The sequence below is a fragment of the Desmodus rotundus genome, chromosome 3 (genome assembly GCF_022682495.2).
Source record: "Desmodus rotundus isolate HL8 chromosome 3, HLdesRot8A.1, whole genome shotgun sequence".
NCBI classification, from domain to species: domain Eukaryota; kingdom Metazoa; phylum Chordata; class Mammalia; order Chiroptera; family Phyllostomidae; genus Desmodus; species Desmodus rotundus.
The window spans coordinates 199468310-199749952 of NC_071389.1; the positions used below are offsets into that span (position 1 = coordinate 199468310).

Below are 281643 nucleotides of genomic sequence, written 5' to 3' on the forward strand. Positions count from 1 at the left end.
CCCTGAGGGGACGAGGCAGCACGTCTCAGACCTCATCAGAACCCAGGCGAGGTGAGAAACTGGATGTCTAGTTGCTTCGGCCATGGGCAGCCTCCTTCGTGGGCCGAGAAGCCAGTGATAGCAGCCTTGCAGCAGCTCTGCAGAGGGCTTCCCGCTCCACGGGCAGGAGCACCTGGGACCACAGGCAGACCAGCTGTGTGTGAGGCCCTGCCCACGTGCCCTGAGCTGGGGCTGGAATGGAGCTGTTCTCCTAGGAGAATATAAGCAACATTACTAATAAAATAAGTAATTGGTTATGCTTATAGAAGTTATTTTAACTGGATATTTTTAAATATTTACTTTTTAGAGAGAAGGGAAGAGAGGGAGAGAGGGTGAGAAACATCAATCGGTTGCCCTGTCCAGGGATCAAACCAGCAACCCAGGCCTGTGCCCTGACTGGGAATCGAACCAGCGACCTTTTGGTTTGCAGGATGTCACTCCAACCCACTGAGCCACACGGGTCAGGGCTCAGCATCATTCATCCACAAAACCATCATTTTCTCTACTGTCTTGCTTAAGTTCCTTTATTGTGAATTAAGTGGCCAAGTATGTGTGGGTGTGTTTCGGAACTCTCTATGTTATTCCATTGGCCTTGTCTACTCTAGTGGCAAAATCACACTGCTTAATTACCACTGCTTAATGATGATTGCTTTATAATAGGTCTTAATAGCCACTAGACTAAGTCTTCCAACTTTGTTCTTCTTCAGCATTGTTCTGGTTGTTCTAGGCTTTTTGCAATTCCATGTAAATCAACTTGTCAATATCTACTATAAAAATACACCTGGGATTTTTGCCTGAGATTACACTGAATTTATAGATCAGTTTGGGAGACTTGACATCATAACAATATTAAACTTTCCAATCCACACACAGGGTATATCTCTTCATTTATTTAGGTCTTCCTTAATCTCTCTCGGAAATGTCTTACAGTATCCATTGTAGGTCTTACACGCCTTTCAAAAGATTAATTTCTAAGTGTTTTATATTTTTGTCATTGTAAATTGCTTTTAATTTCATTTTCTACTCACTTGTTGCTAGTATGTAGAAATAAACTTAATTTCCTACATTATTTTATCCAGTGATCTTGCTAAATTCACTTACTAATTATAATAGTTTATAGATTCTTAGGGGTTTTCTATGTAGATAATTATGTCATCTGAAAATAAAAACAGTTTTACTTTCTCCCCATCTATATACCTTTTCTTTTTCTTGCCTTATTGCACTGGCTAGGACTTCCAGTGCCGTATTGAACAGAAGTGATGATAGTGGGCAGTAATAAGTAAGTGCTTAATCATCTCATTTACATTAACAGTAGCATTTTAAGTATATGCCCTTTATCAGATTAAGGAAGCTTCTTTTTATTCTTAATTGATGGACAGTTTTTGTCATGAACAAGTGCTGAATTTTATCCAATGTTTTTGTGTATCAATGGGCTTGATCATATTTTTTTTCTTCTTTCTTCTGTTACTATGTCAAATTACACTGATTGATTTTCAAATGTTAAACTAACCCTGCATTTCTGGAATAAACTCTACTTGGTGATGAAGCATTATCCTTTTACTATATTTCTGTATTGAATTGACTAATACTTTATTTAAGATTTTTTCATACTTATTTGTGAGAGATATATGTCTGTAAATTTCTAATATTTTAATTTCCTTGTCAAGTTTTCATATCAGGGTTTTGCTGACCTCATAAAATAAGTTAGGAAGCAATCTATTTTTTTTCTTTTCTCTATAAGAGTTTGTATAAAATTGGTATTATTTCTTCTTTAAATGTTTAAAAAATTACCGTATTTGCTGTGTTTAATGTGCACCCATGTTTTTGGCCCAAACTTTCAGGGACAAAAATCTTTCATTTTAATTTTTTGATTCAATTTTTTATTTATTTACATTTAGATACCTGTTTTTTTGTATTATAAAGGAGTTGTAGCATTTATTTTTGAACACATTGTGGTATAAGAAATTTTATGTAACAAATAATTACAAAACACAAGAACAGATACAAGGTATTTCAGTACTACCCATGTATGATGCGCATCCTTATTTTCCCTCAAAAATTTGGGCAAAAAAGTGCACCTTATACACAGCACCTTATTCACAGTACCTATGAAGCCATCTGAGTCTGAAGTTTTCTTTGTAGAACATGTTAAATTACAGACTTAAGTGTTTTTAACATTGTAGGAGTTTTGGGATTTCTCATTTCTTCTTGCATTAGTTTTGCTGAATTGTAGTTTTTGAAGGACACGCTCATTCTGTCCAGGTTGTCGCTTTCGCTGCATAAAGTCGCTCCTAATATCTTGTTGTTACCCTGACAATACCACCGGGACCTGTGGTAATGGCCCCTTTTTATTTCTGATATTGGGAGGAAAAATGTGGGGGTTACTTTTTTCCTGCTTTTTCCTTTATCAATCTTAATGGGATTATCGATTTTATTAATCTTTTCTTTTAAGATTTTATATATTTTTTAGAGAGAGGGGAAGGGAGAGACAAAGAGAGGGAGAGAAACATCCATGTGTGAGAGAGAAACATCTTGCCTGCCCCCAGCGGAGGACCTCACCCGCAACCCAGGCACGTGCCCTGATTGGGAATTGAACTGGTGACCTTTTGGTCAGTAGGCTAGTGCTCAACCCACTGAGCAACACCAGCCGGAGCCATTAATCTTTTGAATCACCTAACTTGGCTTTGTAGTTTTTTTCCATTGCACATCTATTCTCTAGTTCATTGGTTTCTATTCTTCATTACATTATTCCTTCCACTTTCTTTAGGTTTAACTTATTTACTTTTTTTTGTAAGGTTTATGAGACAGAAGCTTAGACTATTGATTCTCAACCTTCTTATTTTCTAATTTGTGCATTTAAAACTAAAAATTTCCACTTAAGCACTTTAGCTACTTCTCCCAAGTTTCAATATGTTTGCTTTCGTTATCACCGGGTTCAGACCATTTTCTAATATCCACTGTGTTTTCTTCTCGGGCCCATGGGTTATTCAGAAGTGTACTGCTTCATTTCCAAACACTTGGGGACCCTCTCGTTACCATTCTGTTATTAATTTCTCATTCAGTTGCGCTGGGGTCAGAGGACTCTCTGACCTCCGTGCTCAGCTGACACCTGCTCCGGCATCTGGTCTGTTTCGGTCAAGGCTCCGGGCTCCACACAGCCCTTTCTTGCCCTGGTGCCATGCGGAGTATGCATTTTAGCACTTAGTCATTTATTGTCGCTTTAAATACTTGACACTATCCAATATTTACCCTTTTCCATGCTCTTCACCCCTTCCTGCAGTTCAGCGCTCCCGTCTGGCCTCACTTCCTGAAGAACCCCTCGGGGTGGGGGGTTCCTCTAGTGCGGCTTTGCTGGAGAGCGGTTCTCATAGCTTTCGCTTGGGAGGTTGTTATGCAGCCTCCGTTTCTGCAGAATAGCTTCTATGCAAAGGTTGGTGAGGATTTTTTGTTGTTGTTATTTGTTGTTGTTCTTTCAGCAGTTTAAGGTTTCTATTCCATGGTCTCTTAGATTCTAAAAAATGTGAAACACTTCACAAATCGGCACATCACTCTTGGGGGCCATGCCATCTCCCACATGTCGTTCCAATGTTAGGGTGGGCGCCACCCAAGCAAGCGCACAAACATCTACACAACCCTTTAAAAACAATCTTTCCTCCAGCTTTTCTGTCAGTTCCCTTCGCCGGACGAGGAGCAGGTAGAGTTCCCCACACCCTCGGGTGTTGTTTTTTGGGGGTTCAAAGGGGCCCCAATAAATAATCCCCTCCCAGGTTCTGAGGTGTAACCCTAATCGTCCTGACGAAGTTCCTCTGTTTCTACGATTTCTGTCTGACAAAGGAGGAAATTGACGCCCAGCTCTTTCCACGTTCACACCTTTAATAAAAAGAGGGTTCCAGCTGCTCACCCGGGTCTGACTTATGGTGGTGATTTCAACAGGGAAACACGAAAGCAGAAAAGCAACAGCAAACGCCTGGTGACATTGGAAATAATTACTGAAGATATTGAAGTGTAAAACTATTTTTAAATTATTTATTTTAGAGAGGGGAAGGGAGGGAGAGAGGGAGAGAAACACCAATGTGTGGTTGCCTCTTGCACCCCCCGGCCCCTGCTTGCAACCCAGGCATGGGCCCTGACTGGGAATCGAACCTGTGACGCCCCGATTCACAGGCACTCAATCCACTGAGCCACACCAGCCAGGGCTGAAATGTGAAACTTGTAAACTCTGTGCCCTTCTTTGCAAAGGTGGGGGCTTGCTGATGGGATATAGTCAAGGTGTAGAGTGCTCTATGCCCCCTCCCCCCTGCCCCCCACAGCTCCCCTGGCTGGACGGCTTCTCTGCCGGGTGCATCAGCAACCACAGGGGGTGGGGGCAGAGGCTTTGCATATTTACAAAGGTCACAGCCTGAACCCCTTTTCTGGGACTGCATCTAACAAAACAGTTCCCTGAACCTCTAAGGGAACGGGACATAGCAGGGCAATGAATACAGAAAGGCCTGTGTGCTTCCATAAAACACTTCCAGAGCCCAGGCGGTCCCCGGTCCATTTGAGGGCGGTTTTGTCTCCTCACCAGAACATGAAGATGACTCAGGAAGCACTTGAGAAAGACTGACAAGTAGATGAACTCACTTCAGCCCAACAGAGGTGTGGCCATCACGGTGTGGCCGCTTCAAGTCCAGTAGTCACAGTTCGTGGCACTGATGGGGCGCTTGACAGTGAGAGACCTTAGCCTCAGTCCTGGTCCACAGGCTTGTGATTAATTCCGGTGGAAGGCGGTTATTCCACGAACTGGAATCCGTGACCTCGAGGTTGTCCGTGATTTTCCAGAAGGTCCACAAGCAATCCAGCCCTCTGTCCAGGGGCTGTGCAGGCTGTGGAGAGGGCGTCTGAGTCACCCTGTGATCGGCAGATACAGGAGTACGAGGAAAATCGCCCCTGGAATGCAGCTCTTATCCGATTAACCTTTTTTCCAAACCCTCATCTACCTTTGTCTCCTCCTTACGAAAATGCCAGCTGGAGGTGAGATGTGGAGATGGTTTTCGAGGGCACATAACCTGTCGTCTTCTCCGATCGCTGGCATCTGAATAAAGTGCCCGTAAAGGCTCAATCAGCCATTGTCAGTCACCGTCTCTACTTACGGGTCCTGGTAGTGACAGGCAGCATGAACCGAGCACCGATCTCCGGTCTCCGAAGCAGTAGTACATTCAGCAAAAAAATGAAAAATAATATGACTCGCAGTGGCATTAATTGGTCTGAGCTCCACCCCTAGCACTCCCTGATGTGGACGTTTTTGCGTCTTTAATAGTCTTTTCTCTTTCTTTTATCCTTATCCTTCTTTTCTTTTTCTCTTTTTTTTTTTTTTTTTTTTTTTGTGTGTGGTGCTAGTATAGCTGTTGGAGGCACATTGAGTAAAACCACAGCATTTCTTTAGGGAGATGTGGATTATGTCATTTAAAAGTGGCTCCCAGCAGAGAAGCCACCAGGGTAAAAACACAGAGGCTTGGGGGTGTGGCAAACCTGAGTTCAGGCTGCCGCTTACCTGACAGCTGTGTGGGCCTGGGGTAGTCATCCAGCTCTCCGAGTCTGTTCCCCGGGGGCAGAGTGGTGATGCTGACCCAGCCATGCCCCATGGCTGTCCGGGGAAGAGCGTGTCGCCTGGCACCCGGCCTTCCTGGGTGCGAGCTGGCGCTCTTGGGCACAGTCACAGCCTTTGTTATAATTTGTCATAAGCTCCCTCCGCTTGAACCAGGAGTGTGGATCCGAACCCTAATTTCTACTGAGAAGCTCCTAGAGCCTGAGCAACAGCGGGGACAGTGACATCCTGGATCCATTAACTGAGTTGCCCCAGGCCAGAAAGCTGGTAGGAAGCTGAGCTGGAATTAAAAGGCAGAATTTTTCTCCTTTTGTTGTTTAAATCCTCTCCTTCACCCCCTGCCCCTCAAAGTGTTAAATGAGTTCAGCTTTTTGAAATGGGCCCTTTTATACTTAATTTGCCATATGAATAGTTCTGATAAGTTATAATATGAAAAAGTCTTCTAGTTTATTTGAGCCAAACTGACGACATTGCCAGGAAGCAGAACCTCAATGGGTTGAGAAAATGCTCCAGGAAATGGCAGTTTTGCAGCTTATTTTATATGTTAGAATCAGAGCAGGAGGCATTCAGGGGTTACACGAAATCCACTGGCGGTAGACTGGAGGGGGGGCGGAGAAAGCAAAGCGGAGAAATCTCTGAGAATGAATGAAAAGTGAAACGGAGAGACACATACTTCTCTATTGCTGGGTACGGCATGGTCAACAATGAACATTTACAGCCACAGAGATGGGGTCAGGGGCAGGTCGCAGTGAGGGGCTGGCTCTGTGGTCCCCTGCTCTGGCGGCAGGTTGTGCCACCCTGAGGCGTCTGGAAAAGGAGATTACCTTGACGTTTCAAAAGTAGGTTATCTTAGACGCAAAAACACGACAGGCAGACTCCCTGAAGGTACAGCCTGACCTTGGTCAAGGACGCTACAGGCCTAGGACCTGACTGCCAGCCATGACCTGCTTTTAGCAAGGAATGTTGTGCTCAGTCCATCCTGTGAGGCCCCTTTCTGTCTCTGAGTGTCTGGGGCCCGCCATGCAGAGCTCCCCTGAGCTTGTCGGGGTCAGTGTGTGGCCCCTTTTTCCTCCACACCAGGTTACCTAGAGTTCATACACTTGACCTTAAACTACATCCCCACAGATGGCCCTGCTGTCTACACTCCGTCAACTTCCTGACATATTCACCTCCTCTACGGGATCTTTGGGGAAAGCTAAGCCACTCGAGCTACTTACTGACTGCAGGGAAAGGCGTGGAACTCACAGCACGGAGCGGCCCGAGGCTCAGTTATGCGCTTGTTAACTGCATTTTGTCCTGGTCTTCAGCACCCATCACCCCAGTTAAGCCTGAGACAGCTTAAAACTCCACATCTCTGAAGCAGATTGTGGGGTGTGGACATGGTGGAAGGTCACTTCATTCATTCATTCATTCATTCATTCATTCAGCAGAGAGTGTCCTGAACCAAGGATTATAATCAAGCTACATTCCGTTATAATCACCTGAGGTTCCAATCTAAAAACCGGAGGGATGAGGGGAAGGACCTCGGGCATGTGATGGAGGGAAAGTGGGAGGGAGAAGCGCCTGCCAGACCTCTGCGTGGAGTTCCTGGGATGGATGGGTGGGGGCGACGCACCCACAGGCAGTATTGGAACCCGGCCTGAGGACAACACAGTGCTCAGCTTCACGCAGTCTCAGTAAGCATCCGGAGAACCCAGAGGCGGGCCCCACGGGGTGGGGGAGCACAGGGATACTAAGAACAGGGTTCACTGTGTCGGAGGAACGCTGCAGTCCCCGAGTTAGCCAGCAGACAGAGTGAGTCCTGGGCACACGGAAGTCCGAGTCACCCAGACCTCGTGGAGAGACAGGACAAAGGGCACAGGGCACGGCAGAGGGGGGCCTCCTCAGGGGACCCCCAGCACAGCTGCAGCGGGACCAGAAAGTGCCAGCCCGTGAGTGAGCGAGCAAGTCGGCTCTGGGTTGCCTGGCAACCCAGCCAGAGAGGTGCAGGGAGGAATTATAATGAAAAACCACATGCAAATGAAGTAAATTGTAATTAGGGGGAATGGCAGCCTGTGAGCCCTTGAGGAAGCGCTGGGTGGGGGAGGCCTGTGCAGCAGACAAAGGAAGAGCTCGGCATTGTGGGAAAGCGGCACAGCGGCCGGGGTGCCCCTGCATGCCGGGGTCCCTGGGACTGGCAGGCCTGGCGGGCCTCCTCAGAGGGTGGTGGCAGCGAGATGAGGCGCGCACACCGCGGTGGGGGCTCTGCGGCCACCTGGCCTGTGCAAGGCCATGGCCCCATAGACCAGAGGGCAGGCCCGGCCCCTGAGCAGCTAGAATTCTCTCCTACTGGATGCCGGTCTCTCCAAGACAAACCCGAAAGCTGGCTTCTAGCACAGTCAGCCTCTCACTCCTGAGAACCCCAGGTGGTGAGGCAGCTGCCCCACCCTCCTCACTCAGAGTCTTCTCTAAAGGCCAGTCTCCCATATCCTGACATTCAGGGAGCTGCTACCGCCTGGCCCCCGCAAACTGTGGCCACGAGGACACAGCCCCACCCACCTCACAGGTCTCCCGGCAGCTAGGGGTGCCTCACTAGAAAATGCAAGAACCGAGACCCCCCACCAGGTGCAGGGACTTGGGGGGAAGCCTCTGCTGTTGGAGACCAAAGCCAACAAAGAGAAACAACAGTCCGGAAGTAACCCGTGTTAAGGGGCTGAGTGTCCGGAGAGGGACTGGAGGAGATAATGCATTCGTAAAACAAGAACAGAAAGGACACACAGAGAAAGGACTCCCAGAACAGGAGGGAGAGCCTGCCGCAGAGATCAACAGCAAGGGATAAAGGAGCACGTATCTGGCTGGCAAGGGGGAGGCCTGAGAAGGAAAGGGAGGGGAGGGGAGAGGAGGAGAGTGGAGGGGAGGAGGAGCATTCCAAGCAGAGGAAGGCCCAGGAGGGGGATTGGTTACTGGGGCGGCTGCAGGGCCTCAGAGATTCCCCACTGCCCCCAGCAGGACTGAGCAGGGGCTCACAGCCCATCCCCACCCCCAGCCAGGAAGGGCTCCGTCTGACCAGGGGCAAGCTGTCTGGTTTCCCTCTGGCGAACCCAACCTTGTTAGCAAGTCTTCACCCCCCGGGACAGGGTGGAGAAAGCAAGGCCTTGTGTTCAGGTTCATGGCCTGCCTCCCTGTCCAGGGCAGGCAGAGGGGCTGGGGGGCTGGGTGCCCGTGTTTGTTTTCCTAACTGACAGATAGCCCGGGAGGGCGCCCTGCCTCCAACCACCCAAGCAGGAATGCGTTTCTATTGTTCTGTCTCAAGAAGCGACCTCAGTGTGTGTAGTTCAGGGTTGGTCCTGGAAAATACTAGTCATGGAAACTACGACGCGTCCAGGGACCTGGTTGATAAATGCTCGCTAATCACTTCTTCCTGGGAGCCAGGACGCCGACTCCCACTGAGTCAGTGGGACAAATGCAGCTGGTCACACTCGGCTGGACACAGGTCAGCGGCAGGCAGGTGGAAAGAGCCAGGCAGAGAAGACAGCCAAAGCCCTACAACACAGACAGCTGATGGGGAAACTGAGGCACAGAGGGTCTGTGTAATGGAGCTGAGGTCACAAGGGTAGCCGCAGCACCAGAATTTGCCAGGGGGTGGCAGGAGCGGGGAGGACGGAGGGGCCAGGGCGGGACTCTCAGCCTTTCCCCCAGAGGCCTCTCCAGGCTTTACAGTATGTGTTCTGGGCTGCAGTCTGATGAAGTCACCGCGTGGTAAGCCGCCTGCTTGGGTCACACTGGGCCTCTCCGTTTTTGCAAGTCCAGCTGCAGTTCGCACAGCTGGGTCTGTAAGAAAGGCCAGTCTCCCAAGGGAAAGACAGGCTAGTGAGGTGGCAGCCAGGCTCCAACGGGGCCACGAGATAGCTCGAGGGTGGGTTCCGAGCAGGCAGCGGTGACGGCACAGCCGAGTTGTCAGTTGTGAGTGACCCTGGCTTGTGCCAGAGGGGCAGGGACCCCTACACCCGTGTCACTCTGGTCGTATAGAAATGTCTAAGTTCACCTCTTAACCCAGTGTGAGGGACAACAGCAAGGTGAGGAACATCCCATTGGCTGAGCAGCTGCAGGCAGGGGTCACTGAGTTCTTTACAAGCCTGTCTGACCCTGCCAAACCTCAGTCCAGCTAGGCGCTGGGACCAAGCTGCCTCCACACCTTCTCCATTCTCCCAGCCTGGCTCCTTTGCACGGTGGCTGCTGCTCAGATGGGGACAGGTTGGGGAGCGCTGGGTAAGAGGGGACGAGGCCACGGGGTACTCCAGATCCGCCCTGCCTCCAGTCGACTCTGAGCCCCCCTAGGCTGCCAGCACCTGGCTGCAGGGGGCTGCCCGGTTGTGGGAGCAGTTTGTCAAAGTTGTCGGTCCCATTTTTCCTGGAATACCTGAGTGGGCAGCGGGAGACAGGACAGGTTGGTGTCCCGTTCCCCTACAGACATGCAAACAAGCTCGCTCCCTCTGTCAGGACCTGGGTCAGATTGTAGATAAGGGAGGGCCACGTTTGGTAAAAACGGTGGAACATTTCTGTGGTTTCTCATAGTTTTCCCTGGGCCGACTGGATTCCGCCCCGGGGGGCCAATGACATTCTCAGCCCACAGCTTCAGATCGCTGGTTAGTTTCAGAAACCCTGGACCCCGCAGTCTGTGAAATGGGGCATTTCAAGTTCTCTTTTCTGCCCTGGCTGGGGTAGCTCAGGGGGTCGAGTGTGGACCTGTGAGCCCCAAAGAGTTGCTGGTTGGATTCCCAGTTGGGGCACATACCTGGGCTGCAGGCCAGGACCCTGGTAGGGGCTGCTTAAGAGACAACCACATGTTGATGTTTCTCTTCCTCCCTCCCCCTCTCTCTAAAAAATTAAGATAAAATCTATTAAAAAAAAGTTCGCTTTTTTTTTCCCTCCATGACCTCTGCGCAGGGAGAGCGGAGCAGTCTCCCAGAATCGACAGTCTGAATACTTAGGACTGGGGCCCCTGCGTGTTTCAGAGCCGTCCTCCCAGGCTTCGAGAATGGGAAGGGCCCACCAGGACGTGAGCAGTTAACCTGGGCCAGTTGCTGGCTCTGGTGAATTTTGCTAACATGGGAAGGGACATGATAGTTTTGGAATTTGAAATTTGCCATAGAACAAGGTCTCCTCCCCCCACCTGGCCACCAGCCAGGGCCTTACTCCAACTCTGGGTGTGGGTAATGCCTTTGCAACAGCCGCCCCCCCCCCCCTGCTCCGCCCTTGGCCACTCCTGTGTGCCCCCATCTCCACGGCCGCACCTGGTTTCACTGCTTCCTGGACAGCCAGCCAACTAGCCCAGGAGCTTCCCAAGGCCAAGGGCCATGTCTTGCCTCCGAGGGACACCCCCACTTGGGTGCAGGCAAATGGCTCCTTCCTGGAGTTGCCCCAGCTACTCCGTCTCACCTTGACCGTGACCCGTGCTTCTCAGACCCCAGCACGGCGGCTACTGCAGCACAGGGACCGCACGTGGAGATGGAGGGACGCTCCACGGTCTGGGGGAACTCCGCTCTGACCTAGGCTTGTGCTGTTGGAAAACGGCGACTGTCCCTCGGAGCTCTCTCCCCCTCTCCTCTACTTCTTTTATAATAGGTCCCCCCAAAGGACAATTACAAAACCCTCCTACAAGAACATTCCCAGTGGCAGAGCAGAGCAAACGCCCCTGGACCAGGTGCGACTCTTCATCTATGCGAATTCCATCCTTAGCCGTCTGCATCGGTCTGTCTGACTAGATTCCTTTCTAAGTATTTGCACCAAGGAATCCCGACTTGCTGCCACTTGAGCTATTGTGGAGAAATGGGCTCTTTCCCCAGGACATCCAGAACCTTCCACCCACATCGACCAACCCTTTGGGAGCACGTAGGATGTCTACGGCAGGGCCCTGCACACAGGCGATGAGGTTCCTATGGTTTTAAAAGTCAGCTAAGAGAATAGATCAACAGTCTGGTTTCTCTGGAAGAGGCCGCTGGCCCGTGTGAGCGCATGGGAGCGCGTGCACGCACAGAAGTGCGGGAGGCTCACCGGTGAAAGGCCTGCTATTTGGTTAAGACGACAGGCATTGTTGGGGAGGAAGGCGGTGGAATTAGATGTTGATACAGTAGGTGTTTCCAAACGTCAGGTTTCAATGGTAATGGGAAGGAAAAGGAAAGAAGAAAAATGGCTCCTTCAGAATATATCAATTCATCATTCTCCCTTTCGCAAACACTGAAAAAAGCCCAAGAAGCGGGGGGCCTTCCCCGGCAGGCGCGCCTGGGTGCTCAGAGAGATGAAGTTCGGTCCGATGTCAAGGTTACTAAGGAAACACTGTGTGCTTATGAACAGCAAAGCAAATAGACATATACTGCTCGGGTAAATCATTAATTCATTAATATTATTAGTGATGGGATCTGGAGAGACTTACGTTTTCCTTCTTTCTCCCGAGTTCTCTCAAGTTCTCTTTCATCGCAGAGCAAACACTCGTCCGGCCACTTCACGGATCATTATTCCCTCTTCGCCTCCTCGAGAGGCGCAGGAGGACCCGCTCACGGGTTTTAATGGATCAAAGAAAATGGAAAACCAGGCCGGAGAAGTGTGCTTGGCCCTTTGGTTCTGTTTTCCAGTCGGCGGCTGTGGTTTTTGTGGAGAGTGGGGAATGCATTAGGGGCAGTTTGACTTAAACACAAAGCACCTTTCGGCTGGACAAACAGATGTGAGGGGAGCCAGAGCCTCACTGTTTGAGCCGTGATTGTGCTGGCTTTAACGGTGGCTTTTTCAGTGGCCAGGTCCCCTGGTACAGGGGTAGGGGGAGGTGGTCAGAGTTGCCAGCCATAGGGTGCTGTGGGTGCAGAGACCTGAAAGTTCTCTGTGTGTTGACGCCAACCCTGGAGGGACACAGGCCTGGCCCCTGGGCGAGGTTGGAACACTCCAGGAGGCCGAGGTTGCAACAGGAGTGAGTATCCCATTATTCACGGTCGCCCGAGTGAGTCACCGCTTTCTCCTCTGGTGCCTACAGGCCGGGGAGGTGCGAGTGGGGTGGACGGCCCCAGCTGGGTTTTGGCTCTGGCTGTCCTCTGGGATCCAGCCCACTTCATAGAAACCCTCCCTGCACTACTGCCCCTTCCTTCTCTCAGGATTGCCGATGCCAGTCTGAAATGTGTCCCTGATTATTGCCACCCAGGGAGCACGAGATTGGAGACGTACCACACGGCCACACCTGGGGTCTCTGAGAGCGCTGCCCACGTGGGGCTCCTGGAGCCCCACCTTCCAAGTTGTGTGACCTGAGCTAGTTGCTAAATCTCTCTGTGCTTTGGTTTCATCCTCCATAAACCAGGGAGTGCCCACCATAGCACCTGCCATGAAGGGTTGCCCATAGCACGGCCTGGAAGGGTCCCCCTGCATCACTGATGTTACAACAGTGAGAGGCAGAGGCCAACAGCGCAGTGGCTTGGTGGGCAACAGAGCTACTTTCTGGTCCTGCTTATGTCTCAGGCCTCCGTCCATCCCCTCCCTTAGGCCCAGGAAGATGAATTTTTGTCCCCATCACCCAGCAGGTTCAGAGAAGTGTCACAGTGTGGTTCCTCCGTCCGGGGGCAGAGGCCCTCTTGCAGGCCGAGGTGAGGACAGGCACAGATGTCTATTGATCGAACAAACCTGAGCATGCAGGGCGGTGCGTCTGTGAAGGGAGACAGCAAAGCCACAGCCAAGTGTGCATGGGAGCCGGAGCTGCCTGGAGCACCAGGTGGGAGCAGAGGGGTCCGGGCAGTTTCTATTATTAGGGCACGAAAGGCGGGACCAGGGAAAGCTTCCTGGAGGAGGAGGCTTCTGAGATTGAGTCTTGAATGAAGAGCCTCTGGCAGGGACTCAGGAAGCAAGCGGGAAAATCTAGGGAGGTGTGGGCGCTGCAGGCCGCCGTCTGGGCAGCAGGAGGGAGTGAAAGAACAGCGTCCTCCCTTCCTCCTCCTCCCCATTCACACTCTAGGTCCTTGGAGACCTTCACTCCGCATGCAAGGAGGAGGCTTCCCTGTCAGCCCCTAAGGTCTGCGAGGGCCACCCTGTCCTAACCCTCCTAAAGCCCCGGGGGCCAGGGTGGCCCCTGGGAAGTGCTGTGGGTTCCTCTTCTGGGTGCCGGGGGCAGCAGTGTCCTGTCCCTCAGGGTTGGCTGTGATGTGGCCTCTCAGACTTGGTGGGGAGGGGCCTGTCCCAGTCTGCTGGTGAGCATCAGTGGGAGCAGATCCTGGGGGCCAGGGCAGAGTGCCTGCACCCCAGAGGAAGGGGTGACAGAGGAGCTGGTGGGACGCAGTGCCCGGATTTCCCTCCTGTGCCCACCATGGCCCCTTCTGGAGGGGGTGCTGCAGGTGGCCTGTGGGCTCAGCTGGGTGCTTTGTATTCGTGGCAGCCACACTCAGTTTTGAGGGCAGCCTGGCATTCCCATCGGCCCAGAGCGTGGGACCCAACCCTGGGGCCATGCCTGCACTGGCCCCATGTCGGGCGTGGCCTACACTGAGGAAGAGGATGGGTGGGCACCCCCCTGCCTGGTCCTGGGCCCATTCAGAGCACTTCTGCCCCAGAAGAGGCAGCGAGGTGTTCCCACTCCCTGTTTTGCAAACACAGCAGATGAGTTTCAGAGAGGTTAACTGACATACCTGAAGCCACACAGCGAGGATGCTGCCACGGTGGGCCCAGAACCATGTTCCTGAACACCCCGAGCCGCTCCCACCCTGCCCCCAGCTTAGCGTGAGGTCAGTCCTGACATCCTCTCCCATCCACAGAAAGTCTGGGCTCAGTGGCGTCCACGCGTTCCGTAAACACACTGGGTGACCCGAGGGATAGCGGCCCTGGAACCCGGGCTCCAGCGGGGACGAGCTTTAGACTCGGGCCGGAGCTCCAGGCCCACCCGTGACATGGCACGGCCAGCCTGTGGGTGTGAAGAGCACTCAGTGGCAGGAGGTAGAGGAGACGGGGTGGCAGAGGCAGGCGAGCGAAGCTCCATGGGGACAGGACAGGGTGGGGTGGGACCTCAGCCCAGGTGGCATGGTAGATTCAACATTAACATGGTCCTGCCCTGACCGGTGTGGCTCAGTGGATTGAGTGCCAGCCTGAGAACCAGGGGGTTGTTGGTTCGATTCCCAGTCAGGACACCGGCCTGGGCTGCAGGCCAGGTCCCCAGTGGGGGGGCGTGTGAGAGGCAACCACACATTGATGTTTCTCTTTCTCCCTCCCCATCTCTTTAAAAATAAATCAATAAAATCTTTAAAAAAAGACAAAAACCAAAACAACATGGTCCTGTTCATGAAAGCAACAGAGTCCAACCTGCACTCTGGTTTCCTGTGGAGGTGACGTGGGGCCCCGTGGTGTGCGGGGCGGCCGTGGCCGGTGTCCATCCTGGATGAAGCCAGGGCGCATGAGGGAGGGCTGGACCAAGCACCGTCGCTCGCTCTGTGGTTCTTGTTTTAGTGAGCAGCCAGATCACCGAGGCACGAAGATCCAGGCCCAGAGGGTTGGAAGGGGGCCACAGAACGGTCTGTTTCAGCCAACCCTGCCAGTGACAGAGCCTGAAGCAAGTGGTCTGCGGACAGCACTCCTGGCCTTGGCCCAGGGTTGGCCCTACCTCCCAGAGGTGGCCGGGCTGCCTGAGAGCTGGGAGGTCCTGGGAGGGCAGGGCCAGTGCCGCTGGGCTCCCCAGGGTTGGGTACGGAGACCACATGTGTGGGAACAAAGAATTTGGAATGGTGGGCTTGCCGACTGATCCTCTTTGCCCCCCAAAGTAGTGTCACCGCGCCATCCGCAACACATTCCGGAACTGCAGACATTTAAGAATCATCAAATAATGGGGTTCCAAATCAAAACCCTCCCCTTCCTCCTATCCCAGAAAGGCTTATCGAGTCTGGACCCCAGTGGGGACAGAAAGGGATCTGTCTCCACCCTCTCCTTTGTATGAAACTTTTTGACTTTGGCTACTGTTTTTAGAGTGATGTTTCCATTGTCCTGTTCACAAAAGTAACAGATTCTGTGTTCTGATTTTATGTAGCAAAACCTCCCCTGGATGGGAGGGAGCCCTGTGATTGCAGAGGTTCGTCCACACGCCCATGTGGGGCCTGAGAAAGGACCCGGAGGGTGAGCGTGGAGGGGCAGGGTGGTAAACCGAGGAAACCCCACAGAGCTCTCCCAGAGGTCCCCACATTCCACCCCTGTTACTGCCGCTCGCTCTCTGCATTGTTGACAGCTCTGAACAGATTCTTTCCACAGGGAATCAGCCCAGACGACATGAACAGGCTCGTTTTATATCAGAAGGCTGAATTTTAACTGACAAATTGGACAGGTTCCCTAAGGCAAGGGTTACTAAGCTTTGTCATTCTCACTGAAAATGTGATTTATAATATATTCCTATTTGCTAGACACTCCTGCTCCCAGGAATGAGGGCCTAGCGCGGAAACAGGAGGCCCACTTAATATCGTGAGCCCGTACAGAAATACACTCCCCCAGTCTCCCGGAGCCTAAAACAGGTGTGCACACCTCAAGATTCCACACGGTCAAGTGAGTTTAATTTCATTAAATTTAATGATAGTTTAGGCAGGCAAACACTTAAAATTCAGGACAGGGCAAGATCAACCCACCACTTACTTCAGGATTTTCTATTCTCAAGGGAAGACCTAAGGGGCTGGCGAAAGGAGTTTTATTTCCTCTGCCTCCCGTGTGTGAAAATAAACACAGTATTTGTTGTTCCTTTAAATTCTGACGTTTGTGAATACAGAATATATTGGCTATCAGAGATCAATCTTCGCCCGCAGGCAAGCTTCCTCAGGGATCCCTTTGTAAAAAACCACACGCAAAAATCAGCGTAAACAACCTGACTTCTTCAAAGCGGCTCTAAGCTAAGTGGGCAGAGGCGGATTTGATCTCTGTATCTGATTGCTGAGCAGACAGCAAGCAGCCACTTTTTCAAAGCCTCCATATCATGAAACTTCCTAAAAATCTTCAAGGGGGTAACCTGAGCTCATGAAAAATGATCCCGAATGTCAATTGGACAAAGCTTCCCTTCCAAGATGTAATTAGGGAAGCTTGGAGCAGCCTTTCGGATTTTACTTGACAAGCGTCGTTTTCTTTGTTCTGCCTGCTCTGGGGGCTTCTGCAGGGCCTCGCCATCGCTTTGTTAAGAGGAATGGTTAAAAAAACATATTTGTATGTTTTGAAATGTTTTTATGTTTCTAGTGATTGTTTAAAATTGAATCTACGTTGTAGGAATGTTTGTCTTACCCAATATTTTGTGAATGAAAATAAGACTCACTTTTCTCAGTAACACGTAGCTTTTATTTAATTGCACGCATGTTCGAATTCGTAAGTTCTTTGCTGGGAAACATGAGGGACAGACTGACCATGTGAGAGAGCTGATGGAATCTTTAGGTTCTATGGAGAGACGTCCAGGGTGTGGACCCCAAGATGTCAGAGCTGGTCTGGACTTCTGCACCACGTCGTTGCAGAAACGTCAAACACTAGTCGGGAGAGTCCACGAAAGGGACGTTGGTGTTGGGACGTCTCAGACTGCAGCAGGCTCCACAAGCTTAGCACTCAGGCCTCCCGGGCTGGACGGCTCTTTGTGTGTCTGGTGGGGGTGGGGCATCCGGAGCATCGCCGGAACTTGCAGCAACTTGGTCTCCAGCCACTAGGTGTCAGTAGCAGCCTCTCTCCTCCAGGTGTGACCACCAAAAGGTCTCCAGACACTGCCAAAGGTCCCCTGGGATGGGGGTGGGGGACAGAATTTGTCTTGGATTAAGAACTACCGCCCTAAAGAACAAAGGAAGTTGGGCACAGTTAGCCCAAAACAATAATATTTACAGGGAACATGAAAGCTATTTGCAGGCATCGCATTAAAATGAGTTATGCTGAACTGCTTCAGAAGACCGAACAAGGACAAATGGGGTAAAACTGTAGAGGCCAATTTTGACTAAGGCACAGGGAGAACTTTCTAGAAGAACTGTGCCGCTTCCAGTATCCCAGGTACTTATGTTTAGACTGGGCTAGAATCCTAGCTCAAGATCCAGGGCTTGTTTCTCCAACAGGTCTTTCTGGAGCGTGTGGCCTGCCGAGCACCGGGCGGATGGCTTGGCATCCACGATGGGATGTAGCCCCGTTGGGAGTCATCTGAAAGCTCTGAAGGTGGGCCGCCTGCCCTTGGGGTGGGGGTGGAGGGCAGAACCGCAGAGGCAGGGCTCTGAGAGATGGGGCTGGGAGTCTAGGAGCCTGGGAGCGGAAAGACAAGCCCTCCCTGCTTCCCGACAGACAGAGTTCTGGTCTGAGGTCGCCCAGCTGGTGTCCGCACCAGGACTGGAACCTCCGCAGGTGAGCCCTGGCCCGGGCTCTCCCTGCACTGAGCACCCGGCGCTCCCGGGGCCCACCTGAGCGCGCCCAGCGTCTGCGGAGGGAAGCGTCTCCTCAGGTGTCCACTAGGTGTCGCTCTGTGGTCTGGAATGACGGCTTGCTCGCTCTGGACAGAGAGAGCGGCTTTTTTCAGACTTCTGTCTGCCTCCGGCACAAACATTCCAAAATTCTCCGTGACAGATGTCTTTGCTTTCCTGCTAAATGGCCTTCCCTCTTTTCTCCCTGCCCCTGCCTCCTGCACAAACTTCCCCCCCTGTTGGGGACCTTTCATTGGTATGCTCCTGGGGTTCCAGGCCCTGGAAGGGACCCATGGCAATGCCCCCAGTGAGTGCCCCGGGAGCAGCAGAGGCCAGCCTGGCCTGGGAGAGGGAGGGGGCTGCTGGGCGTGTCCCCAGGAGGAAGAGGCCGCCTCCACATATCCCGAGCTGGCCGCTTGTCTTCCGTCACACCTAACTCTAATGTCTGTCGCACCTTCTCCATTGCCAGCCCTCAGCAGCTCCCACTTTCTACTCCCTACACCGCGTGGCAAAGCATATGGTAGAACGCAGGGTGTTTGGGGTCGCTATCACTGAAGGGGAAAAGAAGAAACATTTTAAACAGAACCCTGAGACAAGGAAACATTCAAAACCAGTAACCATAAAAATGAAGCACCCAGGGAGGCTGTGTCCACCAGGAGGGGACATGGGGGCTGGGGAGGAGCTGGCTCGGAAAGATTTGGTGGTGGCAGTGTGGACCTGCGAGGACCCACGGATTTGTGCGCTTGTACACGGGATCATTAGACCCATAGTATGCACTCATTACGTCCGTGTATAGTGCACATCCTTACTTTTTCCTTAAAGATTTGGGCAAAAAGTGTGCATTAGACATGGCAAAATACAGTATGTGCCAGACACCGTTTCTACGAGCTTCCCTCGCCCACGCCCTCTCATTGAATGCTCACAGCTACCCAATGAGACAGTGACATTACACGTCCCGGGCACGCGGCTGGTAGCGCCACAGGCAAGGCAGATGAAGAGCCTGAGACTCGGAGGCCAGATGGGTGACGCGGGAGGAGGGGGGGGCAGCAGGCAGGACTCAAGGCTGGCCCAGAGCCCAGTCCACCATCCGGCGCGCTCCAGGGGAGTCTGCAGCTGGGGCTGTTCTATTGGAAGGGGACTGGCATCCTTCAGCTACCTACTAGGCGACAGGCAGGTTCATAACTAATTTCACCTAATATTCACAATACGCCGTGTATTGTTTTCCTCAAGATACCGAGGCTGAGAGAAGTGACTTGTCCGAGGTCCCCCCAGAGCCAGCCTGGGCCCCACATCTGTCTGACTACAAAGGTGCACTATCCGCCCCCCCCCCAACAACCCGACCTGAGGGCTTCTCCCTCCTGCTTCCCCGGCACCCACATGGACTCAGCCCATTCCTCAGTCCTTTTCAGGTCTGGGCTGCTGACTTGTGAGCAGGGTTTTCGCTCTGAAAATAGAAAGGAGGGGCTTAGTCGAGAGCTGTTATGGACAAAATAATTCGTGAGAATTCATCTGTCACAGACCAGCTGCTGGGAGCAAAACCGACAAAACAGGAGAGGAAACGAACGACATTGAAATTGGGGGGTTGAGAAGACGATGACGGGGTGGTTAGGAGAGGGGAGGATTTGGCATAAAGAAAATAAGCTCCGGTGGAGGAATGTGTAGTCGTCAGTGGTGGCGAAGCCTCGCTCACATGTTAGGTAGAAGGAAAACATAAAAGAGGAACTGAGGGCTAGAGGTGGGGGCAGAGGCGCGCATCTGTGAGTCATTTGGGGGACAGGCAGAGCCCCAGAAACTGGGCACCAAGGCCTGGAGTGGGGGGATGTAACGAGCAGAGGAGATGGGAGGGAGCTGCCCGCTCTGTCCGCCCTTCCCACTCCTCCTCCTCACCGGTGACTTTCACCTCCGCTCCCCTCCGGCCGCCCACACCCTGGGCCCTGTCATCTCGCAGACAGTTCCAACTGCACTCCAGGGTCCCACTCGCTGACCACAGCTTCCGAGGCGGCTGCCAGTCCTCTCGCGCCTCCATCCCGCCACCCCCCCTTCTGACCTCATCCTGATCTCCCCTCCCTGGACTTTCCCACGTGGACCAGCACCTCCTGGCTCTCCCCCCTGCCCCCCACTGCCCTCCAGACCCCACAGACCATCGTCACAGCCACACTTTTGCCAGGACCCTCAACTGCTTTGCCCCTTTGTCCTTCCGCCCTGCTCATCCGGCCAGGGGTTTGCACAAGCACCTGTCTCATCCGCCCTACACCAGCTTCTGTGAGCCGATGGAGGAAATCCCACACCAAGGATGTTTGCTGCCCACAGAGCCATGGTGCCCAGAGTCAGCTGCTCACTCCGCACAGCTCCATCTCCCCCTCTTCTCAGCATCGATTCCAAACCTCCACTTCTCCCCCTCTGCCTCCTGGCTCACAAAGGAAATAGGGGAGTGTGGGAGCCGTGGGCTCTGCACCCCCTCTCCAGACAGGCATTTTCTGTGTGTGCACCAGGAGAAGGGCTTTACTACTGTGTTCCCTCGTTTCTGCTGCCACCACCCTTCTCTGATCCCACTTTGCAGCTAAGGAGCCTGAGGCTCAGTGACTGGCCCAGGGTTCCGAGACTGTAGGTGAGTGGCGGGGGCTGGGGGCAAAAGGGGGCTGAGTGTCTTCGAATGTGTGCTCTGAATCCACAGAGCCAGGTGCTGTGCTACATGCCAAGGATATAACGGTAAACAAGGTAGACAAGGTTCCCATCCCTGAAGTTTACATTTTTGAAGGACTGACAGACATTAAATAAGTAAACAAATGAAGGGAGACACAGAGCTCAATGGCGGAATGCAGAGCAGACCACCTTAGATAGGGTGGTCGGCAGAGACCTCAGAAGAGAAGGTTTGCGAATGGCCTTCTCCTGTCGTTACTCACTCCCGGAGAAGACACCCCCACCTGCCCCAGGGCAGTGCACTCACTCGAGCTCTGCATAGGATCATCAGAAGACAGGCCCGCCCGCACTGGGAGCAGGGGTCTTTTCTGTGGATGACCAGCTTAGTGGGACCAAAGGTGGGAAGGGTTTCTCGGTCAGTCAACCATCCAGGAAAGAAATAGGTCCTCAGAGACTCGGATCCTGGCCTTGGACGGCTGCCTCAGCTGCACCCCTCTGCGGTAAGCAGAAAGAAGACTGACCCCAATGGAGTCAGGTTGGTTCAGTTCCATCTGACAGATAGTTGTCGAGTGTCTTGTCCCAGATTAGGATCCCTAGAGAGTGGAGGGACAGAGATCTGGGTGCAAGCAGTTTGTTGGGGAGTACTGTCAGGGCCGACACTGGGGGGGAGAAGGAAGCAGGAGCGGGGGAAGGAGATCGAACGTCTGACAGCCAGAAGGTAGGTCAGCTTTCCTGACCCCACTGGTGGGGGCCTGCACAGCCTCAATTCCTGCCACCTGGCTGATCACCCATGAGAATATTGAGTCAGTTCCAGGGTGGCCAGTGACAAAAGCTGGTGACTAAGTCGTTCTGCCTACTTGGTTGTGTAGCGCCCCTTTCGTATTGGTGGCATTAACACGTCACACAAAGATCTTTTTTGGGGGGGGTGCCTACTCCCTTAGGTCCATTTGCATGTTCTCGCCTGGATCTTCTTGTTCCCAGTCTTCCAATATTTCCTCTTCCAGAACTCTGACCAAGCAGCCAAGCTTTTTGCCATGGCTCATGGGCCTTGATATATTCTAATCTTGGGCCACTTTTCTTCCCACATAAAATGGATAAACAGGGCCACCACTCTAAGCTCAGTCCCTTAAGATTGCAGCTCACTGCTGTCTTTCAGAGCCGTCCCTGAGTGGGGCTGTACCTCAGCCCCATTCCACTCTGGCTCACACCCACACACCAAGGGCCATCAGTAGAATAATCGTCCGCCAAAAGCACCCCAACCGAATTCCTGGAACCTGTGACTGTCAGATTACATGACAAGTGGGAGTTAAGGCTGCAGATGGAATTAAGGGTGCTGGTCAGTTGGCCCAGAGGTGGGAGATTGTCCTGAACTATCCGAGCGAATGATCTGAATCCCCTGTGAATGTCATTGCAGGGGCTCCTAGAAAGGGGAAGGCAGAAGGGTCAGGTGAGAGTTAGAAAAGGGGACGTGATGATGGAAGCAGGGAACCAGAGGGCAGGCAGTGTGAGAAGGTCTCCACCCTGCAGGCCTGTGTTGCTGGCTTTGAGGATGGAAGAGGGGCCATAACCCAAGGAATGTGAGTGTCTTCTACAACTGGAAAAGGCAAGGAGCCAGACTCTCCCCTGGAGTATCCAGAAGGAATACGGCCTGTCCCTGCCAACACCCCATGTTAGCCCAGATACACGGGGCGCGGCACAAATAACGCCCCCATTTTATTACAAACTCATAAGCATGTAATTCTGTAACCTAATATCACACTCAAGCACACTCTATGATATTTTAGGTGAAATGTTCAAATTAAAACTATAAATTATTACACCCATATTATTATCCTACCAACCACATGCAAGCAGGCCTTATTTCTTCTGCCAGACCCCTATATTTCCGCCTTCAGAACAGTAAGATACTAAATCATTTCAAGACATTAAGTTTGTGATGATTTGTTACAGCAGCCATCAGAAACCAGTATGGCACCAAGCAGTCCCATCTGTCACCCAAGCTATTTTCCCTTCTCCATCCGATCACCAGCGACTCCCATCCCTGTGGCCAGAGGTAGTGAGTGCTTGGGGACATGTGCCAGTACAACAGCGGGGGATGGCACGACTTTGGGCCACTCACTGCTGCTGCTCACCCCTGCCCTCTGGCCTTGCTAGTTCTCAGTCCCAGACGCGCTACTTCGATGTTATGACACGTAGCTGCTGCACCCTTGCAGGGACTGAAAGAATCTAGCTCATGATGGGTGGCACTGGCCCCGTGACCATGTGATGTCATGGTCAGGTGCCCCGTGTCTAACGGGGCCCAGTAGCATGCCGGGAGCTTTTATCTTTAACACTCTGATGACTTTTCATACAGTATTTTTTGGTTTGTTTTGAGCAACTGGTCTGAAAACTCTTACGTGTATTTTATCTTTTTTTTTTTTAAATCCTCACCCAAGAACATTTTTTTCCCTTGCTTTTAACATTTTTTTCCCTTGCTTTTAGAGAGAAAGGAAGGGAGAGAGGGGAGAGAGAGAGATTGAAATGAGAGAGAAACATCGATCAGTTGCCTTCTCATACAGACCCCAATCAGGGATTGAACCCGCAGCCTGGCCATGTGTCCTGACCAGGAATCAAACCCATGACCCTTTGGTCTACGGAATGACGCTCCAACCAACTGACCCACGCCTGCCAGGGCAGTTTGCAAAAATTTATTTAACTGTGTAATCACCACTATTCCTGTTTGAGAACTCCTCCATCGTCACCCTGCCGCCCACAAAATTTCCCTGTATCTATTTGCAGTCTATCCCTTTCCTATCCCACCCCCACCCCAGGCAAATACAGATCTACTTTCTGCCTCTATATTGTTTACCTTTTCTAGAAATTGCACATAAATGTAATAGTAAAACACATGGTCTTTTTTGTCTGATTTCTTAATGTTTTTTGAGGTTCATCCATGTTGAGTGTATCTCTGTAATCCGACTGGCCAAAACTCAAACATTTCCCGGCCCTGTGTGAGCTCTGGGGCTTGTTCTTTGTCTTGCTTCGTGGACTCTCACCCTGTGCGTGCTCAGTTTAATATTTAGTCCGAGACTCAGATTCCTATCTGATTTCTGGAGTTCGTTCTCTGCAGAGCTCCCACCCCCACAAATTCCAGCCACTTTGGTTTGCAGTCTGTGACCTCTGTCTCCTTAATTCAGTGTGACTATCTTAGCGACCCTGGACCCTGCCTTCTGCGCTGTGACGTGGATAGTGAGTCCAGGCAGAAAGGCTGTCTCAGGGATTCCAGCGCTGTTGATGTTGCCTAGTAGTCAATGTCTGAAAATGTTTTTTTCCATATGTTTTGTCTAGTTTTCTAGTTGTTTAAAGCAAGGGGACCCATCTGCTACTAGTTACTCATTATGGCCAGCCATGGTTTTCTTGTTGAAATTTTTTTTTTAATTTTTTTAAAAATTTTATTTTATTTATTTATTTTTTGGAGAGAGGAAGGGAGGGAGAAAGAGAGGGAGAGAAACATCAATGTGTGGTTGCCTCTCGAGTGCCCCCTACTGGAGACCTGGCCCATAACCCAGGCATGTGCCCTGACTAGGAATTGAACCAGCTACCCTTTGGTTTACAGGCTGGCACTCGATCCACTGAGCCACACCAGCCAAGGCATCCTGTTGAAATTTTTTTAACTGGCTATTATATATACAATCAGCTCATCTTTTTAAAGTGCATAGTATGAACAGTTTTGGTAACTTTATACAGTTGGTAACCACCACAGTTATGATAGAGAACAGTCCCTCGACCCTCAAATGTTTCCTCACGCCTCTTCACACTTTACCGTCTCCCCTCCTCACATGCAACTTCTGTCACTATCGTATTGCCTTTGCTGTAACTTTGAAATTAGACAGTACATGGTCTTTTGTGTTTGATGTCTTTCATGTAGCCTTACTTTTTTTTATTATTCACATGGTGGTGTGTGTTAATATTTTGTTCCTTTCTATGGTTGAGTAGTATTCCATTGTGAGGATATGCCACAATTTGTTTATCTGTTCTCCAGCTGATGGACATTTTGTTCCTTCCAGTTTGGGGCTATGAAAATGTGACTTTGTATAGAGAGACATACACTTTGTGTACATGGAAATGCTGGGACATATTGTAAGTATGTAATTTTTAAATATATTGCCATAATGTTTTGCAAAGTAGCCATATCAGTTTGCAGTCCCATCAGCAATACATAAGACCTCTAGTTGCTCTGCATCATACCCTATTTTGCCATGTATAATGTGTACCTTTTTGCCCACATTTTTGGGGGAAAAATAAGGATGTGCATTATACATGGGTTAGTACCTGAAATACCTTGTATCTGTTCTTGTGTTTTGTAATTATTTGTTACATAAAATTTCTTGTACCATAATGTTAAAGAATAAGCGTTAAAATTCCCAAAACAAGTATCTACATATAAATAAATAAATAATTGAATTAAAAAATTAAAATGAAAGATTTTTTTTCCCTGAAAGTTTGGGCCAACAAACTGGGTGCGCATTATACACGGCAAAATACATTTTTTTATGGCCCAGAATGCTGTATATCCATGTGCACTTGAAAAATGTAGATTTTATCACCATTGGGTGTTGCCTCGTATAAATATTAAGTAAAAGAGGTTGAGAGTTCATTAAATTTTGTTTAGTTTTTCTAGCCATTGCTAAGATAGGGTGGTTGAAATTTCCAGTTGTGATTGTGGAACTGTCTGTCCCCTCTGAGTTCTGTCAATTTGTGCTCCGTGTATTTGAGGCTTGTTTTTATTGAACAGATACACTTACAATTGTTATGTCTTCCTCCTCATATACATTCAGGTGGTTGTTTTTTGTGTTATGCCCAGGTTTTATGATTGTTTCCATGGTGTGAGTGTGTGTATGAGAGAGAGAGAGAGACAGACAGACAGACAGAGGGAGAGAGAGAGATCTGGTAGGAGCTTCATCCATCTTAGAGGTAGAATCTTGTGAATCGGTCCGTAAGTAACACTTTGAATGGCTCTGGTCTAAACCACTGTCTCGGTGATGGCCGCATTCAGCATGGCATTTGTAAGTCTCTCTTCCATAGTTTCCTGCTAAATGTTTGTAATGAAGGCTCAGTGCCAGGCAGTGGCACTACCAGTGGAAGAATTCCAGACTCAAGCAGACAGGGTGGGAAGAGTGCTAATAATCTCTGACTATTGTCTGCTATCGATTGAGTCGACAAAGCTCATTTCACATAAAGCAATTCTGGCTTTTGCAGATTGTTCTCAATGAATTTCTCCTCTTTTCTGTCAACAGATGTTTTTCCGTCACTGATTTTCAACCTTCTGTGATGTTAGCTGCTGGAAAGTATAAAGAAGGGGAAGTTTTCAGGCAAAAGATACCCCTGGGCCTGTGTGCACAGAGGTGGCCTTTTCTTCCCCCAATTTTGAAACTTGTGGTAAAATACACATAATATAAAATTTGCTATCTTAACCATTTTAAGTATACAGTTCAATGGTATTAAATGCATTTACAATATGCAACCATCACCACCATTCATCTCCATAATTCTTTTCATCTTGTAACACTGAAACTCTATCCACTAAAAACTCCCCGTTCCTCCCTCCTCTCAGCTCCCCGGCAACCGTCACTCTGCTTTCTAGCTCTATGAATGTGACTATTCTAAGTACTTCATACAAGTGGAATCATACATTATTGTCTTCTTTTGTGACTGACATTTCATTTAGCTTAACGTCCTCCAGGTTCATCCCTGTTGTAGTGTATGTCAGAATTTCCTTCCTTTCTAGAGCTGAGTAATAGTCACTGTGCGGATAAACCATGTTGTGTTTACCATTTGTTGTTGAACACTGGGTTGCTTCCATATTTAGCTATTATGAATAATGCTGTTACGAATGTGGGTGTACAAATATTGCTTTAAGACCCTTCTTTCAATTCTTTAGGGTATATACTTAGAGGTGGAGTTGCTGGATCATATGGTAACTCCAGCTGTAATAAAAAAAAAAGTTTTGTGTTTATTTTATTTTATTTATTTATTTTTAGAGAGAAGGGAAGGGAGGGAGAAAGAAAAGAGGGAGAGAAGTATCAATGTGTGGTTGCTTCTCGCATGGCCCCGCCTCGGGACCTGGCCCACAACCCAGGCATGTGCCCTGACTGGGAATCAAACCGGGATCAGCCCGCGCTCAATCCACTGAACTACACCAGCCAGGGTTCCAGCTTTAATTTTTTGAGGAACTATTTTTGTTGTTGAGTTTTAGGAGTTCTTTATATTTCTGGATATTAATACCTTATCAGATATATGATTTGTAAATATTTCCTCCCATTATGTGGGCTGCCTTTTTACTCCACATAATCTCTTCTGATGCACAAAATTTTGAAATTTTCTTAAAGTCCAATTTTTTTAATTTTGTTGCCTATGCAGAGCACGCATTTGGACAGACCTGGGAGCATGAGTTGGGACACCAGAAGGGGAAAAGACCCCAGGTGGTTTCATGATGGTTTGGAGAAGAACCACGCCACGACTATTCTAATTCTTTATTTATTTTAAACCCATAACACATGGTTGCTTTATTTTTACTTTATACTTTGGATGGTCATTTCGATGAAGCTGAATGTTTACCATTCTTGTTGCTCTTTATTCCTCCCTTCCACCCGGGATGTTTTGTTCTCTTATTCATACTCTTTTGTCTTTCCTTAAGCATGGGTCTGTTGACAGATATCACTGATATTTTTCAGAAGTTGAAGGTAGAATTCCACTATTATATTATTCATTTATTGTTAATGTTTAATATTTCTGTAAAGAACCCAGTGTAGTCAAATTCTTACTCCTTTAAAAAGAAATTGTGTTTTTCCTATGGCTCCTTATCAGATTTTATCTCCTGCGGTTTCACTATGATGTGCCTTTCTCTATATGTTTCTTTTTATTAATTTTATTTTATATTCATTGAGCTTCTTGAATCTGTGGTTTGGAATCTTTCAGCTTCTATTGGCAAACTTCAGCTATTTTAAGTACTGTTTTTAATCTATTTCTCTCTCCTCTCCCCTGAGATTCCAGTTACATGTGTTAAATTTTCTTAATTTCTTTTTTCCCCCTCAATTTTTTTCTGTGTTTCTTAGCTCTTCCTTATTTTTTATATTCTTATTTCCTCATGCTGGATAATTTTTTCTGGTCTATCTTCCAGTTCATCTATTTTTCTCCTCAGATCTCTCTAAATTGCTGTTAAATGCATCCATTGAATTTTTACTGTGCTAGTCTTTCAGTTCCAGACTTCCTATTTATTTTCCTTTATAAATATGCTATTTCATTCTTTTACAGTTCAGTTCCTTGCTTGGACTTTTAAATTGTTTTGTTTCTTTCAATATAGCAAACACTGTTGCTTCATTGCTTCTGTATAATTGTCCAGTATCTTGTCTTTGCGGGTCTGTTTGTGTTGTATGCTGCTAGTTCCTGTCATGATGTCTTGTTTCCTTGTAGGCCTGGTTATTTTTGTGCTCCTCACTATATTTGAGTATTATTTGTAGGAGTAATTTTATGCCTACAATGTCACTGTTCTCCAAAGATGGTTTTCAGTCGTCTCTACCACACCTCTAAATGCGCTATCATTCTGGATCTGTCTTAATCCCAATTCAGATTTTTTGGTTGCTTGGATCAACGAAGTGACAGGAAAATTTTTGAAATATTTCACTTTTGAAAAAGTTTTTCTCATTCAGAGGGTTGCTTTCAATAACCTAGCCTGTCATTACAGGCTAAAAATGAAACTTTTTCCATTTTGTGAAACTTCTTATATGAGACAGAGATTGTATCTTTTCTTTGTGCTTGGTAGAATTCACTATAAACCAACTAGTCTTAGGCCATTTTTGGTGCTTTACTTTCTGGAATGTACTTCCACCTTTGCCTGTCCAGTGTTCACTTAATCACTTAAGATCCAGCTTTTACGTCTTCTTTAGTAGTCCTTCTCCGCTTCCCAGCTCCCTAGCGCTTTGTACATCCTTTCTGGTATTACTACACGGTATCATCAGTGTACATTTATATTCCTGGATACCCTAGTAGACTGACAGCTGATTGATGGCTAAGGCATTATGTAATTCATCTTTGTAATACTAGATTCTAATATAGTTCATGGTATTGGCTAAATTGAAATATGAAAATTAAATTTAAAATGGATTGGTAGCAATCATAGGAAATTAGGTTGTTAATAACTTCACAAATTGTTTAAAAATTGTTGATCCCCACAATGCAAATATGACTAGGAAGATCAGAATTACTGCCTTGAATACCAGCAGTCTGTTGTCAGTCACTTACTACCAATTATACCTTGAGAACAATTAAGTAGGTATTATTACTATTTTATTTTACAAATTAAAAAGAAAGGCTTAAAGATATGGTTGTTTGTGCAAGGTCAGGTGCTAGGAGATGAGAACAGGGTTCACATTATCCAGATTTGTCTGATTCCAGAGCTCATCTGTTTACCAGGTTGGCAAACCTTTTCTATAAAGGACCAAATAGTTAATCTTTTAGGTTTTGTGGGCTATACAATCTGTCACAATGATCAATTCTGCCATTGTAGCATTAAGCAAGCTATAATCAATATGTAAATAAATGACTGTGACAGTTTCCAATACAATTTATAAAAATAAGATAGTGGGAAAGACTTGGCTCCTAGGCTGTAGTTTTCTAGTCCTTGCTCTTACAATTACAGTATTCTGTTCTTTTTCCCTTCAGTCTCCAAAGTTTTCAGTTCAACACATATTTATAACTTTGCCTCAAGTACAAGGCACTGAGCTTGGTCCTGGATGGAACAAGGAAGACAAAATCTCTGCCTTGAAGGGCCTCAGATGCAGGGAAATGGTACCTAAACACAATTATAGTACGAGGCTTTCTTTGAAAAATTGGTGCCAAGAGAGGATTTCCTGATCGACACATGATATCTTAGTGGAATAAGAGGCAATGACATACATTTTCTGGTGAGAAAAATCAAAGGCAGAGATGGTAAGAAGAAAGTGAGATAGAGGAGTCATCACAAGCAAAAATTTTTCTCTCTGTCACTCATCTCCAGTATCCACTTCCTCTCTTTTCTGTGCCAAAACCATATACACTTTGGCCCAAATCTTTTTAAAAAAGATTTTACTTATTTATTTTAGACAGAGGAGAAGGGAGGAAGAGAGGGAGAAATACCAAGGTGTGGTTGCCTTTCACACGCCCTTCGCTGGGGACGAGACATGGTCCACAACCCAAGCATGTGCCCTGACTGGGAATCGAACCAGCGACTCTTCGGTTCACAGGCCAGAGCTCAATCCACTGAGCTGCACCAGCCAGAGCTGCTCCGGATCTTTTTGCCTGAACCTCACCTACTCTCTTCCTTGCTTTGCATTTTTTCCTTCCTTCTTTCTATTTACTTTACTTCTTGACTACTTCTTGAATCATTGCTGACCCAGTTTCTCTGCAGTAGGCTCAAGACACAAATTTCTATCACAAATTGCATCTCAAGTTTAATTCAGGTACATCGACATGGTGGCACATTTAGCTAAGGCAGTGATTTTCAACCTTTTTCATCTCATGGCATATATAACTAATTACTAAAACTCTGCGGCACACCAAACAAAATTTTTTTGTCCATCTGACAAAAATAGGTATAATTTTGACTCATTCACACCAGACAGCTATTGTTGTAGTGGCTGTTGTCAATTTTTTATTTGACAATCTAAGGGAAAAGAGGTAAGTACCCCTGACTAAGTAATCAGGTATTTCATCTTTTAAAAATTCTTGCAGCGCACCAGTTGGAAATCGCTGATATAAGATAAACAATTACATAACATTATGTAATGTTAAAAAATGCCTTTTCGCCCAAGTGAAATATTAACTTAGTTCTGTCAATTCAGTCAAGGTTGAAAATTCTCTAGTCGATTCCAGGCAGTCAATAACACCCGCTGTTCGACCAATTTAATATCCTTTTGTTTCTCCTACTTGCCCATATTTCTAGCCTGTCCTATTAATGTCTCTCTGTTAATCTTCCTTTTATGTTTCTTCTCTCCCATCTTTCCTCCTTCCTGAACTTTTTTGATTGTATTTCTCCTGGAGGCATGTTATTTCCTTTCCTTTTTCTGAAAATATCTTTTCCCCCCACAGAAAGTATGAGCTAAAATAGAAGGGGGAAGAATTTGTTCACCCCTCCAGGCCTCGATTTTCCTCAGAGAGAACTCTAGCACCTTGCCCTGCAGCACACGGCCCTTGGCTTGGCCACAGCGGCTCGGTGGTGAAACGGCGCAGGACGCTCGTCCTGCTGGCACTGCTCCTCTAGAAGTCTGCTGGTTTTGGCACTCCTCTCCCTGTCATCGTATTACTTCTGAATTTTCTTTGAATGTGTTTTGTTCAGTATCTCTTCTTCCTCAGGAGTCAACTTGGCCCCCACCTTGCAGCCCAGAGGCAGTGCATAGGGGGGTTTTCGCTGGTCCGTACAGAGCACTGTCGATGAGCAAGACACGGTTCTTTACCCCGGTGCTGGTGTGGACCAGGTCATTGTTGGATGCACTGGAGACATCAGTGACTCGTTTTGCGTGTGTACAGCCTTTGGAGTCTCAGGAGAAGTTGCCCGTGGCCGGCCTCGTGGCGTGGTCCTTTCTGCTGCCTCCTCACATGAGGACTGTGTGTGGGGTGGGAGCCAATCTTAGGGGTGGCCGGAGGGTGTCCCAGCTCATGCTTTTGCTCTTGTCTCCAGCTTTGTGGCACTTGTGCCAGTTGTCCTGAGAGATACTCATGGCTCAGGGCCTCCTGGAAAGAAAAACACAAGGAGTCATGGTCCTAAAATATTTTTAAAATATTATTTATTAATTCAACAATTATTTATTGAACAATTACCTATAGGAGGTCCTTTTCTAGGTGTGAGAATATATCCTGGCAGTAAACAAAATAAGTAACAATAAACAAATTAGAACTATGATGTAGAAAGTGTTAAGTGCTATGGAGAAAAATTCCTGAGGATCAGCAATTTGGGTGGCATGGTACCATTTTAGAGATTGGTAAAGGAGCCCGGCTGGTGTGGTTCGGTGGGTCGAGCGCCGGCCTGCCAACCCAAAGGTCGCAGGTTCGATTCCCGGTCAGGGCACGTGCCCGGGTTGTGGGCCAGGTTCCCCTTCCGGGGTGTGTGAGGGGCAGCCAATCAGTGTTTCTACCGATGGATGTTTTCCCTTCCTTTCTCTCTGAAATAAATAAATAAACTCTTTGAAAAATACGGTAAGGGAAACTCTCTAGGTCATTTGAGCAGGTAAGTTGAAGGAAGGAAGGAAGCAAACCCTGCAAGCACTTGACTTGCATATTTAAAGGCTCTAGAACACGGGGAGGCAAGAGAAGCAGCAAAGAAACCAATCAGGATTGCACTGCGCTAATCCAGGCAATAAATCTGAGTATCACAGGGAATGTTTTCTAAGGGTCGTTAAGCATTTTGAGTTACCTAGAGCGTGGATGGCTCGGCACACAGCAGTAAAGGAACGCGCAGTCGTCTGAAAGGATAGGGCTGCGTCGCCACACCGAGTACCGAGCTTGTGCACGATTCATCTCGTCTGCGCACTCCGGCGGTTACTGCACCTGAACGCACTGCCGCTCCTCACAGCACGTGGCAGAGGGCGCGCGTCCGTGCGTTTCAAGTGCTCCCACGGCCGTTCTGCCCTCTCTCTGGCTCGGCCCTGCACGGCGCCCAGTCGCCCGCCGGTCTCAGGGGCCTGCGAGTGCGCTCGGGCCCAGGCCGCTCCCGCAGCACGGAGCTCGGCAACGCCGTCGGAAGTACTCGCGAGGTGATCGAGGGCATGGACAGAAAACGGCGGAGTTGCCAACACCCTCCAGGGATTCCTGAAACAAAGAGTTCATTTTCCTGAGAAAAACACCAATTTGCACCCCACTGCTGTAGAACTTAGCCCCTGGACTTCGAGCCGCACTGGAAGCCCCAAGGAGCGGGAGCGCGTGTTCTCACCCCGGGTCGGGAACCGAGCTCGCAGGGTCTGAGCCTCTCAGCTGGTGGCGGGCCGCTGGATTCCGGGGGTCGGGCCGGGCGCGGGCCTCCTCAGCTGCGGGAACCTGGTCGTCAGCCTTCTCCTCAGAGGGCGCCTCTGCCCAGCTCCCGTCCTCTCCCCGGCCTCGTCCCCAACCCCTCCCCCTCGGGTGAACCGGTCCCGTAGCCCTCCCCCTCGGGTGAACCGGTCCCGTAGCCCTCCCCTCGGGTGAACCGGTCCCGTAGCCCTCCCCTCGGGTGAACCGGTCCCGTAGCCCTCCCCTCGGGTGAACCTCTCCCGTAGCCCTCCCCACGGGTGAACCGGTCCCGTAGCCCTCCCCTCAGCGAGAACCTTGGACCCAGGCTCCCGCCGCTCAGACTCGACGTGCTCCGGGAGTCCCTCCCCGCTCCACTCGCGGATCTCCGCCCGCGCCCCCTCCCCTCCGGCCACATTTCCGCCCGCGCCGCGTCCCCTCCGGCTGCACTTCCGCCTGCGCCCCCTCCCCTGGCTGCACGGTCCCCGCGGCCCGCGGCGATCCCGGCGCGACCCTCGAGCTCTCCGGAGCGGCCGCGGGCTGCCGGGCGCAGAGGCCGCGGCTTGGTCCCGAGGCGCCGGGCGCTCCTCCCCCGCGCTTCCCCTCCCACCGCAGCTCGTCCGCCGCCGCCGCTTCTCGCCGTCAGGCTCGGCATCGGCAAGATGGCGGCGCCCAGGCCGCCGCCCGCCCGGCTATCCGGCATCATGGTGCCCGCGCCCATCCAGGACCTGGAGGCTCTCCGCGCGCTCACGGCGCTCTTCAAGGAGCAGCGGAATCGGTAACGGCCGCGCGGCGCGAGCGTGCGGGCTGCCAGAGCGGCGCGGCCTGGCGGGGGCCGGCCGCCCTCCCCGGCGCGGCTGGGGGCGGAGGTCTCTGCGGTCGGCCGGGGACCTGGGCCGCTGAGCCGTTGCCCGCATCCTCCCGCGTCGGTCCCCGAGGTGCCCGCGGGGCGCTGAGACGTGTGCCCCACCCGCCCGTACCGGAGCGCAGCCGGGCGGACGCCGGGGGACCGTCAGCAGCGAGCCCCTCGCCACCGTCGGCCGCTTCAGTTAATGGAGCAGGGGCCGCTGGCGCCGCCGGGATGAGCCGGCCGCTGCGCCGGGCGCTGGCCGGGAGCAGACGACGGGCCGCGGAGTCGGGGCGTGTAGCCCGGCGGGGGCGTGGGAGCGCCAGTCGCTGGGCGGCGCGGCGGGGCCGGCGCTCCGCGGGGCCCGGTGGACCGGCCCCCAGTCCCTGCTCTGCCCCCTGAGGGCGACAGCCAGGTCGGAGGGCCCGCCGCCCGACAGGCCCGGGGGCGTTACGGTCAGTTGCTGGAAGGCTTAGTCGATCCAGAGCTTCCTCTTGCGGGTGGTACCGAGCGGCACGTGACACGGAGCGTGTGGAACTATCCGGTGCGTGATGCCTCGGCCAGCGCTCGTGTGACCCCGGTCTGATCCCCGGGCCTCAGTCTCGTCGTGTGTTCGGTGGGAATCACGTCGAACGCGAGGACCGAGTGAGGTTCTGCGTAGTAAGCCCCCCGCACCCAGGCCGGTCTCGCGGTACCGGGTACGTGTAGCTGGTGTCGCATTCGTGGCGCGCTCTGTCCGGGGGAGTCCGGCTCCGGGAGCCGGCAGACAGCCGCACAGACCTGCGGGTGCCCACGGAGAGCGGAGCGAGCGTGGGAGAAAGGGGCGGCAGACCCGGGTGGGCCCAGCTGACCCCTGGGGGTCCTCTTGGCCTTAAAGTAGACCACTTGGTCTACTGAGAGAGCGCTGGATGCCCGGGGCACTGCTCCTGGGGCTTTTGCAGGTTCCCGCGAGGCGCGAATGACGCGCCGGGGTGTCTGGTACGGAGGACTTTCCAACGTCAGTCCCTTCCTGTAACCTGTGGTATAAAACTCGGGCCCGAGCCAGTTTCCAAGGCCTTTCTCTGTTCTTCTCCGGTGAGAGGAGTCGATGGGCGCTGGGGAAGGTCCTCTCGAGGGAGTGAAATGATAAGGTCTGCAAAGTACAAAGAGTGGCCTGGCTGCCGTTGTGGGGCATGAATTAGAGACGGCGAGGCCAGAGCCAGGGGAGTTTTAAGAAGCCGATGCCGAAGCCCAAATGAAAGACACAGTTGCCTGAGTTAGGACATTGTCTGTGGGGAGGGACAGCGTAAGTATTGAAAAATATGCACAAGTTGTATGGATCATCGGGAGAATGAGGAAACAAAGTCGCTTCCCACCTGTGGCTTGGGCTTCTCTGGAGCATTGTCCTCGTGCCAGGCGGAGTTTGGAGACCAGGGGAGGTGCGCCGACGTGCAGATCTGGGCGTGGGGATGCAGGTGCGAGGTGAGGCAAGGAGCCTCCGGTGAGTGTGTAAGGACGGGCTCTGGTCCTGCTTGAGCCTCGGCTTCTCTGTGTGTCTTTGCACAGTCACTCGTGCCCCTCAGAGAAGACTCCGGGTTGGACCAGAGTCCAGGTGCTCTGAGAGGGTCCCTCCAAGGCAGGTGGACGCAGAGGGAGGGCAGGTGGAGGTGCCAGGACCTGGGGGGGACATAATGTGAAACAGAGTGAGGCCTCCGAGTAGCGAGTAGACAATCCCAGACAGGCAGAAACGTGGACTGATGCGAGTGAGGAAGTAGCTTATGGAGCCACAGGTCTGCGTGTTAGCGGAACCACGTGTGATTTGTGGTTCTTCCCCGAGGTGATGCTAGAAATCAGGCTTCCGCCGAGGTCGCTGGAGTAATCGAAGTGTCACATAGTGGAAAGAACCATGACTTGGGAGCCAGGTAGACCTGGACAAAAAGCCTCGTTTTTCCCGGCTTGAAAACGGGGATGCTACCGCCCGTTTTGTACGATTATCGTGAGGGTCTGTAATGGCAAATGCTTCGTACAGTGTTTTATGCCTAGAAGATGCCATTTATTTAGCACCTGCTGTTAAAAGTAACTGGGCTGTAAGCAACCAAAACCCAGTTGTGTTTAGTCTCCTGCCTTGTAGAAAGCAATGGAAGCTATTTTATAAAGATGACAATTCTAATTTGGGGTTTCCAAGGAAAGGAATCCCAAGTTCTCATACAACTGTTAGCCAGCCCTCAAGGGAGAGGGAATTCTCATATCTCATTGTAGTGGTTTTAGATATGTCCACAGATCCTCTGGTGTTCTGTCCTTCACGAGGAGGAGTGTGGACTGGATTCGTGATTTGCTTTTATTTATTTTTAAAAATATTTATTTATTTTTTCGCAGAGGGAGGAAGGGAGGAAGAAAGGGAGAGTAACGTGGATGTGAGAGACAAACATTGATCGGTTGCCTCTTGCGCCCTGACCAGGAATTGAACCGGTGGCGACCTTTCGCTGTGTGGGACGTCGGTGCCCAACCAGCGAAGCCACACTGGTCAGGGCTTGGGATTTGCTTTCTGATGAGAACGTTGCAGAAGTGATACGTAAGACTCGGAGATCAGGTCGTTCATAAGAGGCCTTGCTCTGACAGCCAGCCGCCACGCTGCAAGGGTACTCAGGCACCCCTCCGCAGTGTCCGTGTGGTGGGGAACTGAGGCCTCCTTCCCGCAGCCAGTGGGATGAATCATGGTACAGGTGGATCCGATTCCGTCAGTCCCAGCCTCCAGCCACGTGGGCAGCTTCCTGGGAGACCCCGAGCCTCAGACCTGTGCGGGACCCTAAACGTTACTGTTTTAATTTGCTAAGTTTGGGGGTAATTTATTAAATAGAAGTGGATCACTAATATCTCAATCTAAATTATTCATGCTCTGTACTAAACCCATATTCTATAACCCACTTTTTGAATAGTATCGGAATCACTTATATCCATAAAAAAAGGCTTATAGTCATAAAATACCAGTTTTCAGATGTTGCTCAACTATTTCTTCTCAGAAGGTAAAATCTTTCTTTTAAACCTATTTTAAGTTTGTTTTATACCTTTATTTAATATACATATCTGGTTTTTTGACATTTATTTAACAAGTGATTTTTTTCTTGCTGTGCTCTGAGTCTTTGCCATTCATGTTAAATTCTTTCTGGAACAAAGTAAGATATAAATATTTTAAAAATTGTATTTTCGGGCCTTTTCCCAGAGGTATTGTTTTTCAACATTTAGTCACCTCTATGATGTATCTCATTATCTTTATGATGTATCCAGACCCCACCCTGTGTTAAAATGTGCAGCCAAGTGAGATTGGTTGTCACACTCTATACCTCCATTGTCCATTCGGTAACCATTAGCTGTATTTGGCTATTTAAGTTAATTAGAAATAAGGAAAATCAATAATTCTGTTTCTTGCGTTAGTCATTTTTTAAGTACTCAGGAGCAACATGCAGCCCATGCTACCTCATTGTATGCAGATTTCCATTTTGGAGAGAGTTCTGTTGGGTGGTGCTGCTCCATAATTTATTTAGTTTTCTGCAGAGATTTTGTTCTGGTTCTTAAGTATTCAAGAAATCATGTAACACTAGGATACTATCTATTGGGTTGGCCAAAAAGTTTGTTCGTTTAAAAAAGATGGTTCTAGTAGCTCTTAGAGCTACTTGACTTGATTTGAAAAAATTTTGTTAGACTGTATTGTGATGGCTGTCGTATTAGTGTGCAGTTAAAAAGAACATCAAAATTGGTGAACGTTTGTGCAGCCATTTTAATATTGACGATGGAAGACAGTACGTGACGTTTTTGGCATATTGTACTTTATTATTTCAAGAAACATAAAAACACAACTGAAACGCAAAATAAAATTTGTTCAGTGTATGGAGAAGGTGCTGTGACTGATCAAAAATGTCAAAAGTGGTTTGGGAAGTTTCGTGCCGGAGATTTCTTGCTGGATGATGATCCACGATTGGATAGACCAGTGGAAGTTGATAGCGATCAAATCGAGACATTATTGAAAACAATCAATGTTATACCATGTGGGAGATAGCCAATATACTTAAAATATCCAAATCAATAAAGTTATTGGTGAAAATGAAAAGCGTATCTTTTATTTCATGGAAAAAAACATGGACTTTTTGGCCAACCCAATATAAATTCTTCTCATACTTACAAGGAACTAATAACTCATTGCTCTTCCATCGGTGAGCTTCTTGAATAAGGGGATCGTATGACATTTCCTGTATGCCTAGCATCTGGCATAGTGTATGCCAGTTGATTATAGGTGCTCCACAAATTCTTGTGGACTTGCTTTTATATTTATAAGTTACTACTCATTGTGCACGCTTGGTCTTTTTCTTCCATACTCTTGTAGACAATACTTTTTTTTTTAAGGCTTCTGTCATTACGGCTTATTTTTCCTCTTCAATTTGTGTTTAGTTAAAATTGTTTTTCTATTTACTTTCAAGATTTCGTACATCCTATAAATAGTGCAGATGCTTCCCTCCATACTTTTGAATTCCCTTATAAATTCTGTGTTCCTTTTTAAAGAACACTTAGTACATTCTAATGTCCTATGTAATTATTTACAGTGCTGTCTTATTCTCTGTCTCCTTCCAGAACGGAAGGCCCATGAGGGCAGAGATGTTTGGCTTTTTCATGATTATCCTGTTCGGATAATGCCTCTTGAATTTGATGTCTTTTTCCAGTTTGGGAAATTGTCAGCCAGTATTTTTTCCAATATTGTTGGTCTCCTGTTCTCTCCTTTCCTTCTAGAACTCCAGTTGCACATATGTTAAATCTTTCATTATTTTATGTGTCTCAGGCTCCTTTCTGTAGTTTCCATTCTCTCCGAGCTCTTGTTTGAAAGTTTTCTGCTAATTTGCTGTAGTTCTCTAATCCTCTTTTCTGCTGTCTTACCTGCTGTCATCTATTGTGTTCTCAGTTTCAAGTATTGTATTTTTCAGCCATTGTATTGTAGAATTTCTATTTGATTTTTAAAAAATAGGTTACACTGTTGAATTCATTTTGTGACTTATCTTCTTGAACATATTAATTGTAGTTAAAGAATGTGCCTGATAACTTTCTGTTGTCAGGTTTTGTCTTTTTGTGTACAGTCATTTGGTCCTATTTTTTTTTATTGAATGCTGAATGTTGTGCATGAAAAATTGAGGCCATTTCCAGGTATCTTCCTGTTGCAAATATTTGGAAACTCAAAACGGAAACTAAAAACTATTTGGAATCTAAAAACTATTGTTTTCAGGAAATGATAGTAGAACAAGTTGACATCTAATTGGAATAAAATGAATCTTTAAAAAATATATATTTTATTGATTATGCTATTATAGTTGTCCCATTTCCCCCCCTTCACTCCACTCCATCCTGCACACCCCCTCCCTCCCACATATCCCCCCCTATAGTTCATGTCCATGGGTCATACATATAAGTTCTTTGGCTTCTACATTTCCTATACTATTCTTACCCTCCCCCTGTCTATTTTCCACCTACCATTTATGCTACTTATTCTCTGTACCTTTCCCCCCTCTCTCCCCGTCCCACTCCCCTGTTGATAACCCGCCATGTGATCTCCATTTCTGTGGTTCTGTTCCTGTTTTAGTTGTTTGTTTAGTTTGCTTTTGTTTTTGTTTTAGGTGTGGTTGTTAATAATTGTGAGTTTGCTGTCATTTTTACTGTTCCTATTTTTTATCCTCTTTTTCTTAGATAAGTCCCTTTAACATTTCATATAATAAGGGCTTGGTGATAAAGATCTCCTTTAACTTGGCCTCATCTGGGAAGCACTTTATCTTCCCTTCCATTCTAAATGATAGCTTTGCTGGATACAGTCATCTTGGATGTAGGTCCTTGCGTTTAATCTTGGGTAATGTAATTATGATGTGCCTTGGTGTGTTCCTCCTTGGGTCCAGCTTCTTTGGGACTCTCTGAGCTTCCTGGACTTCCTGGAAGTCGATTTCCTTTGCCAGATTGGGGAAGTTCTCCTTCATTACTTGTTCAAATAAGTTTTCAATTTGTTGCTCTTCCTCTTCTCCTTCTGGTACCCCTATGATTCAGATGTTGGAACGTTTCAAGATGTCCTGGAGGTTCCTAAGCCCCTCCTCATTTTTTTGAATTCTCATTTCTTCATTCTTTTCTGGTTGGATGTTTCTTTCTTCCTTCTGGTCCGTACCATTGATTTGAGTCCCAATTTCCTTCTCATCACTATTGGTTCCCTGTACATTTTCCTTTATTTCACTTAGCATAGCCTTCATTTTTTTAATCTAATTTGCAACGAAATTCAACCAATTCTGTGAGCATCCTGATTACCAGTGTTTTGAACTGTGCATCTGACAAGTTGGCTGTCTCTTCATTGCTTAGTTGTATTTTTTTCTGAAGCTTTGATTTGTTCTTTCATTTGGGCCATTTTTTTGTCTTGGCCCGCCTGTTGCGTAAAGGGGCGGAGCCTTAGGTATTCCCCAGGGTGTGGCAATGGTGGCTGCGCTGTGATACTGTACGTGGGGGAGGGTCCGAGAGGGAGCAGTGGCGCTTACTCTGCTCTCCCCTGGTTTTCAGTCACTCCCTCTGCTACCCACAAGCAAATTGGGCCCTTCTGGTGTTGCTCCCCGAGTGGGTGGGCTTGTGCATGCTCTAGGCCCCTGTGGTCTCTCCAGTGGTTTCTCCTGTGAGGCTGGTAGTTTCTCCTGCTGCCGCCTCAACCCCCACAGGTGTTTTCAATCAGTGGTTTGAGGCTTTATTTCCCTGTGCTGGAACCCTGGGTTGCATAGTCTGTCACCTGGTCTACCAGTTGCTGCCTTGCTGGCCAGCTGCAGCTTTGCTCACCCTGCTCCACAATCCACCACCTCGCTGGGTCTGTCAGTGGAGGCCTTGCCGCGAGTCCTCTCCGCCTGGCTGCCTGGCTCCGCTCCTCCTACTGGTCTGGATGAATGTTTCTTCTTTATCTCCTTGGTTCTTGGACTTCCATACAGTTTGGTTTTTCTGTCAGTTCTGGTTGTTTTTTGTTTTTAAATTGTCGTCCTTTTGGTTGTGCAAGAAGGCACAGTGTGTCTACCTACGCCTCCATCTTGGCCAGAAGTCAGAATAAAATGAATCTTTTCCCACGCCTAGCACCATTTGCAAAAACTATTTCACCATGGGTTATAGACCTAAACATAAAAGCTAAAACTATGACGTGTTTAGGAGAACATGGGAGAATATCTTTGTGACCTTGAGTGTAGATAGATACTTATATAGGGCACAACACTAACCATCCAAGACAAAAATCAACTTTATCAAATTAGATTTTATAAAAATTAAAACTTCTGCTCATGAAAAGAAATGAAGACAATGGAAAGGCAAACCATAGAGTGAGAGCATTTGCAATACATGTATCTGACAAAGGGCTTATTTCAGAATATATGAGTTCCTACCACTCAATAAAAAACCAATTAAAAAATTAGGCAAAAAACTTATATGCTTCTCAATATATAAAGGGCCAAGAAACACATGATAAAGTACTCACCATCCAAGAGACTTCCATCCCATTGACTCGCCAACTTCCAGATCTCCTCCCCCCGCCCCTACTTGTGGTAGCAGCCCTGGCTCTCCTGGAAAGTCAGGGTCGTTACTCCTGCCGGTGCCGGCACTCCCTTTTCGCTTGCTGGTCCACCGGCTTGAGGCTGCCGCAGTGACCATTCTGTAGATCTAGCCTGAGGTACACTGTGTTTCTGCCCATGCCCCCTGATGAAAGTGTCCCTCGTCTTGGATCGAAGACTTAGTCCAGCATGGTCTACAGTGGCGGGGCTGGGACACAGACTCTGTAGCTGGGTCACTGGGAATGAGGAGAAAGGGGCCAGCTTTTCCTAGGCTTAGATTTTCTCTGGAGCCTTTGGTTTGCTCTCGAGTGAGAGGTTTGTTGTATTTTCTCCCGCTCTGGGCTCTCTACTCCCTGTGAAATAGCTTCGCATTTTCCTCTACCTGTTTCCCCCGTGGCCCCAGCCCCAGGTCCTCTGTTGGCGATATGTCACGGTGGTACTGGGGGTTCTGTGTGTCTGCTCTCTACACTGGCCAGCCTCTTGGACCAGGTCCTCACTGAAAGCTCTCTTGTCTTCCTCCTGACACCGGAGGCGCACACGCTGAGTGCAGCTCTCCTCCTTGTCAGCCGCCAGGGAGTCCCTCCGGGCACTGAGTATTATTCCCATAGTGGCCCCAGTCACCATAGGCGCAGGGAGCCTCGGTTCCCCGTCACCCTGCAGAGTTGACTTGCAAATGGCCTCTGCTTGTGCAGAGCAGGCCTTACTCTTTGGTTTTAGACCTGATTAGAGCTGAGCATTTCTGTTCCGTGTTTGGTGTATGGAGATGCTTACCTTGTTTTAAGGGCGATATATTTATAGTTCAGAGTAAGTGTGATTACATTCTTTGGAACGGAAGGGAGATGTTTGAAGTGTGAACGCCTTTCTCATGGCACTTTTCACTTTATCATGAAATGGCCTCTGGATGTCTCCCCCACTGCTTGACTGCGACCGTTGCGGGCTGGGACTGTCTTCTCTACGGTATTTCCTAGCACAGACCCACGTTGGGGGCTTAATATGTGTTGAACTGAATAGCACAGTGAGGAGCCCGTGGCTGTAACGAAAAAATCACTTAGTGCTGTCGCAGAGCCAGTCAATAACGATCGCCCTAATTACTCAAAAGCTCTTAATTCCGTTTCCATGTTACTCCTTCATGTATTTCATCACTCACGAATGCCGTGTGCTGTGCTGTGTTTAGTGCTGCAAGTACGCTGGATTCAGGGCACGTAACTAAGCTCACTTCGAACCACCCAAACAGGAATAGCTCAAATGCTGTGATATTAAATTTATAAATATAAATGTCTCATGCCTTTATTCCTTCACTCATACACACTCCTAATTTGCCCTGAAGATTTAACCACTTCACCTCCTACTGAAAGTCTTTTTGACCTTCCAGGTGCCCCTGCCCTCTACTCGCTTTGGTACTCTGTACTTACTTTTCTCAAAGAACTTTATGTAGAGCCTTATCATCACTTAATCACCTACAAGTCCTACTAAGTGAGAGCTGTCCAAAGTCAGGATTCTTGTTACTGACCTCTGCCCACTCTAAGACCCAGCCCATCCTGAGCACTTCGTAGCATGTTATTGTTTCCTTAAATATTTAATTTTCTTGAGTCGTTAGGTACACTGAGAGCGTAGAAGAAAGGCTCGAGTAAGGAGAGTGTAGAAAAATGACCAGCTGTGATGATGAGTATGATTTCAGGAGGTTGAAAGGGTCTCGGGATTTCGACTTGTTTGTACAAGTACGTTGGCTAACGTTCACGAAGGGAATAGACGGAACACTTCAGAGGTCAGCGCGCTACAGAACTCAAAAATAAACCTGGCCGTCCGCGTGTGCGCACAGTCACTAGGCTTCCCCCAGACGTGACCGAGCCTCTGGCCAGCAGGAGTCTTTGGATGCACCAAAAACAAAACAAAAAACGAAACAAAACAAAAAACCAAAAAGCCCCCACATGAATCGTCAGCCTAGCTGAGGATGCCGTATCATCTTGACTCACCCATGATTCAGGTCAGCTTTGTTGAGGGAGAACATCAATTAAGCTACACTATAAAAAGAGCTTTTTAGAGTGATGACAGTTTCCTTTATTTTTATCTGTGCCATGAGCTGGAAGACCGCATGGAACTATTTGGTAAGGTGTTCTGACTCAACTTCAAAATACAGATGTGGTCAGTGTGAGCCACCCCTCACATTCAATTATCTTAAATGGACAAAGTAGACAGGAAAGAGAGCCAGCAAATCAAAATAAATAAGGTTAGAATTGTGACCAGGAGTACCCTCAGAGGAGAGTTTCTCCGCTCTTTCATTCTTCCAGTCTTTTGTAGTGGTCCCTGGACCCAAGGGTGTGGTCACTGGACTGTGGGCAAGGACACTCACTCAAAGGCAAAGGAACTCTGGGACCAACTCTGGGCTGAGTCACCTCTGTGAAGGCCTCAAGCCTGGAGAAGTGACATTAGCAGTGAGAAGATCATTTGAAAGCAAGTGATGCTCATTATAGCCATTGAGTTTATTTATCCATGTAGTGTTTGGAAGAGTGCTGGGCATATAATAAGCCCAATTGAAGTGTCAGTGGCTTGTCATCATTGAGGATATCATAAGACTTTATCAAAAGCTATTAAAGAAAACTTACGTGGTAAGACACGCTATTACGCGATAGGAAAGCTCAGATCAGAGATGCCCGTGTTCCCCAGATTGAGCTGTCGTTTCAGTGATGTTCGAACTAGAATCTCCAGAGTCTCAGTGGAGTTTTTGTTGGATACTCACAATCTTATTTCTACTTTGTCCTTTTAGGACTTTTCCGTCGCAGTTTACATTCAGTATTATTTTGTATAGTTTCAGGGCCACAGCATAGTGGTTAGACAGTCGCATACTTGCCGAAGGGGTCCCCCAATACTTCCAGTGCCCACCTGGCACCACACACAGTTGTCACAATAGCATCGAGTATGTTCCCTATGCTCTACTTTATATCCCTGTGACTATTTTGTAACAACTAATTTTTACTTTTTAATTCCTTCACCTTTTTCACCCAGTGCCTCAACTCCTTCTCCTCTCTGGAAACCATCTGTCTGTTCTCTGTATCTACGAGTCTGTTTCAATTTGATCTGTTTATTTTGTTCTTTAGATTAAACATATAAATGAAAGCATATGGCTTTATCTTTCTCTGACTTATTTCACTTAGCATAATTCCCTCTAGGTCCATCCATGCTGTTGGAAATGTAAGATTTCATTCTTTTTTATGGCCAAGAAATATCCCATGGTATACGTGTACCACAGGTTTTTTATCCACTTGTGTACTGATGGGCATCTGGGTTGTTTCCATATCTTAGCTATTGTGCATAAATTCGTAAAAATTAGTGTTTTAGGTTTCTTCAGATATATACCCAGAAGAGGAATCTTTGGGTCATAAGGCAAGTTCCATTTAAAATTTTTTGAGGTAACTCCATACTGTTTTCCACAGTGGCTGTACCAGCCTGCATTTCCGTCAGTAGTGCGCAATGGTTCCCCTTTCTCTACATCCTCACCAACACTTCCTTGCGGATTTATTGATGATAGTCGTTCTGAGAGCTGTGAGGAGGTGTCTCAAGGTGGTTTTAGTTTGCGTCTCTCTGATGATTAGAGATGCTGAGCATCTTGTCATATGTCTATTGGCCATCTGTATGTCCTCTTTGGATAAATGTCTGTTCAGGTCCTCTGCCCATTTTGTAATTGGAATTTTTTTTTTTGATGTTGAGTTGGATGAGCTCTTTATAAAATTTGGATATTAACCCCTTATCGGATCTAGCATTGGCAAATATCTTCTCCCATTCAGTGGGCTGTCTTTTCATCTTATTGATGGCTGTGTGGTCGGACCCCCGCAAACAGCCCGTCGATCCCTGCACTTCCTGTGTACCGTTCAGTTGTTCCTCACGTTCACGTTTCCCATCTTAATCCCGTGTAGATCTGTGGTCTGCGACTTGAGAATGGGCTTGACCTTGCTTGACGTTTTTCAGTACTTGAGGAAAACAGTCTTGTGGCATGTGGAAGTGATAGGAACTTTAAGCGTTGGTGCCCAATAAGGACTTTCATCAGGACAGGACGTTCCTTCAGGTGCTGCGTGAGGCTGCTTTTGTGTTACAGCACAGAGGGGACAGGTTGAAGCCTAGTTTCCTTGCTGACTCTTTACAGAAGTCTGCCAGCTCTGCAAAATGGAGTGGCTTGGGCTTCAGGGACATCTAGGGAGTCCTGGATGTGACAGAAGAGGGGAAAGGATGTAACAGGAGAGTTTTGAGGTCTGCAAAGATGAATTTCAATGTTGCCCTAGGCTGTTTCTGGCAGGATATAGAAGTGCTTTCTGTTTTTGTTCTATCAGTCCAGTCAAATCAGTAGGCAGGGCTTATGGGTTTAAATAACAACCAGTGATTGTTACTTTAATCTCTGAGCTTGGGTGTATTTTAATAGTTTTTCTTAGTGACAGTGGTTAAACTACTGTAAACCACACATGCCAGTTTTTAATTAAATCTGCAGTGTTAGAATGAATCTTCTCACAAGTGTGACAGTGTGAGCTGCAGCCTCCCGGGGACTAGCATCTCGCTTCCTTTTCAGCAGGAGGCCCGGCTGCCGGACTCCCGGTGCGGTGCGCGCGCACACGTGTGCCAGGCCTCTCTGACCTGCCGCACGCGATCACGGGCAGTTTTCTGTGATTTCACTCAAACAGGACTCGCCGAGATCAAACCTGCAGATCTGTTCGAACTTGAAGGAGATGAAATTCTACCTTTTGTGTAATTCAAAGGCTTTTTTTAAGCCCTTTTTGTGTGTAATGTAACATTTCATTTATATGTTGTCTTCGGGGTATGCATTCCTACCTAACAGGAATGTCTAACGGCTGAATTTTAATTGTCCTCTTAAGTACTTTCTGCCTCCTGTGAATGAAGTAGCTAAGCTTTTTCAAGTCCTTGTGAATATTTTGTGTTAGTTTGGTTAAAGCAGAAGTGACAGCAACTTTTATTATTAATAACATTTGTAATATAGGAACAACTGACTGATCTCTACCAGCTATTTCACTGTCATTAATCATTACGCACGTTTAGCTGTGCTGTCTTGACGGGGACTTAGAGTTTGTAGACGGAGCACATTATGACTGCTTTGGATCTATAAGCCGAGAAAGCTTTCTTTCAAGGCTATTTAGACGGTAAAGAAGTATAGAAGAGAGTTAGTAAATTCTTTCCTAGTATTTACTGCTAGTGAGTAAAAGTTGTTTTGTCTTTCTCTGATGAAAGTTGTTAATGTATTATATCGTATAAAAATATGGTGAATAAAATATACAGCTATTTATTATATGGCTCTAGAGGAAAAGGTTTTCCCCCAACTCTTCTTAGAGGGATAAACACATCTAAGAAATAGTCTTTGCTCTCAAGAAATTTGAAATACAGTTAATCGGGCCGCGGCCCCTCTCCCTCCCACCCCCTCTAAACGTAACCATTTATTGTGCAGTGGAGAGGAGAAGTTAGTTGTCTGTTAAATGTCAGTCAGAAGACACCTGCATCGCGATGTAGGCCATTTTCATGGTTCCAGGTCCAGGATATGTGGACTTCGTAACGGCAGTGGGAGAGTTGAGCTGATGCCTCAGCAGCTCTCTTGTCAGGTGCCGCTGCAAAGTGCGCTGGTTCACCGCTCTCGGCCGCCGGGCGCCTGGCCCAGAGCATGGCTCTGGCGACGTTTGGGCCCCGTCACGAGCTGTGAACCCTTCCGATGCCACTAGTCTCATGGCTGTGTGAGACTTGAACTGAACAAGTGCAGTTAGTGAGCGGATGCTAGTTTTGCATGATGCCTAGAGATACGGAAAAAGAATAAGATAGTTTCTATTTGGGGGGATTCCTAGGCTAGCTGGGGAGGGAGACCAAAGGGAATATAATCTGGTGTGGGGAAGTGTTATTTCAGTCTTCTGGACTGAGTGCCAGTGAAGCTTGGATGGGAGCTGGTTCCCGGGAGCCGGGGTGGGGGGTTCCCCAGGGCTGAGAGTGAGGAGACTCAAGATTCTTCCAGGCGAGCACTGGGGGGGGAGGTGTATGTAGAAAGGGCATTCTGGTGGCGGGCGTCCATCTGAGCAGACACAGGAGGACGGGTTCTTGGTGTGTTCAGTAACCCACGGTGTGCAGCCTGGGGAGAGCAAAGGACAGTGATCACCATCCCAACTTCTTTTCTTTTTAAAATGACTTAATTTATTTGTTTTTAGAGAGAGGGGAAGGGAAGTAGAAAGAGAGGGAGAGAAACAGCAGTGTGAGAGAGAAACGAGGACCGGTTGCCTGTTGCACATGCCCTGGCTGGGAACTGAACCCGCCACCCGGGCATGTGCCCTGACCAGAAGTTGAGCCGGCAGCCCTTTGCTTTGCAGGGTGCTGGTGCCCAACCGAGCCACGCTGGCCAGGGCTTATTTTGTCTCTGTGCTGTAGCTACGAATCATTGTGTGCCAGGGAGACGTTGCCATGGTTATTCTTTAGTGGCTGTTAGTAGTTATTTGGATTTTAGGAATCTTTCGATTGACTTTGGCTCAGTTAAAAGTTTTTCTGTTGGTTAAAAGTGTAATAAAGGAAAAAGGCATGGTGCATTGGTGACAATTAACATGTAATGTTGGGAATCACTCACAGGACGCTTCAGGAGCTACTTGTTCTGTTGTTGGCATATCTGTTCCCTAGTCTTCCCGAGAGCAAGGCTGTGCCCTGTCTTGTTTAGCCTCCTGGAGTTTGATCCCGAAGCTTTTGCTGTGCTGGATACCAACTCTGAGGCAGCGGAACGGTACGATTTTAAAGAGTGGATTTTAAAGAGTGACGTCAGGGAATACCATTCACAGCAGGAAGGTGACACCTGTGTGAGAGGTAACTTGCAAAGGACCAGCTGGAGGAAGATGAAATTGACTTCTTTATCAAAGGTGCGAACGCAGGTTTCTCAGCCATCTTACTGGGAAGAGGAGGCCTTGCTGTAGGTTACCGAAGTTGTGGAGCTCTGCTTTTATTTGTGAGATTAAATAATACATTTCCTCTTCGTTGTGGAAATCGGGCTCACTCGTGGCATTCTTTGAAAGAGCTCTTGGGTATTTTCTTAGCATGTTAATGTTGCACTGTATTTAGTTAGTATCCTTACAGCTTTCTTGGGAATGTTCGTGTATGTTCTTCTATGGCATGCTGTCCCTAAAAATGGCTTGCAGACTTAACTGCTTTATACGGTTATCGAGCTTTTCCTTTATTTGGTCAGTCACCTCTGTGACATTGAGTCAAAGCTCCATGATCCACAGGGAGGTATCGGCAAATTATTTTATGTGTGCTTTCTCCATTTTTAATTGATTAATTTACACTCTGCCTCTTTCCCAAAACAAATTTGAAGCACCTGAAAAAATAAATAGAGTTGAATAAAATAAAAGATAAGGAGGGAGATTGGAGAGAAGGGAAGGCCAGGTGGGAAGAAGAAGGTTGGTGCTTAGAGTCACGTGGTGGGACCCACAGTGGTAAAGAGGGGCTCCGGGTTTGGCTGCAGCCGTGGCCCCGCCCAGATGGAAACCATCAGTGTGATGCATGGTGATTCCCCAGAAGCTGCAGAAACACCACATGGAGCACAAGTGCTCGTGGTCCTGAAGCTCAAGGAGGGAAGTGTCTCTTCCGGGCGGGAAAGGAGGGACAGGCAGGGTCTTCCCAGCGCCTGGGCAAGCCCAGCGCCTTAGGTGTCTCCTGGTCAGCAGCTCTGTGTAAATGCGCAGCTCCCTGATGCTCTGGCTTAATCCAGGGCGACAGGTGGGGTGTTGTGCTATTGGGTGAGAGCAACGGCAGAAAATTCGTCTGGACAGAATTAATCTGCAGGAATCTCTCACATTGCCCCACACAGCAATATTTCTTCTAACGTGGGAACGTGGCTGCTTCTCTGGGGAGTCGTGGAATGAGGAAGCTGGCCTGCATTAGGTGCTCTGTGGCACAGAAAATTCTGGCCTTCATAGCTTTGGAATGACAGTCAGTGCAGGCCCCCTCCTGGCATGAGAGGCATGTGGGGATGGCGATGCCTGGGGCCCGGCCCAGGCCCCTCCCGCCCAGGCGCACATTCTCCATGGGGGAGCGCATTCTCTCCTGTTTCTCTCATCTCCCTCCCCCATCCATGTAGCTGAATGAATATGCATACGTGCCTGTGCACACGTGCTCATGCACATGCTCACAAACACATGCACATACCCTCACACACACACCTACACACGCGGGGGCACACACATACATACTCTCCCACTCCACGCAAGTGTTGCCAGCTTCTCCGTATCTAGAGAATGGATCGGTTACTTGTCCCAGGCAGTCGGCCCTTCGTGAGTATCGCTTCTCGTAACTGTACTTTAGGTACATATGGGGTGACAGAACACGGCTGCATGCTCTGTCTGGAGCACGAAATGTAGCTGTTCCGTTTGAATTAAGGGCAGACCCAGAGGCACAGACAGTCCCCTGTTGGTGGGGTTTGGGTTGGCCCCGGGAGTGGAGGTGCAGAGGCCCAACTGCTGCAGCTGGAGCTGGCTCTGCCAGTGCTTGCCTGTGGACGTGGCAAGGTGCCGAAACCCCTCTGCTCCAGTTACCTGATCTGTACAATGGGCAGGACAGTCTGGCTTAGTGCGAAGATTAAATAACACCACAGGGAGAGGTCGGCAAGGACAGTGCCCCGCATGTAGCACTCAGCGTAGGTAGCTCTTTTATTTTGTGTTGTCAGTCAGGGAGCTGGCCCAGACAGGCCTAGCCCACCACCCCTCAGGAGTAAGTACAGGCCGTGTTCTGGACAGGACATTGGGAAATTCGGTTATTTTTTTTCTGGTTTGTGACAGTTTTGTCTTTTTTCAGAGAAACTGCGCCCAGGACTATCTTCCAGAGAGTCCTGGATATCTTAAAGAAATCCTCTCACGCCGTTGAGCTGGCCTGCAGGGACCCGTCCCAGGTGGAACATCTGGCTTCCAGTCTGCAGCTAATAACAGAATGCTTCCGGTGTCTCCGCAATGCTTGCATAGAGTGTCCTGGGAACCAGAACTCCATCAGGTAGTGCTCTTTGTCGTTACCTGTATGCCTCTCAGTTCACTTCTGCGTGCATGCGTGCCAGTTCTGTCCCGCTGGCCCGTCTGTGAGACGTTGTCTGGGCCTTACGTGTCCCCGGGAGAAGTACTCCGCGTACAGGGTGGTATAACATGTGATAGGACCTGCCTGCTCGGGACCTCTTAGTAGTAAACGTTTCATTTAGTTTCATTGTTTTAAGGAGTGACCCCTGTGTGTACTTTGGAGTCACACAGGCTACCGTTGCGCCACGAGGTCCTGCTTGTGTTTACTTTGAATAGGGAGCACAGTTTGTAAGCATCTAAGGTGACCTGTCTTAAGAGATCCTTAAGAGGGCGAGAAGTTGCCCACTTCATTTCCACCCACTTTATAATGTGGTTAAAAGCTGAGCAAGGGAACTGCTCAGCCCTGTGCGTGTCCTTTTGCATGTTACTCTCTCCTGCCAGAACGGAACACCTTCCCTCTTTGATTTTATGGAATCTGCTATTATTAAACATTTTTACCTGCGATGAAGCCGGAAGCCACAGAAGCATACTCGCCTTTCTTTCCTGAGCTCCATGCAGACGAGCCTCCAGGCCGCCCTGTCACTGCTGTGACGGGTGAAGCCGGCTGCTCCAGAAGCCACTTCAGGGACGCCCTGCGCTGCCTAGACAGTTCTGATACCTGAGGCTGCGATGTGATTAATGGGATTTTTAAGATGAAAGGAGAGGGGGGAAAAGCTAGGATTGTTTAACTTCAACTCTAAACCAAACTGCCATCCATTTGCAGATAAATGGATAGAAACAATTATAATCTTGATTATAATAGTCAACATTTTAAAAACGTAACGAGCCATGTGCTGGAAGAGTGGGCCAGAGGCAGGTGTCTTTTGTCCCTTTCTAGGCAGGGAGGCACTCTAGTGCGGTGGGGTGGGGAGGGGCAGAGCCTTAGAGCAGAAATGGGCCGTGGGCTGGCGGGTTATGTGAGCGCTCTGTTGCCTGACCGGGAGCCTGGGAGCCCGCGCTTAGCCCAGGCTGCGTAACCCAAGGGCTTGACTGGCAGTATCTTGTGTATCCTGAGCACAAACTCAAGTAGTATGCTGCTGTTTTCTATTTTTACCAAAGAAGAACTGCCGGTCAGGGATGCTGATGAAGGACTGGTCCACGAGCCCTTCAGTAAGAGCCCAGGGACGTTCTCTGTGACTCAGGTGATAGCTCAGCTCAGCAGCCGGCGCCGTCACTGTCCAGAGACGCTCCCGCCCCTGTGCGGTGAGACGCTGCCATCCCTGGACGGGGCCATTTTCTCCTCTGTCAGACGGGGCCGGCGGTGTCATCCACTAGGATTGTCGTGAGTGTTGAGCGAGTTTACTTCTGTCAAGTGCCTGGTGGTGCCCATGCACACGGCTCGGGCACACGCCGTGCGTCTGCCCCTGCTCGGGGAGCGACAGCACAGTGAACAAACGCTCAGGATGCTGCTCTGTTGGGAAACAATCTTTATGTCCTTACTTCTTTTTTGAGTGCAGAAGTGATATGTGTAAACTGTAAAAGCCCAAACATCACAAAATTAAGTGCTCTGGCAGCGGTCTCCTGGCAGGGCTGTGCTCCGGGTGGCCACGGTGTCTGGGCTGTGTGCAGCCTAGGGTCGGGTTGGAGTGAAAAAGAAAATTAAATCGTGTTAGTTTTCCTGCCTCTTCCGTTCTAGATTGGTATTTACTCACTGTTGATTTTAAAGGGAAATTCCATCCATCTGGGGCATTAGCTCTCATAGAAAAACATTTTCTAGTCAGAAACACAACAGATTCTGTACGGGCTTCAAGGCCAACCTTAAATGAAGCCCGTATTTCTGAGCCTGTCAAGTTCAGATTACAACCAAGGTGTATTTTTCTGGGTTTTAAGTTATTAAAGGGTTTGTCAAAAGGTGTGACACTGCTAAGGCTTAGACCTTGTCACATCACCTGTGTGAACACGCACTGCGTGTGGACTTGCTTATTCTCGGCCAGGAAATGTGGGTGGGGTCTGCTGCAGCAAAGAGAATGGTCGGAGTCCTATGAAATTTCCAGAAGCACTCAGAGAACACTGTTGAAAGCAGCGAGCTCTCCTTGGAAGTATATAACCCCCTGTTGCGGGGGTCGCTATAATGTTTCTGTAATGGGCCACCTAACGAACAGTTCAGCGTTGTGATCTCTGCCGGAGTGTCGTGCTCCCCCCTGGCAGTGCGAGAGCAGCTGCCAGGAGCACGTGGCGCGTGGGTGTGGCGATGTTCTAGGACCTGTGAAACCAGAAAACACTCTGACTCCAAAATACAGTGGAGGGACAGGCGTAGGGGGACAGTTTTAGCCATCACCCTTGAGAAGCGGGGGGGGGGGGGGGGGGTGCTGGGAAATGGAGGGAAAAAGGAGTCACTGGTTGTAAGCAGTTTCAAAATCGCCTCCGCCAAACTTGGATCTCAGGGCGCAGCTGGAGGCTCTGCCCTTGGCCCTGCCCTCAGAGCAGGGAGAGCCGCTGTGTGCTGTCGGCAGCCTGGTTCCTACCTGCGGAATTCTGGGAGTCCGACCGCCTCCTTTCATTTCATTCTGCCTCTGTGCATTCTGTCCAAGCTGGCAGTTTCGACCTGTGCAACGTTCTTGGAATCCCCGTGGGTCTCACATGGGGGTTCACGTTAGACGAGAGGGTCCACCAGAGAGCTTTCGTGGGTAACGCCATCTCTACTGCTGGTGTGTGCTGAGGTGACTAAGGGGACGGCCACCAGCACGGGCTTGGCCAGCTGCATCCATGGCTCTCTCCCCAGAGTACCCTTTTCCTGGCAGTCCTATAGTTTTGGCGCTTTTGCAGTCTGGGTAAGCTGAGAGTTTCCGAAACCGTGGAGACCTGATTCCCTCTATGTTCCTTCATTTATCTCTCCCTGTCACATTTAAGCAGCAAAAAGAAATCAGGCCTTCAACTAGTTGCTTAGAAATCTGTCCCGCTACAATAGCCAGGTTTACTGTGCATGTGTTTGGCCTCCACGCACAGTTCAGCTGGGCTTTGACGGCCGTGTAAGAAATATGGCCTTCCTCTGTTTTCAGTGACATGTTCCTCTTCGTGGCTGAGTCCTCACCTGCAGGGCCTTCCGTGCCCAGGTTTCCACCGGAGTCTGTTCAGGGTGATGTGGGCTTTCCTGTCACGCTCCTCAGAGTGCTCCCAGCCTCTGCCCGCTGTCCAGTTTCAAAGCCTCTCCTACCTTTTAGGTGTTTGTTACAGCGGCACCCCGCTTCTGCCACCCAGATCTGTATGTTCCCGTGGCTGCCATGACAAATGACTGAAACTAAGCAGCTTCACACAACACGGATTTATCATTTTACAGTCTGGAACTCAGAAGGTCAAATGGGTCAATGCGTAGCAGTCCACCTGGAGGCCTTTCCCAGCCTCAAGAGGCTGCCTGATTTCCTCGGCTCAGACCCCCGCCCCTGACTCCGACCCTCTGTCTTCCTCTTATGAGGACCCTGAGACCCCATCAGCCCCACCTGATACCCCAGGCCGCTCTTCCCTTCTCAGCATCCTTAATACACCCCTGACTGTGAAGTCCCCTTTGCCCTGGGAGGTCACACAATCACGGGCTCGGGGAGCCCAATGGGGCCCCTTGGAGGACCTTGTCCGGCCGGCCACAGGAACTGTCACCAGTAGGTTCAGCGCTGTTTTTGGACCATTTGACATGCAGGCTTAGGAAGGTGTCTAACTTTGTCTCTCTTTACAACATGGTACAGGAACTTGGATACAGTCGGCGTAGCTGTGGACTTGATTCTTCTTTTTCGGGAACTGCGAGCGGAACAGGAGGCGCTGCTGACAGGTAACTGCAGTACGGTTTGTGAGCTATTTATACCTTTGAGAGGGGTTTGAGTACCAGCCCTCTGAGTGTTACGTCATTCATTACAGCAGATGCTCTGTGCTGATACAGGGCGATGTTGCTGGTGATGTTAAAGAGGTGTTGTAGGAAAAGGTGCAGCAAACTGCTTGCTCATCTCTGTTGTGGGCTAAGTTGTGTTCCCCCAAATCCACATGTTGAAGTCCTGACTCCTGGTCCCCCAGAATGTGACCATATTTGGAGACAGAACCTTTAACAAGGTAACCAAGGTAAAATGAGGTCATGTGTGTGGCCTAGTCCAGTGTGACTGGTGTCCTTGTAAGAAGAGGACATCAGGACACGGACACATACAGGGAGGACCATGTGGGGACACAGGAAGGAAATGGCCGTGTGCACACCGAGGAGGGAGGCCCAACCCTGCCCACACCTTCCCCTCCGTTGTGGTGCTTTGTAGTGCGGCTGGAGCCAGTCACACAGGGCAGGTCCTGAGGGAGGTACTTGGTATGGTGGGACAGTGACCACAGGGGACAAAAATCCCTGCCCTCAGGGTGCTGACATTCCGTTTGAGGAGAGCCAGACACTACCGATGCCAGAGAAGGAAGTCTGGAATGCCACCGGTGCAGCGGGAGGTCAGCTCCGACTGTTAGTGGCTGCCCTTGGGGGCCGGGGGGAAACCGCGCTGCTCGTTCTGAAGGCCAGGAGGCTTTCCTGGACTTGTTTGGGTGTTTTTGGTTCTTGACCTGTTTGCATCAATATTTCTCCTTTGAACTTGGGTTATTATCTTAACATTATATTTAAAAAACATAGAATTTTAATATATGATATCTTTGTCCAAAGAATTGAAATACTTTATGGGTAAACTTAAGGCATTTAGTAAGAAAATTTCAATGTAAATATCTGGTTTATAAGTAGATATAGTTAATTCTTTTTAATAAAGAAAGTATAACATAATTCAACAAATACTTCTTTAAGTGAGACATCTCCAGCTATATTTTAAAGGATTTGAGTTATAAACTGATTTATTCAGTATATGTAGTTCTTAATGCCTACACTTACGTAAAATGAGGCATACTTGCCTTCCTGGGGATACACAGGCTGCTGTGTCTCCCTTCACAGGCAAAGAAGCTGCAGCACAGAGTGAACCGGGTGAAATCTGGGGGTGGGGGCTGCCTGGCTCGGTTTAATTCTCATTCTGTTCTGTGATGTCTTATTATTTAAAGCTCATTTGTTAAAATTCCCACATCTTTTTATATGATTTAGAATTCTTCCTTTGGGAAATCGTAATTGTTTTTGAATTAAGTTATCTAAAAATTTACAAAGTGTTTGTAAAACAGCAGTAAGTTTTCAAATATTCTCAAGAAACTGATAGGATGTAGGGTTAGTTGTAAAGTGTTTTAAAGATGTTATAAAGTTATTTTTGTTAACTCCACTTCATAATAAAACGGAAGCCTCAGTGCTCAACTTGGGGAGTTAAAAATCAGCCGTAAGAGGCAGATTTTACTCCCTTGCATGGAAAGGCAGCTATTTTTGGAGTCTGTGTGTGGCATGGCGATTCAGAGAGAGCTCAGAATGTACTGCGTTCTGTAATTGCTGACAACCACTCGTGTGGTGGATGTGTGTCCCTGGCAGCCCGGTGGAGCCGTGGTGGGCAGTAGGTTTCTCCTGTGACGATGGGCCCCGAAATAAGACCCAGAGGAAGTGCCCTGCGAGCGAACGCTGTGATTAAATAGCCATCAGCCGGGCCGGGCGCCCCACTCACGCACGCAGACACTCGTTCCCTGAAATTGTCCCCTGTCTCTTGGCCTCCTCGGCTCTTCCCTCTTTTCTCCGGTTCCCCAAAGTACAACACGCTCTCTTGTTTTCCATCTGCAAAACATCTTCCCCGATTCCATGTCCCCCTCAGTCCATCTTCTTGGTGCTCTGCGCTCTCCCACGTTTTGTTGACACCAGATCCATAGAAGATAAAATTAACCACCTTTAACTGTGGCATTTTAATGCATCCACAGGGTTGTACACCCGCCACCTCTGTCTAATTGCCGTATTTTTGTGCCCTCGAAAGGAAACCCTGTGTCCCTGAGCAGCTGTGTTCCGTTTGCCTGGAGCCCCGGCAGCCACCAGTCTGCGTTTTGTCTTTGTGGATTCACCTGTTCTCGATATTTCTTGAATATGGAGTCACGGAATTACAGGATCTTTTTGTCTGGCTTTTTCCCCTTAGCACAGTATTTTTTGAGGTTCATTCATGTTGTAGCATGTATCAGAACTTTATGTTTAATGCCTGAAAAATATTCCATTAAATGCTCATGCCACATTTTCTTTACCCGGTCATTTGCTGATGGATATTTGGGTAGTTTCCGCCATCCAGCTATTGCGCCACCTGTAAGTACATGCCTGTGCCCGCACTTGTCTGAGTACCTGCCCTCGGCTCCTTTGAGTATATCCGTGAGAGGGGAGTTGCTGGGTTACTTTTATATGTACGTTTTTAAGGAACTGTCACACTTTTCCACAGCAGCCAAACCATTTTACATTTTCACCCACTATGTACAAGGTTCCAGTTTCTCCGCATCCTGGCCAAAATTTGTTTCCCTTCATTTAGGTTATAATCACCCTGGTGGATATGAAGACCTGGAAAGTTGAAGGTCTTTGGAAGTCCCCTAATGATTAATGACACCGAGTGTGTCTTGTGCTTGTTGGCCACTTGTTAATCCTCTTTGGGGAAATAGCTTCTCAAGTCCTCAGCCCAGTTTTTAATTGGGCTCTTTGTCTTTTTCTACTCAAATTGTAAGAGTTACTTTTATATTGTGGATACTAGGAATTATGTGGAATTTATAGATTTGTGGGGGGAGAGGTGCCACGTTGTGGGCACTCTGTCTCCCAGTCTGTGAGTAGGGGGCATCTGTTTATTGAGGTCTCTCATGCTTCAGCTGTGTCCATTTCCAGTAGAGACCCTGTGTCTGTAAGCAGAGTTGGAGGCTCCCCTGAGGCAGGAAGGAAAACAAGTTGAGTTTTCTCACCACCTTCTTGAAAAAGGCAGCTAATGATATTACTGAATTTTATTTGGAATTCAATAAAATTTGGATTCAACAGTGAAACTTAAAAAAAATATTTATGGTGTGTTAGTTCGAACCTGATACAAATCTTTTAAGCGGTATTCTGGCCCCTAACGAAGTGCCCGTTCTACTGTGCCGTTCTCCGTGAGAACCTTGTTCTCGGGAGGCTGTGAACAGGCTGCCTGTGCCAGTTTTTCGTTAACCACTTTTGAGGTAAGAACTATAATTACATTGTCAAAATAATATTTAGAGTATTATTTTCAGAGAATAATTACAGCGGTGTGACGAATATATTATGCTCATCAAATTTTATGTAAACACAAGCATGAGTTATTTTAATTGAACTATTGGTGTTATTTTTGGCCTTTGCTCTTTTCTAATCTGTAAAAATAATATTGGGATTTTTGAGGGGCTTTGTAACATCTGCAGCATTTACATAAAGATCATTTGATGACCTGTTTGGTAAAAGTAAACTGTCATTTGTACTTGTCCGGCGTTTTCTTCTCGCATTTCTGGGACGTCTCTGACCCTTTTCCTCCCGGGACGGCGCTCCGGGGCAGAGTGCCCGCTCTCAGTGGCGCGGGGAGCTGTCTGGCCGGCCGGCTCTCAGACCGGCACACGCGCTTGCCCCCTTCGTGTGTTAGATTTTACAAGGTTTGAGTGTTCATACTCTAAATACTCAGTAGAAATATAAATGTTATTTAAGACTGTAACATCTTATGATTAAACATGAACAGCTTTTTATTGTAAACATTTTATAATTTTATTATAGAGTAACTTTTAAAAGTTCAGGAAAGTCCAAAGAAAAGCAATCCTCATTACCTGTGCAGGCTACATTAAATACACACTTGACTTGTTTTTTAGTCATTTTTCAGTATTTGTACATATGGGCATGTGTGTGCGTGTGCAGTTCTGTATCCTGTGCCTTTGTTTTCAATTATAATACTGATTTAGTTTTGAAGTTCTTGGCTCATCATTTTCTTTGTACACTTCTTTTAATTTCAGTGTTCTGATTTTTGGCCCCAGTTTTGCACCTCGCTTTGCACTACCAGTTGTTGGGTTAGTAGTAGGATTGAGCGAACAGCGTGGTGCGGGGCGCACCTTGTCTTTTGGGCCTCACAGCTGCTCTGCCCAGACGTTCTGGAGCCAGCAGCCAGGCTCTCGGCCACAGGGTGTGAAAGACAGGCCCAGACCCTGCGGAAGTCCGAGGTCAGAGGACGGAGGTCTGGGGCTAGATCAGTAGGCTGGCTTCTCTCTTCTAGCAAAGTGGAAATCTAGAAAGTTTAAGGTCTTTGGAAGTTTACTTGCCCCAAAGAATGTCTCCTGGCCGATGCCTGTTGGGGCAAAGTCTTTCATTTCATCTCAATCCTCTGACGGCTTTTGACCTCTTGTGATCAGCTGTAAGCCCCGTCCCCAGGAAGGGCCTCTTTGCCAGCTGTACTTAAACCACTAACGAGGGGCATGTCCTGAATGAGTGACTGAACTTTGGTCTCCTCTCCTGTAAAGGGGGGAGACTATTGATACCTCCCTCATAAGGTTGTCATGGGGTGCAGGGGGACGGCGTCCACAGGGAGGGACCACGACTCGGCATGTGCTTCGAAGTGCCCCAAGACATTGGCCTGCTCTGCCGGGGCTGATCGCTGGAGAAGCCCGGAGGTGACACTAGGGAACTGCCAACCACGGAAGCCTGGGGTGCGGCAGGGGTGGGGCTGGGGGAGTGGGAGACGGAATGCTGCTCCCCCGAGTTCGTCCCGCCCCGCTGCTGCCCAGGCTGGCACTTGAAGGGCCCAGCTGTCCGTCTGCAGAGTAGGCACTGAAGGGTTTATTTGGAGCCGAGAGGCCCTTACTGGTAACATCCTGCACGCGGTCTGAGTATGAGTAACGGAGCTCCTGGAGTCGGGGACAGAGGGCTGTACAGAGCCTTGGGCTCCTGTGCGCTGCAGCAGACCAGCACCTTGCTCTGTCTGACTGTCCTTTTGCTGGGCTGGGGGGTGTGGAGCGGAGTCCCAGGCCTCTCCCGTGGGGTCGGGCGCTTCTCATCTGTGTGTGTGTGCCCTTGCCTTTTGCCTCGTCTGTCTAGTTTTATTAGATGGTTTTCAGGGTTTTGGTGTTTTGGCCTATTTTTTTTGTTGGATTGCTTGTCTTTTTAAATGATTTCTAAGAGCTCTTTTAATATATTCTGTGTATAATCCCTATTTCAGTTACATGTTCCGTCTCTTTTCCTAGTCTGTGCATAGTTTTCGTTCTTGTAGCTTTAAACTTCGTGGTACCTTTTGAGAAAAAAAATGTTCTCAACTGTAATGCAGTCTATTAATACAATATGGTTTATTAATGTTTTTCTTTATGGTAGCATTTTATGAGTCTTACTTAAAAATAGTTCTTATTCTAGTTTTTTTTTCCTTTTTTTTACTGTTTTATATTTAGGTTAATACATGGACTTGAATCTTCTCTGTGTGTGAGCAGAATCCAATTTTCGTTTCTCCTACTCACACCCCGTTGTCCCAGCCTTGTTTTTGAAAAGACTCTTACTTACTACCTGCTGTTTCATCTGCCGTTAACTACATATCAGCAGAGATTTGCGTCTGCCTCTTGCTCTGTTTTGTTCTGTTGCTTTGGTTCCCTGCTTCTGCCCCAGTACCGCACTGTCTCAGCGCAGCTGCTCCCTGTCCCGTGAAAGCAAATCCTCTCGCCTCTTTGCTTCGAACCGCATCTCAGCTCTGCTTGGCCCTTCGTACCTTCACACGGATTGTCACATCATCTCAGATCACACACTCATAAGCTAGACACATCCTCTGGTGTGTGAAATTATGCACACACACACCTGTTGTGATTCAGACTGGAACGGTGCTTAATGTAGTTCTCTAATCTGTAAACAGGGTATAATTCTCCACTTACTTCGTTCTACTTTAATATCAATCTTATTTTTAGAAAACTTTTTAGTGGCGTACATTTTTATTTGTATTTTTGGTGCTTTTATAAATGGTGTCTTTTCTTGATTTTTGCTCATTTTCTGTGTATAGAAGTATTATGCATTTTTAAATATTGACTTTGCACCCAGCACCATTTATAAGCTCTCTTATTAATTCAAACAACTTAATAGCTTTAAAATGTATTTTTTACGTAGACTGGAAATGACATTTCATCTGTTGGGGGTAAAATGGCAGTTTAGCTTCCTTTCCGCTTCTCGGGCCTTTTGTTGCGTTGTGGCGCCGACTGAGGTGTTCAGTGCAGGGCCGGCTAGGAGCGTGCAGGGCCGGCTAGGAGCGTGCAGGGCCGGCTAGGAGCGTGCAGGGCCGGCTAGGAGCGCTGGCCCAGGCCCCTTCTGCCCGCTCCCTTCAGAGGGAGCCCTCTTGTTCTCTACAGCTGGCTGTTAATTACCGTGTGCGGTATGGGGGTTTTTTTTGTTGGTACCTCTTTTTAGGTTAAAGAAGCCTCCTGTTCTCTGATGGCTAGGAGTTTTTGCCTTGTTTTAAATTGTGAATTAGTGTTAAATTTCATCGAATATGTTTTCTGCAGTATTTGAGATGATCATGTGGTTCCGTCCTTTACAGGTTAATGTGGTCGATCATACATCGTGATTTCTCATGTTAAAGTGGCTTTCAGTGCAGGTACGAGTTCTGCGCTGTCACATTACGTATCACGGGTGCATTTGGTTGGCAGGTCATTTAGGACCGTCAGTGCTACTTTCCTTTCCGACCACACTGCCCTTATTTTATTCTGACCGGGGTCTCACAGCTGCGCCAGCCTCATAAAACCGGCTGGGGATGCCACTCCACCTTTTAGTGTTCTCTGGGAGACGCGGGTAAATTGGAATTATTTTTTCCTTGGGTGTGAGCTGGCCACATTCTAGGCCTGGTGTCTTCTTTTTGAGGAAATATTTTGGGGATTACTAATTCAATTTCCCTAATGGTTAGAGGACTCTTCAGGCTTTTCCTGAATATTCTACAGAATTTTTTATAGAGTCAGTTTTTGTTAGTTATATTCTAGCGTTTTGGTTATTTTATTTAAATTTTCAAACAGTTCAACATGATGTTATTTGTAATATCTTAAGATTTTCTTTTTTTGATGTCTTCAAGATCTGTGGCCATATGCTCTTTCATTTCTGAAAGTTTTTCTCTGTTATTGGTGCCTTTTCTCTCTTGAGTGATCTTCTCAAAGGTTGATCAATATTTGGCTTCTTGAATAATCAGTTTTGGGTTTGTTAGTATTCTCTGTTTTGTGATTGTTTTTTATTTTAATACTTTCTCGCTTTCATCTTTACTTTCTTCGTTTTGAAACTATTTTCATAGTTTCTTGAAAAGAATGCTTAGCTCGTTTGTTTTCGTCACTCCTCTTTCCCAGTGCAGGTACTCTAAAGCTGTAAACTCCCCTCTGTGTTCCAGGTTAGCCACGTCTCAAAAGTTTCGGTTTGTAGTATTTTTGTTAACATTTGGTTTGCAGTGTTTTACTTCCCTCGTGATTTCTTTTTTGCCCCCAGGGATTATTTAGAACTGTATCTCTTAGTTGTAGACCATGGGGTTATTCTAATTACTTGGGGGATTTGTTTCTGTAGTATAGTTCCAGTGTGGTGAGTGAACTTACGTATCAGTTTACAACTCATTTGGGAAGCGCTGTCTGTTCCTCTAGCAGGTGGTGAAACGTTGCTGGTGTGCCCAGTGCCCTTGAGGGGGCTGTGTATGCTGCAGTTGTTTAAATTCCCTTTTTATTAATAAAATACCCTTTGACTTCCAAGTGGCGCTTCTGCAGATCATGAGGTGACACTCATCCCACATTGGGTTGCTGCCGTCGCAGCTCCAGAGTTGTGATTCTCCATGATTGTGTGGCCTTGGTCGAGTTCCGGGAGCCTCTGTGTGTCTTGGTCTGTCCTGCTCCGTGGTGCGGATTCACACAGTGAGCACTCGGAGTGTCCGTGTAGAGTCTCTGACCACAGGACCAAACACATGTTTTAATTTAAAATCTGAAAATCTGACTTTTTAAGCCAGCGTGTACCAAGTCCATGCATGATGCGTGCTGGTTACACTGGTGGCCAGGTGGGCGTTTCGCGGGTCCCGGCGGCACACTCAGCACTTGCAGCGAGTCACACCCAGCCCTTCAGGAGCCCTGCGGGGGAGACGCTGCCGCCCCTGTTGTGTGATGAGGACGCGGGGTCCTGGGAAGGTTAGGTAACTTTGCAGGTTCACGTTAAGTTGGGAATTGAGCTTATGTCTCCTTTTTCTTTTGGGCCCCTAAACAGTTTTATTTTGCTGTTATTCTTCTTCTTTTTTAAAAAAATAATACCTTATTTTTCAGAGCAGTTTTAGGTCACAGCAGAATTGAGAAGATACAGAGATTTCTCGTGTCTCCTGCCCCCACACCCGCACAACCTTTCCCGCCGTCAGCACCTGGCCGCAGAGTGGTTCCTTTGTTACAGGCGGTGAACCCACACCGACATGTCATTGTCCCCCGGAGGCCATAGTCTGCATTAAGGACCACTCTCGGTGCATTCTGTGGGTTTGGACAAATGTGTGATGACGTGTGTCTGCCATTGTAGTGCAGTAAAGAATAGTTTCCCTGCCCTCTCCTCTACCTGCTCCTCCCTCCCTCCCCTAACTCCTGGCAACCACTGATCCTTTGACCATCTCCACAGCTTTGCCTTTTCCAGCATGTCGGAGGGTTGGAATCACAGTGTGTAGCCTCTTCAGATTGGCCTCTTTCACTTACTCATATGCATTGAAGTTTCCTCTGTGTCTTTTTATGGCTCGCTAATAATTTCTTTTTAGCCCTGAACACTGTCCCATTGACTGGATGGACCACAGTTTATCCATCACTGGCTGAAGGACCTCTGGCTGCTTCCACGTTTTGGCACTTACGAACAAAGCTGCTATGAACCTCTCATGTGGGTTTTGTGTGGACGTAGGTTTTCAGTTCCCTTAGGTGGACACCAGGCAGGATGATCGCTGGACTGTGCACGAAGAGTGTGTGTCATTTTGTAAGAAACCACCAGACTCTTCCACAGCGGCTGCCCTGTGTTGCGCCCCGCGTCCCCCCCCCACCCCCACAATGAATGAAAAGAGCCCCTGTTCACATCCTCACGAGCATTTGGTGTCGCCAGCATTCTAGATTTTGCCCATATTTTGCATTTTTATTTGGTGAAATATACTAAACATGTCAACAGGGTTGTTAATAAATAATATTCAGATCTTTTAAATATGCTGGTGTTTTTGCTTATTCTGGCAGTTACTGAGAAAGGTGTATTATAAATGTCCATTTTAATGTGGATTTTTCTCTATGCTCCATACTTTGGTCAGTGTTACTTTCTTTCATTTATGTATTTGAGGCCGTGTTACAAGGTCGTTCCAATTTAAAATTGTTACATCTTTCTGGTGAGTTAAGTCATTCTGAAATTACTTTTTACAGAAATCGCCAATAATGCTTTTTTGCCTTAAGCATTAGCCTTAAGGTTTATTACGTCTGATTTTTAGTGGTCTGTGATGTTCTTTGCAGGCTGGTATTGGCCTAGTATATCATTTTTACCACACTTTAACTTTAAAAGCTGTAGTCTAAGTGTAGCTTTTTAAAAACTGGGGCATGTACTCCAGTATTTAGTGTATTCAGTAGTCACCTGTATATTTGTGTTTACATTTACAATCTTTTTAAAGATCGGTTAAAGTTAGTGAACTTGGCTGAGTGCTCTGTTTTGGTAAGGCATTGTAACATTAATGTCATGCAAAGTTGCATTGTGGCGAGAGAACTTTGTAGTTACAAGAAGCTAACAAATTTTCTGTTTAATCACATTGGGGATATTTCTTGTTAAGATGTATTTATTCTTTGTGTTAAAATTATTTTAATCGTGTATCTTGTTTGCTTTGCTAAATCCTCAGCTTTTCGCTGTGGCCTGCAGTTTTTAGGCAACATCGCCTCGCGGAACGAGGATTCCCAGGCTCTCGTTTGGGTGCACGCCTTCCCGGAACTCTTCCTGTGAGTATGTTGCTAAGAGTTTTTCTGACTTCTGAAAGACAGTGGCTAATATCATTCCATTTAATGAAGTTCAAAAACAGGAAAAACGAACCTTTGCTAGTAGAAACAAGGATTGTGGTTCTCCTGGGTAGGCGGTGGCGGGTTCAGTACAGGCTGAGGGGGGCATGTGGGGTGGTCTGAGAATGCCCTGCAGCCTGATCTGGGGGCTGGTTACAGTGGTGTGTACATATCTAAACATTTATTGATTTTTGATTTGTGCCCTTTGTTGTATGTCAGTTTCACTTTAAGAAAGTAAAAGTTTGGGTTAAAATGAGAAATACTGTTCTAATGGACACGGTAATTTATAAGAAAAAGCTGTAATGTTGAAGTGTGGGTGACGAGTCAGTCCCGTGTTCATTGAGCCCTTCCCGTGTGCTCATCACGGTGCTGCACGCTTTGGTCAATGTGGAGAACTGTTGGCGTGCGTCCGTTCACCTGGCTCTGTCTCCTCCTCAGTTGTGTGTGTGGAGGGAAAAGGTAGGCAGGGGACAGAGTTGGGATGGGGAGGGGAAAAGCCCTGTTGGGGAGCAGAGGCCTGGCTTCTAATCCGGCTGTGTTGCCACCAAATGGGGTGACTTTGGTGGCAGCACAGAACAAGCAGCAGAATAGCAGCTGTTGCTTGGAAGCCCTGAGCCGGGCCTGTCTGTATATTTTCCCCGTTCTGTGCACAGCCCTGCCGGGTAAGTGGTGGCAGGTGAGTGGACAGATGAGGGAACCAATGTGGGTGCTGGTCATTGGCAGAGCCGGGTGTAAACCCCACGCGTCTCTTGGGTCCAGAGCCCGCACTCTTCACATACCTGCTGCCTGCTCTCTGCTGCCTTCCCTGGTTGCATAGGTGTGTCTCGGTCACCTGTAAAGCAGAACTCCCATGTTACTTTTGGCTCACTGAGTACAACTGCCACTCAAGTTCCTGCAGGTAATTGGAGCCGGAGGCACCTCTGTGTCCGTTATCTTTATGATTACTGTAGTTGAGCTTAGGGGGAAGGAAAGAATTGTGAGATTCAAGCTACAGAAATAAAAATTACTTATTTTTTGGAATCCATTCCTCTAAAAACATTTTGGGTGCTTAATACCTGCCAGGTTCTGAGCGAGATTCGTGCCATACGGGCAACTTAGAGATACTTTAGTACTCCCAAAGAGCTCGTGCTGTGGTGGGGAGGTAAGAGACAGGCGCACGCATTGTAGCCCAAGAACTGACCCAACCAGATAAACACGGGTGTCAAGGAAACGCAGGCGAGGGGCCCTTGAGCAGGCGTAGGTTGCGTGGTGCTTCCCTTCCGTTCCCTCAGCCCCAGAGGCCCTGTGAGGTAGGCTGAGCAGGTCTCAATCCTGTGTTCTGTTTTTATATCAGAAAGCCCACGGCGTGAGGTCCGGTGACATTGCTCCCGATGGGTCTCGGAGACAGGTAGAACCAGATTTGAATTCCAGCTTTGGCTGGTACTGGCTTTGTGTCTTTGGGCAGCTGCAGTCAACACATCCTTTATCTGAAGTATAAGGCTAATAATACCTTCTCCAGAAGAAATTAGGGAGTTTAACCGAATAACGAAATCCTGCCATTGTCCATGACCCATAACAGCATCGGCAGTAGCTAAGGCGAGAGCTTCCCGAGCGCGCGAGGCGATAGGTAGGTGGGCCAGGGCTGACCGGCACTGGGGCCCCTGCCTCCAGAGTTGACTTCCTGCCGGGGTGCCGCCTTCCCTTAAACACCCTGTCCTTCGTGGCTGCTGGCGGATGCTTTGTGCTGTGACTCATTTTACACTTGCTGTTTTTACAGTAAGTAATGTACTTGTTTCAAAGTGTTGGAATTCTTCATTAAATCCTTAAAAATTCAGTACCTACTGAATTTGTTAATAGGATCATTATTATGTATGTGCTGTAGTCATATTTTATTGTGTTGTTAAACTGCGCTAACACTTACTTCTTTATTTGGAAGGTCTTGCTTAAATCATCCAGACAAAAAAATTGTTTCCTACTCGTCAATGATTTTGTTCACATCCCTTAATTCTGAAAGAATGAAAGAGCTGGAAGAAAACCTCAACATTGCGATCGATGTCATAGACGCTCACCAGAAGCAGCCTGAGTCAGAGTGGCCGTGAGTACCTCGTTCGGGGTTTGATTGCTGAAGGGCCTTCGGACAGATCGCTTTCCTCACAGAGATTTTAAGTAAAAACTTGGATTATAGGACTTGGACAGCAAGGTAAAACAGCGCGTGCTGACAAAGCAGGAAGAGTTTCTCAGCAGACCCTGGGGGCTCAGTGAGGGAGGTGGCCGTGGGGGTCCCCGGAGGACGAGGGGAGTGCTGGAGCTGGGGGAGGCGGGGGCACTCGGCGTCCGAACAGCACAGCGCGCAGACACGCAGACCGGACCTCAGACCTTGGTGGCTGCAGTGGGGGGTCCGTCGGAGCGTGGGGGTTGGTGTGTGTTGCGGGCATTGTGTAGATGAGGAGTTGGCTGCCGTAGTGGTGGGTGGTGAACACACTGCATGTAATTTCGTTCTGTTTAAATACACGGAGGCTTGTTTTATGGCCTGACATCTGGTCTGTCAGGAGAACGTTCCATGTTCTTGAGAATACCGTGCGTTCTGTTTTTGGTGGGGTGTTCTGTAGCTGTCTGTCAGGTCCAGTTGGCTTAGCGTGTCGTTCAAGGCTTCTGTCTCCTCGACGGCCTTCTGTCCAGTCATTCGTTCCTGAAGGTGGGCTGTTTCCTCTTTTCTCCCTTTCTGTTCCGTTGGTTTTTGCTTCGCTCCTTTCAGTCCTTGTTGTCAGGCACGTGCGTTTGTAATTGCCCTGTCTGCTGAGGGATGGACGCTTTCCTCACTCTAAAGTCCATCAGGAGTAATTGTTTTTATTATGAGTGCTCTTCTCCTGTTCCCTTTAAAATCTATTTCTGTGTCTGGTTTTCGCGCAGTGGCTATATGTGGTCAGGGTTGAGATTGTCTCTGCGGGGAGCCTCGAGCTGCCAGGGGTCCCACTTGCATTTCACAAGTGAGGCATGAACTTGCCTCGTTTTGGCCTTTTAGTGTGAATTTTCTTGTTCTGTTGAAATTATACCTGATTTTAAAATACTTTTTACTTCTGAACATTTGTTATACTTGAACTACCATTTGCACCCAGACAGAAGTTGGTACAAAAATAATTATGTAATTGTGCTTGACTCAGAAAACTTCCCTCCGAATCCAGTGTTTCTGACACGATGGATGAATCACTGGAGTCCGGTTCCTAAGAGAAACTCCTGTAGCGGGATTCTGTTTTCATTTGCTACGTATCTTGGATCTGTATTTTAACCATCTGGAATAAAGGGCAAACGTTGTAAAGGGCAAAATATAAGATCTCCTTCAGGTTAGCTCAAGTTCAAGTTATCAAAGTCACCAGATGGGGTCAGACAGGAACAAAGGACGGAGCCTGGTGGTCACGTGTGTCTCTGCAGTCCGTTCACTGAAAGCTGTGACTTCTGTGAAAGGAACTCTGCGTCTGGTAAACAAAAATGGGTCCACAGACTATCCGAGGCGTCCAACACAGTTGTTACTCTTTGCTGTTAAATGTGCACCCACCCCTGAACACGGAGAGAGAAAACCCGGTTTGTGCTCTCCCACCACCCAACGTGTGAGAGCCGACGGAGCGCAAAACCGTGCGGTGCTGGAGTTCGAGGGTTCGGTGTCTTTTCTTGGAAAGGGGCAAATGTGAGGCTCCAGTGCCTTTGGGTCTTTTTGTTTTGGTTCACACAGGAAAGCGTAGGCAGGAAGGCTTTGGCACCGCTCAGTTTGAATTATTGGGATAATGCCCTTCTAAAAATGCTTATTTCTCTCATTTGTGGGTGTAAAGGATGTGTTTATGTTCTTAGATAACCTGGCTGGGTCCAAGGGTTGAATTTTGGCATTTGAGTCCTTCAGAACTGGACAGCCCCACGGTGGTAGGTTAGAGAAGTGTGGGCGGGTCCCTGTGGCATTACCGGGGTGGCGGGTGGATGGTGCACAGTGGGACCACTGCCTCATCCACCCCTGTGATGGGAGGGTGTGGTGTGGGGGCATCTCGTTTTCCTGGCTGCCATCCTGTGACTGTTTTGCTGCCCTGTGCAGATGAGAGCCCTGAGCCTCAAGGTCAAGGTCACCCAGGTTGACCAAGGTCTCAGAACTAGTGTAGAGAAGAGGCAGGGTTGATGGGCCGCACTTCAGGCTTCCGCCTTTATACTCTGTTATGTATTCTGAGAATGACCAATTATGGGAGGAGGCCTGAATTCAAAGGTGAGGTATGAGCTCTTTTAGTTTTGGCCTCTTTCAGTGTAAACTTTTATCACAGTTTCCCTACAAAAATGAATTTATGACTCTGAGTGGAGTATTACTTTTGAGTCATATTTGGTTTATCTAGTTGATTTATTTTGCATGACAAAATTTCACTCCCAGATTGCTATCTCCTTTGCTCTAGGGGTGTTTCTTGCCCTATGCATATAAATTTTACTGTTTCCTTACCCATAAAGATATTAAGGAGATACACATAACTGTCCTTCCTCTTGCCATTTGTTGCCCCCTTCTGTCCCTCACGGACCCTTATTTCATAGCACTTAACGCCAGTCTGCGAGACTGGGCTCCCTGATGGGGGGTTGAGTGTTGTTTGTTCTCGGACCTTCCAGGGGACAGTAGCTGGCATGTGTGTGATAGGGCATGGCGTTGTTCATCATTCTCCTGAGTCTTAAGTGCCAGGAGCCTGGCTCAGAATGCGCCTGCACAAAAGGGAATTTACAGGCTTACGGAACTGAAAAGTCCTAGAGTTGTTGGGTTTTTAGGCACAGTGGGGCTGAGGGACGCACTGGCACTGGCTCAGCTGTGTCTTGCTCTGTGCCGGTTGCACTCTCGGACCCCCTTCCTGCTCCTTGGCTAGCGCCTGCTCTTTGCATCTGCCCCAAGTTGCTGTGGCCCGTGGCCAGTCTTCAGATGCTTTCTCTGTCATTGCTCATTCCGGCGTGGCCTTACCTAGTTCCACAGCTTAAAATTCCTTTCTAAGTTGATGATTTCCAAGTGTGTGCATCTGGCCTTGACCTCTCGCCAGAGCTCCAGACTTACATGTGTGCCTTCCTGTTGCACACTTATAAGCGACATCTCACACTTAGGAAAGCTGTGGGTTCCCCGCACTGTCAAAGCCTGCTGCTCTGCCAGTCCTTACTGGTTCCGTGACCGGTGTCTCCAGTCCCCCTGCGCTGAGTTCAGGACCCTGCTCAGGCCCTGAGCCTGAGTGTCAGCTCTGATTCCCTGCTCTCCCTGGCTCGCGCTCATCAGTGCCGTCTGCACACCGTGTTCCGAGGTCACCTGCCACAACAACTCGAGGCCCCGTCATCTCTCCTGTAGACAGCCTGCCGCCCGAACTTTCTCACTTACCTTCCTGCCTGTCCTCGGGCCCTCTGCATCGCCACACAGCACCCAGGGCGACCTTTCAGAAGGCGGCTGTAGAGCTTGCCACTCTCTGGCCTAAAGAGACCAAGGAGCAAATTTGAAGCACCATATTTTGCCATGTATACTGTGCACTTTTTTGCCCAAAATTTTGAGAGAAAAATAAGGATGCACATTATATACGTGTATAATGATTACACACCCTGGGCAGAATCCATGTATGATGCGCAGAAAAACATGGGTGCGCGTATCACATGGCTAAATACAGTGCGTGTCCTGTCCTGACTCTTGCCTCACCTCCCGCCTTGCTCTGACCGCCTTTTCCCTTGCTCCTGCCTTCCAGCTGGTCCCACCACCTTTCTTTGAAGGCCCCGGCTGTGTTCTTTCCAGAGTCTGACCCTTGCTCTTCCGTCTGCTCAGCATGGCCCCCTGCAGGTCTCTGCACAGCCGTCTCCCCCGGGCTCCACTCCCGTGCGTCCTCACAGAGAACTTCCCAGCACCTGACAAGAACTGCTGTCCCTCTGAGCCGTACCAGGGTGCTCTTCTTGTGACTTAACAGCACTCAACATGACTGAAAGTTACATATTTTACTTGTTTTCTCATTTGTGTGTTGCTGCCATGTGGGACTAGCACCACAGTGCTTGTAATTGGTTGTGAGAACGTGTCGGCAAACTAGGGTCCATGGCCAAACCCAGCCCACGGCCTGTTTTTATAAATATGTTTTTGTCGCCACACACCATGCTCATGAGCTTCTGTATTAACTGTGGCTACTTTCACACAGGCTCAGGGGCAGGGCCTTTGGCCCACATGGCCTGAAGTATCACTCTGGGGCCCTGCATGGAAAAAGTACCTGCTGTGCCGTCTTTGTAGGCTGAGTTGGGTGACTGGTGGTGTCCTTGGCTTTCAGTTCCCTCAGGCTCACGTGGTTCCTGGGGCCCTTGGAGAGAGACTCCCAGAGGGTCCGTCGCAGTCTCCCTTCGAGCCCCGTGCACGCCCACCTCAGAGGCACTGTGGCTTGGCTGCAGCCTCCCGCAGCACGGCGAGTCCCGCGGGGTGTTTGGTTTCTCGTGCACGCCCAAGTCGTCTACACCGTAGTCTGCTCTGTGTGCTTCTCCAAATGTCTGCCCACAGTTCTGGCTTGCGATGGATACGGGATGCAACCTGTGATTTTTTTTGCTCGTACATCTTTTTGTGACATGTCGGAATACTTTGGGATGTAAGGAAGTATTTTTTCTTTGTAAAGTTTAGCTGACAAATGTTTCGAGAAGTTTGGGAGTTAAAAACAGAGAGATACTCTTCGGGAGAAGTGTTAACCCGCCAGATCTCTGCAGATCTTTGCACAGTGTGCGAGCGGCCCTCGTTGGCTCACATCCTCACCCCAGGCCCGCCCCTTGTCCCGGGGCCCTGGGGGCCACCTGTCGGCCTCTGTGGTGGAGCTTTGGGGGCCATGTGGCTGATAACCCCTGCTGGCAGGTTTGGGCTCACTCTTGAAAGAAAATCTTCTGTTATTCAAAGAAGGAAAAAGGGATCTTGGGCAGGAAAATATTGGCAGCCATCTACAGGAACTCAGTAAATGATGAATGAATGAAAGAATCATTTTCATTGTCTGTACTGCTTTCAAAGTTAAATATTGTTTAATTTCTCTTATTTGGTTGGAGTTGCGTTCTGATGTCACTACTAGAAGCAGGAGGAGCAGGACCCTGGCGTGGATACTGAGTCCGGTGCCGCTGCCCGTGGTGCCAGCTGAGACGCAAGCCCAGCTCTCTCTGACTCCAGAATCTGCACTCTTCACCCTTAGAGCAGCTGCTGCTCTGCCAGCGGGCAGCGGAGGCAGGGCGGTGGAGACGCTCCTGCGTGGGACGGCATTCCGGCTGTGCCTCGCGTTCAGCATCTGGGGGATTCAACTAGTATATTTTCAGAGATTTCGTCCCTTTTGTTTTCCGTCTGAAGAAGCATTGTCATTAAATCATCAGACTCTTGGTGACCTATCTTAATGTTCCATTTAACCCGCTAAAAGTGGTACTTAACTAGCAGGAGAAAGAGGTTATTTGCTACAGCAGCTTTGTCAGCCTTGTCCAAGGGGCTGTATTAAGCAACTGAGGTTGGAGTTCCCAGATCTCAAAGCAACTAGGAGGGTGGCATTCATTTTCAAGAGTGTGTTTAAATCAAATTCTTTATTTATAATCTGAGGTGTAAAAACGTTTTCTAGGGTTTTGCAGTCAATGAAATTTATTTTATTTGTGTTATAAACACAGCTTTGACACTGTGTCCTTGTGTATGGGAATGGAGATAATAAATGGCTTTCATTTTTAGAAAATTTCCCTCCAGGGAACCCTGACGTTAGGGATGCCCCTGTTTCCCGACAACAGAGTCGCCGTTGCTGGTCTTTTTCTATGTTCTCCTTGATGGTCAGGTGGCTCTCACCACCTTGCATTGACACAGGAGCACTGTGCCATGGGCGCGGCCTGTCTCTGCGTAGGGGTTCTCACACTTCGGAACCGGCTGTACGCGGGAAGGGTGGGAGACGGGGAGAGGGGGAGAGGGGCCCCATGCACTGTGGTTTTTAGCCAGTGTGGAAACTTATAAAATCGTGGTCAGTGCTTTGGCATCAACAACTTGCTTTGCAAACTCTGGCTGCTCTGTAACCACCTTTAAATGAGGAGTTTCCTTATTAAACTGAGCAACTCTGCCACCAGCTGCCCAGGACGTGTCCGCTCTGGCACCAGAGGGAGGGATGAGCCTCCCCCTGCTCCCGTGCAGCGCCTGCTTCCTGTGCCCAAGGGGAGAACTCGGCCCGCCTACGAGCACACATGAACCCAGGACTTGGAAAGGGTCACATCTCTCATTTTTTCTTTTTGTGAAATGAAGATGTGTTTATCCGATGCCTCTTCCACTCCTCCTTCTGCCTGGTGGAGGAGATGTATTTTTGACCCTCCCCAAGGCAATGTGCTCTACTTTCCATAACACTGGAGTATTGGTAGAGTATCACCCACAGTCTCTAAACGTCCTTCAGCATTTCAGGTTTTAGATTAGTGGGACCCGGCCTCCCTCATACAGTATTACCGCAGCATTTCTGAATTTATGGAAATAGTTCTGCAGAAGAATTTAATCACAAATTCAAAGTGTGTAACTTAGAAAATATCGAACATGGTTGGGTCTCTGTTATGAAAGTTTTCCTCTGTGGTTTCTCTCAAGTAGATGCTGGGTGAATTATGACTGTAAGGTGGGAATTTACGTGTAACTTTAGGCAGCATTGTGGAATGGAGAGTGTATGTATTATTTTTAGAAAGTAGGCCAGCAACTACTGCATAAAAACTTCTGCCTAACTGACAGCTGCGTGAAGGACACTTTCCGAGTTGCAAGAAGAGCGCCCCTCATCGCTGCTTTGCACGTGCTTCGTTATCGCCAGTCAGCGCCGTCCAGTAAAGCGTGAGCCTGCGAGGTGGGGGAGCGAGAACTGCCAGTGTCTGTGTGGGCACCGCGCAGAATACCTCTTTCCCGATTGGATTTGTAAACTGAACGTGAGCAACGGGTGTTCCTGCCCTCGAAGTTCACGGTTGTGAAGTGAAAGGCCACTGTCCTCACTCATTGGGAGACGTTTACTGTGTGCTGAGTGGAAGAAAGAAGGAACTTTACCCCTGACCATTTTGACCTGAGACAGGTGGCCACCTTCACCTGAGTGATGTTTGTAGAACACAGTCTCCACGTTTGCAACATCTACTTTCTTTTCAACTGCGTGTGTTGTACTAGAAAGTCTCTGTCCGTACAGAAAGGATTGAAATCAGACAGAGAATGTTCTCTGACCACGATGAGCTTACGTTAGAAAACCGTAAGAAGAAAAATTAGGAAAATTCCAAGTTTTTGGAAATTAACACATCTAAATGATCGATTTGCTAAAGAAGAAATCACAAGGCAAGTTAAAAATGTTTTGACCTGAAGGATAACGAAAGTACAAAATTTTCTAGGATAAAGCTAAAGCAGCACTTAGAGGGACATTTATAGCTTTACATTTTTATATCAGAAAAGATGGTTTGAAATCAGTGACTCAAGGTTCTACTTTGTGAAGATAGAAAGAGAAGAGCGCAGTAAACCCTGAGTAAGTCGAAAGAAGAAAGTAGTAAAGGATAAGGTCAGGAGTCAGTGAAATGGAAAACAGAAACACAATAGAAAAAATTAACAAAGGCCAGGCTGTTCTTGGAAGAGAAAAGGAATGACCAAAGTCACAAGGGAAGGTGTGGCTGTCACATGAGTCTTCAGTGCTCAGACCTTGGGTGGGCAGCTTTCTCCAGCCCAGAGTTCCACAGAGGCTGACAGCTGGGGACCACTTTCCAGTCGTAGTGTCCAAGGGCGTGAACTTTCAGTTCTGAATCTACTTTAAACCCAAATAGTGTCTCATTGCTTATCGTTACTTGAGCACACTGCTGTTCTTTCCGTCATGCTATTTTTCCAAGTGTTTTTGGTCACGTTTACTATTCTCCCCTCACCTTACAACTGGGGACTCACAGAACACACCTTCCAGCCTCCTTGGCCTTGCCCGTCCGTTTTCCTGTCCCCTAGCTCTGTCATTAGATCAGTGTATCGTTTCTGTAATTTGTAACGTATGTCCATACGTTGCACTGCAGACAGCTTTCTGTAAATACCTATCTGCGCGTAGGTCTTTCTCTGCGGTTAGCGTTTGGACACGTGGTTTGTGCCGTAGCCTCTGGCACGGGACTTGGAACATTGTATTTTTGAATGCATGTTCTCATGGGGAAATATTTTAAGTTCCAAATAGATGGGTTATGTGAAGTAGCTCTAGGGCCGCAGCTTTGTGTGCATGGCTCGGAGCGCGTGAATTTCTGTACTCGCAGTTTGATGAGGTACCTAACCTGATGTGAAAGGTATTGAGAACTTTCCACATGAACTCTCATTGCTAGAAATGTTGTAATTGAAGTGTTGGTCAGCTCTTGGAAAGGTTGTGGAGGAAATAGAGTCTGTGGTGCACGTGCGGGGGTAGTGCGTTGTGGAAGCTAATCTGCTTCACCCTACTATTCTGAAAGCAATACCTCGGTTTGTTAGGAAGTGATTAAATCAACCGTGATTGTAAAGATACCTGCTGTCTGGCGTTCACTCTGATTACTCTCGCCGCGGTTGCAAACAGTGTGTTCTTTAGTTCTTAAGTCTTCAGATGCCCTCTGGTAAATATGGTTCAGAATTAATTAATAATACTGTTCAGTCTTTTTAGTTGTCACAGTGGCACTTTGAAGAAATGTGCTCATAATCTTTGCCTGGGGGCTCCCGGAGCGGATCTCTGGTGCGGATGACTGCGCTGCCTGACAGCGAGGGTGTTTGCTCGGTGACCGGAGAGCTCAGACGGGGTGCCCGGGCCCGCACTCCCGACTGTGCTGCTGGCGTGTGTTTAATTAAGAAGTAGGCTGTGTCTGCCTCTCCGGTTCATGTTAGCGCCGAGCTTCTGACCCACAGAATTTAGTTGGTTTTCCCTTTATATCTGTACCTGCAGCTCAACTTCATTCTGCTGTTAAACTGGAGTGGGGTGTTTTCCCTTCTCGGCCTAGGGTGTGCATGAGAGCAGGCCCTTCTCTGTAATTGAGTAAGTTTGGATCATTTCAGTAAATTTTTCAGGAGTGAAATTGGAGAAAAATAGTTTGAGAGTGTTAATTTTCTTTTAGCTGCTAATAGAAACATAGTATATGAACCTCCTAAAACATTTTAACATTACAGCTATTCAAAAATTCAGTGAAAAGGAGTGCTTTCACATGTAAGATGTGCCTGTAGAGCAGGTAAGGCCATGTCTGTTTTACTGCGTTTCTAGTAACCAAACTTTTTTCTCCTTTTTTCTTAGGTTCTTGATTATTACAGACCATTTTCTGAAAAGCCCGGAATTGGTCAAAGCCATGTACGCCAAAATGAGCAATCAGGAAAGGTAACCCCCAAACCAGTGTGGTTTTGAGGATTTAGCATTCCATATAGAGTGTCCTGTACACATGACTGAAAAACTGTGTGGTTTCCCAGTTGGCACAAAATCTCTAAATACATGTTTCCGTGTCAGTAATGGTTTTAAATTGGTTGGTTAACATTACAGCTTAGCCACAACGGGCAGTGATTAACGTGGGGTTGAGAATCCAGGTTGGTGCCATTGTTCAGTGAAGACGTATTAAAAACGCTAGAAACAGAGTGTCCTGCTTGTGCCGTGACTTTATGATGGGAGTCCGTGCAGCTCCGTGTTACTGCTGTGTGTTTGGAAAGTGCCCATTGCTCACCTCCCTGGTGTTGTAGTTCAGAGTCTGCTCTACCAGGTCTGTGGCTTCCAGCAGACACTCAAGCCCATGGCCATCGGTGCCCGGCTGCCCCCTGCGTCCGAGCTGCTGGAGCAGGAGGAGCAGCAGTGGGCTGGGGCTCCCTGCCTTGGGTAGACATATTCCGTATGTGACGGTAGCCAGGTCTTTCACTGGGTTTGCCTTAGGTTTCTTGACCTATAAAATCAGAGGTTTGAAAAAAATGATTCACAGTTCTCTTTCCATTCCAACAGGATGTGTTTTTCCGAACCTTATTGGAAATGTGTGTTGTCTTAGGAAAATAAAACTTACTCAGAAGTCTGATGACCAAAAACTGATAAAACGATCAAACACTTTAAACAATGGTAATCTTTTGATCACGGCCACAGTTTTTATAATTGCCGCGGTTTTGACGCTGCTCCTGTGTGTGGGGTTCTGACGGGTCAGCCTCGTGCGCTCCTTTGGCGCCGCGCTCAGTGGTGCGTTTTCTTTTTCAGTATCTCCAACGAAGAAGAAAAGTCAAGCTTTTTGAGTCGGTTTAAGTGCGATGTTTATAGATCCATGCCTCCTGCCACCACCGCCTATGTATACTTTTATTCCTGAAAAAGAGTTATTTGTAGTTTTTTGACCTAAAACAAGTAACATGATCAGCAGTGTTATAATTATCCATGGCTTCATAGTAAGGAGCACACGATGTCAGAGGACACAGTATAACGGTGTTTTGGGGTTCAAGTTTGTGTTTTCCACGCTCTGTTGAGTGATCTGTTTTTAAACTGACTCATTATCTCACTGAACGAGGACGGCAGACTATACATTTTCCATTGTTATTTGTACAATGGTTGTAGCCGCTGCCTCCCTGCACATCAGTTTTCTGCTCAAGTGTCACCTCCTCCTCCTCTCTTTTTCTTCCCAAGGAGAATTGCCATCATCTCATCACGTAATTATTGTAAATTGGACTGCATCACAGACCTGCTTAGGGGGGTGACACGGCCATTAGGTGGCTCGCTGTCCTTGGGGCTCACGTGTCCAGGCCGTGCCAGACACAGAGCAGGTGCGAAACAACGCTTTTGGAGTGGAAACCTGAGTCAGTGAGTGGATTGTCTCGCTCACGAAAGGTTTCTTCAGTCGGCAGATTGGTGCACTGTCACCTGCTGGATCGGAAGCCTGCACACCGTCCTCAGCACCGCCGCCTCCGCTTTTCAGGTCACACAGTCAGTGAGCCTGCAGGGGTCCTGGCTCAGGGTCTGCGTGTTCCCTCTCTGCGGCACAGCTCCGGGTCATCCTGAGGTCATCTCTGACTGGACTGTAGAAGACACATGACATAAAGTTCACCATCTTAACCATTGTCAAGGGTGCAGTTCAGGGATTAAGTACATCCGCGCTGTCGGGGAACCCACTTCCCACGTTTTCGTCTTGCAGCACCGAAACCGTGCTCATGAACAACTCCCCTTCCCCTGACCCTTGGCAGCCTCCGTCCTACTGTCTGTCTCTGAATTTGACCACGTTCCACGTAAGTGGGATCCACAGTATCTGTCCGTTTGTGACTGGCTGCTTTATTTCCCTGACATGATGTCCTCAAGGTTCATCCGTGTTGTAGCAGGTGTCGGAACCCCTTCATCTTTTGGACCGAGTAACATGTCACTGCATGTATATCACATTTTGCTACCGAGTCGGTTATCGATGGACAGTTGGGTTACTTTCACCTTTCAGCTGCCGTGACTGATGCCGCTGGGAACATGGGTGAGTGTGAGGGGGTGGCTGCTTTCTTCTGGCTCTTCTCTCCTCCTCTGGTATCTGCTGCACTGCCGGCGTGGAGCTGCCCTCCGCGTTCAGTGGCACGCACAGCCTGCTGCAGGAGGCAGTTGGGTTCCAAGGTGCGGTCACGAGGCCCTCTGTAATCCTTCCTTTCCTCCTCTGCCCTGCCTCCCCTGCCAGCCCCACACACAGCTCGCAGTCCTCCTGGCCCTCCTGTCCTTTCCTGCTTTCACTTGTGTGTCTTCTCTCCCGGGAGTGACCGGACCACTGCCCCTCCTCTGTGAAGATGCACACGCTCCATAGGCCCTTGTCAGACATCACCTGCTTCCTCTTGGCTCTCCTGACTTTCCCAGACGAGATCCTTTGCATCCTCATTGCAGGTTTATCATTAATTACTGCTTTTCTGCTAGTGTGCATATTCTTCCGCACAGAGATGGCATCTAGTGACTTCTCTGTCCTTAACACCCACCAGAATCAGTCCTGGAATAGAAGGGATGGTCAGCTCATACCAAACGCTCACTGAACATGTCTTTGGATGGTGTCTCTGGAACATGTCTTTGGATGGCGTCTCTGTGACACTCCAACAGCAGCTGGCTAGGTTGGGGGGCGTGGCTTTCTTGCAGCAGTGGGCGTGGCTCTGCTCAGCAGGTTTCTGGTGATGCTCACTGTGGGCCCTGGTGAACAAAGACATGTCCTTGCTCAGTGGCAATGCAGAGCTTGAGGACTGCCGCTGCTTCTTACTTGTAACCATCGGCTTGGCCACACTGAGCTTTGCTTCCTTGTTTCCTTTATGATCTGGGGAGAAATGTGTCAGATAATGACACGGAACTTTGTGGGCCTCCAACACCCTGGAAATGGCCCTGTAAAGAGCTGCCAGGGCAGAGGGCAGGCCAGAGGGCAGAGCAGGGCAGGTGATGGAGGGAAGACTTCTGGGACTGGTCTCTCTTCCAGCTCACATAACAGGCAGCATTGCTGAGCTGTGCTGCTTCCCTCCTTCCCCAGAGTCTGTCTGGTGCTTGTTGACAACTGTCGTTTTATAGTTGCTCCACTAGAGCACTGGTCTCCAGAGTGGGGTGTGCAGACGAGCCTGTGGACCAGCAAGAAAATATTAGAACATTACTTAGCGTTACTTGTTACCTAAAAAAGTAAGACAGCAACTAAGCCGTATTAACGTTTGTTATCTAGTTTGAGAGTTGTAGGTTACCTGTAAATTGCACATATTGGAGGTGTTTGAAAGTTTTTTAATTTCTCGACAAGCCCTGGAATACCAGACTGTAGCAAGCTGTTGCTAGATTATTTGTTCCTGTGGAGCTTCATTCTTTATTTTGAGCTGAACTTACTATATTCAGGGAGTTTGTGTGGTGTGCGGAATGCTGAGAACACCAAGGTTGCCGACACTACTGCTCAAGAAGGGGATACTGCTTTTAGTTGCCTCGTTTTGTCACATAGGTGATAGTTATTGTTGTTCTGGAGTAACTGCCAGCCAAACACAATTGTAATCACTAATTTTTGGGGGGGCAGCAGAGATATGCCCCAGGCCAACAGAAGGGCTATTTCCAGGACAGAGATAGGAGAAGAGACTGCTTCCTGGGGCATCAAATAGGAAGTTATAATCCTTCCAGTCGATATTAGTGAGATATTAAGGTGGTATTCTAGGATAAGACCTTGCTCTTTTCTTTCTTCTTCTTTTTTTTAAAGATTTCATTTATTTATTTTTATAGATAGGGGAAGGGAGAGAGAGCAACACCGATGCATGAGAGAAACATTGATCGTTGCCTCTTGTACGCGCCCTGGCTGGAGACTGAACCTGCAGCCCAGGCATGTGCCCCGATGGGGAATCAAACCTGTGGCCTTTTGCAGAATGACGTCCAACCCACTGAGCCACACTGGTCAGGGTGACCTTGCTCTTTTCAAAATGCTTATGCGAGAATATGTGTAAGTCAGAGATTCAGCATGTAACTGACCGTGTCCCAGATCTAAGAAAATGTCACTGAAGAGCCAGCTTCGTTCTTGTTCTACATTTGACACGTTTAAAGCTTTCTCTCTGACGAACTGGTACACAGCTCTCGTGAGGAAAGTCGGTCAGTGTTGGAGCAGCACAGGTCTCAACTCAGCCCACAGGTCAGCCTCAGAGGGTTGGCACTGATGTCACCGTGCGGCAGACAAGCACACTGAGGACGAGAGGCTCAGCGCCTTGTCCAGGGCTCAGTTCAGGTGGCCTGGCTCCGGCACCTGTCCTGAGAGCCACTGCCCTCTGCCGTCTCTGCAGGCCACTAGGGTAAGACAGCGCTTGTGTTACGTGTAAAAACTTAAAGCACTCGACAGTGCGCTGTATGAGAACATGAGAGTTTAATACTTTCAGGAGAAGAGAGAACCCTTCTTTTGTTGGGTGGGTTCTTTCTCCTGAGCGTTGGCATATTTCTCTGGTATGGATGGCGTGTCCGCCATGGTGTTTTAGAGGTCACGATCGGTCAGCAGATGTGAGCTCAATGAATGACCGAAGGCAGGCCTGATGGTCTAACCTCGGCTTCACTGGGAGACAGGTTTTACTGGAGGTGGGGCTCTGTGGTTCGTATTAAACGTGGTTATATGGCCTCAGCCAGATTTCCAGCTGCAGCAAACTTTGTTTTCAGGAAACAGCAACCAAAAATATTCTGGCTTGAGATTTGTACTTCTGTTTCCCGTGCCCTCCAAATTGCACATACTCACACATGGAAGCAATTTAATTATGCCAGCAAATTTTGTGACATATTTGACCGCTTAGGATTAAAGGAAGTGGGGCCCGAATGCAGAAAGTCAGGGTGCTTTGCACAGGCGAAAGGCAAAGGCTGCAGACACTCACCGCTCTGTGGTTCGAGTTCCAGCACCATCTCTTTGATTTGCTTCATTTCAGTAATTCTGACCCTCTGCTCTGAACAGGGCGCTGTCTCATGTTCTCCAAGTAAGTGGCGCAGCTTACACAGCGCCTGCCCTCAAGGGCCCTCTAGCCTCTCTGTGAACTTTGCCAGAGGGCTGTGGTAGGGAGAGGGGCACAGGGGGTGGGGGTGATGGGAGCTGGAACACAAGGTACATTTGGTGATGTCCTAGGAGAGGAGCAGACACAGTGGTTTAGGAATGTGGAGGGAGGGGAAGGGGGGCCCCCTGTGGCCTTGGGAGTGAGTAAAGACCTCATGGGGCAGGCAGCACTTGACAAGCCTGTGGGCGGGCGGGCCTTTGCCAGGCACAGTGAAGGGAAGCATGGGTACCTTCTAGCTGAAGACAGGACAGGCAGGCACGGGTGTGTTTGGGGGAACGTGGGGGAGTCCAGTCTGGATGGAATGAGAGATGCTCGTGAGCGACCCTCTTGGCAGGAAGGCCAGGGTTAGCTAAGCGTGTTTGGGTTTATCCGGCAGATGTTTATGGACGACACACACGGCTAGAAGTCCCAACCCCCATGGGGCTGAAGTTCCACCTGAAGTGTCCCCTCTGCCAGGTGGTGTGACCCGTGCACAGTGCATGGGGTTACCTCACTGCTCACAGAGTGGCCTGGGAGTTAGCATCCTGGGGTCAAGGTGTCCCTGGGGGCCTTGAGCCTTTTGTAGTGACGAGCTGCGCAGTTGGATGAAGGGCCTGAGGGCCAGAGGAGTTTACTGCTGATGCTGGGGCGGGCGTGGAACCTGACGGAGGCACTTGGAGTTCAGCAGGGAAGTGGAGGCTGTCGGGTTCTGTGGGGACACCTCTCGGGCAGTAGCGGATGGATTCTGTGTCACATTGTACACTGGCCAGTCATTCTCAGCAGAGCTCTGTAGTGAATTAGCGCCTTTCCCGGGCGGCGAGACTGGTGCTAAGTGTCGTCTCCGTGGGAACGGAGGAGCCAGTCACTCAGAACGTTGCTGTGTTTTGTGTGGGGCGGAGGGGCTTCACTGGAGACCCCCGGGGAGCCATCACGGCACTTCTCCAGTGGGAACACCTGTCGGAGTCACACAAGGAATGAGGCTGTGTCCCAGCCTGCGGAACTAGAATGTCCGATTGGGATGGGGGTTCCCATTCGAGGATCAGTCCGTAAAACAAGCACTGTGCTCATTCAGCGCCCACGGGTGGTCCCTGAGGCATAGCGGGGAACAGCAAGACCGCCGTCCCTGCCCTCTGCGGTGGGCGAGGAGGAAAGGTGATGTGTAAATCGTACCAGCTGGTCCTTTCCATGTCCAGGTGACTCCTTCACCCTGGTGGCTCATTTGGGGCAGATAACTCGGTGTGGAAATTCAGCATACAGAGTCGGAATCGGCTCATGGGGTGGTGTGACTCAGCAGAAACGGGAGCCTGGCTTTATGTGCTTTTCTGCCCCTGTTTTCCGCCGATTTGGGTCACGGACAGTTGAGCCAACTGCTTTGGGGCACGGCTCTCGGGGTCGGCAGTGAGCAGTCTGGGCAAGCGGCAGGGGCAGTTGTGCCGCCCGTTACTTTGGGTAAGTTTCCTAGCCTTTGGGAACTCTGTCCATCTGTAAAATGGGGATAATAATAGTAGCCACCACAGGAAGCTATTGTGGTGACTAACTGAAATATATATAAAGCACTCAGTGCCTGGCATGTCATTATCACTCAATAAATGTGGGTGACGTTTCTGCTGCTTTGCCTCCCTGCTATTACTGCCGCCACTGTTGCAGCCACTACCATCGTCACCACTACCAGTATTGTTACTGCTGTTGTCGGTGGAGCTGAGGCCCTTCCACGGGATCACAAGGAAAGCATTCCAAGGACCCAAAGCATGGGAGATTGTGGGATGGCAAATTTTATTTGAGTGGAAATAGACTCCTGGGTTGCCTGTGTTCCATCTCTGTCTGTCCTTCCATGGAAAAAGTCCAGCCGTGTCCTCTGCAAGGCCAAGGCAAATGCCAGTGTCCAGAGCTCCTGTTTCATATTACAGCCGAGTCCTTTGGAGCCTGTGCAGCTGGCTGTGGCCCCTGTAGCTGCTAGAGCCACACGGTCACATGCTCCTAGGGGAGAGAGTGCGTGAATGAACAGAGCAAGTGCATTCGGGGTGGGGGACAGCACTTCTTTGTTCCCCTGGGATTATACTGGCTTGAGTTGAGAACAGGCCAGGTGCTCTTTCAAAATAACCAAAGAACTTCCCAAGCTTTTGCAGGCTTTTGATAGGCGTACCCCCTAGTTAGTCTGAACAGCCTCTGCTCCCCCTGTGCCCCCAACAATGTGGTACCAGAGGGGGGGTGTGTATTGATCCCCTTGGTGGAGAGATGCTGTGATCCCCTGGAGTGTGAAGCTGTAGCTTCCTGGTGAAGCAAACAGGCTCCCGTTCCCCAGTTTGTTAAGCTCAATGTCTAATTCCCTTTGCTCTCTTTCCTTTATTAATAACTAGTTAACTACCTCTATGGTAATGTTACCACCACTGTTACCACCACCACTGTTCTTTCTACCAAATGGTTACTGCCACTGCTGTTGTTCCTACCACTTGTTAGTGCCACCACTCTTACAGCCACCACTGTCACTGCCACTGCTGTCACTGCCACCACTGTTCTTATTACCACCTCTGTTACTGCCACCGCTGTTACAACCACCCCTATTACTGCCACTGCTGTCGCTGCCATCACTCTTACTGCCACCATTGTTACTGCCACCGCTGTTACTGCCACCACTGTTGACCACTACTGCTACGATTTTCCTGATGACCTTGACTTCCTCTCCCCGAGGCAGCATATAGCCACCTACTTACTCCTCAATAAGACCCTATGAAATATGTATTATTGTTGCCATTTTCCTCACTGGAGATGTGGTATTTGCCCTGGGTCACTACAAGGGTAGCTGAGGTAGTATATAAATTCAGTTTGATGCCCAAATCGGTGACATTCCCCCTGCAACACATGTGCTTCTTATATCTGGAATTTACTAAGGAACTAATGAGAAATTCAGCAACAGCTGTCTGTCTGCCTGGATCTCGGTTAGCCTGTTGTCCCAGGTAACTACGTTTCTGGCCTTTATGGCGCTCTGTTCAACACACTATTCATGTGGAGGAGCACAAATGTGAATTCAGAATTTGTTGGACGTGTTGGCCCTGTCCGCGAAGCTCAGTGGGTTAGGGTTGTCGGCTTGATCGCCAGTCAGGACACATACAGGAACCAAGCAGTGAATTCATAAATAAGTGGAACTGTGAATCAGTGTTTTTTCTTTCTCTCTCTCTAAGTCCAATCAGTCAATAATGAAAATTGTTGGACATGTCAGCCTGAATCTGAATTAGATACCTTACTTTCAGAATTACGGAATATTGTTTCTTGCCCTAGAATACTCATAAACCTCACTCAGTCCCCTTCCTCCTCTGCCTTTCACTCCAACCCTCTGGTAAAAACACTTTTCAGGATGGTACAAGCATGGCTTTTAAAATTACAGCCTGCATCATCTCAAGCATAAAATGGAGATTTTGCCATATGATCTTTTTCTAAAATTTTTCACATCTACATTGCTGTATTTAAAAAATGAAACAGGTGTCATGATTCTGAGGACAGAGCATGTAACTACTGAATCAGAAGTGAGCGGGGAATAGAGTGTTAGTGCCAGCCACGGCTGGGAGAGAAGGTCACAGGAGCTTGACTCTGGCCTGAGGGGCTGGAGCTGGGCAGCCGGGGCAGCCTGAGGGGTGCTTTCCGGGGTGGAGGGAGCAAGACTCTCCCTCTGATGTGCGGTGATTTGAGACAGCCAGTCTCCGACCTCTTTGTTGGGTCGTCCCTGCTGTCGTCCCTCACACCTGCGTGACTCCAGTCAGTGAGCGAACCGTGCCCGTTACGTGTTCTGCTGTCTTCCAGGAAGTGTTGGGTGCACCCCTCTCCCCCAACTGGAAGAAGTAAGACATTCCGCGTCACATCCCACTTTCCTGACTACCCAGTACATGTCAATGCACACGTTTCCTGAAGGAGAGTAGGGATGGCAAACGTAATGTACAAGTGAGATAAACGATTTTGGAAAACACTTCCTGCTTGAGTTGTGTGCCACACGTGTGACTCCTCTACTCTGAGAAGAGGGTGGTGGTCTGACCGTGCCTGGAGGCCGAGGGAGTGGAGAGCTCGGTGAGGACTCTGGTGGGGAGGGGCCCGTGTGTGAGGGTAAACACTGTGGACCCACCCCTTTTAAAAATGTAATTATTTTTAAAATAAGTTTATTTGGATAGTACTGGTAGAGAACATTATAGAAGTTTCAGGTGTATGAGTTTAGAATGTGACATCTGTTACACTCCATCGTGTACTCGCTATCCAAAGTCTAGTCTCCTCTTGTCACCATATATTCGACCCCCTTTGTCCCCTCCGACAGCCACCACTCTGCTATCTGCATCTATGTCTTTTGTTGGTTGGTTGGTTGGTTGTTGTTTCACATCCCACATTGGAGAGAGATCCTCTGGGTCTTGTCCTTTTTCATCTGATTTATTTCACTCAGTGTGACTCTCCTAAGGTCATCCCCGTTGTTGCAGGTGGCGGCACTTCATTGGTTAGGGCTGCGGAGTGCTGGGCTGGCCAAGAGGCCTGTTCGCTTTTTTCTGTGAGGTGGCTCCAGTAGCGCTTAGTTGTCTTCGACTTCTTTCAGAAGAACAATTCTGCTAGATTGTATGGTGACAGCTGTCATATCATCTTGCATTTAAAAAAAAGCTTACCAAAATTGGTGAATTTTTGTGTAGCCATTTTAATATTAAAGATGGAAGAAAATAAGCAACACTTTTGGCGTATTATGCTTTATTATTTCGAGAAAGGTAAAAATGCAACTGAAATGCAAAAAAGAGATTTGTGTAGCATGAAGAGAAGGTGCTGTGATTGATCGAATGTTAAAACGTGGTTTGTGAAGATTCATGCTGGAGATTCCTCGCCGGACCGTGCTCCTTGGTTGGGTAGTCCAGTTGAAGTTGATAGCGATCAAATTGAGACGTTGATTGAGAACAGGCAACATTATACCACATGGGAGGTGGCCGGCATACCCAAAATACCCAAATCAAGCATTGACAATTTTTTGCACCAGCTTGGTTATTATGTCAGTCGCTTTGATGTTTGGGTTCTACGTAAGTTAAGTGAAAAAAACCTTGACTATATTTCTGCATGCTTAAGTGTAACAAAAACGTTCCATTTTTAAAGCAAATTGCGATGGGCCATGAGAAGTGGATACTTTGCAATAATGTGAAAGGGAAGAGATCGTGGGGCAAGCGAAATGAACCACCACCACCGACATCAAAGGCCTATCTGCATCCGAAGAAGGTGATGCGGTGTGTGTGGTGGGATTGGGAGGGAGTCTTCTATTACGAGCTTCTTCTGGGAAACAAAACAATTCATTCCAACAAGTACTGCTCCCAATTAGACCAGCTGAAAGTGGCACTCTATGAAAAGCATCTGGAATTAGTCAATAGAAAACACAGCATCTTCCACCAGGATTAGCAAGACCACATGTTTCTTTGATGACCAGGCAAAAACTGTTACAGCCTGGCTGAGACGTTCTGATTGGTCTGCTGTATTCACCAGACATTGCACCTTTGGATTTCCATTTATTTTGGTCTTTACAAAATTCTCTAATGGAAAAGTTTCAATTCCCTGGAAGACTACAAAAGGCATCTGGAATAGTTCTTTGCTCAAAAAGATGAAAAATTTGGGGAAGATGGATTTATGAAGTTGCCTGAAAGGTAGCAGAAGGTAGTGGAACAAAACAGTGAATATGTTGTTCAATAAAGATACTGGTGAAAATGGGAAATGTGTCTTTGATTTTGGCCAGCCCCTACTCCATGGTATATGCGTGCACCGCATCTTCTCTAGCCAGTCATCGGCTAAAGGACACTTAAGCGGTTTCCATGTCTTGGCTATTGTGAATGATGCTTCGGTGAACAGAGCGGTGCATGTATCTTTATGGGTAAGTGTCCTCAAATTTTCCGGGTAGCTACCCAGAGCATGGGCCCACTCACGGGTAGTGGGAGGCATTAAAAATGCTTTAATTGGCAGATGACTTAATGTAAGTAAGATCATTTAACGAAGTGCAATTTATTCTCAGGTGATATTTAAACTTGGTTTATATTTTTGTATTTTAAAGATTCATTTCTGACTTCTCCCTTTGGTCCTGTAAAGTTACTCACTTGCCCTCTGCTCAGACCTCCTGTCTTACAACCACGCTCTAGAGAATGGAGTGCGCCCGCTGCGCCAGGGCGCAGTCCACGGAAGGGCCGCCTCTGCAGGAATTTGCAGTGAAGGCAAAACCTGCCTTACCTTTCCTCAGCTCCTGCATCCAGGTCTCTCTTCACCCCTGTGGGCCCCTGAGCCTTTCTGTCGCTGTTGGTCACCTTGGTCACCCCCGCCCCTCGCCTCCTGCTCTGTCCCGACCTGACCTGCACAGGGCCCCTTCAGGGTCTGCCTCCCATTCAAGGTCTGCCTCGTGCTGGGTCCTTTGCCCAGTCACTGCCCATCTGTTTGGTTCCTCAGCCCTCTGCACTGCTCTCTGCGTACCTGTGACTTCGTCTGATAAAATTGCTTTCTTCTTTAAATGACCTATTTTCAGTAGTAATCTTTTAGGTACTAAAGTTTCAAAAGCCAAGGAGCATGACTTCTTACACCAGCAATGATGGCCACATTATCCCAAAATACGAGGAATATTTTTAGAGCAGAGCTTTGGGTTCCTTTGGAGTCACACTCAGGGGGTGGCCAGCTGCCCAGCACTCCTGGAAGGCCGGCCTGCTTGGGACAAGTGGGAGTCTGGCTGTGCAGCCTGGGAGTGCCCTGTTCATTTCTAAGGGTTCTGTGTGGGTGATGGAAAATCAGGTATGCTCACACTGTACTGTCCGTTGTTCTTTTGTACTCAACTAAGGGGATTATTTGTTAAAGTTTGGAACAGCAATTGTTATAAGAAGCCTGAGGTTTTAGGAGTTTTGAACATTGTTAAGGCCCGTGGGTAGTTTTTCCAGACTGAAGATCTTTCCCATCAAAATACATTTCTTCACTTGAAGGAGTAAGTAGTTCCTGTTCTCCTTTCGCTAAGAAATGCTCCACGCCTACTGTAAGTGTGTTTCTCCCGCTGGCTGAGTATTTTAGATACCCAGACCCCGTCTGGTACAGAGATAAATAAAGATTTATACATCTAATCCCAAATCAGAGTGTCATTCTGAGGAACACCCTGCTTGACTTGTGCTGGCCGGATTGCCCGTGTGTGGCTTGTTTCTTCTAAGAGAAGGAAAGAGGTGGTTGAATAAAAATATTTATCGATAATATTAATGTTGGTGTAAAAAATGGCATAGGTTGGACTTCTAATTTATGTTTTTTTGTAAATGAAAATGAGGAAACAAACAAAAAGCCAACCCTCCCAAGAAAGACAGTAAAATGAGTGGTCAAGGCTCCCGACCCAGGGGCCAGAGATTGAACCCTGACGCAGCCGCACAGGACTCGTGACCCTGGGCAAGTGACTTCCTGGAGGCTTCTTCCCGCTTCCTTCAAGGCAGGCTAATGGCCACGCCCGCCTCAGAGTTTTTGTGTAGATCAAATGGAAAAAAGTGTATGTAAAATGCCCTGCTCTAGTCGGCAGTGGGTGTCAGCGCACTTAACTTTGCTGTTATTATTACTGGGTGTGTTACAGAACTGACAGCATTTCTGAAATGTTGAATTATGTCAGTGCTCAAAGTAATGGATATAAAAGGTGCTTCTTTCTATAGCCAAGTTACATCAAAGAAATCACAATTTTAAAAAATGGGTAATTGATAAGGATTAATTTTGTTCACAAAAAATTATTTTTCCTAGCTAGATATGAAAGCCAAGTAAGGAACTTAAAACAGTAAAAATATTCTCTTAACATGTTCGCTACAAATATTTTTAGCATTGTAGGCTTTCAGTACCGCATATTCATGTAACGTCTTTGTTCTATAGGGTGACGTTGTTGGACGTTATACTCGCCAAAATAGCGGGCGAGGAGCCCCTGACCAAGGATGACGTGCCTGTGTTTCTGGGCCATGCCGAGTTGATTGCAGGCACCTTTGTGGACCAGTGCAAGACAGTGCTGAACTTGGCCTCCGAGCAGCGTGATGATGAGGTACGAAATACCCTGACTCAGCTAGGTCCTCGAGGAGAGTTCTCTTTTAAAAACTTTAAAAGATGTCATAAGGACCTACTAGAGCTTGAAGGTCTCCCCTTCCTCCCCCTTCCTGCGTTGAACCGGAAGGACCAGTGTGATATTTGGGTATGGGGCCCAAATATTCAGGTATTTGGGGTGGGGCCTTGGGACGTGACTGCCTCGTGATGGAGCTCTTGTGCACGGGCTCATTGCCTTCTATTTTACTGTATTCGTTTTAGTCCTCACCCGAGGATATGTTTATTGATTGGAGAGGAAGGAACAGTGGGGGGGGGGGTTGGGGGGGGAGAGATTGATGTGAGAGAAAAATCGATCGGTTGCCTGCTGTGCACTCCATGGCTAGGGATCGAATCTGTGACCTTTTGGTGCACAGGGTGATGCTCTGACCCACTGAGCCACCTGGCCAGCACCAGTTTCTTTTTAAACCTTTACGAATAATGTTACAGTGAACATTCTTGTAAAAATATCTTTGCAGTTTTGGTCAAGTAAATTTGGGATTATAAATTCCTGGAAGTCGAATTGCTGAGTCAGAGGGTATGTTTATGTAAAATGTTAGGAATATTTCTAAATGCCACACCAACAGAGCACCAGAATGTGTGGGTCTACAGCCCTTCACTAATGTTATTTAATTATAATTTCTCTTCCATTTTCTTTCCAAGGACCACTGCGTTAATTTTTTTCACATTTGGCTTCCTTTTAATATACATTTATTAATGAGCATTTTCAGAAAATTAATATGTCATCTTTTTGTTAACTTTTTCTTATAATTTGTTGGCATTGATTTTTGGTTAGTTAGCCTTTTAGAAGTTTGTTTTTAATCTAGTTAGGCTTATTTTTATTCTTATGGTTTCTGCAATTTTTTATAAATTTAGTAAAACCTTCTTCACTTAGGTTGTGGAAATATACATCTTTATGTTCTAGTTCTTTCAGTATTTTGTCTACATTTTTTTTTATCCTCACCTGAGGACATGCTTACTGGTTTTTGGGGGGTGGTGGAGCGAGAGAGGGAGAGAAACATTGATGTGAGACAGAAACATCGATCTGTTGCCTCTCGTTTGAGCCATTGATCTCGTTTGCGCCACGACCAGGGACTGAACCCACAACCCAGGTATGTGCTATGACTGGGAATTGAAGCCATGACCCTTTGGTTTATGGGATGATGCTCCAACCAACTGAGCCACACCGACCAGGGCTTCGTCTACATTTATGATTAACCTAGAGTTTATTTTTGAGTAAGGAATGAAGTGTAGAGCCAAGTGAATCATTTATGACTTTTGACTGTCCAAGATGGTGAAATCTTTGGCGACTGCTTGGCTTTGAGTCATGATTTCTTCTATTAGTGGGTGTAAGCTTTTGGAAATGATTTTCCTCTCTGTGCCCCAGGTTCTTTACCTGTAAGATGAACTGTATTTTAATTTAAGCATCTAGTAGATGGACTGGTATATTGCTAATGTTCCCTAAATGTTAGCTAGTCACTATTGTGTCAGTATCATTTAGTGAATAAATTCATCCTTTCCACTTAATACCTACATCATGTATTAAATTCTTACACACTTTAGGGTCCATTTCTGGATTGCCAACTTCTTATAGAGGGAAGGAAGAGGTATTAGCAACCAGCAAAGCATTCAGAGAGCTGCCCGAGAGCGAGTGGTTAGCTTACAGATAGATGCGCACACCCACGCATCCCTGCACGAGGCCGTGCTTAGTGGCGTTCCAGCCAGACACAAGTTGTCTGCGTTTCTGTGCATAAGAGTCATCTGCGCTGTTACCATTTTTCTACAACTGACAGAGTTGTAACATAGCCCAAGGACACTAAAGGTCGAAGACATATTTTCTAGAGGGGAGACAAATCTTTTTATTTCTTTCTTGCCCACTCGAAAATCTTGTTCCTTTGATTCACCTGTGTCTGTCTTGGTGCATCCCCTATATTCATTAAATCAAATCACCTGATTTAATGAATATAGCTTTATAAATACTGGAAGGGCATATGACACATTACTCTCTCTCTTTTTTTTTTAGAGAATATTTTCTAGCTGTTATTTCTTTGTTAATTTCCAGATGCTTGTTAGAATACTTTATTAATGAAAGGATTCTATTTATTAAAATTAGGGATGTGTTAGGTAGAACTAGAGTACATTTTGGGGGAGTTTATTTTAGTTAACGTCATAGCATTGAGGAGCTGGAAGGAGACTTCTAGACCACCTCTTCCAGTCCAGCACGTGTTCACTACTGCTCTTCTTTCACCCGCAGCCCGCCTGTTCTTAAGCCAGTTGCCCTGGATTGAAACAGCTGTACCATGTTTCATCGGTGACTATTTCATATGTATCTCTAAAAGATGAGTCTTTTCACACACTAGTGAAATACAACTACTGCATCTAAAATTTTAACAATAAAATTTTAGTATCGAATCAACAGTATTTATATGATCCCCATTGTCCCCTTTTTCCTGGAGTTTATTTCCTTGAATCGAGGTACAAATAAGGGCCATACATCGCATTTGGTTGATAAGTCTCAGATCTTTCTGTTTATAGGTTCCCTCCATCTCCTTCTCCCCTCGCCCCACCCCACTCCTCTTCCTCTTTTTTCTTTTTTCTGTGCTGGTTATTTGTTGAAGAAGTTGGATTGTTTTATCTGTGGGGTCTTCTAAAGTTTGGATTTTGATGAATCTGTCTCCATCGTGGTCTTCAACATACTCTTCTTTCCCTTGAATTCCCTGTGAATGGTAACTGGTCCCAGAGGCTCATTCAGATTTGGGCTACTTTCTTTTCTTTTCTTTTCTTTCTAAGTGATGTTGGTGATGCGCACATTTATCGAGAGGCTCGTAAAGTCTGGTTGTCTCTCTTGTGATGTTAGCAGTTACTGATTATTAACCTAGACCCATTAATTGTTAGGGGTTGCAAAATATCGTTCATTTTTAATTTACTAGCTGCAATATTTTACACAGAGAACCTTCCCCTAATCAACCATGGGTTATATAGGGTACAGTTTGTCTCTCTGACCTTGATTACCAGTATTCCAAGGAATGAGTTGATTTTGTGGTGTCATCCAAAGATGACGAGCGCCTTATTTTATTTTAATTATTATGAAGTCTTGGCTTTAAAACCACTTGATTTCAGTCCATTGTAGCTATAATTCTTCCTAATGTTCTGAGGTGCCCTTGCTGGCCAGGGGGGCCTCTCAGGTCACTTCTGATTTTTCTCTGATGTAACTCTCCTAGTTTCAGGAAGCTTCTTGCCATCTGGTGTGACAAGATGTCCTGGATCATCTTGTATGTGTCTGTCCCAGACTGAGAACCAATCAGCCATTTCTTGAAAGAGAAAGGGTGTTGGGGGGTGACGGCCCGGGCATCCACCCACTTAACAAAAGAGGAAGCCACAGCTGCACAAAGGTGATGGGTTTCTGGAGTCTCTTACAAGGGGTGCTCACTTCAGACTTCTTCATCTAAGTATTTTCCCCTAATTTTTTAACTGGCAGGTAAAGCTATTAAATAAAATTAAAGAGGCAAGGCATTAAAAATGTGTTGGTTCTTGCTATTTATTTTGAGATTTTAGATGCTATATTAAAATACTACCTTAAATTTCCTAGAGAATAATAAATACACATTTAGAAATAACAAAAGGAATTTATTTTTGTTTTGAAGAATGATATCTTTATTACTATATTACTAAAATTATAGCATCTACCACATTTTGTTAAATAATGTGTACTTTAAAAATTAGCTCAAGACTGTACAAAAATGCACTTTTACATTTCATTTCGGCTCCTTGTTGCCATGTCATTGGGAGTCGGTAGTTTCTCGATCGTGCGGTTTATTTGAAAATAAACTCTATAGTAGTTATGTGCACAAACATTTTCAGATAATATATTTTCCATCTCACCAAGATACTGTATATACTTTATATTTACCCAGAAATAATGTTACATTCTTGTAGCCAGAGTTCTTTCAACCACAGCATTTTACAGGATTCCTGTGGACAAGGAATTAACGTAGTTCATGGGGTATTTGTATCTTTAAAGTAGAACTTGCTTGCTGGGAATACTTTAAAAAGAAAGTGTTTGCATAAATGTTATGTGCATAGCTAGTAATTTTGAACATTTATCCCACAGTTGGGAGACATTTTTGCTTGGATAGGAACCTTTCTGATTCTCAGCTCTGAGAAGACACAAAATGACATGTCACTGCGCATTCCTGATGGTGTCTGCCGTCAGAGTGCGTGATCCGTGCGTGTGTGCTCCTCGTTCTTCTGTCGTGTCTGGACGGTTTCCCTTCTCCCTAGCTGTGGTGGAAGCACGGCCTCTGTAATACTGTAACATTTCACTCTCTTACTGCGGCTTATGGCAGTCTGGTTATTCCTCTTGGCTTAAAAACTCACATTTCCTTTTCTTTTCAGGAGGCGCTGGCCACGATCAGGCTCCTGGACGTCCTGTGTGAAATGACGGCGAACACGGACCTGCTCGGCCACCTGCAGGGTTACCCTGGCCTGCTGGAAAGAGGGATCGGTGAGTTGGCCCTCACACACTCCTGTTTTCAATCAAGAAAGCTTTGATTTGTTCCACTGCGTTGTAAGTTCAAACACAGGCCTGTAGTTTTCAGGGTATTGTTATATTTTTGAGATTTGGGGGAATATTTTTTCCTGAGAGGAATTATAGCTTTTGCCACTTCCCTGTTGTTGAGCCCCAGATGCCTCATCAGTACATGGGGGTCCCAGTGCCATCACACAGGGTACACACATTGGGGTGTTTCATCAGCAGGGGCTGTGACGACAATGGGGGCTGGTTCCAATGATGATGATAGCAATTTTTATATTACTATAGTTTCACCAAATTTGTTAGTAAAATTTTTCTTAATTGTATTTATGGGGCACAAAGAATAGTGCCTTACACATAGTAATTGTGTATTCGATTCTTGTAAGAAAGTTGTTTTTAAACAAGATGCCAGTGTTTGAAATTTACCATCTTTGCTAAAAAACCGTTCGTGAAATAACTCAAGTAGCCCCTGCTCCTGTGGTTGCCAAGCTTGTGGTGCTGCGCTTCTCTGCCTGCTGTTTTTTCTTCAGAGAAGATTGTACTTGTTCTGGAGACCCGTGTGCCAAGAGAGAAGAATCTGTGTCTGGGTGGGTAGATGGGTTAGCGGTGAGCTGTAGATGATAGTTAGGATCTCCTGTCAGTGTTCTGTTCTTGAATTCAGTGCTCTCAGTGGTAATGGAAACACCACCACGAGCCTGGGAGGACGAGGCACTGTGGAAAGGCCGTGTTTGGAGGCAGGGCTGACGCGGGTTGCTGTCCCCTCTCTGGAACCACTAACCGCTCTGGAAGTGGCACCTGCTGCTGATAGGTTTGCAGAGGTGGCCTCAGGAGAGGATGGGGAAGCCCCGGGAAGGCTGCCTCGTTACCGGGCCCTGTGGTCTCCAGACTTAGCTGGCTGGTCACCACATCAGTTCTCTCACAGAGACGGTGAAGTCAGAAGCCTTTTTCTAAGAAAGGTGGTGGGAAATTTTTAGCTAACTTTTCTCTGTGGATAAATAGCCCAGGTTGGGGTGATCATTATGGCTTATGTCCCCAAAATCAGTCATTACAAAATTTAAAAACAGAAGAGTCTTAATCATTATTTAAAGAAAGCTTTCACTTCTCTCCCTTTATTTTATTTTAATCCATTAAAATAAATCGTTTGTGTATGGAAAACTAGTTCAAAATACTAAAAATTTCTCTGTGGAAAATGAAGTTTATTCTTTCTGTTCTAGAGCTTTTACGGCTGATCCACGCAGCCGGCAATGACAGCACGAACATCTTCAGCTCCTCCGGCTGCGTAAGAGCGGAAGGCGACGTCTCCAGCGTGGCCGAGGGCTTCAAGTCCCACCTCATCCGTCTGATCGGAAACGTGTGCTACCGGAATAAAGACAACCAAGACAAGGTACGCGTGCCTCTTCCTGAGGGTCACACGTGCGCCACTTCCTTGCGAGTGTCGTATTCAGAATTGGAATCTGTTCACCTTTTTGCAGTGAAAACTTGAAGTGCTTAGACAGGCGCTTGAGATGTGTGTGTGTGTGTGTGTGTGTGCGCGCACGTGTGTGTGTGTGTACCTGCCCCACGGAGAAGCGCCAGGTGCCGTACTTGTCTGTGTCAGTGTTTGCGGGTTTGTGATTTGCACCGATTGTCCTTAGTGTGTCCAGGCAGTCCCTTTCTTGTAAGTGGTCAGCCTTTGTCCTAAGCCTCTGCACTTACACACTCTTACATGTCACGTAGAGGACTGTCAATAGGAACAGGTTTTTGAAAAGCCTAGAAATTGTCGAACACATAGCCAGCATTTAATAAACAGTAGTTGTTACTGATATTACTGGCATCACCTTAAGAAAAAACAGGTAAACTTTAACGTGGATCTGCGCCCTTCATTTTGCATGATAGCATCATAAGCATTTCTTCTAGGAGTTTGAAATGGATGTAAGTATTAAATCTTTGGAATCTCAGCAGATGCATTAGAAACTTATTTGGTGCTGAATTGCTTAGAGATAATTTTGTTGATAATATGAGAGGGTGATGGAAAAAGGCGGCAGGAGAACAGAACCACATGTTTCCCATTGAACCGACCTGCCTGTGGGTTCCTCGAGCTGCACTTCAGGCAGCACCTGTGTTGCTTCGTCAGCTGGCGAGTACGTGTGTGACAGATCACATTTTTCTGAGATGGCCACACAAATGTCTGTCATTCTGCGTGTCCGTGCAGTGAGACTTTGCCACTCCCCCACGAGGGGTTGGCGTGTTCTTCTCCATCCCTTGAATTTGGATGACTGAAGCCCTGGGGTGACTTTGAACAATGAAATATGGTAGGCGTGACCCTGGGCCATCTCGGTTAAAGCCCAGACTGGCCTGGCAGGCCCCACTTCTTGCCTCTTAGAAGAAGCCAGTCACCTGTAAGAAGTACAGATTCCCTGAGGTCACCTTGCCTTGAGTTGTCAGGTCACTGCAGAGAAGCCCTGGAGGATGCAATGCGATGCAGTGAGGGCAGAGGGAGAGACTAGGGAACCAGGAACCAGGCACCAGGCGTGCGAGCGAGAGCCCACCTTGGGAGCGGCTCTCAGGTCGGTTTCTCAGTTACCCTGCCGACGGCTCATGAAGCAGGAAGAGCCTGCCCCAGTGGCTCTCCCAGAATCTGCCCCCCTCCACCTTGTGAGGAAAAGAGAGAATCGGGCGGAGTAACTAAGTTTGCAGGCTCTGCTTTTGTTATTGGCCCTGTAAGCTATCGTTAGACTGATCCTCCTACAAATAATAAATATATAAACTCTGGACATAAGACAGCTATGTGAAGACACTCAAACTTGACCCCCACAGGGCAGATTTGGAGTTGAATTGGCACTTGAAACAATTGGCACTTGACACCGTATGCGTCATGCAGGGCAGTTAAAACTGATAGAAAGTCCACAGACCTTTCAGCTTAAAGAATCAAAGGACTGGTTGAAGCAGCCACAGCCATTAGAAGGAGAGGGAGGGAATCCTGGGAAGGATAAGGCAGGCCCCAAGTTCTCTGTGCCGACCCCTACATCCCTGCCGGTGCCCGAGTCACACGTGTGGGGCAGGCAGCACACAGCTGTGCTGAGGATAGAATCGTGTTGGGATTGGAGCAGTTGCTCTAAAGAATGTGCAGCTTACGTCCAACTAAGACAATTGCCTGCTGAAACCAAAATAGCTAAGTTCTCAGAGGAATCTAATAGAATGCGGAGCTTCCACAGCATAGCACTCACAGTGTCCAGCACACAATCCAGGCTCACTCAGCACAGGAAAATTCTCCGGAGAAAAGCTGATGATTGGCGGAGACTGGCTACGCAGTGACACAGGTGTTGGGCTTAGCAGGCAAGGGTTTTAAAGCAGTTGTAACTGTGCTCAAGGATGTAAAGGAAAATATGCTTTTAATGAATGAAAAGAGAGCATATCACAAAGAATTGAAACTATTAAAAAAAAAGAACCAACTGGAAATTCTAGAACTGAAAAATATGGTACCCAAATAAAATTTAAAAAGATTTACTGAGTGAGGCTAACAACTCAGTAGAGATGCCAGAGTAAAGAAGAGTCAGCGTACTTGGAGAGAAATCAGTAGAAGTGATCTGGTCTAAAGAACAGAGGAGACAAAAGGTTGCAAACAGAATACTCATCTTAAGTTGCTAAATTTTGAGGTAATGTGTTGTGCAGCATTTAAACATGGAATAACTCCCATGGGATGTGGCGCAGAACCAAACGCTGGACCGCCTGTTCTTTCATCCTGTGAGTACACTGTTTCCGCTCCCCGCGTGCCCACGCAGGTGCGCGTGGAAGACCACTAATCCCCCTGGAAAATCACTGGACTGATCGTTGTAAGAGAGAGTTTATACAGAATAAAGCACTTTGCCCCTTTAATGACCAAGGCGGTCTTTCTCGAGGAGCACAAAAGAGGTGTTTTCTCTTGTGTTTGACTATTCTTTTGTTGCTACTTTGGATTGGCTTCTTATAGGAATAAAACGTAGGACCTTTAAAAGGCTTGTGAAAGAACTCGTGCAGCCAGGCTCGGGTTGCACCGTGAGTAAACAGGGAGCGTGCCCTGTGCTGCCCTGCAGCAGCCGCGCTGTGCCCCCTCCGGGGGGCCGCTGCTAATAACGCTGCTTTCTGAGCAGACACTCGCGAAGGCAAGGAGGAGTTTGTTCTTGGAGAATAGGAATGCCTCTGTTTCTCCCTTCTTACCTGTGCCAACAAAAGGCCTCAAGCTGAAAGCATTATCTTGAGAATTTTTTCTCCTTCCAAGAGTCAGGCACAGTATCACAGTCCTGTTCTGAAGGTGCTGGAAGCTTGTTTACTCTCGTCATCAAAACCTGATTTTAATCCTCATGGGTGTTATAGACACCAGCTCTTTTGCTCGTTCAAGGGGTGGGATTCACATGTACTCGCGTGACTTCCTTCGCGACTTAGGGGAAATGTATATTTGTATGTATAGCAGGCTTTATCTCCAGCCTTCAATTCTCCTTGGGTTGTGTGGATGGATTCTCCCACTTCTACCCACATTTAGCTCTGTCTCAGCCCTGAGACTAAAGAGCTGAGTTGGGCAGATTTTGTATCATTCAGCTTTAGTCCATCCTTCATCCAGAAGAAAAAAGGGGTTTATTTAGTGTGTGCTGCGTCCCAGCGCTGTGCCCAATGAGTTACGGGGATTATCAATGTAACCCTTGCGTTCTGCCTTGCAGGGCAGGCCTGCCAGCCCCACATTAGGGAGCCGCCATTCAGTTCGTGAGCTGTGGAGCTCAGCGTGGAATTCAGACTTGTCCGACTGTGAGCTCCCGGGCTCTCTCCCCCGCGCCAGGCGCCTCCCTTTCAGGAGCTTTCCAAGGGTTTGGAGGAGCAGCTTTAAGACAGGCTTCCTAACTGACTTCAAACCGAGGTGCTAGACCAGCCGGGCCTTTCAAGCCCAGTGTGGCCGTCTGATAATGCACGCGTCCCTGTCTCCCATCCGTCCCTTCGTCCTGTGGGAGCACGCCCTGCCTTGGGGGCCCTTGGTTGATGAGATACGCGTCTCCACCTGAGAAGCCTTTGCTCCCAGCGCGTCTGGAGACCATCCTTGCCGCTTGGAACCAGCATTCCAAAATTACTCGTGACACACATTTCCCAGAGTCTTCCATCTTACCTGAGTGCTCCACGGTCGGATCAGAAGCCAGCTGAGCCCACCTGGGTCTCTGTGCTTGTCCGAGTTCATCAGTGCGTCGAGTGTGGTGCCCACCCAGATGGCGCCCTTTCGACTCATGTGGCGCTTTCCCTGTTACAAAGTCCTTTCCATCCGCATTAGTTCATTGGAGCCATATGACACCTCTGTGGAAAAGGCTGAAAAGATAATTATCACCATTTTTTAAGTGAAGAGACCAAGGCTCAGGGAGGCAGTGATTTAATGTGCTGTGTGCTCTGGAGGAGACAGTCGCCTTCCCAGGTGAGCGCATGCAGGAGCAGGCACAGATCCACCAGGGATCCCAATCGGGAGGCCTGTCGGACAGGAGCAGGGGAAGGTGCGACCCTCTGGGTTGGCTGTGCCTGGAGCAGCCCTCAGCAGGGACAGGAGCTGGATGGCCAGGGGCTCCACGGTTGTAGGGAGGGTGACCCACTTCCTTCCTACTTGTGTCTTCATGCGAGACTCAGGCAAGACTCCAGCGAGTCAGGTGCTGGCCTCAGGTGGGGAATCTGCTCAGCAGCAGGTCTCACGCAGTCTGCCCTGGTGTCCTCCACTCTCACACCTGTACACATGGGGTACACATGGCAGACACATGGCAGACCGTAGTGTTTGTTTCCTGAGTTGTAAAGGGCGGGCTCCGCTTCCCTTTGCCTGGCTCGGGAGAGAAGTGCTCTTCATACCCACTGACTTCTGTCTTTAACTTGTTTGGGTGCTCAACTCACATGGCATTTCCTTGCCACCTCTGTGGCGATCAGTTTACCTGAAATCTTTGTGCACCTGACACAGAGATTCCGTTCTGCTTTTTGTCGTAAGAAACCCATGGCATCACACTGTAAACACGAAGAAAGCATTCTTTGGCTTCTTTGTTAGAATAGGAATGTTTGGTTTATTTTTTCCTTCCCCATTCTTCTTTTCTTCACTCTTGTTATAAGTTCTTCAAGTGAATGCTTTATTAGGAAAGAAAATCAAACCTATTTTTTTTAACGAAGCTACATGCATTGGTTTTTTTTTTCAGAGTGGACAGGCAGGTGATCTAAAGTTATCTACCTTCTCCATCTACTAGTCTTGACTAGTGTGCGCTGCGCACGGTTTTGGCTATTGAATCCTTCCCACCAAAGGTTTTAAGGAAGCACTGTTCCATTTCCCTTCCCCCTCCCTGACAGGAAGGGTTCTAGCACTCACGCGTGTTTGGTGCTGCGCGTTCACACAGAGGCACACAGCAAGCTCTCGTCACAGGCACAACTTCATTTAAAACAGAGGTGGGTGCTGTCTGGAAGAGCTCATCATGGAAGCACAGCCATGTGGCCACTTCCATCCAGAATTATCGGTGTGAAGGTGGGTTTTATTTATATGTGTAAAGAATCTCTGTGACGCAATTTTCATTAAAATGTTTTGCCCCTCTTACCTCCAAGACTGAATTGTACCTGCTGCATAGTAGGCATTCAGTAAATTTTTCTTGAATGAGAATTTGTTTTTAAAATATTTGTTGAGTGGCTGGTACATACAGAGCACAGTTTTAGGTTCTGAAAATATAAAGTAAATAAGACACAACCTCCCTTTCAAGGATATTTTACTATAAAATATCCCATTTTTTCAAACAAAGACATGTGGTAAAAAAATAACTTTGAAAATTAATGTTCCTCTAAATTCTGGGTATTTACAAAGTTTAAAGTAATCCTCACATTTGCTACTCTGTGTACATTACTTTCCTAATAGACGGGACTTTTTGGAGGAAGTAGAGTGAAAGCAAATACAAGCACCTTCTTTAGGAGGGGAGTCATTTTTTTTCTTGTCAGCTTCACCACAAGTGCTTTCTCAGCCGAACCTGTCTTTTGTTAGAACCTCGTAAAGAGCTCAAGTGCTTTCGGTGTGGACACCAAAACTGTTCTAGCTCGCTTCTGAGAGCGCGCGGATGAACTTTTAAATTGCAGGGACACGGCCTGTCTCAGACTGTGTGCTCTCCCCTGTCAGAGAGACGCTGCGTAGAGTCCCAGCTTATTGATTTGAAGATTGAATGTATGGGCAAGATCTGACTTGCTTAGAATTCCACTTTCTTTTGTAGTGTAATCCCAGTTCAAGATAAATGTCAAAATTCATAAATCAAGCTGTCACCATGCATTTCCTGGACTTACAGTTCCTGTTACAGTAAATGAAATTAAAATTCCTGTCGGGAGGACGCACGTCGAGGTTGAGTTGGTTGCAGCTGCAGATTTTTTTGAAGACCCAAAACCTCCTTTCTCTGTCTTGTCGTGGAGGGATCAGCTTGTTCTTTTGCAGAAAAGGCGTACATTTATTTATTCATTCACTCATTCTTTCATTTTTTTAGAGAGAGGGGAAGGAGGGGGGGAGAAAAACATTGATGTGAGGGAGAGACACCGATCGGTTGCCTCTGGCACGCACCCTGACTGGGGACCGAAACCACAACCCAGGTATGTGCCTTAACCAGGAATTGAACCCTCAACCTTTTGGTTCACAAGATAATGCTCCAACTAACTGAGCCACATCGGCCAGGGCAGTGTACCATTACATAAAAGGAAGGATCAGCTAAACAGGTCAATAAATGGAACAGTTTACTAGTGTCTGGTGCATGCTGACTAGGCGGCGGGCCCTGTGCCTTCTCCCCTGGCTCCCACCACCACTGTCTTGCTCCCTAGGCTGTAAGCTTCTTGAAGGTGGAACACACTGTTTCTGGTTCAACACTCGCCTCCCCCCCCCCCACTCCCCGTATGTAGTGGAAGGAATGATGGACAGGTGATAGGTGCCCCTTTTCCTGATGAACCAAAGCTTCCAGTAGTTCAGTGACTCACCTGGAGCAGTCGCAAGCTGAATTCTGACTCTGAAGTCCAAGCTCTCCCCATGGTACTCCATATTCACCAAAAAGAGACACTTAAGGCTTGTCCTCTGAAATCGTTGACCAACTTGGTGTGAGTTCCTAGATGGACACCTTTTGTAAAACAGTGCACGTGGGACCGACTTGAAATATCCTGACAGTGGCTGCGTTTCTCAGTTCTTGCTGGATGGCTTCCCTGCGGCCCGACCTTCTCTAGTAGGATCTGCCTTCCCTGAGAGGCGGGTAGAGAACTGCCTTCCGGGGCCGTGCTATTTCTGAGACACATCATGTGCCCATGTCCTAGGTACCTGAGGAAGACTTGGGGAAGTCATTTGGCCATGGCAACCCAGCTTTTGTAAATGCCTGGAACCCATTTTCTTAACTGCTATGTGCTCCTCCCTGTGCCATTTGGGGACATCTAGATAATGGCGCTTTTCCATGGGTTTCGTTTAACGGGGAAAATGAGTATTTCACAGCATCCCCCCAGAACTCTGAAACTTTGGTGAATCGAAAGCAGCCACATACCCAAGAGCTGGGCCTTGTTCCTGGAATGAAATACGGGACACTGTGAGGATGTTAGCTGTTTTTAAATTCATTGATCTGGTTATTGCCAGACCAGTGAAAATCCCGCTGTGGGGGGAAACCAGGATTCAGGTTCATGGAAGAGAAACAGCCCGCTGAGAAGTTACCAGAAGCTAACACGCGATGAGGGTGACCCAGTGACCCAGAGAGAAGAGGAAAGCTTACTGTAAAAGTGAACCAGGGTTAAGGAGCAAGCTGTTTGGGGAAAGTCAGCCTCACTTGTAACATACACCAAAATAAGTTGGGATTGATTAAAGAATACAAGGTGTAAGATGGAACCATGCAATAGTGATTCACTGATATTTCAGAATAAGCAAGAATGAATGTTTATCAATTAGAAATGACAAGAATTACCATAGATTTCATTATAAATAAATGGGGTACTTGCACTTGAATCAGCCCACACAGATAATAGCTGGGTGATCTTGAGCACATTATTCAGCCTCCCAGTGACTCAGTTTACCCAACTGAAAGTAGTCACTTCAAGAGTCACGCAAAGGGTGGTGGTGGGGCGTGCGTCCCCCTGGTGAGCCCTGTGAGACGCGGGCTGGCACTCCCTCACGGCCCACGGGGCTCCTCTCAGCGGGGCTGCCCCACCAACTGCACGTGCTTTTAAACATCGTGGCGCCGTGATGCGCGTGCAGGCAAAACCCTGTTTTCAGAGAACGGCACGCTCGTGACGCCACGATCGCTGGGGGTTGGGAGCAGGCACAGCGCTGTGTCTAGCAGGCCTGACCTTCATAAACTTCTTGTCTGTGTTATACGTATAGTTAAGGTCCACGGAATTTTATGTGGTGACAAAATGGCCCAAAAGAAATGTACTACTACATGAATAATAGCAGTTTTCTTGTGGGTTAAATGCCGGACTGCGAAGCAAAGGGTTGCCAGTTCAATTCCCAGTCAGGGCAAGTACCTGGGTTGCAGACCAGGTCCCCAGTGGGGGGTGCGTGAGAGGCAGCCACACATCGATGTTTGTCTCCCTCTCTTTCTTCCCCTCTCTGTAAAAATAAATAAATAAAATCTTTTAAAAAAATAGCAGTTATCTCTGGCTGGTACAATTAAGGGTTGGTTTCTTCTTTTATTTTACTGTATAATTTTTGTAGTCTTCATAGTGAACGTGAGTCACTTTAATAAGAACATTTTAAAAGATAAGTGACATGTGTCTAGAATTCCTGTTTTTCTCTGTGATTGGAAGAGAAATGTGTAGTTCATTAGTGACTGAAGTAATTCTTTATTCTGCTTTAATAGTAGAACACCAAGTCAGCATTTCGTTGGCCGAGGCCCAGGGGCTCTAATACTTACAATTTCAATTATATTTTTAATTGGAAGATTTTAAAAATTGAAACATTAGCATGGGATCTACTAACAATTAAGAGCTGATGGGGTTGCTAGGTGGCAGTGGTGGGGTGTGTGTGAGCGAGAGAGGGGGGACTTAAAGACTATTGCTGTGTGCACGACGCATTCTCTTCCCATCAAAGGAGCGGGCACCCGACCTTGGCTGTGAGGTGTCCCGACCTGGGTGCCCTTGCTCTCGCCGAGTGCACGTGTGGGAGGTTTCTGTTCCGTGTCCCAACCTAATGACACAGAGTGCTTTTGGCATTGTGAAGTTTCTTTCTGTCTCTCCAGACTTCATTTCTTTGGTTAAATGAACAAGTGGTCTTATTTCAAATGTTGAAGAATTCTCTCCTTTTATAAGAAAAATAAATGGAACTGTTTGTCACACATCTAAAACAGTTTTGATTTCTAGCAGATTTAGGTTTTGGGGTTTTTTTTCCTGGCAGCACTGAAAATTAAGAGGATCAAAGTCATGTTCCAATAAGGACTTCTTTCCATTATCACCAGACGTCACTATTGTGCCCCTACGCTGCACTTGCTTACAAGCCTCTTGTGTCTCTTGTTCTGTTCTCAGAGTTTAACTTCATGCTCATCACATTCTGAGGGACCAAGACTGAGATTTAGTCTCCAGTTGTGGCTTTTCGTTTGAATTTAAATCGGCTGCTGTGTTTGCAGTTAAAAGTCAGGAACCATTGTGACTCCAAATGGGAATGTGCGTGCTGTTTGGCCCTGAGCTTGGAGCTTTCAGTTCAGCCAATCCGGGTCTGCCTCGAGCTGTGCACCAGCCAGCACTCCAGGCCCGGGGATGCAGGAGGGGGTGTGGCCGGGGCTCCCTCCAGCAATTCTCAGTGCGAAAGGGAGAGGGGTGGGAAAGGGACTGTTTCGACAGAGTACGATAAGTGGTGTGTGCAGAGGACTCAGCAGCGTGCTAAATGCTTGGTATGAGTGGCTCATCTTGGATCTTCAGGAAGAGCCTCTTGGATCTGAGCATTAAAGCAGGCACAAGAAAGAGGGAGGCCCGTGGGAGAGGGGCTGGCCTTGCAGGCAGAGCAGCACCTGTGAGCAAGTGTGTGGGATCACCTGCTGTGTGCTGGACTCAGCTGGTACGTGTGTGTGTGGGGGGGTGCAGAAGTGGCAGGGTAGGGGCACGGGACTGGGGAGCCGGGCTTTGTTGGCCGTGCTGGTGGGCGCTAGACTCCGCAGGCAGAGCTTCGAGTTGTAGGAGAGTCAAGGAAGCATCTTTTATCTCTAAACATGATCTCGCAATCTTCCTCCAACCCAGTTATGCTTTCATTGTGCTGTCTCCGTGTTTTGCCTTCAGCCTTACTTATTTAGTTCCTCTTTCAGATTGCTTTTTATTACTTCTGGTCCTTGGGGTGCCATTGTTCTCACTGATCTCCCCCTGCCCGCCCCATCCTCTCCCTCCTTATCCTTCCTCTCTTGGTAGTTCTCTCTCCCTGGGATTTTTGCATGGGAATCGTTTTTCTAGGGCTTTCTGAAGCTTTTCTCAGTCTTTTACATATTTATGTCAAGCATTTTTGTTTTTTCCTGAGAACAAACGCCGTGAAGATGGTTAGGAGGCCCAGCCTCCCTCCTCATGAAGCTGAAACGCTGTGGTCAGTCACGGCAGTCCGTTCCCGCTCACACTCTTTATGCCACTAATAGTGATTGTTTACCTGCATTTGGAAGTGCCTACATTTTAATTTGGAGAAAAGGCATCAGTTGCCTTGACCACTTACATTGAAGAAATAAAATTCTAACCCTTAACAGCCTGGAAAAGTAAATTAGGTCCAAAATGAGCAATCTCAGTGGAGGCAAGCATTGTCCAGTGCTTACAGTGTGACAGGCGTTTAAGCCCTCCCTCTACATCCGTCATCATTTCCTGGAGTGGGAAGCATTACTGTCCCCACCTCACAAATGTGTAAACTGAGGCCCAGGATCACACAACCAGTCCGTGGTAGAGCCACATAAGAACCCAGAAGGCCTAGCCCCAGGCCCAGTCCCCTGACCAGGCTCTGTGGTCCCCACCCCCACTCCGGCCCCTTCTTCTATGTTGGGCTGCGCGGTGTGGGCCGGCTGGCTGTGACAGCTGTCCACTGGGAGCAGCGGTGGCCAGAGGCCCGAAGGGACCCGTGGGCACTGCAGGTCCACCTTCTGTTGTGCAGGTGAGCGCATGCAGCCTCCGAATCGTCTTTCAGGTGTAGAAGTGAAGACGCCTTTTGTAAATAAGCTTAAACTAGGACTCTCTTTGCTTATCCAAACTATTTTTAAGGAACTAATATTCTGAGTGCAGCCTTGACTGACATTTCCAAAAAGATATCTTTCTTAAAGAAAGCTAAAATATAGTAAACTGTTAGCAGTAAAAGGAAATAGCTAACTAGGTACGTGGAACTTCTTAAAGGGTATTTCCAGGATTTGTTTGACCGAACATTCCTGCGGAGGCCCTTAGGCCGAATTGCAGGCCCTGTGGAGTGAGCGCATCGGAGGTGACTGTGGGGCGGGGGGCGGGGGCTGCAGTTGTCCTTTGGAGGTTGAACTGTTTGTATTGTTGTGCATCTTATGTTACAAATCCTTCCCCTTGCGGGACTCAGCTCGTGTTACTCTCTGGCATTTGAATAATTGGTTTAGCATGAGACTAATTTCTGGGAATGATTCACTGCTGTTTACTTGGTGAGATTTAGTGACTGTTGAATTTACCCACTGGAAAAATCCAACAGGTAGCTTGAAAAATAAGTCCTTTCGGTGGCAGAGTTAGGGGCTGGGCGGTGGGAGCTGAGTTTCCATCTTCCCATCCCATCAGTAGGGCCTGAGAATCCTGGAGGCAGAGGGAGCTGCCAAGGGTGAAGGGCGCTGCCGGATGAGAAATTCACACGGGTGCTCCCTCCTTTTCGTGGTAGGGAATGACTGCTGTCTACTCCTGCGGCTCCACAACGGACAGCCTGGGGGCTGGGCCGTATAGGCAGGGGGCTGGGGACAGCTGGGCAGGGCAGTGGGCGGTGGGGTGTGGACAGGAAGAATCAGACTGGCAGGCCTCTGACAGCGGGCAGCTGCGGGCGTGTCTCTCGTCTGCTGGAATGTCAGACCTGGCAACTTCCAGCTGTGTCCTCCTCCTTCCCCACCCCCAACAGAACGTCTCAGAGCCCTGTGCTCACTGGGGCAGCGCCAGCTGCTCGGCCTGGGTGGGTGGGCAGTGGTGAGCCCTCCATTGCTTGCCAGGAAGCTGCCTCTGTTTCCCCCCATGCCCAGGAATGCCTGAGGCTTCCAGCCAGGGGCGGAGTGGGGTCCCCTAATTTAGCCAGAGTTAGAATTTTGTGGTTCCTCTTTGGGGGCCCCTGGAGAACGATTCCAAAAGGGAGAAGTGGCTGTTTCGTTGGGCATGTTGAGGAGAGAAAGAAACGTGTCCTGTCTGTGTCCCTTCAGACAGGTTTGTGTTTAGTCTTGAAAAGCCACGTCAAGCAGTTTCAGAGGCGAGAGCGTTGGGCCAACGTGGTGAAGATGAGCCCACAGAGGACTCTGGGCGCTTTTCCTCTACTGACCTTGGATGACAAACTTTTGAAATCTTAGTTATCGAGTCAGAATTGTGATTAGAATTCTCATGTAAGGTAACTGGTATTTTGTGTTTTTGTATTCTCTTTTAGTAGTTTTTATAGACAGTTCAGCTTGGCCTTATTAGAAAATTAAGCACTGGTACGCTTTCTCCAAAGACTCATACTCACGGAGGCTGCATTTATTAAATCGGCATTTATTAGATGTCTGTGTGCACCATTTAGTAACTTTATATAAATTTGAAAGAGATGAAAACACAGAGTTCAGCCTTTGTGACGAGATGCACAAATTCAGACTGAATTTGATGCTTCAAAGGTTGTGCAGCAGAGACTGAGCTCTTTGTGACAGAATGGTGGCGTCCAGAAGGCCAGGTGCTGGGGGGGACTCTGTGCAGCCTATAGCCTGCATCACCCCTCATCATCCCGAGCCTCTGGGGCCCCTGCCAGACCTTGGCTCTGAGTTGTCCTCCCTGCTTACCGCACCCCCTCGCCTGCCGGGGTCTCCACCACGTCCTCAGCTGGGTTGTTGCCAGAGGCTCCCAAATCACCGAGTGTCCACGCTGTGCATGCGGCGTCAAGACCACAGGGAGGACTCAGTCTGTCCAGCCATTTCAAGTCCGTGTCCGAGCTCAGAGAAACCAGTTTTATTTCCATGACATTACATATTCTTGCCCGGAGACATCTCCATGCTAGTCTTGTACGTCGTGATTTCTGGTTCAAACATTAGATTGAAATTACAGACCTTGAAATACCGAAATCTCCTGTGGAACATCACACCTGTTTCAAAGTTGCTTTTGCTGCGTGCTGTGCCACCTCAGCCTTGGAGATTGTGGGTCGGTGCCGTGGTTCGTGCTCTGAAGAGGATCTTTCAGACGCCATCCTGGGTTGTCAGGGGTGTGCCTGCCCATACACGTGTGCCCTCACACTGAGCAGGGTGCCAGGAGCTGTCACTCGGGGGAACTGGCGGCGTGGCCTGTACAGCTGTGTGTTCGGGGCCAGTGCCCCCCACACTGCTGCCCGTGCGACTCATGCCCCAGAGCCTGAGGCCCGGTGGCCCTTGCAGCACGACCTCTAGTGCCGTCCCCTGCAGTCCAGGCCCGCCGTCTGTTCGGCCCCGTGTGTGTGCAGCTTCTGGGGACTTGGAAACCGTGACAGCAGGGTTTTTGCGTCTCCAAAAAGGGGAGTTCAAGTCTGCACAGAGTTTTTGAGTTAATGTAACTAAGACATTATTCTTACCTAGAAGTAACATTCTTATCTAAAGGTGAGAATGTGTTCCGTATCTTTGAAGGTGACCTTTAAGCCCTGCTGGCGGAGAAGCAGGTATTGGTTAGCAGCACACTCTGTGCCCAGCACGATGCTGACTGCTGCAGAGGAGGGCACGAGAGGCACGGACCCGGCCTCTAGTGACGCAGAGCTGAGAGGACGGTGCCAGCTGTCTGGAAAGTGGTGTTTTCATGACAGAGGTACGCAGGCAGGACGGAGCGGGGATGGGGCAGTGTCCCCACTCTTCGAGTGGAGATTGTGAAGCTCAAGGGTGGGGCTTCCAGAGGGAGCTGGTGCTGCCAACGGTCAGGATCAGCAGTGCTGAGTGATGCTGCGGAGGCCAGGCCTGGCAGTTCCCAGCTCCTCCCTCCCTCCTCTGTAAGGCTCCCAGGAAACCCGGAAAGGTCTAGAACAGCTTGGTTGTGTCCCTGCTGGCTCCCCCCCCCGCTGCTGATACACAACAAAGCGCACAGGTATGTAATGAGTGTTCCCTCGAGTCTTGACACATGCACATACCTGTGTGACCATCGCCCCAGTCCAGGTGTGTGAACAGTTCCATGCCCTCAGAAAGCTGCCCACTGTGCGGTCCGCCTCGGTGCCCCCACAGCACCCACTTGTGTGGGAGAAGGCCCAGCAAGGAATGAGGGACAGGGTGGCGCCCGGGACCGCATTCTTTCCCCTGGTGGAGCCGGGCTGGTGCTGGTACCTCACATGCCTTTGCTAGGACTTCCCTGGGAACAGGAGCCTGTCCTGGGGGTCCTGGCTCCGCCGAGGCCTGGCTCAGGGCTCATCCTGGTAACAGCAGGTCTTGGCCATCTGTCCACAGATGACGTTCCGGGCTCACGCGTGGGCTCTCCGTCAGCTTCCTCACAGGCCCGACGTCTCTGAGTGTTTGTGTGTCAACCCAGTGCTTTGTGTGCAGATCTAGCTCGTGTGGGGTTTATTCACGCAACGGGGGTGACCACTCCACGTCATTCCCTCTAGCTTAGCAAACACCTCCCAAGCGTCTGTCACGGGCCAGACTCTCTGCTCAGCTCTGGGGCTCAAAAATGGAGCCATGCGGTCCCGGGGCTCCAGGAGCTCCTGACCTCCTGTGGGCCTGGACGGTGGGACAGCCACAGCACTGTGTGGTCCGAGCTGGGCAGGGAAGGAGGCCCCGTGGCTGCTCATCAGGACCGGGTGTCGGTGGAAGCTTCCTGGCAGTAACGACAGCAGCAGTAATAGCGACAGCTGTCACTTGTGGAGCGCTCAGTAAGTGCCGGCAGGGTGGCAAGGACTGAGCTCTGAGCTCCTTTCACCCCAGCGCCATTTCCCTCGTGGTGCCCATGAGGTCGCTGCGGGCCGGAGAAGGTAGGCCCTGTGCCCAAGCCCTCCCTGCTGCTAAGTTAGTTCGAGCCCCTTGGGGTTTTGTGGGTTGTATGTTGCTGCAGCACACCCCGGCCCACCCCGACTGCGGAGGGCAACCGTGCGGGAGGGGGATCAGCTAGGCTGCTGGGATCTGGGCTGGAGGAGGGAGGCCTGGGCAAAGAGGCTGGAAGGAAGAGGGTGGATGGGGGAACCCTTCATGGGGCATCTAGGGGACGGGAGGGCAAGAGCTAGAGCACCTGCGTTCTCTTCTGGTCTTTGTTCTTCTCTGTAGGGTTTTTTTTTATGGGGGGGGGTGCTGTTGTGCTGGATTATCGTTACCCTTTTGGAGAAGAAGTTAGCATTTTATTGCTGCCTTAACAATTTCAAGGACTACCTTGCTGCTTTAGCGTTATTTATGTGGTAATTTTGAGCAGAGAGTAAAATATCATTTAAAATATGACGAGGCTACAGGCTTGGTGCCTGTTGGCTCATCCTCTCCCCTTGGCTGGCACAGTGCTGTGCCCGGGGTGCGTGTTCTGTACATTTTTAGGGAGAACAAATGAATACTCCTAACTATGATTATTTTTTCACAGTTAAAATCTTATAAGTTCTTATTTAATACCACATTTACTTATTTTTATTTTCCTGTAACCTTTATAGGAAGAGTAGGTACAAAAAAGATCGTTGGTAAAATAATAGCACCGCATAATAGGTATAAACACCTCTAAAAAGGTGAAAATTAATGTAATGCAATATTATAATATGTTGGAGCTGGAAAGTATTTTCCTGTCTGTGAATCATCTGAATCCAGTGAACAGAATATTTTATATAACCCTTAGCTCTTTATTTCTTTATTATACACCTCTTCCCTGCTTTTGCCTAGTCATTATTAGTAATTACATAAAAATCTGTTTTAAGCTACACCCCAGGGAATAGCAAGAATTGGTTGCTTGTCTAAGTGGCCTTTAATTAAAGTTGGAAAAAAACGGGCCGTCAGGATGGAGATACTTGTAAAATGCTGTCTAAAACAGAAGGCTGGTTTAAATGCAGTTAGGCTGAGACCCTTGTGCCTAAACGGATTAGAGTGTAATCTGGCCTTTTAAAAAGCCGCATCTGTCTGGGATGCTGTAGGCGTGGCCCCAGTTTTAAGCAGGTGAACACCGGGTAAGCCTTTAAGAGCCTTCTGACTCCTAGGTTTTTCTCATTTTTTAAAAATTTCCTACTTAAACATATGTTCTTGCTTCACTTTATGATTTAAGTGAGCTGAACAATGAAAATTATTCATAAAGAACAATATTATACTCAGCACAAGCACAGAAGTGAAAAGCTTGCCATTACAAGTGAAAAGTAAGGCCATTTCTTCTGTCTCTCCCGGCTTTTCTTGTGGCATTGCTGACGCTGTTGCTGTAGTTACTTTTTTTTTTTTTAAAGATTTTATTTATTTTTGGAGAGAGAGGAGGGGAGGGAGAAAGAGAGGGACAAAAACATCAATGTGTGGTTGCCTCTCACATGCCCCCTACCCAGGACCTGGCCTACAACCCAGGCATGTGCCCTGATTGGGAATCAAACCTGCGACCCTTTGGTTCTCAGGCTGGCGCTCCATCCACTGAGCCCCACCAGCCAGGACCGTAGCTCTTCCCTCAGACACCTCCCTTCACTGGTCTGTATTTCTTTGCTGAGGGGCGAGGTCCTCGGCCTACTTTCCTTCGTGTGCACGTCGCCTTGCAGAGCCCAGCCCAGAGCGACACTTGTGGCTGCTGTCCTTGCGGGAGTGAGGGGAGGCTCTTCCCTGTTGGCCTTTGCGACAGTGCTGGTGACGCGTGAAGTGGACTGTTCCAGGCGGAGGAAATGGAAGCAGTGGACTTTTGACTGTTGTATGCTCTTTGCTTAATGCTGCTCAGTACACACAGACACACACGTGCACACTTCCAGTGGGTGCCTATGAAGGTGCCCTGACACTGCGTGCCTTTCTGAGTGAGAGTGTCCTCACCCTGCTCGGCTCAGCCACCAACAAGTGCCAGGCCTTCCTGGGTGGCTCCCGGACTTGGGCTGGTCAGGGCTCTTCCTTGTAGCTGCTCTCAAGCCACCTGAAGAAGAGGTGGCCAGCTGTGGCAGGTTCTTGAACACCACCGTTTCGTCGGAAGCTGTTGTTGTGGTGTCGTGTGGTGTTGGAAGTGACACCACAGGAGCTGAACTCTGGTTTGAGTTGATGCGCCTGTAGTGGGGTTGGTTTCACCGCACCCTGTGTTACTTCAAGTCCCAGAGCCTATCAAGGAGGTCACGTGGGACCTGCCGTGCAGCAAGCATGTGGAACCCTCAGGCAGGGACTGCCCGGGGTCCTGCTGAGGCCCCAGCCTGCCGCCCTGCCCTCCACCTGCTCTGCTGCCCGGCCTCCTCCTGCTTCAGACTTGGGTCCTGCTCTGCTGGGGGTGCCTGTGGCCACCACCTGACTCCTTATGTGGCCTCAGTGGCCTCCCTGGAGCCTTCCCTGGAACCTGCCCTGGACAGATCGTGGCTGTCTGCATCCTGGTTCCAAATCCTGAGACAGTAACTACACAGCTTCTCTCCGGTCCATTCGCATCCTTGCAGGCCCCTCCCTGCCCTGTGTGGACCAGAGGCATCCCCCCGGGAGCAGGTCTGCAGTGCAGAAGCTCAGGCTCCACCTCAGGCCACCAAATCCAGTGGCAGCTCCCCTGGTGACAGAATGTACAGCAGAGTTTAGGGAGCACGGAGGTAGGCCACGGCCACCCGCTGCCTGAGGGGCTGCATGCACGCCTTTCTGGGGCCAGAGCTGTGGCCTCAGCCTTCTGGTCTGCAGGAAGCTTGGAAAAGGACCTTGCCTGCTGCTAGCCTCCCTCTCTGCCTTCCCTCTCTCACTGACGCTGGGGGTCCAGAGAGATGGGGGCAGGGCACTGTCCAGAGTGTGCACGCGGAACTAGGGTGGGCAACAGGGGTTTTCAGAGGGCTTTGAAGAGATGAGGCGGAGCGTGGGAGGCTTTGAGTCACAGCCAGTCAAGCTGGGCCTGACTCCTCTGGGCCTCCTTGCCCAGACACCCAGGCCATCCTGTGGCCTGCGCACTCTGGGCTTGTCCCGCCTGGAGCCTAATGTCCTCGCACTTGGGGCTGCTTGGCCCACGGACTCCTTTCCTCCAGCTCTTTGCTCCTCTCAGTGCAGACCTTCCCGCCCCTGTTCCCCCACAAGTGTAACCCTCCACGTCCCCACCTGTCTCCTGTTCCTGCGGCACTCACTTCCCTCTTCTCTGCAGCACGCCCTGCCACCTGTCCTGCTGTGTGTTTCGATGCCACGTTCGGGTCTCCATCTGTACCCGTCCCCTCCCGTGTTCCTGGGCTGGAAGGACCAGGAGAGCAGGCGCGGCCCCTGTTTCTCCTGTTCGCCATGCCAGTGCCTAGCAGAGCACCAGGCAGGCACATGGCATGGGTGCCCATGAGGTGTCCCAGAGGGCAGCCGGTGTTGGCCCCACTGTCCTCCCGGCTCCCCTCGCTGCTCGCCTCAGGTGCTCAGTGTTATTGGAGAGCATTGAATTATCTGTTTAATGAGTCCCAATCCAAAATCTGGCCAACCAGCCTTCCCTAGGCCTTTCCAGCAGCCTTCCTACTCCCTGCTCATCCCAAGCTCCTGCCCGCGGTCTTCCCCACGCAGACTTGGACTATCCTCGCTTTCCGCAGAGCACCTCTGCACTGTGGCCAGGCCAGCGGGACTGGCTTCAGGAGCTTGCTTGCTCTCCAGACCCTTCGCCCCGCAGAGCGGGGAGGGTCTTCTCTTCAGGGTCCCCCACTCATCAGTGCAGAGTGAGGGCTGGGGTGCAAGGCTTTCTCAGCAGGACTAGGGCTGCTCTGCGCTCTCGCGCCCTGCCCCCCGGGGTCTGAACTCCCGGCAGACGTCTACTTTGCATGGGGCTGATCCAGGTTTGTTTTGCCTCATCTTTTCCAACTTCAGAATCTGACTCACTGTTTATTATCCTTTGTCTTTACCAGTGGGAGTTTTGTTGACTTTCTCCCACAATCCTTTGTGGGTAGATTTAAACTAAGATAGGGTTTTTTTCTTTTTTGGTATCAAACCCTTGCATGCTTTGGTGAAGAGGAGCTAAACAAGCTTTTAAGCAACCAAAGAATTTATTAAAAAACTGTTAAATCATACTCTCTGGATAGAGCAAATACCGGTCCCAAGACCACACGTATATTTAGTAAGCCTCGCGGTACCGAAATTCACAGGCGCTCTGCCCCTCCCACGTCCTGGTGACTTCTCAAACAGCTGGAAGGCGACCCCACCCACCCGAGAGCTAGCGGCCATTGTAATTCTTGTCTGTTTTAACTTTATTGCGTTTTGATTGTGTACAGTCTCAGATCCTTCATAAGGGCTGTTCAGTTATCCATCAGTTAACTCTCACCAGCCTGTTTTTTACATGATAAAATTTTCCATTTTGTAAAGAGAAAAACAATTTCTTGGAGGCATTTGAAGAGCCGTGCTGACAGGACGGCAGTACAAAGGGAAGTCTGCCCCATGGAAGCACACGTTCGTTTTCACACTCGTGTGCATGGACACACCGCACACTTCACACGGAGGGAGAGGAATGTAAACAGTTATGTGTATGCTGTTTGGAAGCAAGATTTTCAGCCTGAAAGAGATACAGACGTCAGAGGAAAGACAGTAAAACCCCTTGGTGTGAGGTTAGGGCTGGAAAGAGTGTGAATTCATGGGCAGGCATTTCTCCTCCAGAAAGGACACAGCTCCCAGCTTTGTCTGCTGAGAAAGACTACGAACAATGAGCCTCTGTAGCATCCACATTGTGTTTGCTAATACCATTTCTCTCTGAAAAGAGCCGGGGGTCCTCAGGGAAATGGCTGGCCCCAGGTGCGGCGGAAAGTGGGGAAGGTGTGCCTTGGACACGCAGGTGCACGGTAACATTTCCAAAGACCGCGCAGCTGCGTCGCAAGGACTCAGCACCTACCTTTGGCCCACTAGCCAAAGACAGAATGGACTTAAACACGTCGGATACATTAACATTCCTGTGTTCACAATAGTGCTGAAAATGCAAGGACTGGCTTTAGTCACTTGCGAAGATGGCGAAGGCGCCCATTCATCATTCTGGGAGTCGGTAAAGGGAGAGAGCCAGGCATTTCCCCTCCTTTCAAGTTTGGAACGTCTTCGGGGTAATGAGGAGTGGATGGGGGGCGCTTTGTAGAAGAGTCCCAGCCAGTCTGTGCAGAAAGAACAGTATCACGAGGAGGTCGCCGTTTACTTCTGCCGTCCCTAAGTGAATAGTGGATTTAGGTGGCTGCCTTCAGCAGTTTCACACCAAACCCCACTAGCATGAAAAGTCGCTAGAGCCGTGCATGGCTGTTGCCAGGTCCCCAACACTGGTGCCCTGCCGCCCCCCCGCCAGGTCACCGGAGGGAGGAGCCCAGTGCCGCCTTCTACCTGACGCTCTGCAGTGAGAAGCGCAGCGGGCCCTCGGGAGCTGTCTCGCCGAAAGAAGTTTGGAGGATCCCGTCAAACCTCCAGGCCTAGCAGCCAGTTGAGAGAAAACACGGAGGCCAGGGGGGCGTGGGGGAGACACAGGTGCAGCCCGCGAGTCCCGAGGCCAGGAGTGGACGAGCGGTGAAGGAGGAGGAAGGCCATCGGCCCGGGCTGTGTGCGGGCTTCCTTGAAGTGCCGCTCGCAACAGACCAGTTGTAAAGGGACGTTTTTAAGATGCTCCTGGATATTTGAACGTGAACGCCCTGTCAGATTACATTAAGGAATTATGGTTCATCTCACTAAGCAAGATAGTGGCATTCTGGTTACTTTTGCTAAGGTGGTATCTGTTAGAAATACTGACGGATTAGCCAGTGAAATGACGGGAAGGCTGAGAAATACTCAAAATACTCTAGGGCAGCGGTTCCTACTGATGTGCCTCAATACCTGCCTGTTGAGTCAGGGGCACTGACCTCTTTTCCCTTCGGTTGTCAAATGAGAAAATGACAACAGCCAACACAACAGTAGCATCCAGGGTGAATGGATCAAAGTTACACCTTTTTTTTCTCAGGCAAAAAGTACCTTTTTTGGTACTTTTTTGGTGTGCTGCACAGTTTCCGTAATTAGTTTTCGTGTGCGGAGAGGTGAGAAAGGTTGAGATGCACTGCCCTGGGTGGTGCGGGGAGTGTGGGGGAGGAGGTGGAACCCGCTGACACCATGCTGGTCAGTTTTGAAGCGGGGTATTGGGCATCACTATGCTTCTCTTCCTGAGATACGTTGGGACATTTCTGTTGAGAAAAGGGTTAAACTTGTAAAATGGGGTCTCCTGTGGATCTTAGAGTGCAATGCTTTGGTGGGTAGGGAGTCGCTGCAGACTCGGAACAGCACCCTGGTCAATGGAGGAGCGTCTGTGCTGTGTAGCACCGCCCCCCGCCCCCACTCCCCCACCCCCCAGTACATACCTGGAGTAACTGTTACACTTGAGACACAGCCTGTGTTCCCACACTGCCTGGTCGGTGCAGGGCCCCGCGCTCCGCGGACAGGGAATCAAGGGTGAGATGGTTAGAAGTCAGCCCAAAGGCCACCAATACCTCTGGCAGGGATTGCCCGGAAAAGGGGCCGCTTGGCCTGGGCCGAGAGGGAGGGTGGGAACGTTAGTCGTGTGGCAGGGAAGAGAATGTTCAAAAGAAATGAATCACGCCAGCAGAGGAAGAGCGGAGGAAGAGCGTGCATGCCAGTTTGCCTGTAGCTGGGGAGACTCTTGAATAGACTTGGTCAGAAAAAATTCATGGAGGCTGGATTCCCCAGAACCTTGGGGCCAGCTTGGGCACCTCTGGCCAGGGTCCTGCCTCTTATTTTGCCTTCCTGGTACAGGGCCTGCCAGGCACTCCGGGAATATGTAACGAAGGAATTTACTCCGTGTACAGTGAGGGGCCTGATCTGAATGCACAGCTGGGAGAGTGCGAGGATGATTAGAAAGCATGAAAAATTCTCTGGTGGAACACCTGTCGGTTGGATAAAGATCACGCTTTGCCATAGGTGCTTCTCCACTCTGTAAGTGCACTTCTAAGTCAGGCGGCCTGGGTGCCGTGTCACACGGCAGGCGGGGCCCCGGGTGGCGAGAGCGAGAGCTGCGGAGCGATCTTAGTGTTTCTGGGCTGGCTGCCGCGGTTTCTCGAGAGCTCCTGTGGCGCAGACCCTGTGGGTTATACCTGTCATTCTCCTCTGACAGGGGTTTTACAGATGAAGAACCGGAGTCACAGAAGTCATTTTCCCACACCAGTGACAGCAAAGTATAATTAAACCTAGATCTGTTTGAATTCCATCTTCAGCAGAGTTTTAAAAAATGTAGATTGCAACACATTAATGGGGTATGAGACCAATTTAATTGATTAGAGTCAGAATTTTTTAAAAAGTGAGGTAAGATGGGGTAGAAAACCTTTCCAGTATCACGTGAGAATTCAGCAAGAACTACACACACTATAATAAATATTGTGGCCAGTTGAGCAGATATGTGATGAATACACGCATTGACTGAACATACCCACAACGTGTATGTTTCTGTGTGAGTTTCTATACATACGTGTATGTCAGGTTGAATCTGAAGTACATTTCTTATGTGGGACATGTTCAAAAACACTTGGCTTTGCAGCGGGCTGTCTGAGGGAGCCTGGTGGGTGGCCACACAGGGTTCTGAAGTCCCAGGATGGTGCAGATGTCAGGGCTGTCCACAGAGCTCCTGTCCGGCCTGGGAGGGATGCACCCACGAGGCTAGGCCCTTCATGGGCTGGCAGAAGGTGTGGACAGAAGCACGCACTGCTGCCAGCCTGGCCCAGGGTCAGAGAGGCTTGTCAAGGCCAGGGATGTGTTGGGCCAGCTTCCGGTTGCCTCACACCCTTCTCCATCCCTTGCCTGGCTTTGGCCGGTGAGTTGTTTCATTTGGTAGCATGACCTGGGAATGACCTCTGCTTCTGTCGCTTCTCCCTGTGTGGCCTTTTGGGAAAAGAGGACAACCACTTTCCCGTTCAGAAGAACTTGCTTGGTTCCGGGAGGTCACTGAGTCAGCTGTCTTCCTCTCCAGGGCTGCCTTCTCCTGTTCACTCCCTGCAGGGAGCTTGACTGCCGCTAGGGGGGCGCAGTCTCAGAGGCCCTCTTCTCTTCAGGGCAGCCGCAGCGGCCTGCTGGGGTGGGGCCCAGCTCTCTGGCAGGCCCCTCTGGCCACTTTAGTCGCTCCCCTGAGAAGGGCATCTGCGTCTAGGGGCCACACACACTTCCATCTGCTCCAGAGTTTTCCCGCAGGCCTGCTTTCTTTTTTCACTTCTTCACGTCCGCATCAGAGCATGTGGATATGCTGGGTGGCCCGCTTCCTTCTGCAGGGGAGACAGGTCCTGACCTTGCAGGAAGCACAGTGCAGAGGCTCTGCTGGAGGGAGAGCACCCAGTTGGAAGATTCCAGAAGACCTGGGGTGACTTCCCCCGGCAGGTGCTCTTTGCCAGTCCGACTGCCCCTGTGCCTGGGAAGCCGGCTCCCTTCCTCCTCCTCCTCGCAGTTCTGTGTCTTCTGAGCCTCCTGTTTTCTAGTGTCCACACAGTGAAACTTACTTGTAGGGGGCTATAATTATTTGAATCTTTAAAATACAGGGTGGGACAAAATCAGGTTTACAGTTTTTCTTGTGGAAAATAATACAGTAATAAGTAACTCAAGAATAAACTGTTTCACATACTCAACACTGTAACCCTTACACACGTGGATCCCTGTAACCACCAGGGCATGATCAGGGTCCAGACCAGTTCCGCCACCCCCAAATCCCCTGGGCTCCCTCTCCATCGCCACACCCTCCCCCACCCACAACCCTGTGCAGCCAGTGGTCTCCGGAGGCCTCATATTCAATATATAGACTCCCCTGCAGGTGACGTTTGGGAGCCGGCTTCTCCCCCGCCGCAGTGTCTCTGAGTCACCCTGCTTGTCAAATGATAGTTCCTTTCTGCTGCCGAGTAGAGCTCTGTGTGTGGATGTGCCACCGTGTGTCTCTCCTCCCACCCGCTGAAGGACAGGGGCTGTCAAGGAAAGCCGCTGTGAACGTGCGTGCTCGGCTGCGGTTCTCATCTCCCTGAGGCGGCCCGCAGGGTCGGGGCTGCAGGGTTTGTGGCAGTGCCTGTGCCGTCTACGGGAAGTGGCCCTTCCCGGGGTGGCTGTGCCGTTGTGCTTTTCCACCAGCAGCCTGTTAGAATTCCGCTTGCTTCTCATCTTCACTAGCATGTGGATGGTCAGTGTTCTCTATTGTAGCCGTCCCGACAGGGTGGTGTAGCCCTCTCTTTGTTTCAGTTCGTGCTTCCCTAGTGGCCAGTGGGGTTGCACGTTTTCCCGCATGCCCAATTTGCCGTCTTTATTTCCTCTTTGGTGAGGCATCTGTGCCCGCTTTTGGGGTTGTTTATCGCTGAGTTTGAGAGGTCTTTACGTGTCCTGGAGATAGTGCCCTTATCAGATATGTGATCCACGATATTTTTTTAGTCTGTAATTTGTCTTTTTATTTTCTCAGCTCTGCTTTTGGCAGAGGAAATTTTATAATTTTGACAAAGTTTAGTTTATCCATTTTTCTTTTTTTTGGTGGCTCAGCCTTTTGTGTAGTTCTAACAACTCTGCCTACTTCGGGATCACGAAGATTTTCTTATGTTTTCTCCTAAAAGTTTTGTAGTTCTATGTTTTACACGTCGATATGTTCTGTTTGACTTTGTGTTTGGATGAGATGGCAAGTTTAGGCCAGGTTCCTTTCCGTGTGTGGATGCCCGGTATTCATTCTCTCCCCGCTCGCTGTATGTGGCCCGTTGGATCGCTGTGGCACCCTCGTCACAGCCGCACGGCCCAGGCGTAGCTCTGTGTCTGCACACTGTGTCCTGCACTGCTGGCCTTCGTGTCTGTCTCTTTACCCCCAGAACCTCGTCTGGGTGGCTGTAGATTTACATCAAGTCCTGAAATCAGGCCGTGTAGTTTTTCCAGCTTTGGGTTAGCTATTCAGCCTTCTCTGCCCTTTCGTGTAAATTTTAGGGCAGCTTCTCTGTAACTCTACAGAACCCTGCTGCAGCCGGGATTGGAGCTGTGTGAACTCTCCAGCTCACTCTGGGCTGAATCTGTGCCTCTGCTACATTCCTGAGTCTTCCAGTCCATGAACCAGGGTGTTTCTCTTTACGTAGGTCTCCCCCGACTCCCCTTGACAGTGTTCCATAGTTTGCAGCACACAGGTTCTGCGTATCTTTGTTAGACTTACGTCTGAATATTTCAGTGTTTGAGGGGAGCTGTTATAAATGGTATTTTTTTTAAAATCATTTCCTGGTTGTTCATTGCCTGTACGTGGAAATATAGTTGACTTTTGTGTATTGGTCCTGTGGGCTTGCTAATAAACTCACTTATTCTAGAGCAGGGGCATCAAACTCATTCTCACCGGGGGCCACATCAGCCTCACGGTTGCCTTCAAAGGGCCGAATGTAATTTTAGGACTGTGTACATGTAGCTACTCCTTAACAGTTAAACGAGAGCTTGTCGCTGCCAGCAGGTAGAAACAGGGTGTTGGGCAGATAAAACAAGGTGGAGGGCCTGATTTGGCCCATGGGCCTTGTATTTGCCGCCTCTGCTCTAGGGGTTTAAAAGTAGCGTCCCGGGATTTCACATGGACACTATCTCCACGCTATCTCCATGTATCTCCATGTATCTCTGGACATGGAGATACATATGTCCTCCATGAATGAGGACGAGTTGGTTACTTCCTCCCCAGTCCCCATGCCTCCTGTTGCCATTTCTTGCCTGACCGCACTGCCCACAAGCCTTCTCTGATTGTGCTGGGCTGTCTGTCTCTTGCCTCTTCCCTGAGTGGGAACAGAGGTCACTTTTTACCAAATGGAGAATTATTAAAACTGAAGAGAAAATAATCATAAAAAGTTCAAGAAAACAGCCTATTCTTTTTTTAAGAAAAAAAATAGCCCAACCATTAAAAGAACAAAAGAAAAATCGCTACATCTGTACAGAGGCATATTTGTATGTGCACGTTTCCTGTTCTGGAATTAGCTTTGGAGAGTTCTTACTCCAGCCCTTGCGGAAGAGCATGGCCAGTGGAACTGAATCATCAAGCAGAGCAAAACCCTAGCAGCAGACTCCTCTGCCACTTGGGCAGAAAGGACCGCAGTGCCCCAAGCGCTCCAGCTGCTCTGTGTGTGTGTGTGTGTGTGTGTGTGTGAGAGAGAGAGAGAGAGAGAGAGAGAGAGAGAGAGAGAGAGAGCGCGCGAGCGTGCGTGAGCGCGAGCGCCTGCTGCTAGTGTAGGGACGGGCCTTGCTCAGGGTGTTGCCTAGTAACGTGGTGACTCGCAACCTGTACCTCTGTCACTGCGTCCCGGCCATTTGTCTAGGGAACGAGAGAGGAGATGCTGTGCCTGCCTGTGCTCTCCATTGTCACAGCGTTAGAGTCTGGACAGCCTAGGGACAGTGCACGAGCAGGCGGCTCCGTTGGGAAGCTCTGGGGGCTGCCTGCCCGCTTTTGTGAAAACCAGGGCTACCCTCGGGGACAGTACTGCTTTGTGGGAAGCCCGGTCCTGAGATTCCGGGTGCCCCTCTGCCACATCTCTGCCTTTCCACATCCTGGCTGCCACCCAGCTCCCAGACACTGTCCGAGTCGAGTTCTAGAAAAGGAAAAGGGAGTTCACAAAATGGAGATGGGGTGAGGTGGGAACACCATCCTAAGTGTGCTTCCTGCTCCCCACTCCTGGGAGCTGTGAAGCCCCAGCTGGCTGTGCAGAGCTTAGGGCCCCACCTTCCAGAGGCTCTGATCCTGGCCTAGGGACACCTTTGAGACACACTGCCCTTGGTTCCTCACCGTCCTTAGAAAAGAGGGTGGGGTGGGTGGGGAAAGGTGACTGACGTGTGCCCACAGAACTCTGGGGTCTGTGACCCCCGGGGTGCCTGCAGTGTTTCCTAGGCAAGGGGCTGCAATCTTGTGGAGCTGAGGTGGGCTATGAGTCCCTGCCCCACATGCTCATGCTCCGGGCCCCGACACAGGGACTGTCAAGCCACTCTGTTAAGTGGCTTCATTAGATTTTGTAAGAAATTAGACCAAAGTTGGAAAACACAGACACTGTGAGGGTGCGGATGGGCGTGCCCACAGGCGTGTACTTGCCGAAGGCTTGCATTTCGTCCACAGTTAGCTGTCTTCACGTGCTTATCTGCTTGCTCAGTCATATCCAGAAATAATTATTCTGTAGCATTCTGATTTTATTAAAATACAGTTAATACTGGGAAATATGGTTAGAAGTAGGTGACTGCCAAAGACCGCTCTGGGCATTTTCAGCCTCTGTGACGAGCCCTTTCTCCTTGGTGTGGCCGTTGTAACATGCACACAGCTGGCCGGGCTGTTACCGGGGGGAGATCAGCAGCGTAGCATGCTTACGGGCTTTGTGCCCTTCAGTGCCCCTTCTGTGGTGGACGGGGCCTTCAGCTTGGTAATGTAGTGATGCCCACAGTCAGTGCCTGTGGCCCGTCACCAGCCCCTCCCAGGCCCCTCCCTGCATGCAGGGAGGTAAGATCGGTATCTCTTTGTTCTTGGTTAGAACCTGGAGCCCGGGAGGTTGTGGGGAGCGGCTGCACCAGCCACTCCTCAGACTACGTCACTGTCTGCGTGAGGATGGCCTGATCCAGGCTCCCTGAGCATGCCACACCTCCTCACCGAGCGTCAGTTTTCACGTCCTCGGGATCAAGGTGGTGGTACCCTGTCCCCTTGGTTGGCCAGGCCGTTCTCTGCAGGAGCGGCGGACACCCACAGTGTAGGGGCTACCGGGATGGTTCCCCCTTTTCCATGGAAATGTTAGGAAATTTGGGCTGTTTTACCTTATCCCCAGCCACCCACTGACTTGCCAGTAACAGCGCGGCCTTATGCAGCACTTCGCACTTTGACAAAGCCCTTGCGCATGCCCATCACTGTGCAGGTTTGCGAAATAAATGCTCTTTGCTGCAGACACGTTTTCAAGAGTCATGGGGTGTGTGTGTGACAGAAATCAGTAGGTGACGACAGTGTCGGGCGGTTCCAGATGCCTGGGGAATGGTGAGTCCCCTCCGGACAACCCGGAGGATTGTAGAGTGAATCCGCCTGTTTCTAGGAGACGAAAAGTGGCTTCCTGGCAGCTGAGCTGTCGGAAGTGGTGTCTTCCTGGGGCTGGTAACTCGGCCTGTGGCGTGAGTGTCAGTTTCTCAGCGTGGACAGCGCCTGCAGCGCTGGCCAAGGAGTGTGTGCTGGGCTGGGCTGCGGCGCTACAGGCCGTTCTTCAGCCAGAGGAGGAGGAGCGAGTCGCCGCGCTTTCCGGGTGGCTGGGGCAGCGGGGTTTTGGAAGGGCTCTGTGAGACAGCGAGTGTGCTTTGTAGGTTGTGGTGTGTGATATGTACAGGGTGGGCCGGGGGGGTTCACAGTTGTGGGTGCCTGGGCACAGAAGTTCTTGCATTGTTATTTATTAATTACATTGTTACTTCTCATATGAACAACTGTAGACCTACTTTTGCCCCACCCTGTATATTTTGTTGGACCCTTCTTCACTTCTTTTCCTTCAAAAATTTTCCCTTTCAGAAAATTTCACACATCATAGCCATACAAGGCCTTCTATACTGTTTGCAGAGGTCCGTGGCCTCCCTGGGACCGACTTTTGGACCTCGAAGTTAGAACCCTGATTTAAGGGAATTAAACTACAATCAGGAAGAAATTTGAACTTGAAGGCCAGGTGGACCTGATTCTAACTCTTGCAGGTGCTCAAGTGCAGGGGACCCAGGTGCTTACTCAGCTCTGTGATTTGGGGCAAGAATAATGGAACCCAGTTTTTTCTAAGTGGAGAAAAGTAACGTGAACGCTGCCGTATCTTGCCGAGTATAGGGCACGCCCACGTTTGTGTGCGTTACACACGGGGTTATTGTGCCTGCTGTCACACCCATGGTGTGTCGCCACTGCACCCATGTATAATGCACGTCCGTATTTTTCCCTCCAAAATTTGGGCAGAAAAGTGCACACAAGACGTGGCGCAATACAGTATATCCTGCAGGGCTGCTGGGCGCGTTAGAGATGACACGTGAGGGTTATCAGGCGCTGCCTCCCTGCTTCCTCTGTGGGGTCGCCCACAGTGCTGCCGCCGCTGCCGCCGCTGCTCACTGGTCTTAAGCATTTATATGCTAATTAAAGTAGTTACCGTACCAGTGAGGCTGAGACAACTGTGGGTTTTTCAAGTTTCTTGGTGGGAGGGACTGCGCCTTCCTCAGCTTTTATTTTCCCATATAACTTTACACATAATTTTTCAGTAAATGTATTGAGTTGAATTTTTGGAGCCAAATAATATTTATGTTAGTCCAAATAATGGATACCATTGAATTAGAATGATTTTAAACACATGTGAGTGGTAATCTTCTTAAATAAACCAAAAAGCTACTTCTATATTTTGAAAAATTATTGATTTAGATTTTTCTATTTAAATTTGACTGTGTTACTCCTAAGTGACACCTTAGTGAGATCGGCCAACTTTAAAAAGAAGTCTGTCATACTTTGCTGTATACTGAGCAGCCCATAATTACCAAGATTATCCAGTTAGCATGAAGTGCAGTTTAGTTTTTGTTTTGTCGCTGTTACCATAGCTGGAGTTGGGTGGGTATTTAAACCTTTGTGAACTCAAAATTCTTTTATGATGATGGAATATTTCATGTTTAATATTCTTGGTACAGAGTATGTGTTCAAATATTTTACCAGGTATGTGTTTTTTACAGGTTCATATAATATATAAAATGCATTTCTGTTCCAAGAAAAATATCAGTGGTAAACAGTTGGGAGAGAGCTTGCATATTTTCCTTTATGATCCTGTCTGATGATTAATGCATTCAGCTGTGTTCAGCCTCACGTTTAACCAGGTTAGTGTTTAGTTTGGGTTAGGCTGTTTTGCTTATGAGAACAGAAGCGGCCAATCCTGTGCTGTGCCTGTCTTCCAGATGGAGTCTTTGCATTGTTTCCAGATCACGGTGCTTAATGCAAGGTCAGATTTTCCTGTGAAAACAGATTTTGGATTAACTCTGCCTGTGCACTTGCGCACACCCCGTCGCACCTGCCCGTGCACTTACGCTCCAGCAACCTGCAGAGGTCATGGTTCCTGTTTCAGGATGCCAAAGAGGGGCTGAAGCCCTCCTGAGCAGCAAAGGGGCCCAGACCCAAATTCTGAGTGCACGGGTACATGAGTCCCCTTTCGTGCAGACCATGGGGGTCAGTGGGGACAGCAGGTGTGGTCTCGGACGAGGCCCGGAGCAGCCAAGTCTCTGGTTCTCCTCAGTCTGCTCTGCTTGACTGTGGTGAGGACTCCGTGCAGGGCTAGCACACTGCCCACTGTGGGCCTGATGTTGAAAATAGTTTTATTAAGAGACAGTCACACCTAAATCCTTTGGAGTTGCCAGTGGCCGCTCACCCACTTCACCATCACAGCTGGGTGGCTGTGACAGAGACGACTGTGTGGCTGGCAAAGCCTAAGGTATTTATTTTCTGCACGTTTCTAGAAAAAATGTGCTGACCCCAGATATAATGCATTAAAAAAAACAATACACAAACAGTGGTTGAGTCTCAGCTCTGCCACTCAGTGTCTGTGTGACCTTGACCATCTTTGTGGCTAATTCGTCCTGCACATGGCATCGATCCGCTCAGTCAGTGAAGAGCGTGTGCTGGCCACACGTCGAGCACTGTTCCAGGCTCAGGAAGTCAGCGGTGAACAGAACAGATGCAAACACCTGCCCTCGTGGGAGCACATTCCAACACAGTGTATTCCGTGAGGGGAGTGGCAGTGCACCCTTCCCAGGGAAGCGAGGTGGGCCCAGGTGGCTACGAGCCGTCAGGATGCTTCTGGGCTCCAGCAGTTGTGAGTTGAATACGTGCCCAGTGACGCCAGCTGCTGTTATTCTGCCAAGTGCAGGGCTTGTCACGTGTAAGCAAGTAGACCCTCAGTCTGGGGTGGTGCCCTGTGCACTTCCCCTGAGCACTTTGTGATGGAGATAGTGAGGGACCAAAGTCACAATGGGCACACCTGGCGCCTTCGCCTCCTCTAGAGGAGAGACCACAGGGCGCTCTGTGTGAGCCCCACCGCAGGGACAGTGGTGTCCATGGGCCCCGCCCAGAGCAGTGTGAAGTTCACGAGTGTGCTTGGTGCAGAGAACAGTTCAGGTGGAGAAGGGGAGGACGGAAAGGGAAGGTTGGGTGCCTCCAGTCTCTTAGTATTTATGGGTAGAACTTACTTGGAATTTTATGCTCATTTCATGTTTTAAATTCTCATTAGACATTAGAACTCTTGGATTTTGAGGTTCTTTGCACACGCATAGGAGCAGGGAGGAAAAGGACTCCGGATGTAAGGGGCAGCGTAGGTGAGTGGTCTTCGAGGTGGGGTTCTGTTTGAAGACTGGAGGTTGATATGTGAAAATGTGAAATTGATACCGGTCTCTATATACACTGAAGGTTGGTAGCCTAGTGAAGTCGGTGTTTGTACACGAGGTCCCCGGACCTGAGTGTTTCACATTTTGTCCTCGGGCACATGTGCCGGGTGGGGAGAGCTCACTGGTGAGCAGCGTGCGTGCACAGTGTTGGGGCCCTGGGTGCCCCTGATTGTGTGACTTGGGCAGAACGATTTTGTTAATTTTCTCACTTGTAAAATGAGGAGATTGAACCATGTTTTTCCAGGTCATTTTCAGCTCTCGTTATGTGATTTGTTAGTTCTCTCTCCTGCGAGACACTGTCCCTTCCCTCGTCCTGACCCAACACCTCTGGTCTCCGTGTTTCTCGGTGCAGAGGACATAGTAGTGGAGCAACAGGGCCCTGCCCTTTGGGAGGAGTCACCCGTTTTTTCTTCTTAATCAGTTTCCTTCTGTCACCCTCCTCTGTGGGCAGGACACCCTGGCATGCCAGAGTGAAAGTCAGAAGACTGAAGGGGGATGGCAGGAAGAGGGCTGTGTCTGGCTGTGGCTGGCTGGTTGGCTGGCTGGTTTTAAGGTGGAGTTTTCAGAGGCGAGCCTTGCTGTGTGAATGCGCCCCGGTGGTGACTAAAGCTCTCCAGAGGCGTTGCCGTCATCTCCTGGGGCACGTACTCAGTGCCCCCTGTCCATAAAGCCTGACCCTTGGCAGGTGACTGCAGGAGATAGTCACACCTGGAAGCATACGTGGTGTGAAATGACCACGCCAGGGTTGCGTCGCGCAATCACAGGTGGGAAAACTGCAGCTTGAAAGCTGTGGTTTGTGACCTGGCGGAGATTAAATAAAATCCATATATGCTTTTTGAAAGTACAAAAGAAAAATCATTTGTATTTTATATGAAAACATGCCATTCTTTTGGAACTTTCATGTTTAGAATATGTAGTTATTAGCAATACATTTGTGAAAAATCACTGGCCGATAAGTAGGAAAATATACCTCAGTAATTCTACCAATCAGGAGCAGTGCCTTTAAAAATATAAGGTTAATATTTATGACTTTTAATATCTTTAATGTCTGTAGCATTCCAAATTCATGAAATTCCAACAGAAAAAGCTTCAGTAGATGAAAAGGCAGACTATAATTTGGAGCTGCTCCCTGCCGGCCTGCGCTGCGCTGTGTGTTCCGGAGGCAGAACAGTGTGAGTAAAGGCCGCCTCACTGCCCTCTGGAGGGCGTGGGGGGTGGGGGACGGGGAGGCTCGGATGTACGTGGTGGTTAGGAGCTCTGCTCAGAAGTCAAGGTCCAAACCCTGGCCCGCTGTGGACTCAGAGGGACCCTGTGTGGGCCTGTTTGCCCCCAAAAAAGAGGACAGCAGAAGTCCTACCTCCAAGGCTTCTTGGTAGGATTACGTCGGGTAGTTCAGGGGCCGTGAGCGCTGTGGGGGGAGCCGTAGCAAATGCTAGCTGCAGTTATCTTTGTTTGCACGAGTCCGCTCTGACCTGTCTTCTGGAATCCAAGCCCATCTCCTGATGGAAGTCCTTTGGCATCTGGAAAACAAAGTGTTGGGAATGGCACTTCAGGTTCCGGATCGAGATAGCGTGCAAGCTCTTCTCCCTCCGTGTTGCTCCTGCTGCGTGCGTGCGTCCAGCCGCAGACCCTGGACGTCGTGGCGAACACCAGCCTGATGAGGCTCTGAGAGGTAGAAAGCAGGGCATCCCGCCCGGGGACCTGGGGAATTGAGCCTCAGCCTGAGGGGGGTTCTGTGGATTTTCTTTGTGCCCCGCATATCTCAGGCTGGATGTTATAGGAGCTGTCCATCCAGAACCACCAATGGGTGTGGCCAAAACAGAAGAAAAACAAACGAGCAGACCAGCAGAGGCTTGTTAAAGGGCTGAGAAAGGGGCACCTTGGCAAGACGGACTTCTAGACAGTAACCACCCTCTTTCAGACAAACACCAGGGAAAATGTAGCCCCACCCTCATCAGCAAAGGCCAGCAGGGAGCCCAGATTTGAACCTTCACTTGAATATGATGAGGTCGCCCTCACCCGGCTGGGTGGTGTCACCGGAGGCTGAGTGGGGAGCCAGGACTCTCCTTCCCACTCATGAGTAACAAGGCTCCCTCCCTCCCCTGCACTGCTGCTCGTGGAGGTCCCATGGGAAACTGAACCCCTACCTGTTTGAGAGAGCTGGCCATGAAACTGGGGTTTGACCTTCCACCCAGCAGTAAGGAGGCCCTTCGCGCTCACCCCTCGGGTATCAAAGGAGGCAGAGCGGGGGACCTGGACCCCCACGTGGCAGGAACGAGGCACTGCTCCTCCATCCCCACCCGCACCCTGTCGTGGTTAGAGAGCCAGCTGAGCAAAGATCCACAGTCCCCTAAGGCTATACCCCCAGCGTCTGGAGTACAGTTAGAACTCACATGTTATACCCAGAACAGGGAAGTCTCAGCCTGAATGATGAAAGGCGATCAGCAGGTGCCAGAACCTGGGTGACGCAGGCGTTGGAATTACCTGCCGAGGGTTTCGAAGAGCACTCAGAAACATTCTTCCGTGAGCGATTAGGAGCACTTGAAGCAATGAAAAAGGAAATCTCAGCAAAGAAATAGAGGATGTAAAGGAAATCCAGGTGGGAATTTTAGGGCTGAAAAATGCAACAGCCCAAATTAAAGTATAAAAACTCAGTCAGTGGGCTCTGTAGCACAGTGGAGAAGACGGAGAGTCGGTGGACTTGGGATGGAGTAAGCATTACTCATTCTGAACGACAGAAAGCAAGCAGACTGGAAAAAACTGGCAGGGCCTCAGGGACCTGCAGGACTCTGATGAATGGTCCACTGCTCTGTCGGCGGAGGCCCAGGGGGAGACGAGGAGGAGGACAGGGCCGGAAAAGTGTGCGAAGAAGCAGTTTCCCAACTTTGGCAAGAAGCAAACCGACAGACTCAGGAGGGTCCCAGGTGGGCTCACGTGTCCTTGGTTTGGCGTAGGGATTGTGAATGACCCACCTTGATGGCCCTATTCACCCACCCATCACGTCTTTGCTTCGTGATGATTCGGACCCACGTGCCTTGTCTTAGTCCAGGTTATGTCGACCCGAGTTTTCCAATAAAAGCGGGACAAGAGAGTCTCTTTGCTACATATCTTGCTTTCCTAAAGCAGCACTTGCCTGGGTATATACCCGGTAGAAGTGAGTGCTTATATCCACCAAAAGTCACGCACATGGGTGTTCGTGGCAGCCGTGCGCACACTAGCCCAGTACTGGAGGCAGCCAGACATCTTCCCGTTAATAGAATGGGTGTGTGCTCGCAGAGGGACCGTGCGCGGCAGTGCACAGGGATGGGCGCTGTGGTCGGCAGCAGTGTGCATAGTGAGGGGGGAATGGGCACAGCAGGGGGTGCACGGGAGGACTCCATTCACCCCAAATTCCAGTAGAGGCAGCAGTAATCGAAGATGATAGAGGCTAGAGTACTAGTTACCGTGAGGGGTTGCCAGCTGATGGGGGGCATATTGGACCCTCTGGTGCTGGGATGTTCTTTGTCTCGGTCAAGTGCATACGTGTGAAAGTCTCTAAGCCAGGGTTCCCCAACCTCTGGGCCTCTGCCTGGTACGGGGCGGGGCCTGTGAGGAACTGGGCCGCATAGCAGGAGAGGTGAGCTTGAATGTGATGTGCTTGAGTCATCTCAAAACAATTGCCCCTCCCCATCCCACCCCCAGTTCATGGAACAATTGTCTTCTGTGAAACTGGTCCCTGGTGCCCAGAGGGTTGGGGACTGCTGCTGTAAGCTGTGCCCTTCAGAGCTGCACGCTTTACTACAGTAAGCTCAATGTTTACACAAAATGTATGTATGTTCTGAGTCACACATCTCTTCCACATAAGGCCTCTCTGTTGCCTTCGGGGTGAAATCGAAGCTCGGGATTGGGATCTGTCACAATGCTAAATTTTTGTGAAATGAATATAATAGTTGCAGATTAAAAGATGCTCAGGCTTTAGCAAACAGAGCAGTCAGTTGTGGAGAAAGGACGCGGAAGTGGTGCTGTGGTGCTCCCGGCAGGCTCCCTGTGCGACTCCTGAGGGTGCTGGACACGTGGCCAGAGACCTCTCCGGGAAGAGTTTGGCACTAGAGGCCCTCCTGGGTCTGCAGAGGCTCACAGCACAGCGTCCCCATTGTTGCCGACGGCTTCAGGGCCTGGGCCCTCCCTGTCACCACCCAGGGCACAGTGTCTGTCTCTTTGGCCCCTTTGTCTCCCCTCCTCAAGTCTGAGCGTCCTCAACTGTATGCTTCGAGGTTTTGCAGCACATTTAATATCATTTCAGCCACTATATCTTCTCTGAAGACCAGAGACACCCTCCTGCAGTCTGTATAGTGCGCTTTTTAAACCGAATGGGCCTGGGCTTCCCCCTCACTCAGCTCTTAGACAAGTCAGCTAACCCTTATAGACCTCATTTTCTTCCTCTGGCAGACAAGAACATCGATTCCTGCCTTGAGAAGGGGTTACGAGCACCCGGTTTGTGCATGTAACAGTTCGGCATGTAAGGAGCTGATGGGTGTGCTTCCTCCCTTTCTCCTCCCATTCTCCAGCAGAGGTGGCGTTTCTCACAATAGGTGTGCTTCTGAAGCATGTCGTCCTTACTCACATTCCCCTCCTGGTGGGCCTTCCACGTGACGCTCTTCAGAGGCTGCCACAGGCTGTCGGCCAGTCACCATTCCTAGATGGTAGGCCAGGGGCAGAAGGACAGGCTATTGGGCCTGCCTCTCCCCTTCCCCCAGGTTCGCCGTCAGAGCAGGGTCCAAGTACAGGCCGGGCCCTCCTCTCCGAGCTGTCCTCACAGGCTCTCCATACGCCATCCGGGCCCATGTGTGGTAGGGTTCCAGAGCCGGCTGCAGACTCTGCTCAGCAAGCCCTCCTTGGACACCGTGGGCTCAGAGGTGGAGTCTCCAAGGCTACATTTGCCAGTGGCTCAGAGCTCATCATGATACAACGGGCAGCTGAGGTTCCGTCCAGGGGTTAAAAATTAACGACTAGATGTGTTGCGGACAGAACTCTGTTTGCTCAGCCATTGAGGTGTGACATGGTAGGTGATGCATTATGGGTAGGAATTACACCCCAAGTAGCAGAGGTGGAATGCATATTTTTAAAAACTTGCTATATGGGTTATTTTTGTCTACATGTAGCTCTGCGTGTTAGCGCAGATGTGCCAAAACAACTTTCCCGAGCTGCTTTGTTTTCTCTGCGCGGACACGGTGTTCTGAGCGCTCTCTGGGATTCCTGCGTTCTCAAGTCAGATCTTGTGGTACTTCAGGGAGGGTTTAAGTCATGTGCACTCGAGTGCATTAGAGACAAATGCACTTTCTGATCCATATTTTCCTTGCTTCTGCTTAAAAACAGAGGTCTTTCATCTAGCTCTTCAAATACTTCACTGGCCAGCTTTAGACGTTTGCTTAATTAAACTATCTTAAAGAAACGACAGTAATGGAAAAATAAGTCTGTGCTTCTACTTTTTTCTTGTGGTTCAGCGAGTTTAAAGTTCTTTACAAAGAATGCAACAAAAATGTCATAAGTAGAAGGATAAATAAACAGGCGGCATTACTACCTACCATTTTATTGAGCACTTTCTAGAGGCCAGATCTGTGCAGGATGGTCCTTCCTCACCACCCGCTGGCAGGCCCTCTGCTGTGCCTGAGAGAGCATGCTGCTCAGCTGAGATCACAGGGCCAGAGGGGCAGAGCTCCAGCCCTGCTCTAGCCTTCCCACTGCCGTGACTTGTTTTGTAGCAGCCTGAGGAGCTGAGGGACTGGGAGTGAGGGACAGGGCTCAGCCCGTCCCGTGGGAGGGGTGTGCTCGCCACCTCAGAGCCTCACTCCAGCTCTAGAGATGGTTCCCATCCCAGCCCCTTCACGGACAGCGCCTCTGTGGCACCCGGCCCTCGGTAGTGTATGGGTAGCTGTGGAGGCAGGTGCAACCGCGGCCGTGAAGTGACTGCTTAGCCTTCGTGCACCTGGCACTCACTGCACTTCTGCCAAGTGGGAGGCATTTCCTCCTCACTCACGTGCTAGGCTTCTTTCAACACCAGCGAACTTCACTGGTTATTGAAACAGAGATCTTATCTGCTGGGTGAAGAATTCCGGAGAGCGTGGCACTGAAGTCAGATGCAGATGCTTGCTGCTGAGGAAGTGCTGGTCCATCTTCCTCGGATGCGGTGGCTGTACTTTGACGTGTCGCTTAATCCCGTTGTTCCTGGACGTGGGGGACCTGAGCCGTCTCAGGGCTGCTGTTGTGGAAAAGCCTCTTTGTTTTCCATGCACACTTCCAGAACACAAAGATGTCACCCTGTCATTGACTGTGGAATGCGTGTCACTGTTCTCTCTGAATTCTCTCCTGAGTGCACCTGCCGTCACAGCTGCCACGGGTTTATTTATTTCCCACGTGCTCGTCTCTCCCCGAGTGTGCAGCCTTGCAGCTTTGCAGGGACTGGGAAGGCCAGGTTCCTTAGGGACGCCATCTCTGAACAGGTCTTGTCTGTGTTTGGTCCTCACTGTGTCCCTGCAATAACACTATCAGCCCTTTGTGGACGGAGTCTGTCGTCCGTGGGAACCTGGACGCATGCTTGCCCCACCATTGACCATTTTCCTGCCTGCGAGTGGGCTCACCTGTTGGAGGGGCCGTTGGTTCTTCCTTACTCGGGTTGCAGAGCCCATTCCGAGAGCGACTCCGTGGCATGTTTTAGCTCGTCGGCCCAGCGTTACTATTCAGGGCCTTTATCTCCCAAACCTTAACTTGCAGAAAAACTTAGGCTGGTGGGAAAATGCTCAACCTCTCTGCTAATAATTGAAGACAAAATAAGCCCCCAAAGTACACGTTTTATTTATTAAAAAGCAACTTTCTAAAGGCCGTGCACTTGTAGAATCAAGTCAGCAGGACCGAGTGGCGAGGGCAGCTCGAAGGGGGGCGCTGCTGGGGGAGCCCTTTCCGGGCGATCGGGCGATGCGCGCCAGATGTGTATGGTTTACCTGTGGGCTCGTCGCTCTGGGAGCTTCTCCAAAGGGAATTCAGCAGGATGATGAAAACGTCATTCGTGTGGATGGTCCTTGTCTTGTCAGCTGAAATGTAGAAACCATCAAATGCCCTGCAGAGGGGAGGGTTAAACAAACCTGGGTGGGTGGAATGGAATCCTGTTCACCATTTTAAAAAGTCACATTTTCAAAGAATTTTTATTATCTGGGAAGATGTAAAATAGGGTCTGTATGCAAATAATTCCATTTTAAAAACCATGTATTTGCATAAAATGTGTGGTTTGGAGAAACAGAGACTAAAGATGTGCGTGGGTGTATTTGTCCCGGTTTCAGGGTGGGGCCTTGGCCTCAAAAGAAGGGGATCAGGCCCTAGAGTAGCGGCCTGGGCTGTGGGGAAGTTTCGGATGGTGTCCTCTAGCTGGAACGAACTTGAATTCCCATGGCTCTGAGGCTGACCTTTCTCTGGTTCTTCTCTGCTGCCTGTCCCCTTTTCCCTCCAGCGTAGAGGGGCAGAGGCTCGGCAAATGGGGAGCCCTTGGGCATTTCTCTCCCACCTCCGGTCCCCAGGACTGGACCTTTTCACTGTGGGCCCTCAGTAGGCCTACTTCACGGGACACTGCCCATCAGTCTTGAAGTTGAACTTGTCATCAAAGTTGCCTTTGCTCTTCTTGTGGCCCAGAGTGGGACAGACTGAGTCGGCTGGAATTAAAATGTTTTTATTCAGCTTAGCGGGGCACGGCTGTCTGTGTGTCTGTGTGATTGCTATACAGTTTAGCAGAGCGAGATAAGAAAGTTGCATATTTCACAGCGCACAGTGCAGTTGGGTTTAGAATAAGCTTCTGAAAGAAGTTCCACTGAAAAATTATTCGAGGACAAGTAGTCCGGCGGTCCTTGTCACTATGTCACTATGTGTGCATGCATGTGTGTGTACACATGTACCCATGTGTGTGCATGTGCGTGTGTGTTCCTCACCAGAAGGTGTGCTTATGGATGAAAGGAAAGGCAGGGGGGGACATCGATGGCCTCCTGTGCGCACCCCGACTGGGCATTGAATCCGCAACCTTTTGGTATATGGGATGATGCCCCAGCCAGCTGAGCCACCCAGCCGGGGCAGTCACTGTAACTTTTAAAGAAAACCTTGTCACTGTGCATTTTCAGTTATCAATTATCTCCTTTGAGGAGAAAAAAGTCGTTACTTCTGTATCGATTAATCCATTGGGAATGAGTGCTTAGAGTTGTCTACAGTGTCTCGTGTAGGCTTATCCAACCTTTGGAGTAAATATTTGTTGGTGAGGTCAAGGTTATAGAAAGTTATAGAAGGAGCGCAAGGGTTTCCCTCTCGGGACTTCTAAATGGTCCAGGGCCTTGGGACCTGGGCCTGAGCCCTCTGCCGTCCCCACTCCCCACCCCCACGGGAGCTCCAGTCCTGGCCGGAAAGACCAACTGTGCGCAGATGAATTGCAAAGTGCCTCTGGAGCCCAGAGCTGTCCCCTGGGCTTCACACAGGGACACAGCACTGCTCACATCCGATGAGTGAAATACGGAAGACAGAGCTGCTGGCGTCCACCTGGATGTCCCCACTCATGTCACTCCTAACACATCCCAAATCATGCTCTTGAGCCCCCAGTTCCACTCCAGCCTTCTTCTGGGTCTCAGTAAGTGACGCCGCCTCACCCAGCTTGACTGAATCTTGGGTCTTCTCTTTCTCTTCCCACCACCATTCTAGAAAGCATTTCCTGTCAGATACACCTTCAAACTACATCTCACATCGTCCTGGTTCTTTCTGTCCCCGCGGCCAGCAGCATGGCCTGGCCCTCGTCACCGTTAGGTTTGGTGACTATGTTGCCTCCTCCTCTGGTGCCTCCTCCTCTGGTGCCTCCTCGCAGGCCTTCCCATTGCCACACCCACTCCTTCCAGCCACTCTCTGCTGGGTGGTCAGGGCATCTTCTTAAAAGTCCCAACTGAGTTATTTTATTCACCAGCATAAAATCTTCAGTGGCTCATTTTGTACTTAGGAAAAAATAATCTGAACTATTTTCCTGACCTTTGAGGCTGTACTCGCCCCTGCTGGACCCCCTGGGGGGCTTTGACAGCACACATGTGCATCTGTTTGCATGGGCCTGGACCACCTCCACGCATTTTGAGGTGGGGCCCAGGCCTCGCTGGCTTGACAGCCCCTCGAGGGGTTCAGATTCACAGTGAGGACTGAAGGCCACCGCCCTGCACTGTGATTCTTAAAGCTCAGCATCCTCATCTCATCAGAAAGGTGCGCTCCAGCCCTGCCTGCCAGGCCCGAACCCCTGCTTCTGATTCCGTAGAGCTCGCCTGTCTAAAGAGCGCTCCTGGTGGGTGAGACTGTGAGAGCCTGCTTGCCCCCCAGAGCCTCCTCTGCTGCCTCTGACCCGGGTGCCTGCGCCCGCCCATGCTGGCTTCCTGACCCTCAGGCAGAGCTTCCACCCCTGAGTCTTAACGCCCTGGTTCCCTTCACCTTAAAGGAGTGTGTCTCCCTCTGGGGCTTTGTATCTGCCCCGTTTGCATGGCTCAGGTCTCGGTTCCAATGTCACCCGCCACTGTGTCCACAGTGGAGCCACTCTAGCAGGCTGTCCTGCTTTTCCCTTTCTAGGTGTTGTCGTAGTCTGTAGAGATGTATGTTCACTCCCTCTCACTCACGCACTCTTGGGTGCTCCCTGCTCCCCGTCCCCCAGGTTTCCTGGGTTCGGGAACCTTGCCCACCTGCACTGGGGCATGTGCAGGGGGACTGGTCTCAGGGCTGTTTGTCTCCAAACGCGTACGTCTTCTCTGCCAGTAGTTATGGACAGCTAAGGGCAAGGCTGGGGCGCAGGAAGGAGTGAAACGTGCTTCGTGCAATTGAAAACCCCAGAGTCTGAAGAACGAGTCCAACAAATAAGTAGCTGCTCTACATACCGTGGACTTCCTCCAGCCAGACTCGCTGACCTGATTGTCTCCACCTGGGAGGGAGCCTGTGCAGGACCTAGAAAGTCAGGGATACGAGGTTAGTACAGCAATCTCCCCAACAGAAAGGGAGGAGCGGGGTCCTCTGCCTCCCCTCATTCTGTCTCGTGTCTGTTGTCTGGTGCATTGGGTCGGGGGAGAGCGGCCGGTTCATCAGCACCGTTGTGCCTCCACCTGCATGAGGCCACCCTGCCTCTACCAGCCTCGATTCTTCCTTTCTCCTGGACCCCTGGTGGGGGGAAGATGGTGCCCACAGAAGACTCCTAAGTGGGTCAGATGAACACCTGGATCAAATTAACCCCCAACTCGCTCTGACCTCAAGGCAGAAACTCATTTCATATTAAGGTGCTGCAGTAAAGGCCTAAATTCACGGTAATAATAAAATGCCCACAAGAGATACCCTATATTCGAATGTTAATTCTATCTCATTATCTAACTCCCAGGGAGATACTAAAATCCAAATATTACATTTCATTTTAAATTAAAGTCCAAAGACTTTAAAGTCAAATGCTCTGCTTGTGTGAGTTAAAATTCAAAGAAACTGAAGCTCAAAATGTATTCTCTTGATTCTTACTCTGCTGAGTCCCGCCCGGGGGGGCTCTGCGGCTGGCGGGGGCAGAGGGGGCAGGGCTCCTTCAACAGCCACAGCCTGTGTGGTGGTTTCAGGAGCCCCAACCCCAAACCACTGACGTGCCTCACTCGTTAAAGAAGGCTTACAGGGCGCAGGTTTATCCAAGCGCTGCTCCCCTCCCCACCTGTTAGAAAACAAGCCACTCCCCAGTCTTCTGACAGTCACCTGAAGCAAAGGTGTGTCCTCAGAACCGCAGACCACAGCGGAAAGGCTGTGACCTCTGAGACAGAGGTGCTGTAAAGAGTCTTGGTTTCCGCTTCCCCAGGCCTTCAGTGCGTCGGTGACCGTTGGTGGCCTGTGCGCTGGGGAACAAGTTCTCACTTGTTTCCTGGGTCTTGATCTCCTGAGTAATTCCAGTGAGCCAGGCCCAGACCAGACGTCTCCTCACACCGGGTTTTGTGTGGCCCGGTCACAGCTTCTGTTCTAGTGACAGCTGAAACACTCGTCCCTTCTCTCCAGTTCGCATTAGGAGCGCCCAGTCTAGGTGCGCTTTTCATTTCCCTGTAGGTCCTTTGGCCCCGCCCTCTAGGTACCCTGTCCTCTCAGAGTTCAACTTTGGCTCCAAAAAAATAAGTCTCTCTTCTTCCTTTCACACCAGTCTGATCGCTTCTTCTGTTGCTTCTTCTGTTGTCGCTCTTCCACCACCTCTGCTCAGGGAGTGGGACAAGCCTTTCCTGCCACTGCAGCTCCCCTCGGACTTCCCAAGCAGGACGCAGCCCACAGAGGCCTCTGGGGACTGCAGGCTTTCGTGGTGTGTAGCAGTCCCCTCATCAGTCATCGTCCTCTTGGGCTGCAGCTAACTTTTCTCCCAGGTGCGATACTGACTGTAGGTTTCGGGCACCTAACCCTTTTCAGCTTAGAAAAGCTCTCTAGTTTTCTGAGGATTAAAAACAAATCACGAATAGGTGCTAAACAGCAGATGCTTTTTTTGTGATACTGAGATTATTCGTTCATTAGCGAGGACAATGACATTGTACGTTTTCTGATCTGCATGCAGCTCATGATTTGGTTTTGTAGCATGTTTCACTGAGCCGGTCCGATAGTTCTAGGATGATTTTTACAGTGGTCAGGGGGTCTCTGTTCATAAATTAAGTAAGCCTGTAACTTTCTTACTGGTCTGTCTTTGCCTGCTTTGGAACTGCATCATAGGAAGCTCACAAAATGGGTTGAGGCGCTCTTTTTCGGTTGTGTTGAACGACTCACATACGTGACGGATGTTCTGTCCCTTAAACGGGTGGGGGCGCCCACTTGGAGTGCTGCTTGGGTCTTCGACTGTTTTTGTCCGAGGGCGAAAACCAGTTCTATTCAGCCTTTTTATTCATTGTGCCAATTTTGACATTCTCTCTTTTTCTCAGAAATAACTGTTCCATCTAGATTTTCAGTTTTTCATAAGGTTTATAATATTTCATTATTTTATCTATGTTTCTATACTAATTTCTCTCTTTTTATTCTGTTTTTTTAAATCGGTGTCTATCTTTTTTTCTTCATCAGTCTTTCCAGAGTTTTTCCATTCTGTTAATGTTTACAAAGCACCAGCTGCTTCTGGTTTTGGTTAGCCTTTTCTATTGTGTTGTTACTCACTAATTCCCTGACTTTTGCCTGTCTGTCTAGAAGAAAAAAGATAAGAGTGATAATAGGTTTCTCTCCAGGAATAATGCAAAACAGGAGTCAATGAAATGATACCCTTAAAATGATAGAAGAAAACTCTCCATCTAGACCTATACAGCCAAAATCTCCTTCCAAAATGGCGAGGGAAAAATAAACACATTTCCAATCCATTTGTCAGCAGAACTGTGCTGTAAGAACTGTCGAAGGATGTACAAGGCGAAGGATAAAGATACCAGAGAGCACCCTGCTTCTGTACGGAGAAATCAGAAAGCACTGGGGAAAGTTAAATATGTGGGTAAGAATAAAATGCCTTCGTGCTCACTCTTTAGTCTTTGAAAATGTAATTGGCTCTTTGAAGCTGTCCTCACAGGAGCGGGGTTGGAGGTTCCTGTTTGCAGCAGTAAAAGGTATGAGGCCAGCGGGCCACCCGTCAGGTGGAGAGTGCGGTGGACCAGCGCTGAATCAAGAACGCGTAGGAAGTCTCCATAGCCTGCCTTCCAGAACGTGGGTTTGCAGTTCAGAGCTTTCCCCGCAACAGAATCTCCGGCACACACTGCTCCAGCAGTGAGTTTTATCGGGCACCCGGAAAGATGGCCCGTCTTTCTCTTTCACAAAATAAAGGAGGAGGGAACACTTTCCAACCTGTTTTATGCAGCCAACAGTATATTTGTCTTGATATATTTCAGACAAAAGCCTTAAAAGGAAAAAAACAAACTGGAGAAACATAAACATTCACAGAATCATGAGCAGAAACAAATGTTTTTCAACATTAACTCACTGAATTGTGTTCTATGTAAAAGGGTAAAACGTCGTCACGAGTGAGGCTGGCTTGTTGCAGCCGTGCACTGTTGAGTCAACATTAGGAAGTCAAACATGTTGGTTCCCACGTATTCAACAGGGTGAAAGGGAGAAAGAGAGATGATTGCCTCAGTAAAAAGAGGAAAAGCATTTGACAAAATCTCACGCTCGTTCATAATAAAAATTTGCAGCGAACTAAGTGAAAAGGAGCTTCCTCGGCTTGATAAAAGGCATCTATTTTTTAAAAATCCAACAGCCAGTTTTGTACTTTATTAGGAAAGACTGCCTGCTCCCCCTGCACATCGGAGCAGGGCAGGAGTGTCTGTGCTCCCCACTGGACTGAGCACTGCACTGCGGCACTCCCCGACCCTGAGGGAGATGGACACGTTGCTCTCCTCTGCGCCGAAAAGCCGCCGTCTTTGAAAGCACACTGTTCAGGGAATGGAAGGCAAGCCTCATAGGGAAAATGCTCTCAATGCATACGCCCGGCATAGGACTGACTCGTGTCCCGATTACGCAAAGAACTCTGACCACTCCACAAGAACAGCCCCATCAGCGGAATGGGCAGAATCCCTGCAGAGCACTTTACAGGGGTTTGGGGACGGCCCGGAAGCCCCTGATGAGATAGGTGCTCCACGACGTCAGTCCCTAGACAAACGCAAGCGTGTCACAACGCGATGCCCCTAGAAGTTGGGCCAAAGCAGGTGCTAGTGTGTCCGAGGGGCCTCGTCCCTGGTGGGAGCCTGGCCCGAGCATGGTCACACCCACCCTGCTCACCGTCCACTTCAGTGCGAGGACGCTGCTGACCTTTACTTGCACGTTGGTTTGGAGGAGCCGTGTTCGGAACGGGTTCGCCCAGTGCTGGTTGGGCGCAATTCACTAGACATCTACACAGGAGAGCCGGTCCTTGCGCCTGTGCTGTGCTCTCGCCTTTCTTCAGGGCCTTCTTTGTTGTTGTTTTTAATTTACCAGTCAATGGGAGAACAGCCAGAATAATTGAGGCTCTGTTTTCTCTCCACCTAACCCACTTTCCCCAAATAGCTTAGATATTAGGGGCGGGCCAGCACGCTTCGCAGAGTGCCTTGTCTGAGGTGATTGGCAGGGTGGGAGAGAACAGTTAGCAAATCAAGTAGCTGTCCTGCTTATTCTCTATTTCCAGAGGTGAAATGTTAGTTTGCTTAAGCTGGTCGGGGTGTCTGGCTGAGGTGTGCCAGCTCGGGAGAGCGTCGACTGAGCTTGGCTCCTTCCTGTGAGTTACAAGTCATGACTCGTTTATTATGGGTCTTGAATCAGTTCCCAACGTGTTGGGTAAAAAAACAAACAACTTCCTTTTTTATGCAGTGAGAACAGAAGAAAACCTGTTAATTTCCTAATCGTTCTCCCCGGCCCCAGATGGGCGCTCCACATAGGCAGCTGCTGCGGGGAGCTTGAGCTTGGTAGTAACAGTTGTGCTGTCCGTCGCTCCTGAAGGTGTTCCGTTCACGTGCTGCTCTTCCAGCGCCCTGCCCTGTGTTCATTCTCAAGTGGATAATGACCTGTTCGCCGTAGGTCACTTACGTCATAAACATTTAATGAGCTTATATAAAAATTCTTTGTGTGTCATTTCAGAGCTCACTGCTGTGAGTGAGAAACGTTTAACTAGGGAAGCCTCCCCCAGCTCAGCCAGAGCTCTGTTGTGACCGCCATTCGCTTCTGCTTGAATTCCAGTTCTTAGCACGTGGCTTTATTTCCCTCCAAGAGCATCTTACCCACTTAGCACGTATGAGAATTCTCTCTCCCCTGGAAAATGCATTATTTCTCTTGCATTGAATAATATAGGTCCTGAATCCTTAACCACCCCCCCCCCAAAACACAAAAAAACCTAGTGTTTGAAAATATATTTACAGTTTTGCGTAACACAGAGCCGAGCCACGTGCTCGGCTGGGTGGTGGCCGTCCTGCAATCCTAGCCTTCAGGGGCTTCCGCTGATCTCCTTGCTGTGGCCAGTGAGCATCCAGCGAACAGCTGGGGCCTGACCAACTTGTTGCCATCGCTCCCCCTGCCACCACTGAGAAGTCACTGTGTACCAGCTGCACACACTCCCATCCATTCCATCCTTGGTCCCTCCGGGAATTGGTCCCCATCATCTGCACTTTTCAGGTGAGAATATTATGTCTTAAAGGTTTGGGGACCTGCCCAGAGCCATGCGGCTCAGAAGGGCTGCCAGAACAGGCTTTGACCCCCGCGCTTGGCTCCACGGGGCTGGCTCCCATCCCCGCTTGGCGCTACCTCCCAGTGCTTGAGTGCTCCTGCAGCCTTCTCACCTGCCTTCAGCAGCCTGCTGTGCAGTAGCCAGAGAGCTGGTCTCTTTGACGGGGCCTGACGGTTATCACAGTCCGTCTTACACTGCAGTGGTCATGGCTACTAGGGAGGGAGTGAGTGGTTTTTAGGAAAAGGAAACTATATCTTGAATTTATGCTAACATTTCTAATTTAAATGTAAAATTAATTTTTTATGCTGAAAATCTTGGTCCCTAACAATCAGTTTCCCATTTGCTTTAAACTAGACATGCACACAACGGTTCAGAACAGCAGTGCGCTCAGCATCGTCGCCCCCAGCAGGCTGGTGCGGCCCTCAGGCACCCGCGCAGTTCTCCCCAGAGATGTGCGGTCAGAACACTGGTTCAGCCCCTGAAACAAGTTTCCTCCGTTTCACCTGCCCCCAGATTAATTTGTCTCTGTTCTTATAACTTTATAACTTTAATTTTTAAAGATTATATAACATATATGCAGGATTCCAGAGTCAGAATTGTACAACCTGGTACGTTCACAGAGGTCTGGTCTCTATTGCTCTGTCTTCCACCTCATTTGCTCTCTGGAGGACCGTTTCTCGTTTTTTGCTTAACCCTTTATTATTTCCTTTTGGACTATAAGAAAACCTGTGGTTTTGCCTCCCTTTCCCCCCAGAGGTTCACGTACAAGCCCATTCCTTGCTTCGCTCTTTCCATTGACCGCTGCGTTCTGGCCGTCCTTCCGTGGTGTACACTAGCGAGCTTCTCCCTTCGTGGTCACAGCTGCAGAGTCGGCTTCTGCATTTGTGCCGGAGCTCCTGACCAGTCTGTGTCGGTGCCCGCTGAGTTGTTCCCACGATCTCTGCTGTTATTAATATTGCTGGTGTTCAGAATCATTCCTTAGTCTTCAGAGACTGCGAATCCAACCACAGTGCCTTACCACTTCACACCCACGAGGATGGCCAGACTGGAACACAGGCCATGGCAGACGTTAATGAGGGTGTGAGGAAATTGGGGCCCTCGTGCGTTGCTAGTGGAATGTCAGGTGGCACGGCCACTTGGAAAAAAATGTCCAAGTAATTCTACTACTACTAGGTATGTAGCCAAGAGAATTAAGTACACATGTCCACTCAAAAACCTGTACACACATGTTCATAGTAACATTGTCATAATAGCCAACCAGTTGAAATAACTCGTGTCCATCACCCACTGAATGGGTAAACAGAAGGTGGTATATCCAGACAATGGGGTATGATGCAGCCATAAAAAGGAGCGAAGCACAGACACCCGCTGCGGCACAGTGACCTTGGAAACCGCTGTGCTCAGTGAAGGAAGCCGGACACAAGAGGCCCCGCGTGGTGTGATTCCATTCATGCGCAGCCTGCCCAGCAGGCTCGTCCCGGGAGATGGACAGTGGTTAATGGGTGCTGAGGACTGAGGAAGAAGGGCAGGGGGGTGACTACTGATGGGCGCAGGGATTCTCCTCCGGGGATGAAAATGTTCTAAAATCAGACGGTGCTGACAATTGCACAGCCTTGTGAGTACACCGAAACCCGCAGAATGAAGAGGGTGAGTTTTATGGCCTGAGAATTATAATGGCAATAAAACTGTTATAAAAAGGCAAATTATGCTACGGCGAATAACCTTGTGTGAATGGAACTTCATACGACGCTGTGTATTTGCTCTGTGGTCCTAGGAAGGGGATCACTGGGCCAAAAGAGTAAATAGCATGCGGTTTGGCTGTGTCCTGCCCAAGTCCCCTCTGTGGGCGCTCCATTTAGCGTTCACCCCACCAGTGAATTTGGGTGCCGTTTCCCTGTGCCCCCCCCAACAGAGTCTGTGGTCACATGGCATCTGCCGCTCCGACCACTGAGGATGGTCTCCCCGTGGGACGGTAATTCGCCTTCCTCGCACTGTGAACAGCATGGAGCACGTTCTGTGGTCTTCACGGTCCACCTGCGTTTCTCTTTCTGGGTCTTTGCTTTCTGTGTTCTTGTATTTTATCCATTTTTCTATTGGATTGTTGGTCTTCTCTCAATTCTTAGTTCTTCATATGTTAAAATATTAACCTTTTGTCTGTGATATCTTATAAATAAAATTTTTCCAGTTTTTATTTGCCTCTTTAAAAAATCTGGTGAAACCTGTTCCTTATTGTTTCTGGATTTTGAATCATAGTTAGAAAAGCTTTCTGCTCCTAGCTGAGAAAAACAGTTCACTCACTAGTACTAGTGAACTGTGATACACTCAGATCTACTTGGAGTTTGTCCCGGAGAACAATGTCAGAAAGAGACCTACCTACTTTTATCCTTGTTTATATGGCTACCCAGCCGCCCAAGCATTTTTGAGGAAGGGAGAAGAGAAAAAGTATCACTTTCTGTTTACATGTCTGTTGTGAAATATTTCTGGTCGATCATTGCATGGGCAGCGTAGCAACGAGTAAGGAACTAAAGAAGCAAACCACCGCACCCTCCCCAGGTGCTGCCGTGTCTGAATGTGTCCTCCCTCCCCCCAGGTCGGCGAGCTGGATGGCATCCCCCTGATCCTGGACAGCTGCAGCCTGGACGACAGCAACCCCTGTATCCTTGCATGTGAGCCACGGTGGGGAGGCAGCTCCCAGCCCCACCCCCCGCCCCGGCCACCGGCCTGCTGTCGTGTTGGCTTGCTCCTCAGAACGGAGCCACTTTCTCAAGGTCGTGGCCAGATGACTGCCCGTGCAGCCTGTGACGCAGCGAGCTGGGCTTTTCACGGTGAACGGGGCGTTCTAGGGGGGACCGCTGCAGTGGCACCGAACTCTTGCTGTTGACGGGTCTGTCCTTGGACCCTCTGCGACTGCAGTGGGGGGCTGTGGCTCTTGCCCTCACCTGGGCTGAAACAAGCCACCTGTGGTCCTGGGGTCCTGTAGGCACTCGGTCGCCCAGGAGCTGCACTGTAGGAACGGGTCTGGTGCAGGGACGAGGAGCTGGGGGCCCGTACAGCCTGCTTTGGTTTGAGAGAGAAACTGGTTTTGGGACCTTCCCCGGTTCAGAGCCAAGCCCAGCCCAGTCCTTGCCCTGCTGCCTGTGGGGAGGGGCAGGTGCGGCCAGGAGAGGGACATCGAGAGGTGGGAGGTGGGGGAAGCGCATTTCAAAATAAAATCGCTCTCACTGTGGCTTCTGTCAAGAACAGAAAAGGTGCTGATGACAAGTGTTGCAAAGTGAGGAGGCAGGACTTGCTCGTTTGTTCTGAAGACACTGTCACTTGTCTGATCAGCAGTGGGAAGCCTCTCTCAGAGAACACCAAGCCCATCAGTCAGTCGGGGACAGACAGGTGGCCCTGGAAGCCTCTCCTTCCAGGTGAGACAAAGCTGGCATGGCGCGGTGCGGCACCACCGGGCACTTCCGGCTGGGCTCCATGGAGCTCTGAAATTCTTTAGCTCCAAAAAAAAAAGGAAGAAGGAAAGGAGAAAGCTGTCTGTCGCAGGCGAGCAGTGAAAGAGCATCCAGGTGCATGTACAGATGCCGATTTCCTGGTGAGGAAGGTGGTTTATTGCAGAAAGAGGAACTCACGCAGTTCACTCCTGTGTGCCCTGCATACCTGCTAGAGGAAGGCTTGTCTCACCAGTCTGCGGCGTGTAGCCAAGCCCAGGCCTCAGACGCTGTTGCACACAGCACCCCAGCTCTTCTGCTGCCTCTGTCCCCGCGCTCCTGGGGAACCCTCGGGGAGTCCTGTGTGTCTGCACACACTGCCTTTTTCCTCCCAGGCGCACCACGAGGTCCCCACCAGCGTCATCGTCCTCCCACCGTGGGGATGAGCAAATGTACAGTCTCAGCAACTTACCAAGAAGGTCAGGCCCAGTATCTAAGCGCAGCAGGCACCTGGTTCTTGGTCATGTGCTTACACTGCCCGCTTACCAGTCACGGGGAGGGGACAGAACCCGTTCAGAGAAGCCACAGTCACTTGTTCCTTGATGCTCTCTGGGCCCGTGGAATGACAGGCAGTCCTGTGGGGAGGCTACTGCCACCATCCAGGCAGAAGTGACCCTGGCCGGAGCTGGGCTGGGAGCCCTGCAGAGGGTGAGGCAGAGTTGCATTCGGGGCATGCTCGAGGCTTTAACTGCCATCCCCGCCCCTGTGGCTCCCACACCTGAACTAGACTGACTCTCCCTCTGAGTCTCAGACACAGTCTAACACCCTGCTGAGCATCTTGCTTGTCTTTGGTGCCCACATTCCAAACCTGGCACGTCCAGAGTTAAACTGTTGCTGCCGCTCTTTCTCAGTGAATGGGTGCCGGGCGCCATCTGCCCAGGTGCCATCTGCCCAGGTGCCATCAGTCACAGGTGAGGCCGATTCCGTGAGTAGGAGGATGAACATGCAGATGGGGAACACCTAGCAGCGTGGCAGAGTGCGTGCGCATGTGTGGCCACGTTGTTGGCAGGCGGTTCTGAGCCAGAAGAAGTCTCTCCCGTGACCTCTTTGATTGTTCTGTGAAGTAATCACGCTTGGCTTGGCACTGATACCAGTTCACATTTGTTCTCTAACCTCTTCAAATAATTAACACCAGCCAAGCTTTTACTGAACTTTAATTTCAGTATTTTGAAGTAAAAAGCAAGAGATACTTTGGATGTGCTTAGACTAGGGATAATTCTGATACTAAATATCAGTTAATAAAAATGCATACACTCTCTGGCCACTCTGGATCAACCGATCGAGTCTATGAATCTCCCGCCTGGGGTAGGGGGTGAGGGCTTGCCGTGCCTTTGGACAACAGTCCCGGCTCCCCCCGGAAACCTCTGCTTGGGGCCCTGCAGGAGACCTCTGCTTTCTTGGCTGCCCTTGGGGGTTAGCTGCTCTGGGCTGGTGGATCGGAGAGAACTTGTCCAGGAATGAGGCTGGAAGGCTTACTGCTGGCCCGTTTCTGGAGGCGGATTCTAGAGGCCAAGGGAGATCTCTAGTTTCAGGGAAAAGACGTCTCCTCCAGGAGGTGGCTGACTGGGAAGGCCCGTCCGGGGCTGCTCCTGCTTCGGCAGCACAGGCCCGGCCAGCGCCCAGCTGTTCAGTCCCCCGCACGCTTGCGGGTCACCCGCAGTAATGACATAGTAGCAGATGCCATCGGAAAATTCCAGTTCCACTACCACAGAGTCAATTTCTTATTTGTCAGTTTATTGTGGCAAGTGGGATTTTTTGTTGTTGTTTCCAAATAGAAACAGCTGAACTTTATTTGAAATGTTTTTCTTCCATTCTTTTTTGATCTATGTTTTGATCAGCTGTCCTTGATGTGGGTTTTTTAATGTTGTTTTTATTGGAGGGGGAGGGGACAGGGATAGAATGAGAGTCCAAACAGGGTTTGGTTTTGTTTTTTCTGTTCTTTCTTTCCCCCTTCCTTTTATTCTCTTATTTCTTTTCCTTTTTTTGTTTAGTATTGAAAGACCTCATTTGTACGTTTCACATGCATACAGAAATGTAATTGTTTATAGGAATAATAAGCAAACAGTATTTGTCCTTGTAATCTTGTATAGCAAAGTATCAACAGCATCGTCTCTGGGGCCAACAGACCAGGCTCTGCCACTTAGGAGTTTTAGCTTCTTTGTCCATAAAATGGGACCTGCCCCGCAGGGTTATGGCGAACGTAAAAAGTCATCGTGTTTGTGAATTGTCCAGCACTTAGTTTCTTAACAAGCAGATGTTCTTGTACAGAGCTCCTGTGATAGCCGTCAATCCCTACGAGAAAGGTAGATTTTTAGCTCTGCTTGTACTGTGAGTCAGTGTGAAAAGTCCAGTGATAACAATGATGATAACAATATCTAAACAGAACAGAGGATTTCGAAACGGGTTCACACATACGCAAATAGGCATCACTGCCATTTGGAGAGGAAGGGATGGTCTTTCCCATAAATGGTCTTGGACCTCTTCAAAATCCCTCATGGGGAAAACGCACCAGCCCCCCTTGACCCTCTCACAAGCGTTAATCAGGATGAATCACAGACCCCAACATGACAGGGGAAACCAGCAAGCTTCTGTGAGGAATCAGATGATGTGGCTTTTTTCTTGGGTTAGGCAAAGGGTTCTTAAATAAAACATAAACGTTGTCACTGAAAGGCACTAACTATAAGAGGAAAGACTTTGAAAAGATAATTGCATTCCATAAATCTGACAAAGGCCTCATACCCATGGTGTGTAAAGACTCCTGCAAAACAACAAGGAAAAGACCCTTCAGCTTGTTAAAGTGGACAAAAGACACGGGGCCCTTTTACAGAAGAGGAAGCGCAGCTGGCCAGCGAACTCACGGGCAGAGGCGGCGGTGACATTCCTCCAGGATGTGCAAGCATCCCCCACAGCGGGGGACCCACCAGAGTGGCCGAGGGGAGGTGGCTGTGTCTGGCGCGACCCGAACTCGAGTGCGTTTCTGGAGTTGTAAACTGGAATAATCCCTTTGGAAAACTCCATGGCAGCATCTGCTAACGCTGAACGTACAGCTGTCCTATGAGCCGGCAGGCCTGCGCCCAGGTGTATGCCCAAGAGGAGTGCCCACATATGTCCACCTGGAGTTGTGTGAGGACGTTCCCAGCACTGTGGATAATCGCCGCAAAGCGGAAGCAACCCAAATAGTCACCAGTAGAACAGATGACTTGTGGCATGTGGAAACAACCCAGACATTTATCAGTCGGGCAGGTAAATAAATGGAGGGGTATTCGGACCATGCAGCACCGTGCAGCAGGAGAGGAGAGCGAAGGGCTCCAGGAAAGGTGGGTGAGTCTCAGGGACAGCACACCAAGCTAAAGGAGCCAGATTCAGGGTATGTGCTGTGATACGTTTGCATGAAGTTGGGGAGCAGGCAAAGTTCGTGTGTGGTGATAGAAGTCGGGATAGCCGTTGCCTTGGGGATAGGAGGTGGCTGTGGACAGGGGCCCACGGGGGCTTGTGGGTGCTAGGCGTGCTCTGGGTCTGGGTGGGGTTCCGTGGAGGGTTCCGTGGGTGTGTGCACATGAGAAAACTCGTCAGGGTGCACACTGCATGTACTGTTGCTCCGCCTGTTGGAATTGTTAGAACTCATTCACTGAGTGATTTCCAGACGTCAAGCCCTGTGCTGTACCAGTTACACACATCGTTGTAACAGCCCCCTTTGTTGGGAGTATTATTTCCACTTTACAGATGAGGAAAGTAAGCCCCGAGAGTTGGCTCCCTGACTCTAGCTGGTCTGCGTTCTCCCAGCCCAGGAGCGCCAGGGCCAGCATGCAGCTGGGCTCGCCCAACCCCAAGGCCTGTGCTCGGGTCCCAGCTTGGCTGACCAGACCTCTACGCGGGCTCCTCGTGCACTCCGTGCAGTGTCTCTCCCAAGTGTGCTTTCTGGGGACGTGTATGTGACTCTGTGGGACACAAAGTCTCCACTTAACCCTGTTGAGCATCTAGCACCTCCTCCCCACACACAGCTCGACCTTAAATAATGATCAGAGGAGACCCCTGAGCCCTGAGATGGTGGCCTTCTTGGAAGACAGGTACCTCTCCCGTTTGTTGCTCCCACCTCCTGTAAGACCTTAGTCAGGCGCTTTCCTCGTGGAGTTCTCCCAGGATCCCCCTTAACCAAGCTCAGGGCCTCGTCTGGCCTGTGGTGGTGCGGCTGTGCTGTCCGCCACTCCACGAGCTCTCCCCTGAGGGGCCTGGGGGTGTGGCTCTTCCCCTCAAGGAAGCTGACTCTGGGTGGACTGGTGCCGTCTTACGCCTGCACCCTGAGTGCACAGCCCACCGTGGACCCCCTGGGCCCAAGGGAGGGTTCCCGAGTGTGTTGTTCCAGAGCACGCGCTTTCTGTCGAGTCTTCTAAGGAATAAACACACACACACACACACACACACACACACACACACAACCTGGGGTCTCTGCTGAGCTCGTGTCTTCCTGGCACAAGGTGTGGAGTCTCTATAACTGTCATGCACATTTTGGAAATTCCCGACGTTAGTGCCATGTCCTGGGGAAGGCAGGAATTTCAGAATAAACGTGGACACACGGGCTGTGTGCTCTTGTAAAAGGTGTCAGCCATCACCCCCCGCCCCCCAGCGAGGTACCCGTGCTGCAGTCGGAGTGCCCCTGCTCACGCTGCCCTGCTCCGCCCACCCTGACGTCAGAAGCAGTGAGTGGCTGGGAGAGCTTTCCGCTGATGGCAGCCTTGCCTCCCCTGGACGGCAAGGGCTGTCCTCTGTTTGCTGCTGCGTCCCTAGCGTTAAACAGCTGACAGACATTCGGTGACCATTCGTTCAGTGTTATGCTGACATTAATTAAAAACTAGAAAACCTCATAGTGCTGTTGTGCTTTAAAAAGATCGATTGTTTTACCCCAACATTTAACTTCCTTTTTTTTAAGTCTCTCATTGATTCTCTTACCACTCACCTAATGCGATTGAAGATGCGCAAACCCAGTCTTTCTCCCCACCCAAAGCACACCATGTGCGCACACAGTTTCACAGGTGAGCGGAGGCCTCCCCGTGCCCGTGTGAACTCAGTCAAGTGTGGGGCTGGGGAGTGGGCGATACACGACGGGTGCCACTTCCAGGCCGGTTACGGTGTAACCCGCTGCCACTGAGCACCCCCTCCCACACACACACACACACACACACACAGGTGCAGGCAAAGTCGTCTTGGAAATAGACCCATTCCAAATGACAGCGGGAGTGAGACCTGTCTTATACAGCTGCGGGGTTTCCCAGCACCTGGTCCCCCAGGGCTTGAAGCCGACACTGGGGGTCAGGTGCAGAGTAACGGAAGAGGACGCAGAGAGTGAACTGTTGCCTTGTTCGGGTGTCTTGACAAATAGACTACTTTAAAATGACAGAAATGAAATACCGAGGTTGTACTCCTTCCGGTTGTATCCACTTGGCTTTTAGTTCTGTACTCCTCAGTGTCTTGGGTCATACTAAGGGTTCTGCACTGTGAGCAGGGATGGGCGGCACTCCTGTCTGCCGTCACGCCTTCGAGTCCCGCACGCGTGCCCGTCCTCGGTCATGCCATGCTGGGCCTGGCTTGCTCAGCTGTGTCCCTGTCTCTGTGGCTCAAGTGCATCCAGTTCTGCCCTGTCCACTTACTTCACAGAGAGCAGGTGCCTGAGGTGCCTGGCGCGGACCCCCCGCATGGGCTGCAGGGGGCCGCTTCGCACCAGAAGTGGCGTGGAAGTGGCCCTGGCGCTGCTTGCCGGCCTTCCCATCTGTCACTTGAGATGACACAGCGTTTTCTTAATGTTACGGTTCAGGGGTCACTTTCAGACGTGTTAGGTGCTACCCGGACAGTTCATTGTGAGGCCAGAAAAAAACCTTTCGCAAACAGCTATTGCCATGAATTCTTACTCTTACGGGTCTGCTCCTTGAGGCCGATGGGCTGAAGGGAAGCTGTCTGCAGAGTGATGCTGGGGAAACCCTGGGAACGCGTGCTCGCCTAAATCAGTGCGCCTTGACAGCCTTCCACGGCGTTCGGGAGCTTGCTAGCCTGAGAAAGTGTTTTTAATTTAGAAGCTACACGAGACGCTTACTTACTGTTATATGACTCTCGGTTTCCCCTTTGTGTTTTTCAGAAAAAAGCACTATTTTATTTGAGAGCAGTTTTACGTTTACAGTGAAATTGAGAGGGTAGCAGGCAGACTTCCCCTGTACCCCCAGCTCCCCCCACGCCGTCTCCCCCACGGCCAGCCCCAGTAGAGCGCACATTTGTCACCATTATGAACCTGCTCTGACATGTCACCACACCCGAGGTCCACAGTTTGACGCTTCACTCTTGGTGTGGTGCCTGCTGTGGGCTTGGCCAACTGTATAATGCTGGGTACCCCCATCGTAGGGCCATCCAGGGTAGCTTCACTGTCCAGAAACCCCTGTGCTCCGCCCACTCATCTCTCCCCCCACAAGCGTGGGTCTTCTTCACCGTCTCCATAGTTTTGCCTTTTCCAGAATGTCCCATAAAGTTGGAATCGTACGCGTGTAGCTTTTTCGGATCATCTCCTTTCACTTAGTGCCGTGTATTTAAGTTTCCTCTGTGTCTTTTCATGGCTCGCTAGCTCATTTCTCTCTAGGGCCAAATGACACCCCATTGCCCAGACGGACTGAATACAGTCGGCCCTTGAACGACGCAGCGTTAGAGATGCTGACTCCCACGCCGTCAAAATCCACCCTCAGAAGCTAATAGCCTGCTGCTGGCCGGTAGCGTGGACAGGCGATGAGCGCACATTTCGCGTGCTGTGCATGTCGCATACGCTGGAGGAAAGAGAACGCCGCTGGCGGAGTCGGAAGGAAAACACATTTACTGCGTGCGCCGAAAACACCTGCGCATAAGTCGGCCCGCGCAGTGCAGGCCCGGGTCGTTCCAAACCGCTTCCCGTAACGGTGTGTTGACGTTCTGCACGCCTCCGCAGTTCCTATGTAGCATTTTGTCGTTCTTGACTTCATATTTCAGAAATTTTTCATCCGACTTATGGATTAGACCATAAAGTAATGTCAGAAATAGCCTGAAATTCACATGCGTGAGTGCCCTCAAATGCTACCTCTGTGGGCCGCCCTGCGATCCCAGAGAGCTGCTCTCTGCACAGAGCGTCTGGACTCCCCTGGAAACACGTCACCACAAAGTTTGCCGGTCGCACGGAAACCCTTCCGGGGCTTGATCATTGTTCCTCACCGCTGTCCCTGAGTGGCATCAGCGGGCCGCACACTGGGCTTGTCGTGTTGGGCGTGGAGTCCCTCCATAGTCCGTGGTCATGGCAGCCCAGGGCGAAGGTTTGCCTTCAGCGGAACAGAAGCCTGACCACCTGGCAGGAAGTGCCCGCAGCCGTTCCCCGCCCGAGGGCCGTGCTCGCAGGTGTCGTCCCGCACACGCGCACGTCTTCTTACAGAGGCGGCTAGTTGCCAGTTTTTCTGTTTGTGCTTGCCTTGTTAGAGCAGTGACTTTCGGGTATGTCTAGGGTGTTCACGACTTTTTCAAATTGTACCTTCAAATGCGATTGCTACACAGGGTTTATATTTGTCAGACGTTGAGACAGGGTTGCCGGAGTTTGACACAGGAAAACGAGTTCCAGGTGACTCTGACTAATGTCAGTGTTTTTGCCTAAAGTGACCTCAGTCAAATCCAGCAGTGACAGAGAAGGGTCTGGTCAAAACATCGGTTGCCACAGCCCCTTCAGCACAGCGGAATAGTAGCTCCCTGGCTGGTTTGGTTTGAGATCATCATTCTTAGCAGGAAGTGTTGTATTCTCTGTAGCACTTATTTTTCCAGAACCAACAGATTTTTTAAAAAACAAAACAGAAAAGCCCTCTTGGGCAAGTGTTGGAGTCTGTGAAGGAATGAGCTCAGGAAGCGGGTACTCATGTCCTTGTGGAGGGCATGAAAGATGCCCCGTGTTCTGCTGGGTATTCTGTGCCCTGTGCCTGCTCGGAGCCCCAGAGCCACCAGCTGAGGGAAGAGGACGCCAGGGCTCACAGACCAGTTGCAAATCCCACCTTCAAAGCAGCTTCGAGGGATGGGAGAGAGCAGAGGGGCTGGTGGATGGGTAGTGGCGCTCTGCGGGGGGGCTCAGCCTTCAGGCCCAACTCCAAGCTTGCGTTGCGTGACAACGTGGGTTCTGAGGGATGTGGAGGAGGTGGCCACCTCCCCAGAGTGAGGCCTGGGGGGAGGGGAAGCCTGCTGCAGCTCCGGGCTCTCTTGTCCTCTGGTTTTGTGGATTCACCTCAGCCCCTCGCTTGGATAATGGACCCAAATCCCAGAAGTGTAAAAATAGAGCCAACTTTAGGTATCCTCCCCTCCCCCACTCTACCCGTCTCTGGCATGAACATCTCCTCTGAGGCAGAGACAGCGGGCTTTGGACTCCAGGGCAGCAGACTATGAGCCCCGGCCATCCCAAGTCGGCCTGCTCCCCCCGGCCCCCCACAGTGGCTCTGGATGCCTGTGAGCCGCTGCAACGGCTGCTGGGGAAGGGACAGGCCTTCCCTTCCCTTCCCTGTGGGGTTGACTGAGTGCTGCTGAGAACAAGCTCCATGCTGGGCGGAGTCTCACTGGGAGACGGCAGCCAGGCCAGGGCCAGATCAGGACGTGGACCGGGCCCCACGCTGGAGACCTTTGCCAGGACTGGGTCCGGCCTAGCTTTTATAAGGGGCTCATCTTCATGGGAGCTCATGGAGCGATGCCCTAGTCCAGGGCAGGCAGAGGGCTGCGCATCCGGGTTCAGGGTAGGACAGAAAGTGTCCAAGCACCGCCCCAGTTTTTGAGAGAAACCATAATCCGTCAGTCAACACTACCTGTGCTGTTCTTCTCTCCTAAAGCACTTTCAGACACAGCACAGCTCTTACTAGGTGTCCTCGGGGCGGATTAGGAAGCAGGGGAAACCCTGGTGGGTCTCCAGAAGAAAGTGATAGTGGAAGTACCTGCCTCCCCCCACCCTCGTGCTTCTGAGCACAGTCTGCAGGCGCCGCGCCTCCACACCTCCCAGCACCCTTGGCGAACTTCCACGACCGCAGAGCCTGCAGAACTCGGGAGTTTTGAGGGGCTGGGGCAGTATGTCTTACCACTAGCCAGCTGACGGAGCGTGTGAACTGCACTTGGAACCAGCCTCCCCTTCAAATCTCAGTTCCATCATCCTAATTTCTCACAGCTGTTTATTTTGAACTATCATACGCATACCAAAAAGGGAAAAGAACATATATGTACTGTTTACAAATAATTACAAAGTAGCCATCCGTGCCCCACACCCAGGTCAAATAGAAAGTGCTGCCAGCTTTGCTGAGCTCCTTCCCATCACAGCCACTCTCGAGCCCAGCTGCTGTTAGCTCCACGCACCCCACACGACAGACTTCGGGTGACCAGTGTGAACTGTGTATGAACAGAGTCCCGGCCTGCGTTTGTCTGTCATCTGTCATTCAAAATTGTGATCGTGCGGTCCCTCCAGATCAGTGCGTGTGGTTTGCTGTGGCTTCAGGTGTCCGCGCACACAGCTGTTGGTGGACATTTGGCTTCTCTTTGCCCCGGGGCTGCGCGAATTAACGCTGCCCTGAGCATCTTTGCACAGTGCGTACATCCTGGCGCATGCGTGTGCATCTTCCAGGGGGGAACTTCCTGTGGCCTGTGCAGCTTCAGCTTTATTCCAGATGGTGCCAAACGCTTCAGAACCGTCTGTCCTGGTTCACACCCCCGTCGGCGCATGCGACGGTTCGCTGTGCTCTGCCCTCTCGCCAGCAGACTTCTAAAGTTTTGCTTCTGTGATGGCTGTTGTGATGTAATTTTAATTTCTCTAATTAGTAATAAGCACGTTTTTATGTTTATTGGCCATTGGGTTTCCTATGTCGTGAAGGAGCTGTTCAATTTTTTTTTTTTGGCCTATATTTTTTAAATTGATTCGTAGGAATTCTTTTATATTCATCATCTGAATTCTTTGTTCATTTTTGTGTATTGATACAGTCTTTCCCATCCTGTGGCTTGTTTTGTTTTTTACTTTCTTTACAGTATTGTTTTATTATTGAGGTGGAACTTACACAGTCAAGTGCGGAATGTGTGGGAAAGGTCTCAGTGTGTGTACACCCCCGTGTAACCGCCCGGGTGAGGACATTCCTCCCCCCACCCCCACCCAGGGACAGTCCCCACAGCTAAGCTGTTCTGACTTCTGTGGGGCTTTGATGAGTTTTCTCTTCCCTCTGTGGTTAGTGGCTTTTGTGTCTCACCAGAGACCCTGAGGTCATCTGACTATTCTGTGTTTTTATCTAAAAGCTTCACGGTTCGGCCTTGCCCACATAGATCCATGATCGATCAGAACTTACGGCAGGGGCTCTGTGTTCTAAGTCTCCCCCTGCGGCCATGCTGTTGTCCCAGCACTGACAGGAGCTTCCTCTCACTGTGGCCGCTTGTCATCGGCCCTTGTCCTGCAGGCATGCCTCCTCTCCCGGCTGTCGGCCCAGAGTGTCAGCCTCGCCCTGCCCATCCCCTGTCCCGGCATCAGAGTACAGTCAGAATTACTCCGTGGATCGTCTCGATCAGCCAGAGGACATTGCAGATGTGAACCAGCCTTCCACGTGTTGTCCTTTCCCTGTGCGGCTGGATTCTGTTCGCTGTTATCTTTGTTATTGCTGCCACTCATCCGTACTGGGCTCTGTTCTAGCTGCTGGGACAGTGTGGCCATGGAGGGGCCCCCATCTGTGCTCTCTGGTGGGCACAGCACACTCTAGGCCTGAGGACGAACACTCGGCTGCCCAGAGGCGGGAGCCCTAACCTCATCCTCAGGAAGCCTCTCCTCTGTGCCCCGGGAGCTTGTGACATGCCCTCTGGGTCTGCCGCCTCTGCTTTGTGTGTGCTCCCTGAGGGCAGGCTGCGTCTGACTTACCTGTGCTTCGGTCGTCCCTGGCACAGAGGATGCATGTCGTGACTGCTGGCCTTCCCCCTGCCCTCCCAGCATGCTGGCCCCTCTCCTTTGACCAGCACCCCAAGCTCCCTCCCCACAGCCCCATCCCTGACCCGCACCCACTGCCCCGCTGCCTAGAGTCCACCTGTCTGCACGGGCCAGGTGCTGCTTTCCTTCCCATCTGCTCTCAGCCTTATTTGTGTGAGTGAAGGCTTCCACAACCCCACCTCCACCAGGCCCCACTCCTGGCCTCAGCTGGTCCTGTCGTGTCACGTGGTCCCTGTTGGGAGAGTGTTTCTGGAGGGTGCAGGCCACAGCAGCATGAGGCCTTCCCAGCGGCGGGCACTGAGTCAGCTGACTGAGCAGACGCACGAACGCGCACGCTCACACGCGCGTGCCCTCTGCACTGCCGGCCTTCTCTCTCCAGCCTTTAGTTGGAAACTGGCAAAGCGAGAGTGAAGAAACTCTAAGAAACAGGGCTGTATCCAATGGAGTCTGCATGGGGCCCCGGGGCCCGGCAGGAGACTGTGACTGGGGAGATGCGGGAACAGCGCCCACTGCCCGGGGGGCGGGCAGGGCACAGCTGCAGGGCTTGCAGGTGTGGACGACCGAGTGGGTGGGTTTCGCTGGCGTAGGGGATCAGGTTTTCTGCGCTATCCGCAGCGCACAGCCCAGCTTGCTGACCTGTGACAGTGACATTAGCAGATCTGCGTGTGTAACAGAAGCAGCTGGCGTTTGCTGAGTGCCTCTTTCGTTCCAGGCCCTGTGATTTTACCCACACTTCCTGGTGTCCGTGAGATCGATACTGTTGTGTTCCCCACTGGTGGACGAACGAGTCGAGGCTAGGAGGTTGTGTGATGGCCAAGGCCGCGAGCTGGTGAGCAGCACGAAGGGCAGTTTGACCCGGACTTTCTGGCTCCAGAGCATGGGGACCTCATCTCTGTCCCATACTGTCAGTGGCCATATCCACTCATGGTGTGGACGAGGTCACTGAGGCAAAAGGAAGTGAGGTCGAGCACCCCACAGAGGACCCTGGTACTCCACAGACTACTCAGGCCCCCGGCAGGAGCTGGGTCACACCCGTGTCCTGAGTGCCGTGTGCCAGGGCTGAGAAATGTCCTTTCTGTCATCCTCACAGAGGACCTCAGCGAGGTTATATAAATGGCCCGGCGGGGTCCAGCATGTAAAATGGCAGAGTGGGAATCCGAGTCGGGTCTGCCCCAGTCTCCAGTCTTCCTCCTGCTGCCACGGGCTCCTGGTTGTCTCCAGCCCCTCCTCACGGCTGCCACAGAGAGCTCCTAACTTCCCACGCCAGCCGTTTCGTGGGCCGCATGGTGTGAGAACAAAACACAGACCTAGAGCCCCTCCAGGTCTGGCCTTGACCTCCCTGCGCTGGTTCCTCCCTCTCCCCCCACACACGCGGCTCCAGCCGCAGGGGCCCCCCTCGCCCAGTGCCTTGTCCTCCTGTGGTCGGCTTTATCCTAGTGCCTGTTTGGGTTCGGGTCTACTGCCAGCCTCCTGTCTAGAACATACACGCCACAGGGGCAGGGACCTGGCAGCCCCCTGTTCCCGGCATTGAGTGTGATGGCTTCGCGTTTGTTGAATGAGAGAACAGGTCACAGTTCCATTCCCAAGAGACATTCAGGTGTGTGGTCAGCAGTTTTGTTTACGTCTGAGTCCCTTGCTGTAATGCCAGTATAAGAATCAGGAAGCACACTACTTACAGAGAGGAGCAAAAACTTGTTAAAGTAGTAGATTTTTATCAACTGAAAGAGGTGGTTCCCCCCCAAAGCGAGTTACTCAGTAGGGTGGAAGTTTTAGAGGAGATGTGTCAGGGAGAGCGTTAGAGCTCCACGTCACCGCTCCAGCCAGCCTGGGGTTTATTTCCAGTTCACGGCGGGGCTGTGTGCACGGTGCCAGCTTGTGCGGAAGGTAGTTCCGACTTCCCAGTGGGCACAGCAGTGCTCTGCCCTTCACGAGGGTGGGCGAGGGGCGTGGGTGTGCACCGACTCAGCACGCTAGCAACTCACAGAAAGGGGAGCAGACAGCACAAGAGGGGACTTGTCACTGTCACAGGTCCAACTGGCCACGCACTCCTCTGTTTACTCTGCGACACAGGACTGTCCTTGGGAGGTGCGCCCCTCCACGGATCTGAGCCTGTCTGAACCTGTGGGCTGCCCCCCCTGCTCTGGGCTGCTGACCTTCTGGGAGCAGCAGGTGACGGGGGAGGGCAGAGAGGCAGGCCAGCGTAGCTGGGGGTGACCTTCGGAGCAGGTCTCGTCCCCAGGTGACTGGTGACACGTGGACCAGGCGCCATGAGAGCAGATGCTCAGGCACTGTGAAGATGCTCCGCCTGTGCCTCTGCCACCTGCTCTCGTTGTCTGGGCTGCAACCTGCCCAGTGAGCCTGTGTCTTAGCGCCACTTGACCCTTGGCTGTGCGTGATGGATGGCAGTGTCTGTGGTGTGTGGCCAGCGCGCTCTTCTGTAGTATAGATGGGATTATGTGCTTCCTTACTTCCAATTTTAATTTCACATTGGATTATTTACCAACCACTTCCAAAGGTGCTTTGCACAGGGTGTCACTCTAACTGGGATCCGCAAGCTCATTTTGTGCTTTGGGGTTTCTCTGACGAGAAAGGGACCCTGTTTTAAGTACCATAAGCACTCCCGTTCCTCTCACTGACTCGTAAGCACAGCACAGAAGCTGGCGGTCCCACTTGCTGGGGAAGGGCCCGCCCTCCTCCCAACTGTTCCTTGGGAGGCTTAGCACAGTGTGGCTAAGTGCTGAGGGGACATGGGCTGGAGCCTGCATCCACACTATGGCTCGGCCATACAACGTCATGTCACCCAGGGCAGCCTGTTGGCCTCCTGTGTCTTAGGCAGCTTATTACTTGATAATGCTTTATCCCACAGAGCACAGAGTCCTCTGCGAGCACCTCCTCCTGGCAGAGGGGCTTGGGCTCTCCCGGCGTCTCTCCCGACTTCATAAATTCCTTTGCCATCAGGAGGAAGTGACCTCGGGCTCCCTCAGACAGAGCAGCCCCTGTCAGCAGTGGCCCCGGCGTTGCTTTCTTCTGACGCCGTGTCCAGAGCTTCTCTCCTGACGAACTCCCCTGCAGCGTGAAGGCTGCGTCACGTAGCTCCGGGCATCTACACGCGTTCAGTAAACAACGCCACACAGCGAGGACTGACCGAGGACTACGGGTGCCGCCCCCGTCCAAGGAGGCACAGCCAGGCATGCAGGGGCACTCACCCAGCAAATACGTAAAGCGTCCCTACCTGTGTGCGTGTGGGTGGGGTGGTGACGAGGACGAGGAGTCTCTGCACGCGGGCGAGCGCGTGCTCTGTGGAGGAGGCAGGGAGGTTACGCAGCCAGTGGAGTGACAGGTGGCACAAGGGGGTCACAGAGGCGTGGACGGCCCATGTGATGGGCTGAGAAGGGTTGTTCCTGCGCCGTTCAGTGCGTGTCTGCTCCGTGCAGCCTGTGCCAGGCGCCCACCACACATTATGTGCCGTGACATTGGAGAGCTGCCCCAAGTACAAATGGAACTACTTGGTGGCCCCCGAGCCTTTAGTGTGGTTCAAGTTAGAAGTGGTATTGGCTGTTTCTGCTCCTGAAACCTGTTCCGTGACACGGGTGCCAGGCTGTGACTGCATCGTACCACGCTGTGCTTTTAAGTGGTTAGCAAAACGCTTCCAGAACATGGGGTGGACAAAATTAGTTTCTGTGCTGTAGGATCCGTTACCAGCTGAACCTGCAAGGGCAGACCTCGCGTGGCCACAGCAGCTTTGGGAGTGGGCATGCGTGCGGCGACCGGGCGGGGCGGCGCGGCACCCCCACCCATTACTTCACTGCCGGCTGGTGGGCCGGAAGGTCGAGGTGACAGTGCCCCGTTCTGCCCTGCTCATCTGGGATGCGTGACCTCCGCACATCTGGGGCTCGTAAAGGGCTCGTGCATACAGCCGGGGTGGAGGCCTGCGGTTCCAGTCTTCTCTGCGGTCCTCCCGTGCCCGTGAGATGAGTCTGAGGAAGTAGGGCCTGGGGAGACCGAAAGCTGGCTGGGCTTCCAGGAGGGGGGTGGCCTGCCACATCCTAAGTAGCTGATCTCACCCTTTAAAGTGTCATTTTATGGAAAGAAGTGGTGCCCACCAAGGACAGTGATGTGGCCTTCATCTCAAAGTCATTAACGAAATGCTGCCTGGACACGGAGGTGAAGTTTCCCTGGTCGATGCTTGCTGTTCCCTAGGCCTGTCAAAAGGCAGCAAGGCCGGTGTTGGGCCTTGTGACATGTCCTTTGACGTTTCAGCTTCCCAGAGAGTTGGAGGTCAGAGACACAGCTGAGGCTGCTTCGGAAGGAGACGTGTTTCCACAGTGACTTTCCCTCCGTCGAGACAGAAGTGTATTCCTGTAACACACTAGGCACAAGTTTTGTTTTATAGTTTTCAGACTGTGACCTGTTAATTTACAAATCCGGCCGTTATTTGCCCCCCTACCTTCTCCCGTTAGCATTTGTGTTACTACTTTCAGCATCAGCAGTGAGCCGTTAATAGGCAGATTGGAGAGGCCACACGTTTATCTGCGATTGCCGTTAAACCGGATGTGTCTGCGCAGCACAGAGACACTCAAACTCCAGATGTTCCTCAGATCTAAACACAGAGACACGGAGGGAAATGAGACCCCAGAGAGGCAGCGATCTGCAGAAGGAAGAGGGGGCGCGGGCAGGTGGTGTGTGCCGCTCGCCGGCAAGGGGCCGGTGCAGAGTCTGCCCAGGGAAGCCTTCCGCGGAGTGTTCCGACCGAGAGGGGTGCAGTGTAACCGAACGGCATGCGGGAGAGCTGAAAGCAAAAGGCAATTGTAACAGAGGAAAGCAGAGGTGACGTGAACTTTGCAGTGGAGCACCTCTTGCTGTTTGGAAATAGATCTAACCTACCCAAGAAAAACGTGTGGCCCTTTGTAAAGGAGGAGGAACAGTGCCCTTCAGGTGTCTTTCCCCACCAGGACCTCTCTCACCTGCCCACCTGCCCCCTTCCACTCACACAGAAGTTGCCGCCCTCCCTACCTGCCACCTGCAGCGTGGCACTTTCTTCCCCTTCAGGCTATAAGCTCCTGCCTCGCGCCCCCCCCCCCATCTGCAGCCTGCTCCATGGTCATGAGAGGTCTCTCCTCCCTGAGAGGCGGAGCCTCACAAAGACCCTGTGTCCCTGGGCAGCAGGTGCGGGGGTGGGTGCCCTGTGAATGCTTCACCAGCAGGCTGAGGTTGGTTAGGACTTCGGCAGATGGGGTCCCCAGTACCCTCTGCCAGGGGGCGGCAGACCTGTGTCCTGTGGGCAGGAGGAGGAATCTGCCTTTTAACGTCACGCTGCGTGGTTCTCTGGCTGACAGAAGCAGGCCTGCCTGGAAGAGGCCTGGCTTTTAGCAACGCAAGGCACCTACAGGACAGTTTAAAAACCGAACCACTCGGTGCTCTGAGAGCTCCACCATCCTACCGCAGTCTGGGGAGGCACACGCTGAACAGTCCCGCGTCTCACCATGTCTGGGGGGACACCGGCCTAGGTAGGGGCGTCCCCGAGCACCCTGGTCCACACGGGGCCTCACCGCGGACGGTTCTGGGCCGCCCTGCTCCGGCTCCCTGCGTGGATGGCCCTGCCGCGCCCTGGGCCTGCTAATGGCGGGCGTCGGCAAGTGAGGCGGGACGCGAGTCCCTTGCCGTAGGTGGGTGTACCGTCTAAAAGCAGTTTTTAAAAATCTGCCCTGGAAGGAAAAATTAAAACAGGTATTACATACAGTACCTGTACTTGTTACGTATACATTGTACGTGTGCGATATAGACACACCGTGCATCTGCAGCCATGTAAGACGTTACATACAGATATTACACACGGCATATACACACACTCACACACACGTCCTGAAAGGTCAGGAGAGTCTTTTAACATACTTGTTTTTTCATTTAAATAATACAACGTTTTCAGTGACAGTGCTTTTAAAAGCTCATTTATTTGTTCAGCAGATACTTATTGACGCCTCCATGTTCTGGGCCAGGGGCTGGCGAACACTTTCCGTAAAGGTTGAAACTCAGTGACTCTTTCTGGCTCCGGTGGCGGTGCTGTCTCTGTAGCCGTCACGGCAGGAGGTGGCCACAGATGAGGCATGAACGTGTGCACGTGGCTGTGTGCCAGTAAAACTTTGTCGTGGATACTGATGTTCGAGTTTCAGGTAACTGTAACGTGTCACAAAGTAGCCTTCTTACGATTCTCTCCCAACCATTTAAAAATATAGAATCTTTTGAACTTGCAGCCAGCCATTCAAAACCTCGGGGCACAATTTACCTGTTCTCAGCAGTCTCCCAGACACACAGATAGAGGTGACCACAGCAGAGTCCCCGTGTCGCGGGGCCCGAGTTCTGGTGACCTGCAGTGAGAGCTGTGGGTGCCGACGCCCGAAAGAGCAGGCGCTCCGTGGTGAGACGGCTCTCCCTCGCCGCACAGTGCTGTCCCGGTGCTGGACCTTGGCCGGCTTTGCTTTATGAGTGACCATGGCACGTACACCTGCCAGCTGGGACCACCCTTGTCGTGAGATTGTTTTCTGGGTAGTGTTGTCTCCCGGCCTCCGTCTTTCTGCCCTGCTGACACCTCATGACTTAACTCATTCCAGGCTCCGGGCCTCAGTGCTGAGCTGGGTCTCTGAGTCCCGTTGCACAGCCACTTGGATCCAAGAACAGCTTCTCGCCTTCGCCTTCCCCGGCACAGCAGTACCCAGTGCCGTCGCCACTGTCACTCTGTGGCCCCGTTCGAGGCATCAGAATGCTCTGTGGAAGAGCTGGCCAGCCCGCTGGTCCTCACAGGCCCTGTCTCGGGCTGACGGCGGGGTCCCTTCAAGGCAGTGTGTGACAGCCAGGCTCATGCCTTCTGTTTGCAGTAGCTACGGGAACCTCAGAAGCTCGCTCTCTGAAGCTGCGCATACAAGAGGGCACTTCACGTGCTGCTAGGGTTAGAGACTTTGGAAGATGTTTAGTTTTCTCCCCCACTCTTTCTGTCTCTTTAGAGAGGGGACAAGAGGGCAGTGTGAACATTAACTGGGACTCGCTTTCATCTCCCTTGTGACACCGGAGCCCTCCTAGGTCTGCAGGGCAGCCCAGGTGCAGCTCCCCAGCAGGCCCCTGGGGAGCGCGTGTGTACTCGTGAGCCAGGCCTGTGCCTCAGCCGGGCCGCCAGGGCTGGGCCCCATGTTCCACTTCTTGTTTCCTCCAAGGACAACTGTGAAAGCTTGGTGTTTAAACTACGATTTCACTAGGAGGCCCTCAACGGTAGTTCCAAAGTGTTCTCCCTGGAAAGCGGGATAAGTTAGGGACGTTCATGTGGTATTATTTTATAGACAGACGACAGCAGCCCCAAAATGAGGGTGCTCACGGAGTGGGAGAAGCACGCAGGACTCGGGCCGCGGGACCCTCTCCTAAGTGGAAGTAAGGTTAATCTCACTTACGTAAGGATGTGGAACACATTTCGGTGAAGAGTGTTGAGGCTTTTGCTGTCGTTCCCGTGTTACTGTGGGTTTTCAAGGGGTCTCCTGCTCCCTCGCCTGCGCAGGTCTCCCTCTGAGAACCAGGTTCGGAAGGAGACAAAACTGCCTCTGCTATGGACTCTAATGCTCCCTCTGCTCGGTTTGCCGTTGGGGGTGCTGCCAAGAACCTGCTCCTTGTGACGTCTCAGACCCGCGTTTTGTCCCTACAGGTGCGGGCCCGCAGAGCCCACCATCGCCCCAGTGAGGCTCCTCCCTCCTGTAGATCAGATGGGGAGCGTGTCAGGGTGTCACCAGAAATTAGCTACCAAACCCTTTAAGGGTGAGGAGCTATTACAACAATATAACTAACAGTGTTTCACAAAGTGTCCTCGCTGCCCCCCCCCCCAGAGGAACGTGATTAAACTCCACACTGTCACCCATCTGCATGGGGCTCCCCTGGGGCTTGTTGTCACAGGCCTTGTATACACACAGCCCAGCTTCCTCTCCTGGGTCGCATTTATATTGGTTTACTTTCATCTAATCACTCAGCCCTTCAAGGCCCCAGTCAGGAAACCACGCCGTGAACCAGAAGGAGGAGCCCCCATGGCCCTGTCCCACGGTGAGTGGGAGACGGCGTTCCCTGGTCCGACATCCAGCAAACGCTTGCCAGCACTGTGCTTGGACAGGAGAGAGAGGCGAGTAGGCCCTCAGACTGGCTCGTGGGGTCTGCAGGGTGTCAGGGCAGGCAGAAACAAACGGGTGGCCCAGTCTGTGTTAGGGATGACACCGGGTGCTGGTGGGGAGGCGGCAGTTAGGTGCGGCTCCTGCCCTGATGCAGGCGGCCACAGTGCAGTGAGACCTGCGAGAAAGCTCTGGAAACAGCACGGGTGTGCCTCCCAAGCTGGGGTCCCGGGGCAGCCGGGATGGGGTCAGGGGTGGGGAGCCTTCCCGGGGAGGTAGGGCTCCGGCCATCAGTGTGAAAGGAAGGGGCAGAGGGAGGCGGGGCACGCCCCAGGTTGGGACTGCGTGTGGGGCTGCGATGTTGCTGGAGCCTGAGAGGTGAAGGGCACCTAGCAAGAGAGGAACACCAGGGCCACCGGCAGGGCTCTTGTTTGCCCTGTCACAGACTTCGGTAGTCTCAAGATCTGGGCGGTGGCTCTGTCCTCCGTCGGCCAGGGCTGGCCTCGACTCCTGTTTCGGAGCCGACAGGCCCTGTGCCCGCTTGTCCGCGGCTCTCAGTACCCTGGTGGGAACTGGGGTCCCCCCGTCCAATGGTGATCTCAGTGAGTAACCGGGAAGCTTTGGGGAGCAGTGCCCTGCCTCTGGCACCCAGCGCAGAGTCCCACACGTGAACTACAGCTGCCCAGCCCTGCATGCGCTTTCTCGCCTGAATCTCCCCCTTTTCAGACGCTTGCTCCTTCAGGCAGATCTCATGAATTTGTGTGGTGCTGATTTCATTCCGGACGAGAAGTTGGGTGCAGCAGGAGATGCGTTGTTCAGAAACTCACTCATAGCTTGGAAGCTCCTGTCATCCAGGATGATCAGTCTCATTCTCTGCACTGGCACAGCGTGTGAGTTGGGTGACTGTGAAGAGGGGGAAATTCAAAGTTAGGTTTTAGGTGCGTGTGAGTATTTCTATATTCTGTCTCAAGAAAAGAAACATAACTTACAAAGGACCTGGGCTTTATCACAAAAGGATAACAGGTGAAGGGCAAAATGAGAACGTTGTCCCCACAAAAGGGGATGGCTGATTACAGACTCAGCACTGGCGGCACCAGCACTGCCTATCCTGTGTCATCTGGGAAGAGCTCGTCATTTATATCCGCAGTGGTTCCGATGCTGAGCCCCAGAGACCAGTGGGTCTTTCACGCAGCAGAGTTTTGCTGCTGGTCCCGTTTGTGTGGCCCAAGGCCCCCCGGAAGGAGCTGGGAGCGGCCAGCAGCCAATGCTGGCGCGGCATCGCGGCATTGACTCTGTGATTGGAGAAGGGGATGCAGAGGGGGACCCCACCTGCTCGGGGCGGGGTGGGGCCGGAAGGCCCGTTGGGATGGGAGGCCAGCTTGGGTGTGCCAGAGGGGTGAAGACAGCGACCTCGCAGACCCCGGGAAGCTGCTCGTGTGCTCTGCCTTTCATTTTTCTGACTTCAGGGATGGGCTCGTCTTTTACTGGTTCCTTTGAAGTTCTTGAACTCGGGGACCCGTCCGACTCACTCTCTTTCCCAGGCCCTTCCATCAGGAGCCACGGGCCATGTGCACACGGAAGCCTTTCTCTTCTTCCTGTGTCCAACAGGTTGGTGCCGCTGGGAGCCAGCACAGGGTCCTAGGCATCAGCTCTTCAGCTAAAGGGCCTGATACCTTGTGGGGACACAAGTGCCCTGGTTGCAGCATCGGGACAGGACTGTTGTTCCTGCCATCGCCATCCGACCGGGGGGCAGGGAGGCTGCTCTTCATTGGGAGAAGTGTTCATTCCTCCCGAAGCACTTTGCTGTCCCCTGTGGACCGACAGGGGGCCAGGCCCACTGCTGTTGGCATGTGCTGTGTGTCCCTGCATCTGACCCTGGGGGTGTCCCCACAGCAGCTTTGTTCCGTCCTCGACAGACACTGCAGAGAGCCGGTCGCCCCACTCTCGGTAACTGAGTCGAAGACCTCCATCCACGGTGCAGCGGCTCTGTCTTGTTCGTACGCGCCTCCTGTCTGCTGTGCAGGACGCCCCGCGGACATTTAGAATTAGGGCTGGGCCACAGCGAGACGAGAGCACAAGGGTTCAGACCAAACAGCAAACCTTTGAAAGGCCTCCCAGCTTCATCTCTGGAAAAGCAGTGAGGGAAATTCCACGGTGCTTCCTAGGACACAATGCTTGTTTATTGTATAAATGGGCTTCCTTTAAATGAGGCAGTTTTCCCGTCCGATTCTAACCTGGCATCTCTATGGCTAATTCTGTGGTGTCCTTATTCTTTCCCTAGGGACTCAATGACCCGTGTGTGTGTGTGTGTGTGCACGCGCGTGTGCGTGTTGTGCGCGTGCACACCCTGGCGTGCTTAAACTGCAGGTGTGGCTGCTCTGAGACTTTGCTTCCTCGTCCGGTTATCCGCACGTCTGGACACAGCACCTGTGTGCTGCTGCTGCTGGCCCTCGCACACACTGGACACACGTGTGCACACATAGGTGGCATTCTGTTTGAAGTGTATTCCCCGCCCTGCATGTGAGGTCTGCGCACAGCCTCGGGGAAGGCTGCATCAGGTCTGAGTTTCTGAGTGACTGCCTGTCCCCCGCCCTGCGCAGCTGTGCGCACGGGAGTGTCCGAGGCCTGTTCCTTTACTGTGGTTCCAGTTCTGACCCAGTGGGCGGTGTATGCCATCCGGAACCTTACGGAAGACAATAGCCAGAACCAGGATCTGATTGCGAAGATGGAGGAACAGGGGCTGGCCGACACGTCTCTCCTGAAGAAGATGGGCTTTGAAGTGGAGAAGAGGGGCGGCAAGCTGGTCCTGAGAGCTACCGACGGCCCTCCGGCCCTCCGACGGTGAGTGCGATGGGATGGAGCGAGTGGCTCCCACCTCCTGGGACCCTGGGCGTGGCCATGTGCCTTCCATGACGTGGGTGGGGCAGTGCCTCCTGGCGCGGCAGAGGCAGCCCTACTCGCTGGTTTCTTTCAGGCTTCATGCTGCCATTTTCTTAAAAGAGTTAAAATTTCAAACTGGGCCTGGGGGAGAAATATAAAAAGCATATCAAAACATTTTTGTGTGGTCTAAAAGTTCCGACAGGAATGAGATTTTCTTGGAAAGGTGGCTAATGTTGACTTGCATAGAGCAGAATCGGAAGCTCCTTGCTTTGTGTCGATTGTCCGAGTTCTCGAGTTCTCGGTTCCTCCCGACCCCTGGTCACAGCGCCCTGTTTTTTCCTCTGGTGATTCTTGGAAATAGATGTTATATGTGCAGTTTTGTTTCTTTTTTCTTCTCAGTGAGTGAACTCTGCACCCACATAGCTGAAGTTTTGGAGTCTTTTCCTGGATTTTTCATCTTCGGCAGTATGTGAAATTGCAAGTGTTTGAAGATCAAGTACAAATTCAGGGGCTTGTGATGCTTTTAGATACTAGAGTTAAATGTGTTTAAGCTTAAAAGTGAAAGTACATGAGTGTTCTGTTGTTTCTCTGCTGTAAAAGCCTCGCTGTCTGGTGAGCCTCGTCCCCATGGATACGATGTGTGTAAGTCCCAGATTGCACTCGCTGTGGCAGCGAATAATGACCGTCCTGTGGAGGCCACCCTGACTGAGCGGAGGCGCAGGCGTCTGCTGGGGTCCCGTTGGCCCTTCGGACGCGAGTCTGCCGTGCTCCTTTTGTTTTCCCCTTCTCGCTGCGTTTCCTGCGCTCTGGGCAGCTGAGGGAGTTCCCACTGTGATTAACGCTCACCGTCTCTCTCTTTTCACCCTCTGCCTGTCCGAAACACTGGCGAGACTCACTGCCAGTTAGTTAATTGGAGAGACGCTGGAGAACAGCTGAGAGCAGCACTCGCTCCCTCTCCAGTTCAGGTGCTGGGCTGTGTTGTCGCCAAGCCCTGTCCCTTTGAAGTTTTGCAGGGAGTCAGAGAACATTGGGGCCATTAACTCTTTTCATTCCACATCATCCTAGAACCAGACTTCTTAAGACCCATCCTGTTTAAAAGCGTTTGCCTGGTAGTAGCCACCCGCGTGCCTCCGGGAGGGGCAGGAGGCTTTGTGGTCGGCGCTGAGCGCGGGGCCCCTACAGTGGTGGCTTCTTCCGTTTAAAAGGCGCCCGGTTCGTAGAGGCCACCACCCCGTCACCGGGACTGCAGAAGTAGTTTGGGGAGGGGGAGTTCATGTGACCTGGACTGTCTGTGTGTCTTTGTCTTTCTGTGCATACACTCGCATCGGAAGTGGGACGGGACTCGGGGAGCCAGGCCATTAATGCCACCCAGACCTCTGCGGGGGGCCGTGCTGTGAGCGCACCACGCAGCTGATGTCCTCCACCAGCCAGGACTGACATCCCTATGGGCTGACAACCCCGGAGGTTTTGCACAATGTGTTGAACCTTCGACATAAAAACAGCAAAGAGCCGGTCAGACGTTTTCCGAAACTCCTGGGAGTCTGAAGTAGAGTCCGAGTCTGCCGTGGCCGCCGCAGTCGCTCTGTGCGGACAACCCACGCGTGTTAGACTGAAATAAAAGTGTCCCTCCCACTGTGCTGTCTCGTGTGCTCTGTAACCTAAAGAGATGTGGTCCGCTGCGAACAACCCTTTCTCTCATTGCTCACAGTCCACCAGTGAAGAAGCCCGTGCAGAATTTGAAATGCACAGAGAAGTGCCCTTCTGGGACACAAAGAGTTAAAGCCCTAGCCTCTCAATAGAGGCCTGGCCCAAGGGGAAAACAGTGGGAGTCCCTTTTCCCTTTTCACCAGTCGGCAACAGACACTTCTTTCTCCCGCTCAGTGGATGTGTGCACACCAGTGGAACTGCACAAACAGGTCAGCAGAAGCCGCATAACAACAAACACATAAATAAAAGGGAGCCCGTGGGAAGGGAGAATGGGCAGGAGGGTCTGTGTGTGCTAAACAGGCCTGCGGGGCCCGCCCGGGGAACATGCTGAGGGCTGCATTGTGGCTGCCCCGGGCGCTCCACGGATTAATTCTCAGCACGGAGGCTTCCCTGTCCCGCCCCCCTGCCCCCCAACTGGCTAGCAGACTCGGAGCTTCCGAAAGCATTGTTTTACATGCTGCAGAGGAATAAGTCACCGCCCCAGCCGGTGTTCAGGAGGAGAAAGAAGAGGCAGGCCAGCCTGGCAGAATGTGGCAGAGATGGGGGTTGCAGCGGGCAGCTCAGGGCCCCAGCCTGCTTCGTTCTGAAGGCCGCAGGGGGGCTTTCTGCCTGACACGGGGCCGAGTGTCTGCAGGCGGTTTCTGAATACATTACCAGTGGGTGCTGGTGCTTCAGAAGTGGTTTCCACAGTTTTAGACTGTGCTGTTGAATTTGTCGGGTACATGTACACATGAGTACGTATTGACACGTCTCGGGGCTTTGGCGTTTTCCAGGGACACTGGCACGGAGACGCGTGTTTCTGTTCAGTAACTTCTGAATCTAACCACAGGGCTCTGCGCACTGCTCCGAGATCTCCAGCGCGCAGAGTGGGGCCGCTGGTTAATGAACTTCAAATCCAAGTTTAATTGTATGTCTGCATGTCTGGTGTCCACTGGAAGGCATTGATCTGCTGCTCTTATAACAATGCCTGTGGTTGAAATGGGTTTTTACCATGTTTTAATTTTTATCCTCAAACGAATGGAAGATGCTGGAACAAAAGTGCCGGTCTTCGCAAGGAGTCTTTTTGAAAATCCACATTCTGCCGCCGCTCAGTTCTGCACACAAGGACAAAGGGACCCACCATTTTTACATGTGAGTCAGTAAAACTAAGACTCCTACGGTGCAGAGAGGTTCGGGGAGAACTTGAACATTTAAGCTCTGATACCAATCCGGTCCTTCGGAGACCAGCCCCCACACTGCTGTCCAAGGTTCTGATAGTCCCGGCCGCCGCGGCCTGTGTGTGAAAAATGAGTTGAAAACCTTATTCTGAAAATTCAGATTTTTCCCCTTGTATTTGCATGATATAATACCTGTTTTCTTCTTTCGTCCTTGGTTTTACGTATTCATTGGGACTTCTTTAGGTCAGACCTTATTTAGGTGATGTTCTACAGTATCAACTTGATCTACACCTACAGTATATGAATTTTAAAGGTGAGCTTCCCACAAATGTAGTGATTGTAGTATTAGCTCACTCACCAGACTTGCTTCATGACAACCAGTTGTGTCCATGGAAATGACTTTTGGGGCTTTTGATTATTACCTGTTCTTGCTTAAATTAAAACCTTACTTGGAGCCACTAGGGTGACTGTCATTTAAACAACATAACGCACGCTCTTCGTTTCCACCCGGGGTTGTGCTGCTCATCCCCCACCAGCTATGCGGGAGCTCACGTCTGCTCGGTGGCGGGGTTGCGCTTTGCCCCAGCGCTGCGTGGGCCACAGTGGTTGGGAGTGGAACCTGAAGCCCAGGTCCTCGTGGCCATCTCTCCCCTGAGCCAGCTCCTGTCACGCCCACCTGCAGGGGTCCCTGAGGGTACAAGGACATGGATTTAGAGATGCCCGCGTCAGCACCCATCACGTACTGGTGCTGGTCACTCCTGCCGTGGCTGGGGCAAGCGTCCGCACGTGCTTCAGACCCTCGCCATGGGCTTCCCTGATGGAAGCAGGTGGAGCTGCGGCTGGTCTCCCGCTCTGCCCTGCAGTGCTGGCCACACGGCAGGTCCTGCCCAAACAGACCTCCTCTCTGTCTCGGCACCTGTGTCACATGTTCTGTGCGCCCGGCAGTTTCCAAGCACTTGACAAGTGTTAACCACTGACCCCTCCTGGGAACCACGTGTGTTCTAGTGTTAGTCCCACAGCATGGACGAGGAGGCTGAGCTGCAGAGGGCAGTGCTGAGGACCACATGCAGTAACTGTTCGGTGATTAATGGCTGTGATTAGAAGGGGGCGGATGAGGGGGAACGTGGCTCCTGCCCCCAGGAGTGTGGAAAGCGCCTGGGTAGTAGCTCAGGGCGCTGAGCAAGGGAGGTGCCATAGAGCGTGGGCTCTGCTATTAGCAAAGGCCAAGTTCAAATCTGGACTTCACTTCCTGCCAGCTGGGTGGCCTGGAGCAAGTGTGGAGCTAAACCACTGTGAGCCTGTTTCCTTCCCAAGCAGGGTGCCCAGGAGACACCATAGATATGGTAGGAAACAAGACAGACCCAGTCCGTGGTCCCCAGGAGCATACGTGCTGCTGGAGAGGGGAGAACGCGAACGAGCACACAGGCAGATGAGCCAGAGCGCACCTTACATTGCAGTAAATGCCATGAGGAGAGAAGCAAACCCGGTGACGATGTGGGTGGTGGCTAGGGTGGCCTTTCAGAGGTGGTCCCATCTTACCTGAAGCCACAGGGTTGGAAAGGTGCCAGCTGTGCAGAGAACTTAGCAGGAACATTCCAAACACAGGGGCACCGAGCCCAGAGGCCCAGAGGCTGGAGGGGCTTCACAGGGTCAGGGTCATGGGGCCAGAGCCCAGTGACGGGGGCTTGTGGGTGAGACCAGATCAGAAGGTAACCGGGAGTCAGTCGTGCAGGTCTCTGGGGCCGTGGCAGGTTGGGTGTTCCTGAAGCACGCTGGGGAGGCCCTGGGTCGTGCTAAGCCTAGGGGTGAGAAGACCTGCTTCGCATTTCCACCGAGCACTCTCGCTGTGTGTGCAAAATGAACTGGGTAGAAAAGAGAACAGAAGTGGGGGATAGCGTTTGTGGCTGTCGATAGGGTTCAGACAAGTATGGGGGCACCGGATATGGAGAGAGCCTTGAACCCGACACGTGCGTGGGAGGTAGAACTCCTAGGACTTGCCGATGGGTTCATCGTTGAGGGTGGAGGTGAATGGAGCGGGCCAGAGGAACTCCTAAGGCTTTGTCAACTGGGCAGATGATGGTGCACTCACCGAGGCGGCCAGGTCCACTGGGGAAGACTGAGTCCGACGTGTTTTGTTTGCAGCAGAGAGAATCAAGGGTTCTGTTGTGGGCAAACAGGTCGAGATGCTTTTGAGACATCCAAGTGGAATTAACTTTAAAAGTAATTGGAAGGCAAGTTGGTGCTGGAAACCTGCATTCGGAGTCACCAGACTTACACGCAGGCAACATTTGGAGCCGTGGGAATCAGCGAGGTTGTCTGGAGAGTTGGTGCAGATGGAGAGGTGGGCCTGCCTCCACACACAGCCCGCGCTTCACTCTGCAGATGACACCGTACCTGACGGGGTGGCATGAGGTTTTCCACCTGGGAGAACCCCCTTGTGAAAAGCATTCTCGTGGCTGCACCATCCAGATGTGCTGGCTGGGACCTGACCAGTCTCATCATTACGAGACATTCTGTACTCGGTTTCTCGCCATATTAGTAAATGCCTCAGCGCACAGCTTGGTGTGCCATGCTTTCTCTGCGTTGTAGGCTGAATGTGGGGGGCGGGGGGTGGGGACAGACAAGATTGGGGGCTAAAGCCTTTCTCTGGGAATTGTCAGAAAAGAGCAGGCCCCTCTGAATCCAGGGACGGTTGAGCAGGTGATTCAGGCCCACCCCACCCCCAAGACGCTCCCAGGCGGGCTGGAACGTCTCGGAGCTCCTGTCAGAGAGTGTCAGGGAGTCAGGGTGTGGCGAAGAGTCGTGGGACCAGATTTGGGAAGAGACGGAGGCTGGAGGTGTTTCCCATTTCAGAGGAAGGTGCAGAGAGGCCAAGCCACCAAGTGATGCTCCCCAGACTTGGGGGGCTGGGGGCAGGGGCGACGGCACCTCCTGCCCAGAAAACCTCCGTTGCTCCAGGTTGGGGCCCCAAAAGGCTGCGTCAGAAGAGTGATAGTGAAGCAGAAATAGCCCCTCCTCGGTGGCTCAGGTGTGTGTGCCGTGCAGCCGGGCACCCTGGGGCTCTGCTGTCCCAGGTACCTGGGAACATAAGTCCTCTCTGGGAAAAGGTGATACCATCCTCAGTCTCAAATGATGTGTCTGGCTTTTCATGTATGTTCTCTGGTGCTCAATCAAAAACAATAGGCGAGATGACATGAAATTCAGAAGAAAACCATGGCTAATAGAAAGGAACATAGAGGGGCTCCGCAGAACAGAGTTATCAGACAGAAATTTAAAACTCGCTATTCGGTATGTTTAAAGAGACAAAGGACAAGATTGGAATTGTCAGCAAAAGGCAGGACACACTGAAAGGGGAACCCATGGAAATCTAGGAACCGGAGAAAAGATAACCAAAATTAAGGAACTGGTAGCTGAGTTTAGCCACAAAAGAAAAGACTCATAGCTGGAAGGTGGACCCGGTGGAAAGTATCCAGAACGAACCACTGCGTGACAACGTGCTAGAACGTAGGTAAGGGACGTGGGAACTCAGCGGGGAGGTCCGACATCCACGTTTAGAGTCTAACAGGCAAAAGAATGGGTGTTCTGGCTTTGGGTGATAACACCTGAGGTTTGACGTGTCACCAGGAAGGCCTCAGTGAGAGCACATTCACACGAACACCATGAGCCTAGACCGATGGTTCTCGTCCTTTGGTAGCTGAGCAGGGAGCGCGAGCCAGCCTGGTCCGGCCTTCCCTCCCTGCCTCGGCTGCCCCTGTGGGTGCTCCTGCCCCCATCTGCACAGGGGCTTGGAGTTCCCTCAGCACACCGCAGTCTGTCCCCTCTCAGTGAGTGACAGAATCAGCGGAAAGGAGTGATCACTAAGGGTGTTAAAGATTGGATCGGTGCACTTGGTAGGAACGACCCTATTCGGCACGTACAGACTGGCCCCAAGCTACAGAACACACCTGCTCTCAAAGTGTGCATGGAACCAGCTAGCAGCGTCGGTCCTTGTGTCGCGCCCGGGGACAGATGTCCACGGATGTCAGCGCAGCGAACGCCCTCCTGGTGTGTTCTGACCCTGGTGCCATTGAGGTGCTCCACAGTACCAAAAAGATCACTGGAAAATCCCCACAATTTAAAACTTTAAATACTGTATTTCTCAAATACCTAAGGTTCCAAATGAAGAAATGGAAATTAGAAAAATGTTACAGAAACTGCTACATACCGAAGTTTGTGGGCTGCAGATCAGCTATTTTCAGTTGGAGAGTGATTCTAAATGCGCATGTGAGAAAAGAACAGAAAACTAATGACCTAACACCCGTCTTGAGTAATCATGAGAAGAACTTGAACCCACAATTGCAAATAAAAAAAGAAATAAATGTGAGAACAGAACATAATTATAGAAACAATCGCATAATGTTTTCAAAAAAAACCAAACCAGGAAACAAACAGCCAGAAAAGATAGAGCCAAACACTGGTTCTCTAAACACTGTTGATAAAGCCACCGTGCGGCCGGCGAGGAGAACGGGCGTGCAGGAGTCGCTGTCCCGTGGACGTCAAAGTCCGTGAGAGACTATTGTGAGTATTTTATGCTAATGAGTTTAAAGTTTTAGATAACATGGACACATTCTTTTAAAAAAAACACAAAGTGAAATAAAGTATCTTAGAACATTTTAAATATTTAATCTTAATTTAAAACTTCTGCAGAGGAAACTCCAGACTCGGCTTCATCAACAACTTCTACCGACATCTTAGGAGGAAGCACCGCTGACCACACACGTTCCCCCAGACGACGAGGAAGCACCTGGCAGCCCTTGTCGAGGCCGGCGCGGCCACAGCCCTGAGAAGCAGAAGGGCAGGTGAAGGCCCCTCGCGCACAAAACCAGATCCAGAGACCCTAAACGCCTTAGTACCAGACTGTGTTAGAGACACAAGATGGGTGCATGACATCCTCTAAAAGTCAGTAACACCACCGCGTTCCCAGAAATCGCGATCAGTTCGTGCAGGAAAAGGTGTGTGATCGAGTCCGACATCCCATCGTGGTATTAATAAGAACTACAGCTTAGGGCTAGGAGGGATGTTCCTTATTCTGACGGAGTATCTACGAGAACTCCTACAGCCGGCCACAGATGTGATAAAGAAATGTTGAAATTGTCCCTTTGACGTTAAGAATGAAGCAAGGTTCATCACAATTCACCGCTTACACCCGCCCTCATGTTGGGAGGGTGAACTAGCCAGCGAATGGTAGGAGGAGGTGGAAGGGTGGAGCTTGGAAGCGCTTTCAGAGGGGGGGGTGTTGCATCGCAAGGGCAGAAAAAGCCAGCGTGCGAGGCGGTAGAAGGAATCGCAGGCTGCTGAATGAATGCAGGGTCACTGCACAAAGGTTCGTGCAGTTTCCACATTCCAGCAACAAAGGGTTAGATAACGAAGTTTTCCAGTTCTAACATGTATAAGGAAGTGTGAAAAGCGGAGAATGGCTGCGACGCTGCGAAGGGAGAAAGATACAGACAAGTAGGCCAAGGGACCAGGACGAGTCCAGGAGCGGGTCCTCAGGCTTGGACACCTGGCGTACGGTAGAAGGTGCTGCTGCTGAGCATGGGGATGGGGTGTTTTCAAGCAACTTTGCTGGGCCCGTGGAACTCTTGTGGAGGGTGCTGGGGGTCCTCAGGACAGCAGGCGCCTGGGTCCTGCCGTGTTGCTCCCCGCCCCCTGGGGCGTCGCCTCTGTGAGCACCATGTCAGTGGGGTGCCCAGTGCCCAGCGTGGTGCCATCTTCCTGTCTCTGGGAGGAAGGAAAAAAGGGAAGCAGTCGCCTTTAGAGGAAGCGGGCTGGGCGGCGCCCATCTGCCACTCACAATCTAGGGGCGAGACTTGAACCCTTGGCCACATTGAGCCCAAAGTGGGCCTGGACTGTGCAGTCTCTAGTTGGGGGACCACGTGCCCCACTCAGGGCCAGTGATCCCTGACCACAGGAAAGGAGGAGAGTGGGCAGTGGGGACAGCTGGGTCTGTCACAACACACGGAGGGCTGGGGTGGCCAAGCGTTGCTCCTCCGGCGTCCCCAGCCCCCGGCTTGGGCAGCTGAGGCTGTTTGGGCAGAGGTTTTTGGCTTGAGGCAGTGCTTTGGTTTGAGTTCAGAAGCAGGGGGAAAAACAGTGTCCCAGCTCAAGGCCATAGAGCGGGAGGAAGGTCCCCTGTCTCGGGGGTGTCAGCCTTCTTGTCCTGTTTGGGCCGCAGACACACGCCTCTTCCAGAATGCCACTGCCGGACACGCCCAGCGTCATGTCTGGGCACCCAGAGGCCCTGTCGAGTGGACACACCGAGTGAACCGTCCCCACTTCAAGGATTTAGGAGGTGGTGGACACACAGGGGCCATGTCCCAGTGGATGGAAGGAGGAGGGCGGAGAGGCGTCCCTGCAGCTGGGCCATCCGCAGAGGGACCCTGGTTGGCACTGCTGCCCACTTGGGCCCCCTGTTAGCTGCTTGTTCGTCTGCACCCCACGTCGCCTGCAGACCGGGGAGAGTAGGGACTGTCTGCCGTGCCTTGTGTGTATCTGGTCCTGTTGGGGCCTGAATCCTGTCCCCCCTCCCAAATCCGTTTGTTGAAGTCCCAGCACCTTGGAATGTGACCAGTAGGAAGTGGGAACCTTTAAACAGATGATTAAATTAAAAGGGGGCCCTGGGGGTGGGCCTGAATCCCATCTGACTGGTGCCTCCTTCCAGGAAGGGGCAGTTTGGGCACAGACACAGTCACATGAAGAGGCAGTGGGAGGGTGACCACTGCCAGCCAGGGAAAGGCCTCAGGGGAAACCAAGCCTGCCCACACCTTGATCTCCGACTTCTGGCCTCCAGAACTGGGAGGGAATGGCTTTCTGCTGTTTAAGCCACCAGCCCGCTCTGTGCAGACTCGCCAACTAATGCGGGTGCACGGTGCCGAGTGTTTGTGAAGGTTGAGTCAATAAAACGCTGTCGCACTTGCCCTCAGCTAGCTCCCAGGGAAACGCAGAGAGGCAGCCGTGCAGGCAGGAGGTGCGGCATGGGGCCCCAAGGTAGCCACCGGAGCACTTGGGTTTCAGTAAACCTCCGGAGGGAGACCAGCAGCCGCTCGCACACCCTGGCTTGGTCTCTGTGGCTGGGGGCTGGAGGGGTGAGGTGGGGGCTGGTGTGTGCATCAGCCTGGAGCCAAGGAAGGACAGCTGCCCCTGGGGACCTCAGCACCCTGCTGCTGCTGAAGGCTTGCCTGTCCGAGAGACCTGGTGCGCCCACCTGGGGCAGTGGGGAGCCCCCAGCGGGAGATCCTCACTCGAGTGGCGGCAGGTGGACAAGGTAGAACTGATGGGGAAACCCAGCATGAGGCAGCTTGGCCGCGAGAGCAAACCGAGGCCTCCTTCCCAGTGTCTGGAACTTGGGTACTGGGCACTCAAGCATCACGTCTACGTCTTACTGCTCAAGATTTAGTGTGAGCCCTGGCCGGTGTGGCTTAGTGTGTTGGGCATCATCCCACAAAGTGTAAGTTCCCCGGTTCGATTCCTAGTCGGGGCACATGCCTGGGTTGCAGCTGGTCGGGGTGCATGTGACAGTCAGCCGATCAATGTTCCTCTTCCTCTTTTTCTCCCTTCCTCTCTCTCTGAAAGAATAAATAAATATTTTTTTAAAATGAATCACGGTGAGGATTCAATCTGATGGTTTATAGAAGGGGTCTCATTCTTAGCAGATGCTCAGCCCACTGCGGCTGTTCTGGGGGGTCTCCTGCAGGGGGGGTGGAGCGAGTACAACCTAAAGGGAAACGTGCTGGGCAGCGGAGGGCAGAGCCTGGGTGAGGCTCAGGGCCCGTGTGACCCACCCTGCTTCTGTCCACAGGAGTCACGGGCGTCCTTCCTCACTGTGCTCCTCAGTCTGGCTTGCTCCTTCGAGCCCCGCCAAAAGAGCCTCCTCCTCCAGGAAGTCTTCCAAGCATGTGGGTCCCCCTTGACCTGTACCTTGTACTACTCCCTGGGTTCTGTAGCCACGGCCTTAGATTGGGTCATGTGTCAGAACCACCAGCTCAGAACAGGTGCCGGGGGAGACAGGTGGTGGCCCCAGATGCCAACCCCAGTTTCCTAAGGGAGACCAACGTGGATTGAATCACCAGCATGCAACTCCAGCTGTGGTACGTGCCAGAGAGACGGGCCTCTTCACACCTGCTCGTGGCAGGTCCCCGCATAACAGCCCTTCATTTGACGTGCTTTCTCTGTAAGTTGATGAGGTACCACAGGAATGAAGTTCTTCTTTGGACCAGCCCCTGGTAAAATGGGTTTTGTTACACATCGTTCCACTGAAAGTCACCACCTACTGCTAAGTGTGGGGCTTACTGTGTGTACCTCACCCCATCAGAACCCCACAAGGGCGGTGTCAAGCCCTAATGCTACCAGATATCTGGCCCCAGCTTTGCCCCGCCCTGCCCCGCCCAGCCCCGCCCAGCCCCCAGGACCTGCCCTCAGGGCCTCATTCCCTCCTGACTCCCAACAAACCCTCTGCCTTTCTGCCTCAGCGCCTCCGGCCTGGCCGTGCTGCTACAGTGAGGGCCCCACCTCTCAGGCTGGCCCCTCCAGGCATGCAGTGGGTGCCATTTGTCCCACTGCCCCAGGGGCCTCACCGTCAGCTGGTTCTCTCTGTCCTGTGTCCTGTGTCTCAGGCTGTCCCGCCGCCCGCAGGCCCCAGGCCCGCCCATCTGAAAAGGGAAGTGCCCAGTTTCATTCGATGTTTAGCTCAGTGCCTTCAGATGGTGTGTCCACAACTCCCTAAAGGAACTTTGAAAAAAAATCTATACTAACATTTCAAGTTGACATCTAACTTTCATATCTAAGTCTTTATAGTTGCAAATAATATAATTGTCAGCAAATAGTGGAGATGCTTCAAAATAGAAGTGACATCGCTCTTTAATTGATGTCAGTAGAATCAAAATACGGAAAAAATGTAGGACCCACCCTAATCCATTTTTAAAATGAATGTGTTTGCCCTGGGCCAAGTGGCTCAGTTGGTTGGAGCAGTGTCCCGTACACCAGAAGGTTTCGGGGTCGATCCCTGGTTGGGGCGAGCATGGGAAGCAAGCCATCAGTGTTTCCCACATCCACGTTTCTCTGTCGTGCACCCCACTTCTACCCCGTCCTGTTCTCTGGTGGCAGTACCCCCTGCCCCCACTAGGGGGCATTTGGGAATGAGCTGTCACAACTGCAGGACCAAGTCCCTGACATTTGCGGGGCAGGGGCTGGGGTGTCAGACGTCCAGCCTGGCCTGGAGCAGACCCCCCCAGTGAGGGCCACCCTGCTGAGAATGGGGGAAGGATGCACTGAGTCTTGCTGGATTGAATTGCCTGGGTCTCCCCTCCGGGAATCGGACCGCGTGTCTCTCTGCCTTCCACCTCTTCCTCACCTGGCTGATCCCGACTCGGCCTGTGGGGCTCCGCTTCGAAGTTACTTCCTGGAGATCTTCCCAGACATGCCCACCCGACTCACGGCAGTGAGTGTGCCACCCCACACAACCCTTCCATCAGATAGAAGTCAAGTTCAGGTCTAGGTGCAGACACTTTGAATTTGAATGTACTATGAAAAACACTTTGGGGCGGGGTGTGGGGGGGATTGGTATTTACTCTGTAGCCATGGTAAACCCTCCACTCTCCTGAAAGGGGCGTCTCTCTGACTGTCCTGGCCCTGGGTTGTAAGTGGGTTCTGTCGCAGCTCCGGCTCCTACCAGGCCCTTCCCTCCCTCCATGGCCCCTTCCTCCTGACATCTTGGCTGCTAAGTATTCCAGCTCAGCCTTCTCCCAAGGTGGAGCTTAGGTAAGCTTCCGATCCCGGGGGGACCACCCCCTCTCACCCTCTCCCTCCCCACCGTAGCCTCGGAAGGCAGGGGAGGATCTGGAGGTTCTGGAGGTTAACAAGGGAGGGCTGAGCCATCCGGCGCTTTCCGCCCGTGTCGCTGACTCGGCACAGGCGGGCCCGGCACAGGTCTGCTGTCACTTACACAGCAGCGGTGGTAATTACGGGTTGTGGTCGTACTGAAATGCGAAAGACCCAAGAAGAGAGGTCTCCCCTGGGCTGTTGTCCTTGGTTTTTTGCTTCTTTCCGCCTATGGCAGGGTCTAAAGACCTGTCAGTCAAGCCAAGAGGATTAGCCTCACCCATGTGAAGGGAAAATCGGAAAGAAAAAAAAAAAAAGAAACCTTGTCTGAACTTGAAAATAAAAACGCTGATGCGGTTTTTATTCCAGAAACATATCTTACTGATTAAGAGCAGGGAGAGCTACCGGCTCGTGGGTGGGCCAGCGGAGCCGGTGGCTGCACGCAGTGCGGGGGCCGAGGCCAGTGCCAAGGCTCCGCAGGGCCAGACGGGCCCAGCCCCGGGTGTGCACAGGGTGGCTGAGAGGCAGCCAGTCACGGTGGGAAGAGCGTGGCCTTGGAGTCAAGTGCTGCCGCTCATCAGCGGCACGACCCCGGGCGAGGGACAGACTCTTTGAGCCTTATTCCCCAGCTACAAGATGGGGACTATGGCACCCTGTTCTCCGAGGTTAGTGACATCACGCAGGCGCTCCGTGGACGGTCACCGTCCCATGGTCAAGGTGGAGGCACGTGGCTGACCAAAGGCTGTGTCTGCCCTCCCCTGTCGCCGAGGCCACCTGAGGCCACCGCCTCTTCCGGGCAGCCTGCCTGAGTGTGAGCTGCAGCAGCGGGCTTGGCCCTGGTGGGCCTTCGTTTCCAGGACCGAGAGGTGGGGGACACCTCTGTGTGCTTGGACCACACAGGGCCTGCGGCTGGGCCCGGCTGCCGGGGCCCCTTGCCAGGAGGGCAGCTTCACCGAGGACCCCTCCCGGCTCGGCCCAGCTGGCGTTTTCTCCAGTTTCATTGGGCTGGGCCGCGGTGTGATGGCAGCGATTGATAATGCTGCAACTGGGGTGACTTGGGTATTTTCCTAGGTGCTGCCGCTGATGACTCACCCGCGGTAGGTCGACATTCCACTGTCATCCAGCTCGGCAGATGGCTGAATGGCCCGATCGGGTATTCAGGTTGCACAACTCCGGTGTCTGGCTGTGAGGTCCCTGAGTCACCTGGAGATCCCACACCTCGGGAGCCGTTTGCGTGGAGCCTTTGTTCCCAGGGACCCGCTCACTCGGGCAGGGCCCTCTCCCAGGCATTCGGCTGGCGCTCAGAGGGTTCCCACCGCCTCCTGCTCCCGGCAGTTAATGGCCGTGAATAATGGATCCACCCAGGAGCTCACTGCGCCCTCAGCCCCTCCTCACCCCCCTTGCCCTCGGCCCTGCCAGCTGCTCCCCCTTCTCCGCCCTTCCCCCCTCCCTGTGCTCCACCCGCCCCTTCTCTCTTTTCTTCTGCTGCTTCCGGGGCTCCTGCCTGCCTCCCCCCTGGCTGGTTCCTGGGGCCCTGGGGTGGTGCGTGGTGCTGAGCACACTTTTTTGTGGCCCTGCGCAGGGCGAAGGGCCCGGCTGGGAGCTGGACCAAGGAGGGGACGAGGCATGACCCAGGGTAAGGGTCCTGGAGGAGCGTGGAGCTGGCCCAGGACACGGTGTCACAAGCCGCCTGGAGCCACCCGCGGACACTGACCCCTCACCAGAAGGCTAAGCTCCGTGGCATGTAAGGTTTGGCTTCGAAAGGCGGGAAAACTGGGGGAGGTTAGGAATAGAATGGGAAGTGGAGAAGCCAAAGAACTTACATACACGACCCATGGACATGAACTAAGGTGGAGGAATGATGGGGGTAGGGAGATGCGGGAGGGTGGGGAATAAAGGGGAGAAGGATGGGACAACTGCAATAGCACAATCAATAAAATATATTTTTTAAAAAAGGAAAACTGCCCACCGATGGCATCGCTGCAGCTCCGACCTCCAGCCCCGTGTGGCCACCGTGCCCATGGCCAGAGGGCAAGGGGATGCTCCACAGGGGCCCAGGATGCGGCTCCCTGCCTGTCCCTCTGCCTTTCCTGTCGCAGCCCCTGTGCCGTGGGTCCTGACCACAGACAGCAGCGGTCACTGGGTGCCCAGACTGCCAGGCACCATACTGACCAGGCGCAGGCCCCTCCCTCCAGGGCGGAGGCTGTAGAGACCACACAATGGGTTAAGGGACCACCGACTGGCAGGCTTGACAAGGGCACGCGGGTGTGTGGGAGGGAAGCCAGGGACCCTGCCCGCAGCAGAGTGGAGGGCTCAGAGCCCCTGCTGGCTGGCACCAGGCCCCCAGGTGGAGCCTCGGCCCCTCCCTTCCTGCCCTGTGGCCTCGGGCCAGTTGCTGGACGTCTCTGGCTTCGAGGTACTTGTCTACAAAGTGGAGATGAGGGTAGTAAGTGGGGACCTGACAGCGCTGCTGTGGGTGTCCAGCGAGCCCCACGCCCACCGAGCCCCACGTGCCCACCGAGCAGCTCGGAGCGGCACCGGGAGGGGACCACTTTACAGTCAGGGCAGGAGCCAGGAAAGAGCCAGTGAGAGGGCTGCACAGTGGAGTCCGACCCAGGCAGGTGGGCCTTTCGTGGGGGTTCCTGAGACAGCCACTTCTCAGCTTCGGGGAGGCTGCATGTGGCCAGAGGTGATCCTGCACTGCCCTCAGGGGGAAGGCCTCCCAGGGCCGAGGGTGACCCATGCCGGCGGCAGGCGGCAGGGGAGCCCCGGACACGCAGCCCCCCCCCCCCCACAGCACCCTCCGGCTGCCACTTCCTCCCCTGTACTGTTCTTGGAGGTGCTCCCACCACAGAGGGCCCCGGCAGCCCGCTCTCCCTTCCTCAGCGGTGGTGGTGAGGGCAACGACAGCCGCCACTCGTCCAGCGCCTCCCCTGCGCCAGGTGTCCCGGAGAGCCAGGCGGCATGGCGAGTGGTGCCCACCACAGCACTCCGAGCACAGTGCTGTTGTTTCCTTCCCCAGAGGAGGAAACAGGCACAGCGAGTGACTTTCGCTCAGCCTTTCCCTTCTGTGGGCACAACCTGGAACTCGTCACAGCCGACTGCTGCACGCGTCCCTCTCAGGTGCTCGAGCCCCCCGCCTCCCACCTTCTCCCCACAGCCCTCCAGCTCACCCAGAACCACGGCCTCACTTCCTCACCCCTCCACAGCGACTCAGTTCCTCATTGCATTGCGCTCCCTGCACACCCTCCACCCCACGTGGAATTCTAGTCTAGCACAATCACGGCCCTGGTAAACCCAGCCTCCTGCCTGGAGGAAGTGTCTACCATGCAGCTGGGCGTCCTAGGTGGGACCGTGGTCCCTGATGCTCTGGGCACCTCTGCCCTCTGGCTGCACTGCTACCACCTGCACCCCCTAGCCCCAGACTTCTCTCTGCCTGCCACTCGCTCTCTGGCTCAGGGTCTTCCCTCCCAGCTCTGGGAGCAGCAGCAACTAGAAGACCCCTGTCTGGGCCGGGCCACCCCACCCACCCTCCCCGCTGTCCTGTGCTGCCCCCTCCCCACCACAGCCCATGCCCCACCAGGAGCATCCCCCACACTGTGCCTCTCCCATCTTAAGTCCGCTCCTTCCCTCCAGGCGCTGTCACTGTTCTGTTCTTTGTGAAGCCAAGTCCCTCCAGATTTACCTACTTGTCAGCGCCACCCACTGCAGGCCACTGAGTTGGCTGGTGCTCCGACCTCCTGGGAGGCTGCTGTCCATGACATGGCTGTGACGGCCGCCCCTCCCCACCTGTCTCCGGGGCATGGCTGGCAGAGTTTCTCTTCTGCACCTACACACGCTCCTTGACATCGACCCAGTTTCAAGGCGTTAAACACCAGTGATACTCAGATGACCCCAATATCCCAGCCCTGACTGCCCCACCCCCAGCGTTCGCCACGCAGAGAGGGACACAGCAGCCTTCCAATTGCTCAGACCAAGCTCTTGGGAGTGACTCTCCCCTGGCCCCCCTTATTCTCCCGACTCCACATGCATCTGTTGGCACATCCCCTGGGCCCCCACTTCCAGACACATCCCGAATCTGGCCACTTACCACCACCAGCCTAAGCCACCGTGAACGGCCACTGTTCTGCAGGATGGCTGTGGTGGCCGCCTCACGTCATTCTGCTGCCCAGCTGCCCCCAAAGACGCTCATGTCCTCAGCGTGCAGCCAACACGGCGAGGGCCACTGGGGTCCCTGGGGCTTCCTAGCCCAGCGGCCCACCCTGCTCCCCGCAGACCCATGGCCCACCTTGCGCCTGTCCCAGGGCTTTTGCACCTGATGTTCCCTTTGCCTAAACACTCGGCCCTCAGCTCTGTGCCTGGCTCGCTGCCTCCTCTCCTCCCAGTCTTTGCTAAAGTGTCACCTCAGTGAGGTGGCAACCTCTCCTCTGCAGCAGCCCATCTCCCCTTCCCTGCTCAGACCTGCAGCCACCTGGTGGCCCAGAGCCCGTGTCAGGCACTGTCTGGTTCACGCAGGCAGGGACAGCCACCTCTCTGCTTGCTGCTGTGTCCCTTGTGCTCAGGGCATCACTGGCACCTGGCACCTGGCAGATGCCCCATAAACGTCCGCCAGGTGAATAGCACAAAGCTGGCCCTTTGCCTCTTGCTCAGAACCAGAAGCCCCAACGGGAAGGTGCCAGGGACAAGTTCTCTCCTGCCCCAGGGCAGCCTTGGCCCCCACCCTTCAGCCTTTGAGGAGCTTGGAGTCGGGGCGAGTGAGCTAGGTTCACACGCGCCGTTTCATCCTGGGCCGAAGCGGGTGGTCCTGACCCTAGTGGCCTGGACGCGCAGAGGGTCAGCATCAAAGCCAGATTAGCTCCCCGGCTTAACCCCGGCAGCCCCATCCTCGTGACCGTTGTAAGCTGGGGAGGCTCAGCAGCTCCGGTCTCAGACGGAGGCTCAGACCTCTGGGAGTCCTCTCTCCCACGCACGCACGTGTGTGCGCACACACACACAAGTGCATACGCATGCACACACGCGTGCACCTGCTAGCACTACCACTGGTTAGGGAGCCAGGGGGTCCCCAGCTTTGTCGATGGTGCGCTGCAGCCCGGCGCCTGCCTGGGCCCAGAGAGCCCGTGCTGGTGGCCCTTTGTGCCAAGACCCCCTTGTCACCCAGCATCTCGCGGCACAGACAGGATTCTGCCCAGAGAGAGGGTGCGCTTTGCATGGCCCTTTGCTCCGACTCCGAGGGCATGCAGCTCCATCGTGCCACAGGCATGGCAGGGAGAGCCACCCGCAGGGGAGCGCGCACCGACGAGCACCTCGGCTGGCTGGCCTCCGACCCTGCCTGCATTGTGCGGTTCCCGCCCTTCTTCCTGGCCGGCCATGCCTCAGCCTCCCTTGCTAGCTGACCAGTATGTTTCTGCAGTGCAGGGGAAGGCGCCCTCAGAACGGCAACCTGAGCTGTAACCTCGGGGCTCCAGCTCTTGGCTTGGGCAGCGCTAAGGTGCGGACAGCAGGCTCTCTCCCCTCCCGCACAAAGCCCCTGGGCCCCCTGCCAGGGAGCCATCTCCAGCTGGCTCACCTCTGTGCAGGCGTCTTGCCCTGACCAGCCCAGGGCCCCAGCCACCTGTACCCAATCGCTTTCTGCTGAAACCTCTGTGTGTAAGTCCCTCGCCCAACCTCGGTAGCCCTTGGGAGGTCACAAGGAGGGTCCGCCATTGGGGGAGGGCCGGAGTGTTGTCCAGCTTCCTGTGGGGTGAGGCCTGCAACGGCCCAGCTTGCTGTCTTCAGGGAGCTCCCAGGCCACAGAAAGGAGGAGGGAACCCAGAAGGCCCCTGAGTTTGAGGCAGAGAGTCTGGGAAGACCGGGGTGCTGGAGGTAAGAGGACATGGTGTCAGGGAAGAGACAGCTGCGCAGACAGGGGACCTGGGAGCCGTGCAGACAGTCCCCCTCCAGAGTCCCTGGAGTACTGATCACCCGCGAGGAGACCACTCAGGGCCTGTAAGACACTCATCCCAAGGGGTGAAAGGAAGCTGCCGCGTGCTCCATGGGGCCTGGAACCACTCCGGCTTCCCCTGGCTACACTGGAGCATCTCAGTCCCGGCGAGGCACTGGGGTGAGGGCAGAGTACCCAGAGGCCTAGTCTCAGCAGTGGGAGAGGATGGCCAAGCCCCGGCCGAGGGCTCGCCCAGACCCACCGCAGGTGTCCTCGAAGCAAGGCCCAGCGGATCAAACTGGTTCCAAGTAACTGTTTCCCAGGTCACAGCTCAAGAATCTGCATCGGAATACAAGAATATTTAGTGCCCAACAAGGTAGAATTTTACCAAACTCAAGCCTTCAACCGAGGACAGTGAGACGTGCGAGAAAGCAGGAAGCAGGATCCCTAAAGAGGAAGCAGTTCATCAAAACCGACCCCGAATTTGCACAGATGCCAGAATGAGCAGAGAAGGGCACCCTGGTTGTGTCCCACCGGTTCTAACAATTCAGTGGGAACATGGAGGGTTAAAACAGACCCTAGCTGGCCTTCATTGAAAACGACAAGCATGATGGATGGAATGAACAGCAAATTAGATACCGCATTAAAAAGATGAGGGACCTTGAAGACGTAGCGGAAGAAACTGCCCCCAATGAAAGAACAAGCTCCCCGCGTGAAGAAGCGTCGCTGAGGGGTCCCGCAGCCCGAGAGACGTGGGATTGGAGCCCCTGAAGGCGAGGAGGCGGGGAACAGAAAGAACACTTATTTCTTCAAATAGAAAACAATGAGCAAAAACTTTCCAAAATGGTGGAAGCTATGAACCCGCAGGTCCAAGAACTCAACAAACTCCACGCACCGGAAGCACGAGCAAAACTACACCAATGCACATCAAATTGCTCAAACCCAGTGAGAAAAAGAAAAATCGTAAGAGAGCCGGAGAAAAAGGAATATTCTGTAGGGAGGAAGGAAATAGCAATGACAGCAGATTTCTCCTCAGAAGCAACACAAGCAAGGATCTCCAGGGTCAACCCACACCTATATTTAAAACAAAAATATCTGCCCTGAGCCGTGTGGCTCAGTTGGGGGAGCATCATCCTGCAAAGCAAAAGGTCACCGGTTCGATTCCCGGTCAGGGCACATGTCTGGGTTGTGGGCCAGGTCCCGGGTCAGGGCGTATGCAAGACGCAGCTAATACATGCTTCTCTCCCTCTCTTTCTCCCTCCCTTCCCCTCCCTAAAAATAAATAATAAAATCATTAAAAAAATAAAACAAACATATCTTTCAAAAGACACTTTCAGCAGCAATATACCCAGTGAAATATTAAAAAAAAAAAGCAGAATAATGACGTTTTCAAACACACAAAAGCAGGGGAAGCGTCAGCAGCAGCACGCCGGCGCTGCAGCGCACAGGGGAGGGGCAGCACCGCTGGAAGCACAGGCCCGCACGCCCGGAGGGACCTGGAGCCCCGCAGTGGCACCTGCACGGGTGAGGGGCAGCACGTTTTAATATTTAAATCGCAAAGGTAGCTCCAAAGAAACCCTATGTAAATAGAGTAGTAGCCCGTGTATACACATTGGAAGACCTAGCATCGTTAGATGGAATTACAATTCAAAGTAATCTGCAGAGGCGATGCCGTCCCTCTCAAACGCTAGCAGCCTTTTCGGCAGAAATGGAGAAGTCACCCCCCATTTCCTATGGAGTTGCGAGGAGCTCCAGATAGCCGAGACAGTCTTGAAAACACCCGACAAAGTCGGAAGAGTCAGACTTCCCAATTCCATGGCACACCACACAGAGTCAATAGACTGGAAGGGAGAGACAGGTCGCAAGGCCCGTCCCGCTCCCTGAGAGGCCAGGCGGACAGGAACCAGTGAGGGCGGAGAAGTGTTGAGCAGCGTCATCAGCCAGCTTGACCCAACGACAGCCGGATAAATGCTCCTCTCAAGTGCAGACAAACGCTTACCGGGAGAGACCACGTTCTGGGTCATAAAAATTGTGTCTCAGCCCTGGCCAGTGTGGCTCAGTTGGTTGGGGCGTTGTCCTGTGACCGGAAGGTTTCGGGGTCCATTCCCAGTCAGGATGTACACCTGGGCTGCAGGTTCGATCCCTGGTTAGGGTGTGTATGGGAGACAGCCAATCAACGTTTCTCTCTCACCTGGGTCTCAATAGGGCTCGTGCCTGGGTTGCGGGCTCAGTCCCGGTTGGGGCGTAACAGCGGGCAACCAGCTGATGATTCTCTCTCACATCGATGCGTCCCTCTCTCCCTCCCTTCCCCTCTCTCTAAAAATAAATAAAACCTTTAAAAAAATAAAGGGACACATTGATAAATTGGACTTCATAAAAAACATGAGCTTTTTTGCAATTTGAAAGGCGTTGTTAAGAAAATAACAAGACAAGCCATAGACAGGGAGAAAATAATTTCAAAGCCTATGTCTGATAAAGGACTTACACCTGGAACATATAAAGAATTCTCAAAACCAAATAAACAACCAAACAACCCAATTTTTTAAATGGACAAAAGATTTGAACATGTTGTCAGAGAAGACATATGAAGAGCAAATAAGCACATGGAAAGATGCTTGGTATCATTATTCATGAGGAATATTCATTAGGAAAATGCAAATCGAAATCCCGAGATGCAGCTACTGGAACGGACTGGGGAGGAGGACCTGGCGTCAGTCATGCCAGATGGTACAAGCTCTTCGGGAAAGAGTCTGACAATTTCCTAAAAAGCCCACACGCAGCCTGCGGTCCCGCCCTCGTACATGCGCGCATCCCTGCGGAGGCTTGCTCGGGGATACACACTCACACCAGCTGTGTTCGTAACCAGCACTGGTGCAGCCTCGGAGTCTGTGAACAGGTGTGTGGAAGACAAACGGGGGGGGGTGGCCTCAGAGCAATCAAAAGGGGGCCACACATCAATACACCCCACAACATGGATGGCTCTCGAAATAACGTACTGGGTGTAAGAACCCGGACCAAATAGAGAACGTCCCGCGCAATCCCATCATATAGAATTCTAGCGAATTCGAACTCCGGCATAGTGACAGGAAGCAGATCGGTATTTGCCTGGGGTCAGGGTGGGGGCGAGGGGGTGGGGGAGGGATTGGTTACAAAGGGGCACTTGGGGCACAATGGGTTTCTTCATTATCTTGATTTGGTGGCTATAGTTTCAAGGATGCAGACACATGCAAAACTTAGCAGACTGGGCCCTTTAAACGTGTAGTTCACCGTCTGACAATTATACCTCAATAACGCTGCTTTTAAAAGAAGGCCAAGAGGAATGTTCTAGAAATGAGCCGTCCTTCCTGCCCTCGGCTGCAACACAGAGGTTCTCAAAAACATAGAGCTGAACCAGAACCTGAATTGCTACCTCGGGGGCCCATTAGAAACCCAGAGGTTCTGACCCTTCACTCTCTTCCTTCTGCAAATTGGCTGGGGTCGGGGATTGGTCAGGTGGAATCCCCGACTCAAAGGGTCAGCTTGCGGCGGGTGCGGCCAGCACGGGAGGACCCCCCCATCCCATGGGCGCACGTGGAGCACCTGGGTCCAGGGAGGAGCTCACAGGTGCTCAGGAGGCAGGATCTCGGGAGCACGTGCCTGCACGTGCCCTGTGAGCATGAAACACTAGCTTCCGCACCAGCGAGAACCCGTGATCCCGGGGCCCGGGCCTCGGCCAGGGCCTCGGCCAGGGCGCTCACCACCCGCCGGCCGAGAAAAGCAGGGTGCACGTGCAGATGAGTGTTTTCTATAAAAGTACCCCGCGGTACGTGCCCGGCTCCGCCCCTGCAGACAGACGGTGGGAGGGAGGCCTCTGCCCTGCTGAGCCTCCACCTCCGGCCTAGAAAGGGAGGCAGACGTGGGACTCCAAGAACGAGCTCGGGGAATCCAGCCTGGAGCCGGAGGCTGAGGGTGGAGTCGGCGCTGAGAGTGGATTCTCTGTGAGGCTGTGGCATTCAGCTCGCTCACTGTGGGGACAGCGGGCAGCTCTGGGCACGTGTGTGAGCCCCTCTCCTTGCTTTGTCACCAGCCCTGCCTCTTCCTCGCCCACCTGTGACTCCGAGCACATTTCTTTGACCGTGTGGAGCCTCAGTTTCTCTACTGTCAAATGCAGATGGTAACCTGACCTCTTGACCCTTGGGAAGTGGGGCGGGATCATGCCTGTCAATTGCCAGCCACAGTGGCTGATGCCACTTTTAAGCCAAAGCCCTTGCCTGGCACTTGCCCTCTGCCAGGGACCAGGCCTACAGGGGCCCAGGAAGGGGTCTGCGGCCACCTGCTCTGGTGCAGGTCACCGGCTGAACAAGGAGGGGAGGGGTGGGGGAGGGAAGATTCAGGGTGCCATCTTCCCCTTCCTATTACAGGACGTTCCCATGGCAACCCTGCTGGGGCCTCCTCCTGGCGCTTCAAGCCCCCTGGGAGCCTTTGCACGGAAGGATGGGGGCCACACTTGGTGGCCTCGCTGCTGTTCCTCCCCACCCACCTCCCGGAGGCGTGTGTTTCTTTTCTCCCCTCGGAATTTGTGGGCACAGGAGCAGAAGGAGGGCCCTGCTCACCGCGCCATCCCAGCCAGCACTCAGGTGCAGGCACCCCGCCCCCCGCCACCCATGGGGCCTTGTGCGTAAGAGGCTCCACTCCCTTCGGAATCCAGTGTGCTTCGGATCTCGCCTGCCCCAGCAGGACAGGTTGCCTTGGCGAGGTGATCAGCTTCTAATTAGCACTAATTACTGCCTTGGCAATCTGCGCAACAAGGCCCAGTGGCCAAGTCGTCCCCTGGCTGGAAATGAAGTGGCTCCCGTTGGTTCAGAACATCAAAGGAAGTTGAAGCGAAGCCCATGCTGCGCTGACATCCACGGTATTTCCTGCCCCTTCCTGCTGGGCGACCTCGGCCCATTCTCACCCACAGAATGGGTGTCGGGAGGGTCGGAGGAGGTGGGGCGTTGCCACACAGGGCCAGGTGCGCTAGGTGGCGGGTCCTGGCCCCCAGCCAGCTGTCCTGCCCGCTGCTCTTCCCGAGAGGACTGCCCCGAAAATGGGTGCATCACGCGCACACAGGGGGGCCGGTGGCCCCTGGTTGAGGTCGCTCACCGTGCAGCAGAGAAGGCAGGCTCCCCTGGGCCGGAGCTGAGATCCTTCCATTCCCTTCCATGTGCCTGCTCTGAGCTGGGCTGGGCCCACAGGTGGTACGAGAGACGGGGTGCCACCCTCAAGGAGCCTACAGCCTGGGGGAGGTTAGGGTGCTGGGGACCTGGGTGCAAAATGGGCCCCAGAACTTGTGGAAGAAAAGATGGCAGAGGGGCTGGGCGTCTCCCAGCACAGCACGGCACAGCCCAGAGTAGACAGCTTTTCGATTGTCGCTCTGCCACCGGCAGTCAGGAACGGGCCGTCTCCCACAGCGACACACTGGCTCCCCCACCTAAGGGCCCTGGGTCCTGGGACCAACCTCCCATTTCCCAGGTGGGGAAACTCAGCAGCAAGGACGTGCCCGAATCGCATGGAGCCTGGTGGAAGGCCGGGGACACCGGACGCCGTGGCCCTGGCTGTAGATGCCTGTGCGGATGGGGCCGGACCTGCAGGTGATGCTCCGCCCCCTTTCAGGGAAGGCGGCACACTGCCCAAGAGGGGCTCCAGGCTGGCACGGGGACTGGGGGCTGCCCTCGTGAAGCAGGGGACAGGTGTGGCCACCTCCTGACCCTGCACTGTCTGCCTAGGAGTGATGGGTTTTGGGGGCTCTGGGAATAGCCTGAGGGGGCCTGGCAACAGGGGCCCGTGGACCCAGCTGCCTGCATGACTTCCTGTGGCCGCCCGGGGCCGACTCTGGGTGGTGGCCAAGTCACGGAGGACGAGCTAAGGAGACGGCGGGGCAGTGGGACCCGCTTTCTCCACTCTAGGCCCAGCGACTCCCGTGACCCCGCCAAGGCCTGGCACGGCAAGGCAGTGGGGTTGGCCTACTTTGCTGGCGGCCGCTCCTCGAGGGGACAGTTGTTGCTTTCACACCACGGTTTGTGGGGCAGGAACGGGGTCAGGGACTGAAGTGAACTCCATTTGTATTCACCCGACTCCCCTAGCGTCGGCCCCTTGGGTGCAAGAGAGAAGCTTCTGGCCGGACGCAAAGCGTTTGGGGTGGAAACGGCAAGGAGCCATCGATCTCGCTGATGGGCTGGGGATGTGGGAAGATGGCTCTCTCCTGCGAGGTTTTTTTAAAGTGCTCTTTGGCTGGGCTTGGGTTTCTTCTTCCCTAATTAAATTCCGTTTGTGCAGGAGAGAACAGAAAAAACACTGTTTGGCTCTGCCCGGCCCCTCCCCCTGTACTGCTCGGACTCGGAGGAGGGAGGACAGTCGCCGGGAGGGGCCTCCTTTCAGGCCCGTGTGAATGAGCTGGAGCGGCGCTGACCCCGAGTGCACGGCCAGCACCCCCCACCTGCCGGCACAGGACAGGTGGCCCCGGGACAATACCCACATGCCCCTGGGCGGACTGGGGTGGTGGCAGGCGCTGGGAATGGGGAGGGCTGGGGACCACCCTGGGGAGAGAATGCTAGAGTCTGCCCAGGGTCTGGGGGTGGGAGGCCCAAGGAAGCCACGGGGGCACAAGGGACCCCTGCTGAATGCAGATGCCACCAAAAACCTATTCAGAGCTTGGCCCTCGTTCTCACCGTGTCCCCTGCTACTGTGGCCACACGTGTCCCCACTCGGTGGATGGTCCCCCCCACACACAAAGGCTCCTGTGGGGCCGGTGCTGCGCTTTGTCTGGGTTTGAGTTTCTTGAGCTGGAGCCGGCGAGGCAAGGAGGGCCCTGCTTAAACTTGACTGCCTGGCCGCTCCCTGCAACCCCTGGGTGGCCAGACCCAAGATGGCTTGCTACAAGTGGGGTGACTTCTTGGCCACTGGGATGTCACTGCCCAGCGCCCCTGCAAACACGGGCGATGGGTGTGGCAGAAACACCAGGCTTGCCTCGTCACCATGGCTCCGCAGGGCCGCCGGCCCGCTCCATCACAGAGGAGGACCCGAGGCCCAGGGAGGCTGGACCTCTGCCGCCAGATCGGCGCAGCCACATGGGGTACAGGCTGGGGTTTGTACTCGGCTGCCCCCCTGTGCGGGCTCTCTGGTCCCCCACACCGGGCTCAGTGTCAAGGGTGGGAAGCCTGGACCGCCGGCTGCAGAGGTCCCGGCCCCTCCTCCCAGGAAACTCTGGCCATATCTCCTGGTGTCTCTCAGGCCTCAGGAGGATGCGTCCGTTGAAGACTTAACTGTACCACAGGGGACAGGGACCTCCACCCCGACCCATGGCCACGTTGAGCCTCAGGTAAGACGTGCAAATGCTGTGCGTCTGGGGTCCAACTCCCCCACGCCTTGCCCCCCATCGCCCTCGGTCGGCTGTGCCTGGATGGTCAGGCGGTGCGAGGAGCCTCACGCACTGGAGCTGCACACGGCCCTCCCTCTCAGCCACATCCCCACCTGGGGAGGGGCCGGAGCTGCTCTGGCTGCTGAAGAGGTGGGGCACCCAGGCACCGGTCTCTAAGGCCCCCCCATGTTCCCGTCCCTGGGCTGGGACAGTTCTCCACCCACAGGCCAACCGGTGCAGACTCTGCATTGAGTGATGTGGGCAAGACAGCCCAGGGAGCCCGGATGGCGGGCCAGAGGCCCTCCGTTCCAGCCTGGGGCTCAGGCTCATCCCCGGTGCCCACTGTTCCAGTGCTTGTCGGCCTCAGGTAGAGCACCCGTGACACTGATGGGGGCCCCTGCCCTGGGAGGGACAGCACTGCTGGTACTGATGGAGCAGAAGCCAGAAACAGGGAGGGGAAGTGACTTCCCCAAAGTCACACAGCTGAGGAGGAAAGAGCAGCCTCGACTCCACACCTGCCAGGGCCCCTGCCACAGGCGGGCAACTGAGGAGAGGACGCCTGGGAACGAGGCAGGTGGGAGGCCCAGGAGCTAAGACTCAGAGACCAGGCCCTGGCATCCAACGGGGAGCCTGCTTCTCCAGCCCCATGATTTAGATGTGGGAGGAGCAGGGAGATGCTCCTCAGAGCCCCCGAGGGACTAGGCTGGCCACATAGCTGAATCACGGTCCCTCTCCAGGTCCCCTCACCCCTGCTATAAACCCAGAGATGCACAGCGGACAACGGGTTCCAATGAGGGGACACAGGGCCGGGGAGAGCGGGTGCAGAGGGTGGGGCTGGGGCTGGTGGGTGTGTCCCATAGGTGAAGCCAGGGAGTGGGGAGGCTGGGGGTGCTGGGAGGCCCCACGCAGCCACGCCCACATTTACCCTCCAAGGTCTGGACCAGGCGCCCCCACATCCTCCATGTGTCCCAGGCACGGCCGTCACACTGGGCTCCTCCCCAAAGCCTGCTCCTCACTCCCACCGGGACTTACACCCAGCGGGGAGCTCCCGAGACACCTCCCACGATGCACTGCCTCCCTCGCCTGCCGCTGGTCTCCATGTGGCCAAGAATAATGATACAGTTCACAGGATCGCAGCCACCACTACTGGGCAGGCAGGACACGCCGGGCCTGTGCCATGCTGGGGTGGGCACGCCCGGGGGGCTGCCTTTGGCCCGTGCAGAGGGGCCCTGGGGTCGGTCCCCGCACTCATCTCTGCTGGCCACAGCCCTGCCCTATCTTGGTTCAGATGATGAACCGAGGCACAGAGAGGACGGAAACTTGCCCGGAGCCCGCAGGAAGAGAGAGGTTAGAGCATCTTCCCTGGGCCAGGTGCTGGTGGGGGCTGAGCCCAGGGCCTGTGCTCCGCACAGCTGCCCGGACATTGCAGCCCATGGGCACAGCCAGCAGGAGCACCCCTCCTGTCCTTAGGTGCCCCAAAGACCCTCCTCCGCCCCCGTGAGCCTCTGGAGGCCCTGCTGCGACGGCCCAGGTGTGCAGCTCTGCTCGGACAGGGCAGAGTGGTCCCTGCGTTGGGCGCTTCCTCCCAGAGCTGTGGGCATGCGCCAGGCCCTGGGACTGGCCGCTCTGTAATTGTAGATGGAGCTCGGCCTGTGTTATCGGGTGGTGCTTAAACCCTAAGCTTCTCAAAAGCAAACCCAAGTAAGTACATAGTTGGGAACCATAATTCCAAGCTTGGAGGCGTCACTTGAGGCAGATGGGGAGCGTGGTGTCATGACCGCTAACCGGGTCCCTCTGGGTCCTGGGGTTTGACAGCGGCTGCACTCATCACAGGGAAGGCCTGGCACCAGCACCCACCCAGCCCTTTGCAGCAGGGTCCATGGGGACTCCTGAAGCCCAGGGAGCCTGGCCCTTGGCCAAGACTGGGCACCAGGGGCCAGTCGCTGGACGCAGGTGGAGTGCAGCCTCCACCCTCAGTCCAGAGGAGCCGGACGCCCCATGGCCCCTGCCATCAAAGACCCAAACTCGAGTACATGGGAGCTGGGATCCAGGGAGGCCTGGGCCTGAGCTGAACCCGAGCGAGAGCTCGGGGTCCTGACAGGGTCACGGGGAAAGCCCCACGCACAGGAGCAGCGGGGAAGGCACAGCCGTGCTGTCCGTGTTCAGGGACTTCGTGGACCTTGGAGAGCTGTGGGAAGTGTTCAAGGGAAAGGATGTTTTTTTTAGAAGTAAAAACAACCTATTGACCCGAGTGTTCCTACTTTTATCTCCTGGAGGTCAAGGGCACAGCTCCTGACCCAGACGGCTCCTCACCCAGAGGGCCCCTCACCCAGAGGGCCCTGGGGCCCTCACCATGGAAGGGCAGTGGGCTGAGTGGGGGAGGGCGGAGCCAGGAGGACAAGCCCCAGGCCGAGTCCCCAGCACAGGTTATGCCTGAGGGGCCTCCTGGAGGTGGCTCTCCCTGCCCTATCAGTACCGCCCCGGGGAGAACGTTCTGGCTGTGAGCAGGGCCGCAGGTAGTTAGTGATTTCCGGAAAAGTGATTCAGTGCCAAGCCCCCTGCTTGGGAATCAGGGCCCCATCCTTGGGCCTGGCTCTGCTCGGAGCCCCAGTTTTCCCTCCCCTCTCCCTGGAGCACCCTGCCTCTGTTTCCCTGTCCTACCCTTCATTCAAGGTTGGATCCAGATACTGCCCCCCAGCCCTCTAGGAGCCAGCCAGGGTCTCTGCCCCGACCAGGACCCTGTGCCTGCGCTGTCTGCACCCTGGGCCCTGCAGGAGCCCGTGGGCTGGATGGGGAAGCCCCTGGGGAGGCAGCAGCGTGTGGCTCCTGCCCACAGCAGGGGGACAGCCTCCTTCCATCAGGGTGGGCCCCTCTGAGCAACACTCCATGGAGCTCCCTTCTGTGGGTGGCTGAGCAGGTCCCCCAGCCCCCCAGTTTGCCAGCCCCCCAGTGTGGGGACTCCTGGAATGAGGGGCAGCACGAGCCAGCAGGACAGGCCCCACGGTCAACAGCCTTGCTCCCCAAGCTCCTCGGCCCCTTGGGCGTGTGGCTCTCTACACCCCCCTGCTCATGCTCATTTTTAAGGGGTCCCCTCTGTCCCCCACTGCCACCACTGCCTGCCTCACAGTCATAGTCACCATTCCTGCTGCTGGGGGGGGGTCTGCCTGCCTGCTCCAGACATGAACTTGGGGGGCCAGGATGGACACCCTCTCCCTGAGTTCTGGCAGGCCTGCTGGGGCAGGGAGAGGGGAGCCAGGTGGTGACCCTGCGTCTGAACGAGACCTGCCCAATTCTGCTGAGTGTGATGAGCCCCCCCCCCCACTCCAGCGCCCAGAGGCCAGGGAACAAAGGCCAGGCCTGGCAGTGACCAGCGGTGACCGAGCATTCAGGCCACTCACTTGCTCTCTCCAAACACATTAGAGGGCTTTGGGGGATTTACGCCCCCTCCGCCTTCATTACCCGTGACACAAATGACGGTCCCAGGAGGCTGCAGTCGGGTGGGCAGGTCCAGCTCCCATCTGAAAGGGGGCTGAGTGGGCCCAAGGTACGGCCACCTCCTTGTCCAGGGTGGCTTCCCCACCTGTCCCCCCACCTGCCTCTGCCCATACCACCCAGACAGGCTCGGCCGGCCCCGTGTCAGGTCCAGGGTTTGCCGCCAGACCCTCCATCTTGGGCTCCAGGGGTTGGAAGGAAGCAGGAGGGCACAGGGGCTCCCAGAGTCCACCTCCTCCTAGGGCCTGGGGCAATCTGTCCCCCTGCTCAGGTGTGGCCCTGGCCCTGCCCACCACTCCTCCACCCTGTCTGCCACCCCATCCCTCACCTGGGTACGGTGGGCAGTCGCTCCTCTGGGCCTTTGTCCCTGCCAGTCCCGCTTCCAGCATGCTCTTCCCTCGCTCCGTCAGCCAGGCGGTGTGTGCTCCTTCCACACATTTAGCTCAAATGCTCCCTCCTCCACGAAGGCTTCCCTGACTGCACCCCAGTGCCCCGAAGGCAGGTGCTGGGGGTCAGTCAGGTCTCGAGGCTGGGGTCCCAGTCACCACACAGGGGCAGATTCCACCTTCCCCACAGGGACCATGTTCATGTCATCTTAGGCTCCTTAGCCCGGGACCCAGGGCAGGCCTGACCTGTTGTAGGAACTCGGGAGATGTTGGCTGCGTCCCACATGATGCCAGCAGCCTAAGGGCTTCCTCCCACCACCCCCCGTAGAGAGCCTCTGGCCGGGTCCTGGAGGTTCTGGGCTGTTCAGACGGCAAGTATCAGCCCCTGAGCACCTACCCGCTGCAGGCCAAGGGCCTTGCCGCCGCTGCTCACATGGGGCAGTGGCGTGAGCAGAGGTGTCTCCACTTTCCAGTCAGGGGACTGGGCGCTCATCACCAAATGGCACAGACACTGCAGGGCTGGGGCCTGGACCCGGGGCCGACCAGCATCTCAGGCCAGGGCCCAGGAGTTGGGGTGCGAAACCCGGACAGGCCAGCCCCTCCTCCGGGCTCCAGGGCCCAGGGGGCAGTCCCACTTGCACGCACAGGGGAAAACACACAGGCAAGCACACTCGCATGTGTGCGCACTCGCACACTCACTCCTGACCCTCCGAGTGTCCCACCGCTGCCCTCCAGGCGACCCACAGGCCTCGCCCAGGCCTTTAGTCACATCCTGGCGGAAGAGCGCGGCCAGAGCCTGGTGGCCCGGCACCACCTGATGGGGGATGGAGCCCGAGTTGCTTCCTCATCAGAAACGCACCCTCCCTGCTGGGGCCGAGCCAGGCCTGCCGGCAGCCGGCCTGGCCCTGCGGCTGTTTTTCATACTCCCACAGAGCCACACGCTCCTGGCCCAGGGAGAAGCTGACTGACGGGACCCAGATGGGGGCGGGGGCAGGCCTCAGAGGGCCCTTGTGGCGGGGAGGCCCCCGCTCCTGGTCCAGGGGCCCTGCCTCGTCCAAGGGAGGAAGACCCCAGCCCTGACCTGGCCCAGACACAGGTGCCTTCCCAGTGGCCAGGTGCGCTCCCTGGGCCCCCAGGTGGGTCCTGTGTGAGCTGCCTCACCCCGCAGGATGACACACAGGTCTTGGGGTCAGCAGCGGGCGCCACCGGGCATGGCCCACGGGCCGCCCGGGCCTCGCTCTGGCCCTCCCAGCCCCCAGAACCTCAGTTTCCCTGGGTGCAGGAGAGCAGACCCCCACTGGCAGGTGGAGGGCACGTGACATGACTGAGTGTATGTAAAGGCCGCCCGGCCCTGCCAGCTCAGGCCCTCCCTGTTTCCCGGGTTTGATCTTCTGGCACGCGGCCCCCCGGCACTGACTCCTTCTGGCCCCACACCTGGCTCTCCTTCCAGCTTACCGAGGGGAGCCCTGCTGCTCGCCACCACCCCCATCTGTCACGGCCGCCACACGACTGACCGCAGTCTCGCACGGCCCGCAGCAGCCCCACTGGCCCTCTGAGTCCGACTGGGCCTCCCCATCCCTGCTCATTCTCAAGGCACCTCAGGGAAGTTTTCTAAAACGCAAGAACGAGCCCGTCCCCCGGCAGGCTCCTTTCTGGCCACCACACCACACGCTGCTTCTGTGACCACAGGGCTTGTGGGGCACCTATGCCCCGCGCCAATGTCCATGCAGACCCGCCTCCTAGGACCCCTCCTTCCTTCCATCCCCGTCCCTCCTCTTCCCTGGGAAGCCTCGAGGTGCCCGCTGAACTCCAGCTCTGGATGGCTGGGCCCTGCCCTGCTTCCCACTGGGGTCCGTCCTCTTCTGGGTGCTTCCCCACCCCACCCTTCCCTGAGCCTTAGGCCTGGCATGGAGCCCCATCCTGCAGCCCTGGCTTCGGCCTGTGGTCACTCCTTGGTCAACATGCCTGGGGCACACTGGTGAGGATGAGGGACTCCCAGCTCCAACATGGGGGCTGTCTCCCTGCCGTCAGTGGCTGCAGCCCCTGAAGACAGCCGACCCCCTCTCTGCCTGCACCCCCCACTTCTTTCTCTAGCCTGTGGTTGCTGGCTGGGCTTCTTGGAGGACCCTGAGCTGGTGGGCCAGGGAGGCCTTGCCCATCCGGGCATGGTAAGACTAGCTGTCCCCATGTTCGGCCTGGCCTCAGGGCCAGGCTGCATGGGACGGGTGCTGGTGGCTTTAGGAGTCTGGGTGGTCTCTCGGTGTCCCTGGCAGGCCTCTTGTTTGGGGGGGAGTACGCGGGAGGATGGGTGGACCTCGCAGCCCCGAGAGCTGTCCTGGGACATCGGCAAGTGGCCCCTGCCGTCCTGTTCCCATGCTGACCGCTCCGGGGCAGGCTGGGGGGCTCCGGTGGGGCTGTCCCTCCCGCCAGCCTGCTGTGACTGAAGCTGAGCCCCCGCCCGCCCCATTGACTCCGGCTTTGTCCGCCAGGCCTCTCTCTCTGCCGGACCGTGGAAAAGGCCGCGTCAGCGCCGCCTTTGGCCTTTGTCTGGGCCCGCGCCGCTGGCCGCCGTTCTCAGGGCTGGACAAAGGCGTCCCGGTCACAGCCGCCGGGGCGGATGGAGCGATTCAGTGTTTGGATAATTCACCCACAAAAAGCCTGTGGCCCTTTTGCCTCCATCCGCCGGACTCAGCCTCCCCCACCCCCACCCCTGCCCCTCCGTGGCCTTTCAGGGCTCTCCGGGGAGAAAATTCCCACAGGCCCCAGGGGCGGGAGCAGGCCCTGGAGAAACAGCGGCTTTGGCCTCTGACTCCTGGTCCACAACCCTCACTGAGGCCCAAGGCAAGAGAGGCCGCTCCCAGCCCCCAGGCCCTATTTAGAGGAGGGGATGAGAATCCCTGAGGGGCAGGGGTGGGTGTTCTCCCCTGTAAACCAGGATAGGGCTCCAGGCAAATCACCCCCTCCCTCTGGTCTCAGCTTAGTTTCTAATCTGCAAAACTGGGCGCTAAAGTCACGTTGGCATCCAGGGGCTCACCGGGGAAAAGCCAGACCACCGACCTCAGCGCCCAAGCACAGTGGGAGCGTGGAGACGCCGGCCCTGCGTCCAGGCCACAGGGCTCTCTGCAGACACAGCAACGGCAGGGCGTGCGGGAGCGGGTGCGGCGGCGGCGGTGGCGATATGTCGGGGCGTGTGCAGCAGTCGGGCTGCCATCTGGGGACAGAAGACACTGCGAGGCCCAGAGGGTGAGAGCCTGCACACTCTGCCCCACGATCCCACCCGACCGAGGAACCGCCATTGACCCAAGACCACCTGTGTTTCTCCAGCGAGGACCTCGTGCCTGAACTCTCCTCGGCCCCTGCCCTGACCCACAGTCCTGCCGGTCTCTGTAAACCGCCTTCCTTCCTTCCAAGTCTCAGGCCAAAACCCTGGGTAGCTCTCACCGCCTCTTTCTCCCAAACGCACAGACCATCCATCGGCAGATTCTGCTGGCTCTGCCTTCGAGGGGTGTCCAAACTGTTCCCTCCCACCCCGCCCCCATCACCTGGTCTTAGCCACCTAGGGCAGGGGCCACAGTGGCCCTGACCGTGATGCTGGGGGGCTGTCCGACCCATATGGGATCAAGGCCAGCAAATCGCAGACATTTCCACCCTGTTTATTCAATCAGGTAAAAACTTCCTGAAGATAATCCTGCCATGGTGACCCCAGTGAACGGATTGTGAACTCGGAAATTCGGCTGCGAGTTCAGCGCTTGGATAAAGTCTTTGCAGGGAGGGCAGTGATACAGACCCTGGGGGTAAAACAAACGTTCCTATTTCATTCTCACACTGACGGAGTCAGATGCACGCAGAACTCAGGACGGCGAGCTGCCAAAGCCGGAGCCTTTACCACTGACTTTGCGAGTGCCCGGTCAGGGGCCGACCCCCACGTCTCTGCGACGACAAGGTGCTGCATGCCAAGAGGTGCCCCAGCCGCAGGGTGCACGCCGCCTGCTGTCCCGTCTCCCGGTCGCTCCGGAGCCTCTGCTTCGGGATCCACCCAAGGGACTTGTGATGTCCACTAGCATTTGGGAAGTGAGTTCTCTAAATTTCGCTTGCTATTCATTTGGAAATTAGTTAGAAACCCTATTTCAACAAAGCCAGCATCAAAACCCTTCTGTGTTAGGAGCCCTCGCAGAACGATGGGGATTGAGCTGCAGCTCACAAACCAGAACACCAGCGAGGGAGGAGCCTACCGCGTGGACCGCTGGCAGAGCCTTGGCGGAGGCAGCGAATGTGCAGCTGCCAGCGAGACCTGAAGGAACAGCGAACTCCTGTCTGCGACTGGCCGGGACAGTTTGTAAGGTTCCCTTCGGAACCTGGGCTGGCTCATTCGACGTGACCAGTGAATCGCCAGGCCTACTGTGCCAGGGGGTCGTCGGGGCCCGGCCTGGGCTTCCCCTCCAGGTCCGTTAAATGAGGAGCCATCCACTGTCACTGAGAGCCCCGCCGTCCCAACGTCCAGGGACACAGCCTGGCACCAAGTCCAGGAGAGGAAGCCGGGTGGTCCTCATCCACCACGTGTCCAGCACCCCGGGGGGTCTTGTGACCTTTGGCCTGGTTAAGCCTCACTCGGCCTCGATGGGCTCACTTTCTCTCAGTCGAGGGAGCAGGTGTCCTGAGAGGACGTCCCTACAGACAACCAGGTGGCCCACCAAGGAGATCCTCCTCCAACCCCTCCCCCTCCTGGTTCAGGAACCTTCCATGGCCCCCCCCTTGCCCAGGGGACCGAGCGCACCCCCAGGCCTAGAGTTCCAGGGCTGCCAGGATGCACCCACACCCCCTTCTCCAGTCTTATTCCCTACAGTTTCCTTAATGGGCCACCAGGCTGTCTGGGACCCCACTCTGGAGGCAGGGGAGTGCTCGGTCAGGCTAGGGTGGGGCTGAGCGGCCAGGGCACATCTGCTGAGGGTAAAGGACTGTCTAGAGGTTGGCAGGTGGGTGGGCAGTCAGAGGCCCAGGAGGGGACTGCGGGCTGCAGGGGCCGGGCGGCGGGGGCAGGGGCACCCTCAGCCCCAGCAGGGTCGGGCTCCTCAGACAGAGCCACGGCCTGGGGTCAGGGGCTCTAGGTCCACGTGCGCTGCCCCTTTCTGGCCAAGTGGCTCTGGCCAGGCTGCGTGCAGGCTGTGAGCCTCAGCGCCTTGCCCAGACCGCGACCCACCCACTCCCCACCGGGCCTGTGGGATGTTCTTAAAGGACATGAACAGTGAACAAAAATACCGATGGGCAGCAGATGAGCAGTTTTCCAGTCCACCCTGGGACTAGGCTGCCCAGGGGCTGTCTGGGCCGCACGCCGCATTGGCGTGGCACAGGTCACGGGAGCTGAAGGTGGGAAGAGGAAGGTGAAGAGCCGGACCCTGGTCAGGCAGCCTAGGTGAGGCCACTTCTCCTCTCACTTCTGTCTGTGCCTCAGTTTCCTCCTCTGCAGCAGGATGACAGGGGAGCCACCACGGAGAGGACAGTAAGGTCGGCCTCTGTCACCAGCTGCTGGGTGTTCTGGGTGGAGGTAGCCAGGGCTGGGACAGGGACCAGGGGTGGGCAGAGGGGCCTAATGGTCGGCACCGTCTGCTTAGTGACGGCCTTCACCAGGCGGGGGGCTGGAGCAAGCTGGTGCCCTGTGCCGGAAGCGGGAGGGACTGGCCTGCCATCCCCGCTGCCTATCCTGCCCTGAGCGCCCGGAAGACACACCTCTCGGAGCCTGTAAGCCAGTGACAAAGGTGCCCGGGAAGCTCCCCGCAAGGAGCCAGCCAGCCTGGCCCGGCTCCTGGCCCAGCTGACCTGGACGCCTAGGCCTGCCCAGCGCTTCCCGCTTTGCAGAGGGCCTTCTGCCTCTCGCCCTCCCCGGGCAGGGCAGAGAACGCAGTGGACAGGAGAGGAAACAGGGCCTCAGAAAAGAGAAGGGCCCACAGAGACCCTCTTCGCCTCCCCACCCTTTCCGGCCAGTGAAGGCATCCAGGGCGACTTCTCTCCAAGACGGCTCTGGGGAGCCGGCAGCAGGAGATGCCCCCTCGGGGAGGTGGGGCTCCCACCCCCACCCCCGCCACGGCCTGAACAACAACGTCAAGCTCACAGACCCAGAAACGAAGTGGGTCCCTTCCGTACAGGCCCTGCCTCCCAGAGGCCTGCTGTGTGGGACGTGGGAAACGCTGCCAGGGACCTCGGGCCAGCCGGGGAGGCAGGGCCCTTCCTATCGCAGCACCGCTTACGAGAGCCGTGGCCACTTTCTTCGTTAAGACACGAGTCCGGCACCAAAGCGAAGGTAATTCACAGTCGCGCAGGACTGTAAAGCTACAGCCACCAAGGCAGGGCGGCGCTGATGAGAGAGCAGGCGAACAGGCCGAGGGAGCAGAACAGACAGCCGACGCGGACCCCGCGCGTCCCGTCAGCGGGTCTCCGAGGAAGGAGCGGCGGAAGCCCCACGGAGCGGAGACCCCCTTTCCAGCAAACGGCTGGGACAGCGGGCAGCCCCGCGCGGCCAAAGGCTCTGCACGCGGACCTGACGCCCTTCACTGAAATTGACTCCGCATGGGTCACAGACCTGGACAGAGAGCACAAGGCCGTTCAACCCCCTCTTAGAAGACAACGGAGCAGATAATCTGGATGGCCTGGGGCGCGGTGCTGCCTGTGCCAGACGCAACACCGCGGACGCGACCAGGAAAGAAGCTCAGTGATCAGCTGGGCTTCATTAAAGTCGGACGCCGGCCCTGTGAGAGGCGCTGTGACAAGGGCGGGAAGACGGGCCACAGGCTGGGAGACGATCTTCATAAACCGTCTCCGATGAGGAGCTGATAGCGTCCAAAATACACCAGGAGCCCTTAACCCTCAAGAACAAGAAAACAAACAACCCAATTTTAAAAATGGGCCAGAGATCTGGAAAGATACCTCGCCGAAGGTAAATAAGCGTGTGCACTGGCGTATTCCCTAACCCGTGTACTGTAACCGTCACCCACACACAGGCCCCGCGTCCTGCGTCCTCAGGGAAACGCAGGCTCAAGCGGCAGCGAGGCACCGCTGTGTCCCCAGTAGGGCGGCAGAACCCCGGAGAGCTGACAGCAGACGCTGAGGAGGACAAGGGGCAGCAGGAGCTCACTCGCCGCTGGGCCGCTGGGGGGATGCGGACGCGCAGCCGATGCGGAGGGCAGCCGGCGCTTCTCGCAGATGTAAATGCACGCGCCCCTCCGCTCCCGCAGGCTCGCTCCTCGGTCTCACCCAAAGGAGCTGAAACTTATTTTCACGCAAAAAGGTTCACAACTGACAAAACTTGGAAGCTGCCAAGATGTCCTCAGCAGGTGACAGACGTGCTGAGGCTCATCCACACGGTAGGACAGTCTTCAGGGCTAAAAAAAGAAACGAGCTGTCTGGCCAGGCGAACATGCGTGGGGACCTGGAACGCGTCTGACAAAGTGAAAGAAGCCAGTCTGAATGGGCTGCACCCTGGGTGACTCCAACTCAGTGACACTGTGGAACAGGCAGCACTGGAGACAATAAAAAGATCACCGGCTGCCGGGGCTGGGGGAGGGGAGCCGGAAGAGCCGGAGCAGAGGGGGTTTTCGGGCAGCGAAACGACTCTGCAAGATCCTGTAATGGTGGACACGCGTCATCACACGTGTGTCCAAACCCGAGAACACACCACACCAGGAGTGACCCTTAAACCGTGGACTCGATGAATAATAACGTATCAATATTGGCGAGGAGAAGTTAATAATAGGGGAAATTACAGGGGATGGTCAGGGGGCATATGGGAACGTTATACTTTCCCACATAGTTTTTGCAAACCAAAACTGCTCTTAAAAAGCTTTTTTTTTTTTTTAAGAGTATTACATGAATTACAACCACACACGGCAACGTGGGTGAGTCCCACAAACACAAATCTTGTTTGGCTGTTTGTGCATTCTTTCTCCGGCTTCGTGGAGAAGTAACGGACACGCACTGAGTGTGCGTGTTTAGGAGGCACGCGGGGGTGTTTGGTTACACCGGTGCAATCGAGCTAATTAACATACCCCTCTCCTCACATGGCCGTTTTACTTTTTTGTAAACACGGTGTTGAGCAAAGAAGCCAAACAGCCAAGAGGACAGGCTGTGTGACCCGTCCATTCACCGTAGGAAACAGGCCCACGATTCGGCCGTGGTGGGTTGGGAGCACGGCCCCCGGGAGGGACGGCAGCCGGGGCTCCAGGGGCCCTTGGGAGCCGCTGCGTTCTCCTTCCGATCTGGTGCCGGTTACGCACAGGGTTTGGTTTGTGAAAATTTGTCGAGCTGTACACTTCTGTGTCCACTTTCCTGTGGGTTATACTTCATTAAGAAGTTCCAGAAAAAATAGTGTTTGCGGCATGAAAACTGGAAATCCCAGAAAAGGAGAAGAAAGATGATTTCTCTCGTCCATATGCTGCCCACTGGGAGGGGCCTCCCACCCAGCACCTCTGCCCCCGGACCTGTGGCAGGAGGGTCGGCAGTCTTGGGGGTGGGGGCCTCCCAGGACGGGTGAATCACTGTATGTTGACGGGTGTTCTCCTGATTCAGGAAACACCCCCTCGATGCCAGCCACCAATGCCAGACTCGCCCTGCCTCTGGGGGCTCCCAGGTTGGCAGCCCCCGTGGTTGGAAACCGAGCTTGGAGGGGCTCGGATGCCCATCGTCACTGTGAGGCGGGCACCGGCGTCCCTGGGCACCCTCTCCCACGTCTCTGAGCAGCCCCCTGGGGGTGGGGGGAGCCCTTTGCCTGCGAGGCGGCAGCAAGGCCAGGCCTGGGCCGGTGACATCATGAACTATGAGTGCTGCCAGCTCCTTCCCGACCTCGGAAACCCCAACATCCCGCTCCAGGAATCAGCCTGTGGAGTTGGCTTTGGCCGGCAGCCCCAGGAGTGCGGTGGGGAGGCCCCAGCCTGCCCCCCCCCACAGTGGCCTGTCCCCGGGGGCCCCCCTTCCCTTCGGAGCTCCCAGGGAGCCTGCGCCAGTGTGAGAACCAGCAGGGTCAGCTGCCTCTCTCCCCGGCCCTGCCCCCCTCCCCGCCACCCTTAACTGCAAGAAAAATAAACAGCTGTCCTCCACTCCCTGCGCCTGGAAACACCACCACCCGGCCTCAGGCCGCGCTGCGGGCTGACTCACCCGCCTCGGGCAGGGGCAGCAAGAAGGGGCCCAGGGCTGCCCCCAGGAGCCCCGCAGTGACCCCAGGCCAAGCCCACCCCAGGTGGGGCCAGGAGGACAGGGAATCACCCAACCCACTACATCCCTGCTGTCCCACAGCTCAGCGTGTGGCCTTTGGCCCTGACCTCCCGGCCTCGGTGGCCTCATCGCCTGAAGCAGAGGCAGGCCCAGGGCCTCTCTCTCTGACCGCGGTTGAGGATGGCTGCGGAGGCTGCCGCTCCGGGCCCATCCAGCGGGAGATCTGACAGAGCAGGTGGAAGTGAGACAGGCCTCTCTCAGAGAGCTTGGCCCAGTCCCTGTCCCTGTCTGGGGTCCCCGGAGCTGCCCAAGGCCCCCAGGCCCTGCCCTCCTTTCCCACTGACAGCTCCCAGGTTGGAGCTCCCAGGTTCCAGGCTATGTGCAGGGCGCAGACTGTGTCCTTGGGGTGGACACAGAGCACCCCCAGCCCCTTGGTTACAATCTGCATTCAAGCTTTGCCGGGAGCCTGCCTTGTGCCAGGCACCTGGGCTGGGCCCCAGGTCCCCAGAGAGGACCCCAACTCTGCCTGGGGGCAGATGAGGACGGAACATGTAAGAGAGCTGGCACTTGTGGCTTGTTCTGCGGCCTGCAGGGAGCTTCCTGGCGTCCGGGCTCCCCGCATGGGGGAGCCTATCTCAGGACAGGTTTGTCTCAGGAGGGGCTCCTCCAGGGTCGGGGGGTGGTTTGGTGGGCAAGGGGCACACCAGGCAGAGGGCAGCCAGGGCGCTGTTCAGAGGTGTGCAAGGCTGGACCGTGGCCACAGGACAGCGAGACCTTGGGGCCGGCTAGGGCACTTGCCCAGGGTGGCAGGCATGCCAGGCAGGTTGATGGGCCAGGGCTTCACCCAGGCGACAAGGGCCAGGAGGCCGAGCAGAGGGCCTAGCAGGGCAGGGGCAGAGCAGAGGGCAACGGAGCCCCTGCTGGGTTCCCACGCCAGCCAGCAGGGGCAGGTGTGGCCTTGAGGTCAGCGAGCGGTTGGAGGCTAGGGAAAGGCGGGGTGTCTGGCCCAGAGGAGCGGCGGGAGCACCAGCCAATTAACCTGCAATCGCCCAGGGAGATGCTAAAGAGGATTTGCCTTTTGTCTGGCTAATTCTTCTGCATCTCCACTTTTCCTTTCCTGGGGAGCACAGGTCCTTTGCGGATCTTTAATTAAAAGGAAGCCGCTTTCTCAATTACCCCAAGGGTGGAGCTACTGGTGAAAACCCCCAGGGGGTCGCCCTCCAGGCCCAAGCAGAGGGGCTGGAGCGTCTTCCCAGGGCCTGGCTCCCACAGAGCAGGTGGGGGTGCCAGCCAGCTCTGCTTGCAGCCCGGGACCCAGAGGGAAAGGCCAGAGGCTCACCAGCTTTCCAGCCAGCTACTCCCAGCTTGAGGCCGTGTGGGAAAGGGAGAGGGGTCCCGACAGCTCACAGGAGCTGCGGCTGTGATGGCTGTGACAACTGTGAGGTCTCACAGAGAGGACCCAGGGACTCTCCCAAGCCCATTGCAACCCGAGGGGAGGGGCAGGACTCAGGTCCAGCCTGTGAGCACCACACTCCCTCTATCCCCAGCCCTCCTGGGCACTCAGAGGGTCCAAGAACGTTCACAGCTTTGAGGGGAATGACGTGAGGGCACAGAGACCAGATCACTTCAGTGAACACCATTCCAACAGCTGCCGCCAGTGTGGGGTGCTCAGGATGTCATGTGACCCTGATGTCGCCCTGCAGGGCAAGCACAAACCCCATCACAGATGAAGAAACAGGGCCCTGTGGGGGCGAAGCGCCTATTGCTGTGTCACCAGGGGTGTCCCCTTGTGTGTGCACAGACCCCAGGCTGCTTGGGACACTGCTCCACCCCTAGGAGCTCGGGCCCTGTGATGGGGAGCCCGGGGTGCTGAGGGATTCAGGGTGGGGCGCGGACCCCTGCTTGTCCACACTCTCAAGTTCAGTGTCTTGGGAGTTAACCGCCCTGTTCACGGCCGTCATTCTTGAGCAGCACACAGCCAAGTTCTGCTTTGGTCTCTGGCCCTGCACACTCGGACCAGCCCCTGCCAGCTTCCAGGCTTCTGCTCGTTCCTTGCGGGCACCCGGGGCCTTCCCATTGGGCCCTGGCCATGGCCCCAGAAGTCCCTCCTCCCTCACTGCCAGTCACGTCAGAAGGTTGAAGTCTACCTTGGAAGGCGGGGTGGTCCGTACTCTCGGAGCCCAGGGCGCCCCGCCAGGAGCTGCTCTGACCCTCCTCACAGGGCAGCCCCCTCTCCAGGGCTGCGGCTTCCTCACCCCCCATGGTGCAACCAGGAAGCTGGGGGTCCCTGGGTGGTGGGCTGCCCTGAGCCCTATGCACCCATAGGGCACACAGGTGGTGGAGCCCACGTGCCTCAGTCTCCAACCTCCGCTCTCCACGGCGTAACTCCCAGCTGTGCAAGGCAGCAGCCGGGCCTCCTGGGACAAGGCAGGTGGGCCATGCGCTGTAGCCCCGGGTAAGCCAACCTGGTGACAAGAGCTCCTTGTGCCACCTTCCCTGACCCACAACCTCAGGGACCAATTAGCATGCCTAAGGCTCTCGAAGCATTTCTGAAACTTACCTCTCACGGGACGGTTTCACCTGGAACATTGGAGAATCTCCTGGCTCTGTCTGGCTCTCTGCAGTTTCCTTCAGGACCCGGCCGAGTACGGGGAGGGGACTGGGTGTGAGGAGGGATCGGGCCAGCCCACTCTGTCCCCAGGCCACCCTCGTGGGCCTGCAGCAGCCGAGAGCTGGCTTCAGGAACCCTGTGTTCGGAAACGGAGCCCCGGCCACAGGCAGGCGACCCGCACAGCCTGTGTGGCCCACGGCACGCTGGGCCCTCTCTGAGCCTCGTGAAGTTGTGGGCTCGAACTCCCTTTGTGGTTTTGAAACATTTTTAGCAGCAGAGCCTGTTTGTCAAACTAGCCCTTTTGTGGAACCCCACCGTGTGACCCCGGTCCCAGCGGAGCTGCTGTGTGGAGGCACACCTGCCCTGGGCCCAGGGCTCCGCGCACACCGCACCAGGACACCCACAGCGTCTGCCCCACCGCGCACCCCACCAGACTGAGGCCCTGGCTCAGGGCCGCCCCTGGGTCACCTGAGCCAGTGGTTTGGGGTCCAAACCCCTTTCTCTCCAGACAGCTGCCCGAGAACACCGCCCAGAGTTCTGCCTCGCTGCGGGCGACCTCCCGTCTCGCTCCTCGTGTACGTTGGCTGGGAAGCACTCGCTGCGGACACCGTGCCAGGAACAGGTCCAGCCTCCTGCTCTCGAAGGCCTCATGAGCCCAGATGCTTCTTGGCTGGCACAGGACACCGACCCATCCAGCCCGGTGAGGCCAGGAGCCCGGCATTTCTTCCCCAACCCGAATTCCAGGCGCCCCAGTGCCAGGCGCCTCCCCTCTGCCCTTTTCTCCGAAGGAGCCGCCCCGGGGGCTGTGCACAGCCTGCCGCCCAAGCTGCGGTGGGCTGAGTAACGGCCTCGGAGGTGCCCAGGCTCTTACCCTGCGGCCCGTCCATGGGGTTAAGTCAGGATCTTGAGGTGGGGGACTGTCCTGGGATGTCCAGGAACCCCCGGGGCAACCACAGGTGTCCTGCTGAGGGAGGTGGAGGGGTCTTTGACGCACAGAGGACTGGGCCACTTGTAGGTGGGACAGAAAGATTGGAAGGTGCTGGCCTTAAAGGCCAGAGTGACGCGACCACAAGCCAAGGATGCCAGCAGCCACCAGGAGCTGGAAGAACTCTCCCCTCGAGCAACGTGGCCCCGCTGACACCATTCCCCTGGGACCTGTGATCTGTGAGAGAATAAATGTCTGCCCTTGAAGCTCCCCAGTTAGCGGTCATGGTCATTCCTTCCAGTGGCCATAGGAGAGCGTGCCCGAGTGCCCCCTCCCCCAGCACCCCGGGAAGCTGGGAGCACTTTAGGGGTGCCTTTTTCATATCTGCTGCTGCCAGGCGAAGCTCAGGCATCGACACAGAGAGATCAGAATGGCGCCCACAAATAGGGACATCTGCCCCCGAGGTCACTGACGGAGGCCAGTCTGAGGGTACAGGGGACCCTGGAGGGAAGACTTCCACAGAGAAGGGGCTTTTGGGAGGCTGATTTCCATCGCTGCCCAGACAGAGGGGGTGCAGGTCAGGGGTAGGGATCAGTGGTCCGAGCATGGTGGGAGGGGGAAGTGGCCCAGCTCGTTCCCTGAAGGGCGGTGGTAGGGGCCCTGGGAGGCTCTGGGAGTGGCAGGGTGGCAGCCTCCCGGAGAGAACGCTGGGTGGGGCGTGTGGGGACAGGCCAGGCTCCCTCTGAGCCAGTGTGGCTCAACCAAGCGTGTGCTTCAAGCCCCAGACCCGCCACCCGAGCCCTTTTAAGAAGAAAAACAAATATTTGTGTTGCATGTCGTATGTGTTGGGGTTTAGCTTTCTTCTGGAGGCTAAAAATAGGCGCATCTCCTCATCCCTGTGGGGCTCCCCCCACCCCCGCCCCCCGCCTCACCCGGTGTTGTGCAAGGGCCTGGTCTGGAGCTCGGGGTTCCTGCCAAGTTTTGACTGAACCACCGGCGACTGGAGCGTGAAGGTATCAGAAAATGATTACGGGATTAAGGTGCCCATTACCGCCTCTTGGAAGGCACCTCGGCGAGGCCAGCCACACCCAGGCGAGCCGGCCTCAGGGCTGGGGGCGCCCAGAGGGGCTTGGACACCAGCCCCATGGTAATAGTGACCCCCCCGTTTAAGAATGAACAGACCAGTTACACAGACCGGGGGGGGGGGCGGGGGTGCTATCCAGGTACTTGGCTGAGGGGTGACCAGGAGCAAGTGGGTGGCAGGGGCATGGGAGGGTGGGAGGGGGGTGTGTCAGCCAGAGGGAGCAGGGCTGCTAGTGAGGGAGGGGGAGGAGGGGCACGGGAAGCCCCTGAGGGAGAGGGGGGAGGAAGGAGAAGGGGAATGTGATGGGTCCGAAGAGGTTGGGGACATGCCAGGGGGCCCGCTCACACTGAAGCCCAGGTGCTCCAGCTGCATGGGGAAGCATTGCCAGGTGCAGGTGGTCCGTGAACCTGGGTGTCTTCAGGGAGGGGCGTCTCTTAGGCTGTGGGGAGGAGTCCAGGGTGAGTGACTCCCAGGGAGTCGCCAGAGGGGCAGGGCCGTTAGGGGACGTGCTGGAGGCACCTGCAGGAGCTGGAGAGTCCAAGGGGTCCTGGGCCCTGCCGGCCAGGTAGACTGAGTCAGAATCAGACGGCTTCACGAGGGGACAGGAGAGGACTCAGGGGTCTTAGGTCCCGGAGACCCAGCCTTGGTCAGGGACCAGCCAAGGAATCTGAGAGGAAAGGGACGCCAGCTGAGGGGTTCCCGAGGATGAAGACGAGGCTGCACTAGGTAGTGGTCGTGGGAACATCGTAAACCGGAAAGCACTCTGAGCACATGAGGGTGAGGCTCTCGGCGCCTTCCCAGAGCCCCGGCTCTCCTAGCAGCCCCGCGCCCATGGCGCCTGCTCTGGCCTGGCTGGCCGGGGCTGAGCAAGCGGCCTGGCCACAGGCAGAGCACCCCAGGGAAAGGGGCTTCCAGGGTCACTGCTGGGTTGAGCTTGGAGGGAGCAGAGGAGGAGGGTGGGGAAGGCTGACGAGTCCACTGGACCCTCCTAACAGCCCTAAGCGGGCTCCCTTACCCCATCTCCCACCTTACAGAGGGGAAACTGAGGCAGGGCGGACCAAGGTCAGGAGGCAGGAATGGGTAAACACAGAGCCCCTGTGCTCCGCCCACTCCTGGGCCTGGCCTCCACCCCAGGCCACACAGGACCCAGGGGGGCGGTGGCTGCTTCGGCTCAGGAGGAGGGCCTGCGTCTGGGACCCTCCCTGCAGCCCACTGCACCCGAGGGACAGCGGGGGTGCTCAGCCTGGGCCAGGCACACCACGGCCTTTGCCTCCCTGGGGGTTCCTGTCCAGGGCCTGAGGTCCCCTCAGAGAACACCCCCGCTCTGACTGCCAAGCCAGACACGTGTGGAGCCCCCTGCTTCCCCAAGGCCACAGCTCACCCATTTGGTGCTGTGGCACAGACCCTGTAGGAGAGGGAGGCAGCCCACAGCCCTGTCTGTGAAAATCCCTGCAGGGCCTATTCCATCCTCCCCGTGAGCTGAAGTCTGCTGCCTGTCCAGCCACCTCCCGCTCTCCCTTTCTGCCCTCTGTTCCAGCCACACCCGCCTCCTGAAGCTCCCCCGACCCCTGAGCCATCTATCTCCTCCGGGGCACTGGCCTGGCTGGTCCCCCTGACTGGAGCCCCCTCCACGCCTTCTTCCCATGTCGCCTTCAAGCCTCAGCTCCTCCATATTGCTCTGGCCCACCCTGACCCCACCCAGCCTCCCTAACCTGCCTTGGTTTCCTTAGCCCTGGTCCCCTTCTTCTGCACCCAGCTGTCTGTGGAGTGTGACACCGGTCCCGTTCCTTAGGGATGCTGGTTGTCTCGTGCACCCTCCGACTGCCAGCTCCCCGTGGGTGGGACCTCTGCTGCGTCCCAGCATCTGACACGGGAGACACACACACTTGTGGATCGAATGCATCAGCATGAGGCAACACTTCTCACGTCCAGAGGCAGCTGGGTGCCAGGCGCAGGGGGAGAGGGCGTAGGTAGGGCCACCCCGCAGGACCCAGCACAGCCCACCCCTGCCCTGGCCCAGAGCCGTGACTCTGAGACTGCTGAGCCCTGCAGGGAAAAAGCACAGCCTCTCAGCCCCTGAGAATTGCAGGGTCCAAACCCCAAGGGGCTGCGCACCTTTCTCTCCATTGTGTGGAGACCAAGCCACGCTTGAATTTCTCTAGTGGCCAGAAGCAGCGTCCTTCCAGGAGCATCGTCATGTGGCTAAGGCCTTGCGATGTCCCCTGCTGGGCCTCCTAGGGCTGCCCCCAAGTCTCGTGAAGCTGTGTGTTGCCTGCAGGCCCTGTCCCTGAGGGCAGGTCCTTGAGATAGGGTGCCCCTCCCTGCTGTGGGCACTCCCCAGGCCGCCTGGGACAGTCCTGGTGACAGATCTGTTGCTGCTGGCTGCCCTCCCTCCCCAGAGTTTGTCATTGATTGTTAATCAATCTTTCTTTGCTGGGAACCCAGGGTGGGGAAGCAGGAGACAGCCAGCCCGCCAATGTCTGGACCCATCCACAAGGCCATCCCACTCTCAGCAGGCAGGGCCCCACCCCAGGGGCTGGGTGACAAGGAGAAGCTCAAAGTCCTGGCTTGGCCTGGTGAGCTCAAGGGGGTGGGCCAGCGGAGCCTGGGCAGCCTGCTCAGTGTACCCCTGGGCGGGGCCGTCCTGGGTCTGACAAGGACCCTGGGAGCAGCTGGTCCAAACAGGGCCACGGAGGCCCAGAGGAGGACTGGGGGAGGCCCCTCCTCGGAGGTTTGTGCTGGGCTGGTGGGACCAATGTCCGGCAAACCCTTGTCCAAGGCCCAGCAGAGGGATGGGGATGGGCCAGGAGCAGCCTCAGAGGGGGCCCTGGTGCCCAGCCCGCGACTCTAATTGAGAGACTTTTCCACTGGAAAGGGAGGGCCCCAGACAGCAGCCCAGGGCCAGCAAGGCCGGGAGGGGAAAGTTAGCTGGGCAAGAGGCCCTCTGCCTGGAAAGAACGGGAATATGTGGTCACGTGGTGGGGGACAGGGGCTGGGAGAGGTGCTGCCAAGTGCTGCAAACCCCGAGACTCAAGTGCAAGGTTCCCTACTGTCCTTCAGGAACCTTCTGGAACCTTGTCAGCTATGGGGCAGCTCTCCAAACTGCACTCCCCTCTCCATCCCTCCAAACTCAATGCTCCCCAACCCTTCCATTAACTCCAGGCCCCACCCCAGACCCTCGCTCACCTCCATTCTTGGGCCTGAAGCAGCTCCCTCTCCTGACTCCTTCCCAATGCCTCTCTTTCTTATCCTTGCCTTCTAGACCCCAGCCTAGGTGCCCACTCCTGCAGGAAGCCTTCCCTGACCACCACCCCCAAGCTAAGTTCCACACCCCTCTGCTCTCCCAGCCCCACTGCCCTCCACTGCAGCCTCAGGTACTGGGGGGCAGGGGAGCAGAGGGCCAGTCTGTCCTTCAGTCCCCATCCTGGCCTGGGGCTCATTAGGGGAAGACCTCGCCTCAGGTCCTACTCTGCCCTGCAATGCCCAGCCAAGCTCCGGGCACGGAGGAGCTCCTCGACGATGGGCGGATGAGCAAAGGGACGTGTGGAGGGACAGATGCAAGGTCCCATCCTGCTCTGGGAAAGCAGGGGCTCCGGAGCCAGAACTGAGCCCCCAAGCAGGGGAGGGACCTTAGGCAAAGCCCCCTAGTCCACTCAGGGTGGCAGGGCGGGATACACAGGCAGAACCAGTGAACGGCCTGGCAGCGGCCCAGGCCCAGCTGACCAGAGTGGGCAGCCAAGACCCCCCACTGGGCTAGCCCTGGAAGGACTGAAGTCCTGCCGGCCACCCTCAGGCCCCAGGGTGGGGGGGCTGGCTGCCCCAGGGAGACCAGCGCAGCCCCAAGAAGGACGCGTGGGGCTGGCACCTGGAGGTGTCCCAGCCTTGCCACGGGCCTCCACCTGCAGGTGGAGTAAGAGGACACCTCCGGCCAGGCCTGCGACGCCTGTGTCTGGCAAGGCTGGGAGGGAGGGTGGCGGGCGGCCTCGGGACTCCAGCTGTGCTCCAAGAGGCATGGAGCCCAGACCAGCCTGGGGAGCTGGCCAGACAGGTCCAGCCTGGGCACTGCGCCACCCAGGGCAGGCTGCAGGTGGGCTCTAGGCTCCCCTCAGCTGTCCACTGCCCAGGGGCGCCACTTCTGCCACTCTCGGGGCCACTGACACACACACCTTCTGATTCCTGAGGGTCCTGGGACGCCCAGGCCAGGCGACTCTGTCCCCAGGTCCTGCAAGATCATGGGCCTGCTGAGCAGGCCAGTGGCATAGCAGAGGGGAAGGTGGGGGTCCGCTCAGACCCCGAGGAAGGAGACCAGACAGGACTGCAGCAGGCCAGCTCCAGGGTGACTTCCTGCTCCGGGGCCCCCAGCAGAGCGGGCCCCTCCCCTGCTCTCCGGCTCCCCTCAGCTGTCCCGCCCTCCCAGCCCCGGGCCCCGTCTCTCGGGCCTCAGCCCGGCTGCCTCCCTCTCCTCCTTCACCCTGCCCTGCCCTCCGGACCCCTTCCCCAGCTCTGGTTCACCCAGAGGTTCACCCAGATGTCTAATCCAGATCCTTGCTTTTCAACCCGGTCTTTCCTGTTCTGTCCTTGGTGAGGACAGATGGCTGCTGTCGTCTCCGCCCTGAGACGCGCCCTCACCATCCCCTTCCACGTGTCTCTGTGCGGCCTGGGACCAGCTGGGGGCCTGTGTTCCCCTCCTGGGAGGGGGCGTGTGAGCTGGGTAGGAGGAAGGCCCCACTGGGCCTGAGATCAAATCCCAGTCCTGCCTCTCACCCATGTGATCTTGGACAGACCTATAAAACAGAGCCGGCACTGACCTATTTGGGGAAGGGTGTTGTGCAGGTTGTGGGTACCTGTGGACCAGACCCAGTGCCTGGCACGGTGCAGGGTGTTCCACGCACCTGCATCCTGGCAAGGGCCCCTGCCCAACCCCCGCCTGCTTGGGGGTGGGGGTAGGGGGACAGTCACAGCAGGAAGGACCCTGCCCATCCGGATGTGGGTGGGTGAGAGCCGGGACAGAGGGTGAGGGGAGCAGAACCCCAGGCGAGCTTGCTGGAGAAGGTGGGCGTTGTGGGGGTGGCGGTGGGCATGGATGGTAGAAGAAAGGACCCCCGGGCAGAGGGCACAGCTGGAGCAGATTGGGGTGTGTGGGAGGTCGATGAGCAGGCCGGGGGAGGGGTGGCTCACAAGTGGGCAGCGGGGGGTGGGGGCGGGGTTTGCGTGGGGCAGGGTGGAGTGGGCTGTCAGAGGGGAGCCGAGGGTCGGGAAGCACTCCAAAGGCCACACTGAGGAGCAAGCCTCTGCCCACTGGGGCCGCAGGGACCCTGTGAGCTCGGCCGCTGGACTGGAGCTGAAGGACAGCCCTGTGGGCTTCTCCAGACAGAGGTGGGCGGCGCAGCAGGCAGAGCTCACCCCCCCGCGCCCATTCCGCAGATGGGGAAGCCGAGGGGCCAGCCCGAGCCCTTTCCTGTCTCTCAGGCTGCCTCACTCAGTGGTCGCACCCCCAGAATGGGCAAGAGAATGGGGTGAAGGGCTGAAGACCCTGAGACAAGGGCCAGGCTCAAAGCGCCCTGTCCCTGGGGAGCTGCCCAGGGCCCAGCCTCCGGCAGGGCTGTAAAAGCAAGTGAGCAGGTGGAGGATGAGTGGGTGGTAGCGAGGGGCCTGGAGGTCCAGCTCTCTGGCTAGTGTCCCCACATCCTACCCAGCAGAGGCTATGGAGCTCGCTCCTGCCCCGGGGGTCCTGTGCTTAGCAGGGCAGGGCCAGGGCAGCCCGGGGAAGGGACACCTGGCAAGTGTCCTGGCAAGGGACACCGAAGGCCCTGCATGCCCAGAGGCTGGCTGAGAGCCGAGGGCCAGAGCCGAGGGGCTCCCTTGGGGATAATGAGCCCTTGCGTGCAGGCCACTGGGCCGCCTGGGGAAACGTTGTTGGAATATGAGCCTCAGGGTCAGAGCGTGGGGCTGGGGATGAGGCGGCCCCCAGGCTGGGTCAGCGGTGTGGGCTCCTTGCCTCGGGCGGGGCCCCAGAGGGTGTGCTGGAGGCCCTGGGAGGCTGGGGCTCTGGTTGAACTGTGGCCAAGAAATGAGTGCTGCTTGGGCACCGGGGCCGTGGCGTTCTTGAGCTCCTTCCTCATTCCTGGCCCCGGGGGAGTAGTTGGACCCCAGCGTTCCCCGCAGCCACCACCGCGGATCTGCTTACCATCTCCTGGGGAAGCGGGACTCCTGCCAAACTGCCTGGACCGCGCCTGGGCCCGTGGGCCTCACTGATCACCACCACCCAGCCCAGCCACCTCCTGCTCTTGGATGGGGAAACTGAGGCCATATACCAGGGAGGGCCCCCCACAGGCTGCCTGAGCCTGGGGTCAGGAGGGGCTCTCTCCCAGCCGTCCCCCCGCTCTGCATACTCTGGAGGCCAGGACACTGTCGGCAAGCCCACCTGGTGGCCCCTCCATGGAGATCTCCCCAGGGCTGGGGCCAGGCTCCGCAGGTGCCCAGGCGGGCACAGTGCAGACGGGGGCTGTTTGATCAGCGGTTCCACCCGATGCCAGGCCGCTGGGACTGCGGGCAGTGGCCAAACCGGCCCCACCGCATGCCTTCCAGCCCTCGGCAGGAATGCCGCTCACTGTCCCGGGTGCACGGTTACCGCGGGCGGGGGCCCGGCCTCTGGGGATAGCAGGCCGGGTAGCTGCCCAGGGGCCTCGGCTGCCTTCCCACGCCGGAGAGGGCAGGGAGCATCCGGGATGGCAAGGGTTGAGGGCGGCCCATGAGCCAAAACCCACCAGAAATAGCTGGACCCTCACAGGGACCCCAAGGCCAGCTGGGGTCAGAGGGGGAGGCACAGAGGGAGGCAGATGAGGCCAGGGGCTCCTGGCTGGGCGTTCCCCACCCCTGGCCCCCCATTCTCCTGAGAACAGCCCCACCAGCCCATGGGTCAGCTCCAGCATCGGGCCACAGCCCCTGCCCCTGAGCCTGAGTCCAGGCTGTCCAGGGGGGCCTCCAGGTCTGGGTCCAGGCCCCCAGAGTGGCCCCTGCTGGGTGGGGCAGGCCCAAAGGTACCTGGAGGAAGGTGTGACTCAAGGGCTCACCTGGGACCTGGGCCAGGTGTGAGGACAGGCATGGGGCAGGAGCTGGTCCTCAGGTGACAGCCCGTCTCTGTCCCTGGGGGTGCCGCACAGACTCGACACACACTCACTTCTCCGATTCCAGCTTTATTGGAGCCATAGCTCCCTCCAGGGGGCCAGACGCCACCTGTCAGAAACCCGCCGGCTCTCCTCACATGGGCACTGAGGGGACGGGCAGCGACGAGGCCACCGCTGCCCCTGCTCGGGCCGCCCTGACGCCTGCTCCCAAGGGGCAGGCTGCTGTTGATGGACGTGAGGGAGGGTGGGGTCTCAGCAGAGGCACTGGACGCTGAAGGACAATGCCAGTGATTTGGTGGCGTCGAGGGCCCCGAGAGTCTGTTTCGAGCAGGAGGAGCCTGTCTCAGGGGACGGCACTCAGCCACCCCCGCCCAGTACCCAGTGTAGGTCACAATAATTTAAAGGACATTATAGACATTTCGACACTATATAACAATATAAGTTAACCAGGTTCCTTGGCAGAGGGCATTGGGCCTGTGGACTTGGGGCGTCCTGGGACCCAAGGGGACGGGTGGGGGGCATTCACGTTGGCCTGGAAAGTCCCAGGACAGCAGCGAAGGGAATGTCCTGGCGTCACTGGGGGAACGAGGGGGGAAGCCAGGGTCCAGACAGTGTTACTCGCCCCAGGCGAGTGTCCAGCCCACTTGGCTGGTCAGCACCTGAGGGCACATTTCCTTGGGTTTCTGCGGGAAAATACCCTAAATTCGGGGTGGGGGGTGTGGGCAGTAGAGGGTGCACCAGAAGTCTTCGCACACCACACTTCCTGGCAAGTCACGCCTCTGGGCCTCTGTCTCCCCAGGAAAAGGTGGGAGCGTGCGCAGAGCTGGCATCCAGCCCCGGGCCCCTGGCTTCTTGCCTCTCCCACCCCACGTGTGGTTTAGAGCTGGGCTGGACCCCTTCCTGCTCCTGTCTCCCAGGTTTTGGGGTGAGCTGGACTTCAAGAGCAGGTTGGCGTGGTGTGGGTACACTGCGGGCGGTGTCCAGGGGGCCTGGCCCAGTGACGCCCTGGATCCAAGTGTCCTCCGCACCGGGGTCAGGATGAAGGGTAAAAGGTGAAAGGGCCAGGACAGGCAAGGAGTCCACCAACAACCCTCAAAGGCACCTCTTGGAGGGGGGGCTGTGCAGACCCCTGGGAGGCTGGCACCAGGATGGGGCACAGTTGGGCTTCTCAAGGCATGGGGGCCCCTGTGGGGGACTCTGGCTAGCGCTCCGTCTGGGCCTCAGTGTCCCCGTCTGTCCAATGCGGCCAGCACCCTGAACTACTCCCAGCTCTATCCTGGGGTCCGGCTGGCTGCAGGCGGGGAGGGTCTCTGTAAACAGCGAGGTGCCAGGCTGGCGGGAGGCTGGGAGGGCCACAGCATTCGGGAGGGGACACAGCCCTCCCAGAGCCTAAGGCGGATGACGTTTTGATCTGTTCGATACGGTTTTTCTGACAGAAGAGAAGGGGGACCGGAGGTCCCTGTCCAGAGCTGTCCTCAGGGGCCCTCTCACAGCCATGTTGGTCACCAGCCCCTGCTCAGCTCACCGGGGGACCCGGGGCAGGGCCAAGAGGACACCGTGCACAGGGATGCTCCCTCCGGTCCAGGAGAGGAGGCTGCGGGCAGAGAGGGGCACTCACACGGAGCACAGTTAGGACCAGCTGTGCCCTAACGCTAGGGGCCCTCTTCGGATACTATGGAAACATAAATAATCTTTCTCAACACCTGCCCAGACCGCCCCAGGGCCCAGCGGCTGACGTGGCCTGGGAAACAGTCTCACGGTGGGGACGGTGGGGGAGTGGCGGGGGTGGGGGGACACACTCAGAGTCTCGTCGTTGCTTTGCTTTCTGGGGATACATGTGTCACTGTCCCGAAGAAAAGAAAAGCAATTCACTGGGCCCCGTCAAGGACACGGCAGCTGGGTCCTGGGCACTGTTCTGCCACAGGAAGTGACGGGAATGGCAGGAAGCAGCTGCTGACAACAGGGAGAGGGTGACGGCCCAGGGGGAGCCCCACCTTCCGCAGCCCCTTCCGCCCCAGCCGGCCACGTGGAATGGGGAAGGTGGGGAGTCCATGTGCAAAAGCGGCAGAGGGCGGCTGCCTGCGCGGCCGTGGCCGTGGCCGTGGCCGTGGCCGCTCACTTGCAGGTGAAGACCTCGGTGCGCTCGCTGCAGGTGTTGCACTTGACGAAGCAGCACCAGTGGAACTTGCAGTTGCACTGCCAGACCTTGGTGTACTGGTGCGTGTTGTAGCCGCGGCCGCAGCACATGGTGTCGCAGCCATCCGCCCCGGGCGAGGTGCGGTTGCACAGGCGGCCCTGCGTGCCCACGCTGCCCGTGGCCACGTCCTCCTCGCAGTAGTTGGGCGACTTCTCGATGTACACCAGGTCCGTCTCCATGGGCTTCTGGTAGCTGCGCAGCTGCTTGATGCGCAGGAAGGTGGGCTGCCGCAGGCGGCTGGCCCGCACCACCTCCACCTGCACCGCCGCGTTGTACTTCTCCTTGAGCAGGTGGCCCACCTCTCGGAACTTGGGCAGCGTGGTCCAGCAGGTCTTGGTGGTGCAGGAGCCCGACACTCCGTGGCACTTGCACTCCAGCTTCATGCGCTCCTCCAGGACCTGCGGGCGGGCCACGAAGCAGGGCTGAGGGTGCCTGTGGCCCGAGCTGGGAGGACCCCCTCCACCTGTACCCCCCACACCTCCGCCTGACGGGAGCTGGCTCCCCCACACTCGTCACCACGGGGACGTGTCTCCTCTCTGAGCCTCAGTCTCCTCTCGGGCTGAAGAGGACTGTGGGCCACAGGTCCCTACTGTGCAGGGCCCCGGGAAGGGCCCAGGAGAGCATTCAGAACTCAGCAGAGCTGGGCACGCAGTTATCCAAAGTGCTCAGTAAGTTCCCATCACAGCCCTTCAGGGAGCTGGGGGTCAGTGAGCCATGAGAAAACTGAGGCTCGGCGTGCCGTGAAACTTCCTGCAGGTCACAGGTCACAGGGCATCGGGGGTGCGGTCAGTCTGCGGGCAGACGCCTCACTGTGGTACCAGGCCCGGCAACGGTGGGTGCAGATCCCCCCCACCCCACCCCACCATCTCTCCCACCCCTGCCCTGGCGCCTGGTGGAGGGCCTGGCATGCCGTCCCCACATAATAAACGGCTGCTCAGTGAAAGCCCCGTGTGCCCATGGAGCTCTACCCACCACATTTGCTGGGGGATGGAGGGAGGGAGCGCAGGAGGACACGAGGCCCAGGCGCGTCACCTGCTGGGAAGGCGCCCACAACCTGTGTTGTTCTTTCTCCCCGGCTCTGAGCTGTGTTTTCCTTGGGCCTCCCTCACTGGCCCCGGAAGGCCAATTCCCAGAGCCAGCCCTGACCCCGGGCACTCATTTACCCGGATCGAAAGGGCCCTGCCAGCCGGCTGATTAAAGATGGGAATCATTAGCTGCGGCCCCCGGCTGCCGAGAGGCCATTTGTCAGCTGTCCTCTCTTCCCCAGCCGAACTTCCGCGGCCCAGCCCTGGAGGAACCTGGCTACCTCCTGTCCCCAGGGCTAGAGGAGGAGACCCACAGCCACTGCAGGGATGAGAAGGGGCGAGAGGAACATCCCACAGAGCCAGCTGCCGTCCCAACCTCTCTTCCCACCCTGGCGGCCTGGGGCCCGGGACCTGCGTGAGGATGCGCAGGGCTCACAGTCCAGTGTGGGAAACAAGGAAACTGACTTGCAGCACGGCCAAGTGCAGGGGCTTCGGGGGGCCTCACCCTGCCCAGGGTGAGAGTGCCTAGGGTGGGGGGGGGCTTCCTGGAGGAGGAGGTACATGCACCCCTGCTTATGGAGGAGGAGCTTGTTAGCTAAAGAGGAGGGGTGCTCCAGGAGGGGCGCAGCATGAGCAAGGCCAGGAGAGCTGTCACTGTCCCCACAGAGGGCATATTTGGCCCAAATGAGTATCATGTGTGTGCTGGGTGGGCCTCCAGGCTGGTGGCCTGGAGTTGGGGGGTGGGCTATCCTGGGGAAGACTCAGAACTGGGATTGCAGGGCCATGGGGTGTCTGGGTCCAGGGCACAGGCCAAAAGCCTGGTCTGAGGGTCTGGGTGGAATGTGGGACCCCGGTAGGACACCCCCCACAGGGAAAAGCATCTCTGGGCCGCCTCTCTGTCTCCTTGCCCCACCCCTGTGTCCATCAAGGTCAGACATCTCCTCCCCCTCCTGCACCCCCTCCCCATGCTCATCTTTGCTTGAACCCTCCCCTCTCCTAAAAGCCCCTCCCTCCGCTAACTGCCCTTCGAGGCAGGGAAGCTTCTGCACCCTGGCCACACTGCTACTGTGTATGTCCCTCCAGCCAGGAGCTGACCAGATGGATGCCCGCCTGGGGAACAGTCTACCCCAGGCTGCTGGCCCAGGAGAGTCCTCCTAGAGGGGCCGTGACAGCCAGAGGCCTGGCACAGGTGTCCAGACTGAAGGCCATGCTGACCAGGTGGCCCAGGCTCATCCCCACCCATGCATCTACTTTGGCCTGCTGAGCAGCTGGCCTCACCTCACTGAGCCACCTACCCGCACCCCTTCCTTCTGTCCCATCTCCTGATCCTCATCAAGACCCAACAGCCCAGCCCCTGCCCTGCGCCTGGGGACCCTGTGTGGCCGGGCCAGTGACATCAGGCAGTTGGAGCCGACTGGGCAGCCATTTGCAGAGTGAGGGGCCGCATCCTCACTTGGCCAGGTCTGCGGAGCCTCTCCTGGGAAGTGATCACAGGACTGAAGAATGCACGGCTCAGGTCTCCGGTGCTCTTGAGATAAGAGCGACAGGGAAGGCGGCGCCAGCCCCAGGCCCCGGGAGACCACCTGGGAGGGTGCAGAGTGACCCATCCTACCCAGAAGGGCAGGGGGCTGAGCGGGGCCCCTCCTCCGGCCTCGGTCCCCCCACCCAGTAGTGTGGGGGGCAGATGGGGCTCCATGAAAGAACTGACGAGCTCTTTCTGGAACAAGGGGTGCCCCTCGTTCCAGGAGCAGTGTTCAGTCGTGGCCAGGTCAGGGGGGTCACAGGTTTGGGACGCTGAAGTCCCAGGGAGCCTGGAGTCCAGCGGAAGAGTACAGCGCAGGTCTCCACGCTCAGCCTGTCCGAAGCCGGCCCACCGGGGATGCGGTCGGCCGGCCGTGTGCCGTGGCTAGGGTGGGCCTCAGAGTGTTTCCCTCCACGCATGTCCACTTGGAACCCCAGAACGTGACCTTATTTGGAAACGGGGACTTTGCAGATGTAATTAGGGTACGACTGGAGCTGAGATCGTCCTGGGCCCGGGTGGGCCCTGAACCCGAGGACGCCCATGGTGCCCTTCTAGAGGGGGACACGCATGGGGGAGAGGCCACGTGGACGCAGAGGCAGAGACTGCGTGCTGCTGGGGCCACAAGCCAGAGAGCCCTGGAGCCCCCAGGGCAGGAAGAGCACCCGCCCCGGGGGCGTCAGGGGGAGCCCGGCCCCGCCCGTTCCTGGATCCTGGACGTCTGGCCCCAGACTGAGCGAGAACAGGTGACTGCTGCTTTCAGCGACCAGTTTGTGGGACTGGCTGTGGCAGGGTCGGCTGAACTCTGCAGCCCTGAGAATGGGGAGGACGCAGGGGCAGGCCTGACGGCTCCGTGATGGGGCCAGGGCGCCGCAGCAGCGTGGGCCGACCCGTGAAGGTCTGGACTCGGTTCTGCGGAACCGGAAAGCCCGGCCCCACCGTCTTGATAAAGCACTGTGTGGCTGGGAGAGACCACCCCACCCCTGGCCCCCCAGGTCACTTGCCGGGCATCCCTTGCCCAAGGGCTCAGATCGGCTCCACATGGAGGGTCGGTGGGGGAAGGGAGACAAGGGGCATTATGCCCACAGTACAGATGAGGAAACTGAGGCTCAGAAGAGGGACAGGGCCAGTCAGGGGCAGCACCGGCACTGGAGTCCTGGCTGCTGACCCCTTTGTAGCCCTTTCCTGCAGCCTCCCTGTTCCCAATGGGCCCTTGAACTGCCGACACCGCCCCTCCCAACCCGGTAACCTGCTTCTCAGTTCACAGCTTCTCGGGTCAGGGGTTCACTCCGTGCAAACCCTCCTCATCCTTATCCCACCGGCCAGGCCTGGGCCCCCTCCCCAGCCCCCTAGCTCTCCTGCCCCCTATCTCTCCAGGGCCCAATGCCTTTTACCATCCGAAAGTCTCCAGGCATCTCCAAGTCCCACACCAGGCCAGCCCTGGGGTTCACACAGGACCTCAGGGCCGAAGCAGACACGACCCTGGCCCTCGAGTGGCTTAGCACCCCTCTCCCTCAGGGACCTGCAGTGCCACCTGTGCCCAAGAGGCCAAAATCCAACCTGGCTGTCCCAGTCCTTCGCAGCAAGGCCTGTTCAACCTGCCAGTCTCCTTACTGCCTGGACACCCCGAGCTGGGCTGACAGCCTTGCTGCTCTGCACCATGCCTTTGCCTGTGCTGGTCCCTCTGCTGCGAGCCCCTCCCCACAACTCTGCTGCTCATCCACCCATCCCCGTGGAGCAGGGGCCAGAGCTCAGCCTAGGGGCCACCAGCAGCTCTGCAGCTCACTCTGGGCCCTGCCGTCCTCCTGCGTAATACGGGCACAGTGAGGCCTTCCTCCCAGGGCTGTGGGAAAACCCCTGCACAAGCTCAGAGGGCAGTGGTTCCATGGAGAGCTCAGCCATGCCTCCTCCTGCAGGAAGCCCTCTGGATGCCTCCAGCTAAGTGAATCTCGCCTTCCTCTGCACCTCCAAGCACAGACCTCGATCTGCCCATGCCTAGGGAATGGTGTCTTGGTGTCTTCATGCTGTCTGTGGGCTCCTTCGAGGTGAAGATGGTCACTCATTCCTTCCTTCATTTGTTCATTTGACTAAAATGTAATCGTCACCTCACAGCACGGCCACCTCCACATCTATAAGATCAAACGCTTGGCCTGGCGTGCAAGGCCTGTTCTGGCCGGCCCCTGCTCACTTCTCCAGCCCTGTCTTGCCCACCCGTCCTGCTCCCGCCAGCCTGAACCATGTGCAGCCCCACCCCCCACTCAAGTGCCAGCTCCTTCTGCCTCTGCTTGTCTCAGCTCTGGCATGTCCTTCAAGGCTCCCTTGGACCTCCCCACCCCCAGGGAGCTTCTGCTCCCCTTCCCAGCAGCCCCCTGGGCTCTCACTGTCTCCAGGTGTGGCCTCTGCTCCCCTCATGTAGACCCTGGGGGAGCTCCCATGGCCAGGCTCATGCCTAAGTCCTCTCTGTGCCCCGTGCCCCACCTGGCCTGGGCACAGAGGAGGGGCAAGGAGCGTTTGTTGAATGAATGAGTGTTTGTGGAGCAATTTCAACTCCTCTTTGCCTGGAAAGGCAAGTCTGTCCCAGGCCTGCGGAGCCCCTCAGGCCCTGGCGCCCTGGGTGCGGCCCCCAGGCTGGGGGACCAGACCGGAGAGGCGTTCTGCTCCGCTGCCGGTCCTATCTCTGGCCATCTTGCCGCCATGGTGGCCGCTCCTCCCAGCCCAGTATCTGGGGCCCTCATCTCCCTGAGGCAAGGCCAGGCCCGCCCTGACTTCTTCCCCAGTGTGCCCCACCGGAACGTCCTCCATGATCACCCGCCCCACGGCACCCACCCCTGTGTGCGGTGGGCCGCTTCTCCGGAGCCCCCAGCTCGGGTTCCCTGCTCCCCAGGCTGCCCCTCCCTCCTGGGAACATCCTTTCCTCAGGCCTCTCATGGCAAACTGAGCCAAAGGCCACCTCCTCCGAGAAGCCTTTCCTGGTATGTTGGCATGACCGCTCTGGGACCAGACCTCCCCCCACACTCTTGGGTCCTTGGCCAGGTCCGGCTCCCATCCTGATGCAAACAGGGTCCCTGCCTCACGCCTGCCTCCGAGGGCTCTGCAGGGAGGAAGCCGCAGGCACAAACGTCAGCCCTCCCAGACTTAGTTTTTACACCTCTGGGATGGGAACAGGAAGGCCCACCTCTTACAACTGCTGGGTCGATCGTAGTGACAGTCGCGCATAGTACCACCCGCACCGCAACTTTGGGGTCCAGGTTCCCAACTCCCTCTGCTAGGAGAGGCGCTGGGGAGGTCGAGATCCCAGTGACCCCTCCGCCACATCTGGCACCAGCCCAGCCCAGCACTCGCCGCGCCCCCTGACCACCAGCCCCGCCCAACGCTCGCCACGCCCCGCCCCTTTTCCCCTACCTTCCTGCCCGCCTCGTTGTTGTGCAGGTTCATGAGGCGCCGCGCGTTCTTCTTGATCTCACGCGCATCCACGAAGCGCCGGGAGAAGTCGATGCCGTAGCGCACGTCGGCCGAGCAGCCGCCCCACTTCCAGCCCTCGGCCTGGTTGTAGTAGCCCTGCTTCTCGCGGTCGCAACCGCAGTTGCTCAGGTTGCCCTGGCTGCAGGCCGCGGTGACCGCGTGGGCCACGCCGGCGGCGGTGATGGCATACGTGAAGGCGGCCTCACGGCTCCCTGTGGGAAGGGGACGGGGCAGCCGTGAGGCCTCGCAGGTCTCTGCACCCTGGGCTCCAGAACCCATAGTCAGCGGGGCTGGGGCCCACTCCCTGCCTGCTGTGTGGCCCTGGGCTCAGCCCTTGTCCTCTCTGAGCATCTGACTCAGCCAAGTGGGGCTGAGGGAACCTGCCTCCCAGGGCTATGGTGAGGGCGGTACCTGGTGTCCTGTGAGCACCGGATGCATGTCTTACCCCTGCCACTAGCATGTGGCACCCTTGTCTCCCTGCCCCAAGATCCTGGGCTGGAGGGGCCCAGGTTCCCCACCCGTGTAGACAGCAGTGGGCAGCCCCTGTGCCAGGTGTGTGGGGCCCGTGCCTCTGCCCCCTCCCCTCCACCAGACTCCCAGTGCTGCTCCTCGTGAACGGCAGACCTCTGTGGGGGGCGCCCACAAGCTGGGAACCGGGCCGAATCCATGCAGCTCGGAGCCCACCCCGCCTCTTTGTTGCCGCCTCGCTCCCTCTGACCACCCCTGTCACTCTGTCACCAGGCCCTAGCCTCTTGAGTCTTCCTTCTCCAACATCCGAGCTTGCCTCAGGGCCCCTGAACTGCACAGACTTGGGGGGCTGGCCCTCCCTGCATTCCTCACCCCCTAGCCACCGCCAAAGGGGGCCCAGAGTTCAGCTCTGGGCATCTCCCCACAGCACCTTCCACGGCTCTCCTCTGCCCGAGCTGGGAAGGGAAGGCCTGCAGTTCACACCCAAAGTCTTTGCCAACAGCCCAAGCCCAGCTGGCCCCCAGGCCTCTGTCTATCCTCCACCCAAAACAGCAACTCTCCTTCCAGTGCTGCTCACATGCCACTGGGGATTACCAGGTCTCTTTGGGGGAATTCCCTTCCTCTTCCTGCCCAGATCCTAACCACCTTCCAAGGCCAGTTTCCAGGTCTCCTCCTCCAGGCAGCCTTCCCAGACCACCCACTAGAGCTAGCCCTTGCTGCCTGACCTCTGTCCATGGCAGACCTGACCCTCTCATTGCTCTTGACATCGTCCACCTGGTTAGCCCCATCAGTGGGACTTCCTGGCCACACGTGGGTCCAAAGGCCCCTTCGATGGATGGAGCCGGCTCTTCCTTATTTTCCACAGCCCCTTGCTAGGCCCCATGCACCCCGCCATGCTGGCCCCAGTCTCTCAGACCCCTCTCACCTTGCCCGTGAGTGCCGAGGCTCCCTGCGGGCCACGTAAGGTCTGCGGGGTCCCCAGTACCTGGCACTGCAGCCACAGAGCTCGGCGATGCTGCCCAGACCACAGTCCAGCTCTGATGGGCCAGAATCGCACTGCCCGACAGGCAGTAACGGGGCAAGCCCAGCTTCAGGCTCGGGGCGGGGGGCAGCTGGAAACCCCCGGCCCTCTCCTTACACAAGCCCCGTGCCTGCGTGCAGGACTGCCAGCGAGCCCCACTGCTCACCTGGCTTCCACCCCTGCTGTCAGGGGCTGGGGCGAACCTCCAGACTGAGAGAGGGACAAGAGTCGAGTCAGGCTCAGGCCGCGAACATCCATTGAGCGCTGACTGTATGCCGAGCCTCACGCTTGGAGCTCACTGTGTGCTATGGGGTCCACCTCCTTACCCACCAGCTGCCTGCGGGGCTCCCTGAGATGGGTCCCCATTCTCCTGGGGGGCTCACCCCTGGTGAAGTCCTTGTTCCCTGGGGTGGTCTCCCTTTGGTGGGGGTCCCTGTTCCCAGGGGGCTCACTCATGTGGGTCCCTGTTCCCAGGATCCAGGGTGGAGACCAGGGTGGGCCCCACTGGTCTTGGGGGCCCAGGACAGAGGAGGCTTTGGTTGGCCTCTGCCATGGTGGAGGGGCCACAGCTTCCCGGAAACTTCCTTCCTCTGAGTAGAGCTGAAGGGTGGGCGGTTTCAGGCACCCCTTCCTCCCCAGAACCCTTGAGTTCCAGACAGGGCGCAGGGCCCCCACCACCTTCCCAGGGGCTTGCGGGGGTCCAGGCTCCCCTGCCCTTGGGCGCTCCCCCCAAGACCGGTCAGTGCATGGCCCCCTAGGAAACGGCCGGCCACAGGGCTCTGCCTCCCGGTGCCACCCCGTAAACAGCCGTCTTTCAGCACAGTAAGCAGCTCTTTGAGGAGCACGGAGGCGCCCGAGTCCCTGGGCCATCAAGGCTGGCTGACCAGGGACTCCCAGACAGACACAGGGACAGGGACAGGGCGAAGATGGGAATTGAGCTCCCCGGCTCTGAATTAGGTCACTACGATCTGAAAGGAAGTCTGGTGGGTATGAAGCGGATTACTGAACTCTTTGCTTGTTCCATCCAAACCCAGCAGAGCCTGCCAACAAGCTCACACAAGGACACCGCAGGCAGGGGTCATAAATGAGGTGGGGGTTCCAGGAAAGGAGGTGACCACAGAACTCTACAAGAAGGGGCCATGGGGAGTCATGGAACCTCAAAGAATTCCCTACCTGCCTCCGTGGGGGATGGAATCTGGGAAGGCTTCCTGGAGGAGGTGACATCTTAAAGGAAGTCTTAATAAGAAGCATGTGTTAATTCCCTGTGAGTGTGTGTGTGTGTGTGTGTGTAGTGTATATATGCAGGGTGTGTCTGGTGTGACAAGTATGAGGTCAAGAGTAATAAGGAAAGAGGTGGCTGAGGTCCGGGGGAGCCCAGCTGTGGCAGGGCAGCTATGTCCTGTGAAACAGATGGCATTTTCTGTGCAGGTGCTGGGGTCAGATGCTGTGGCCTTAGGATCTGAGAGCTCACTGGCCACGCGAGGAAGGGGGAGTCTGGAACCGTTTAGGAAGTCAGAGAGCGGGTCAGCAGCGCGGTGCCGACAGGGTCACCACTGCAGTCACTCACCAGCTGTCACACGTGCCGCGCACCCCGAACGAACCCTTCCCCTGTGGGGTGGGTCTTACTATGTTGTTCCCACCTCACAGGGAGGACACGGAGGGAGAGGTGATGGAACTCAGTCAGTGGCCGAGGCAGGATTTAAACCCAGGCAGTGGAATCAAAGCCCTGAGAAGCGGGGGGAGGGACTTGGGGCCTGGGGCCTGGGTCACTGGAGGCAATCCTGCCCTGCCCCTGGCCTGGCCCTTTTGCAGCTAAGGGACCTGGGCAGGAGGAGACAGGAGAACAGCTCGTGCAGCCCTGGGGGAGGGGATGCTACGTTTGGACAGTCTGTGAACCTTGGGGCGGGGGGGTTGGGGGGGAGGTGCTGGCAGCTAGCCAGCAGGTGAATGCTGGGTGGGAGCTCGGGGGAGACCCAGCCAGCCTTAGAGGGGGCATGTCGCCAGCTAGGCACCCAGCGAAGGGGGTGGGCAGAGAAGTCTCCGATGATTGTGCAATCCTGCCAAGAGGCCAGGCGAGGGGAGTTATGAGCCCGCACAGCCAAGCCCTGGCAGAGCGGGGACAGTGTGGGCGTTCCCGCAGAGGCCTGGAACCTGCCCGTGACCCTTCTATTCCCTAAATGCTCACCTTCCCCACAGGAGTCGGGGAGAGGCTCCGTCCTGGAGCCCCCAGGCAGGCCACAGGTGCCCATCTGCATTGGGGGGGCACATTTCACAGAAACCTCACTCCATCCTTCCTGCGAGTTCCGGCTCCCACCTGGTCTCGGCCGTGCCCAGTTCAGACACAGTTACTCAGCAGTTACTCACTGGCCGCCACTCCCGCTAATTCCTTTTTTATTTGGTTTTAATGAGCCAAACCCTCTTGTCTCACCAGGGAGACAGGGGGCGGCTATTGAGAGAGCCGTGGTTTGGGGAGAACCAGGAGGCTGGCATTATGTCCTAGATGAGGGGTTCCCACGAGCAGGCATCTCGTTTACTTCTCCCGACAGCCCCAGGGTGGGGGGAGGGGCCACTCCCCACTGCGCAGACCTGGACACCAGCTTAGAGGGCTTCAGAACTTGCCCAGGTCACAGTGTGCTCAGGGGTGGATCAGGGATAGGGTTCCCTCCCAACATCGCTCCGGGGTTGTCTGGCCAGTCCCCGGACAGCTGCCTGCACCTTCCTCCAGGGTGAGTGCTTAGGTCTAGAAGGAAGCCCCTCAGACCTGTGGGCTGTGCTCAGCAACTGTCTGGCTCCCAGCCTCTGCGATGACCTTGAACTCCGGAGGCCCGACCCCACCTGTCCCCACGCACCACTACCTGTAGCCTAGCTCGGCCAGGGTGAACAGCGGCCCACCTGTGGGCAGGGGCAGCCGCCCCCAGAGCACACCGCTGTCCTCAAATAGACCGAGTACCTGGGTCCCTGCTGCCTGCCCTGGTGGACAACGCCAGACTCGCTCTGCCTAGGACACCAGCTCGCCCTCCTGGGTGCCCGCAGCTGACCGAGTTCTGGACACAGCTGGGATGCCTCCTGCTCCCAGCAGCCCTGTGGGGTGCAGTGACCCCCTCTGGGCTCTTGCCAGGTACCCCGGCAGCTGCAGGGGTGGTGGGCAGGACCCACCCAATGCTGTTCCTCGGGCCTCAGATGCAGGCAGGGCTGGGGCCTGAGGAACAGCTTTACACTCATCGCCTTCTTTCACCCCCATGAGACAGACCCTCTTGGTGAGACCCATGCACAGATGGGAACCCTGAGACTGAGGGCAGGAAGGGATTTGCTCTGGGCGGCAGTGGCATTCAGGCCCATTCGAGGCGCACACCCTCTCTGAGCCCCCCCCAAGCGGTGAGCAGGACAGGGCAGCCCAGCCTGGGACCACAGGGCACAGCCCCGGGACTCCAGGACAGGCCAGGAGCCTCTCTGTGCCCATCCTGAGCCTCCTGTACGAGGCCCACCCAGTAAGCCGTCCCGGCCGTCCCTCCACCACATTCCAGATAAATCCAGAACTTTGGGGTGGCAGAGCCCTCGGAGACCCCTGCTTTGTAGGTAAACTGAGGCTGCCAGGCCACCCAGGGACTGTGCGGCTCTACCCTCTCTTTTCTGTGGGCTATTCAACATCAAGCCCCCACTGATGCTCCAGGCTCAGAGGGAGCAGACGCAGCCCCCACCCTGCTCCGTGCCCTCAGCAACTCCAGTCAGACCCGGCACCCGGGGAGAGGGGCCTGTCTTCCTGCCATCCCCTCACCTGACCCCAAGGCGGGGCTGGGGACCAGGCAGACCTCTGTGAGCAGGTCCCGGAGGGGACAGACGTGCTTCCTGAACAGGGCCCCCTGCCCTCCCTGGGCACCACCCCCAGGTGCCCACCCCCAGGCCAGGGGCTCCCCTCACTGCCCACTCAAATCTACTTGCCACTGCCTGCGCCCACGGGGGCGGGCCCGCTGTTTCTAGAAAGCTGTCCCTGAGCCCGTAATGACCCCATTACGTGCAGGCCAGGGAGGGGGGTGGAAAGGGCCCTGGTCCCCTCTGAGAAGGGGGGCCGGGGACCTCAGTGCTGGCGAGGGTGTTGGGGGCCGGCCAGTGCTGCCCCACCAGGGGCCCAAGGCCACACAGTGGCTCGAAGGTGGGGGACCCCGGGCCTGACATCCTTAAACGTCTGAGATGTGCACGGGGCACACACGGTCCCAGGGAGGGGACTTGGAGGGGACAGGGAGGACACCTCGAGTTCAGGTCCAGACCCTAACACTCGCCAGCTGGGTGACCTCAGACCAATGAAGGGGACTTCTGGTGCCTCAGTTTCCCCACCTGAAAAGTAAGGACAATGGCTATGATACGGCCACGTCCCCGTGCCAGACGGGCCCCTGTGTGGTCCTGGGGGACAGGCGTGGCCCTACATGGGGCTGAGCTGAGAGCTTCACGCCCACATGCGTGATGCACACCACGCACGGGTGCTCTGTGAGCGCACACACATTCAGGCATCCCTGTGTGTGGACCTCCAGGTATGTCCCCGTGCCCGAGGCTCCCGGCACCGGAACAGTAAGCAGGAGACCAGACGGTCAACACCATCAGCCGTCAGGGAAATCCGAATCACGCCACTTCGAGCGCGCGCTTCACCCCACGAGGGTGGGCAGAGCAAAAAGGCCGACAGCAGGAAGTGCTGGCAAGGGTGTGGCGAAATCAGAGCCTTCACACACCGGGGGCCGGGGGGCCGTGGCGTGCCTCAGACACAGTTGGCGGGTCCTCAACATGCTCAGCATAGTCGCTCCATGGCCCAGCAGCCCTCTGCGAGGCACACGCTTGAGAAACGATTCGCGTGCCCACACAAGACCTTGCACATGAAGGCCTGCACACGAGACCTCCCAGCAGCATTACTCACAGGAGCCAAGGAGGGAACACCCCAAGTGTCTGTGAATGGGAGAGTGAATGAAGAAAATGTGACCCATTCACAGAACGGACTGTCCCTCACCACCTGAGGGAACAAAACTCAGGAAGCGGCCACAGCAGGGACGGGCTTTGAACACGTGCGCTCAGAGAAGACAGAAGGCACTAAAGGCCACATGTTCTCTGATGCCCTGAGCTGACGTGTGGGAAGCAGGTGCAGCTGTGGAGGGCCAGGGGATGGATGGAGGGCCATCGCTCAGGGGGCGGGGTTTCCCTTGAAGGTGATGAAAATATTCTATCACTGACTGCGGGACAGTCGCACACTCCGTGAACACACTAAAACCTGATGCATCGTACACTGGAAACAGCAGCTGATGGTCCCTGCGATTGCTCACGGCCTGTCCGACTCGATTCAAGCCCTTGCAGGGGCCCCACCTCACAGACAGGGTGCTCGGCTCAGAGCAGGCAGGTGACCGGCTGAGGTCACATGGTGGGCCAGCCACAGAGCTGAGATCGGACCCAGGACCCAAAGTCCCCACCCAGACCGCACCCCAGCCGCCAGGACATGGGAACCACGTGGCCCTGCCCCCCACTCATGACCAGGCCTGGGCCCCAGGCCTGCAGGTGTCAGCCCCAGCACTCTGCTCTCTGTCACCTCTTCCTTTCCTCGCTCTGCTGCCGTCCAAACGTCTCCCAGCACCAAGCACCGCCCGCCATCCTGGCCAAATACCAGAGTCCCGGACGAGACCCTCAGCCCCACCCTTACAGAAGGGCAAGGCTGACCCACCATAGCCCCGGGGGGGCTGCTGGGCTGGGAGGGGCTTACAGAGCATGGCCCAGGGCCACGGTCAGATCCATGGAGGGGCTGGGGCAGAGGGTGACCGGGAGGGCCCCTCCCGGGAAGGGATGCTGAAGGCGGGTCCTGAGTGATGGGAGAAGTAGGTGGTGCACAGGCACAGGGAACAGTGTTCTGCAGAGGGAACAGCGATGCGAAGGCCCTGAGGAGGGAATGAGCTGGGTCCACGCACACAGATGCCCAAACATGGGAAGAGCCATGGAGAGCCTGCGCATGGTATGTGTCACCCCTGTGGGTGTGAGGCTCAGTCCAGCCACCGAGAGTGGTGGGAGGCGAAGCGGTCCCCACGGCATGGACTCTGGGAGCCCATGGGAAGTTTCGAGACTTCATTCTGCTTCCGTGACTGACGTGGGAAAGGACCCTCTGGCTGATGGCAGGGCATGGTGGAGGCAGGGGGCCCCCGGGGAGGCTGTGACAAAGGTCAAGGTAAGAAATGCTGGTGGTCTGCCAGGAGGAGGAGGCGAGGAGGGGTGAGGCTCCGGACACAGTCTGAGAGTGGAGCCAATGAGACCAGCCAGGGGGCTGGGGGAGGGGCTTAGGGAGAGAGGAGCCCAGATGGGCCCCTGGGATGGGACAGGGTCAGCTTTGGGGAAACCAAGGTGTCACTGGGGCAGAGGAAGGGAGGCGGGGCCAGCTGGGCACCAAGCCCTGCCCGATCACCATCACCAGGGGCCAGCTCCAGATGTACCTGGGGCTGTGAGTGACCTTGGCCTGTCCCTCACTCTCCAGGCCTCAGCTTCTCCAGGCTACGCCGGGTTCCCAACCTCAGCAGCAGGAGCTTCATCAGGTGGGCCCTCCTGGGGAATGGGTCAGAATGGGGCCGAGGGGCCGACATGGGGCAGGGACACAGGACAGTATGGCGCCCTCGAGTCCTCCGGCCTGAGGCCCGGCCAGGGGGACACTGCTGGCTGGTGAGCTGCCAGAAGTGGGGGGAAGTACCCTTCCCCCCCACACACACACAGCTTATAGGTGGGAAGGGAGAGACCAGGGAGGCCAGGAGACATCCCTAGGCCACACCGGCAGCTCCTGGTGTTAACAACCAAGCAGGTGCGGTGCCCAAGTCCAGGTTTGGAGGGACATAGGAGCAAGGGAGACAAGCCCAGGGACCCCCACCCCAACCTGGCCCCTTGGCCTTGGCCTGGGCTCAGCCACAAGCCTCAGGGGGCAACCCCCTACCTCCCAGCACACACTGGGCTCGGGCTGGGGGATCCGGGTGAGGTAGGGAGGTGAAGGAAGGTGCAGCGGGGGTCAGGAGAGCCCAGAGAGGCCCCGACTCCCTATCTGCGCACTTAAAGCATCACAAGACCCGAAGCCTGGACCACCGGGGTCCAATAGGGCTCTCTACCCAGTGACGGCTGGGCAGGTTGTTGCTGCACCTGCCAAAGGTGGGTTATAACAGCACCCAGCTCGCAGGGGCCTGCAGCAGGAGCATGTTAGAGCCCCGTGGGGCTCGGGACGCTGGGACGCAGGAAGAGAAGGGCGCATGTGGCTGCTTTTATTACCCACCGGTGAGCCGGCCTGGGGCGAGCGCAAGGGGCTGGGGGAGCCAAGCCGGTGCTGTGCATGTGCGCATGCGTGCGCGTGCGAGGCTGTGTGGGTGCTGCCGGTCTGTCTATCCTTCCCCCTCGGTTCCTGACTCTCTCTACGTCCCGGTCCCTCTCTGTCCCTGTCTCGCCCCAGCCCCGCCCCGGCCCCCACCCGGCTCAGCGCCGGCTGAGTCAGTGTCTCCACGCTAAGCTCTTCCCTGCCGTTGCCATAAACAGAGCCTTGGGAAAACTCGCGCCAGGTCCGAGCACGCCGGCCGGCCCGCCCGCACCCCGGGCCTTTGTTCTGACCCAGTGAGGCCCTTACACGCTGCGCGGCCCTGCAGGTGGGTCGGGCTCCAGCAAGGCCCGGGGAGCACCACCCCAGAGTGAGCAGAGGCTGGCCCGGGGCCACACGGCTAGGGGGCAGCATGGGCTGGAGCCCTGGGTCTGCCCCCTGCTCCCTCGAGCAGCCCACCCTGGTGAACGTTCCCTCGACTGGTCTTTCATCAAAATCAGCCACTGCCTGTGTGAGCAGACAGAATGGCAGCAGAGCCCCTCTCTCCCTCGTGCCTCCCTCAGGTCCAGGGCCTGAGCACCCAGCCGCATCCGCTCCTCCCGGCATCCTGGGCTCAAGGCTCCAAGAGCAGGGCTGGGTGGCCCTCACGACCCCTCCCAGCGCTCTGCCCAGGCCTGGCACACAGCAGGCGCTCCGTGCGTGCAGACTGAGCAACAACAGGGGCTGCCCAAGGGGGCCACCTCACAGCCCTGCGCTGCCCAGGAAGCGGCTGGTCGGTGACCCTGGCCCTCAGCTAAGCTTGAGGACAGAGTCCTGGGAGGAAGTGGTCAGATTTGGATTCAATGTCCCCTCTGACCCTTCCAGGCTGCCTCTGGGCTGCTCTGACCCCATGGACAGCGACCCAACAGAAGTCCCAAGAACGTGACAATAACCAGGTGAACTTCATTCAGTAATGCCACTCTATCCAAGTATCGCTGTTTCCATGTGTAAGTAATGCGAAGATCGTTAAAGAGATATTTTACTTGCTTTATTCTTTTAGTCTTTGAAATCTGTTGTGTCTCTTACACTGCTGGCACGTGTCAGTTTGCAGGTCCCCTGCTTCAGGTGCTCCCCTGCCAGTGATGGCCTGTGGCCCCCGAGGGGGCAGTGCAGGCCTCGAGCCCTTGTCCCTTCTGGGGACAAATGTTGTGCCTCCCTGGGCTTGGTCTTCAAGGCCCCAGGCAGGAGACCCGCGCGCAGTAGGCACACAAGACCTGGAGCCACCCTCTCTTTTCCCAGTCCCTTGCCCCTGCCTCTCAGACCCGGGAGGGAAGTCACTCTGCTACGTTGGATGGTCCAGGCACTGGCGGCCTTTGCTGAGACCCTACTGAGTGCAGCTGCTGGGCTCAGGGTGGCTCCCAACGCAAATCTCACCCACAAGGCAAACGGGACGGAGACAGGGGCCTGGGGTGGCCACGGGAGCCAGGATTGGGGGCGGCCCCTATGCCCAGCCAGGTCTCAGTGTTCCATATGGGTGCCCCAAGCAGGGGGCCCGAGGGCGGGGGACAGGGGCTGAAGAGCGAAGTCTCTGTGCCTCCCAAGCCTCCCAGGCCTGCACAGCCTCACACCGTGGGTCACAGCGCTCCAGCCCTGCCCCTCCCCCCATTCACCCTAGATGCTCCTGAAGTTCCTGGAAAACACCGTCTGCTTTCTGGCCTCTGGGCCTTGGTGCATACTGTTCCCCCCACCTGGAGCCCCTTCCCAGCGCTCTCTGCCTGGCCGGTCTGAGTCAGTCTGATCCTCCCCTGGGTCTCAACTTACCCGTCACCCTGCCCAGGAAGCCCTGGCCAATGGTCCTGAATCGAATACGAAGCCTGTGAGGAGCGCCCTGCTCTGCCTGGGGTCTCTGGGGCCTGTTTCTAACAGGTACCCCTGGGATACAAGCTTCACCCCCAGCTGGCCTCCATGCCTGGCCTTCCCCTCCCCGACTTCATGACAGAAGACAGTTGAGTTGGCCACACATTCACCCCCGCACGCACAAGTTCATTTCCAGGTAGCAGAAGAGACAGATCAGGAGGGGCCTGCACCACAAGCCTCGTTCGACAGATGAGGACGTAGGCCTGGTGCAGGCTCGGGTGGCCAGAGAGGCAGAGCTGCCAGGTAGGAGGGGAGACCAGATAGGTGGAGGGAGGCCAGCATGGGCCTCAACTCCCTGAGGGACAGAGCAGCTGGCACCCAGAAGGCCCCAGGGCAAAGCCTGCACAGGGCCAGCAAAAGAATGCTCTAGCTCATGTGGAGTAGTGAGCTCCCCGCCCCTGGAAGCATGCAAGCAACAGCACCAGGTGCTGGAAAAGGGGTTGTGACAGTGCACAGGGGTTCACGTGTCCCTCTGAGGGGCTTCCCTTCTGCTCTCAAGACTTAGGCATGGCCCAAGGTCACAGGCAAGGCTGGAAGGGGCCCTCCCACCCACCCAGGCCATTCCCCCTCTCGGGGCCAATCATTAATTGAGTGGCTGCTCCCACAAGCAGCCCCGGCTGCCTGCCAGCTCACGGCCCAGCTCCCATCCAGTGCCTGGGGCACCCGCATGCCTCTGACAAGGACGGGCCGCACTGCTTGGCCCCACATCCTGCTCGTGACTCCCACCTGCCGGCACTGAGCACCCCGAAGCACCCCTCAGGATGCCTGCTGCCCGCGCGGACGCGGCCCATCTCCAGCCCCGACCAGAGCCCTCCTGGGGGAGGAAGGCAGGTGTGATGTCAGGCAGGGGCTACTTGGACTCCAAGCTGAGGAGTTAACTTCATCCTGGGCAATAGGGAGCTACTGCAGGTTTTGGAGGACAGGGGGAGCATGGCATGGCTGGGACTGGGAGGGAGATGGGAGGAGGCAGGGAGAGCTGCCAGGGGAGAGCAGAGAGGCAGGCCCTACAGCGGCCACGGCCACGGGACAGAGTGCCAAGATGGATGGGAGAGCGACACCAGGTGACCCTGAGCCGACTGAGCAGTCAGGCCAGGCAGGGGGCGGGGTGAGGGAGGCTGGGCCCTGGCCATTTGAGCCTGTTGAGTCAGGGGTTCCTGTAGGTCGGCCTGCTGAGCTGTCCGCAAGCAGTGGCTGGACTGGTCTGGGCCCCGGGAGCAAGCTGATTAGAGCAGGCTGGGAAAAAGCAGCCAGAGACACAAGAAGAAGCCCCAGCAAGCGGGACCCAGCCAAAGAAGAGGGGCTCCTCAGCCCCATGAAGGTTACTAATGGCCTGGCCACTAATGGGGAGCAAGAGAAGCTGAGGAACGGGGACCTCAGGTGTGGACGACTCTGCTTGAGAGTTCACCTCCAAAATGCACGTCCCAGTGGGGACGTGCCAAGCACCTGGAGCCACCCCACCTTGAGAGGGGGACCTTATTGCCCCTCTGCCCCCTGTGCCCCACTTCAGTTCGTCCTTGGCTGTGGCTGCCCTTCCTGCAGGCAGGGCTGCAGGCCCTCCCAGACTACTGTTGGGCCGAGGACCGGTTTCCAAGAAGGATCAGGGCGAGCTGATTGCCATGACCCTCACAGCCCCCGGGGGTGGCGTGACTCTCAGCGAAGGTGACCTGGGTGGGTACTGACAGCGCCCGCCCCAGGGGAGGTCACCGGCGGGGCCCACACCACCCTGGGCTCTGGATGGCCCACAGGAGTCCGGCATTTCCCAGGGCACTGACCGTGAATCCCCTGCTTGGGGCCCGATTCTGAGAAGGGGCCCCGTCACCCCCAGTGCCTGTCTTGTAACCACAAATAAGGTCCCAGATCCCAGCCCTCTGTTGGGCCACAGGGCCACGTCCACTGCCCGTCTCTGTTTGCACGGGGAGACGTTGAAGATTTCTAGAAAGGAGACCTGGATCTGAATGCAGCTCCACTGCGCGCAAGCCCTGTGGCCGCAGGCACCCCCACACCTGCCCTGGGGCCAGGCGTCCTCAGCTGTGCAGCTGAGATGCTCACAGCTGCCTCAGAGCCCAGGGTCCCAGGGGCGAGGGAACAGGCAGGTAGGTGGGCCCCTGGACTGCGATGGATGGCCAGGCAGCCCCGCCTCCCCAGGTGGCACCTGGAGGCAGGAGCTGCACTTGGGTGGTGGAGCCCCAGGGAGGGGCGGGGCCATCTTCCTGGCTGTGCCAGGTGCCACCCACAGGCTGCTCACCGCAAAAGGGCCCCTGGGGGCTTTCCCCTGCGCCACCCCAACCCCAACCCCATGCCAGGCATTCCAAGCCCTGCAGAGCTCTGGCTCTGGCTTGGGTCCCAGCAGCTGTGGCTCTCTGGGACTGGAAGGACATGCTGTGCCCACACATTTGGAGGCCCACCTGTGTCCACAGGCTGGGGTCTGAGATCAAGGCACCCCCCGCGTGCCTGATGGTGCACCCCGAGTTGTCACTCCCCCATCTGACACTCAGACGGCCTGGAGGGGCAGGTTGCGTGACTGTCCCCACCCTCACTAGTTCAAGAGCAGTTTATTGAGAACCTACTGTGTGTAGCCACTAGGAGAGGCACTGGGGACCCAGGTGAGGGCCCAGTTGCTTGGAGCACATTTTACAAATGAGACTGAGGTGCTGAGCAGCCCGCGTGGCCTGAGGTCACATAGCTGGATTCAAGTCCAGGTCGGCTCCGGAAGTCCCACTCTTCCCTCTAAGCCCCTCCCGGGGCCTCAGTCTCCCTGCCTGAGCAATGGGCACGGCAGAGACTCCCAGGGCTGGGAGGACATGGAGACACAGTGTGTGGCCGTGCACAGCACAGTGGGGCACAGCAAAGTGGGGCACAGCCAGCAGAGACCTTGACACCCCTGCCTGGTGTGCTATGGCGGCTGCCGCAGCCCATGGAACAGGAGGCGCACCCCTCCCCCACCCCATCTGCCTCCACATGCACACCCCCGCACCACGCCCTCCAGCCCGGCAGACTCCTCGGCGTTCCCATACCAGTCACACTGCAGCGTCCCGTGCCTGGGTGCCCACGCTGCTCCCTCTGCCTGGAACCCCCTCCACTCTCGGGGTCACAGTAGCATTGACACGACACTTGCCAGGGGCGGGGCACCCTTCGCATCGCACCCCCCAACCACCCCATGAGACTCGACTCCCATCTTCCCATGTCCAGGTACAGCAGTGCAGGTGCCAGGATGACGGGGTCCTGGGTGCGCGAGGCGGCTCCGCAGCACCAGGGCGCACCTCCGACCGCTGCACCGCACTGCCCACCACCAGCCTGCCCGGCTCACGTCCACACCCTCTCGATGTCCCCAACCCCACAGCCCAGAGTGAGGACCCTCGTCCACTCACACAGATTGGCTCCCACGGATACCTCCCTTGGCCCCGACGTGGCAGCGTCCCAGAGGGCCAGACCAGGTCTGGGTGTCCCTGGGGTCCCAGCACCCCCCCCAAGCCAGGAGTGGAGAAGGGCGCAGGGAGGTGCTGTGGCACAGAATTGGTCAGTGGGGGGCCTGGCCTGGCCTGACCTTCAGTGGGCGGACAGGTGGGCAGACGGCCTGGCCCCCGGCCCCCGAAGCCCGGAGGGCGGGATCCCCGCGAGCCCGGAGGTGCCCTTACCTACTCGGAGCTCTTGCCCGAAGACCGTCTTCTCGCCGAGCGCGGAGCAGTTCCAGCGCCCGAAGCGGAACTGGTACTGGCACTCGTTGATGCCCATCTGCGCACCCTCGCCGATCGCGATGATGGCGTCGGGCCGGCTCTGGCAGATGGCGCGCTGCCGCGGGGCCAGACCGGGGATCTTGTTGCAGATGATGTTGGCTCCCAGGGCCACGACCGATGACAGCGCTCTGCGTACGGGAGGGGACAGGGCAGGTGAGCGGCTGGCAGGGCCTGCCCCTGAGGGGCCGCTTCCCAGGACACGCGCCCGCAGCCCCTTGACCTCCAAATCGCATGAACCATGGGGTCTCGGGTCACAGAAACACACATCGAGAGTCCCGCGGGAGGCGGGACCCGTGGCTCCCTGTGCCTCTGACTCGGCGGAGCAGACCCTCTGGGCATTTGACAACCATCAGCCTGGGGCTGGACGCAGCTGCCCCCAGCAGTACACTCCAGCTCCCGAACCGGGGCTTCCCCATCATGGTAGACCCAGCTCCCCAGGAGCGCATGCCTGGGCGGGGCAGGCTGCCCAGCGAGCGGGGGGTTGGGAGCTGAGCCCACCAGGTCCAGCTGCAGCTGCATCCCCTGCGTGACCTCAGGAGGGCACTGTGCCTCGTTGAGCCCCCGTCTGCGGATCCGTGGAATAGGGGCAAGACTCTGCTGGCCCCTCACCGCCGCTGCCACCACCATCACGCGAGCTCGGACAGGAGGACCAGGGAGACAGGTTGCATTCAGCTGCGGTTATTGTCCACTCGTTTCTGGGTGGCCGGGTGCCCTCCAAGGAGAAAAAGGAGCTGACGGGAACTGAGCACCTACTGTGTCGGGGGCTGGCGGGGTGTGGCCCCACATCGTGTCCTCAGAGCCCTCCCCTGAGGGCGCCCTGTAGCGACTCTCCCGGCCTCCTCCAGGAGCTGGGACCGGAGGGCGCCGCCAGCCTCAGTCTCTGTTCTCTGGAGCCGTGGTCAGCGTGTTTGGCGAGGTGCAGCTCACGTAACAGGAACCGAAACATTTTAAAGGGCGCAGTCCCGCGGCATTTAGTACGTTTACAGCGTCGGGCAACCGCCGCCTCGACTGAGTCCTAGACAGTGTCACCACCCCGAAAGGACACCGCACGCCCTCAGCAGCCCCTCCCCATCCTCTCCCCCAGCCCCTGGCCACTGCGAATCTGCTCTCTGCTCCTGTGGACTTGCCTAGGCTGGGCTTCTCACACCGATGGAATCCCACGACACATGGCTGCTTTCACTGAGCATTATCTTCTCAAGGGTCCCCCACGCTGTGGCCGGTGGCGGTGCTCTGACCCTTTTTAAGGCCGAATAATATTCCGCCGTCTGGAGGGACACATTCTGTTTACCCATTTACCCGAGTGGGCCTCAGGGCCGCTCCTCCTGTGACTCAGGGAGCAGCACTGCCGGGAACACACACTGCCGTCTGAGCCCCTGTTTTCAATTCTTGCAAGCGTGTACCCAGGAGTGGACCTGCTGGGTCACACGGTAGTTTGTTTAGCTTTTTGAGGAACCCCCAAACGGTTTTCCACTGAAATTGTACCAATTGGTTTTAAGCGCCCGGAGGCGAAGGGGCAGCAAGCTGGAAGCAGGTGGGGGGTTTTGGCAGAACGACAGCCCACAGCTGGGTTTCAAAACAGCACCTGGCTGCTTCGTGAGGGCTGAAGGGTGGCAGTGGGGGAGACTCTGAGGGGCTCCCCCAAGCCCATGGCCCTGGCCTGCTGCACAGGGAGCCCCCTCCTGCGGCCACCGCCCACCTGCCCCTTTCTGGAGAGAAGGTGGCCAGTGTTTTTCCAGGGCGGCCAAGCGCCCTCAGCCAGCTGGGAAAGTCCCCGTGGGGCGTGAGCCCGCAGCACGTGCTGAGTCCCGGACACCCAGCCGACATCCAATCCCCACAGCCAGCCCGGCCCACCCGCTAATCTGGCCGAGACCCCCCGGGCCTCCCACGGGCACAATGGGCAGAAACTTGGAGGCTGGCGTGGAGGAAGAGCCGCGGGCGGGTGGGGCTGGGAGCGGGCTGGAATCTGGGGAATTCGGCCCAGAGTAATTGTAGAGCCTCAGAAAGCCGACCCGACCTGGGGAAATGAGACGGATGGGAACCCTGCCGGGCGCCAGGCTCCAGGCCACAGGTCAGCGCCCGCTCTGGGTCCTGCACGCTGAGCGCAAGCTCCCCACTCCCGACCTCTTCCCGCAGTTAGGCTGCAAGGCCCCACCCTGGGGTAAGAACCGCTGCTGGGGGCAGGAATGCAGACAAATGGGGTCTGACCGGGGTCTCCAGGGGCACTCGGGGTGGGTGAAACCGGTCGTTGCGGCCCTGGTCCTCCGCCTCCAGGCAGGCCCCCCATCCCCACTGCTGCCAGCACCTAGATCCGACCACGACACTCCCCTGCTCAAAGACCATCCATAGCTCCCTGGGCTCCTTTGCCTAGAATTGGAGGTCTCCTGGGACCTGGCCTCCAAGGGCCCTCGTCTACATTTGTGCTGGTTCCTCTGCCCAGGGTGTCACTCGCTTCCTTTTTCTGGACAGCAAATGCTACTTCCCTTCCGGGGCCCAAGCACAAGCCCCACTGGGTTCAAACCCCTCAGCCCCAGACGCTGAGGACTCACACAGTAGGCACGTGTCCCTCTGGCACCGACCTCAGCCCCGGCCCGTGACCTGCGTCCCCACCTTGAGGGCAGTGTCCAGTCCGAGCTGCGTTTGGGGCCTCGGGGGCTGCCCCAGTCACTGCCCCTGAGTGTCTGTATGTGTGGAGTGAGATAAAGAATGAGTGAACACTCAAGGATTACATCTAAAAAGGCTTCTGCAACTCAGTCCTGAAAAGATAATCCAATCTGAGAATGGGCAAAGGGCTTGAAGAGACAGTTCTCCGAAGAAGACCTACAAATGGCCACGAGCAGGTGGAAAGATCACTCAGGTGGGGAAAATGCCAACCAGGACCACAGGACCACGGAGAGGCCACCTCACACTGCTGGGACGGCTGTGCTCGAAAGGCCAGAGAACGCGTGTTGGCCCGGACGTGGGGGCCCCGGAACCTCGTGCAGTGCTGGCAGGAACACAAAATGGTGCAGCCCACGGGGCCGGCGCTTCCGCTCCGTGGCTCATATCCAAGAGAACCGAAGACAGGTGTGCAAACCAAAGCGTGAACACACAGGTCAAGAGCGGCACGACTCCCAATAACCGACACGAGGAAACAAGCCAGCGTCGGAGCGAGCACACCGGGTGTGGCCTGTCCGCGCAGTGGGGCACTGTCCGGCACGAGGGGGAGGTGGGGCACACTCGATGTGGGTGGACAACCTCGAGAACATAATGCTCAATGAGAGGCTGCATCATGCGTGTTCCCACGCAGGTGAAGTGTCCAGCGAAGGCGACCATGGCTGCCAGGGGCTGGGGGACAGGGTGGGGAGTACCTGCTTAACAGGCGTGGCCTTTCCATCTGGGGGATGAAAAAAGTTCTAGAACTAAATGGAGGTGATGGTTGCACAACATTGAATGTACCAAACACCACGCACACACTCGTACACTTGAAAATGGTTACAGAGGCAAGGGTTATGTTACACGTATTTTGACCGCAGTTTTTTTTAAATGCTATCTATACACAGGACTCCTGCACCCCGGCCACAGGTAAGGGAGACAAGGGGAGTCTTTCCCAGGTGACACCCCACCTAGACTCCCTGTACGCCTCCCCGGGGTACGAGGAGCTGCTGTGTAGGGAGCAGGAGCCCCCGGCCACCCCGGCCAGTGCTGGGCTACAGGTGAACACAGGCGTCTCGGGACAGCGTCACCCTACATTTTGCCCGGGGAGCGGGAGTGATCAGATCTGGCTGATAATTCAGAAATAACTTCAAAACCATCTTCCTTAGAATGCGGGGTTCTGCCCCCAACGACACTAACGCCCCTGTTCTGAGCGCCGACCTCAACCACACGGCCTTTGCCACATCCCGGTGTTCCCCTGGCCAGGCTCACCTTGCCAGCTCTGTGTTGCAGGGGTGCCAACTGGAGCTGAGAGAGGCCAGGGGACCCGCCCAAGGCAACACAGCCAGGCAGAGCTGTGGCTCCACACAGGGGGGTGCGTCACAAACACGAGAGTGTGGCCAAGAGGGGACACCACGCCCAAGACAGCTTGCTTCCCCGGAGGGACCCTCCACGTCACCCTCCACTCATCCAGCCTCACAGGCACCTCCGCGGCTGGCGCATGAGGTTGGGACCCTGTCAGCCACCCCAGCGGCCCTGCCTCCAGAGCCCCCACACCCTCCAGTCAGGCCTGGCCCTGCCACACCCCCGGACTTCCTTTGGCCTGGAAGGGAGGGTGCTGCTGATAAGGGTGACCCACTTGGCCATCCTTGGGGAGGCAACGCAGGGATAAAAATACAGACTAACCACATAATTGGCGCTCGGGAGGGGAGCGTCCGGAACGGTGGGCGGTCGGGGTGAGGGCGGCTGCGGCACTCTCACCAGGCTGCCCTGCAGGGGGCTCTCACCCCGAAGTGGTGAGAGCCCTCGGAGTGCCCTCCCGGCCTGCAGCAGCCTACTCAGGTGCCCGGCGTGCGCACGGAGAAGCCAGGCAGGCGCTCCGGTTTCGGTTGCTGATTTTTCCACGGGAAACCCTGCTCTGGGCTCACCCGCTGCGCTGCTCAGGGGCCTCAGGACATGGGCAGGACACTAGGAAGAGGGGACAAAGCTGAAAGCCTGGAAACCCTTCTCATCCCTGGCCGGGGCTGGTCAGAGGAGGGGGCTTGGAGAGGGGGTCCCGGACCCTGCAGACAAGAAGTTCTCATCCCTTGGGGACTATGGACAGGAATTCCAGTCTCAGACCAGAGGGCGGTGAGGCCAGCCGAGGGCCTGGCACTGGGTTCGAGCCGGACACTGTGCAAGGAGGCGGCTGCTGCTGGACAGCAGGGAGGTAGGAAGAGCGGCCCCCAGGGGACAAGGTGGCTCCAGGGGGCTGAGGGGTGAGGTGGCAGCTGCCAGGCTCGGCTAAGACCATCCTGGCAGGCCCAGCCTGCAGGGGCTCCTCAGGGCAGCCCCCCGCACCGAGCTCCAGCATCCCTGAGGAAGAACATTTGTGTTATATCACCACCATCGAGGACCCCGAGGCCCTGAGAGGCGTCGGGCGGGGGAGCCAGCATCGCACCTACGTCCAGGATTAGAGCCACTTTGTCCCCCCATCTCTGCGGGGGACATCGGCTTCATGCAGGAGGTAACCACCCTCCAGCGCCTGTCCCAGCAGCCGGGAGTGTAACCTAAGACCCTCGTGCCGTTCAGCTCTTGGTGGCTCAAGGCAGAGCGAGTGCCTACTATGTGCTGGTACTAAGAGGAGCAGCAAGTGTTGTGAATAATCACCATTCTTTCCTGCAGAGTACGAGTAGGGACCGGAGGTCCGCAGAGGTACAGCCTCCTGCCAAGTAGCTCAAAAGGGTGGGGGGAGGGGCTGCGACCCCCACCTCCTGCCCCAGACTGGTCAGTGCCTCATCACTCCCACCCCTGGCCCTCTGAGACAGTTGGGGGGTGGTCACTTGTCCACCTGGAGAGCCACCCTCCCCCGCTGGTTCCTAACGGGAGGCTGCACATAGGGCCTCCATGCACTGGGGACCCTTGGGGGGCCCTGAAGGAGGCCCAACTGTCTCCGGGCTGGAATGAGCCCCTCAGGCCAGGGACTGAGTCATGGACACTCCCCACCAGATGGGCTGGCTCAGGACGGTGGGTCCCTGTCCTACCAGGCGCTGTGCCGGACACCGGGTCCTCGTGGGAAAACTTTTGGGAATGACGGACCCACAGTGAACATACAAGTGGAGCGCGCAGGGACGCCTCAGGCCCACCAGCTGGGGTGCCTTGCAGGGGCAGTCCCCAGGCTCGTGCAGAGAGCGGAGCATCAAAACGCGGACATCCTCAGTGGGATAGGGTTGGGGGGCTGGGTGGCGGGCACAGCCCGTTTTCACTTAGGTCAATAAAAAAGTTTTTATTCCCACTTCTCACATGGTTGAGAAAACGCCCGCCTTCCCTAGAAGGCCCAGTACTTCCTGTCGTGGGAGGTGGGCAGTGAGGGATGAAGCGGCCCCAAGCTCCCCGGGGGCCTTTGACCATCGGGCATGGGTCCCTAGTGTGGCGGTAGTGGGACAGGCTGCGCCTTTCTGTTTAAAAAACCCAGTGGAAGAGGTGTCGCTGCCAGCCCAGGACACGTGACAGGCAGCCTCCAGGCCCAGAGCTGGCAGATCTGTCCGCAGGGCCTTCAAACAAGGGTCCCAGACCTGGCCGCCGGGCATCACACAGCGGCCACGGGAGCCAGGCACCTCCACCTGAGCTTCTCCGTCCCCCTGTGCACTCCCCAGCGCTGACCCCACAGACCGCAGCCCACGACAGACACCCCAGCAGGGGCGGCCCACCTGGCCCTAGCGCCCCCTCTGGGCTCTGTCCCTGGGCTCGGCAGCCCACCCCCACCCCCTGCCCTGGAGCAGCCTCAGGGGCCTGGGAATGCTCCTGGGACTAGGACCAAGGCAGCACCCACAGGGGGCATCACAACCCAAGTTCTTCCCAGACCGAACCCTCTGGGCCTCAAGACCCCAGGCCAGCCCCTCCCCCTAGAGCCAGGAGGGGGTCCCAGGGGGATACCTGTCCCGTCCCTCACTCCCCAACCCCAGGTGGCAGGTGTTGGGGGAGCAGCCCACCCAGCCCCCTCTGCCCTCTGGGGCCACCCCACCCATGCCAGCCTGCTCCGCCCCACAACAGCAGGACAGTGGCCTCGGGGCCTGAGCTGGCAGGGCTGAAGGTGGCGGTCACGAGGTTGGCCAAAAGCACGCCCTGTATCGCTCCCTCTCTCCCTGCATCACTCTGGATGGTGCATCTGCGCATTTGTCCCACCGTCCCCAGGCTGATTTGTCCTCCGGACCCACCGTCCTCCCCAGGGAGCAGGACCCTGCACTGGACCCCCTGGGCTTTTCCTAACACCGTCCGGGGCAGAGCTGTGCACCCCCACCTCCTGTGGGTTCCCCAGGGTGGGGCTCCCCAACATGGCCCAGCACCCAGCTAGACTCCGAGCTGGTTTTGACCGTGAGCCCCCACCCCAGCCCCAGCTCCTTGGGAGGTGGGGACAAGCTGGCCAAGTTGGGCCACATCCCTGGCCTCCTTCCGAGCCCCCACTCCTGGCCCAGCCCTGGCTGCCCAGCTGCCCAGGGCGCCTCCAGCCCACGCTCCTGGCCTGGGGAGCTTCGTAATTCTTCCTTCTCGGGCATCCTCCGGCAAAATATTTGAGGAATGTTCCAATTATCTGAGACCAGCCGGGAGGGGAGCCTGGATCCACTTGTCCAGGAAGTACTCGGCAAATACCTGAGAGGGAGGCACCTGGCCCTCACGCCCACCCAAGGCCACTTCCCGCCAGCCTCTCAGGTGAGCAGTGGTTGGCCCAGAACTTTCAAGCCACAGGTGGGCCAGCTCTGGAGCCTGTGGGGGCTAAGGGGGCTTCGGTGCCCCCGCCTGGGGATAGGGACACCTTCCAGGCCTGGGGTCACTCCGCAGACCCCCCAGCCGCCGTCAGAGTGCCAGGGCTTGCCTGCAGATGGGTCCCCCAGCCCTCCTCTGTGGAAGGGGACAGGACAGAAGGGAACAGACAGGGCTGAGCCAGACGTGGCTGGTGCAAGCGCCCGGTGGCATTCGGGTCCCTTGTCCTTCCTCTGGTCTTGAGTCTGCTCATCTCCCTCCCCTGCTGGAGTTCAAGGCCCAGCTCGGCGGGGAGCATGGGGCTTGGAGACATTCCCAGACTCGTGGAAGGCACCCCGAGGCTGTCCGAGCCTCAGTTTCCCCATCTGAAAGTACAGAACCGCCAGCCCTCTTTTGGCTGGTGGCCTCTCTCTGCGCTGGCCCCGGGCTGGGAGAACCCAGACCCAGCAGGGCGGTGGTGGGGACAAACACCCAGAAGGGGGCGTCCCAGGGGGTGGGTAGGGACGAGGGTGTCCCCAGAGGAGGCACAGAGCGGCCTGGAGGAGGGAAGGGGCACTGCTGAGTCATGAGGCCATCCCTCTCCCCCCAACCCTGCCCCACCTGGGCCTCAGTTTCCCATCTGTAAAGCAGGAGGCTGAGGTGACAACCTAGGCACCTGTAGCTATACCCTAAAGAGAATGCTCTGGGGTTGGGGCCCTGAGTCCAGCTCTGCTCAACCGCTGACTCTCACCGGCCCCTCCGAGCTTCAGTTTGCCCAGCTGTCCAATGGGGAGGATGCCCTCAGTGTCCCGGGGGAAGAGAGTAGCACATCACCACCCCCTCCCGCCCCCTGCAGGCAGGCTGGCGGCCGCCCTCCCCACAGAGCTAGTGTTCCCAGCCTGGCCTCCTGGGGCCCCACCCTAGAGAGAAACCAGACAGCCTGGGCGACAGCAGGCAGCCAGCAGGGCTCTGGGGCAGGGCTGAGCCTGCTGGAGGTGAGCCAAGGGGGTCCCCCACATTCATAAGCAGCCCCCACACCTGCTAAATCTGTGAAATCAGAACCTCACCCCGTCACTGTGACCCCAAGACATTGGTCCCTGACCTCAGAAACTTCCAGACATCTGCTGGGCATTCAGGGCCCCTGGTGACATGCCTGGGTTCAGGCCACACTGGACCTGCAATTCCCCCTTCAGAGGTTTTCTACTCCCACCCGCAGCAAGGCAAAATTCCAGGCCCTGCTCGATGCCTCCTCCTCCAAGAAGCCTGCCTAGGTCTCCCCTGTGTCCTCCCTCCCAGCCTGAGTGCCTCTACGGCAGGATCCTACAGAGGCTGCTGAGGGCCGAGAGTCAGCGACCCCTGTCTGGCCAGACCATGGCCACACTTCCTGAAGCCCTGGCTGTGCCCTGCATCTTCCTGAGACCTTCCACCTCACTCTTCAGGAGACAGAAGGGGACACGGGTGCCACAGTAGCGCTGGTGCATGGTGAGCTAAGACCCACGCAGGACCGACACCCCAGCCCTGGCCTCAGCCTCAGTCCCGACACCCCAGATCTGCTGGATGCAGGGGTGCCTTGCAGGCCTGGGTGAGCAGGGTGCCAGCCTGTAACCTCAGGACAGATGATGGGCAGCCAGGCGGTTGGAACAGGTGGGAAGAAACTGGCAGGCCCCGCTGGCCCGTGGCCAGGCCTTGAGTCTCGGCGCCTCGTGGGCCGGCCAGGCCTCAGCCCTCCTGGCTACTCTGGCCAGGGTCCGAGCGGCGGGTGTGTGGGCAGTGGATAGTGCGCAGTCACCTCTGAGCAGCCTCCACCCCCAGGTCTATGGCCCCTGCACCCGCTCTCACTAAAGGTGGGAACCCTCTCTGGGCCAGAGTCCTAGGTGCAGCCCTCCCCACCTGCCTTGCTCTTTAAGCAGCCCACTGCCCTGGGCTTTTCCTTCTGAGAATTTCTGGGCCACCAGGGCTTCCTCAGCCAACTGTCTTAGCTTGCATGCCTTGAGGGACAGGGTGCTCACTCCCTCGGGAGCGGCCTGCTTCCCCCCTGGGCATCTGGGCCGTGAAGCCCTGCCAAAGTGCTGAGTGCTTAAGGAGGCCAGCACCTTCACAATGGCCCCCAATTCCGGGGCCCCGGGGCCTTGCCTGAGAGGGGTGGCCTGGGGACCTGAGCATGCCCCGCCTTCTATGGCCAGCCCCCAGCTGGAGATGTGAGTATCTTGCTAAGGCCATGCAACCACCTGGCAGGGTTTGGGCATCAGAGCCAAGGGCCTGCCAGGCCCTGGCTCTTTCTCCCCACTTCCTGTTTCCTCAGAATTCTTCCCTGCTGGCTGCCTTCCCACCCCCCTCCCCCCTCCCCCTGCAGGAATCTCCACGCTGGAGGGAAGGCAGGGAGGGGGAGCCCAGGGTCCTCTGGGCACACACTCAGACTCGGCTGCAAACCCTGGCTCTCAGCACCCCTGTGGGAGGGGCAGGAACCAAGCACGTGGTGGTGGGCATCCTGGGGGCAGCAGGAGCCCCTGCAATGTCCACTAGTGGGGCAGAAGCTAGACAATGAGGAGGACTTCCTTACCATACCTCACACCCTGGAGCAGCTGGAAGGGAAATAAGGGCACACGGGGCCAGGTGTCCACGCCTGTACACCCCCGGGGGCTGCAGCCTGGAGTGCAGCCTGGCCCCATCACAGGGCCACCAGCTGGGGTCTGAGAGAGGGGGCAGGTGGGGCTCTCCAGCAGCTCCCAGCCCTCAGCCTAGCACCAGCCCTGGATACTAACTGACAGCAGCCCCCACCTGGCATGTCCAGGGCCGTGGCCCTGGGGTCCCCACACCCTGTGTGATGAGCCCAGAGGCCCTGTATGCTCTGAGCTACTGGGGACAGGGTGGCTTCCAGAGCCTGAGGCTGCTGACTCCCCGTCCAGTGCTCTCTTGACGCCCATCTGCCCCGCCAACCCCAAGGCACACCTCTTGGGCACCCTCCCTGGGTTGCCCTATTTCATGGGCCTGAGGTGCAGGAAGGCCACCCTGGGGACCTGCACATGTCGGGCACTGTGCTCCCCCCGGGACAGTGACACCAGGGGGCATGACTTGCTGGGGCAGGATAGGGGCTTTTCCCACGCATGTGGCCAAGCCACCACCTCAGTCCACTGCAGGGCTCAGAGGGGACAGACGGGCACCCAGGATGGGCTGGGGAAGATGGGGACAGCAAAGGAATGGACCCAGCTCCTTGCGCAGGGGCGTGGCTGTGGCACCTGGAAATTCCCAGTGCTCCCGGCCAGCAGTGAGGTCACCCCGGGGAAGACCTGAGTCAGGGGAGCCGGGAAGTCACCCATCCCTCCGCCACCCCAGGCAGGGGTCCCTGACCAGAGCAGGGGCCTCATTGGGCCCCAGACACGAGCGGCTGTCTGACCACCAACACATGTTCACCGGGCACCGACCAGGAGCCAGGTGCCGCGTTGGAGGCTGGGGGCAGCTGCTGGCCTCGAAGAGCCTGCACACTGACGCCCCCCACAAACCACCCCCCGGCAGCCCGCAGATCCTGCCCAGGGGGCCTTGCCCCCTCCATGAAGCCCCTCCATCTGAGGCCAACGGCAGAAACAGCCCCCTCTGCCTCCCATTGTCTACCCCGTACCCGGGATAAAGTTGCCCATCCTGCCCTCCCTCGGCCCCCAGGCCTGGGGCAGCTGCCCCCCTGCCACTCCACCCTCACCTCCCACCACCCACCCCACTCTATGTGGGGGGCCACCCATGTCCCACCCCCAGCCACGCCCACAGTCACCCCCCCCCCAGGCCAGCAAGGACGTCCCTCCTCCAGCACTCTTTAGCGCCAAGTCAGAGGTCACTTTCCCTGGTCCACCCTCACCACCGGGTTAGGGATTCCTGCTGAGGATGGTGGCACAGGGGAAGGAAGGAGGGGCACCCAGGTCCTCCTGCGCACATGGCCCGTTGTGTTCTGGGAGCTGCCGTCAAGGCTGTGGCGTGCATGAAGGGTGGGCGTGGAGGGGTGGGGGGTGGCAGGAAGGGGGAAGGGGAGCAGGGGAGCAGGGCAGAGAGCGTCTAGGCCCATTGCCCAGACGGAGGGACTGAGGTCCAGGAAAGTGGCGGGTGGCCTACAAGGCTGCCCCAAGCCCACAGCCCACAGCTCCAAACGTGCTGACCGACAGCCGTCACTGCCGGCTGTCTGGATCCGCCTTCTCACCACTCCTGGTCAGCAGACGGCTCTGGCCAGCGGGAGGCGCTGGTTTCCAGGCCCAGGTGAGGTCACGGGCAACAGCGTTTGCTGGAAACCCGCGTCGGCAGGACGCCTGAGAGGCCGCCAAGACGGGGCTGGTATCTGGGCTCAACCCCCTCAGCCATGACAGACAGCAGCGGACCCTCGGGCACCCCACTTCACCACTCCCCAGGGGTGGCCCCGCCCTGGTGGCCAGGGAGGGAAGAGCCAAAGCGAACCCCTGCTGCCGTGCACAGGTCAGTCCCGAGAGAGGCCTTCCCGGGGGTGCCTGAGTCCTCCCGAGGGGAATACAAGCCCTGTGTCGCCCAGGTGGGGGCTCAGGCACGGAGAGTCGCCCTAGAAGAATCCCCACTCCATCTGGTCCGCCACTTGGGGCAGCGAGGGCCAAAGCAGCAATATCTGCCCTGCCCCCTGCTCCTTCCCCCCAGGGGCCTGGGCCGGGCGGCAGGCCTCTCTAGCACCAGGGAAACCTCTGCCCTGGGAGGCATGTGGATTGGTGTGGGGAGCAGGGACAGCCGTGGGGGGAGGGTGTCATTGGATGGGAGTCAGGGGATGCTAACCCGGGACCTCCCAGGCCACCGTGGATGCCCGGGAGCTGCAGGCTGGGCAGGGCAGCGTCCTCCCCGGCTCCACCCTGGGTGCTGGCAGGCTGAGGCTCTGCAGCAGCTGCAATGGCTACTTGGGACTGCCGAATTGTAGTGACTTCTACTCAAAGGCTCAGACAGGGCCCTCGGTGGCACCCCCAGAGCCTGAGGCCCCTGTGCCAGTCAGTCGGTGAGGCCCCTTGTTGTGTTCCACCACGGGGGCCGTGGGGCGACCACCTCCGGGCCTCAGCAGCCTCACCCATGGAGTGGGCCAAGCATTCCACACAGCCACTGGCACAGAGGACCAGTGAGGGCTGGCTGGCTTCCGGGCGAGGCCATTCCCCAGCATCCCGGGCCCTCACTCCTGCACCTGTTTGCATGCCTCCAGGGCCAGAGAGCTCACTACCTCCCTGCCAACAGCTGGGCTGGCTGGAGACTCAGGCTCCCCGCTCAGGGGTAAGGACGCCAAGGGTGGGGGGCAGGCCTGGGAGGGGCCTAAGCCCAGAGCAGCTCTGCGATGGAGACAAGGAAGATGGAGAAAGGCACGAGGGAGCGCACCTGTGCCCACCCCCACCCCGCCAGCCAGCCTGAGGGAGGCCCCAGCCCCGAGCCAGGGAAGGAGGACAAACGGCGGTTTTGTCCTTGGCCAGCGGGTGGCCTGCGCCACACAATGACCCTTTCATCAGGCTGAGGGAGCCCTGGGCCGGGGTTTCATCTGACAAGGGAGGGCGCCCAGCCTCCTGTCCCCTCACTGAGGGGATGGGGGTGGGGGGGCTGAGCCCTATGTAGGCCGGACCCAGGGCCGTGAAAATGGAGGCCTCGAGGGAGCCAGCGAAGGCCCTCCCACTGCCCCAGGGGGACAGAGGCTCCAAGGGCACAGGGAGCACAGGTGGCACCGGGGGGCCTGCTGTGGGTACCCCACAATCCTGAGCTGACAGGAGGTCTGGGTCCCACATTCAAGACTTGCATTGTATCCCCTCCCCCTGCCACCACCCTCCTCCCAGAGCACTGGTCCAGACCCCCAGCTGGGGTTCCGGGCTCCCCACCTGCTGCGAGCGACTTGCTAGGCCTGTGTCCACCAAGTCCCGGGAACTCAATGAAAAAGCAATGCGCAGTCGAGGCCTCAGAAAACATCCCCCTCCGAGGTGGCCTCTCCCTCCAGGGCACCTCCGCCAGCCCCCTGTCCCACCCCTGAGAACACTTCCTCTGAGGGCTATCACCCTGGGCTCTGGGGGACCTCAGCAGAGGGTCTCCTTGCTGGACCCTGGCATTCAGCCCCCTCACCTCAGCAAGATGCTGTGAGGGCCCCTCAAGTGACCCCGGGTGAATGAATGGGTTTGACAGTGAGTGTTATTCCTTCCAGGGTTCTCGCTCACGTTCCTGTCTAGTCTGGGCAACTCCTATCCATCCTCCAAAACCCTGCCTAGGCGTCACCTCCTCCAGAAAGCCCTCCAAGACACCTTGAGAGTTCATCACCCTACCCTGAGCAAACACATCCACGGGGCCTCCCTGCTCCTAAGGGCTGAGAAGGACCCCGTCTCTTGAGCCCTGACTGTACACCAGGAGCCCAGCTGAGCGCGTCTCTGCATTTGCTTGTTAAATTCGTACGCCCTCTCTGGGAGATTAGAGTTCCCATGATATCCTCTGTGCAGAGGACACAACTGAGGTTCCAGGAGGCACCTAGGCAGTAAGAGGGAGAACAGAGATGGGATCTGGGTCACCATCGGGCCCCAGCCTCACGAGGACTCGAGGGAAACCTGGTCAGAAAGTGGGTCATTCTCCCACAGGGCCATCACACCGCAGAGCCCGAGGCAGCCGGGCCGCCCAGCCCGCCCTCCCCGCAGGGACTCCTTCACCAGCCCCTTCTTCACTAGTGGTTGGTGTGCCTCACTCCCACAGCAGGGACTGCGTGGGGCTCTCTTTGATTTCTCCATCATGAGCTGGGGGTCCCCTGGCTCTCACCACGCTGCGTTGCGTACACATCCTCCCCTCTCCGGAGCTTGGCCTTTCAGACCTGAAGGCACGTGGGCGGGACCTGGGTCTGTGAAGGAAGACTCTCCATGCGCAGGCACAGACGAGGAGACTGGGCCCCGGAGAGGCCCGGAGAGGGCTGACTGAGGCCGCACAGCAGAGCTCTTTCCAGACGGGCCTTCTGAGCTGGAGCTACTCCGCCCAAGGGCGACCTGTCCACGCTGGAGCCACGGCCCCACTCTGCCCCCCAGGGGCTGTGATGCCACAGGAGCGGACCTGATTCAGCTGCCCCCCCCCAGGGGCATGCCCGCGGAGCCTCTGGGCTGCGGCGGACACCACCAACAAAGCCACAGCAGTGGAGCCGGGAAGAGGCCCAGCCCTGGCTGGGCAGTGGTGAGTGCCCCCCACCCCCCACAGCCAGGTGGTCGGTGAGTAACCACCCTGTCACTCATGACTCACTCAGCTCCCCAGAGCAGGCGGTCACCAAGAGAGGCTCGTACCGGAAGACCTGGGGGATCATTGCCACCAACCCCCACATCTGGGAGAGAGAGGCCAAGACCGGAAGGGACCTGCCCAGCACAGGAGGCCAGCTTGGTCCCAGCCTAAGGCCTCCCTCAGGCCCCCATGCCAGCTGACCTGGCACCACAGGCCACCCTTTTGGCCCGCAGCCCCCCACCTGCCCTCCCTTGGGCCCTCCCTCACCCCTGCCAGCCCTGGGAGCTTCTGCTTTGACAACAGAGGCACAGGGGAGGGTGTGACCGGCCAGAGCTGCCTCACACAAGCTCAGCTGGCCGAGCTCAGTATGGGGGGCGGGGGCACAGTGCAGGGGCCTGGGCCCTTCCAGGCCAGCACACCCGTCGGACCCGATCAGTGGCGGGGCCCAGGCATGCGTCTGGGGTTCGCTGTGCACGACAGGCCACAGCCCGGGACAGGGAGCTGGGAGAGCAGCCCAGATGCAGGGGCAGGATCAACTGTCTGCCAGTGCCTGTGATCCCAGCTACGGGATGCCTTCTGGAAAGTGCTCTGGAGCAGAAAGAAGCCTCTGCCCAGGGTTCTCCCTGCCCAGGGCATTCTCAGACCCCACAGGGCCAGCCTTCTGACTCACCCCTGCAGTGCTAAGGTGGGCTGACCGTTGACCCCAACACTTCCCAAGCACTTCTGCAGGGGCCGCCTCACCTGCCTCCCGGGAACAGCTCAGCTCACCAGGGAGGGTCGTCTCACCACGTCCACTTTCATTCGCATCGCCCGGCCCTGCTCCCACCCATGGCACCTCATGTATGCAGCCTGCACCCACCCAGACAGGGCAGGGAAGCCCAGAGATGCCGGAGGCCTCCCTCCCCAGCTCCTGGGAACGCTGAGCTCGTCTCTGCACAGGAAAGGCTAGCATCAGCACTTTCTTCCCCCGGGACTTCAGGTCCAGCAGGGCGGGCTGCTGAAGGCAGGGCAGGGGCAGCCTGACTTGCGCCCTCCGCCCATCCGCTCCAGACCCCAGCACTGGCCCAGGGACGCTGGGGAAAGCTGTTGCCTCAGGAGAACTCTGTCAACAAAGCTGGCAGAGCACATGCCCACGGGGAGGCCTCTGTGGGCATAGACGGTGGTCACTGCAGACCGGACCGGAGGGCCAGACCCAAAGGAAACTTGGGCCCGAGGAGGTATACTGATCACCACCTGCCCCAGATCCCCTCCACTGCTGCCTTGCCCCCCCACACCAGCTTCGGAGCCCCTTGCCCACCTCCTCCTCTCAGAGTCTCACTGCAAACAGTACTGGTACCGGGAGCCCAGGGTTCCCACCCCCGACACCTCCCCAGTAACGCAGACCTTGGCCAGCTGGCTCCAAACTGAGTTCTAACGCAGAGTAGCTGCGGATTCTCTAGCAAGATTTAAGATTGAGATGCCAGGGATTCTGGGGAGGGGGGCGGGCTCTGGACCTCCACCTCCGACCTCGGAGAACCCTCTGCCCTCTGAGAACAGGAGGCTGGGATTCCAAGGCCCCCCTGGACGGATCCATTTCCTGGGAGAGACGCCAGAAGCAGGACTCTCTTTCCTAGCCCCAATCCCCAATGATCAGGCGGTCCCCACCCGCCCCGCGCCCTACCCGGGGCAGTCATCACGCCCCCCCACCCCCCAAGCGATGCCTCCGCAGCCGGGGCTGCCCGCCGGGCCTGGAGCGCTCTCTGCGCCCGGACCTTGTAATTATGCCCCACAGCCCGGGAAACCGCGGGCCTCGCAGCATCTGGCTGTGGTTGCGAACTTTTGTTTCAAGATGCGCGACTATTTATAGAAGGAAAACTGGTAGGATAGTAATTTCCTAGGAGCTGGAGGAGAAATTGGCTGCGTCCCTATTAAAAGGGGGTGGGGGCGCGGCAATTTATTAGGACTGCGGCCGCGTGGAGGGAGGGGGTGGCACAGGGAGCGGGAAGGCAGCGGCTGCCCCCTCTGGCCGCGTTAGGCGACCCCGGACGTGGCCCGCGTGTAAAGGAGGGGGAGGGGGGGGAGGGGGAGAGTGAAAGGAGGAAAGAAAGGGAGGGAGAGCTGGCTCTGAGGCTTAATCAGTAGCATCCAGCTTAAATTCCCCCAAACGGCGGTTCCATAAATCAAACTTCTTTTTAAATCGGAGGCCAGAGCATATGCGTCCCATTAGGAATCCAGCGAAGCCACCGCTGCGCCAACGAGCCCCCTCGGTTCGCTGGGCCAGGCCCGGCCTTGCTTGGAGCTGCGCGGAGCCCAGCGGGCGCTGGCCCGCTCGATGCACACGCGCGCCCACGCTCCCGGCGCTGTCCCGGCCGGAACACCAGGGCGCACCTGGGCTGGCCGCACGCGCAGCGCACTGGGCGCCCCCTCGCCACCAGGTGAGGTGTCGGCTCCGGGGCCGGGGTCAGGCCTCCTGCGCGGCAGGAAGTCGGCGGAAGCCGCAGCGACCTCCCTGGACAGACGGGGAGCGACCTGTTGGGGTGCAGCGTGCACGTGTGTGCCAGCGTTTATGCGGGGCGGAGGGTACGTGCGTGCGGCTCACTCATATGTGGCTCGACCGTGCCGGCTGCGTGGATTCATATTGGGAGGGGGATCCTGCTGGTCCAGGACTCGGATGGGACGCGCAGGGAATTTCCGCGCCGCCCCCGCACCCTCTGGCCTTCGAGCTGGGTGTCCACAGCCTGGTCTTGGGGGTCAGTCAGGCCTCTCGGGAGCCACCTTTTCTCTAACCCCAAAGCCAGAACTTCTCACTGCCAAAACTTCCCCCTCCCCCCCAGTCCTCCACCTCCGCGGTTTAGGCTGGCCAGGCGACCCAAAGTACCCCTGCTTTTGCGCGCCGCGCACCGGGCGCCCCGCCCAGAGACCTCACTGTCTCGTTTCCTTCCCTCCCTGCTCCAATGCTGATGGCTGGAGAGGGAGCCCACTCACCCCCGCCCGCCCACCCCGCGTGCGGCCCGCGGCACTCACAGGTAGCTGCCGCTGGACAAGATGAGAAAGATCTGCGGGCAATAGACGGAGAGGAGCGCGCTGCGCGGCGACAGCAGGAGCATGGTGGGCCGGCGCTCCTGGCGCGGCTGGGCAGGCCCCGTGGGCAGGGCGCCTGAGCCAGCTGATGCCGGGGTCTCCACGGCCCTCCCCGAAGTAGGGCAGCGGCAGCGGGCGCTAGGAACCCTGGCGCACGGGTCCCGGCGCAGTGGTCGCCGGTGCCCCGCCGCCAGGGCCGAGCATCGCGCTGCGGCTGGAGTGCGGGGCGGGGGGTAGGGTCGGCAAGGGGCAGAGGGTGCGCCTCAGCCGCGGTCTGGACCTCCGTCGGTGGATCGGTCGGAACCGGCTCTGTCACTCTCTCTGGCTCACGTCTCTAAGTCTCCAGAGGCACGCAGCTGCCATTGGCCGGGCCGCCCCTACATCCGCCTCCTCCGCGGGCGGGTTTTTTTAAAGGGGAGGCTGACCCGAGCTCGCGGCGGGAGCCGCCCCCAGGGCTTGCCCAAACTGCCTTGGCTGGGTCCCCTTCCCGCAGCTTCAGCGAACCACACAGCTCTGGCCTGCACTGCAGGGTGCACCTGGGGGGAGCACCACAGGGTAACCGCGGGGAGGCGTGCGCTCCTCTTGGGGGCTGTGCTGGGCCATGTGTGCTCTGGTGTGCATGCATGTGCAGGCATGTGCCTGTGTGTGCCTGCGGGGGCGTGGGAGCATCAGCGAGGGCGCAGGTGTGCACGCAGATGCACGGTGTGTGCCTCGCCTCTGCCCGCGTGCGCCCTTGGGTTTGGCGAGGCAGGCTGTGGGTCGCCAGCACTCACCCGCTACGGCCAACCAGGCCCAGCCTGGCAAGGCTCACCTGTGCACATGCGCACTGGTGTCCCTTCAGGGTCGGCCTCGGAGTCTCTTCTGAGAGGCTGACAGTGGGAATGCACCCCCAACAGGTGCACAGAGGCCCCATCTCTGGCTCCCCCGCCCTTCTTTCAGTTGTGATAAGTGTGGGACACACTTTTCTGAGCAATCCTTCTTCCAGTGATTTTTTTGTAAAGCCCAGGAACACAGGCTTTGAGTCCCACCTCCCATCGTCAGCTAAGCTTGGCCACACTCAGTGTTCCTCTGGACGCCCTGTGACCCTGATGCTGGGGCAAAGGCACAAAGCAGCTACGGTGACAAGGAAAGAGAGGTGTCTGAAATACGGCCAGTGATCCCGGAGGAAGTGGCTTTCTGGGCTTCTGGACCAGGTGTGGAGAAACCCTGGCGCTCAGGAGGGAGGACTGCCGCGGCCCCTTCATTCCTCCAGGTCCGGGGCTGCCAGGCTGCTCTGCCTCTCCTGGCTCCGAAGGCAGGAGGCAGGCCTGGAGCAGGGCTGGTCTGGGAACTTCATGCCCCCTGTTCCCGGACAGAGAGCGTGCCCAGAATCCAGACAACCCTCAGGCCTGGCTTGGCCTCTTCCGGGGCTGGAGCTCTGAGGCTGCTCGGTCCCCAGATGAAGTGACTCTCCAAAGCCATTTGTTTTAAAATTGTGTAGAATCCAAGACACATCTGGTTTGGGGACCCCAACCCCCATAGGGATTGTGAGGGCTGAGTTCTCTATTCTTGCTGGTCTGGGAGCTCCCCCAGGGGGCCACACATCTGCACTGGCTGAGGGGCACTTGTGGGGGAGGGGGGCTCCCCTCTGCACAGGTGTGGGCTGGCAGGCTGTGATTACAGAGTATCTCCCCAACACACAATCTCTGACATTCTGTTGGAACTTTGGTGGCCCTGAAATCCCAATTCCCCGGCATTTTCTGAGGCCCCAGAATACACTGCGTGGAGGCATCCCCTGGGCTTCTGCAGTGGCTGTGATATCGGGGTCGTTAACAATCAGAAAGGTTGGATTGGTGTGAACAGGTGTTTATTGGGACACTTCCCCCCCCCCCCAATTTCATGGCAAAGGCCCCCGGGACTAACCTTTACAGCACCAGTAAAGGAGGCACTACTGTGACCCCATTTTGCCATGGGGGGAAGGTGGGCTGGGAGGATGAGAGTTCACTCAGGGCCACCCAGACCTCGTCCTCAGCGCACTGAGCTTCCAGGCCACTTCACCCCTTAGGTGACATCTGGGCCCAGCTTCCCTCTCCTCCCTGCCTTGTGCAGCCAAGATGGCTTGCGAAGAAAGCAGGCCGCTACCTCTCACAAGATCAAGGATGGGTAACGCTGAGGTGGTGGCCAGGGCTGAGCCCCCCCACACCCTTAGCAGATCCCATGATGTTTCTCTGGGTTTCCTGGGTGTGGTTCCACAGGGGTGTTTGTGGAGACCTCATTTCTCCTCTCCCCAAGAATGAGAGTGTGCTTTAGGGGCACAATGCAGGGGTGGGGAGGTGCGGAGTCCCCACTCCAGGGTCCCTTGACGGAAGCAGAGGGCAGAGCCTGGGCCACTGGCCGGCTCTCAGAGGCGCCCACAGAAGACAGGCTCTTGTGCCTGGGCACCCAGGGTAGGGTGCTGTCCCTGTTTGAACACTGGCCCCCTGGAAGTCCAGGATGGCCAGAGCTGCGGCCCCTCTTACAGGGGAGAACAGGAGGCTGACCGGGTCGGGGGGTGGGGGGAGCAGCACTGATGGGGGTCTGGGGTGGGGGTAGTCTAGGCTGGGCCCTGACTTCGCTCCCTTTGCTGCCTGAGAGTGGAGAGTTGGGGTTGCTTCTGAGTCCCCCTGCAAACGGCTTTCAGAGGGATCCTGCTGAGGAGTGCAGCCTGGGAAGAGCGGTGGTGGCAGAGGCCAGAGCCAACTCCAGTCCCAGCTCTGCCGATTCTTGTGGACAAGCGGCTTGACTTGCCTTGCTGGGCATCCTAGTCCTTAGAAAGGGGGAGAGAAAGGGCACTTAACTCCAGGGTCGCCAGGAGGGGACAAGGCCTCAGCGCTGAGAACCAGACCGCAGAGAGAGCCTGGTGAGGGGGTGCCCGCTGCTTTGGGGGGCACAGGAAGGGTAGCTGCAAGGGCTGCTGGAGGGCCCAGAAAGCAGCGCCGCCCCCGCTCCCCCCGCCCCAGCAGCCTTGGATGCGCGCACCCTCCCCTCCCGTAAACAAACAGCCGGGGACGCAGCCTACCCGCGGCCCACAAAAGACAGCCAGCGGCAGCTGCACGCGCGCCAGCCCGGTCTGCAGAACTGAGGCGGGGGCAGAGGGCTTCCAGTCCTGCCCCCGCCGTCACCGGCCTCAGTTTCTCCACCAGGGAAATGGCGCAGGGGGCAATGGACGAAATGATTCTCAGGTGGAGCTTCGATCTCTGGGCGGAGGAAGCTGCCTCTCCGCCCGCGGCACTGGCCCGGCCCTCGCTCGCGGCTGTTCTCCGGCTTCGCGCGCTGCCGGGATCCACCTACCTCCCGTCGCTGGCGGCGCACAGTAGGCGCGCAGGGAGCGGCGGGGTGCGGGGCTGTGGGAGCCCTCGGCGAGGTGCACCTCACCCCCTTACGGTCACGTCGCCCCCCCCCCCCACTTCGAGCGAGGCCGAGACAGAGTCTGTCTAAAGGAGATCGCAGCTCAACAGGTAAGGACTCGGCTGGGTTCAGGAATGTGGAAATACGACTCGGAGCAGCTACTGCTGTGAGCGCGGCCCGCCGGGCCGCGCCAGGGGGAGCGCGGCGAGAGGGGGCCGGGCCGAGAGACTCGGGAGGGCGGGGGCTCAGGGCCCGGACCGAGCCCGAGGCGGCCGGGGCGGCCGCGCAGCCCATCCCGAGCCAGCCGGACAAGTTGTCAAGGTAATTTCAACACGTCCGGGTGATGGATAGAGACGAAGGGCCGCGGCGGGTGCACCGGCCTGCGCGCCCGCGGCCGAGGAGCGCGCCCCCCGCCCGCTGGGGCCTCGCCGACCGCCGCCCCCCACACCCCCCGCCCCGGCGCGCCCTCCGGGCGGCAAGCGAACGGCCGGGCTCAGCGCCCAGCGCAGCCCGGGGAGGGAAGGCGCGTCCCACCCCCGGGGCCTGGAGCCCAAACAGGTGAAAGTACGCGCCGGGCACGCTCACCGCTACCCGCCAGTCTGCCCGCGGCCGCCTGCGCGCCCTGCTCTCCCTCCTCCAGCCCTGAGCTGGGCACCCCTCGGGAGAACCTGCCGCTCGAGGGGCTCGACTGCGTCTTTGCCCGGCTTGAGCGAGGGTCCAACACACACGCCAACCCCAGATCCTCCAGAGCCGCCCATGGCCCCATCCGGTCTTCAGGTTCCCGCGGGGACACCCCGAAGGCGGCTCCTGCGGGCGGCCCGACCCCCGGCGGCGGCCCCTACCCACGGCGTTACTCACCCGAGCTTCACGTAGAGGACGCCAAAGCAGAGAAACACGTAAAAAATCCACTTGCGAAAGTTTCTGTGCATGATCCAGGGAGGGGGGCTGCGCCATAGACAGCGGCGGCCGGTGGGGACGCGCGGGCGGGGCGGGGGACGGGCAGGGGCGGGGGGCCTCGGCGGACCGCTTTCAGCCGGCGCTGCGGCTTGGGCGACTGGCGACGCGCGGGCACTCGGCGCGCGCTGCCACCATGGTGAGCCCGGGTGGCCGCCGCCGCCGCTTGCGCCTGGGGGAGTGACCTAGGCTGGGGGCCGCAACCTCGGAGCACGGCTGAGCGATCGCGGGGCCCCACGAGCGTGGACGGGGACCGGCACCCGGCCTCGGGCCCGAGCGCGGCGGCTGGGCAGGCGCCGCCTGTACTGGGCGCAGCCGCCTGGGGCCGTGCGCGCTTCGCCGAGCGCCGCGGCGGCCAATGTGTCCGCACTTGTCGGCCTCCCCAGGTGACTCGCGGCCCCGGCGAGCAAGCTGCGAGGGAGCGAGCGCGCCCCAGGTAGGAGGATCCGCCTCCTGCCCGCCCTCCTCGCTCGCAGCGCTCTCTCTCTCTCTCTCTCTCTCCCTCGCTTCACGGCTCTCCCCTCCCTTTTCTCCTCCCTCCCCCGTGACACACGAACACATCCACCCCCCGGACCCCCCCTCTGCAGGCCGGCTCCCTTCCGATTGTCCTACTAGAACGGGGCTGGGGGAAGGGGGATTGGGCTCCGGGGGGGGGGGGGCTCGGGGGAGGGTGCAGCTTGGAAGAGACACCTGCGGAGGGGCTGGCTGCGCCTCCTCGCCTGCGGGGGTGGGGTGGGGGGGCCGGGAATGGACAATGCAGATCGTGGTGGCCACTCGGCCTCCAGTTTCTAGTGGGGGAGGGAGAGACCACCCAGCCATATCGCCGTTCTGGCGCGCTTCCCCTCCCCCCAGCAATGATCCACACAGGGTCCTCCTGGGCCACACCCTTCGCCCAGGCTGCAGCGCCTTCCCCGAAGACTTCGATCAGAGCCGTCCCTCCAGCACCCAGGGTCGCCTCCACCTGCCAGCACTGCTAACTCAGCGTGGGGACTGGGGAGGGACCGCCAGGCAGGCCTGGCCAGATGCAGGGGATGGCTCAGACGACCTGCAGGAGCCCGGCGGCTAAGGGCCACGATAGAGGCCGCTTGGAGGCTGCTGAGGGCTCTTCCCAGACTCTGGGCGAAGCGCCTGGACCGCGAGGGTTCCCTGCCTCCCCCCGCCCCGCCCCTGGCCCCTGCGGTGCGTGGGGTCGGTCTCCTGTGCAGGGCCGGGCTCAGTGTTCACAGTCAGCGCCCAGAACGCGAGGTCCAACGGCCGCGGTGCCTCCCACACCTGGAGCGGTCTGGCTTGGCGCGGTCCTCACTGAGTGGCCGCCAAGGGCCCCGCAGACCCTGCTTCCCTGAAGCCCTGTCGGCTCCGAGGGGCAGGACCCGCCGGCGCCTAACCACGGTCCTGGCCAGGCTCCTCTCCGGCTGCGCGCTCTCGGCCCTCCCGGGCAGCAGCTCTTGGGCGAGTGGATGGGACTGGGGAGACCTTAGTCCCGGGAGGGCCAGCTGGGACCCTGGAAGCATGGGGGTGATGGAGGGGTGTTGCTGCCGGTCACCCTCCGTCCCACCCAGCCAAACTCAGGGGACCTCGAGCTCAGAGCCTGCCTCCCCACCCCCCCCACCCCGCCCCCGCAGTCCCCGCTCGACCCCCTGCCTCTGATCCCCTCTTAATCCTTTCAATCCCCTGAACCTTTGCCACGACCCGAGCGCGGGCCTTTCCATGGCCCCTCGATCAGAGTGGGGGGGCGGTGGCTGGTGCAGCTGTGCGGAGTGGGGCGGATGGGCAGCGTTCCCAAATGACAGGGACACCGGAGATGCTCACAGGCAGGGAAATTGAGGCACAGAAAGAAGTGAAATGACGACAGCAGCCTCAGGCCCGAGTGTCCCCTGCGCCCCAGCGCCCGGGGTTTCGCGACAGAAAGCTGAACTCGAAACGCGCGGGTCAGGGCCGAGCCCTCGCCGCCAGGGCTGGAGCCCACCGTGGGGGTGGGGAGCCTCCGCGGGAGCTCAGGCCGCGGGCCGATGCTGCCCCCTGGCGGCCCGATGCGGGGGCTCGGTGCCCGGCTGCGGGTGCGCCACGGCGGGGGGTGGCGGGCCACGGGGCCACGGGGCCACGCCGGCTCTGGGGGCTGCGGGGCGGGCGGTGTCCCCACCCAGGCACCCTGTCAGGAGGCCACCGCGCACCCCACCGCCGTCGTCCTCAGTCTCTCTGTGCGTTCATGGGGCGAATCTTCAGGAGAGGTGGGTGTGCGGCGGGGCTTAAATGACTGTGACCGCAGTTGGTGACCTGCTCCCACCTCTGGCTGGGATGCAGGGACCCCCATCACCCACTCCGTCCCCTCCGGCCAGGCTGTGAGAGGGTTGGGGCCAGAGGATGCGAGGCTTACAGTCTGCGGGCGGGACGCCTGGGTCGGTTCACCGACTCCGCCTGCCTCTCGAGGCCGCTCTCTGGGGACGCGGCTGCACGGCGTCCTGCTGCCCCCTGCCGGCCGCGGAAGGGGAGCGTCAGCGCAGAGAAAGATCTGGAGTGTCTCTGGCCAGGTTCAAGGACAGCTTGTGTGAACTCTGCCCCCCCCCACCAGGTTCTTTTTCCCAGAGGCGTCTGACACATGCACACGCACACGTATGCACACACATGTGCGCACCAAGTGCACGCACACACGTGCACACACATTTGCAAGTGTGTGCATGCTCCTTGCGCGCACACACATGCATGTGTGTGGGTGTGTGCACACATTCACATGTGTGCACTCCCTGCCTGTACACATGCACGTGTGTGCATACACGCGTGTGCACACGCCATGTGCTGATTCCAGGGGGCCTGCAGGACCCCACCTGCCCTTCGTCCCGAATGGGGCCGCAGTCCCGGTCTCCCTGAACAGGAGAGAGCCAGGCGCTGGCTCCAAGGGTCCCGCATGTGCTGACGGTGGGGGAAAGGTCAGGTGGGAGGGAGTAGGGGTCCTTCTGCCAGGGGTGGGGCTCTGGTTCCCACTCAACAGGGAGACTGGCCAATGCCCAAAGGGTAGAAGTCTCCAGAGTCAGGGCACCCGAGGGGCTCCGATGGGTCTTAAGCCACCTTTGAGCTCAGTGGGGCTCGGCAGGGCCCAGCCACTTCCTACCTGTGTGACCTCAGCTTTCCATGTCTGCAGCCAGGCGTTCCCCAGCGCCCTGCGGGGGTAACAATGGCACCCACACCGCCTGGGGGTCACACGATGAGTCGCCCCACGTGGAAGTGCTTGGACGTTTCTGGCATGGGGCGGGGAACCAATCAGTCAGGGCTCGTTCCGCCTGGTGTCTCCCGGCCCCTGCCTGTCCCTCAACCTCATCACACATACTTGTCCTCTCCTCTCCAACATCCTTGTCTTTCCTTCTGTCCCTTGAACCCATCGAGCTAGTTCCTGCCCCAGGGCCTTTGCACATACTGTCCCTTTAAGAGCAGGGCTCTGCCCCTGGTTCTGTGTGGCCCTAGCTCAAACAACCCACATCAGAAGGGTCCTCTCATCCCTCCCCCCAAACACTCTTGCACTGGTATTCTCTATTGTAACAGTTTGCTGTTCCCTCTGTAACCCCGAGGGCAATGTGTCATTATTTGTTTCCTGCCTGTCACCAGTCTCTAAGCTCCATGGGGACCTTCATGTCCCTTTCGGTTCCTGCTCTAGCCCCAGGGTAAGGTCAAATCTGGCACTTAGTAAGTGCTCAATAAGCAGCTGTTGAATGGATGGATGGTTTTCCAGGACACAGCTGGCATCTGTGACCTGCAGCGTGGCAGACCAAGGAGACCAGGAACCTGACTATAACTCCTTTGAACCTTGAATTTGACCTCCACCGCCATCTCCGGCATCAGGCGCACCCCATTCCCGCTGCCCTTCTCCCGCATCATTCTTGCTTCTTGTCACTGGTGTCACTGATGGTCGTTTCCTGTGCCCCCCAAATTCCCACTCAGGTTATACTGGCCGTGCATGGGGCCCCCCCGAGATAAGGAGCACATGCTTGTCCAGTGGACTTCACGCAGCCTCGTAAAGTGACACTGCTAGACCCGGGGCTCCGACAGGGAACTGGAGGCAGCGCAGGGAGCTGGGCCGAGGTCACACAGACGGTGGAGCTGGGACCTGAGCCCGGGCCTGTCAGACCCAGAGCTGGGTTTCTTTCAGCACACGCTCAGCCTCCAGGGAGGTGGGGCCTGTGCCAGGTCAGTGGGGTCCCTGAGTGTGGGGAGAGTCCAGGGGACAAGGGCTGTCCCAGGGTGAGCCCCACGGGTAGTGAGGTGCCTGAGGGGGACCTGGAAAGGAAGGGTGTTGGGAGCCGAATTCTAAATGGCCCCCCAAGATGCCCTGCCCTGATTTCAGGGACTGGAAGTGTGGTATAGAATGCCCATGGTTATGTCGTGTGACGTGGCAAAAGGTGGGATTAAGTGACTGAGCGGCTGACTCTGAACTCATCGAAAGGGGACTGACCGGTGGGCCCGGCCTGATCACACGGGCCCTTGGACACTAGAGTTCCCCTGGCTTGTGGCAGGGGGGAGTCCGAGACGTGTGAAGCACAGGATGGTTTCGAAGGTGGAGGGCACCTTGTGGTGAGGAGCCCAGGCGGCCAGCACCGAGGAGCTGAGAGCCTGCGAGGAAATGGGGACCTCGGGTCTGTGGCTGCGACGACCCGGCTTCTGCCACAACAAGCCTGGGCTCTTCCGGGGCCCCTGGTGAGCTCCAGCCCTGCCTCCACCTGGGGCCCACCTGGGAGGCCCCGAGCTGAGAACCCAGCTCCAGGACGCGCTGGGCTTCTAGGCCCAGGGCGGTGGTGTGGCACACAGAGGTGGCTCTGAGCTTTGAGGGGTAACGCCCCGCGTGGCAGTATAGAACAAATGCAGCAGGATTTGGACACCCAGGCCGCGGGGCTCTGCGAGGTCGTGGGGCAGAAAGATGAGACCAGAAAGAGGCGGGGCTCGGACACTGAGAGGCTGAGTGCTGGGTGAGCCGAGGAACACAGACGTGACTTTACAGGCCCCGGGGAGCTGTTGAAGATGTGATGGAGACGGGGCTCCCAGAGAGGGCCCTCGGTGGAGTGTCTCAAGCTTGCCTGACCAGCTGACCCCAAGGGTCTCTCCAAAGTGTCCGGGGAAGGGGCCCAAGAACATGCTTGGTAAACGCCCAGCGGCTCTGGAGCCCAGCACGTGGGGACACGCCTTTTGGACAGGTGCACCCGTGGTTGGACGTTCTGAGTCCACATCCCAGAGCCTCTTCATACGCAAGGATTGCCCCAGCCCCCGGGGGGTCCCGGCCCTATCCATGGAGGAAATGCCCTTGGGGCGGGGGGAGGGGCGGCTCTTGGCAGGAGGGGCAGAGCACCCTCTGGGGGGATGGAACCGGAGCCCACCTGGGAGAAGAGGCTGTGGAAGATGGAGGAGTTCCCGAGGAGCCCAAGACAGAGCCTCCTGGGGAGCCCTCCCGGCCACTGGCTGCAGCCGCGGCCTCCCCCAGAGAGGGGGAACAGAGCTTGGCCCTGCCGTGGAGAAAGGGATGCCCCACGGGGCAGCCCCCAGGGCCTGACAAGGTTCTACAGGGTGTCGGGGAGCCCCGAGGACCAGGAAGGAGTGAGCTGGAGCCAGCATCAGTTCACCAAGAATAAAATGCACAGGCTACCCTCTGACCTCTGACCTCTGTGGGGTTATGAACCCAGGAGGGGAAGCATTCGATGGAGGCTCAGGGCCACCTTGTGAGTGAACTTGCGGTTTGGCCCAAAGGTGCCAGGGGCTGGGTCAGCCCCTGTGGAGGGAAGAATTGTCACTTGTTACCTGGTGACAGGGCTTCCATCTGGTGGTGTTCAGACTCAAGGGGGACATCGCCTCCATTATCATTGCTGGGAAGGCAGAGGAACGGAGGGAAGCCCACCAACCGCTGTTAAAGTGTCTCGAGAGACAGAGACCCACCTTCGCTGTGTTGTGTCAATCGACCGAGACGCGGGCTGGCTGGTCACACGGCTAGCGCGGCCGACCCTGACCGAGGCAGACCTCCCTGCACAGCAGGGTGGGCTTGCTCCCACAGACGGAGGCGGCACCGGAAGCCAGAGAACGCCAGCGGGGGCTCAGGGTGGCGAGATGTGGCCGAGCAGCCCCTGCCTGGGCTCCTGGCTTGCCCTGGCTTCTGTGAGCTTCTCCCGCTGCCTGCGGTCATGCCTGCTGGAATAAAGATAGAGCCTCTCTCGGAGTGCTGTGCCTGTGACGTATGCGTTGGTGGCTTCCCCGTTGGCCTGACAGGTGATCTTCCTCTGGCGAGTCGGGGGACCTGCCCTGCCTGGAAGGGCAGGAGCATTCATTGGTAGGGCCGCTAGCCTTTGGTCCACAGCTCAGTACTACCTCTATGCCTTTTCCTCGCTCTTCCCCACCTGGAAGTCCTTTCCCTCTCCTTCCCTCTACCATTTACTCCTCGACTCTGACTGCCGACCTCTGAGGCTGGGCCAGCCACAAAGGATGCTAAAAGCCAGACCAAGGCCTTGGAACGTGTCCTTCTAGGCAAGGGCTGATGCTGTGCCCGGGGCTGCCCAGATGAGCCATGGCCTCTCGCTGGCCGGTGGCACTGGGAGCATTCAAGGCTGGGCTATTCCCAGTGCTGGGCACTGTGACATGTATGGCCTCTACCCACTAGATGCTGGTAACATGTGACAACCCAAAGTGTCCCTAGATGTTGCGTAATGTCCCCTGGGAGCAGAATTGGCCCTGCTTGAGACCATGGGTCTGGGCTGTAAGGACAGGACTTCTGGGTATGTGACAGGCAAGTTCGGCCTGTCCTCTTGCTTGGACGTCCCCGGGATGTGGCCTGGTCTGCCAGGCTCTGGTGGGGTCACAGGCACAGCAGTCTCCCTTTCAGCTAGTGGCGCAGCATCCACGTCACTCTGCCTGCACCCCACTGACGCCGCTGCCACCCGCGTCCCACCGACGCCGGCCTGGTCTGTGGCCATGCTCCGCTGCACGGGGGCTGAGAACCCTGGACACAAGCTGGGCCAGGACCAGCTTCCAGCTTGTAGAACGGGTGGGCACACAGACCCTGACCAGGGATCCAGGACAATGGCCCTTGGAGGACAACTGGCAGCTCTTTACATCCCCTTAGACTCCAGTCCCTGCCCCGGTCCTCACCGCGCCCCCACCGCCTGACACCCTCCCACACCACTCGTCACACTCTTACATGCCCCTCTAGGGCTTCGATTCCACAGCTGCTGGTCTGGAGGGGCGGCCCCGGCTCCTTAGCTTAGTCAGGAGCCCTTGCCCCCGGGTCAGCTCCCAGGCATCCTGCCCAGGCGTCCTCCTCGGACTGCGTGCAGACCACGCCTCTGGCTTTCACACAGGTTGCTGTTTTCTCTTCTCTAAGTGTTCTTCTCGATACGCTAGTTCTGATTAGGTTTGATTGTATTTATAGTAAAACTCAGAATAGCAGTTGTTAAATAAGATTCATGTGTATTTTTCTTTTCCATAAGGGATGTCTAAATATAGATAAACCAGAGCTGATGTAAAGGCCACACGTGTCATCTGTGACTGCCAGCTCATTGCTCTGCCTTCCAGAATGTGTGTCTCTTCACCTCAGAGTGCGAGGTGGCTGCTAGAGGTGTGCCATCACACCTGCTTTCCAGGCTGCTGGGTAGAAGAAGGACCAAATAAGAGCATGGCTCTCCCCATTCCTGGATACTCCCACTTAATTCTCATTGGTCAGAACTTGGTCACATGGCCATATGTAGCTGCAAGGGAGGCTGGAAAATGTACTCTGTTAGCTGAGCAGCACTATACCCAGCTAAAATTGGAACTCTGTTACAAAAGCAGGTGAGGAGACGGATACTGGGGCATACAATCACCAACTTCTCCCCACCCCATGATCTGCTCAGGTGTCCCCATCCTGGATCCACCCAGCCTGTGGGCAGCCGATTGTTCAGACCTCTTCTCTGGGGGCTCAGCTGGGCCCCAGCCTGCAGCCAGGCCCAAAAGGCTGGGCTGAAGGAATAAAGGTAGACACTCCTAACTCCCCGCTGTGAGCCAGCCCTGTTCATAGGAAGTGTGCTGAGGAAGCCCCCTCCAGGCTGGTCTGACGCAGGGCCGGGGGGTGCAGGAGAGAGGGTAGTTATGTCACGCAAGCACTTTCACTTTCTCCTCCTGGCTCTGCCCTGCGTTTAGCTTCATGCATATTTCGCGCCTCTTAAGCCAAGTGTATGCTTTAGAAAACAGGGCTGAGTCACTCGCTCTCCAGCCTCTCCGGGAATGACTGGCCAGTCAGGTGGAGGAGGAGAAGCTCATTTTGAGCCAGGTACGCGGTCTTAAGAACTCGGAGTACATGTCTGAACCATAGTGCATCTGTGGCCAGAACCCTACTGGCCAGCGCGGTCCCCTAAAAGTGATGGGGCGTTTGTTCTTTGGGACACCAAGGGCCATGGCCCCAGGGCTGACAGCAAGGCCTGGGAAGCTGCATTCCGACCCCACACCCACATGACTCGTGAACAACAAAGACTGACTCGGGGTCAAAGTACCTGCTGCGAGCCCCCTGCTGTAAGGGTGGGAAGATGGCAGCTCGGAGCAGAAGGACAGCCAGTCACTCGGTGGCCAGGCAAGGATTGGAAGCCAAGCATGCTGGCCCCAGCTTCCAGGGGCGTCCCTCCGGGTTCTTGCCCTGAGCCCCCTTCCGTAGCTACAGCAGCCAACCCGGCACCTGACGCGTTGCCTGCTGTGCCCACTCTGGCCATGGGGACTTCCGGGCCTGCAGCCACCCTCAGTGCAGGGCTCCAGGGAGGCGGGCTGAGTGACCCGGGCTCCTCAGCATCCCTCCACGGGGCTCTTCATCTAGGCCTGAGGCACACGGGCCACCGGAGGGCAGCCTCCAAGTGTCAGGACAGGCTCCAGTCCCGGCCCAGAAAATGCCTCTGTGGGACACCAGTTCTGGGCCTCAGTTTGCTCAGCTTTGAAATGGGACGCTGTCACCCATGCTGAGGCCTTGGCCAGCCCTGGTGAGGCTTCCCATCCTCCAGGCAGCACCCCCATAGCGGGGAGGGAAGGAGTAGGGGACCAAGTGAATGAATGAAGGAGGTGCTGGGCCCACCTTGGCCCCGGGGGCGCCCCCTGCTGCCCACCCCTTCACTCCAGGTTCAAGGAACAAAGGCTGGTTGGACCAGGGTGCCCTAGGGACCTAGGGAACTCCAGGCCCTCAGAGCTGGTTTGAATTGGTCTCTCCTCATGCTGCGGGACTCTGGGAACCTTTCCTCCCCGGGAAACTCAGCTTGGGGGTGGGGGGTGGCACTGAGAGTCTTAAGAAGACGTGGTCTCGTACTGTGTGCTGCGGTGGGGGCAGGCAGCTCCACAGGATCCGTCCCAGCTGGCTCCTAGGTTCACAGTAGAATTGGGGGACAGAGACTATGGGTATCATGGTGGCTCTGTGGCTCTGAGCCTCAGTTTCCCCACTGGCGAAACACCAGCCTCCTCCTTCACTGCCGGAAGCAGGACACCCTAGCTGGGGCCCGGCGTGCACTCGGCGCCAGCCAGTGACAACCACAAACACGAGGTCATTTCCAGGTGCTCGTAGTACAGGAGCCACTCTGCACGAGGACCCCCTTCAGAGGAGCTGTGACTGAGGGGGGTGGCTGGTGGCACGTGGGGGGCAGCTGGGCCTGCCCTCCTCCTCCAGCCAGGCAGCTGGGCCCTGTGTGGAGGGACGAGGTGTATGCTGAAGGCAGAGCCCAGCCTCTAGGAGAATGGGACATACTCCACCCCCTACCTCCCTACCCCCCTACCCCCCTACCCTGCCCCCGCAGACCACAGGGGACGCCCGCCTGCTGTGTTTCACTCCATGCATTCTTCACGATGCCTGAGCCACTCCTGGGTCCACTCATTGGAGCCCCCTGCCCTCCCTGCCTGGTGGGTGACAGAGAGAACAGGATGCAAAGGTGCCAGATTGGGAGGCCAAGTTCCATCCCCGCCTCCTTCCTCCCCTTTGTGTGTGGGGCGGTGCTTCCACAGCATTCTCCCCTGACACTGCAGACGACGTGGGAAAGACTTTGGGGCTGGAAATCAGCCCGGTGCAAACAAGCAAGCCTCACACAGGCACACTAGCCGCTGTCCTGGCGGGGGGGGGGAGGCTGGCCCCCTCTCAGCGCTGGGCTCGAGGAAACCGAGCCTGACCCCAGAGCTCCAAGCATACCAGGGGGCCCACCCGCCCGCTGGGCGCTGGAAGGAAATGTCTTTGAATTATGTGGGCTCTCGTCCTGCCCAGGAGGACCCCAGGGCTGCTGTCCTGGGATGTTGCAGGGCCCCGGGGACGGAAAGTTCCAGCCTCTAATCACGTGGTTGGCTCTTCCGGTGACCAACCCCCACCCTTCGGTGCTTTCCAAGTCACCCCATTAACATGACAGAAGACACTTCCAGCTTTCTCAGCAGTTAGGAAATTCCAAAGCTGTAAGAGCTCCATGCCAGAAACCGGGACAAAGACCAAATATGTTTCTTACGATAAATCACACAATCACAGCCTCCCAGCCCTGCCTCTCCGTCCAGGCTGGGGCCTCCATCAGTGCGGTGGAGGCAAGAGGTCAGTATCGGGGTTGGGCCAGGCAGAAGAGTGAGGGAGGCCTGGTGCCCCCGCTGCGCACCCCCCTCCCCGCACCGTGTCCTGACCCCACATGCCACATGGAGCCCTGGCCCTGGCCCTGGCTAGAAGCATACGCAGCCCACAAAGCATGGCCACAGGTTGGGGGACAGAAACAGGAGGGAGGAAGTAAAGCCCTGAGGAGTGAAGACCCAGAGGCTGTTCTGGAGGGAGGGGCCGGGTGATACCTCCCTTCCTGGCCTTACGGTCCCAGCTGCACCGTGGAGAAAGCAACACCACTCACTCCTGAGAAATCAGAGATCCGATCTGCTCCTCACCCCACGCACCCCACTCAGTGGGCAGGTCTCAGTCCCTAGGCAGCCCCTGGCCTCCGGCCCTTGACCTTGGGGACTTGCCAGTCCAGTTCCCAGCTCCTCCTCTGAGTCCTGGAAAACTCCCAATGTAACCACCAGAGGGCGCTCGGCCGCCAGGAAAGATGTGGCCGAGGGACCTGGCGGGTGTCAGGGTGGGCGCTGGAGGGACAGACACTGAGCCCTCTGTTACCCTAGTCCCTCACCTCTGCGTACCTGGGGGGGACATGGTGAGGACAGGGGACGTGGTTGGCCACTGCATGCGGAGGGACTGAGGCAGGACGAGCAGGAGCGGGGTCCCGATGTGCTGAGTCGGGGACGCATGGGTGGCCCATGTTCTGTGCGTCCACCCACCTGTGGGTGGCCACTGTGAGTGCTGCTGGGAACACGAGGCAGGTCCCCGCTGGAGTCCCCACTTTCAGTTCTGGGACACACACATGGGGGGAAGCGGGGGAATGCAGGGCCATAGGCTACATTTAGCTTCTCAAAGCACCACCGCGACACTTCCACCCGAGGTTCGTGCGTGTGGTTGCTGCCGTCGGTGTTCTCGTGTTAGCCTCCTGGTGGGTGGGAGGTGTATCTCATCATACTGAATAATACCATGAGCTCATGGTGGGGAGCCAACCTAGACCCCGAGTGGTCAGCGCGGCCCTAGCTGTGGTGGGACGGGGAGAAGCCAGTACTTCGGGGGGGCTGCCAGGGTGCAGGGGACACAGGCAAGCTGGCCGGCAGGGCAGGTGGGCAGCTCTCGTGCTCGGAGCTGGGACACCCAGTGGGGGCATGTGGACAGCCCTCCCTGCCGCCGGCGGTGGGGCGTGGGGGGAGGCAGGGGTGTGAGCTCCACACAGACCCAGACCCTCATGTTCACACACATACATGACACACAAGAGGCACACATGCACACAGACACAGGTGTGCACACACCACACACTCAAGCACAGGCATGCACAGAGACACTCGTGTGCACGTACCACACTGACACATGTGTGTGCGCGCACACACACACATACCCGCCAGCTCTGAGGACCCAGGTCAGTGGTGCATCACAGCTCACTCGGCCGCGTGTCAGCCAACAAGGGTTTTTTTTTAAGCTGACTGTGTGCCAGGTTTGGCACACAGAGGTTTTGGAGGTACCGAGATAAGGAAAAAATTTAACAACTTCCCCTCAAAGAACAAACAACAGAGCCAAGTGCAGCAGGAGAGACAGACCCAGTCAGAGGTGGACAACCCGCCCTCCCCTGTGCTGGGTGGGGAGGTCGCAGGTGCCGGAGAGAAGCAGGCAGATCCCGGGGGCTTCCCTGAGGCAGCGGGGAGGAGCTGGGGGCAGTGTGGGTGGCTGGGACCGGGCATGGGCCACGAAAGGCACCAGGTGTGACACCTGGGCAGAGAGGAGGCCATGGGGCAGGGCTGGGGGGCCTGGGTGAGTGCCGAGGGCTGAGAGGGGCAGGGCCTGAGGCCAGGAAGCAGGGAGGGTTGGTCTGCCCACGGCACAGGCCCAGGGCTGGTGCTTGGCTAGCCGGGCCCAGGAGGGCGGCCCCACACCATGGACCTCTGTTCTCTGCGTGGACATGTCAGCCCGGCTACCCCCGAAAGCTCAGCGGGCACCTCGTCTTCCACAGGCCGGCCCTGGGGTCACTGCGGAAGGGGCTGTCAGCGCTTTAACCACCGATGACCGTCCCTGGAGTACCCAGCTCCAGCCCCCAGCCACACGGGGAGAGTGGGGTGGTCTGTGGTGAGGAGCCAGAGACCCAGGTCGTGGGCGGCCTCCAGGCCACTCTGCAGGGAGCTCATCTGCTCCCTCGGCCCAGGCTGGGACGCGCATGGGCTTCCACAGTGACCCTGCCCTTCTGGGGTTCTGCAGGGTGGGAGCCTGGCCGGGAGGCAGCAATCTGGTGTCCGGTGTGGGCAGAAATGCAGGTGGCCGAGGGCTGGGGCAGGAAAAGCCACTGGGCAGAGGGCAGGCAGCGTGGGGAGGGGCTGGGCAGGGGAGGCCGGAGGAGGTGATGAGAAGAACCCCATTGCCACTGGATGCAGCAGGGACCCAGACAGGCAGACCCCAGCTTGTGTTGTGGGGACAGCAGTGGCACTGGACAGGGAGGCCCTGGTGGGTGCACTGGGGGGGGGTACACGCAGGTGGAGGAGACTCTGAGGTCAGTAAAGCCCAAGGGTGGGGGCTGTGGGAGAGGCACAAGCACAGGCTGAGATTTTCCAAAGTCCCCCCTGCACCCCGCCAAGCAGGGTCCTAGGGCCCCTCGTTATTTTAAGGCTGAAAGTACGTTAATGAGTTTTATTCCACCAGAGGAAAATGTGGCGTCCCAAATCACAGCACTGGTGGCGGGTTCACTCCAGGACACAGTGTCTTCCTGTGTGGCTGGGATGGAGGGGGGGGTCTGGCCCTGGGCCACCCCTCTGGCCGACTCATTGTCCTCTCTGCAGCCGGAAGCGGCTCCTGCCCGGGGCGGGCAGGGTGTGGGGAAGGAACCACGGCCCCAAGGCTGCACAGAGGCCACCCGGGTGGCACAGCCCACCACCGGCCTGGACTTCAGGGCTCGGGGAGGGCCACCCCAGGCCTCCAGGATGGGGAGCGAGGAAGCTGGCTGTGGCACAGGCGGCCCCGGCCTCCTGAACAGCCACCCAGGCCAGGATCCCATCCCTGTCCTTCCATCCCGCCAAGACCCCTCAGGACCCCTCAGTCACCCAGCAGGGGTGCAGGTGGGGTGACCAGTCCCCCATGGCCCCTACTGCCAACAGCAGCTATCTCCCAGCCACGACCCAAGACGGAGGGGAGGAAAGCTGGGACCTCGCTGAGCGGTGACAGGGCTCCAGGACTGGGCGGCGCCTTCCCACAGGAAACTAGCCCTTACTCAGGTTCTCGGAGAGGCCAGGCCGTGGAGGCTCGGCCCTGGCCCCTGGGGCTCGCAGCCCTCGACTCCAGGTTCAGGCATCGGGGTTAGTGGGGGGCAGTGCGTCCCTGTGGCACCCACCCTGGGCTGGGGGCTGCAGAGGCTGGGACCCCCCACCTGACTCCCTCCCACCCAGCCTCAGGGTCACTGGGCACTTTCCTCCCGAGTATCCCTGAGGAACAGTGGCTGCGTGGGGCTCGGGGACATGGGCCTCACTTGGTCACAGCTGAATTGGTGCCCAGCTTTCCAGCTCTAGCAGACCTGGTCAACCTCTCAGGGTTCTTGTGCTTCTCCAGGGGCATCTGACTCCGACAGCTTCCCCCCAGGGCCTGGCCTGGGTCACCATCTGTCCAGGCAGGCGTCCTCTGGGGTCCTCCTTCCAGCTGCCCACACCTGTGCCCTTTTATAAAATGTTCCTTCGCTGACCCAAACCAAGGGTGCTGTCCACTTCCTGTGCCCAGGGGCCTTGCCCAACACGGAAGCCACAGGGACAAGGAGGTGTGTGCCCTGCGAGGGCAGCCCTGGGGTTGACCTGTCCCCACAGGGCCCAGCCCTCCACTGGGTGGCTTCCCCTGCAGCCTCCCACAGAGGAGTCCCCCTCGGAGAAGTCGGAGAAGTCGCTGCCCTGTGTATTGACTCCAGCAAGCACAGGCCCCAGTGGGGCGCCGGCGCCAACTCCGACAGCTGAGTAAACAGTCGGGGCCAGGTTCGCAGGCCCCCCGCAGCCGGGCCTCCCTGCGCGGGAGCCACTCAAGGCCAAGAGAGGGGCCTCCGTAGAGGTTGGTGCCGGGCAGGGGTCCTGTCTGGTGGACAGCAGGAGGGAGGAGGAGGGCCAGGCTGCCCCAGATGGGACACGCAGACCCAGCAAACAGCATCGCAGCTCAGCTCTGCCACTTTGCCCTGGACCTTATGAGCACGCCTGTCCCCACCCTGGGGGACAGGACAGAACCCGTAGTGTGGTCAGCAGACAAGGTCATGGGTGTCATGCCGAAGGCAATGGGACTGGTGGTAGGGACCAGCCTGGGAAGCCTTAAAGGGTATGGGGAAGACATGAGCTGTCCCCAAGGGCAGGGAGCCCTGGCTGGGCAGGAACAGGGCCCACTGGAAATGTTAAGAGAACAGCTCTGGTGGCCTTAGGGGGGAGGAGGGGGTGGGGCTGCGGTTCAGAAGGGGGGGTGCACAGGGCCCTGGCCAGCACCGGGCGTCCTCACCCCTGGCTCTGGCTGGGCCAGATCGAATGGGCGGTGTCATCCTCGCTGTCCTTTTGCCTCACGCCCTGAAACTTGGGGACCCCACTTCCCAGGGCCCAAAGGGGCCCAGGAGAGCGCACCCTTGAGGAGCCCTGGCTGTCCCCTTGAGGAGATTAGTTTCAACTTAACCCCCAGATAATCACCTCTCGGCTTTCCTCACAGCATCCAGCAGGGCAGGGCCCAGGCCTTGTGATGCTGGCCCTCCTGCTCTGGTCCCGGTGTGAACCGAGACGGAAGACGTGAACCGAGACGGAAGATGTGGGGAGCAGAGTGACGGGAACCAGGTGCCCTGTCTGCGCCAGGCCCTGTGGGGACAAAGCTCCCTTGGCCCAGCCCATGGGGGTGTTGTGGCCATGGGCCATGTGAGGAGGGGACAGATGGATGGCCTTTCCAGCCATTGGCCTGAGGGCCACTCATGGTGCAAGCTCGGACCTTCTAGAGCCTGCCCGTGGCCTCCAGCCCCCTACCTGAGCCCCCGCTGTGTCCCAGTGTGGAGATGGGCTTCACGCCTGTACCCTCTACCTGTGGCGACACCTCCTCAGCACCGAGCCCCACATGCCCAGGAGTGAGTCCCTCTGTCTGCTCCCGGCTGCCAGGGGACAGACATCAGGCTGAGAGACCCCCGAGAGCAGGGCCACATACTGCCCGCTCCAAGCCCCAGCCTTGGTCCTCCGTTGAAGAGCAACAACACGACCTGGGACCTGCTCTGCACTGCCAGGGCGCCCGGTGCTCCGGCGCCTCCTGTGTGCTTGGTCACGGCACCCTGCCTGGGGCTGGGAACCTTGGGTCGGACACGGCACCACGGCCTCCCCTGCGCCTGGGGCCCTGTTCCCAAGAACGGGCCCCTCTCCTGCCCAGTTTTCCTCAGTTGGGTCACCACCCCACCCCCAAGAATAAGGATCCCTGCCTCCCAGTCTCCTCACCTCCCACGGCCTCCAGCCCCCGGGGGCTGCTGATGGGGATGAGGGCACTTTTCCACTTGAGGTGTCCTGACTGCAAGCCTCCCAAGCTCCCTGACCAGTCTCCCTGAAAGGTCACCCGTCTGGCCCCCTACCCTTCCAACCCACCGTGATGGTCCTGCCAATGGGAGGACCAGGAAGCCCAGTAAAATGACGCAGGTGATGTTCAGCCCTGGTTTCTAAGCACCTTGTGGATGCCTGTATCTGTGGGTGTCCCCGCCCGGGCGTTGGGTGCCCAGGGTTTTACAGGTTGGGTCTCCATGTGTCACTCTAGCCACCAGGAGGCAGCAGAGGGGAGCGGTTCAGCCTCGGATTCTGAGTCTCTCCCTTGCAGTGACCGTGCTTTTGTGCAGGAAAAGCAGGAGGGGGTGAAGGAGGCCCAGCAGGGTCACTCGGGGCCGGCGGAGGAGTCTGGACTCGGATCCGGGCCCTGCGCTAACTCCCCTACGACTCGGGCCTGCCCGCCCCAGAGCACGGGCGCTGCACTGCGGTTCCTGGGTCTTTTCCAGCGCGGATGAAGCGAGGCCCAGAGAGGCTTCCCCCACACAGCTGCAGCCCTGGCCCGCAGGCCAGGGGCTCCTGGCGTCCGGCAGAGGCCCACCCCCACCCCTGCGCCTCTCGTCTGCAGATGGGGAAATTGAGGCCCAGCCAGGAGCACGGGCTTGGCCTGTGTCCCACCGCAAATTCAAGGCAGGGGCAGATCGGCTGGGCCTGCAGGCTACGAGGCCTGCTCTGCTCCCTTTGCACCGCCCCAGTGTCCCAAGTTCCACCGTGAGCAGGGGTCCTGCTGGGCCCGTCCTGGGGAGGTGACTTTCCTGAGGCTCCCAGGGGCCCATACTGCCCGCTGGCAGGGCTGCCCGACCCAGCCCTCCCTCCCAGGGTAACTCCAGCTCTGTGTCTGTCCTTCTACCTGGTCAGTCAGGAGCTGCAGGGCCCTGCCAGTCCCTGTGGCCCTGAGGGGCCTGGCAGGGAGTGGGAGAGCTGGGGACAGAGAGGTGAGTCACCCCTTGGGATGCTTCTCACTGAGTTCCTGGCTCTCACTAGCTTCCCCCAGCAGGTCCCTCCTGCAGGGGAGCCTGGCAGGGAGCCCAGGAAGGCAGAGGTGCGGGACTTTCCAGGATTGTTGTGGGGCCACGAGGGGACCGGCGGGACCCTGGGGTGGACAGCCGCAGGCACGTCCGCCTGGCTGGCACACAGGACGGTGGCGCCAGGAGCCCTCTGCTCTGTGGCTGGAAGAGACTCGTGTTCCAGGAGTACACAGCTTGGTGGGTTGCAGCGCACACTTCGTGGCTCCTGACCGCGCGCCCGGGGCTGCCCTCGCCCCCGGGAGTCTCCATTCCTGCTGACACCGGTGCAGCATACCTTCTCTGGGCCCCGTCTCTGTGGGTCGGTGACGCAGTCACAGGGCGGGGGCCTGAGGGTCAGTGTGATGAATAAATGTCCGGGGTCCCCCAGCTGCCCTGGGGAGGCTGCTGCGAGCCCCGGCCAAGCCCTGCTCCCCACCTGGTCCCCTGGCCTCCACATCAGCAGCCTCGGGGCGGGCAAGGCAGGAGGCCCGGCAGATCCGGGCCGAGCTGGGGCCCGGCCAGAGCGCTTCCCAGCGGCCTCCTCCCTGGCTCAGAGTGCATTACCTCATCGGGAAGCCATTCCGGAAAGGAGCCGCAGAGCCCCTGGGAGCCCAGGGGAGCAGAGCGGTCCAAGGGCCCTCCTGGCAGCCGCCTGTGCCAGACGAGGGCGGGCGTCACGCCTCTGGGCGTCTGCCTGCCCAGCGACCGCTGGGAAGGCAGCTGGCTTTTGTCAGCTTTTCGGGGTGACCAGGCTGTGCTGGAGCGGGCCGGCACTGGCCACGGCCGGCTGGCTATCAGGCAGGCAGGGGATTTATTTCAAGAGCTGGAACCGAATAGTTGGGCGGGAGGGGAAGCCAGGTGCAAGCTAATAGCAGAAGCCAAGCCGTCCCCCACTTCTGGGCCTCAGTTTCCCCTCAATCCACCTCCCCTCCCCCCTTAGTGCCTGCCCTCCCCCACTGGGGCCACAAGGAGCAGTGGACATGAGTGAGCACGTGACCACACCCCTGCTGCTTGCTGATGTGAACCAGAGGCCCCGCTGCCTGCAGCTGGCTCTGAACGGGCCTTTCTGGGCCATGTGGTCAGGGCTGAGAGGGGCGGGGAGCTGCGGGGGCTGCTGGGGTGTGGAGTGGGAGGAGGAGCTTCCACCCCTGCCTGCGATGGGCGCTGGGGACGAGGACATGGGGCCAAGAGGAGGAGCTCCCAGCCCACCCAACCCCTCTCCCGGCTTGCATTCCAGAGAAACCTCGCTGAGCCTCAGTTTCCTCTGGCACAAAATAGAACTAACAATGCCTGCCCATCCCCCACCCCAGGGAACAGTTGAAAGGAGGACCCTTGAAACCATGTAGAAAAGAGAACAGGAGACACAGGCAGACGGGGCTCTTGTTAGGGGGGACCCCTGTGACCCAGGTCTGTTGGGTGCACTTCCCACTAAAATCCCACTGGCCCCAAGGGAGTGAATCTCTGCCTCAGCCTCACCTGACCTCACTGTGCCCGGCTGCCTGCGCCTCTCCCAGACTCCATCTGCCTGGAGAACTCCTACTCACCCTGCCGAGCTCCAGGCAAGGCGGCTCCTCCTCCAAGCTGGCTCCCAGGGCTGCTCTGGAACCCAGGGGAACAGGCACACAGGAGCACACAGGCGTGGTTCTTACGTGAGAAGTGCAGGAATTAAAAAAAGGTCATGGCCAAGGGCACACGGGTGAGCCGGAAGAGGTGCTGGGGGCAGCAGTTAGCAGGAAGATTTTCTGGCTGGGGATTTAAGCCCAGCCTTGGCGGAGGGTAAACTTTTCAAAGGGGAGAGGAGGAAACGAGAGTCTAGGAATGGTCAGTAACGCATCCATTTGAAATACGGCCGGAAGTCCCTGGTCCTCCCCGCATTGGGAGGCAGGGATCTGTCCTCTGCCCTTGAATCGGGGCAGGCTTGTGACCACTTCAGCCGACGGAGTGTGACTACGGCACTGCCAGGCACCTTCCATGGTGGGGTCTTTTTTTTTTAAGATTTAATTTATTTATTTTTAGAGAGAGGGGAAGGAAGGAGAGAGAGAAACATTGTTCAGCTGCTCTCATACGCTCCCCAGCTGGGATCAAACCCACAAGCCAGGCATGTGCCCTGACCGGGAATCAACCTAGCGACCTTTTGCTTTGTGGGACGCCCACTGAGCCACACCAGTTAGGGCTAAAGGTGGAGTCTTAAAGGCCACACAGCCTCTGCCCTGGAGTCCTGAGTCACCCTGTAAGAAGGAAGCTCAAGTAACCTGAGACCTCCAGGCCAGGAGGAGCCCATGTGACCAGAGAGGCCATGGGAGGCATGCCGGTTGAGAGTTCCCACCTCCGGGTCAGCCCAGCCCAGGCCCCAGGCCCATGAAAGAAGAAGGCATCTCAGAAGTGGCTCTGCCAGCTTCGGGGGCTTACAGCCCCGGCAGTGGGAGCCATCCCAGGTGGGGCACCAGGCATCACAGAGCCCAGGAGACTGTCCCTCTGTGCCCTTTCAGGCCACTGGACCCACAGAATTTGTGAGCAAAATAAAATGTAGTTTTATGTCGCTGTTTGGAGGTGGTTGGTTATAGCTCACTAGAACAGGTGAGAGGCTCAGAACTTCTTGGCCCTTCCAGCCAGCCACATGGCCCCGTGAAGCAAGATGACCCATCCCTGGAATTCAGTTCCTGGGACAGATTCTCCCCAAATGCTCTCCGGGTTCTGTGGCCTGCTAGGAGACCGGTCCTTGAGGAAGGTTGGTTGAATGAATGCATGATGTCCAGTCTCACTGAAGCCTCATTCAATGAACTGTCCATGAGTCACTCCCCAAGCCTGGAAGGGGTCACCCTTCCTCAGAACTCCCATGGGCCTTTGCAGCTTGAATGATCGCGGACCCAGATCTCTGGGGGTTATCCTGGTGCTGTGTGGCCTGTCTGTCCCCTTGTGCTTGATTTCCCCACCCCTGGAATAGGGTACTGGGCTCCTAGTCTGCCTGAGTGAGGAGTTACCCACTCACACATGCGTCTCCCCCCACCTCCCCACCTCCTCCACCCCCCGGGAAGGCAGGGATCGTGACTATAACCCCACTACCCTGTGTTCAGTACCTGGCAC

The 281643-nt window shown here is 55.0% G+C and overlaps 2 protein-coding genes and 2 long non-coding RNA genes across 6 annotated transcripts; 1 reads left to right on the forward strand and 3 right to left on the reverse strand.

The window, feature by feature from the left end:
* Nucleotides 1–27051: 27051 nt before the first annotated feature.
* On the reverse strand, nt 27052–33100 carry LOC123478617 (uncharacterized). The gene is made up of 4 exons (XR_008426304.2): nt 32961–33100; nt 32591–32684; nt 32075–32469; nt 27052–31395 (listed from the first exon to the last, which is right to left on the reverse strand). It is a non-coding gene; the product is annotated as an uncharacterized lncRNA (long non-coding RNA).
* A 23-nt stretch (nt 33101–33123) lies between these two features.
* On the forward strand, nt 33124–167706 carry ATXN10 (ataxin 10). Its single transcript, XM_053919704.1, has 12 exons — nt 33124–33421; nt 49867–50058; nt 53792–53874; nt 63797–63893; nt 65866–66024; nt 75155–75235; nt 88201–88363; nt 92794–92902; nt 94144–94313; nt 143199–143262; nt 165843–166035; nt 166474–167706. The coding sequence occupies exons 1-12, from the start codon at nt 33306–33308 to the stop codon at nt 166478–166480; spliced, it is 1434 nt and encodes a 477-aa protein (XP_053775679.1). The 5' UTR covers nt 33124–33305; the 3' UTR covers nt 166481–167706.
* Nucleotides 131577–136623, reverse strand: LOC123478564 (uncharacterized). Its single transcript, XR_006653799.2, has 3 exons — nt 136177–136623; nt 135333–135399; nt 131577–132520 (listed from the first exon to the last, which is right to left on the reverse strand). It is a non-coding gene; the product is annotated as an uncharacterized lncRNA (long non-coding RNA).
* Nucleotides 167707–218352: 50646 nt separating the features above from the next.
* On the reverse strand, nt 218353–261896 carry WNT7B (Wnt family member 7B). Of its 3 annotated transcripts, none has more exons than XM_053919709.2 (4): nt 261383–261896; nt 239448–239670; nt 225058–225329; nt 218353–219509 (listed from the first exon to the last, which is right to left on the reverse strand). In XM_053919709.2, the coding sequence occupies exons 1-4, from the start codon at nt 261476–261478 to the stop codon at nt 219030–219032; spliced, it is 1071 nt and encodes a 356-aa protein (XP_053775684.1). In that variant the 5' UTR covers nt 261479–261896; the 3' UTR covers nt 218353–219029. The 3 variants fall into 3 exon arrangements, with proteins under 3 accessions (XP_053775684.1, XP_024435449.1, XP_053775685.1); XM_024579681.4 differs by having other exon boundaries at nt 239444–239670; nt 261383–261882; XM_053919710.2 differs by lacking the exon at nt 261383–261896 and adding an exon at nt 257102–257399 and having other exon boundaries at nt 239444–239670.
* Between the last annotated feature and the right edge of the window lie 19747 nt (nt 261897–281643).

Coding starts and splice junctions, on each gene's coding strand:
- ATXN10 (XM_053919704.1), top strand. CDS start 33,306: ATGGCGGCGCCCAGGCCGCCGCCCGCCCGGCTATCCGGCATCATGGTG. Junction 66,025..75,154: donor CAGCCTGAGTCAGAGTGGCC/GTGAGTACCTCG, acceptor CTTTTTTCTTAG/GTTCTTGATTATTACAGACC. Junction 92,903..94,143: donor CCTGCTGGAAAGAGGGATCG/GTGAGTTGGCCC, acceptor TTTCTGTTCTAG/AGCTTTTACGGCTGATCCAC.
- WNT7B (XM_053919709.2), bottom strand. CDS start 261,478: ATGGCGCAGCCCCCCTCCCTGGATCATGCACAGAAACTTTCGCAAGTG. Junction 239,671..261,382: donor GTCCTCTACGTGAAGCTCGG/GTGAGTAACGCC, acceptor TCCCGTACGCAG/AGCGCTGTCATCGGTCGTGG. Junction 219,510..225,057: donor ACAACGAGGCGGGCAGGAAG/GTAGGGGAAAAG, acceptor GCCCGCCCGCAG/GTCCTGGAGGAGCGCATGAA.